The 231,006-nt window shown below is 35.9% G+C and overlaps 4 protein-coding genes across 5 annotated transcripts; 1 reads left to right on the top strand and 3 right to left on the bottom strand.

The window, feature by feature from the left end:
• Positions 1-72,847: 72,847 nt before the first annotated feature.
• LOC137402046 (uncharacterized) lies at positions 72,848-92,031 on the bottom strand. Its single transcript, XM_068088517.1, has 9 exons — positions 91,909-92,031; positions 82,965-83,160; positions 80,499-80,595; positions 79,436-79,651; positions 76,503-76,964; positions 75,696-75,824; positions 74,886-74,976; positions 74,095-74,208; positions 72,848-72,927 (listed from the first exon to the last, which is right to left on the bottom strand). Coding segments are annotated over exons 1-8 (1,296 nt in total). The 5' UTR covers positions 91,911-92,031; the 3' UTR covers positions 72,848-72,927; positions 74,095-74,105.
• A 140-nt stretch (positions 92,032-92,171) lies between these two features.
• Positions 92,172-177,539, top strand: LOC137401395 (sushi, von Willebrand factor type A, EGF and pentraxin domain-containing protein 1-like). 2 transcript variants are annotated; one of them, XM_068087723.1, is made up of 16 exons: positions 92,172-92,231; positions 103,683-103,813; positions 148,934-148,988; positions 149,886-149,950; positions 156,170-156,275; positions 157,428-157,592; positions 163,939-164,109; positions 164,799-164,960; positions 165,093-165,270; positions 166,556-166,715; positions 167,178-167,331; positions 168,374-168,562; positions 171,259-171,426; positions 171,961-172,104; positions 172,689-172,867; positions 177,378-177,539. In XM_068087723.1, the coding sequence occupies exons 2-16, from the start codon at positions 103,772-103,774 to the stop codon at positions 177,537-177,539; spliced, it is 2,100 nt and encodes a 699-aa protein (XP_067943824.1). In that variant the 5' UTR covers positions 92,172-92,231; positions 103,683-103,771. The 2 variants fall into 2 exon arrangements, with proteins under 2 accessions (XP_067943824.1, XP_067943823.1); XM_068087722.1 differs by lacking the exons at positions 92,172-92,231; positions 103,683-103,813 and adding an exon at positions 148,457-148,683.
• On the bottom strand, positions 145,096-147,312 carry LOC137401845 (uncharacterized). The gene is made up of 2 exons (XM_068088316.1): positions 146,937-147,312; positions 145,096-146,702 (listed from the first exon to the last, which is right to left on the bottom strand). The coding sequence occupies exons 1-2, from the start codon at positions 147,310-147,312 to the stop codon at positions 145,096-145,098; spliced, it is 1,983 nt and encodes a 660-aa protein (XP_067944417.1).
• A 69-nt stretch (positions 177,540-177,608) lies between the features above and the next one.
• LOC137401394 (tetratricopeptide repeat protein 28-like) lies at positions 177,609-215,517 on the bottom strand. The gene is made up of 24 exons (XM_068087721.1): positions 215,491-215,517; positions 213,274-213,357; positions 213,009-213,033; positions 212,265-212,295; positions 211,885-212,012; positions 209,315-209,346; positions 208,510-208,567; positions 206,247-206,332; positions 205,300-205,422; positions 203,059-203,199; positions 201,123-201,229; positions 196,479-196,539; positions 195,767-195,994; positions 194,876-195,016; positions 193,604-193,774; positions 193,377-193,479; positions 192,744-192,880; positions 191,703-191,831; positions 189,111-189,300; positions 185,337-185,521; positions 183,994-184,080; positions 182,894-183,001; positions 181,484-181,583; positions 177,609-178,171 (listed from the first exon to the last, which is right to left on the bottom strand). The coding sequence occupies exons 2-24, from the start codon at positions 213,298-213,300 to the stop codon at positions 178,032-178,034; spliced, it is 2,538 nt and encodes an 845-aa protein (XP_067943822.1). The 5' UTR covers positions 213,301-213,357; positions 215,491-215,517; the 3' UTR covers positions 177,609-178,031.
• Between the last annotated feature and the right edge of the window lie 15,489 nt (positions 215,518-231,006).

Raw genomic sequence — 231,006 nt, forward strand, 5'->3', positions numbered from 1 at the left:
TGGCTGTGCTACCCGGCGTTGCCCGGGTAGTAAAAAAGTCTTTGCGCAGAAAATTGATTTGTATTTAACATAATTATAACAACATTTGCCATTCTAACTTTCAAACTACATATCATGAAATAAGTGTTTTGTGTAGTTGAAATAAATTAAGAGAGAAAATAGAACAACTGCAAAGGTTTTCAAAATTTTTCAAACAACAACAACTTTCAAACTTCATATCATGAGGAAAAGGTTTTGTGCAGGACAACTGATTTAAAAATAAATAAACAACTGTAAAGGTTTTCAAACCAATGTAAATTTAAAATTTCATAACTTTCAGCGACCTATATCTTTTGATAACGTATAGTGGAACTTCAGTTCTCAACATAATCAGTTTCAGAAAGTAGTTCGAAAACCGAGTGGTTCGAGATCCAAAACAATTTTTCCCATTAAAATAAAATAATGTAAATTTTAATCCGCTCCAAGGCAAAAAAACAACTTCGGTAAAGTATTTTTTCAACATTTTACACCATAAGCTGTACTTGTACCCGGGTAATAAAAAAGTCTTTGCATAGAAAATCTATTTGTATTTAACATATATAACAACATTTGCCATTCTAACATTCAAACTACATAGGTAACATGAGAAAACATGATAGGTAACCTATCATGAGAAAAGTGTTTTGTGTAGTTGAAATAATTTGAGAGAAAATAAAAACAACTGTAAAGTTTATCAAACTTTGTCAAACAACCATAACTTTCAAACTTCATATCATGAGAAAAGTGTTTCCTGCAGGTCAAATAAATTTTAAAAATAAAACAACTATATAATGGTTTAGATGTAACAGTAAAATAATTAGCAAGTAATAGCTAAATTGAGTCTGTTTTGCTATGATTACAATATGAGATGATTCGGTAATGATACAATTAATACGAACTGAGAAAACAAAATAAAATTTGTGAATATGTTGAATTAATAATAACAATTCTTGCATAGAAGTGTGTGCGTATAAAAAAGTTATTGTTCCACCAACAGCTAACCATCAAAACTCTGAATAGGACGATACTGGTACGACGATATGTTATGTAAAAATAAAATATTGTTGTGTCTTTGTCTGATCGAAGGTAAGAGAATCTAGATGCTATTCCTACTCGAGATAATGCAATTGTCCGCGTGAAAAGTAGTGACCTTAACAGCGATTTAGCAATTGAACCTTAAGAAAAGCCAGAAATAGAGGTTCACAAAAACGGCATCGTGTTTCATAACGTTAATAAAACTTAATCGCCAAATTCTAATATCGAGATAGTCTATTGTCGATATCGTTTTGCCGAAAACAAATTAGCCCTAATACGTCGAGGACAAAAAAGCATCACGTGTCATGAAGCTAAAAGAAAGCCATAGAGTTGTAATTATTACGTCATTTTTGTGTGAAAACGGCAAATGATGGATAGGTTATGTATAGAGGCGTGTACTAACCGGAGATTCTCGTTTATGCGACCTAGATACCTAGTAGCGGCTAATAGTCCGAAAAGTACGATACTCTCTAAGGCGGACAGACAGACAGATAGACAGACAAAAAACGATTGCCGTTTATATAGTAGATTTTTATATTTAGATATTATTTAGGTTCAGGGTTACACTTCTTCGTATCCATTTCACATTGTTTTCCTTGATAACTGACAAAATGATTAAAAATGCCTGTTCATGTTTTGTCTGCTTTTCCGCAAATTTAATCACAGCTTTCTTTGTTTTTTTCACCATTACTACTACTGGCAATAACTTTAGTTGAATCAATTATTTTGAAACAACATACAGGAGGCATGAAACACTGTTTCATATTATTTGAATATCGTAGAAATCAACTAAATGTATATATGTTGAGAAGAATTGCAGACATATGTACTCATTAATAAGTTTGCATTAATTTGATAAATTTTTAGACACCACATTTTAGAACTTACTATGTATGTTGAGTCAAATACTTGTTATAATTATATATAGAAGGCAAATGACTTGCAAGTTGAAGTGGTGATAGACTGAGATTCTACATCACTAAACTAAAGTTATCCCCTTATCTCAGTTATCTCGCAATCCGTTCTATATAAACAATGAGTGACACATCTCGCAATCCATTCTATATAAACAGTGGGTGACACACCTCGCAATCCATTCTATATAAACAGTGAGTGACACACCTCGCAATCCATTCTATATAAACAGTGAGTGACACATCTCTTCAAAAAGTGTAACCAAATGGCTGACTAAATGAGCAAACATTCTGTTTGTATAAAAGAGATAACGTTCTGTTTGTAGGATTGATATTATGTTTGATGAGAACGCTTGTCAAGCACTCATAGTTTGAATTACTTTTGTAACTCTAAAACCAATATTTGATTAGCTTAACCAGTGATTTATAAAATCTAAACATCATCATAACCATAACCATCATCATCACAATGTTTTTAATGATAAATATAAGCTGAGAGCTGAGAAATACAGTTAACATTTAAAGAACATTTGCAGCATAGGCTTTCTGACAAAATTAAATAAATGCAGTGAATAAATATACTCACATATGCTGATGCATGCTGATTATCTAAAGGAATCTACAAAAAAGACACCAAACAATTTACAAATCTTTCGCATTAAAAAGAAAAAGTGAAAATGCCTCAAGTGGCATTACCAAGCATAATAGCATGATGTTCAACCCTATAGACTGACTAATCAAATACAAGTTTACATCACTACATAAGAGCTAGGATTCCATCATCATAGTTAGCAGCTGATCATTCAACAGTCTGTTGTAACTTGGAAGATAATTAAATTTAAACAAAGACTTTAGAAGCTGAGACTAGTGTGAATAATTTTGAATCAAATATTCGATATTACTAGACTTTTTTAAATATTGACCAAAGTAGGTATATTAGCTACTACAAAATACCTGACAAGGAATGTCACTAATAGGCTGATCGGTGAGAGATAAAGTTTGACCCTGTTGCATCGAATCCTGAAACACAGATGAAGATCTTTAAAATGTTGGAAGATGGTAGATATACAGATATCTATCAGTATACAAGTTTAATCAGACATAACCTAACTGTTAAATTTTAGCAATCAACCGAAAGTAATTGTGTCTGAATGTACTGACTAAAGCAAAAGCTTGTGATGATAATAAAACTTAGGGAATAGAATTGCTACATTAAAACCTATCGGTTTCATCATAACTGTGTTACAACATAAAAAAAAGTATCATTAAAAAGCACAGTATAGGTTTTTGTGAAGGTATTGAATCATATGCACTTGGAGGCAATGGCAGTAATATAATATAATATAATTATATGCAATTTTATACCACTTTGATGTTACATGTAACTATAAATAGAAAGAGTGAACTATTTTAGGCGGTGTTTTAGAGATGGTAAAATCTACATAATTTAATTTAATATTGAAATTAATCCACTAGCAACTAGCTACATTACTAGAAGCAATAGCAGATAGTTATAATAGCCTGAAAGTTAACAGCTGTCATTCATATCAGAAATGGGTATTTTAAGTATGAGTAACTATTTTCCTGTTATCAATTGATTTCTTTGACCAATAACAAAATAAATAAATAACAATTGTAAAGCATTAATGCACTGCTAGTCGTAATATTGATGATTACACTGCATATGGTACATCTGAAAACTTCTAAATATAAAACTACTCAATAAAAACTGAGCTATCACAGGTGGAAAACACACCTGCTGACCAATGGGCTAATAGAAATATATCATAAAATGACTATAGATTAATCTAATGTCTAGTTGCACCAATGAGGAGTACGACAGCAAACACATGCAGCTGAACCTCGGTGTACAAAGTTATTTTGTTTTAGGATTCTCTTAAAAGCTGTCGAATGTTAAAGCAAACAACGAGAGCCCCTTACTCTAACTTAAAGTTAGTGCTAAAGAGAAGACAGATGATACTTGAGAGAATTGGTGCCTATATAAACATGGAGTGAGGCTAACATAAAGTTAGTCCCAAAGTAATTATATGTTTTGGTATAAATATTGATATTTTTACATTTTATCATTGATTATCGCGTTCACTTCTCCTTTTATTTTTAATGTTTATTTTTAATTTTTATCTCTACATATTATTTAGGTTCAGAGATGCATTTCCTCTCATCAATTTCACTTTTTTTCATGATAGCTGGCAAATTGGTTAAAAATGCACATTCATGTTTTTTCTGTAATCTCTTTCTTCAAATTTAAGCAAAGCTGTCTTTATTCTCTCACCATTACTACCACTGGCAATAATTTTAGTTGAATCAATCATTTTGAAACTGTATATGAAAAGCATGAAGCCCTGTTTTATATTATTTGAACATCATAGAACTCAACGACATGCATATATGTTAAGGAGAATTGCAGAAATATGTACTCATTTATGAATCTGCATCAATTTGATAAAATTTTAGAGATCGAACCTTGGAACTTACTAATGATGTTGAGTAAAATACTCGCTATAATTATACATAGAAGACTAAAAAGACTCACAAATTAAAGTGATGATAGACTGAGACCCTACAATACTAAACTAGAGTTTGGGTACAAATACAGTCTTTGTACTTACATAGGTAGCGGAAGGATACGCTATCGTCCCACTCTAAAAGCAAAAACAAGATACGATGAGTTGCATCAGGTATTCTAAAGAGAATTAAACAAATTTAATTCATAATTTAGCGAGTAAATTCACATGTACTAGGTCAAAAAAAGAACAACAGCATGTAAACAGCTACCAAATCGTTTTGTACCATTTACTTCATTTACTAAGGTTCTTACAAGCTATAGTTAAGAATATGTCATAAGTTATATTTTGTAGCTATGCCATACAAATATGTCATATGTTATGGATTTGCTATATGTTGTGAACATGTCACGTGCTATCAATGTGTCATAAATAATGACTACATTATATGACTACCATTTACTTCATTTACTAAGGTGATGGCTGTAGTACATCTATCTGAACTTACAAATGATAGCGGTAGTGCATCTATTTAAACTTACAAATAATAGTTGTAGTGCATTTATCTAAACTTACGAATGATAGCTATGGTACATCTATCTGAAGTTACGAATGATAGCTTTGGTACATCTTTGTAAGCTTACAAATGATAGCTGCAATACATCTATTTAAAGTTACTAATAATAGCTGTGGCATATCTATCTAAACTTAAAAACGATAGTGGTAGTGTATCTATTCAAACTTACGCTGATAACTATGGTACATCTATGTATTTAAGCTTACAGATGATAGCTGTGAAAAGTGGCCTTGACATCAACTGATTTCAGACCAATTTTCTGGCCAATTTTTCTACGTTTTAAAAGTGTGTGAAAGAGCAAACAAGCTTGAAACCGCAATTTTTCCAGAAATAAGTTTTATCGGGCAGTGTCCAATTAACAGCCACTTCTAAACCAATTTTCAATTTGAGTAACCATTGAAATCACTTTCCCAGTGAGCCACACATAGTTATTTAAAATGGCTGCCACATGTAATTCCACATTGTGAAAATATAAGAATCATAGAAACTGTGGCTAGTCAGCATCAGAAATTTGACTATGTATTATGAGAATTAAGGCTACGCGTTGAATAGTGAAGGATGAGCATGACATGACTTGAAGTAGCTTTTTTCTTATGTTAAAGTAATATCAGTAATTTATCTAGCCACACAAAATGATTGTCATATGTATTTCTACATTTTAAAAATATAAGAATCATAGGAACTGTGGCTAGTCAGCATCAGAACTTTGGCAATTTTATTATCAGAATTAAAGCTACGCATTGAATAGTAAATGATGAGCATGACATGACTTGAGAAAAGTAAGTACATGTACATGTAGCTTGTTCTTGTGTTAAAGTAATATTATTAATTTATCATTTACACTGTTGTAATATTTGAGGTGAGCTTTGCATTGTGTTAGAAAACGAAAACAAAAGCTTAATACCGGCCTAGAACAAATCACAGTTGTTTCAGGGTACATTATGGAAGATAATATACTAAAAGAGATAAAAAAAGATAAAAACCAAAAATTTAAACGGTTGTTTAAGTTTTCCCACTTTTTGCAATCATGCATCAACAATTTTTGTGGCAAAAATATGCTTACTTTCTGAATATTCCTCTCGGTAATTTGCTTGTAAGCAATACACGTAGTGTTAGAGTTTAGATCTTTATAATGGTGGCACCAAAAAGAGCATGCAAGTTTAAGTTACTAGTGTGCTATCTTATCACTCAAATACAAAGTGAACTCAAAACCCCATAATTAATGGCGGATAGGCATCAATTTTAAAGTTGAAAATCTATAGACTTTGAAGAAAGAGTAAATGAGTGAAATCCTGGACAAGGCTAGAGTATTTACTTCACAGTTAAAAAAACAGCCGAAGAATTAAATATTTAAGGATTAAAGAAATTTGAGGTCATAAGATATTTTTCGTCAGATAAATTATTCCTTGCCAAAAACAAACTTGATGTAAAATTAGGCATTTCTTACTTTATTTATTATCACCAATCAGTTAGGACATTGTATTAAATTATTAGCCAAATGACCTGTGTTGCATGCGTATTAAAAACAGCTTATAAACAGTGGCAGGTAATGTAGTTGCCTGCCACTTGCCAATAGTTTGGCACATAGCCAAAGTCTAATTTGAGTTTACTGCTATCCGTATTGCTAGACTTTAGCAACTTAAGCTTTAGTTGCATTGAGTAAAACAGAATGCCGTGTTTATTTTAACTGATATAACGGCTCATATCACTTCAGAATTCAATGAGTCTCGCGTAAGCTTAATTGGTAAGATATTTGCCTGGTGATTGGAAGGTTTCGAGATTAAATCCATCATGTATAGTGGATATTTTGTTCCAACATTTTAGCAGCTATAGCTGCTAAAATGTTGGAACAAATATCCGCTATACATGTTTAAGTGCCTGTCCAATGTTTGGCGTGTCCATAGCTGGACACGCCAAACTATGGACAGGCACTTAAACTTTGAGATTTATTTGTATAGAAGATTAAATTTGATAAGTAAATTAATTAAGTTTATAAAATAAAAACGCTAAGAAATTATTTCTGGCATGTTTAAATATGTTACTCATGAACATAATGCAAAAGATTGACTCACATGATTGCAAAATATGGCTATACACAATTGAAAATAAAAACATACTCTTGGACGTGGAACATTATCTATGTCCACGCTGTTTCGCTGAAAAGGTTTAATATCATCATTTTCGGCTGCTCTTTGGGGGGTTTCCATCAGATCTGCTGGTGCGCTAGCATTTCTTATCTATAATTGTTTAACATGAACATCTATATTGGATTAAACAGTGCGAATTCTGCTTTCAAACCTCATATTTACATAATGAATTGTTGGATGACCAAAGAACCAACTCTAATAAAGACTAACACTGAAAGTACATAGCAAAGTGATTTTTATAATTGATGTTGATGTATGTTGATAGACGTAATTTTAATGTAAAATTTATTTCAAAATGTACACGAAGTCTTAACGAAAATCTAATTCGAATTTGAGATTTCATCTCTCATGGGCATTATATGCAGATCTGTAAGATAAAATAAGACACTCAAACTTTGACATTCAATGTTTAATTGTCCAAAGAATTCAATGAAACTCACATACATGTAGCTTAATTGGTAAGATATTTGCCTGGTGCTTGGGAAGTTTCGACATTAAATCCAGCTTGTACTGGATATTTTGTTCCAACATTTTAATAGATATATCTGGACACACCGAAGTATGGACGGACACACAAACTTTGAGATTTATATGTGTAAAAGATTAAATTTAATAGGTAAATTAATTAAATTTGCAAAATAAAAATGCTAAGAAATTATTTCTGGCATGTTCAAATATGTTACTCATTACCATAATGCAAAAAATTGACTTACATGATTGCAAAATATGGCTATACACAATCAAAAATAAAAACATACTCTTGGGCGTTGACCATTATCTCTGTCCACACTGCTTCGCTGAAAAGGTTTAATATCATCATTTTCTGCCGCTCTTAGGGGGGTTTTCATCAGATCTGCTGGGGTGCTAGCACTTCTTATCTATAATTGTTTAACATGTACATCTACATTATATTCAACAGAACGCACTATGCTTCAAATTTTACATTCTCAAAAAAAATGTTGGAAAGCCAAAAAACCAACTCTTAAAGTACATAGCAAAGTGATTTTTATTGACGTTGATGTATGTTGATAGACGGTATACAATGCTGGTATAAAATTTATTTCAAAATGTCCACAAAGTGTTAATGAAAATCTAAATCAAACTTGAAACTTCATCTCTCATGGGCATATGCGGATCTATAAGATAAAATAAGACACTCAAACTTTGACATTCAATGTTTAATTGTCCAAAGTTGGATAGCATAAAATGCAACTTAGATATTATTGTTTTACTTCTGTGAAAAGTTATGTATAAATATTTTATACATATCATTGCAAAAACTAATACTTACAACCAAAATGAACAATTAAAGTTAATGTAACAGCTGCTAAAATACATACTACAGATCTGTGAACTACTGTTTTTGGCCCTCTTCTTTGAACAGCAGAAAGCGGAGAAGGAAGCTCCTCAATCTCCTCACTTCCATGTGCTACATCCAATACGCTTTGTTCCTCAGGATTAATGTGCTTTTCATTCTAACAATATATATAAAAGTACAGAATTACTGACTGTCTCCTTACATAAATTACAACTACTCGGACTCAACACTTTTAGATTCAATATAAAATCTCATTTTGTTAGTTCTTCAAGCTCCTGTTTTAATAACTTAGATCAATCATAACAAAACGTGTTGAACAATTTATTAAAAAGAGTGCTTCTAATAACAAAAATTAAAATTCATTGACTATTTAAGTTAATGAAATTAGATGATGACAATCATTAAGTACTATTCGTTGTTTTTTTGCGTCAAAATATTTTAAATTATAACTTTGACAATTTAATGATATATGCTGACACTTAGCAGACTATTAGTCAAACCTGTACTGAGCTCTTTCATTCACATCCTTCTACAACAACCTCAACATCACTGAAGAATTTGATACAAACAGACTATTCACTCACTAACCTCTCCATAGATGCTACAAACTAGTTAAATGAATTCAGTGAGTTACTTAGAACTTTCAACTAATTGTTAGTAGTTATTCATTCATTCATTTATTCATTTTGCACTTTCCCCTGTGTTTACTCACTTTTTTACTCGGTTTTTTCTGCTGCCAGTTAAAGAAGGAAAATAAAGAAACTTTTACTCATGGTAAAATGTGGAAATTTGTTTGCAACAGAATTAAATCTCAAAAGTATTTGCAACAGCATTAAATATGTTTGTAGGCCCTAAACAAATAAATCGCTCACCTCTCGCTGTAATATTCATAGCTCGTAGTCATACTAGAAATTAGTTACACAAAGTTGACGAGTTTAGCAACTTCACAGTAACTTTTAACTAGCATTTAGGGAATATTCATTTGCTTTTATTCTAGATCCTACCAGAAATGACTAAAAAAGCACTAATTCAGCCATGATCCCTGGTATTTTTTATTTATTGATATTTATTTTTTGTTTATTTACATATTATAAAACAGCAACAAAATTTGCTACTTGCTATGCAGTTATTACTTCAAAGGTCGCATGAATGACAATATTAATAAAACTTTTCAAATAAAATTTTTAACTTTAAAAAATAAACTTTTAATAAAATAAAACTCTTTCTATGCTAGAACGAGTTAAGCCTAGGAAGACTTGGTGGGAATCTGTATAATCGATATGTTCAGTTATTTAATGAATTAGGAAATGAGATAAATAAAAGGTAATTATCTCATAATTTTCTCATAATAATACCTATCGTTGGCTATAATAGTTAAAATTTACCCACGTGATGAAATGTGCTGAACTGGTATCCGCAGTGAGCATTTCTGTGTCAAATAGTAGACTCACTGCGAATGCCTTTGCACAAATTTAGTGAAGCAAAATGGCGTCAAATCCATTCGGATTTTACTGTTTCTATGATTTGAAGTGTTCGAAACCCCAAATCTATGTGAAGCATGAAAACCCATTAATCAATTGATATGTCCAGTTATTTAATGAATAAAGAAATGATATAAATAAAAGACAATTATCTCATCATTGTTCTATAAAACAAACATTTGTTGACAATAGTTAAAATATACCCACATGGTAGTATGATAGAATGCGCTGAATTGGTATCAATCGGCAGTAAGCGTTTTGATTATGTTGTATAATAGACTCACTGCGAATGCTTTCACACAAATTTTGCGTAGCGAAATGATGCCGAATCTATTCAGATTTTACCAACTTTAGGATTTGAAGTGTTTGAAATTTCAAATCAATGTGAAGCATGAATATCCAGTAATCGAATTTAGAATAAAAAATGCAGCTAAAAAACTAACAATTTAAGATTTAAAGAAACCCAAAACCATAAGATATTTTTTGCCAGGTGAAGCATCTTTAACCACAAACAAAGTTCATTCGGTGAAATAGAAACGAAGGTTCAGGGTGATGCGTAAAATCAGGAATACAAATTACAGTTTTTGGCAAGCTTAAATATTTTACCAAGTAATAACTTACACAGTTGTTACATGATGCTATTTACAATGGGAAATTCATACTCACCTTTGCTTGTCGACCCTCATCTCTGGGCATACTGTTTGACTCTAAAGCTTTAACATTTGCTGCAGGTCCATGAGGTGTTTGCATCAGACTCGCTGCTGCCTGCAATTGTTTACCTTGACATCAATTAGGATTCAACAGTAAGCACTATGCTTTTAAATTTTAGAATTCAATTACAAGTGCAATGAGAAATGATTGTAACCCTAAATCATGTCACATGAGTAGATTCTAAAGTGTAATAGCTGTCAAACAACCACTGTTCAGAAATCATTAACCAAAATCTTGGTATGACAAATTAGTGAATGTAAGTTTGAATTTACCTACTCATTCAAGAAACAAACATGGTCTGAGCAATGAAAAAAATAATTTTCATTCAAAAAGAACCCCTGGTAATGTTGGAAAACTAATTGGTCTTAATGTTCCCTTTTTAACACTCTTTTCTCTTGGGCATATAGGTTTCTGGGTATTCATATCAAATGAGATTCATCTCCATTAATAACTTGTGTGAAATATAATACCTTGCCTGTAAAATATAATACATTGTTATACTATAATTATCTGAGGGTTCTTAACCAAGCCTTGGGTTTGTCCCCACAACTTTTACTTGCTCCTAAAGCAAATATAAAACTTCAGATCAGCCAGTACAGCTGTTTAATCCCAAACTTATAATGAAATGCAAAATCTTTTAGAAGCCCTGCAAGTAAAGTTTTAATTACCATCTTATATGCATAGTCGCATAATAAAAGATTCCTGATAAACTGTTAGATGAGTCAGAAAAATTAATGTGAAAAATAACCCTCTAATCACAAAAGTTACAACATAAAAACTTTCCAGACAATGAAACCTGTCTTCAAAAAATGATTACCTACAGTTACACAAGAAAATCTAAGATATGAAAAGAGCAAAAGTTTCTAACTAGGCAGCCTTTTTGTTTATTGTAAGACAGCAACGATTTTGTCAATGCTCAAATCATAATTAAGCATAATTTAGCATACCTGCAATTTTCAAAACTGTTTTTCGTTAGCTCTTGTTAACTTTTTGTGCGACTTTTTGAAGGTTCAATTTATTTTCTAAGAGAATCAAGTAAATATTGCAAGTCATTGAAAAAGGAAAAATGATCAATACAAGCAAAATCAAAAACAATGGTAAAGGTTGAAAAAGAATACATTTGGTTTTTTTCTTCAATGTTTGATATTATTGGCTCGCTAAAACTCCGGCTTGACCGGATGTAGGGAGAAAAGCGTGAGACCGAAAGAGGAAGATCTTGTAGTGACTCGCTTACGACTTGAAGCTCAGTAAGTGAAGAAGTATTTGTTTCGTTTCCTGATAAGTAACGACTTGTTAAAAAACCCACTGGACTATAGTAGCATTAGTTCACATAATACCATGATTGTTTACTTACAGGAGAAGTGTAATACGTTTGTGTAGATCTAAGTTGATACCATAGCGTAATGATAAATTAATACGATAATACAGTGATGAGTCGAGATGTGTATATTGAATTGTGTTGGACAATTGTAGAGTGTGTAGAGGCTCGGCGAGGTGCTTTGAGGTGTAGTGACTACCAATAGATACACAAACGGATTTCAATTGACCGCTCCGTTATTATTTCTGTTCATTGAATTCTATTTGATTTTTTCGGATTATTATAGAATAATGGCTAGAAGGAGGGAGAGTGCAAACATTTTTTCTAGCTTCCCTGTGCTAGATATTTTGGCTATCGATGTATTTGGTAGTTGGAAAAGGTTTAGCAAAAAGTTTACACTCTGTATGGAGATGAAGGTTTTTTAGATGGGTGAGAAAGAGGAAACAGTGGGAGAAGAGGCCATCATAGTTCCCAACTTCACGCCTCAGGCTCAATTACTAGCACTCTTAAAATCCATAGGCCAAGAGGGTAGGGAAACCCTAAGATCGTTGGGATTTGAGTCTAATAACCCAGACTCAACTTTTAACCATGCTTGGGACCTGCTGAGAGGGCATTATTAAAGAGAGAAGAACGTCTATGTCAAGACCCAAAAGTTTGTTTCTGCAAAACAACTTGCGGGAGAAGAAGACAGAGATTTTCTCCTTAGAGTAGAGCGGCTTAGTAAGCAGATTGATTTTGGCATGAATGATGATTCACGGAGGAGCTTTGTTTTGGTCATTTCCGTAAATAGACTATGTGACACAAAACTGGGAGAACTTTAACAGAACAAAACTGGGAAAAGTTCAGAAACCTTCTCTGGACCAGAAATGTAGCGCAAGAAGCCTCAAACATGCTCGCGGCAGAGCCTAGTTTTAATCGACCTGTTACTGCTCAACCTAGTGCTACACCGGAAGCGACAAGGCCAATCTCAGGGGCTAGTACCTCTTTGGAGGCTGCCAGCGTAGGAGCTACTAGACAGCTGTGTGTCAAACAGGAGGTTGATGAGGTACAACGGCGAGAGGTCTGAAACTGCCTTTGAAAGAAAAGAGATAGTAGTGACAGCTACAAGACTCGAAGATGCAATGGGTGTTACGATGGCTACAGATGCAATTCTAGCAGTCGTGAGAGTAGTCAAGAATGATATGGGCATCATAATGGCTACAGGCACGGCTCTAGCAGCTGTGAAGATAGTCATGGAACACGCTATCGCTGGCACCGTTACTGTATTAGCAGTGATTCAGATTGTTCCAAAGACCGTACATACAGGAATATTCATTGGGAAAAGCGTCATGGCTCTCCATACCGGAGAAGGGATGACAGCTGCTATGAGTGTGGCTCAACAGTTCACTTTGTGAAAACTTGCCCCTATGTTAGATGCAATAACTGTAAGTTACTTGGGCACATAACAGGGGAGTGCGACAGGCCAAGCCGATGTCGTACATGTGATGGTAAGTATCACGCTGAAAGCGAGTGTTCATTTAAATCAAGGAAAGCAGCTGTATTTATAAAAATGTTTAGATAGTTTCCAGCCAAAACTCAGTTGACTAGCAGACTGATTTTGAGAGAGAGTTGCAGGCCCTCAGAGAACAGTGTGCCACACTAGATAGAAGGTGCGAGGCTGAACCGAAGGAACTTGAGAGACGAGAGAAAGAGCTCCGTGCTAGAAAACAAGAATATGAGATAGTTCGACCGCTCAGGGAGATTTTAGCTTCAGGTGACTCTCCTGGTTCCCGGGCGGCCATCCAGACCCCGAAATCTCAGAGGAAATCTGCCCCGACCGTCTTGCCACCACCATCCTCTGCTAGGGACAGCAGTAAGGCATTAGGTGGAGATTTGGGCGACGAGAGTGACCACCACGAGAACAAAGGTCTTGCGTTAGAGAGAGACAGCGAAGTGTCACCAGCCACAGCCAGAGACCTTACAACAGGATATCGTTCTGAACAGGTGACTGTAGCCGGATATCTGCTTGCAGGAGACCATGCTGATCAGGCGACTTCAGTTGGAAACCTGCTCACGGGAGACCACGCTAAGCTGACAAATGTAGCCAGAGACTTTACTTTAGAAGAGGACTGTGCTGAGAAGCCTGTCACCAGTCGCCATAACCATGGAAACCCCAGTTCATGGGTTGTTGAAGAAGAAAGCATAGACACTGCGGATGAGGACTTGTTACTTGATCCAGGTGAAACTGCAGTTTGAACCTCGGAATAATGTCAGGAGAGACCCCAGACTCTCAACTCTTATTGAAGGGTAGTTTCCAGGATCCACAGCAACCTTCACAAAACCTTGCATTCCCATAAATACCCAGAGTATCAGAGTGCCTTAGAGGCGTAAAGTAGAACTACCAGGTTCTACTCACAGAGACGCCAGACTCTACGGGAAACCCATGTTTTCCTATATGCAGCTAAGTGTGCAGGAGATCAGCAAATAGTCGCTTACAGACTGTACAAGCTACAGAGAACTAGACCTCCCGGGATCTCCCAGAATCCAGATGAACATCCCCTGCATGAAAGTCACTTCCATCAAACAAATGAAAATGTGATATTATCGGCACGCTACAACTCCGGCTTGACCGGAGGTAGGGAGAAAAACGCGAGACCGAGAGAGGAAGATCTTCTAGTGACTCGATTACGGCTTGAAGCTCAGTAAGTTAAGACGTGTTTGTTTTCTCTCCTGATAAGTAAACGACTTGTTAGAGAACCCACTGAACTAGAGAAGCTTTAGTTCACACAATTAGCCTGGAAAGTGGTAACTCATTTGTAACTGGCTAAAAAATGAAATAAAATTGTTGTAAACAAATTTACACTAATTGTGATAACCTATTTATAATATTAGATTCTTTAGATTATTGTTACAGGCTTTAATGCATTTTTATTAATTATAAAACAAGCGTGTGTAAAGTTTAAAAGGCTGGTGACAGGTTGTGAAGCATTTATTGTCTAATGATCTATGAAACTTTGTAAATAAAATTAATAATCTGTTCTATAATTTGCTATGATGAATTAGTAAGGAGGTTTAACCATTCGACAATAATTTCCGTAGCACCAAAATGCTTGTATGGAAGTAACATGATATATTGCTTTCAAAGAAAAGGTATATGAGCACATTGCGCAAGTTCACACATCTATTATAACCACAGATAAAAAAGTGAATGCATTCTCACTAAATGGGATGAGAGCATGTGAGAAATTCTATTGCATTTATAAACCATCTTAAGAAATCATTTATATAGAAATAACAGACGAAGGTCAATACATCTATTGCTTCTCAGAAGCTACTGGCGAACCCATATATTAAAAACTACAAATCCATTATGTAAACATATCTACTGAAATCAAAGGTAAGTGTGCATATTAACTGCAATCACAGAGGGAAGTAAGTGAGTGCATTCATTACTATCGCAGAGAAGGGTAAGTGAATACCGAGAAGAGGTTAAGTAAATATCAGTGATACAGATGATGGTGAGTGAATATGCAGATGATGGTAAGTGAATACAGAGAAGATGGTAATGAATACACAGATTATGGTAAGTGAATACACAGATGGTGGTAGGTGAATACAGAGATGATGGTAAGTAAATACAGAGAAGAGGGTAAGTGAATACACAGATGAAGGTAAGTAAATACACATACAAGGGTAAGTGAATACAGAGATGATGATAAGTGGATACACAGATAATGATAAATGAATACACAGAGGATGGTAAATGAATACACAGATGAAAGTAAGTTAATACACAGATAAGGGTAAGTGAATACACAGAGGGTGGTAGGTGAATACAGAGATGATGGTAAGTAAATACAAAGAAGAGGGTAAGTGAATACACAGACAAGGGTAAGTGAATACACAGGTGATGGTAAGTTAATACACAGATGATGACAAGTTAATACACAGATGAGGGTATGTGACTAAACAGATGAGGGTAAGTGAGTACACAGATGATGATAACTAAAATACACAGATGATGGTAAGTGAATACCCAGATGAAGGTAAGTTAATACACAGATGAGGGTAAGTGAATACACAGATAGTGGTAAGTGAATACAGAGATGATGATAAGTAAATACAAAGAAGCGAGTAAGTGAATACACAGATGAAGGTAAGCGAATACACAGACAAGGGTAAGAGAATACAGAGTTGATGGTAAGTGAATACACAGATGAAGGTAAGTTAATACACAGATGAGGGTAAGTGAATACACAGATGAGGGTAAGTGAATACACAGGCAAGGGTAAGTGAATACAGAGATGAGGGTAAGTGAATACACAGATGAGGGTAAGTGAATACACAGGCAAGGGTAAGTGAATACATAGATGATGGTAAGTGAATACACAGATGAGGTTATGTGACTACATAATTTAAACTACTCTTTATAATGCTGGGACAGGAAAGTAACATATATAATCCATAAGGCATTGGAGAATACCTAATTTTAATGGTATTTCTTATCTAGATACAAGTAGTAGGTAGCATTCCTTAATTTAAACGTAAGTTAATCCACAAATGACTTAGAGGTTAGTAGTTATCATTGTCTCTTGCAAAAAATGTTCACCAAAGAAAATTAGAAAGCAAAAAATATGGCCCTGCTAATCATGAAAATGCTTTAGGAGCGCCAGAACTGACAGCAGCAGCTAAATATAACTGCTAAATCGGAAATAGATTATTACGCAAGTAAATGTATATTTAGTGGCAACAGAGATGAACTAAACACATCAACTCACGCTCTGCAGTAAATTTTCTTAATTTATTTGTGCAATTTTCTTAAAACAGTATTATTGAAATATATTCTAAAATAGGACTATTCTTATTAATGATGGGTATGAAATAAAAGGTGAGAATTATAGATAACATTTATAGAACAATGTAATATAAGCTATTAGGATTTTGAAATAAATAAAATATGCTCACAGATGCTGATGAAGACTGGTTAGCAGAAGACATCTACAAAAAGGAATTTACAACTTTCAAGTGTGTAAATATGAGTGATTGTCTATAAATATTGGATTTGTAACACCAACCTAGTTGACACAATCTCCAAGAAATACCTTCTTTAGCTATGATACCTAGCAGAGAAGTATAAAATTGCAACACATTTATAAAAGCTCCACTAAAAAGGAAATAGCCTCAAGTGACATCAAACATAAAAGTATGATGTTCAACCCAAAGGACTAACCAATTAAACTTATATTCATGTCAGTTTGCAAACCCTGTGATTCGAGCCTCATAATCAACAACTGCTCACTCAACAACATGCTACAACTAAGAAGGTACATGTATTTTAACGTTAATTGAGTCTTTAAAAGGCGATCAAATACTTCACATGGAATTTAAAATAAAATCATTAATCAAATAGACACTAGTACAAAATCTAAATACAAAACATGTATTCACCAAAAACTGGCAAAAAAGGCATTTCGTTTCATCTAAACTATATACACCTCAGCAGATTTTCTCCAAAACAAAATCAAAAAGATATATTTGCATTGTATACCAAAATTTAAAGAGTTGCTCCAAAATGTTTTTTTAATTTTGACTATCATTAGAATAGATAACTGTAAAACATTAAATTTATGATCACTTTGTTCGAGTTGTTTCCTCAATAAATCTCAAGTTGTCCCCTCATACTCAATAACTTTTAACAGTAGTCAGTTTATTAACGATGCTGTATCAGTGAAGTGCACAGACTCATAATAAGAGGTATTGTTTAATAACTGTGTAGTTTGCTAACATGTATAAGTAAAACTATCGCGCATTTTGTGTTTGTATTTTGTTAGCAATATAACGAGGATATTGCTGTGCAGCACCAAGCTGCTACAATGACACACCAACCTCCCCTTGGTCACTAGCCTTCACCACCACGGTGATACACGCTCGCAGGAGAATGCTGTCACCAATCTCACGACAGTACAAATTTGCCAACCCGTAGGCAAACCAAATCAGCAGCCTCACTGCTACCCAATGGACTCTCAAGTCTGATCTCAACAGCGCAAATCGCTTGTCAGTAGAAGCACGGCAATACAGATGATAAGCTCACTTGCTTTCCACTAAGCCTTCTGCCAAGCATCTGTTTAACGCCTGCTTATATAGCGAGACCTGTTAGTCTTGCAGCTTTTCCTTGCTTTAAGCTGTCGCTTTTCGTAAAAAGCCTGCTTTTCAATAGCCCTGCCTTTGCAAAATAGCCAGCCCTTGCATTACCGGCTAATCACTGAAAAGCCTAGGATATTTAAATAATATCCCACATCTAACCCAGCTTCTTACAAAGCTCACAATAAAGATGCATTGGTCTCGAGTGACTAGCACTCAGTCATCCAAATATGCAGGACGCCATCGCAAACGCTGCAACCATCTAGGCGGTTCAGGCTGCTCAAGCAGTCTGGCCGCTCCGACTGCTGGCCTGTCTGAATTAGCTTCCGGTTAGACTTCCTCAGCTGGCAGCTACGCTATGTCGTCTCCCTAATTTTCTGCCGCCTCCTCATCGGCCTCACTTAGAGGCCCAACAGGCAGTACAGGATCAATAGCCAGCTCCACCGGCGGCAGATCAACGGCATCCATCTCCGGAAAGTGGTTGCCACCTAGACTCAATGATCTTCATGGCTGACATGGTCAGTACCTATGTCATTGCCATAGCGCCGTCGCCTGACATCCCTTATATGCCTAGGCATGCCATCCACACACTGTGTGCTTAGAGACCACGCTGGTAACTTGACCTAGCGTCCACTGTTTTGTGCAGGTTGGGAGGTATGGTTTCACCCACACCTCATCACCCACCCTAAAACAGCTTTCGACATTTTCCTAAGATTTCTTACTGTTGATATCAAAGGGCACTCGCCCTTGGTATCGAAATAGCACATTCGAAGGAACAGAGGTCTCCTCCCTTTCCTTCCGAGGCGTTACATTATACTAAAAAGTTGCCTCATTCGGGGTGATCCCACCCCTTTCGGCAATTTTCTTGATTGTCCGATGATTTCGCTCAACTATTCCATTACCGCCAGGGGCGTAGGTGGCTCGAAAATAAAGAGAAATTCCCCACCTGTCTGCAAACTAATTAACAGCTGCCGATCTGAACGCCACTGAGTTGTCCAGCAACAACTCATAACATGGCCCACACTCAACCATGGTGCTACACAGCTGAGTCACTATCTGGGCTGCAGACTCAGTTTGCAGCCTACGCCAGATGGCAAACCGCGACGGGCCAGAGTCCACCAGATACAGAAAAGGACTGTCACTATAATGAGTCAACTCAATATCAACTCGGCACCAGTTCTCCTCTACAGCCAAATCTCCAACGGCCCTAATACTCTTGTCCCCAATGTAGGGTCAATGCGCTGGCATGCCTCGCACCCAGCCAAGTTAGTCTTTACCTGTTCCCGTGACAGATCTTTACAAATCTGTCGTGCAAGGTAAAACGTCCTGTCAACCCCCAAATGGTGCGACAAATGTGCTGCCCAAATGGCCTCTTCAGGACTTTCACTGATGACAACCACAGCTGACACTTCACTTCATCTGATCAGCTTTATTCTCTATGGAAGGAACAAAGTGAACAGACACTGCAAGTTCATACTCGGCTATAGTGTCACGGATCACCCCCAAACAACGCTTCACAAGCATTTCCGCAACACCCTTTGTTCGGACGCGGTTTCGTCCATCAATTGTGTTGGTCAACCAGTTAGCAACTGTAAGCGAGTCAATGGCCAACGTGAAAGTTTTGAACCCCCCTCCCCCCACAATTGCCAAATTGATCCCTCGACCAACCGCCTCCAACTCGGCAACATTGATGTGCTGATGGTCAGACTCCTTTCGAAGCCATGAAGCATCCTCCACAATGATGCCGTTGACCTCCAAGGCCACACCCACGCCAAAAGAGTTTGCATCAGTCCACACTGTAACAGAACCACGAGGGTTCACCTTCAAAACTCTTTTGACTGGGTCCTCGCGGCGGGCTCTTGCCAAGAGCTCACCAGCCAGACTGCCGACTGTCTTCCCGACAGGAGAGTCCCAAGCTCCACTGCAGCTCAGCCGTTTTAGAAAACTGCACTGCGGGCGCAGCCACCTTGCCACATGGAAGCGGCCAACCAGTCAGGCACATATTGGCTCAAAATTGTACTCAGAAAGAGCTGTTCCCCTCGACATCTGCAGATGCCCGCCGGAATCTTTCTGCAAAGCAACACCCAGCAATCGGCCTCCATCTAAGGCCTCAGGCTCCCTGTCTCGAGCCCATACCTAGCCAAGTGGTCTCTCAACTTTTGAGCACTCAGTACGGACTCCTGAACCACTATGTCATCAATATAGTGATCAGTACCACTATGAACACGCCCGTCCAATGACAGAACTTTTTTAAGGATTGAGGTCATGATCCTTGGTGCACATGACAGGCCAAAACCCAGTCGAGTTAAGGCATAGTGCACACCCTTGTACCTCACGACCTGGTACTTCAACAGGTCCATGGAAACGTGGATCTGCAGATATGCGGACTTAAGGTCTACCATCTTCAGCTCGCCCAACAGCTGCCACCATTTCCTAATCTTATCAGCGCACACCGCCACCACTTTATCACCAGTATGACACTTGACAAATGCATTCAGCTCATGATAATCCATGACTGGGCGCACTTTGTCTTTCGTCGGCTGAACCACTGCCAGCAGTAGAATGATGCCTTCTACAGGACCGTGCCACCGCTTCATCCAACCTTTCGAGATCCAGCTTTCTAGTTTGGCGCAATAGCGCTCTCGCACCTGAGGTGCTTGAGTACATTTATACTCAGAGATCCTGGTCTGGAGCTCGTTAGGCAGCTCCCCAGACTACCGCCAACTAACAGTCCAGTGACCTTTTGGCAAACTCGGCGATAAAATCTGGGTCCTCAACCCGCAGAAGGCCCATACTGCCGCAGGTTGATGGCCCAAAGTCATCCCCAGCCTTGCTGGCTGCACTAACAGCGGGCTCTTTTCGAGAAACTCCGCAACACCCTTCTCGATGAGGTTTCTCCCACAGGACACTGTATTTTGAATCTACACCTCTCCTAACAGTGACACCATCCACATGATCGATGACATCACCGCCAAGAAGGCAGTCGACCCCGAGATTCCTTAACTCACTTATTACTGGCGCGGTGACACGAAAGCAGTGTCCACGCAAACCAATAATGACTTGACATCGGCCTCTCATATGAGAAACTTTGCCATCGGCCATTAACAAAGGCTGGCCTGGCCTAATAGGAAGCCCCACCACCACCCGCGGACTCACCAATGTTTTCTTGTTTCCTGTGTCTATGAAATACATGAAACAACGACCATTGAGAACAGCCCGAGCAACTGGCATACCACTACTGCTTATAGCCCTACCAGTTGCTCCAGACAGTACCAAACTGTCCGACCGCACGCATGTACCAATGCGTGCTACTCCGTTTCCATTGAAGAGAATGCGCCATCCCTATATGTGCCCTCTTCGTGAAATCATCATCATCATAACTGGCAGACCCGGCAGCTAAGTCATCACAGGATTGCTGTCTAGGACAGCTAGAGACGAGGTGTTCAGTGCCGCCACACCTAAAGCAACCTCTGTTGGCAGAAGCCTTCAACTTCTTTCCTGCGGCGCTTTTAGGTCCGAGTCTGTTCTGTTGACAGGCTTTTACACGGTGATTTCCACCACACCGAACACAGCCGGACTGCTTCTCTGCTGCTTAGAAACAGCAGCGAGACCTCTTGTCGAGTTTCTACGTTAGGGAGCTTCTGCAGCTCTCCGCAAACCAAGCTATTTTGCACATGGGCCAGCACTGACCCAAAATCGGCTGTGTATGCGTGTTCATGCGCAATGACCCACTCGTGAACGGAAGATGGGAGCCCCTCGTAGAACTTGACTTGAAAGCCAAGATCATCTGAGGACATCCCCCATTATCTTCCCAAATCACTCCAAATAATCCTAATAAACGTCAACTGTATCACCAGCACCAAACTGGGAGTTGACAAATTTTTGCCATGCTTCCTGTCGAGGCATGGCATACTCGGCTACCAGTACAGCCTTTACGACCTCCCAGCTGGAGGCCTCTCCCACCATCATACGGCTATATAGCCAGGCAGCCCCGCCTTGCAGCATATATGGGAGGAGTCCCACCGGCGCAACTCTTTCCAGAGCACAGAGTCGCTCGTAGTCAGCTATCCACGCAGACACCTCCACTGGTTCATCGCCAGTGAACTGTGGCAACTGTCGGCTCAGCTGATCCAAAATTGGCCTACGAGCCTGATTGAGAATACTGGCCAAAACACCAGCATCTAACCGCATCTAAGCAGGTGCCTGTGCACCTACTCCTAAAGGACCAGCATCAGCAGGCGCTGGTTTTGGGCCCTCCTGGCCCTCAGGAGAGGACCGGTGCCCTCGCTCCCTGACTTCATACCCTCAGGCATGGCCGCCAACTAAGTTGGATACTCGGCTTCAAAAGCCCTGACCAAGGCTGAAATAACTTGTTAGCAATATAACGAGGATATTGCTGTGCAGCACCAAGCTGCTACGATGACACACCAACTTCTTCTTTGCCACCAGCCTTCACCACCACGGCAATACACGCCCACAGCAGAATGCTGTCACCGATCTCACGGCAGTACAAATTTGCCAACCCGTAGGCAAACCAAATCAGCAGCCTCACTTCTACCCAATGGACTCTCAAGTCCGATCTCCACAGCGCAAATTGCTTGTCAGTAGAAGCGCGGCAATACAGATGATCAGCTCACTTGCTCTCCAATGAGCCTTCTACCAAGGATCTGTTCAACGCCTGCTTATATAGCAAGACCTGTTAGTCCCCCAGATTTTCCTTGCTTTAAGCTGGCGCTTTTCGTGAAAAGCCAGCTTTTCAATAGCCCTGATTCCCCAAGATAGCCAGCTCTTGCATTACTGGCTAATCTATGAAAAACCTCGGATATTTACATAATATCCAACATATTTTGAAACTGTTTCATCTTGACTTGGCTATTTGTAGCCTTTTGTTGGTGAGGCAAATGAAAACATTGCTATTTATTTTCTGTACAAATAAATTTGAACCTAACCATTCTTTGAAACTAACCTTCAAAAATGCAAGTGAGTCAACAGGGTTATAGAATCAGCTAGCCTTATACTGCAACAATCTTAACAAAATGAATTTTCAAGGAAAACATTGAGAAAAATGTGTGAGCAGAACAACTCAATTTTTCAAGCTAAACAAATAGGAAACTCAAGTTCAAGTAATTACTCATCGATAACAAACTACGTATATAGCCATGTGGATGTGCAGTATCAGCTTAGGCTGCCCAGGCAGCTACCAAGGCTCAGTATACAGAAGAATTCCACAAAGCACATTCATAAATATCGCTGTCAGTGAAGGATAAGTTCTTATCATTCTGCGAACAAAGGTTCATGACCTTACCAATGTGTGAACATAATTATTTTAAGTCATCCTAAGTCTAAATTTTAATTTTACCAAAGATTTCCAAGGTAAACCAACAGTCTCCTCAATTTTTTACACCTAGTTTTCTCAACCAGTATAACTAAACAGCTGATTAAACAAGTTCATAGTTTGCTTTAATAAACAAAAGGATAACATCCCGTTTCCCTGATTGATTTATAATTTTATTCATCCGACAATTTATTGGATCAATTTGCATTGTACATCAAGCACTCATTGTTCGGTTTAATTTTTCATGTCTGTGATACACCTTTCTTTCGCTTATACACAAATTTCAAAACATGTTCATAACTCTGTTAATAATATTTTGTTGATGGCTATACCAAATATGACCGCTCCTTGTCTTATTCATAAAACACTACATTTGAGCTATGGGAAAAATTAAATTTATACAGTGCATAAAGATGCTCTTACTTGTGCTGCAGGATGGTCATCACCAATAGGAATCTGGAAAAAAACAAAAGCAATGCATTGATTTAAAAACTTTTCTATAAACCAGAAATCTGTGACACCAAGCATTTCCAAAATAAACTATAAAATCAACTTTTTAAGCTGCGTTATCAACATCACAGAAATACAAAAGCACAGCAAAATGATTAAGAAAAAAACAATAATAAGGCCTAATTGTATAATTTCAAGTATTTTTCATAAGCTTCAAATCTGTGGTAACAAAATATTTTGTAAAAAAGCTGTAAAAGGAGTTTTTTAGTTTTGATACCAAAATCACAGAAATATAAAAATATAAAGGTCATACAAGCTTATAAAACTGCTCATAAAAATGATAACTTCTTAAATGACATTATGAAATGCAGGTACATGTATGATGTTAAACCCAAAGGACTAACCAATTAAACTTATATTCATGTCAGTTTGCAAACCCTGTGATTCGAGCCTCATAATCAACAACTGCTCACTCAACAACATGCTATAACTAAAAATATATTTAAATGTTAATCGAGTCTTTAAAAGGCATTCAATCACGTCATATAAAATTTGAAATAAAATCAATAATGAAATAGACACTAGTACAAGATTTAAACACAAAAAATTTATTCACCGAAATCTGGAAAAAAGGCATTTAATCTCATCCAAATTATATACACTTCCGCAGACAGTCTCTAGGAACAAACAGAAAAAAGATGCAATTGCATTTTATACCATAATTTAACGAGTTGCAACAAAAACTATCAGCGAAGTGCGCAGACTCATAATAAGATGTCTTGTTTAATAACTGTGTAGTTTGATAACACGTATTATATGTAAAATTATCGCGCATTTTGCATTTGTAATTTGGAGTTTTTTAATCATGACTTTACTATTTGTAGTCTTTTGTTTGAACGGCAAATAAAAACAACATTATTTACTTTCTGTACAAATAAATTTGAACTTAACCATTCTTTGAAAATATCCTACAAAAGTGCAAGTAAGTCACAAGGGTTATAGGTCCAGCTTGCCTTCTACTGCAACAATCTCGGCAAAATGAATCTTCAAGGAAAGCATTAAAAAAAATGTTTGAGCAAAACCACTCAATACTTCAAGCTAATCAACTAGGAAACTCAAGTTTAAGTAATTACTCATCGATAAAGAACTGTGTAATCTATAATTGCCATTTGGCTAGAAGCTTATTTATAATTACTCATCGATAAAGGACTATACGGCCATGTGGATGTGCAGTATCAGCTTAAACTGCCCAGGCAGCTACCAAGGCTCAGTATACAGAGGAATTCAACAAAGCAGTTTAATATATATTGCTGTCAGTGAAGGATAAGTTCTTATATTTCAATCCCTAATGTCACTTTCTTAAAGCTGCGTGAAATGCTCCATCGCAAATTGTGAGAAATAGATATTCTAGCAAATAAGGTGTTCCTAAAATGTGCTACTTTAGGTCAGTTATGAGTGATAGTATGACATTCAAACAGCATCTCAAACTCATGAAGGACTTTACAGACTATTTAGCTGCAATCAAAGCTCCTATTAATAAAGAGGATCATGGTGTAACACTTCTGGAGTTACTCTCTGGGAGTTATTCAGCTAATGTAAGTGCTTTTGAGACTAAGAGATATTGTCCTACACTTAGATCTATTTAACATTAATTTTAATTTAACATTGTTTAATTATTCTGTTTCTAAACAAAGAACAAAGAGTCACCTGGTAAAGTAAAGCTTTAACAGGTGACAGCATAGAGTCAAATGTGTTGCTGAGGATACTGAAACAGCAATCATTATAGATGGGAGAGATAAATCTACCAATGGTATAGTTAATTATATACCATTATTATAGTATAATTAATGGTATATAATTGTATATAGTCTTGTACTATAATCATTGGTAGATAAATCTACCAATGATAACGGTAGATTTATCTACCATTACCATTGGTAGATAAATCTACCAATAATAATGGTTAAGTGTATAACAACCATAGACAACTGTATGCTTAAGGTAAAACTGGTCATCAAGCAGTACTACGTGAATATAGAGTCATTTGACGATGTTAACACAACCACCTCCTTGTCAGATTCAATGTGCCTCAGTAGTCTCATGCGTGAAGCTGCTAATAGGCATATAAGTCGTGAGGACTTCACTGGCACATAACTGTTTAACATGAAGCTTGGTGTATTTGAGCCATATGTAAAAAGCAACATGCCATGTTTACCTTTTAAAATCTAGAAATCAATTGTTATTGTGCACTAGAACTTGTACACACCAATGGGCACAGAGCAAAGAAAACCATTTCATTAGGCGGTAGTAATTACTTTGCCACATTTGTAGATAATTTCAGTAGCTACATATATGCATATTTCCTGCATGATAAATATTGTGTTGTCAAAGTGTGTGACTGGTTCTTTTCTTGTGTCAAATCAAACAGGTCAGTCTCAAGCGATACTGTGTGCCCATGAAAAAGGCGAGTATTTCTAGAATGAGATCAAACTGTTTCGGAAGTCATACACTATATGTCATAAACTGGCAGTCCGGTATACTCCGAAGCGATACGGTAAGTGCAATCAGAGAGGTGCAATCAGATGGTATGTGAAAGTTGTTTGTACAATGCTAATCAAGTCTGATCTGTTTACGTGTCTATGGGCTGAAGCTGTCACAACTGCCCCACAAGTGAGAAACCATATTCACACACAGACTCATTCAAGGCTGACAGCTCTGTCTGAAATATGATATGGCACAAAACATGACATTGATAATCTGCAGGCATTCAGGAACAACTTATAATCTCACATACTCAATCAGTTATGTACTCGTAGCTACTAATTGGCTTTGTTTACTTGTAAGAAAACTGTTGGGCAAGGCTTGCTCATGATTTTTCTGCAGCTTTTGTTTTTTGTTCTAACAAAAGTATTGCCTTCTTCTGTTCACCATTATTACCATTGTCAATAATGTTTACAGAATCCGAGAGTTTTTTTAAAATGTATAAATGTGGTACAAAGCATCATTACATACTATTTTAACAATATAAAAATAAACTACAAGTGAAAATAACAAAATTGTAAACTCATGTACTAATTTATGAGTTTGCAGAGTTTTGAGAAATTTTGAACATCAAATGTTGGATTTTACATACTTTGGACGTTGAGTTGAATGTTTGCTAAAATTTCCCATACATTCCAAGTTTGAAATCTCTGTCAAGAAAGGCATAAACAATGATTGAAAAGTATAAAAGACAAAGAAAAGCGATGCTGATCATTGTACACCTCTTGAACAATCAGTGATGTCGTAAAGTAAAGAGTTTGTCAAAACTAGATACAAAATTATATCGAAATAGATTGCTCCTTAAATAGGAGTGGTGCGATGTGGTAATGCAGGTCACTCAATACTGATTGAGCCAAACTAAACTTAAGGCTAATAATTTACATAATATACAGATAAGCCTGGGTCATCTCATGAGAGAGATAAAACACATGAATTTATAAATCATTGTTTTGGTATTCTTCATCATTGATAGGTACAAACATGTTTGCAACAACAAAATCATACATCAGTTAAAAGAACTAATATGAAACTACAGATGGCACTAAGAAAACACTGATTTTATGAAATAAAAAGAAACAACTTTACTGCTATATGATTCCACTTACATTACATGATAGTGACCCCAGCAGTCACCAAAAACATTCTAAAAATCACTATTGTGATAAAATTTCAAATATCTAATAGCTCTGTTGACAGATATGTAGTGAAAATATTAATAATAAACATATTCATGTACATGTGAAATCTTTTGAAAACTAAACAAAAGTTTAATGACCCCAAATTATGAAAAAATGTACCAATTTGAATGAAAAAAAGATAAAAATTGTGGTGCTTCGACATAAAAAACAATATAAATTGTATTTTCTAAAAGAAGTATGTGTAGTAAAATGCTCACAATTATGGCATACACAGCTATTTAACAAGCTAGTACACATGTACTCTAACTAACAGTTGTATTAGTAGCTGATGTCTTTATAGAATATGTCTAACTACCATATATTAGCTAACTAATAAAATTTCATCACTGATTAGTATGCGGACGCTACGTAGCCGTACCAAACTTATTCAGATGAACAGTGGCTAGATTATATTATTGATTTATTATTATCAATGTATATGTAGCTGCATATAGCAGTTGTATTGATCTTCATTACGGCTAATTGAATTTAAACAATGCAGCCATGAATAATAAATATAACTACGCGTTAATTATTAAAACTAAACCCATTTCTTGAAGAAGGTTTGCGATTATAACAATGAACAACTATCAGAGGTATTGTTGTTATTGTTTTATTGTTGTTATTAATTTATAAAAACGCTTAGAAACATGCAAAACTTTACATACCTCATTGTTACCACTGTCCTTAGACCTGTCCATGTTCAACTGTTTTACTCTCACAGTTTGAAAGGTTAAAATATTACCATCTAGGTGGATACCTGTAAGAATGAAAGTGAAGGATGTGAAATCAACTGTGCACCATTTTAAAATAGAAAACACTCACTTCAGAAAATGGGTTTTCAACCTAATGATTAATAATAGCAACACTCATAAGTTAGTTCAAACTCTACAGTAAGTTTGAAGTATAAGAATCTATGAGCAAAGATGATTATTTGAAGATGTGAGTTAACCTTTTACTCATGAAAACTATTTGGCAGTTTTTGTGGTTACTTAACAATAAAATGAGACGGGAAATCTGCAGCTTTTTTTTGAATAATGCTACAAGCAAAGCTAAATTGGCATCCCCAAAGCCGAATTGCTGCATTCAAGCAATATAGTTGTAAATTTTAAAGCTTTCCGCGCATCAGATATCATATTCATACTTTTAAAAACTTTCCTCACTCCTCTATATTAGATAGGTTGAGTGTAGAAGCTTCTTGACATTGTTTGCCAAAGAGCTAGATGTAAAAAGCCATCCGACTCCATAAGAGAGTCCATCACTCTCTGTCATTAACAATGGTAAATGACACCATAATAGACCTGAATTATATAAACACGAATACGTTACCAAAAATACTATTAGAATAAAATGCCTGACAATTTCCAAAGCCGAATCTAACAATTGACAAACTGAAAACAGACTAAAGCTCAAAAAAGCAAAATACAGGTGCGATTGTTTAGTTCACAAACATTCCGAATTAGTAAACTTGAGTCAATGACAGCAACACTGCGCAACTGAAACCTACCTACTGCTAAACATCTATCAAAACTGATACAAACAGCTTTTGTTACAAGTCGTAGCATCCTTATTAAAACACTAGGAATGATTCATTGTGACATGTTGTCTGTGTAAGTAACTTCAATACTTCTCTACCTACAACTTGGAGTCAGATCACAGACAGTATTGCCAACTTAGCAGTATGAAATAAAACAATTACCTGAAGTTTTCTACTGCTGTAAGAATTCTCCAGTTTAACCTGTAGGTTGAAATAACAATAAAACTGGGAAAGACTCCAAAATTGACTGGAAACTGTAGGTGGAATAGTATTATGCGTAGTGACTCACTCGTTTTCCCTAATCAATAAGATTCCTAAGAGGCTTGCGCTGGAGCAAGACTAAAATGCATTGATAATTCTGTCAACAACATGATTGGATGCAAAGTACTACAAAGCTAAGAATAAATGGTTACCTAGAATCAATACCTTTCTGAAGCAATAGAAATACAGATAATATTAAGTAAACCGAAACTGAAAGTTTGTTGCTATAATAAAACTTTCATACACTATTTACATGATCTTAATCAGGTTTATATAATTTCTATGATTTGTTTTGAGGCCATGAGAGGACATTCCCAAAATTCTACTCTAGCATAAAACTTTCCTCTTCTTGATCACAATTTCCACAGAGAACACTGGTAGCGACATAATGTTAGTGCCTTTTTAAGCCGTACTCGATGCATATTTATTGTAATATAGATTCACAATTGTGCACAATACCATACAAAAGTTTTCAAACTTCTCTCTCAACATCTCAAACAAACTTGGAAGCAATCTTCAACTGGCTGGCAATCTACAATATGGTGTTGTGTCTGGAACCAAATACTGTGAAGGATTGAACATTAACACTCACCACTAGCTATGAGTATATCTATTGACATCGTTAGAACGGCACGACCAACCAACATCCATGTCCTATTATCATAGCCTTATACACACCTTTCTCCCCTTGTCTTGTTGTGTTATGTAACCTTTTGTATATAAGCCTTTTATGCATGCACGCCTTAATTAAACTATGCATTATTACATAAGATTCATTGCACTCCTTTTATGGACAGGAGTGGAATAGTAGGCGGAGAGTGTCACTATATAAGCAGGTGCACAAGTTGCACCAGCGGAATTTTGATAGCTTCATGTTATTGCACACGCATGTTCATGCTTATAGATAATAAATAGACTGAAACCTTACTCACAAGAACAGATTGTATTTACGCCTGCCTGGGTGGCTTAAAGGTGGCATATCAGGAAGGATTGATCTGACTCCAGACCGAACTGCCTGAGAGGAACCTAGGGAAGGCTAGGGGTTGGTCTACGCTCCGACTAGACCTGATCGGATATGCAATAGCATAGGAGATCAGGCCCTAGAGCGAGCGATTCAGGGACCTAGACTAAACAAATGCCAACTAAACAAATGCCAAAGCAAAACCATGGATTAACTATAACTGGACTTTCTGCACACAATAGCACTTAGACATAGCAACTTGCGTCATGTAGTCTAACAAGATCCATATTTGGCCCTGACTTTCACCAGATACTGGTTTATAATTAAATACTATGATACTGAAATCTCCACTGGTGAAAACATTAGGAAGTAGCCTAGAATCCGCTGAAAGTACAAGATTCCCAATCGAATACCTGAGACACACAAAGCTTAGTCAGTATAAAAAAGGAACATGTTCTTATATTCCTTTTACAATGCAACTCATACTCTTCCCTCTTCCAACACAGTTTTATCATGGCAGACAGATGTGTCAGCCATACAAGCTGAAGAGTCAATTCTTGGGAGCACAATATGGTGACTATAGTTGAAGTCTCTGATAATTACTTTTCTGTACTTTTATTTTATAGTCCAGAAATATAAATATTTTATTTGTTGGCTGTTTAAAAAATAAACACAAGGTTTTGAGACATGCCTACAACATTCTTTACCATTAGGAATTTTCCTTTGGGAAACTTTTTTGGGTAAATATTGCTTGCTCATAAAGAGGTCAAACGTAAGACCGTGGTTATGTCAATCATTTAGATAGATTGATTATAACAGTCAATCAATATTAGCCTTTATTTAGGTAATAATAGCATTAACCTCTTGAAGCGGAATTTTCCTGCATATGATAATAGACTTGAACGCTCCCGCTCCTACTACATTGTATAGTAATTGAAAGGGTAATCGAATTTTATTGATCAAAAACACCATAATCGCACTAACAAGTTAATATCAGTGGCTTGGGGGACAATCTTTGATATACTGTCCACAAGCAAGTACTAGTGGCTGTTTTGAAGGCATTTTACATTCTAAATAGATATAATATCAAAATTTTATATTGCTCAGCAAGGCATTTGTATATCTAGCCATTTCCACCTATTAAAACTAGAAAGAAATGGTGCAATTATTCTGAAGTTATCTTCCTTTAACTAGCAATTTCAGAATCAGATAACTGCTAGTGGCGTGGTTTGTTTAACATCATCTCATAAATGTCTATATTATTCTCAATTTTTTATTCTTTGTAGCATCATGTTCTAAAAATTTAAACTACATCTAAATGCAGCCCGATCAATCCATCATTAAAACTAGTAGACATGGCAAACCCAATTGTAAGTAAAGCTAACTGCTAGAACCACATTGTAGAATACTGCTAGAATACTCCTCTTGTTACATATGCATTAAGTATTTACCTATGTACTAGCTTTATTAAATTACTTCTAACATGCTAGCTTCATGCAAATTTTATGTCAGCTTTATAAAGCATCACTAGTGTATAACTCAGCTGCTGTCAGCTCAGATGCCAGTATACCATTTTTACTGGTTCAATAAAATACAAGTGCAGTGAGAAACATAACATGGTGATCTTCAATGCTGTACTCAATTGATTCTGATCTGCAGCAGCTTCTATCGAAAAAATCTTTCCAGATCTGCTTTTTAGTACAGACTGCTGTCTGCCCTGATTACCTTTGCTTCACAACAACAAAAATATTCATCATGACAGACACCTACAGACTGCAAACCCAAGTTGATTGAACCTCTAGCATGGCTTACTGACAATTTGCTTTGTGGCTCAGGGAAGTGGAAAGACTTATTGGAGAGCTGCTCGCTACTACATCATACACAGTTAAAGTGTACCGCTTAATACACTTGGGCAGGTGCTCATGCTAAACGACTCATTGAAATCAGAACAAATGAGAACTTACGAGAAAAAACGAGAATGTAGATCTTCAGCTAGATACAGCTAAGAAACTTCTGGATGAGCTTGTTGTTTGTCTAGCACACGAAACTTCCTCAAAGTAAGCTCCAGAGGTTTTTACAAAAAATTTTAAGCAAAAAGAAAATGAAAATACAACCACCTTTTTCTCTTGAATGATTAATTTGTAAAACCGATCACACTGACTTCCCAATTTTTGACTAACTTATCCAAAAATGCTACACCATTTACACTCATTCAATTATGTTGACTGTATGGTATCCAAGGCTAGACCCATTACTCATTCTTTAATCAACCTCTAAAAAGCTGTCATATTATGAAGCTCATCACGGTTTTACCAGAACAACATATTTTCTATCTTTTTGTACGCATATCCATGCTGATTTTCATACATATGTGTAACAGCTAGAGATATAAAAAAGCCAGGACTAAAAAGACTGCACTAGAGTAATGATACCTCATAGAGAAATAAGACCAGGTATTCAAGGACCTCGAACTTGATGAACTTATAGCATTTCTGAATCTCTCTTGTCAAAAATAGTCTACCAGACTTTACCCACTTATTTAACTAATAGCTGCACATCATATACAAAACCATTGAGCACACCAGACAAAACATATTGCCCAGTTTATACCTAGAACACCCATATATCACATACAGATCCTTATATATCCTTTTTTAGTGCCATTGAATTTCCATGTTGTTTCTTTCTTTACGGCTTGATTTGATTACGGCTGGATTTTAATTTGTTGGCATTGGCTGGAAAATTAAAGTTAAGATTACGTTAAACTAATTAAATTATTAGTGTAGAGTACAGTTCTCAGTATTGACAGTCTCAAGTTTTTGATATAATTTTTATCACTGGGTGAATCTGCTCAACCATTTTGGCCAAAGGTTTGAGAAGGAGGTAAATAGTAGTGAAGCCGAGTTTCAAGACTACCTAGCTTGGGTTTTACTAGTACGGGTCAAACGCATTCCATTTTTTAGAAGCTTTCACATTTACAATTAAAGCATATCTACAACTTCTGAGAAACATTTTAGGTTCAAAAGCTGTTTAAGAATTTTATCTTCCAAATATCTGAGGCCTTTATGAGGCTTTAGCTCCACTTTTGGTAAACAGTTTAAAATTTTTAAAAATCATTTCACTTTTAAAAGTCTTTAGCATTCTTCCTTGTAAAATAAAATAGTTTGTAAAAGTTTACACAAAACAATGATAGCTGAAAAGCTAACTATGCCTATTAGCATGATAGACTGTTATTATTATACTGTTGTATTGTGTTAGATGCTAGTAGTCTTAATCATTAAATAATTTCAGTTTAGGAATTACTTAGTGGTTTAGTGGATTATTAGTGATGAAACAACCAGCCAACTAAAAATAGTTAGTGTGTTGTTGTAAAATTAATTGCAATTGTCAAGGCACCTGTCTAAAATACTAAATTTTATAATTTACCTGATGTATGAAATACATAGATTGCCATGTCTGAAGTCAATTGTCTAGATACATTATTCTAGATAGCTTATCTAATAAAACGAATTGATATACAAAGTTTGTTTAATGACGGTAGTTTAAGGATATTCAGGTTAAAAGTTTACTTGCTGCTGAATAGGAGTAATGTGCAATTCTAATATCATCTATTAAGAAGTAATAGACTTTATAATTTAGTTGCTTCATATGATCAAAACTTTTAAATAGGTAACAGATGGTTTTTTGAAGGCAAACTCATATTCATTTATTCATGCAGCCAACATGGTTTTTTCAGACATCAGCCATCAGACATCACAATGGCTGTTGGTCTATAAACATATCACCTTTTATCTTTATTTGTGAACAAGAATGCTTTGAGGAAAAAAATGATTGGCATGATATAGAATAGTAGGTAAAGAACTTAAAACAACCAAATCTAACTATTGCTGAACACTGACAAGAAACACTCTAGCCTGTCTTGACAAACTTTTGTTGTTGCGAAGTTGCCCTCCTGCGAGCGGAGCGACCAAAACAACAGCTTGACACAATACGCGCGGCACATGATGCATCAGCTGCACATGATGCATCAGCTGCACTGAAAGGGAGTAGTTCTTTCTCGTCTATGCAGTTTGGCTGTGATGTTATGGCGGTCGCTCCATTGGTAATCATAACGGATTTAGCCCAAAAAATCTATGTAGAAAAATTAGGATAAAAACGTTTAACCGGAGACCAGTCTCTGCGGTCAACTTTAGTAGAATTTAAGAACTTAGGCAACTACAGCAACCAAACATGTTGTTATTTGCGGGCTCAGTCAGTTTTATTTGTATTTTTTATATCAGTCGGTTTTATTTGTTGTCATTGATTTTATTTTTAATTTATTTTATACTTATGTTCTGCTAAAAGTTTACTGTAGAGACTGGTCTCTGGTTAAACGTTTTTATCTCGTTTTTTTCTACATAAAGTTTTGGCTAAATCTTTTATTATTACCAAAAGAGCGACCGACATAACATCGCAGCAAAGCCGCATAGACGGAAGAGAACAACTCTCTTCCAGTGCAGCTAATATATCAGGTGCAGTGTGAACCATGGTGACAAACTGTCGTTTCGCTCGTTCTGCACGATGTGGGACAACTCCGCAAAAACAACAGTTTGTCGAGACAGGCTAGAAACACCCTAAAAATTGCATAAATATATCTCTACAAGCAGACAAAGCAATAAGCTACTATAAGGTCAGACTAAACCAGTACATAAAATAACCCTAAAATTTAAAAGTGTGATAAAAAGTGGTGTCTGACAGCGGCTTTGACAAAGTTCCAAAGACTGGTAGAAATAGTGATGTTGCTCAAAATTACGGCTATATCCAATCATTTTTTGATCTAAAATCAAATAAAATTAGTCACAAACTGACTTGAAATAAAACTGCTTGTTTCAGTTGAATTATATCAAACGAATTAATTCCTAGATAACTCACTAAAGACTTAAAATTATGTGACAAATTATTAAGAATCAAAACATCTAATAAGCCAAGAAGAGGTTCGACAAAATCAGGTATTTTGCCATGAGTCTAATCTTTTCTTTAACTTGTTGGTTGAATGATGATGTTATTGTTTTTATTTATTTATTCCACTGCATACAAGTAATTGTAATAAGTAGATGGCCAATTAAGTACTTCTTTCCTTTCATTAAATAAATTGCATTTCTTGTATACGTTATATTTATTGTTTTCATTGTATATATAAATGTACTACATATGTCTCATGAATTTTGTGTTTTTTTTACAAACTACACTTAAATAAAATTTACTATACTGACAATATGACCAGACCTAGCAAATTGGCACGACCTGGTTTGTCTATTACACAACTGATATTTTACACCATTTGACTCGCGGATCTGATTCTTTGGATTCTCAAGCAACAAATTTTTTCTTTACACAATCTGAAAGTTTATAAAAGATTTCTCAAGTTTAGCTATAATCAGAAGTCTATATACTAAAGTTTATCAATGCATGCTCTTTTGTCATGGATAAGAATTTTGAAGAATCAATTTTTAAATTAGCCAGTTACAAAACTGAGTGATTTTAATATAATGATCTAGCATCATGGCTGCTTCTGGTGAATATTTTGCAAAGTCACAAATCTTTCTGTTCATTTTCACAACTTGAGAGTGTTGATAAGTTTTGGCTTCTTGTAAGATTATCTTCAAAATTAGATCAAGTAATATAATCCCGGTACAAAGAAAACAACTTATTATACAGTAAATTATATTTCGTGTTACCGTATTTGGAGAATTATGTTTCTAAGTAGCAAACAAGTTGCTAAAGAACATCAATAATAAAATGGCTGATAGTAAAGAGAGGAGAATTATAGTTGTTAATTTAATTCTTGTAAGTCCTTATGTTTTGCTAATATGGAGTTTTCTTTTTTGCTTGATAACATTTTAGTTAATTTGGAATTTTATTTGATAAGGATATTAATTGTCTAATTCCAATTGCTAATTTTATTTATTTCATCTTATTAGTTAACGCTTACAGACTTCCTCACTATTATTACTACTTCTGACTTTGCATTATTATCTCATGATTTCTTGTATTGCTCGATAGAATATGCTTTGTTTTAGATTGTATACTAGTTGTTTGTACAATCAATTTCACTATCACATTACCATACTTGTCACCAATTACTATCATTTCCTGTTCCCAAACATCTAACATCTGCTGGTCAAAGATCCTATAATTTTGCTAAACCTGCTCTGTGGAATAAGCTGCCGACTTTTTTAACACAAATAAAATTCCTAGGAAAATTTAAGGTGGAGCTGAGGCTTTATCTTCACTCTATCGGCTGATCGCTGTTATCTTGCTTTGTAGTGCTGACTCAGGCTTGCGTACTGCTGGCTTTGCCATTTTGCAATGGGCCCCATCATCAACTCTTCGGGTCATCTCTTTTTTACACACCTGACTATATGTTTTCTTCTCATTATTATTATAACTTTAATCTGTGTATGTTTTTGTTTGCTTGTTGATGAAATATGCACACACACACGCACAATCAGTTGTGTTGTACAAAATATCAGTTCCAGGCCATTTTTACTGAACATTTTTTATGTTAGCTCGACAAGGAAGAGACTTTGAACTATATCTCTTTGTTTGACTTTTAGTAATCTGAGTTCACATAAAGGCTTTGCATTACATATGGTGTTTTCATACAAACACATAATCAGTTAATTGGCATCTTGCACAAGCAGGATGTCTTAAACCAAAGCAGCCGTAGTTGGTGCACTGGTTTTAACTAGCATTTCTGCTTGCACCAGCAAACTCAGGTCATTGCTTAGCAGTTTACCCTCTAAGTGCTTGTTATTTCTTTTTCCAGAAACCAGCTAAGTGTGTTAATCTCCAAGCTGTTTTAAAGTTAGAATTGCTTCCTCTATGACAAGAAGCTTAGAAGAGAATAATCAATACTTACAGTCAAAAACCACAACTATTTTAATAGTAATAGTAGTACTAGTCTCAGAATATAATTGATCTTCATATCATGACCAATTAGTTATTATCATACTATTGCAAGGACTCTCGGGGTTACTATATCGAAAAAAATATAACCACTTTAACTGTTATATAATTCCTAAATCTGAGAGAATACAGTGAACCCTCAGAATACAACTTTAATCTGTTCCAGGGTTAGCATCGGGTGGTGAAAAACTGTATAGAAGGCTATGAAAACCGTTGTAATTATATAATGCAAGCACTCCCTGGTAAAAAAAATCAAAATATTAGACAAGTACTTTAGGCTTATATATTGAAGATTAGTGACAAAATAGTATGTTAACCTAAGTTACTATTGTTGCCTACAATAATTTAGTAAATTTAGTGTAATTATTAGTTATGATCTGCATTACAAAGTGCTATGTGCAGTACTATGTACCGTAAAAAGTCCTTATTTTTTAAGACAGATGTACATATGACTTAAACTTTGAATTCACCTCAAATAAGTTTAGCTCACTAAAGCTAAACTTATTCGAACTTATATTAGACTTAAATACACATTAAAAGCTAATTTTTACTATGGTTTTTTTAACTATTTTACTGAATTTAAACTTTTGATCACTAAAAATTCAGTACCCTCCAGTTTTTTGTTTTTCTTTACTATAAGTTTTAGCCCACTTGAGTAAAACCTTTTTTACCCTAATTTGCCAAGAAATTCCACAGCGATACCGTTCTCAAAAATGTACTGTTTAATGCATTATAAAATGAATTTTTTGGTTAGCAGGTTAAGAGAAGTTGTCTGACCACTGACTTTTTGTTTAGAGGAAGTGCAACTCAAACATTTATACTGACTCAAAAAAATATTACAGCTATTCACACAAGAACTGTTGAACTGAGAGAAATCGGTCGAAGGTCTTTTTGAAATGTTGTGAAAATATTTTCAGTGAACAGCATTTTGACATCCTTATTATTTTGACGTACATAATAATCAGACCAACTTCCAAAATTAAACTCGAGTGAAAGTTTTGTTGAATTCGTATGGTAGAATAGGATCGGTATGTCAAGGTAAAGAAAATCATCATGTTCCACTTTGTTAGGTAAAAAAAGTTGTACATGTATTTCAGGATAATCGTACCCTCATGAAAATAGGAAAAAGGTTAACACCTATAGTGTGTATCATCATAAAGCTGCTTTGATAAAAATGTTTTTGGTAAATGCGAATTTAGTTCACGTCCTTTTTCTATTCTTTTATTCGGTACAAATGTTTCAACAATTTGGTTTCTGAACTGTCATGGCAACAAGAAGGTGATTAAATGGGAGTCTGGAATATCTTCTCTTTGTCAATGGCAATAATTCTGAGTGCTTTTACCTTTTATGTCTCAGCGGCTGTTGTCTTTGCATCAAAATACATGAAATATAATCAAAACATCCACAGATACAATGCAAAAAAAAGAAATAACTTACAAGTCATCTACTTACTGCTATTGCTTGCGCGTAGTGCAATATATAGCATTATTGTTCAATTAATGGATAGAAAGAAAAACCGATGGTAAATTATTCTATCATGTAAAAATCTTGCTTGGTCTTTTTAGATATTTTTGTACACACATTTTTTTCAATTATTTGCAAATCGTTTTCAAGGAAGTTGAGGTTGGAATTGTGCACATCAGATGAGAGATTTGATTTGTTACATATAACTCAACTTGAATGAGAGATCTTGTTCAATCTAATCTGTATGTAACTGATTTGGTTTGTAAAAAGCGATTTTAACAAGGCTCTGTTTTAAAGCTAGATCACACTATATCATCGTATCTCAGCACTGATTACACAATATTTTGGTGATCATCGATGATAATAATGTTCACACTATCACAAACCCATCCACGTTTGTATCAGAAAATACTTCCTAAAATAGTGATTCAAATTTTCTTTTTCTTTTTTTCATTTAGAAATAATAGTTTCTCAGCAACCCTCATAAATGGAAATAAGTGAGTCAATAACAAGTACCCCATTTTGCGTGACTGCAAAATGGGGCATTTTGTACAGGCTGTGGTAGCTACTTGACAAAATATCAAAAAGATTTGACAGCTTTTAACTTTCCTGACTTGTTTGCATCACTTTGTTGATGCTAGTGGTCTCTACAGCACATAGTCAAAGATGAACACCAAAAGGAAAATGCCAACATAGTGTGAAGGAAGCGTTAAATGTAGTTGGTGTCAACCCTAAATATACATGTAGTAAACCCTAGATATGGGAATAATCAAAATAAGTGAGGCCTATAATTAGCACAACGCAATGTCATGATGATGTGCAAAGCGAATCAGCTGATCTATTAACTCCTATTGACTTAGCACTAAAAGCTGTACAATTATTCCATAGTTTGTGCATCTGAGACTGCATATTGTATTGATAATATATAAAACTTATACAATGACTTTGGATGAGAAAGGCAAGAACCTCACACACATGGTAATGGATAATACCAATGATTTAGAAGCTTATATATCCTTGAACATACAAAGAGTGACCAAATAAAAATTAAACTAATAGGAAACTAATGAATCAAATGAGATTTAGAAGCAGTTAAGCTAGACCACTGTATTAAACACCCATTAGACATGACTGAAATTAACTAGACGAGATAGTTTTGTCTAAGGCTGGTTGAACTAGATTCCTGCTTTGAAGCGGCATAGTGCATACTGCTTTTTGCGATTTACTATAGTTTTGAGTAGATTGGTGGCATGCACTGTGCATGTAAAACATTTATTGAGGTTATGTGACAAGACATATTTTATTGTCTGTGATGTTACTTGTTTAAAAACTTCTGTGTGATACCATAGCTTTCCATGCGTTAACATAAGCCCTGTTTTGCAGCAATTCATATTCGACCTATCAATGGGGTTGGCGTCACCGATCCTCCTCTGTTTTTAACTGAGACTAAGGTTATTTCATCACTACTTCTACTTTCCACTACTTCTACATCGGTCAAGAACTTGATACAGTCATCATATTTGAGTTAGAAAAATTTCCTCATCTCCAAACTCCTCATCTTCATCCTCCTCAGCTTTTGTCTCTTCTTTCTACTTCTTTCTAGCCAGAGAATAAAACAGGAGTTGGCCAGTTGTTTCAGCCTTGCTTACATTCAGATCAATACAGTTGGCATTGGGACTTGGTGTGATATCTGCTTTTATGAGCAGAGCTCAAAGTGCAGATCTAAAGCACTGCACATGCGGGTTATTATTATAGCCATCCTTAGATCATATGTTGGAAAACAGAATCTCAACGTGATCCTGGTTGATCTTAAAGGTTAGGAAGTAGTTGATGTAAGGGTAGTTGCTGAAAAGATATTGAGCAATGCCATGTACAGATTTGGCTGCTGACTCAAAACCAAAAGATGAAGGTTTTCTTATTATTTTCCGCTAACAGCTTTTCACTTGGTGTCTTTAATCGGCATAGATAGCTTATGATGTTGTTAAAAATTTCTTGTTTTGAGTTAAAGTTCTGTCTTGTCATGGGCAATTCAGGATATACCTGGGGTGTTGTAGTCTCCTCTGGTGACATTTCATTAAGAATTTGGTCTTATTGTTACCTTTATGACTTAAAAACTAGTATGGCAAGCGTGCTTCCACTAATAAACTTATTGCTCAATTGAAGGCTCTGATGCTGAGATGCACATCACTGCGACGTAATGTCATGAAACAATAGCCAATTATAATATGCCTCACTTTTGCTCCATTGTAATGATAGCTATTCTCCAATCTAGGTTTTACTATATCTATACTGTCAACTGACCAATAAACTAGCTATTACTAAGACAATCGATAGGCTTTACTTAGATAGTTCATCACAGACAACACATACCAAGATCGACATAACTACAACAAATCCTTAAACCGAAAAAACATTTATAGCAACGAAACATGGATAAAATGTCTTGCTAAAAGACCATTCCACAAAGAATAGGTAGTTTTGATGGTAGATTTGTTGGATCCCTGAAACTTGTTTGGGAAATGATATCATTATCAAACACTGGGATATATAGAGATGATGTTTGGCTGTGTTTTAGTTTGTTGTCATAGATTGCCAGATGAGGTGACTAACAGAGGCTACGGTAGCTGAGCAATTGTACATAAATACTTAAAGGTAATCGAATGATGCAAGTGTTACAGTGTTATTTTGCAGAATAAACTTTGTTGTTTATAAAAAATAAGCAAATCATTGTAAATGAATGTTAAAAATGTGCAATTTCCATCAGCTTATTGTAAAATAACCGCAGTCATGGTCTATAAAACAAGTAGAGATGAACAGAAAAAGAAGAAAATTGGCAGATGCAAACCGACTATTTGGCAGTTGCAGTGCAGGTAACAAATTAAATACATGTAGTTAAGTCTAGTATTTTCATTTTTGTATGGCAAAAGGGGTGAGTTTAGAAGGATTTTTAAATGGACGAGGCAGTTTAATGCATTTACGATTTGCATAAGCTTAAAATCTCTAAATCTCTATCACAAAAACATTCCTAGAATAAATAATTTATGTTGTAAGAGCACCTTTTTTACAGTAGATGTTTTTATAATGTAAACCTCTTTTTAAATAAGCTCCACCTACTGTAAATAAATCATGTAAAAATTAATGTTTACATTATGTAAAATTTCCATATAAAGTAAAGTGTCAAATTGGTCCAAATTCTTAAATTTGATGTCAATAATGAAAGTCCCAAAGCTAGCCTTAAAAATAGTTTTTCTATTGCAACATTTCTGATGAAGTTGCTTTCTTGTTTCTGTCAAAGGAAAAAATTTTTCTTGAAAAGAAAGTTTGACCTAGTAGCACTAGCTGATGTGTCTAAAAATAAAAGTGTTGAAGTGGTAAACTATGTTAAACTTGTTGAATCAGCCTTCCGTTTATGGAAATTTAGTCAAAAATTTAATCTTAGTGCATGTCTTGTATGTGTTAGGATGTTAAATAATCAACCGTGTTTAGGGTAACCTGATTGATTAATGGGGTTGACTTGCTTTGAACATGCTCTCTTCTTGCACCTTGATTTCATTTCAGTAAGTTGATTTTTTTAAGTTTATAGATATAAATAATGCAACTGGTAGCTAACCATCAAGTTGTTTTACAAAAAACTGCTAACAATATTATTTTTTTGGTAAAACCTGTTTGGTAAATGAAAGTTTGCTTTTGATAGGCTGAGTACCATTAGAAATGGTGTTCCAAAAGCTTATAATGATTCTGAAATAGACTTCTGACCTTCTGAATTAGTATCAGAAAGTTTGTCACAGGTTTATAGCAAATTTTAGAGCGTAATGTCTAAAAATAAAAATTGAAAAATTGACTTTGTCTCCCACCTTGGGGCATTCAAATATTTTTTGCTATTTCCTGCTTTGCATATTGTGAAGTACCGGACTAGAAAGAGTGTTTTCTCAAGAATGAGAAGGCAACTCTTTGTATATTACTCTTTGTTAGTACCAAGCCGAGCAAAGCACAGCGGTTGTAACTATCAAGATCAAACCAGCAGAGTTATCATGCCAACCAGGCATGCCATAGATCAGTCAAGTTAGTGTAGATGCAGTGCCAGTTTTTTTTAGGTCCTTAGAGACACTGAGGTCCACAAAAATACATGTAAACTTGTACTAAAAATAATAGTGGTTCAAGCTAAGCCTAATAACCAACTTGTCTCAAGTTATTACAAAACAATCCGATTCAGTTACTTACAATTGTCCATAGCAGCCAACTTATCACAAATTACAATAAGATATTTAGTAAATTCTAGCTGTCCAGAGAAGCTCAGTTGATTTAACTGTGTAATTCAAGCAATGAATATTGTGTGGAGGCTTTGTTCTGTCACCTGTACAATCTCTATATGCAAAATTAACTCAGTGTGTGCTGAGTTTATACATGTGTGTGCTTGGTTTATGCGACCACAATATAAAGCATGCAACAATATTCACAAAAATGGCGCCATTAAGCTCTGCTGGCTAGCTTGCATGTGGCGTCTTTTATTGGTAGCAAGGCCCACCTTCCATGTAGGGCGGGGATGGCTAGGGTCAGCATGATTATCCTAGTTTAGGTGGCTCTGGTTTGGGTTGGTCTCCATCACGGTTGAATGCCTGGTAATACAAGGTCGCCATAAATTAAACTAAAAATAATATTGAGAAAGGAGCTTTTTATTAGGCTTTATTCAGATCAATGTTGTATGTATGGGGTGTAAGGTGCTGTGCCACACAGGTATAACACAGCCACACAACCACATCACACCATACTTCACCACATCACACACCACATGACACACCACATCACACAGTCATGCAACTATTATATCCTACAGAAAGACTACAAACAAAGACTGACTTTTATTGAATAGAATAAAATAAGACAATGAATAAAAGAGCAAAATGTTACTAACTAATAGTTAAAAGATAGAACTGACCAAAATATAAAAATATCATATGTGATAAAAAACACGTATATGTACAATGAGGATAGCACTCCCTTTATCAGAGTGTTCTTATATATTTACTAGTTGAATGGCTGACTTATAACAAGTAGTAAGGTAGAACTGAATAAAATATAATAAAATGTGATATAAAAACGTACAACTAGCACTGAACCCTCTCACATCACAACATAAGGCTATATATTTTATATATACAGTGCACCCTCGGGATATGATGTTGATTTGTTTTAAGGTTGGCATCAGATGGTGAAAAAATCATAAGTAGGGGTATAGAAACCATTGTAATTATATAATGCAAAACAATGGTAAAACTCGTCCCATATTTTGCAGAAATGCTGTACATATTAAAAACTAGAAATTCCACTGTCATACAGCCCACGACCAAAGAGATGGCCAGAGATATTGGCAAAAAAATAAAGGGTACTGATGGTTGAGAAATGCAATATTAGCAATCAAATGGCTCTGCAGTGCAATAGGATAACTGCAATGGTAGCTGTAATGTACCGGGTGTGGGTGTTATTATATACAACAATAAGCAATAATGAATAGAAAAGATGGTTTATATTTTCCCCCTGCAATAGGAGAAATGCAATATTGGCCAATATTAGAAGTAAAATGCACTGATATTCTTAGAATAATCAATTTTGTTAATATAGTAATAATAGAAAACCAATACACAAATTTGTTTACAATTCAAAACGTCATAGGTAGCAATATCGAAAAGTTGTGGTATTTATATAGGTTTTTAGAAAATTTATTTAAAAAGTGTTTGGTCATGACAAACAACAACAATGAAAGGAAAATATTACACGTTTATGTCTCTCCCTTGCAATAGGAGAAATGCAATGTTGGCCAATATTATAAGTAGAATGTACTGATATTATTAAAATAACCAATATTGTTAATATAGTAATACAGCAACAATAGAAAAACCTATGAGCGTTCACGCGTCGCGAAGATTTCTGCAAACTGCAGCAAAATAAAAGCTGTTACAAAAGTGTTATAAAGCTGTAGGCCTAATTCACTGTAATGTATGTAATTCAACAACAATAAAGAAATATGTTTATTATAACTCTGAAATGCAAAATTAGAAGTAAAATGTTAAACTTTCAAACTATACACAGTTTGAAAGTTTGTTGCGTTGAATGTAGAACGGTTTTGATAAGCGATCTTTAACAGAAAGCAGTAGGAGCATTCACGCGTATAAAACTGTAGCAAAATAAAAAATGTTATCGTCATGAAGGGGTGTTGTAGTTCGGCCCTAGCTTGTACATAAGTTGTAAAGAATTTCGGCTAACGTTTCAAATAATGAAACCTTCGGTGATTAGACAAAAAATACAGGCTGATAAGCTGTGTACCACAATTTCGTACCTGTAAATCGGTCTACGCCTCAAACGGTTTACGTTTATTACAGAAACCTTCGAATAAACTCGATTACAAGTGAAAAATGCCATAGACTTGATGAAATGAGCACGGTTTTCTCGTGAAATGCGCACTGCTAAATAGTTCTACTATCTGTCGCACGGCTTTATTGGCGTTTCAATTTTCGGTCTAAACTTTTTTTAAACCGAGCTTTTCAAGCTTTGTGTGGCAATTTTCGTTCAAATTAATCTGTCTATTTGTGTATAATCCGATCAGATGGGTAAGTTTAAAGATAATACCGACGGTTTACAAAGACTTGGTAACATATTCAAATAGGTTTAAATGTGTCTTGTCTTGTTATTATACTTTAACGACTTTACATTCCGATGCTTAAATTTGTTGATAAAATTTCTAGCCAAGGGTTCGTCTCATTGTTGATGAATAATTTTCGTAAGTTGTGTGCACATGCATTTATCATAAAAACTCGCACACTTCGCTCCGCTCGTTTGCTCGTGGGATTAGTAACAAAATCGTATGTTAACCTTAGTAACTATAGTTACTTACAGTAGCTGCTTTGTATTGAGTGCACTTAGTGATTATGATTTGAAATACTGTAAAATGCAACATCATAATGTGTGTACAAAAAGGAGTTCTTACCTTCAAGATGTACATACAGCAAATGCTTTGAATTCATTTTAAAGATGTTTAGCTTACTAAACACACATTTAAAGCTGATTAAAAGCTGATTTTTAGCATGTATTTTCAACTGTTTCACTAAATTTTAACTTTTCATCCCTAAAATATTATCGCTTCTCAGTCTCTGCTTTCACTATAATAACCTTTAGCGAGTCTGGTTAAAACCTGTATCAACCTAGTTCGACCGGAACAGCCGCGCGTTGTAATTCTCAAAAGCGGCCTCTCGCACTCTTGACCATTAAATGGTCATTAAAAAAGATAATTTGATTTACTATATATACAGTAGTGTACGTACATTCCTTTGGAGTAACCTGACTTGAGCTGGTACATGTAGCGAGTAAAGAAGCAAGGAGGCAAAGTTGTATCAATGCTGATTATGCTACTGTACACTTACAAATAAACTTAATACGTAATGAAATGGAATTTTTTAGCAGATTTAAAAGGTTTTTAATCCTGTCAAATTTTTTCGACTGGTTTCGAAAAAAAATTTTAACATTCTTAAATCCTGAAAAGCAAAAATGGCCAGGAAGACACAGCTTTCCTGCTAGTACAGAGAGTGCTCTCAGAAAACAAGCTAACTTCGTGCAATGTGGAAGATAGACTACTTGATTACTTACTGAGGGTTATGCTTGCTGGTGCACTGTAAATGCTAGTGCAATGATGAAAATTGCTAGCTATATATAGCTAACGCTTATAAAAATCCAGAGACGGTTGTAGCTTGTCTCGTATGAAATGTGCACATTAGTCATTGTAACCATATATACCGGAGGTTGTACGTATATATACCCAAAAGGGCAGGGCTTTAGCAAGTTCTACAAGGTAATGTGGCTGCGTCAACTATCTTGAGTAGCTAGTTATATACGAGTTACATGCATGCGATGATTTGTATTTATATGGTAAAAAAACAAGCCCCTCTGCAAAGACATGATTAAACAAAAAAATAAAACAAAATCAAAATGATATACATGTAAATAAAACATGAAATAAAATAAAACAAGAAATGAATAAAACGAAAAACACGCCAAACAAAGAAGATAAATTAATGATATACATTGTACATGCAATGTACAGTATTATTTTTATGTACCAGTCCACACCAGTAAATTAAATACTTGAAAGTTTTCTGCCCATGTAGGTTTTTTTGACTTCTACTTCTTTGTCGATCACTACTAAACGGTTGCTCCAAATAAATGCTGATCTTGTGCATAGCCTCGAACTCGTTCAAGACATCAGTCCTACGCTCCTCCTTGTGTTCGCTTTAACGAACTTTTTGTTTTTAATAATAATAATCGCAATTGTTAATTGATTGTGACTATATTTATTGGCATTATTAAAAATACGAGCGCCTGCTTTTTGTTTCTTTATGACCTCTAACTTTTTTGTCATAGAAATCATTTTTCCTTCGTCTTGTAATGTTTGTATCGGTCTCGGATATCATAGCTAACGAATTAAATATAGATATTTGTAATGACATACGTATGCTGAATAAAAGTTTATATTAAAATGAAGTATAACGCTAAAAATGAATATTTGCTCTGGCTTACTCACTTTCACAAAATTTCCCACGTGGAATGCTGACCTGAAAGGAGTCGGTCATCGTGTCTCTTCTAAACGTTGTGAAAATGTTTTCGGGTGAACCGCATTTTGGTGTCTTTGTTATTTCGAAGTACATAATAAGCACACCAACTGCCAAAATTAAACTCGGGCAGAAATTTTCTTGAATTAGTGTGTTGAAATAAAATTCATATAGTGAGGTGAAAATCTCACCATGTTCAACTTCGTAAGATGAAAAATCATATATCAGTGTAATCGTATCCTGAGGGTGCCCTGTACTAATAATCTTGTAATCTAGTGTGCCGTGTGAGATTACTAATTAAAGTACCTACTCTTATTGTTATTACTCTTATTACCCTCTCTACACAATTATACAATCAGTATGCACAGAGTGAATAAACACATACGAAGACTGGCATAACCAAATAGAATAACATAGGACAGTGAGTGAAATAGTGAAACATTACTAACTAAAAATTTATCAGATAAAGCTAAAAAAAGCATAATAATATGTGTAACATGTGGTATAAAATGCCTGTGTACAACTAGCACTGCACTCTTTCACATCACAATATAGCGGTATCTTTATTATATATTCTAATAGTCTGGCGGTCTAGTGTGCTGTGAGACATTGTCAAACTGGCAATAAAGAGCGGCACAATTATTCAGAAATATCTAAAAGCAGGCGATTGCCACTCGTTTTAGGGTGTTGGTTGAATATCACAAGATGGAGTTTTGTAGAAAGAGTTTGTTTACTTTAATCTCTAGCCCTGGTTTCAACCCTTTCACGGCCATCCATGTACCAATTTAGCTATCGGCCTACTGCCAGCCGCCATTTTACCAAAAATTTCCGATATCACTTAATGATATATATACACACTATTTGTCAATTTAAAACTCTATCTAGAACGTTTTATGTTATATATTTTATTTTTTTAACGTGTTAAAAACCACTGCTATGCATAATAATCGATGTATCTATATTTTGTGCATTTCTAAAGCTATGTGTAGTTACGATCGCTACGAAGCTAAAACGATCCTCTACAGTGTTCCTCACTCCTACAAAACTATTACTTTCACCAACATCACAGTCAGTGCTGCTACTTTAATTATCTGTGTCATCTCAAAGGTCATCAACTTTAGTAATTATCTTTTTTCTAACTTGGGAGGTACTTACAAATCTTACACAAAAAATGTTCGTTTTCATGTGGAAAATTCTCAAACAAAAACTTGAAATTGCTTCATTATTTTAGACTAATTTTATCAAGAAATCTTCGGACAACACTGTCAATACTATAAAAGATTTAAAGATCATTGGTTATGTTGCCAATGAATAATAAAATTAAGCTAATACGTGATTGCTAAAAAATTCGCAAAAAATGAGCATACGACTGTCGACCATAGATTTCGCATAAATGCACATACGGCAGTGAAAGGGTTAAAAAAATAAATATACACTACTCTGACTAAAGTAAATATGTTTTTGTTAAACTAATTTTAAACGTGAATTTATTTGCAATATAGACCTCGATGTTTAAAATATAATCTATTTACATAGAAGGTGCATGTGTCCTCCCCTTCACCTAATGTAACATTACCACAATCAAGAATCCTAAACCAAGCAGAAGTGAAAAAAAAATAAAAAGATAATTAGTCAATTCAAGCCAATTTTACAGTAGAGTATTCAATGCAAGCATGCCATAGAATAGTATGCTATATACATATTCAGGCATCTACTGACTTTTGTACTCAATGACTCCAAATTTCTCTCAAGTTTGAGGTGATAAAAAAATACAAAAAATAAAAAATATGATAGAAAATAAAATATGGATCATAAAAGATCGATTTAACTATGGCAATGTAAGCGGACAGCTATATAGTATACTACTCTAGCCAATTTTTTGTATTAAACATAACTTACATGTATAGTAAATAAGCATGGGTAGCAAGATAGTACATTTTACAGAATTTAAGGCGACCATTGAGCCATATACAAACGAGCTAATTTAAATTAAACCCCTTCTTACACCGTCGTATCAGTCAACCTTGAACCAATTTGGCATAGTTTGTATATCGTCGCAATTACAAATGACAACACTAACAAAGAACTAAAAAATTTTCTACCAAAATATATAGCCAATCAAGCTACATTTGGCCAGAGATTTGTATACAACGGCTTGCAACAAAATCCGATGACAGCAGACACACTTATCGATGCGTATTTTAGGCTAGTTATTAACTAATAAATTATAAAGTTACAACCAATGCCTGAATTAATTTTAATAAATTATATTAAAAGAGAAATTTTGTTGATTCATTTTTCCATCATAGAGATATTCTTTTGTAAAAATGGCAAATAGTGAACTTAAACTAGAAGAGCAAAATCATAGGCCAAGACTAAAATGCAATGAACAACCTGATAATATGAATTTTTTTGTAAATGAAGCCTATTTAAACCGAGAATATTTTTAGGAAATGAAAGATAATATCATCTACCACCAGAACTTAGCGATCAGAAAACTTAGGGATCAAAGTGAACCAGTGATGAGAGAGAGTGCAAAAAAAGGAGAAATAAATAGTTTTAAAAAGATGAAAGGACTTGAGCTATTGCAAGTTTAAATCGGTGATATAAACATGCATCCCACAGTTGAAAATGACTATAGATTAAGTAAAACTAAATCGGAAAGATATTTTAAGCTAGAAACTCCTCATACAGACCTGTCATACAATGTCATATCTGTCAAAACTGTCATACAGCCCACGACCATAGGGATATTGGAAAAAAGAAAGGGCACTGATGGTTGAGAAATGCAATATTAGCAGTCAAATGGTACTGCAGTGCAATAGGATAACTGCAATGGTAGCTGTAATGTACTAGGTGTGGGTGTTATTATGTACAACAAACAGCAATAATGAAAGGAAAATATTATATGTTTATATCTCTCTCCCTGCAATAGGAGAAATGCAATATTAGAAGTAAAATGCACTGACATTATTTGAATCACCAATATTAATAATATAGTAATACAGTAATAATAGAAAACCAATGCACAATTTTGTTTGCATTTCAAAACGTTATAGCTAACAATATCACAAAGTTGTGATATTTATATAGATTTTTAGAAAATCTATCTAACAAAACTATTTAGAAAAAATATTAGCAGTAACATATTACCCAACATCGGTCACTATACACTTTAATCTTGTAAATTCGAATGCTTGTTCTTATAATTAAATCTTATAAAATTGAATAATTATTCTTATAATTAAATCTTATAAAACCGAGTAGTTATTCTTATAATTAAATATTGTAACAAACTCATAAAAATCATTAAAAAAATTCATCGTCATTTCCTTTACTTTCACTGCTTTAGAAGTCAATTGGAATACCAAAGTACTCATAAGTTTCCAAAATGGCAGTTACTTTGAAATCGGCAAAAAAGAAACGATTGCTTTTCAGTACTTCTACGTTAATTACAGAAACTTTCAGCAATTAGACAATGCTATAGACTGGTGAAATGTGCACAGTTTTTTTTCGTGAAATGCGCACGACTTCATAGTTTTATTCTATGTCGCTCGACATTTCGTTTGCCAGTCTTAATTTTGATAAAAATAAGGCATGTCAAGTTTTAATAACAATTTTTCAGGCAGAATTAATGTCTATTTATGTATAATCCAATCAGATGGATAAGGTTTAGCAAATTTTCTACAAATAATAAAGACTTAGTAATATATTTAAATAGGTTTATATGTGTTTTGTATCGTTATTATACTTAAACGACTTCATTAAAAAATGGTTAAATTCATTGATGAGATTTCGGTACAAGATTTTGCGATGCCCGTTTATGAATAATTTTTGTGAGCTGTGTGCACATGTGCATTTATCATAAATTTCCCAACCAATCGCTTCGCTTGTGTTTGATCATGGGGAAAACATACACTTTTACCTATCACCTAACCAAATGAAATTCTTTAGACCGCAAATAGGCAACTACAGCATGAAAACATTAAAGTTTAAAAATTTATAGAAATTTTGTAAATACAAAACATAATTGCATTCATATAAATTAAAATATATTTACGTAAATGCAAATAAATTGTATAAAATCAAAGAAAGTTGTGTAAATTGAAAAGATTTTTACATAAGTTTAAAAGATATTTACCTTGTAAAGCATGTGTACAATATGTGGATAAACTGCGAAAACCTTATTACACCCCGCTGGCTATCAAAAGGGTGTTTTAGCCGCTATTAAGCTATGCCAAAAGTCTCCCAAATTGACAAAACAACGAGTACAATATTGATTAAACCAGCAACCAATATATCAAATGTATAAGCCCAAACTACAAACTATTAAATAGTTATCATTATAATCAAGACAAATCATACCCATCAGTTGGATATTCTATATCTACCCCACGATGGTAAATACAAATACGCTTTAATTAAAAAAGATATCGCTTCTCACTATAAAGAAGTTGAACCTGCTAAAACGAAAACTGGAAGTGAAGCTTCAAATGTTATACAAAAAATATACTCTAGATTTCTGCTAAACTAACCAACAACAATCACGTGTGATAATGGTCAAGAGTTTATGAGTAAGTTTATCTAGTTGGTGAAAGAACTTAATTGTAATATTCATAGGTCTTTAGAAAAGAAAAAAGTAGAATTTGTAAAATAATTTAATAAGATTTTATCAGAAAGTTTGTTTGCTCACCAATACAACAAAAAGAATTAAAACTAAAAAAACTAATTGTGAGTCAGTCAATACATTTCCCGAAGTGATACACGCAATAAACGGTGGTGAAACTAGAAGGATCTACATGAAGCCGGCAGATGCGATAAAATTAAAAGCAGTAACCTGACCAAAATACAAGGATGAAGACTTTGGTGATACATCCATTGACTCATTGCGCGTTATTTATACCAACCAGGAGGAGCCGGAGACAATAAAAATAGAGCAAATTGATTTGATTTTGTCCAAAAACGCGTATTTGATCAATACAGTAAAATTAAACAAAAATCAGTCGCTTTGTACATTTTACAAGATATTAAATACAGAAAATTTATGAGAGAACAGTTACAAGTTATACTTCCCAATGCAAAAGATCTTAATAATGAAATAGAGTTATTTTATATTTTAAAACATGAAATTTCACATTACTTTCGTATAACAGTCAGTAGACCATTGCTTTGCAACATTTTAATTACAAAGGTACTTGCCGACATTTCTGAACCCAACACCTCGAGGCTTTCTTGTTTAAATTCAATGGGGCTATTATTAAAACCCATCTTTGTCAACGCATATCAAGATCCTACTACTCCCACCACCATTAAAACAAAATTATATAAAGCGTTTAATCAATCTTTTAACATATCATTTGTCGCCACTTATTATATATGTATATGTCACATTATTCTTCGCATTTTTTGGGAAGACTGGAGATTGTAATATTTGAGGAGGTTGTGAGACTCGAGGCTGTGGTGTTATTGGAGGTTGTGGGTGATTAAAATTTTGCCACAACATTTACACTATGACTGAAATTACTCCTAGTAAAACATACATTGGTATTTAGGCTCACTAGGTTTGAATTCGAGATCTTCAAGCTCATTACTAGATTCGAGTTGTTTAGTTTTGGATTTCACGCGATGTGAGTAGTATGTAGAGAGCAGATCTACACACGTTTGCACTTAAAGTGAGATTTTGGGTACATTTTAGCCCGAGAACCTCGGAGAATGGTGTTGTCTGATGGAAAGTTTGGGGGGGTAAGTGTGTGTGTTGGGAGCTAAGGTTATGAAGTTTGAGAGGAATTGTGGGAAGGATGCGGTGCTGGTCGAGAGGAATTGTGGGAAGGATGACGTGAAGAGGGCGATAGTTTTGGGTTTCGATGCGATGGGTTTGGGGTTCGGGTGTCGACGAGTTGAGCGATCGATCGTCGAATGGTTGGGGTTGGGTTGGCGACCGGTGGGGTGAACGGTGTTATGTTGTTTCGGTTGAATGAACGCTGATGTTGGACGAGTTCGGGCATGTCTATTCGTGGAATCGGTTAAGTCTCCCTTCGTTATAAAACTCTTTAAAGATGAGTAATAAGAAAGGGGAAAGTCGAATGATTTATTCATTATGAAAAATTTCTTTTGAGAAGACATGAAAAGTCTTTATAGAAAACTAGATGATATAATTCAAATTTCTCCAATACTATTTATTAGTTTTGGATTTTTTTCGGTTAACGGTGAATTTTTACGAAATATAATTCGATTAGAACATAACCCCCGGATTTTACTTATGGTATAGCTAGTTATGAAATTATTCAAAGGTTGGGAATTACTGAACGACTTGTTCAATGGGCTAATCCATCTTCACGGTTAGCGAGATATTGTGTAGGCAACTCAGCTCGTTCAAGGTTTTGTGGAAGGAGAGCATTGCCTATTAAGTTTGTTTGTCATCATCCACAATTCGAAGAAAATAATGGTAGATTTACAGCACCAATTAATACTTCCACTACTCGATCCACCATCAGAACTACACACACATCCAGAATTCCTACCACCACCACAACTACACTCGCTAGTACAATTCCTACTACCACCACAACTACACTCGCAACCATCATTCTAGCAAGTGGAATCACAACTCTTCCATCATCTGAAAATCTTAAGGAAAATATAACTAATATCCCATTTGTACCAATAGCCTCAAGATTATATAATCCGAATAATGAAGAAAGAGAATATGGAAATGAAAGTTTTTCTGTAGAAAGATCCACCATCAGAACTACACACATTTCCACAATTCCTACCAACATTGCAACTACGGACGTTACCACTATTCCAGTGAGCAGAATGACAACTCAGACATCATCTGAAAATCTTAAGGAAAATATAACTGATATCTTATTCATACCAAGAGCCTTAAGATTATATAATCCAAGTAATAAAGAAAGAGAGTATGGAAATGAAAGTTTTTCTGTAGACAAATTACAGGATGTCGAAATTTTTTATCATAATCACATGCTACTGCTAAAGTTGTAATCTAATTTTCATGTTATCCTAAATTTTTATTCCACAATGAAAATGATATGTGAATATTGTATTGATTTTATTTTAATAATAGTATCTTAAAATATACAATAAAATATAAATTCTCCATCTTTGGAGATGAAGATTTTATTTCTAAAGGTTCTATTGATTTGCATATATATTCATTCAAAAAAAATTCTTTCTTATAAATATTAATTGCCAGTTTTCTGTAGAGTTGAAGAGCTTGTCACTTCAGAATATTGTAATTCTTTCTTATCGAGATAGAAGTATGTGTTGCTTGACTTGCTTTTCTCATCAACTTCTTTTTGTTTTGCATCATCACTGTTTAAATATATAAAACATTGAGGATTTAGAAAGGATGAAATAAATGGATAACTATATATCTTTGGTTTTAAAATTCTCAAAATCTACTTACCAAAATATACATTGAGCTAAGCCATCGTATACGTCTTGTCCCCATTTACAGGAAGGTAATCCATCTATAGGATAATCCAATGGTAAATCCAATTGCAACTCCGTTTCACTATTTTGAGAGTTTGTTTCTTTCGAGTTGTTTTTTTCATCAGTTTCCTTACCATCTTCTTGATACCTGTTTAGTTTTTGAAAAACCATTGAAAATTGAGAAAAGATGATGTATATAAAATGAATAATGATATATTCATATAAAACTTTAGAATTTAAAATTTCAAAATGTACTTACCAATGTACACATTGTGCTAATCCATCATATACATGTCCACATGTACAGGAAAGTAGTCCGTGTGTACAATATTCCCATGGTGTAGCCCAAATTTGAAGACAACTATCTGTACATTTCCATTCTGACATTTTACCCTTCTCAGAATTCTGTTAGCTTATGAAGAGTGTTATGATAATAATGATTCGTTCTCGATTGCTTTATATAGTTGAACGTGTGTAAAACGCTTGAGTGAGTTTAATGAAAATTTATAAATAGATTACAAAACATTCCTCTATGCTTACAATTTCGCGAAAATGAATTTCGCAAAATTACACATATATATTATATAGTCAACTTTCGCGAAATTGAGTTTCGCAAAAGTGTATTTCGCGAAATTGTAAGATATAATATCGCGATATCGCGATTTCGCGATATCGCGATTTTCGCGATATTATCGCGAAATTATCGCGATTTCGCGATATAATTATCATATATATTATATAGTCAACTTTCGCGAAATTGAATTTCGCGAAATTGGATTTCGCGAAATTTCACATTATATATTATATAGTCAACTTTCGCGAAATTCAATTTCGCGAAAATCTGTTTACTATTTTCACCTCATTAATTCCTTTGGACACACCCATCATTCTTCAATTCATTATATAAGCATTGCATGATCTGATGGAATATTCTGCCTCCTTAACCATCTCTTGATGCCTACTTATATACAGACTTGAGAATTTGGGTCGATCGAGAGTTGATACCATAAGGCTTGTATGCTTCAGCTAGAATTCTGTTAGCCGGCTACTCGCGATTAAGTTCGTTGAGTGTCGCTGTGTTCAGGCTGTTGTGTGGACAAGCGCCTTGGCATTTGACCTGATTGTTTTCCTAGGTTTACCTATGGAATTTTCCTGTTTGGTTTGGCTTAACCATTCCATAACAGTCTCTCGACCAGTAAATAGATGAAGATGATGAACTAGTAAAGGGGCATACATGGATTAATATGTGGATTATTTTGAGGATAGCTCCAACTCAGCGTGAGTATATCAATATATAAAACTTATATCAAAAAAGTAAATAATATTTGGTTGTATTTGTTACCAAGTTTATTTCGATATAAAGTATATATGTATATTCAATTGTAAAATATAGAAAAAAATTTATGTCAGTTCTTCTAGTAATTTAACAATTTGGGAAGTTCCTTGAATATGTACATTGTCAACACCTTCATTTTCTTCGTTATTAAGACTTTTACTAATTTTTCCATTCCAATCATATCTATCTAGTATAGTTTTTCGAACTACATGATCTCGTGTATCTGTTTCAGAAATTTTTAGCATAACTGTTAGAAAATCTTCTATTGAACATCCTCTGCTCCAAAATATTGCAAAGAGAAGACAGTAATCTCCACATGTTGTTGAAAGAAATCCTTGGAGTAGAACATCATTCCATTTAATTAACTTTATTCCAGAAAGTTTTAAGATTTGAGCGACATCTGGATATGTTGAAGGATCTCGTCCTGTTGAATCGAAATAATTAATTTCGGATTTTGTTCGAATAACTCCTATCCAGTGTTCTCCTGGTTGATAAGAATAGTGTGTGTTAAAAATATATATTCCTTCATTCGATAAAAATTGTTCTTTAAATTCATTTCTTGCACAGACAGCAAAAAAATGATTATTAGTCATGTGATCTTGGGAAAGAACATCGAAAATATTTGCTGTATTCATCCTTAGAATATGCTTCCACCACTGAGTCGAACGCTAAAGTCAGAAGCGATTTCCATCATTCCATCTTTTTGTATATATGTATTAAGATAGACATTTTCTGGTGTTGCAGCCCGAAAACCGATATCGATTGTTAGTGAAACATGTCTCATTAAATGAAAACCTTCGGATGAGAGATCTCCTGTTAAATCGAAAGCGTATATTGCAAGTCCAGTTTCATATTCAGTCAGTCCAATTCCACTTCCTTCAGAAGAAAGATCTTTTTCCATTGCATTTAGAAGTTGTACATATGGTCGAGTATACATTCTATTTTCAAAATTTGGAGTATATCGTTTTCCAAAAGGTAGTCCATCAATTTGTAGTTCTACATGACTCACATCGTAATGACCAAATTTGAAAGGATTACGATTGTATGATCCATTTTCTCCATCGTGTGATGAAAGTGAAACAAGTATTAAATTTGGTCTAAGTGTGTTATCAGCAATTTTAATTTGAGTATGGGTTAATCCAGTATTCACATTATAAGATCTGGTGTATACCCGAGAAAGAGGATACTTTGCATTAACACCATTAAGTAGTTTTTCGTTATGTAAAAGCTGAATTGTTTGGTTGATTTTTAATTTTCAAAGATGAAGTACACATTTCGTCAACTTTACTTTTCCCCCTCCTCCAGGAGCAGCTCCTGCTGCCATCAAACAATAACTTGGTTTACTTCGGTCTAGTTCTAATTTACAATTCAATCCTGGAATGAGATATCTTTCCTGTTGAAAAATGCTAAGATGGAGTCGTCCAAAAAACTCAAATGTGTTTGATCCTCTAATAAGATTCTTTCTTGCTGTTGTCGCAGTATTATCGAAATCCGCACCATCTTTTGCAAGATTATCATCTTGAAACCATCCTTCTGCTTTTAATTGGTATTGTTTTGCTTCTCTGCTATTATTGAGAAGGGTTTCTATGAACGATCTCATAGGATAATCACTTGAATGTTCAACAACGGATCCATTAATTTTGAATGTTGCTGTTTTGATTAGCGAATGAAAAAACGCATCCCCTGGTACAACATTTACGTTAGCAACAGCATTGTCTAAATTGGAACCATCGTCCTTGACTACTTTTCCTTCGATTTGCAAATATGAAATACTTAAATTGATATAGTGATCTACATATCCAGGTATTTCAATTTCAATTGGTCCATATTCACTGAGTCGTGACGGACCTAATTCACTATAATATCCGTGCTCCACCGAACTATGTGTGCCCGGAACATCAAATATACCCAAACTTTCATTTATCGTAAAAGGAGAACCCGATATTTTTAAACCTGTTGAACCAATCTCTCCAGAACTCATCTTTCACTATTGATGTATGTCAATGAAATGAACTAAAAAATATTGAGATAATAATATATAAAACATTTCAAATTTTAAAAAATATTTGGAGTGGCTTTTCTCCGTCGCTTTGCAGGTTTGCTACGGTTATTTAATTTTCTTTTCCCAGGCTTTCTAACTCTTGGAATTACTACTTCATCTGTTTCTTCTTCTTCTTCTTTTGGTCTCTCTACCATGTTATTAAGATAATTGGATGCAGCATCTAACCCTTTTTTCCCTAATAAGATAGCCGTTTTTTTTGCTAGAGGCGCAACAGCTTTTGCTAATTTTTTAAATATTCCTGATAGTCGTCCATTTCCCATCACTCTTTTTCCTTTATATGGTGTCAATCCGCCATTTCCTGTTTGATTAGACGTGTAATATTGAATGTAAAAGTTTTTTTAGTCTTCTGGAGTATATGGAATTAATATGGAATTCATTGTTTCTTTCTGAAATGAACCGTTAGTATAACCTTCCCTCCATCAAATGGTACTTTTTCTCCATCATCACTTGTTATAAGGGTCTCTATCACATCAGTAGAAATTTTATCTACTTCAACGTAATGCGCTTGACTGAATTCTGCATAAACTCGAGAGAACTTCTTTCCACTTACTGGGACAACTCGTAACAATCGTACATTTGCATCTCCAACGAGTCTGTTACTTACAATTGATGAATATACGTATAATGATGTAAATCCATAGTTGATATCCGGAGATGTGATGTTTCCGTGTTTTCCCACATTATAAGTTATCTTCGGATCTAATCCTAAGATATTTGCGAAATCTTGTGAAAACGAAACCTGAACACTCGAATCTCTTACATACAACATAGATTTGTTGGATATTTTGTCGTATTCGAATTCTATAGTTGGATGGAAATTAAAGGATTTTAGAACATCATGAGCTCGTTGAATTACTTCATCTATATCTTCTTATCTTCCATTTCCAATTTTTATGTCGAAACGACGAAATCTCCCATTAAGTTCCGCTTTTGTGATGCTTATTATCCCTTCTACTACATTTGGCCAATTATTTGAAAACGATATATCTTTTAGAGCAACTTCCCATTGTCCTTCTGTAAAATCTACATATCTGGCTAGTCTAACTGTAAAGTTTGAATTAGTATTTTTAGGAAAGTCACTAAAACTAGCATCAGAAGGAAGAGTTACGAACTCCGACATTTTCAAATCTTTCAATGAAGTTCAATTCCTTATCATCCTCTTTTATTGAACAAAATCTCTTTCATTGACCCAGCTATTGAATGAATCAGGATATCCCATCCATTTAACGAGTATTTCCTTTGTTCTTCCTCGTTTCCGAGATTTGAGAATTTTCTCGATTCGAAAAAATGCGGGTTTTTTTACTTTCTGTAGTTCATCTTCATAAAAAGTTCCATCAACCGGTTCATTTGCCAAATCACGTAATTTATAGATAATCGGTCTTTCAAAATCAAGTACTTCTGTAATTTGAAAAACTTCAACCGTCCAATTTATTGTGAAACCTCTTTCGAAAGCTGTTCTAGCTTTACTAATACGAACGTAATCATCAATATTGAATTTGGGAGTACTGTCAGAACTATATTCTCCATTTTCGTAAATCCTATTCCAGATTCTTTCTTGATTTTCATAATTTACATCATTCGGTTTTATTCCTAATGTTGTGTGAATAGTATTGTTATATGCTTTTACCATTTGTAGTAAAACATCAATATATCTACGTTCATCCGAATATGTCATGAATCTATACATCTTCATCCGTAATGTTTTGTTGAATCGTTCTATGATGGAAGCTTTAATTGTCTCATTCTCAGATGTAAACCATTTTACTTTATTTTCTTTCAAAACTTTTTTGACATCTCGATTATTAAACTCTTTTTCTTTTGTCTGTTTGAAAAACTCTATAATTAGTTCCATCCAATACTTTTTTTAAGGCTTTTGCTACCAATATACCTGATTTGTTAACAAGAGGCTCTACCCATGCTTTTCTTGAAAAAACATCAATCATTGTAAGTAAAAATGTAATTCCATCATTTTCAGCTCGATGAGATCTAACATCCATTAAATCAGCCTGTAATTGTTCACCAACTCCTGCAACAATTGTAGGTCTTCTTCTAAATTTCGTTTTTATTTGTTTGTGTAACGTATAAGCATCTTCACCACTTAACCAATCTCTAACTTCTTGTTCGCTTTCTTTTCTCCGAAGTGCTTCAATCAGTTTTCGTGCTCCACCTAATGAAGATGGTAGATCCGGGGTATAATAGAATTCATTTAGTAAGTCGTCCATTTTCCTCTTGTTCCTACATAAGGTTTTCGTGAAGACGATCTATTCGATATGGATTTTGATTTATTTGATAAATTCGAGTTTGACTCCTTGATAATTTTTTCAAATAGGTTATATTGTTTCTCAAATGAACTTGGAGAAAAGGGAGAAGATACAATTGAACTATCTTTAACACGAATCTTTCTTTCAAGAAGATTTCGTAAGTTCTCAGGTTTAATCTCTCCTGTAGATCCTGTTATTTTCCCGGTTAAAGAATCATAATTTCCAGACTTTTCCAATTTTTCCAGAAGTTTTTTCGCTTTAGTTTGATCTTGTTTCAAACCGAAGTCTTCAACTATTGAAGAAATGGAATAAGATTTAGAAGAATTTGACGATGGTTCTTCTTCGTTTAACTTCGGTTGTAATAATGTGTCTTCTTTTTTTGGCGAATCTTTTAAAACTGTAGAGTCTTGAGACGAATTATCTTCGGGTAATTCAGGTGTATCTTTCTTTAGAGTTTCTTTTGAATTTTGTGGAGCTGAAGGTGTTTGTGACATCATTGAAATCAGTTTTCGAATAGTCGGAGACTGTTGAATTGGATAACTCCGAATTGAAGTCATTTCATCTAAAAAATTTTGAAGTTCAGCTGCATACAAATTAACTTTGTTATAGTCTGAAATAGTGTTATCGTTATTAATTTGACGCATCCTATCTCTGGTCTCCTTAACCTTACTTACTCTTGGATTTTCTAATGGATTAAAACCAAGTGACGAACTATAGCCATCATTGATAATTTTTGAATCCTGTTGACTTTTAAATTGGTTCCTTTTGTACTCGTCTTCAGAAACCAAAAAAAAATTTTTTGTGTACTTAGGAAAGCTCATCTTCCTGCTGAATGATTAATACAAGTTGAGGGATGGCTTTATAATCCGTTTCAATAATCCTCTTCCGTTTTGCAAAATCTTTCGTTTATATTTAAGCGGTTTTTTTTCATCGATAATATTCATCAACTCCTTTTTATGTTGACTCAGAGAATGGTATTGATTTTTCGTTAAAGGTACATTCCCATATATAATATTTTTAACAATTTCAAGTAATGTTCTAATTACTTCTTCTTTCATATGAGGTAAAGCAGAACTTGCAAGTTCATCTGTAAGACTGTTCAGTATTTGCAGAATTACTCTGTTTTTTTTCATTCTCTTAGAAAGTGGAGAATTATCCATGATAACTTAATTATCTTCTTTTTCGTGGTTTAAACAATCCTCCGAGCAATGGTTCAACTAATCCTGGGAGTATAGCACCCGCGATCGGACCTAGTAAAGCCGATAAAAACCCTCCTTTTTTGCAAAAGTTGTTTCTTTTCCAAATTCGATGTTCTAGGACTAATCAGTCGAGCGATGTTCGTACTTTGTCGACTCAAAGCTTTATACTGAGCATCAGTTAGTTGTTCTTTTCTTTTAATGAGTAATTTCACACAATCAATAATTGCTAAAATTAAATCCGTTTTAGCATTTTTAATAATTGATTGTTGAGAAGAAATAGAATCTCCAACTAGAGATAATAAAGTTAGTAAATTTCGTTGAATTCTTTTTGTTTCAGCCATATCTATGTGATAATTTTAGTGATGTTATAGTAATCACTCAGAGGAAGATACAGAAGTAGTATGGTCATTATTTAAAGAGAACTTGGAATATATACTTGTTTTATTTAATTATGGAATTCCAATCAAAATCGTTTGCTTAATTAGGCTTATAAATAATCATACGCGTAGAGTCAACAGGAGGGAAATTTCCCATAATTCTCATTGTATCATCGGTTTCTTGTCGGAGGTCCAGTCTCATGAAGGAATATGGTGAAGATGTTGCATCTCGGTAGGATTCCTGAAAATATTTAACTTGTCCAGGAAAAACTTGTTTTCCTAAAAATGTGATTGATGTAGAATCCCTGGGGTTTTTTCCTATAAAAAAATAGTGACTATTCAACGAAATTGTTCTAAGTTTACCAAAGAATAAGTTTTGTGTAATAGTAAAAATACTAATATTTAGATGGTGACTTTCTCGAGTATACAAATTGTTAGCCATCTTGATATTTGATGATAATTCCTCCATTAGATCATCAATGATCATCCATCTATTTTCTCCATCTTTGGGAAAAGTACTCGGATCTTTCAATCCTTCATGAAATTCCACTCCTTTCATATCCTCAAAAGCTTCCTGCCATATTCCATAGCAATATATAATTTTGATTGGAGAAGGGGTAGATATTAATTGAGATTGTTCAATCAACCGTTTAACGAGTTGAGTTTTTCCTGATCCTGTTGGTCCTGTTATCATAGATGTGAAAGGAGAATGTAACCTCACATCAATTGATTGTAGTCCGTCTTTCTCCATGTTTTGATAATTACTAACATTGAAGTTTTCATTTCAACTAATTATAATGATGAGGAGATGTTTTCAAAAATCACACTTTCATTATTCATAAGATTTTGAAAAAATACTTCTACATAGTTCACAGTAGCATTCATCTTTTCTCCTGTAATCCGAATAAAAAAATATTCAATCAAAGATGAAGCTACAGTTATTGCAAGTAATATTAAAACCGGTCCAAAAAATTGAAGCAAACTTTGTCGAAGCGGTTTTGATGTAGATTTAGTGATGTTATCAAAATGTTTATGTAATAATACAGCATCTTCAACTAATCCATCTGTATTATCTTTTTCTTCTTCACAAGATTTGTAAACTTTAGAATTATCCTTATGAATAGTTTCCATAATTTTATATATTTTTATATTCCTTCTAGTTGAACGAAATTTTTCATAATGAATAAATCATTCGACTTTCCCCTTTCTTATTACTCATCTTTAAAGAGTTTTATAACGAAGGGAGACTTAACCGATTCCACGAATAGACACGCCCGAACTCGTCCAACATCAGCGTTCATTCAACCAAAACGACATAACACCGTTCACCCCACAGGTCGCCAACCCAACCCCAACCATTCGACGATCGATCGCTCAACTCGTCGACACCCGAACCCCAAACCCATCGCATCGAAACCCGAAACCATCGCCCTCTTCACGTCATCCTTCCCACAATTCCTCTCGACCAGCACCGCATCCTTCTCACAGTTCCTCTCAAACTTCGTAACCTTAGCTCCCAACACTCACACACCTACCCCCCCAAACTTTCCATCAGACAACACCATTCTCCGAGGTTCTCGGGCTAAAATGTACCCAAAATCTCACTTCAAGTGCAAACGTGTGTAGATCTGCTCTCTACATACTACTGTTGCATTTCACATATGTGCAAAATGTAATTTTTTGGAGACCTTGTAAGGTGGGACACATTAAATTTGATAGTGAGCCACCGCAAGCCGCTATTTGACCATCCCTTATGTACAGTAAAAGAATAAACAATGTTCATGTATTGACATATTTTTGTTGTTTGTTTGTAGGCATGTTTGCATTACTGGATTGGTGTGTGCTGTTGATGCAGTGCTCAGTTTAGTTGAGAAGCTACTGAAGCCTGGTCATTTAAGTTACCTGCTAATGATGATTACCTGCTACCTCTCACAAGACCCTCTAGAGTTGTTCTTTCATGCTGTGCGAAGGTGTGGTATGTAGTACAGTGCTTGTTAATTCATCTCATCCAAGTATAGCTGAAACGCATATATTATGCTTTGCAGTATGTAATCTCAACTGCTGGGTATAGCTTTTTAGACCACACATTGCTTTCAAGCAAAATAGATCAAGTGAGCCAAATCAAGGATGATATAAAAAATGATATCACCAAGCTTCAAGATAATGGGCGCCAAAACCTAAATATAATCAATTCATATATTTCTGGACACCATGATATTGCTCGGCTATGAATCTATTTTCTTGATATGTTTGATTGTGATGAGGCCATTTTGGCTGATACCTTAACTGCCTAACAATTTTTTTTTATAAATCATTATTATTCAGTCCATATTTTAGCACTATTTCCACTTTATTTCCAATTGCAACAAAATATAACTGCTATTATTTCAGGAGGCTGGAACAACAACCCATCAGTAGAGCAGTTCCAGCATATCTTTAGGTGCTTGGTTACAAGATGTGGTGTTACACCAAGAGCTACTGGTGATGTCAGATCTATGGATGACACTACATTGTTACAAGCTTCCACTACCTATGTGCCACCAACTGTTGGTAGTGAAGATTATGTTGAAGATGTTATTGCCAGACAAACTATGCTTTCCGAAGGAATGCTAAACATTACATCACAAGCTGTTCTTGGTAACATTGTTGTATATTTATCTGGTTGACTTGTTAGAAAACTGCATTAAAAAGCTAAAAAACAAACAAGTAATCGCAGCCACACGAGACCGCCATAGTTTGGAATCTCTTGCCAAAATGGCTCAAATGGGACGTAGTTGTACAAGATGGCTTCTGTTTACATTTTCTTGCAACTTCATTCGTCAAATTATTTTCACAAATATACATCACGCATTCAATAAAACCATGTCTATTATTCTTACGCGTCAATTTTATCGTCATTGTAATGCTGTCACTTTCAGCACTGATATTCTATAGTTATATAACGTGTCATAAAAATTTGTTTCAATTTTCAACCTGGGCTCGAAGGAGTACATATCGTTGTCTGATAAACATGATGAGCCTGTTGGTCACCTGTGATAATCGAAAAATGCTGCAAAAATTATTCTTGAAGTACGGGTCACATGATCAGATTATGACTTGTCGATTAGACCAAGCCGAAACAAAACTGTAAAGTAGCGAGCATCTATATTTGATACGGGGTCTTTGATCAAACCCGAAGTGCTGGTCATAAACTAGTGCTACGAGAAGTTTTATATTAAGCCTTTTATTGGCCTTTCAATTTACGTGAGAACATCACGTGACTAAACAATAACCAAATGTAGTGACAACGTCAGAGAAATAAACTGATTCCAATCTACGGCGGCTTTTCGTCTTTAAGCTTTTAAGAGCTTGTAATCACATTTCCACATATTTTGCACCTACAACACAGCAGAGTAAGACATGGTGAATCTTTTGAAACCAAATAGCTGTAATGTGAATTTTGTGGCAAGTCAACTTTTAAAAAGTTGTGTTGTGAGCCATGTAGACTCTTCCTAATTCAGTCTAAGAAAGTTAGCCAATATGATGACATTCATGTTCTGTTAAGAGTTAAGAACAACGGTGGCTTGATTTCTCCTTCTGGTGGTGTTGTAACAACTGTTCTTTGCACCAGAAAGTATCTGAAGGCGGCTACATCAGCAGATCAATGTTTGAAATATCCCAAGATTCTGAAGTGTGTAAAAAAAGACATTGTGCACTATGATATATTTGATTTAAAGCAACATTGCATTGACACTTTTGTAGGAATTAATAATCATCACTTCTCACTGCTAGCTTTAGTGGTTGAAACATACTTTGATTTAAGACACCACCACTTTACCAACTTAAGAAACCTACATTCACATAAAGTGAACGTCAAACATAATGCTACAAAAACATATTATTTAGAGGACAGTGAATTGTTATGTTGCTGTGGCATAAATTGTCTGTAGCTGGTTTAAGTTAGTATTTATTTTAAGACTTCACTTTATATATGCATACAAATTGTACAGTTTTCAGGCAAGTAGTAGTTCAATTTATTATATAATTTATATGTACTATAATGCTTTTAGACGTTATATTACAATCATCAGAGCATCTGGCTCATTAAATTTTTATGCATGGATCATTTGATTTCTAAACCACAAACAAATTTGCTGGTCAACTATAATGTAATTAAGATTTATAGTTTGCTTTATATATGCATACAATTTGTACAGTTCGTAGGCATTTAGTTGTTTAGTTTATTATATACTTTTTATATATAATGCTATTAGACATTGCACTAACATCAGAGCATCTGGCTCATTTTCTATGCATAGATCATTTATTTTATAAATCACAAATAAATTGTGTGGTCAAGAATACTGTAGTTAAAATTTGTAGTGTGCTTTTGGTCTATTTCAATGAATAACACATATAAATATAACACAAATCAAGACATATTGAGTGTTGGGACCTACTGGCACAATAGCTAAGGCTAATCCAGGCTCGAGGCCATTCCAACCACTCTTCGAACAAAGCAATGTAGGTTGCAAGATTTTAGTCAAATGTATACAACAGCTTTGGCCAGTTTTCTGCTCTTGGCGATGTAAACAACTATTGTGATCTCTTATTAGATAATCAATAAGTTTTAAAGCTAAAGTTCATTGGACTTGTAAGGCGAGCGATGCCAATGATACCCTTAAATCCATTGGAAACATCTGTTGATAAGAAATGCAAATTATATAGACCCATATAGAGTTGTCTGCCTTTTGTTGAAACAAGGCCAATAGCCATTTACAACAAAAACTTATAGCCTATGAATCTGTAGATCTTTAGCTAGCTTGACTTTGATATACAAGTTGAATATGTAGATCTTTATCTTGACTTTGATATATAGTTTGATTAAGATTAGGGATAAAAGCACCCACAAGCTCATTGAGATTAAATGTTGTACAAGGTTGCTAGGTTATTATAAAGGGCGTGTGACCATGTAGCTTGGTTCAAGATAGCGCTCAAATTGTTTCACTGATAAATGACCTTAGGCATTCTATGGGTAGTATAGTTCAGTGGGTGTCAGTCATAAACTGTTCGGCTAAAGACATTTCTGGCTGAAACGAACCATTTCGGTCCTACTCATAATTTCGTGGCCAAACACCTGCTCTTATTGGCTGGTTAAAATTCTAGACAGCACGCGTCACATTTTTCCTTACGTGTGCGAGCAAAGTTAAAAAAGAAATGGGACGATCTTCTTACTTCGTTAATTAAACAACATGAAGCAATTAACCACAAGGCTCACTTGGACTACATCAAAAAAGATGGCGTAGTTTACAGTATTTGGTCCTTCATTTCGAATGAAATGAGAGCACAAAACTATATAGAATTTGTTGGTAAATAAACAAAATAATTAAAAGACATTATCCTTTGCCATATGATGGTATATTGTAAAACGATTTTGGCGGGCTTTACTCAGGCACAATGTAGCTTGTGATGCTGTTGCTTAAATGTAAGATGTTGCACTTAGGTGCTGCATAAATGTAAGAGAATGAGTGTGGTTGTATTTCGTGTAGATTATAAGTAGATATGTAGAAGTAACGTGTCATACTCATCCTGATGAAGAATCGTTGGCTGATTTATTTATGTAAAACCACAGTATTATGATAAAGACTGTTTCTGTTTGTAATGTACTCAGCATAGAAAAACATTCAAATGTTAACAAAAAATACAATTTTGTTGATGGGAAGGGTTGGCGAAATCTTTGTATCGAGTGATTTGTTTTGAGCAGCTGAACGATCTTCTGATAAATCTGCTGTGTAATTATAATTAATAACTGTTCCTGAAAGTTTTTTGTTTACAATAGAAATATTTAGCTCAAATACATTAAAACTGTCAATAAAACAGTGTCCAGTCTCCATGCATATGGTATCTAGGAAGTGAAGTGACTTCAGATGCTGTGTTACACGTGGCTTAGCCGAACCGAAACAACCTATGAACCGAATCATACCTAAGTCGGTTCGGCCATCGTGTGACTACGGCTTTATCCTCTCCTGAGTACGATGGGCCGATATTAACAACAAGAGTTTGTTTTGGGCGTTTATTCAAAGGTAGAAAATTTCCTAAGTAAAAACTGATTCTATCATATAAATGGTCTAATATATCCCAAATCCCTACAAAATTCGGATATCTCATTTGGATGAATTATAAATAGATTTACTGGTTAAAGATATGATTGTATGAGTATTAGATTGGCAATTTTTTGAGGTTTATATTCCATGAGTGATTGTGCTGTGTCCTAAGCCTGTATTTTTGGCCCGCGAAAAAGGGCATTTTTCTGTTTTTGTTTATGCATTATTTTTAATCAATAAAGAGTTCATCACCGTCATCATCATAGATGTGATTGCGTCAATTTTAGTTGATTTCAAAAGAAAACATCTATTTTGTCTCTCAGTTGATATGTTGTTTGTTGTGTTAGGCGATTCAATTGTCAAGATATTTGAAGATCAAAATCAAAAAAAATTGATTGCGGTAAAAACGCTCAGGCCAAAAAAACATGCCTAGACTTGCCCAAAATGATGTAATGAGTGATACAACCTGTCTCTATGTATCATATTCACATTGGCTATTGTGATAAAAGTCTACTCCTACGCGGCTCTATTGGCATATATTTTATTTTGTATTTGCCCATGTTGGCTAGAACAAAATTTTAAATCCAGCTATAGATACATTATTATGAATGTCTCAAACCCCTCAAATAAGAAAATTAAAAACTTGTAATCGTATCTTCCTCTAAATGCTCTGTAAACATCTGAGTACCGACTACAATTCTGCCAGTCTACGGTAATTATGTCGTCGAGTTAACTTATTTCATCGCGGCTGTTCTATCAGCTAAGTTCTCAGTTGCTACCCGCACCAGAAACTGGCTACTAAACAAAATAAGCACGCCGCCATTTTTGAAAATAATATGTTCAAATATATGATGAAACCATCTGCATCTCAAAAATTAAGGTCAGGTTACAATCGATTAGGTAATTTAAGTACAAAACAAAATTAATGGTTTTATGAGTTGACCGAAACTGTGAACGCAAAACAACATCAATTTCATTAAAATCACTTAACCCACCGATTCTGGCAAAGGATTCCTAAAGTCATTCTTGCATCTGGTTGGCGGTTTGTGGACTCACCTGTTTTCACTTAGTAGGGTTGAGCAGGAAATTTTTTGAACCTAATATTTGGTTCGTTGGAATTGAGACGAGCTATGTAGAAGTACCTGCCAATACAGCTCGGATTACACTTCATATAAATCCATCTAGCAGAGAAGATTTCAGCACAGATGACAACAGGGCTATGATGTATTTAATATGTTTTGCGAATCATGTTTTGCATTGTCTTTACCAACATTATTTTATTATATAATTTGTACAAGCCAAAGAATTTTCATTGCAGCTTAAAGTTTTTATTAAAAACACTCATCCAAATCATGGCCATTCACATAGTTTCAGCTCATATAATAGGACAAATTAATCTACTGCAGCAAACTCAAACAAAACATATTATGGTTTGTGCAGCACACATTGGTGTCTCTCTTCCCCATTTATGGCAGTTTCCAGACCGACATGACTGCCCCCCTAGTGGACCACATATACATCATGTAATAATAAAACAAATGTAACAAAGGTCATTTATATATACATGTATGTTGTTCTAACGCGTATCTACTGAAAGCTTTCAATTTGAGAGCTGAATAGATTGCGAGTGTAATTTTCAAAATGAATAAATGTTTAACAAAAGCATGAATAAGCAAAGTCAGAATTGGAAGCTTTGTTGCTAAAGGTAAAAATGAGCATTGATCAATTGATGTTCCTCCCTTTCTACAAGTGAGAAATGACCATAAATTTTAATCATAAATCTAATTTACTATCTAAAAATGCCAAAGAAACTGCTATAACTAGGTAAAATGATAAAAAGTTGTGAAATGATTAAAAAGTTATGCAACGATGATTCTTGATAGCAAAAAGTCATAATTTTATTTATTAGTAGATTTTTGTAGATATTGTAGATTTTGAGTAGTATTTGTGAGTACTAAAATTATTATCATTCGGTTAGAATATATGTAAGGATACTCAAAGTTAAAGATAAATTTACCTCCATTCTCCTATCTTTCCCTTCAGCATAACGCTGTTGACGCCTGTCAGCTCTAACCATAACCTGTCTGCCCCAATCTTTAATCACCTGAAGCTCAGAAAACTTTGAGTCACCTTCGCTGAACTGAGCATTACTACAATTCTGTTGTTCGTCAATAAAATGTGTCAGTGCAGTAATTCAGTAAATTAACGATGTCAATTAAATCAATAAATTAAATATCGATGTCGATGCCCAAGGCTACTAGAATCTACTATTGGTCAATACGCGTAACTAACTAATAGTGTAAAATACTTAACAATGAGAATCTTCGAAATCACAATCACAGACAAATCGTTTTACGAGCGATAACATTTATTATGACCTATATAAAAACTTCGTGCTGATGATTGATTAATGAAGAAACCTTATATTTATCGCTTGTGGACTCTTTTCACATGTATCACTCATTACGTCACGAATGAAGCACCCGCTCAAATCTGAGCTTTTTAAAAGATGGCCTCATTCAAAAGCTTATATCTCCGGACAGGTTTAGTCTATAAAGGCAAAAATAACATCAAATTGTAGCTGATGTTTTAGCTTTTTATTGGTTTTAATTTCATTAAATTGACCATTTTGAGGCAACCACATCTTCAAGATCTCTAACAAATATAGATTATGAAACAAGTAGAAAGCGCATAGGAAAAATAAATAGCCCAGAAAGAATGGATAAAAACTGCGAGAGCTACGTTTGTCTGTTTGTTTACGTTTTTCGTTGGCAGTTTAGACAAGGCTAAGGGAAGACCTTGAAAAGGTGGGGAGAAGATGAGGGTGTTGGTCAGAGAAAGGGCGCGTTGTTTTACTGTCTTGATTGTCTTTAAAAGTAATGAAGAAAGATTTATTTGCGCCTAAAGTAAACTTTAGGCTATTGCTGTACCATGTATATTGTGTTTAGATTTACGGTTGCTCACTAGCTAAAGACTGAACAACAGGATTTTGAACATCACCCTTTGGACAGTATTTTGGAGGCCATGTTTTGTCACCAAGCAGGAAACAAAAAAGCCGCGCCTGCGTGACTTTTATATTTATATTGGGTGTGGCCAAAAAGCAAAATAATAGCACATGCGTAGCACCGGTAAAAGCAATACCATAGTCTGTGACTACGCACGTGGACGTACAGCTACAACATGTAACACCATGCTGAGCAGAAAGTGAATTTGGTTATAGTTGTCAAGGCAGTTTTATTAATTAACCATGCACATGCACTTTGGCAAAAACTGTTGAGCGTGCCATCCTAATTTCGAGTTGTCTACCCATCTTAGTAGTTTTCAAGAGAAGACAAAAAATAATTTTATGTTTATTTTATATTTTAGATCTATGTTCTGTGCATAGCATAGACATGTGATACTTGCTGTTCTTTTTATTACAAATTATCGTCTATGTTTTTTTTGTAACCGGATATTCTGTATATATGCTCTACCTCTTTGTTACGAGTAATAGAACAATGAGCGATGTTATCTGTTAATTCACATAATTGATCCAATAATTGACAATCAATCGAACAACAACATGGCACCGTTGAGCAATAACTCAACAAAAACAGTCTGCGAGCTGTTACTACAGACCTTTTCTATCACAGTTGATAGCAGACTGTGTATATACCAGCACAGCTCCAGCAACAGACACTCATTCCAGACACTCAACTCTAGCAGACAATACAGACTATCTACATCACAGCCAATAACAGACTGCATAAGCCAGTGGAAATCAAGCATGAGCTGATAGCAGTAGCTCATGCTGCATTTTAGTAGCAGCAGCTAGCTCAGCCCCAGCAGGAGCTGATTATTCAGACTCTCGATCAGAGCAAATAATGAGCTGTATATATACTAGCGTAATCCTTTGATCCAAGCAGTATAACTTACTAACGAAGATGTGCTATAATTGAATAAATTATAGTATCATAGTTTGTCTCACTATACCAATTAAATTGTTGGTGACTCTCAAATGCAAGAGTAACTGTTTGTAGAGATGAGCAAAAGCAAACTCAACATTATTGGCCCAAATGGTTATTTTTTAAAAGAACAAACATAATTCACAGTTTGATATACAGAATAAAAATTCGGGTACTTTTTTGTAGTGTTTTTTGAAAAAAAGAATTAAAAACAAACAATCAAACAAACATTTTGTGTGATTTTTCTGCTTGTAAGTCTAGCGTGCCTTATAATTTTTTTGCCGGCGCATTTCGCATTCTCCCATATTTATTCCAGCCATCGTCATGGTTTCCATTAGGCATTAAATTACATCATAATTTGAATCAACTGGTTGGGTACATAAGCCCAGTTTGACTTGCTAGTGTAGTTTTAACCAGGGCTGTATTCTCCTATACTGCAGCTACTGCCATGGCAGTACCATTTTTTGAGGCTAAAAATTCCGGAATTCACGTCATTTTTGCTTGATTTTAACACTTTGGCTGTTACACATTTTAACACGCATCAGTTACACATTTCAGAGTATGCAAAGAACTCAGTTTGATTTATTTACATAACCAACAACAATATAAATCAACAATATTATCAACTTTTAACAAATCATAACAAAACATTGTAAGCCAATGAACAAACCACAGCTACATCTTTGTAACGTCCAATCAAGCTTTTTATTATTTCATTCCAGTTATGAAATTTCAGCTTGGGTTGTCAGCTTTTTTCATTATAGCCAGCTTTCTCTACAATAGATGAATTTGATTGTTTGTTCGTTGATACTAACCAGTTTTTATAAATGGATGTAGATAATCTTTACCATTTGCACTAAACAAATAAAATTTTGCTGACCTAAGCAATCAATATCGAATATTGGGGATTTAGCCAGGGAGAGTTCAGGTTCCCCATTAATTTCTGACATCAAATTCATAAAAATCCATACTTACTCAATTCTGATTGTTTATAGGCAATCTCTGAACATAAGGAACAGATAACTTTTCTAGTAAGGCCTTTTTAATCGTTCTGCTTCTATTTACAACTAGCTAGCAAATTTAAAAAATAAAAAACTGCAAGTTTTAATTTTATAATTGTTGTAAAAAAAGATGCTGGTTTTAATTTTATAATCTAAAATATTTTTAAACCAGTTTAAACAATGGTGTCACTGGTTAATGCTTGGGGAATGCACACAGCAAGCTATTTAAAGGTAGAAAAAATTCCATCAAATCATAAGAAAAATTTTTATTTTGACTGGCTTCTGAGCTACATTCTGGGTTACACTCTTTTTAACTTTCTAATGACAATTCTGCTATAAGATTTTAAGAATCATTTATAATATTACTGCAGAGTGCCATGACCAGGGCCATAGTGATCGACCTCCTGGTCACCATGGTCATAAGGCTGAACCTTTCGGTCATTTGAGAAGGCTCAGTTCAGAAGGCGCTAATGTTCATCTCAAAGTTTTTGAGCAATTATACTTTATGCCATGGGAGAATGACTCCTAATTAAAACTAAGTTGTCGGTAACTTGTTTTACAAAATGTGTAAACTCCGCCACTGTGACATCTCTACATGCATATGATAAAATTTGTAAAGTACAAATTACACAAATAATACAAATAAAACATTGTAAAGTAATCAGCTAGAATATTTTACTATTTTAAATATTTTAATTTTCGCTGAAAAGTTTTAGAAAAAACAATTTTAGAAAAAACATTGTTACTGAAAAATTTCTTTTAGTTAAATTACTACAAAACCGTTTACCAAAAACAATTTTCTTTAGTAATCGTTTGTACTAAAAACGTTTACTGAGAAATGTACATTCACTGAAAAAAATTTACCGATTACCATTTGGTGTTGTGTACATTGTTTTATATAAATGTAAAGTCTGTCCCAAATCTATATACATGTATATACCTTAACATGGCCTATTTATTTGGCTTGCGTTTAGCTGATCGTCCTTTTTTCTTTATTGTTACACTGGCAAGTTTCGTACTTTCATCAGCAGACATATTAGCAGGTTGCTGCTCACTGTAACACAGAGTTACATAATCAATAGAAAGATTATAACGGTAGAGATTTTAGTGTTTCAACATGATCAGAATTTATGAATAAACAAATGTCACATCATACGATTTTTATTAATATTTATATATTAATATATTTTATATTAATAATTATATTTTAGATAATTAATTAATAATATGCTATTGAATCAATATTTATAAACATTGTTTGGAATATTGTGTAATAAAAACATTGCAAAGTAAATTTTAGATATCTAAATGTTACCCAATTCAACTTTGAGAATTAAAAAATGATTGGTTTTAATGTTTATTATCATAGTAACTAACAAAATAATCAAATTCTAATAAAAAATCTCATTGTTTTCATCTCTCAAAACAAAAAACATCTACAAATCTTACAGATGATAAGTTTATCTGAATTATCAGAAATTGATTTGTTGCAAAGCATGTTTAGAATTTGTGTTTGTCTGAACCAATAGTTTCTAGAAATTCTGCTCATATCTGCATATATACACATAAATCCACATACACATATACATGTATACATCTATGTGTATATGTATATAAAAGTACACATATCTTTACATACATATATATAAACCTACACGTATGCATATACATACACATATACACACATGTATACATATATAAACATATATATACAAGTATCTATATACGTACGTTATACTATCTACTATAGCAGAGGTGAGTTCTTCCTGCTGAGATTTTGACAGTAGTCTTCTTCTCTTGCTTGGTAAGCAATCACTTGGAACTAAAAAAAACATATTAGTCAGAGAGTGAAATAAGTTTCTGCACAAATAATAGTTATTGCTGATTCATCAGTCAGAAGTCAAATAATTTTATCATATTTCCTTGTCAAAATAGGCAGCGATCTTTCTATATTTTTTGTATTATTACTCTGTCCTACCCAGAGAGAGATCCAAATATATAAAGAGAAGACCAAATAGTCTACGATAAAATTTGCTGTCTACCCAGTTGTGAATATATAAGTATACTTGTGAGTTGTTGCTAACATATTCTATGGAGGAAAGTGTTAAGAAATAGAATGGTACGAAAGTGTTTGTTCTCAATATTGATTTGAATGTTAATCTAGCTCACCGTACTCGCGAGAGAAAAAATGACGCGCGTATAACGTTATATCTATTATGTATACAACACCAGATTAGTAAGGTACAGCCCACAAATTGAAAGAGTCAAGTTTTTTGTTTATGCATAGCCAAAGGGGTGAGTTTGAAAAGATCTTAGAACCAATTAGGCAGTTTACATGTATTTTACTGTTCTTATAACGTAAATTCCTTATAATTTAAACGTTCCTGAAACAAACATTTACATAGTAGGAGCGCCTACTGTACTTGGAATGTGTAGTTAATTAATTTTTTAGATTTCTCTTTGAGCATTTGAAAAAACAGCATGTTGATGTGACCGCAAGTAGAGGATCGATTGTAAATTTATAGTGTCAGGTTAACTCACAGGAACTTATATTCAGGCTTCCTGCAAACCTTTCCACAAGCCTTAAGCTCTTCCTGCTGCCTGAATTATGGCGGTTTGGTGCATCTAATCCGATCTTTTCAGCAGCGGGTTCCGCTGAATTATCCCTATCTTAAAAATGCAAATGAGATTGTTAAAAATTGCTTTTGTAAGGTTAAACAATTCCTAGTTATACTTCAATGTCTGACAAGGTGTTTTCATCTGAAAAGTGTGATTAGCGTTCAAAACGGTTTCCAATTTATTTTTGTCTCCAAAAAGGCTTCTAACAGAACTGAGTATCCATGTTGAAAATTCTCACATCAGATTACCATGACTTTTGTTAAATGTATGAATCAGATCACAGCTTTATAAAATTGAACAGAGAAGATCAAATCAAATCCTTTAAAACGATATCGTGGAACTATTAAAATATGCGGTATGTAGTAACTTCCGTTTATATGCTTCAAAAGTTAAAATATAATATGCAATTACTTGAGCTTGTAATTTGAATTTGGTTTCAATTCTGTATAACTACCATTTAAATATTAGTCTGTTTTGCACACGACGTAACATGTTAAAAATTAAAACTTCACTTTTAGTTTGTTAATTAACTAACTGCTTACCCAGCTGCATGACCAGCAATGTTACTGAGCATGTATGGGTCCTCATTGCAGCTTTTTATATTTCAAGCTGTTATATACTTTTTTCAATTAAAAAGAACTAGCAAACAAACTCCAAACTCTTAAATGGGGGAATCACCACATTCAATTTTTAGAAATTCAGTCAAAACAGAGTTCAAATGAAGCTCACCTTTTTTCTCTTTGGCTATTGGAGGACTTGGCACTGTCATCTGCTTGAAAGATTCTTGAGGTTTTTGCGCAGTTTCGGTTGATGTGTTCTCTCTGACCACACTAATTGTGATATCCTCATTAGCACTTTCACTAGCAACATAAACTTTACTTTCTGTAACCTGCACGGTAACAACAGATGTGCCAATTACATTGAAGAGCGGAGTTATCTCTTCTTGCATAAATGATACAGTTTGTTTAATTGCTGCGGCAATCTCAGCTGCCTTCTTTTTCTCCTTCGCGAGTTGTTTTTTAGCCTCGACTAATAGATGCTTGAAATTTTTCGCATGCTCTTCCTGAAGCTCGCTGAAAGTTTTGGGTTTTTTCTTGTTTGTGTTTGCATCATTCTCGGGAGTTGTCTTTCTTGGCACAATAAGAAGCTTTTTGTTTTCCGCCGCTGCAGCTATGCTGTTCTGCACATTTCCTTCAAAGGAGATAAAACATGTTAGATTTTTACTTCTTTACTGTTATGGTACAAGCCAGGCCTGTATTCACTGGTTGTAAGTTGGGGTGGCTGCAAATGTTGGGCGACTAGTTATGAACACCTGGGGTTGGGGTGGCGGTGTAAGCCACCAAAGGGGTTGGGGGCAGCGCTCCGAAGCTCTGGACTATTTAAGCATCAACAACTTTCCAAGTATGCATAAATGCATCAATTTTAAGCATAAAAATCTACATAAATATATTGTTTATGGTTCATGGTAGGAAAAAACCTTTTCTTTATTCAATGAATGATATAAAACTCATGACACTAAAGATTTTTGTGAGGGCCATTGACAGAACAAAAGCTATTACTTCTTTATTGCAATAGCTCTTGTTCTGTCAATCTATCCATGACAGAAATCTTTCACATCTGATTCTGTATTTATTTCAACATCTTTATATATGTGTTATATTAATAGATTATTTAGACGAGTCTGCCCCATAGATCTCCTCATCGATGTTTTCATTCTGTTATGTTATGATAAGGAAAATGAAAGTTTGGGAGTCTTTTTCACACTCCCACTATAAGCAATAAAGTTCAGTTTCCAAGTCTTAACAAAGTCTCACAAGATCACTCATGCGGGGAGAACACAAAAGAGACAGTATAGAATGCTAGTTGCTAGCAAATTAGTTGTTGGAAATTCCAAGCGAATGAGTTTAGACTGAAATTCTTAGTACTTAGCTGTCGAAAATCACTAAGAAGTTGGTGCGGCTCAGCCGTCCAGCCGCTCCAGAGAAAACGGGCCTGGTAAGAACTGATAGCCCTAAAAGTATAAAACTGTTATTCCTTGTTATTATCACATTATGGTCTTATCCCATCGCCATTCACCATCTTTAATCGTAAATGACTTAGCCAAGTGCTCACGACCAGGTCCTCTGTCTCATGACTGAAGCCCGATGATGTGAAAAGTGTTGATCAACGCTACTGCTAAAATCAGCCATGCAGCTAAAGCTCTGCTAAATACATTGATCAGAGCATGACTTTCGCACTTTATAAAAATCAGTTTTGCTATAAACTTTGTAATAGAAATTGTTTATGTTCAATATGTCTTGATCGTGCTTTTAGTGATTAACCCATTTTAATCAGAATGGTTAGTTTACATTTGTATAAAAACATTTATATTATTGTATTGCAAATAAGTTTTAATTCTACTTCAAAGTATTATATTTTTATACTATCAACTATAATATATAATACATATACAAACTAGATAATTATTTTTAGACTATAAATTCTAACATATTTCAAGTTTGATTATAAAATATATCCACGAACAAATCATGACAAAGCAGCAGATTAAATACAGTATTAAAAAATTCTTATATTGGCTTTTAGTTTCAAGAGCAGAAAACTCCAGCATTTCTGCTTGCAACGTTGCTCATAAATCTTTTCACAGATTTGTTCAATATTTCTGAAGTTTGATTCAGCCTTTAGTGTTTGTGTTGCTCATGCGCTTTGCAGCATTCAAAATAGAGTTAAATTGATCTTCTAAAAAATTAATCTTGCTGAAATACAAGGTTGTGATAAATGTTAGTTGGTCAATGTTCCTTCGTCAAAGTAATTAATTTTAATTTAATTAATTACTCAGTCTCATCAGTACTCATTAACACACAGTCTAATTCTGTGTGTTAATGAGCGTCAGTAGCGATGACGGAAATGATGCGTAACTGATGCATAAAATTGAAATAATTCAGTAATATACTACTCTAAACACAATACAGTCACCGAGCCTTTTAAGAAACACACCAAATACTCTGAACATAAAAGTTAAATAACAAGGATAAGAAGTGTCATTTGGCACATCATTTCTCTTAGTTTCATGATTTGTTTTGGCAACTGAAACAAAGACAAAATTTTCTGTTCGAAAAACTTTTTCGACATTTGCGACGTTACAAAACCTCAACGAAAAATTTTGTAACAACATCTCGGCATTTACATAATTGAGTTTAAAATTTAATGGTTAATACGTTTTCATCTCGGCGCACCATTAAACAGCAGCAGTGTGTATAACCACAGCAAATATCTGTACTACCCGTACTATTTATTTATATCTAAACTATGTGTTGGCTGTTCATTTTATAGGTTTGTCTAATCAGGCCTATATACATGTACCTTCCTACTGTATTGCTCAGGTTATACTGTTAGCACAGAACTAGAAATGTGCTGACCGCTATGGCCTGAGCTGATACTTTGATGAATGACCTCATGAGTAGAAACAAAATGGTGTCAAACCAAGCAGAGCGAAAACAAATGGCAGCAAGCCACTTGCCCCAGTACCGCATCTTGAAATTTATTTGCATTCGGCTTTTGTAAATAAGTTGGTTTCCGTTTTAAATTATTTTGCTCAAGCAACTGAAAAAAAAATTTTTGTTGTTATGCGAGATCTGAGACCTTGCAGAAGATTTGACACTAACCTTTAGTATCAAGCATCGGTGGAATAGGCGTGACATTCATAAGGCATTCCTGAACATTGGCTGGAAAAGGAAGGGCTTTGAAAGTGTCGATAATGGTTGCGGGGTCCTGCTCATTGGCAAGTTGTACTTCCTTTTTAGAGAGACAGACTCCACAATCGAGGTTCAAACAGCACTTCCAGTGGGTAATGAGTTTCCGATATTCTCTGCAGTTGGTCTCTAGAAAATACTTGAAGGTTGACTTGCAACAAAATTCACATTACAGTTGTTTGGTATCAAAAGATTCATTATGTCTTACTCTGTTGTGTTGTAGGTGTCAAATATGTGGGAATGTGATAACAAGCTCTTAAAAGCTCAAAAACTAACAGTTCATCGCAGCCACATGAGATCGCTGTAGTTTGGATTCTCTTTCTAAAATGGCTCAGGCTGCATGAAAGCATAAACAGAAGCCATCTTGTTCAGTTACGTTTCATTTGCGCCATTTTAGAAAGGCATTTTAATCTACGGCAGTTTTGTGATGGCAGCGATTAACTGTTCGTTTTTGAGCTTTTAAGAGCTTGTAATCACATTTCCACATATTTTGAATCTACATCACAACAGAGTAAGACATGGTGAATCTTTTTGATACCAAATAACTGTAATGCGAATTTTGTTGCGAGTCAACCTTTAAGGTTCACGTAGTTTCAATCTTCACTTTTTTTGCAGACCTCATACGAATAATAATAATAATAATATTGATAATATTAATAAGTTAATAGTTAATAAATATTAACGCTAACAACTGCTGCATATGAGAATAAATATTTATTTAAAATAAATTATATAACACTTGTTTTGATTGATTAACAATACACATTAATGCATAGAATACATACCGAAACTAAAAAAACGGGAAAATATAATGTTCTTTTTAATACTCACACGATTATATTGATGAGCCAAATAATTTATCTGTTTTACTCTTAAATAATTGATTAATGGTTAGTCTATAAATGCATGTTTCTGACAGAGCCACAGGGAGTTTTTCTCTCTTAGCCAAGCTTTATGTATTTGTAAACTAACTAACCTGTGCATCTCAGTCCACTCCTGCAGGCCCTAATGTGTTCGAGAAGTGTTTTTGTAATCTTGCACTGATTCAGAACACACAATTCACTGGCTGGAATCTGAAAACATCAAAGTAGCATTCCCAGTTTATTCATTTTAAGCAACAAAAAGGTAAGCTGATGTTATGCAGCATCCAGCATTGCGTAAGTTGTAGAAATTTTGAACAATATTGTTGGGGGTAGACCTACGACCCTACTTGTCTTACTGAGTCAATTGGCATAGCACATTTGAATAAAAACAGCTGAATCAATACTGTAATACAGACAACCCTGTTTTGTTTAACTAACACAGATTGTGTTAAGTTAGCACATTGAAAATTTAGTAACGCACTATCAACAGCCTATCTTGTCTTGCACACATACTGCTTAACTGAAATATGGTTCAATATTCATATACAGGCTAAAATATGGTGCAGTATGCATATACATTACACGGGTTGAGTGAAATATAGTTATACTTGCAATAACAAACAGATAAGCATAATATTTGATTATACGGATAATAATATACACGATTTAATAATATATGTAAATAATATCCATAAAAATATTACCATCTGTCACGAAAACTACCTATCGGCGAAAGTTGCCATTCTTCAAACAATCGCGCCTGCACCAGACAATCATCTGGACCCAAGACGCAGTCCACACAACTGAAAGTCTGAGGAAATGAACTCAAACGAAGCGAAGGTTGATTGTAGTTTCTGAGGGTCGACTGTTAGATTTTTGTATGACCAACATATAATAGAAAGCCAAATATTCAAAAAGTATTTTTTGCTGAATTTACTTGATAAAATTTGGTTTGAAGCACATTTTTAAATGTTTAATAGCTCGCAGCAAAAAAATTGAAGTTTTGTTTTAGGGTTAGTCAGGCCAAGTATATTTTGATATTGGGTAGGATTATTTTCTCTTGACAAAAGCTATATTGGTCAGCACTCTTTATACAATTAAAGTCAGAAATGAAGAAAAACAAGGCAATTGTGTGTGAGACACCAACTTGCCCTGAAATTCAAATATTTTAGTCAATGGTAGAACAAGTACACAAATTTTCTTTTTTCTGTTAACTTAATCACACATGAGCTAAGCTTAGATTCTTGTTTATCTGTGAGTGAGCGGAGTTCAATAATGTATAATACATACTAATAATAATACTAAAGTACTGACTATGAAAAAGTTATTCCAGTCGATTTGAATTACATCAGGTTTTTTAAAAAGTACTAACAAATATACAAAAATTTTTGCAGATTTTGGTATTAGGTCAAATCCTCATGAACTAGAGTTGAGTTCTTGTTTTTCTGTTAGAGTAAATATTTATATCATATACTTGAGAAGAAAAATTGACGGGTTGAAACCCTTTTTTATAAATAGTCACGGAAATGGGCCAATATTGAAACGTATTATTTGAAATCAGCGAACATATGAAGTATTGGAAATCGACTAACATATGAAGTAATGGGCTATGCAGCACACATTTATGTCTGACGAAATTTGTGTTTCCTTTCCAAAAACTTGCCATTTTCGCAACCTAGCCGTATTCTGAATGTAAAGTTGAGCAAACATAAGAGTCACTCTTGAAATGTGTTTCAATGAGTAGACAACTCCGCATTCCTTGATTATACAGTCAGATGAGTTTTTCATAATTTTTATCCTTGAATTATTTAATATTTAACTGCTTGAAATCGTAAACAATATTAATTCAAATAAAATTGTAATACTAATTCTTATTAAAATAAATGAAAAATATTACTTCTAATGAAAAAAATATTAATTCAAAGTTATTGTATCAATAGTTCTAAATGCATTGTTTGGCAATCTGAAAAGCTCTAAAGGCTAATACACATTGTACCGAATTATATCAGCAGTAATCCTACAATGCATTAGTGATCATCAATGATTTCATTGTTCAGGCTATCAACAACCTATCTGCACTTACATCAGGAAATATTTATCAGCAAATATAGCGTTCTCATTGGACTATGCTGTCCTTCTAACAATGAAATACTAGTCCTGCATCAAATATCACTGGGAATATAGATCAAACAATTTGTGACAGCTAATGACCAATACTGGAGTGGTGCATTTTGTGCACACTATTGTGGATGCATGGTTAAATATCACGAGAGAATGATATCTGTAACGTTTTCTGATTTACAAGCTTTGCGCCGGGGATTGCATTAGTCTATGTTTGCATATTGTACAATAGTTAGTTGGAGGACAACTCTAACATTGAGACGCAGTGTGTACCAGCCTCATGCAGGTGCATGGTTGTTATCCCAAACAATTCGCTCTTTTATATTCGTCAATGAATATAATAATATATATATCAAATAATATATATAACACAATGATTGGAGTTTGCCTTTCGAGATAGTCAAAAGGCAAAAAGTCAAGGTTAAATATCGGAATAGTCAAGAGTCAAATGTTCATACCCCGGGATGGTTGTCATTGTCCTTGAAGCACCTGACGGCGTGTTGAAGCAGATGAAGGGTCACACTGTCTCGTGATATACTCTCTGCAGTTGTTGGCATCACATAGTGGTACTGAGGGAAGGGGGCATTTGTGCGGCTAGTTGTAGGTGACTGACACAAATCCACCACAAAGGTGTGTGAAGTAGCTGTTCCAGACCTGCCCCAACAAATATTTACATTAATATGCAACATTTCAAGGCTCAAGCTTGACCACAGCCAGCACTGACTTCAACTTAGATGTCATCGCACCCATGCCAGCGAGGCTCTCTCATGTCTGGTATACACTGTATTGCAGTATGTAGGCAGTAATTCCATAATGCATCAGTGGTCATCTGTGATAACATTGTTATGACTATCACAGGTGTGTCTATTTTTATATCAGTGAATAGTCCGCAACATAGCGTTTTCCTTGTATTTCTAATGGGGGTCCTCCCATGTTTTGTGCTGATTCTGACGACCCGACGACAGGGATATTTAAAAAGTGACAGACGAGACGACCATTTATTAATGTAGGTGACGGGGTGACGAGGATTGCGTAAGTAGGATTACTAAAGGTACGGTTAGACGTAACGACTTTTTTGTTGGTTCTGAGTTCTGGCCGAAATCACGAAAAACGCAGAATTAATCGATCGTAATTCAAAGAATTATTTGAGCTGTGCATGCCCACCGAGTTCGTCGACGAAACGATTTTAACAGATTAAACAAATTACTAGCGAGCACAATGCTAGCAGCTTTAACAATTAGTATAGTCCAATACATGTATCGCAACACACAATAAAAGTACGAAAGCAATTCAACAGAGAACACACGATGTAACTGTTTAAGTTGCGCTATTGTTGATTAGCGAGCACGACTCTAGCAAATTTTAAAATATATATAGTCCGAGAACATAATGCCACTCGCAAGAAAAATATTTTGAAAATTCACCATAGTAAATACGATGCAACCGACTTGATTGCGCTAAAGATGGCAACATTTTCTACTACAAAACTTTTGCTGCTAAAAAGGAAATATAATTAAAAATAAACAAATTGTAGCTATAGCGTTCAAACAATAAATACATTCAATAACGCAATCTAAGCAGTTGCATCGTGTGTACTATGTTGAATTGCACTTATACTTTTATTGTGTGTCATTATACGTCTCTTGGACTATAATAATTGCAAAAGCTGCAATCGTGCTCGCTAGCACGATTCTAGCAGCGCAGAATAATTCTGTGTGTTTCAATCATTTCGAGATTTTGGTTAGAATCAACGAAAAATTTCTTATGTGTAGCCGTACCTTTACTAACTTATTATTTGTCCGTAAATCAACATGTTCAACCGAAACTTTACTAGTTTGTGTTTGAAGCATCTGGTCCAGCATTTATAGACTGCCATATATTTAAAGTAAACAGCAATGAAATGCCAAACATTGTTGTATAAATCGATGTACTCACATGTACTGATGTGAACATGAAGAAGAGCCTCTGTCTTTCGTTACACTTCCTTATATCCTCCCCATACTGCCTTACACTAGCTAATCTACTAGCTTTACCCACTAGCTTTATCCAGCTTTATGCACTCACCGTAATTACCAAGACCACCTGTACTGCCTTGAGCTTAGACACCAATATAGCCTGAGCCTCACAAATCCCATAATACAACATGCCCTTTCTTTTTTTCTTTTTGTTTTGGGCCACTCCATCACTACCAACAAGCAGACGTAGTAACTTACCCTACTTGTGTTGCTCGTTACCTGGCTCCGTTAGGGCAGTCTCCATAGGCTATGCCTCTGGCTTGTCTGACCCTGTGCCACCTTCTAAAGTACTCTTCTCGCTACAGACAGCTCCATTGCCAGTCTGCACTGGCTTTTCTATCACCCTGACCTCCGCCGCTACCAATACTTTTACTGTGACCACTGTCACTACCAACACTACTTCCACCAACACCTCCAACACTACTTCCGCCTTCATTTCTCAGAAATCTACCCGAGTTGTTGGCCATTTCACTAGCCCTCAATGCCTCATGCAATAACGCCCAAGTAAGATTGGCATTCTTCATTAAATCTCTGCTTACTTCTCTATCTCTCAACCCGTTAACCGCCACTATAAGGGCAAACCTTACCCTATCATTATTGTTAGCCACCTCTGCATATCTGCTCAAACTCTCTACCCGTTGTAAATATTCTCTATCACTTTCTCCAAGTGCCTGCTTAGCCATCCGAAACTTATGCCCCTTTGCGAACATACTCTCTTGTTTACCATAATAATCCTGCAAAACCTCCACTGCCCCTTCATAAGTAGAATTTACACCATCTACGTTAAATCCTGCATCCCTCAATACTTCTCTACCACTGTGCCCAATAGCTCTCAATAGTGGCACTAACCTAGCTCTACCTCTCATAATAGGTACTCTATTGCCATTTTCATCATTTACATAACCTCTCCTCTCGACAGCACTTTCTATACATAAATTCATTTCGTCTACATGTATAAATCTCTCCCACGAACCATCACCGTGCTCACCGAACACCAGCTTCGGAAAACCACTCTCCATCCCCACTCAACGCAATATATCTCTCGCCACAAATCTACTCTACCCCACTCGTATAAGTTTAATGTAATTGTCACCTCCGAACACGTAATAAATATTTACACCTCACCAACACCGATGCTTCACCGCTACAACACCCCACAAGACCACCCTACCTCACGTCACCTCACCTGCACGCCCGTAAAAGGGTCTAATCAACCGTTTAAACTTAACCCCGTTACCAGAAAAATGTTCGCTAATGATAACACAAAAAGAAAAATCAGAATTTTGTCAACTGCGCCATGTTGTATAAATCGATGTACTCACATGTACTGATGTGAAGATCAAGAAGGGCCTCCGTCTTTCGTTACACTTCCTTATATCCTCCCCTATACTGCCTTACACTAGCTAATCTACTAGCTTTACCCACTAGCTTTATCCAGCTTTATGCACTAACCGTAATTACCAAGACTACCTGTACTGCCTTGAGCTTAGAAACCAATATAGCCTGAGCCTAACAAATCTTATAATACAACAGACATTGACAGCAAATACGTTTCCAAGTCTGTGACTGACAGTGATTATGAAAGACAATCTCGGTCTATTTTCTGTACAATAAATGTAGCCCTAAAAACCTAAGACGGCTGTCACTCTTCGCGGAGTAATCAGCAACGCTCCCAAACATTACCAATAAGTTTGTGAAGGTCGCTAGTTGAGCCATGCTTTTGGTTAGCAGAAGTTCAAACTGAGCAAGTTTCAGGTTTTCAACGCAACCCAGTGCCACCAGAATGGATATTTGTATTAAAATAACGAATGTGAAGAAAGAGGTTGTTTTGGTTACCAACTTGAAAAAGGTGACAGCGATTTTAAAAGTAACGACATGAATTTTAAAAGTGACTATTCTGACGACAACTTTGTGTGGTGGGACCACTCTAATGGTGAAATCTATATATTTATTAACCTTGTTACGGAACCAACAAAGATCCATGTTAATAAATCAAACTTTGTCATTGTATGTCTGTCTGTTAGTCTGCGTACATGATGTGTTTCCATATTTTTTGCCCAATTTAATTCAAACGTTACACGCATTTGCTCTGAGCCTTCTACTGAGCGTCTCTGAGCCTACTGCCAGTATAGATGTATAATTATGTATATACAGCTAATAGGCCTATGCTTCTCATAGATAACTTTACAATTATTAGAAGACTTGTGTATATTTAGTTGTACACTGTGGTGACATACAATCTATGCTGACTACCCACTAAACTAACTAAAATAGCATGTTGAGAACAACACTCGGAGATAAACCTTCACTAAACTTAATAAATTTTATCAGAAAGCATCAATTTTTTAAAATTAATTATCAATATTTGTACCCTCTCTGCTGCATGCATAGCACTTTATTCCGACTCAGATTTATCAACAACAATAACAGCAAAATAACCCATTGATATTGATGTATTGATGTAACCCATTGATATTGATGTAATTTAGATATAAGTATATATGTATAAGTCATTATTAGCATGATTTTGTAGAGAATCTTCCACCGGTCCATGAAGATCAAACAAAATAGATGTCAAAGTGGCAATCGAGTATAAAGTGCACCACATTTTTTAACCCTTCTCCTATCTCCTAGCGTTCTATTAAAGCTGGTCTTCGAATATAGCTGGCCTTCGAATAAAGGCGGCCTACGAATAAAGGCGGCCTACGAATAAAGGCGGCCTACGAATAAAGGCGGCCTACGAATAAAGGCGGCCTACGAATAAAGGCGGCCTACGAATAAAGGCGGCCTACGAATAAAGGCGGCCTACGAATAAAGGCGGCCTACGAATAAAGGCGGGTTACGAATAAAGGCGGCCTACGAATAAAGGCGGCCTACGAATAAAGGCGGCCTACGAATAAAGGCGGCCTTTGAATAAAGGCGGCTTACGAATAAAGGCGGCTTACGAATAAAGGCGGCCTACGGATAAAGGCGGCCTACGAATAAAGGCGGCCTACGAATAAAGGGGGCCTACGAATAAAGGCGGCCTACGAATAAAGGTGGCCTACGAATAAAGGCGGCTTACGAATAAAGGCGGCTTACGAATAAAGGCGGCCTACGAATAAAGGCGGCCTACGAATAAAGGCGGCCTACGAATAAAGGCGGCCTACGAATAAAGGCGGCCTACGAATAAAGGCGGCCTACGAATAAAGGCGGCCTACGAATAAAGGCGGCCTACGAATAAAGGCGGCCTACGAATAAAGGCGGCTTACGAATAAAGGCGGCCTACGAATAAAGGCGGCCTACGAATAAAGGCGGCCTACGAATAAAGGCGGCCTACGAATAAAGGCGGCCTACGAATAAAGGCGGCCTTCGAATAAAGGCGGCCTTCGAATAAAGGCGGCCTTCGAATAAAGGCGGCCTTCGAATAAAGGCGGCCTTCGAATAAAGGCGGCCTTCGAATAAAGGCGGCCTTCGAATAAAGGCGGCCTTCGAATAAAGGCGGCCTTCGAATAAAGGCGACCTTCGAATAAAGGCGACCTTCGAATAAAGGCGACATTCGAATAAAGGCGACCTTCGAATAAAGGCTGTGTTCAAATAAAGGTGGCGTTCAAATAATGGTGGCGTTCAATTAGAGGTTTTATATAACATGGATATCTCAATCATTTGGGCAAAAAGCTAATATCACATCTATTTTAAAACTTCTATCATGTTGTCTAGACATATTTGGTATGAGATTGAGGGAGTTGTAAAGTACATATAAATAATCCAATAGCGCACAACGCTACATACAAACAAAGCAGTGTAAATCAAATTATTAAAATCAGCGTACTCAGAATGCTTGCAGTAGACAAGTTCGAAAACAAAACCATGATTGTTGAGAATATGGCCGAAAATGTTTTATTTAGTGTAATAAAAACTGTGTTCATTCTGTCGTCCGTCTGACCAAAGTTAGGATTAGAGAATGAGATGGAAATTTTTCAGGAAAGAATTTGAACTGGTGACACACGGCTTAATAGCCAAGCACTCAGATACCTGGGCTAGTCATAGACCTTGCATATATTTAGTCTCTAAGCTTTATCAGTCCACCAGACAGAACACTAGCCTGCTAGAGTATTAGTAACACTAATAATTAAAATTTCATTAATGAAATTAAAATGAAAGTTAAAATTTACTGTTATGTCACAATCATTTTCACATAAAGTGACTGTGAAAGTTTACCGAGCAATTACCACTCGATGTGTAAAAGCACCTGCGTAACTCCTACCTTGTACACACTTTGGGTGCACATAGGGTGCTCGCAGAAACCTCGAAATCCTGCTAAGGCTACACGGCAACAGAGTAGTAGTAAATCAATTTTCTGAATAAAATGCATATTCAAGGTGCTTGCTGGAGATGATTTTAAAAACGTAACCTGTTCTTGTTTACAATAAGAAAAGTCGTGATTTAATTAGTTAATTTAAAATTCACTTAGATCTGAATCATTTTACAGAAACTGTAAGCCTAGCAATTAATTACTATTTTGTGTTTTCATATTTTCTACAGGTGGGAAGTGCTGCTTGGGGTACTCGTAAACTCGAATGCACACTAAAAGCGTGGTCACATGAGCACCGAACCGAACTAAATGACGCAAAACGACGTCACTCTCAGCTGTGAAAAGTTCGGCCGAAGACATTTCTGGTCGAAACGAACCATTGCGGTACTGCTCGAAATTTCGTGGCCAAACTCTTGCTTTTATTGGCTGGTTAAAATTCTAGAATTCTAGCGAGCACGCGCCACATTTCTCCTTACACGCGTGTGAGTCAAGTTAAAAAAGAAATGGGACGATACTTTTATTTCGTTAAATAAACAACATGAAGCAATTTACGACAAGGTTCATCCGGACTTGTGATTGTGTTGCATAAATGTAAGATGTTGCACTTAAGTTTTGCATAAATGTAAGAAAATGGTTGTGATTTTTTTTCGTGTAGAATATAAGTAATGTGTCATATTCATCCTGATGAAGTATCGTTGACTGATTTATTTATGTAAAACCACAGTACTATGATAAAGACTGTTTTTGTTTGTTATGTACTCAGCATAGAACAACATTCATATGTTAATAAAAAATATAATTATGTTGATGGGAAGGGTTGGCAAAATCTTTGTATCGAGTGATTTATTTTGAGCAGCTGAACTATTTTCTGATAAATCTGCTGTGTAATTATAATTTATAATTGTTCCTCAAGGTTTTTTGTTTACAATAGAGATATTTAACTCAAATACATAACAACTACTAATGAAACTGTGTCCTGTCGCTATACATATAGTATCTAGGAAGCGAAGTGACTTCGGATGCCGTGTGACACGTGCCACGAACCGAACCCGCCTCCGATCCGAACCGATCCTACGTCGGTTTGGTACTCATGTGACCACGCCTTTAGGCTACATACCAACAGAACAGTGGTACATCAACTTTCTATCTTTTGATCTCATTAAAATGCCTACTTGAACAACTCGAGCTCAAGAACAATCTATTTATAATTTCCGTTTAGGAATGTCGTGTCTGTCCCGTCATTCATCTGTCTGAAGCGATGGTGAGAGGTTGAGATAAAAAATTGTTCAGGATTCAAACACGTGACATTCAGCTTGGCAGCCCAATACTATAACACCTGTGCCAATTGACAGTATTTTTCTATTTTAGAGTACTTGTACACATATTTATTCTTTGTACTTTATCACACCTAATGGTCTCTCACAGCTCACTAGCCTGCCAGGGTACTAATAATTATAAAGCTCAATGCTCAAATAACAGATTAATCAAGCTGTTTTACCAGCATATATATTTCTAATTATGTATAGTCAGTTTGGTCAACCATCATGGGATCATCCACTATCACGTTACTTTAACAGCTAAGGCTATTGAATTTGAAAGAATAAAAAAAGTTGTACTTTTATAAAATTAACAACAGTGCAATAAACAGAAGCATTCCTTTTCGTACTGAGACATGATTTAGTGTGTAGCATGTTCTCTGTATCCCTCAATAATTATAGCTTTCTGACCAAGATGTGACAGACAATAGCAAACTAAAGCTTTTTAAGCTTCTGGCCAATTTAATTAGCTATTTGCTTTGAGCTATACATAAAGATAATCGAAGGATTATATCGCTTGCAACAAATTTTATGTGTGTAAGTATTTTGTTTCTGGTAAGCATAGCATACTGCTAAAATGGGATGTTTACAGGCCTAGTATGTTTACAGTAAAAAACAAAAACATTATAAAACTATAATCAAGCTAAAATATCGTATTACAATGTAATTATAAATACATAGCCTATAGTATTTTATTGGCAATAATTTCATCTCAAAAAATATAAATGTTTTTCAAATTAGGCCATACAAGAATACTAAAAAGAAAGGTAACAGTTAGCCATTAAAATCGAACAAATAGTTTGACATAGCATTTAAAATGCCTGTCTCTGCTAAGAGAATGGATTTTAGGTGGAAGATTGCTAAAGCAGCTGGCAATGGTATTTCCAAAATAATTGTTAGATGTTGTATGCAATTTGTTCATATCACGTAAGTTGAAAAACCTAAAGAAAAAGTTGAGAACCCGTAATTGTCATGTAAAAAACATGGAAGCAGAACTATGAAAAATCTTGAAACCTTGAGTTGGAAGTAAAATAAATATTTAGCATAGGCAGAGTAAGAAGATGCAAAGTTTTGGAAAGATCATTCGTTGGAATAGTATATGCAGGAATATGATGTAGATTTGCAATTAGTCGAAATGCTCTCTTGCAACAAAAAGAAATCCTTTTTGACATATCTTGGCGCTCGATGTTGTAGTTTTAGACATTGTAAGATGTTTAAGCTGACATCCAATTGCATCTCAGCTTGTTTGCTTAAAAAGCCTTATTCTATTTGCTTCTATTTATTTAAACAAAGAAAGACAGAAATTTTGGATAGTGTTACCTATATTGTCAGATGACTTTATCAATTCAATAAATTTTTATCCGAAAATAAATGGTTGTTCAAATCAATTGAGATTTTTTGTTTTTCACAGATGAAAAAGCAAAATTTGCATCTAATCAATTAATGAAATTGAGCACATACTTGATCTGATATCAAACACAACTCAATATAGAGAATTGAAGAAATCCTCTGGTCATAAGGTGTTATCCCCCAACCACCCATTACCTGCCATAGTAATATTTACAAAAAAGAACAACTTTCGTGGTTCTTTCTTGTTAGCCACACGGGTTATGCAGAAATGCTCTTTAGGTGTTCAAATATTAAAAGGGAAAGGTTGTTGGACCAAGAGAGCTTGAATCTTGAGAGAAGAATACTAAGTGCAATCCAATCTCTATAAAGAATAATTGCATATTAGATCAAAGGTTTACACCCTCCTGAAGCAAAATTGCATACTCACATTATTACTAGGTACTATCCTTTGAAAGGCTTTCACTGGTGCCTGTTGTTTCACAGTGAGTGCCAGAAAAGAGTCACCTGGTTTTAGGAATCAGATTTGACAAATCAAAAAGCCTAATGCGATATCTAGGGATAAATGAGCGTCTCTGGGTAAATCCTAATTAACACAAAATTAACAAAGCGCGATACCTGATTGGTCAAATATTCGATCCAGTTCGTGCGCTTATAGCGCCGAGATTAGCTACTTCGGCATTATTTCCGGTGTATTTACTCGCCTCGTGGGTCACAAAAATCGCGGCTAGCATACTTGTTTCGTATTTCCAGGTTAGTCATTACTTCATTGGTAGAACATTGCACGAATGTCATGTAAGACTAATATATATATATATATATATATATATATATATATATATATATTCGAATCTGTCCAATACGCCCGAGGGCATTATATGAACATAAAATTTGAGATAAAATGATTGATAAGAACGCTAAAACCTAATTTGTTGCAACACTAAGATCGTATTAAAAACTGAGGGAGTCATCAACGCCCTGACCCACAACATTCGGTGCCATTCTATTATAAAAAGAGTGCCTATATTGGTCTATCCTAAAATGTGGGTGGACTACTCCATGACGGGTTTGGTGGGATGGGTTAAAAGAGATATAGTTATTGAGGTCTAGTTCATATAGACCAAACTCAATTCTTTTTAAAAATTTCAAATCCAAATCTTCTCTTCTATCTTTTAGTTCTTGGATGTTATTTACACGCATGCACTCTGTGACACTATCCATAGGCCCGAGTCTGAAAATCCATCGAACCCCCCCCCCCCCCCGTCTTTGAATTGTTTCTAATTTGTCAGTTAAGCCTTTTGCGTGCGGTGACCATACCTGACAGGCATATTCGAGTAATGGTCGAACAATTGTGTTATAGGCGACAATTTTTGTTGATATGCTTGCATTAAAAAGGCAGCGTCGGATAAGTCCGAGTGCCTTATTACTTTTCTTAGTAATGTTTAAAATATGCTCGTGCCACTTGATGTCGCTTTGTATGAAAACCCCCAAATATTTCAGACCATTCGCCTGTGGTATAAAAATTCCGTTCATAAAAAGTTTAAAATCTGGTGTCGACCTGCCCACCTGCATGTGGATACACTTTTCTGGATTAAATGTCATTAATTAATTATTAATGACATTTAATTAATGATTAATGTCATTAATAATTAATTAATGGATTAATTATTTTAATAATTAAAATAATAAGGTACAATCAGATGTTAGTTCAACTAATATCTGAGACCACCTTAAAAATAACGAAATAAAGTAGTACGTATCAGATATTAGTTTTTACCTCGTATTACCTCGTAGGATTCTTCACGCTAAACCACCTAGGGATGTAAGGGGCGTGCCTCAATTAGGCCCAAATGGATTTTTTTTTCTTTGTAAAACAATGTTCCAGTAATTGGTTTCATAATTAGAATCTATGAATTAATGTTACATAGAGGTCTGCAATTTAAGGTCTCGTATTGTCTTTGGTAAAAAGCTATTGTGGAAGAGTGACCTGTTTGTTTGTAGAGTGATTGGAACTCCGTGTCTTTGAGGTCTAGTTTGTATAAAGTTTGTTGGTATGGTAATGAGCTTGTCATAAGATTCTGTGAGTGCAGGATGTATATCTTCTTTGCTTAGTACTCTCATAAGTAGCCTCATTCTTTGTTGTTGCCTTCTTTGTTGTAGTGGGATCACTCCTAGCTTGTCCATAGCCTCGCTTATGCCTCTTGTACCTTTCAGGTTTGCAATAAACCTGATAGCTTGGTTCTGTACAAGCTCTAAGTCTTGGATCTCACCTTTATTGCTAGGGTCCCAAGCTGCAGCTGCATATTCTAGATGGGGTAGACATAATGACCTATAAGCTAAGAGTTTGGCCTTTTGCGGAGCCCGGAAGAGAGCACGTTTGACCATACCAAGCTGCTTTTTAGCAGCGGTAATTTTTGTCTCTATATGTTTGTTAAACCTTAAGTCATCTTGCAGTGTTACTCCTAGGTAACGGGAGTTGGATACTTGTTCTAAGGCTATTTTGTTCAACGTATATGCTGGTGTGGGTTCGTTATTTGTGTTGTTGAATATGAGAATCTTGCTTTTGTTGACATTGAATTCCATTCCCCATCTGGTAGCCCATCTTCCAAGTGCATCTAGGTTTTGTTTGAAGCTATCGATATCTCCGGTAGTTGATATTTCTTGGTAGAGCAGTGTGTCATCTGCAAAAAGTGAAACTGGGTAAGTTACACACGCAGGAAAGTCGTTAATGAAGAGCAGAAACAACACTGGGCCAAGTACCGACCCCTGTGGTACTCCCGACGTTACTGGAAGGAAGTTGGACTCTTTGCCATCAAGTACTACGCACTGAGATCTATGAAGTAGAAAGTCATGTATCCAACTCATTATGTAGTCATCTATATCTGTTTTTGACAGTTTTTCCATTAAGAGTGCATGCGGTACCCGATCAAAGGCTTTTGCAAAGTCAAGGACTGCTGCGTGGACGCTTTTTTGTTGATCAACAGAGGTGAGAATGTCATCACAATCACAGTTTAACTAGAAACTTGTCAAACACAGTTATACACACACCACTATGATAATCAAGCTACGATCACGATACGCCAGTCTTGCAGAATACAAGAAAAATCATGTTTTCCAATTAATGCATGATTATTGCGCAGAAGAATGGATATATCTATATGTCTATATTGTCAATCATTTCTGTAGAAATGAACCGCCTAAAATATTCCATTGGGGTGTTAGTCGCTCCATCTACTGGTGGTTCAGGTTTTGGTCCAGTGAAATCCAATGCAGATGGTGTGAAATTAGCCTTGAGCCACCGATATTCTCTCTGCCCCCGAACTGCATTCCCATTTGTTGGTTCCTCTTCTCCTTCATCTTCTGATTCATTATCAGACTCCTTGCAAAAAAAGTGTCAAAGTCAGCTTCCATGTATCAGTAAAATTTTGTTCCCCGAGTATCATAGGCTATTGCAAATGTCTATAAATGTATTTACATGGGCATATGCTTATTATGGATGTATACACTATATTATACTGTAGTATATGTACATAAATTAATATGTACGCTGTATAAGGACAGTTGCAGATATGTGGATATATGTGGAGGCCTATATAACTTATATTGCACATGTATGTACATTAGTGAATATATGAATAATTTGTTATAAAATGCATATATGTGGTGTTGTAGTTGCAAGTTAGTTGTTTGTTGGGTAGCATCAAAATCATCATCGTCATCACTTTCTAGTCCTTCACAGTCACTGCTATTTCCACGTATCTCATCTAATACATTGTCCACAGTCATCTTGCGATGTTGAGCCATGATTTTATAGTATACCTACATAACAAAATAAAGAGGTACATGTATTATAAATAGTTATACTAATAAGATATTATTATATAACTATATATTTCTAAAGCCAGACCATACTTTCTTATAAATGTTCAATGTGATTTTATTTATGTTATAATTATTATTCGAAACTTTATTACAAATTCCCCTTCATGAAAATGCAAATTGTAATATTATTATTTCATATGAAATCTCAATGTCTGTATCATGATATACCTAATATTTTATACATGATTGAAAAATGTAGCTTCCTCATTGTTACCAAGCATCTGATATTTATCACTACGACTATATTCTTTGTTGTGCACAAGTCTCAATGTTGCACTGGCGCAACACATAGTTTGACACACACAAAAAAAGATGTTATAGACTAAATTTATGCAACATAAATAGTTTATACAGTTGAACAACCACTGCACTTGAGTCTAATGGAAAAAAATTCTAAAGTTCTTACCTGAGAAGAAGCAAGGACAGCTAAGCTCAAATGGCAACTTTTCCCTCTTTTTGATATAGTCACATGGGCAACTTTGAAACACCCTCCTAGGTCACATGATTGATGTAACCAACAAAAATCTTTGGAATCCTTGTAGAAAACATGCATTAGGATAAGACAAATCCAGTTTTAATGCAACAGCAATATTAACTTGGTACTAAATTGCCTACAAAGTTTGTGTTGCGTATACGCAACGCAGGGCCTAACAGGGTTAATCCAGAAACAGAGAATTTCAAAAGATTTTGTCTTACTGCCATTGTTGTGCTAGCTATGAAAACTTTCCAACCTTTCTGGTTACTCGCGGGACATTGGTTAGATGTAGTTTTGTAGACCGCTGCTGTCTATCAATTGAGCAGAGAATCTTGAGATTTGTAAAGATTGTTCATTGTTGGTCAACTAATTATAGTATAATTCAAGAACTTGCATTAACAATGTATTGGTTTGGATGCTCCTTGTAAATTACTAAACCTGCTTTAAATGAGCAAAAATTGCATGTATGCTGACCCAATTGTCAACCAATGATATATCAAAGTTGATTTAAAATATCGCGAAACTCTTCTTTTCAACAATAAATATATTTAGTCTAGAACAAGTTTCATTTAAAAAACAAGCTCATACTTGCATTTCATTTTTTTTGCTACTAAACCCTTTATTTATGGACAGGCCCATATATTTGAACAAAGAAAAACAATGATTAAACAACAGAAATAACTCTTCGATTGTTAATGTATTATTATATCATGTAAACTGAACGCAACATACACGATAACAGCTCAGATTTTTTCAAGATTGTCAAACAAGTGCTACAAAGTAAATGAAAACAGTTCTTTTTGCGATACATTTTCACTGGCAAGCAAAATCATGTTGACAATGAGAAACTGTTGTTGGACACTGTCTACTCTTGCACCTTTTTGAGGGGTCGCCTTTAAAAAACAACTTCAAACAGGCTCTCGCGGTAGTACCAGCTGTGTTTGGAGAATTTTGACCTGGTCACTTTCGTTGACATCAATATCCTCCTGATCTGGACATGCGAATGATGCACCTTTACGTTCTAAAGATGTCACAGTAACCAAGTCCTTTTCCCTGTCTAATGCCGTCACCTGGCCTATAAAGGTTGATGAGGTCTTCTTGGTTATGTATTTTACAAGGACACCTTTCTCAACAGCAAGGTATCTTCCTCTGGCTCACCTTCCTCGGAGTCTGATTCTAATGGTATGGGATCTGGTTCTTTTGGTACGGCGTCGATGTTTTCATCGGAGCTGTCGGATTCATAAACCGGCTTTTTCTGCAATTTCTTTTGTTTAGGCCGATTGTGTTTATCACTTCTTTGCTTAGTTGCCAGTTCTAAGGCTTCCTTGATAGGTGTGTCGTGGGTGTTAGCGCTTTACCACAGATAACAGATTAAACAATTTTTTAAATTTATTTATTTTATTTTTAATTTATTAAATTTATTCATTTTGAACCAAAATATAGTAATGCAACGCTGTTACATATGGTTAAGATTATATATTAAAAAAAGAAGTAAATGATTGCTGTGGCAGTTTTAGGTAGTGTTTATGTTGTGGTTGACACGGTTCAGCATTTCACTCTGCATCAGCAAAAAGCCTCAAAATGTCCATATGGCATTTGGATTGGACCCTTCCTTTTAATTTACATAGCTTTTGCCCTACCGCCATGCAGAAGAGCATGTCTTCATCCTTGTCATTTTGTTGTTGTTCGTTTATTGTGGCAAGCATAGCCCCGTCAATCTGGTAATTAAATTATTTATTTGATTAGCATTTGACAGCTGGGAAAAACTAATCAAGTATTCGGTGAGCATTTGCCAGTTGTGAATAACTAACACTATGCAAAGTTGTGCAGTTCATATTACCTCCTGACTATCCAGTTTGCTGCCATGCTTTTTTTTCCGAGTTGAAACTGGTAACATAATTGTCCGATGATGTTGATGTTCCTATACGGGGGCACGTTTCTACTAGTATAGGGTCTGCCGGTTCAGGCTCTGTCGGTTCAGGGTCTGCTGGTTCAGGACCAGGTGTAAAAGGGTCATTGGACTCTGTTGGCAATGACCGTCCAACTGCCGTTACCTCCTCAGCAGTATTTGACTTGGGCTCTTGGTGTTTGATAGTGTTGGGTCGGTATCTAATTTAGTGCCAGATCGGATATTCATGCACTTTTTTATCGGTTTTCCTGGTATTGGTATCCTCGGTATTTACCATCTTCGGTATCCTTTGCCAACTAAGAGAGTTCATTATTGTCATTCGGTATATGGTTTTCAGTGTGTCTTTAAACTCTAAATGGTTTAAAGTTTGATGGTTTAAACTTTAATCCATAACTGTCACGAACAACTTTTATCGTTGTTAGGTAAATCAGACACGCTGATTTTGATTTTGTACTCAAAATAAAGATTGGTTTACTAACTTTCAAATTTATAAAGGCTCTTTTACAGCGTTTCAATTTCTGTCGCCAAAACAACACGGTCGGCACAACAAACTCCGCCCATAGGTATGTGACGTGTCCTAGCTTTTGTAGAAATGGGAGTTGGGAAGTTGCCACTTCTTACCATGTGGGGTTGAAGTCACCTGAGACCTTGGGGTAGAGGAGAGTATGTCAGAGAGCTGAGGAGAATCGCTGTGATCAAGATCAGTCATTCCGAAGCTTTCCAGCTTCTTTTAGGTAGATGATGCCATGGTATAAGACTTCGGTTTTGTACCTGTTAATTACAACAAAGAAAACGTGGTCATTTTTTCTGCAAATGATCATGTTATTTATTTAGCAATATCATTTAAAAATTGGAAAGTTTGACCTGACCTTGCTAGCATAGCAATCAACGCTATATCTATAACAATTTGCAAATGGTATCATGATTTCAAGTCTTTCCAGAAATATCAACTTGAAAAACCATTCGAAATTAATATCAAAATTAATATCATTATTGATTATCATTACTATTATCAATTATATTATTAATAATATGATGCAAGATAAAAATAAGTTTGTAGAGTATCAACAGAATAGGTGGGAAGATAATTTAACAATCGTTATTTATTAAATAATTCCCAATATTAATTAATATTTATAAATTTTTAATTACATGTATATATAATTGATAATAAAATTATTTTATTAGCTACTATTCCATTAATTATTAGTTATGTCAAATAAAGTAAGTACTAAGTAGTGTAATCTAGAGTTAATAACTATACTAATGAATGGCTATAGTCGAGTGGGTTATCTTGTTTCTCCTAGTTTTGTATAGACTATAGACTTACTGTTTACTATTCTTGATTGTTTTATAATCAACTTGATTGATCTCATTGACTCACCTGAACTAGAGCTTGAATCAGAGGAAGCTGAGTAGAGCTTACTGGCTTGTGCTGATCTGAGATGCGACATCATGTTGCTAGTAGATCCTTTGGTCTGTTTCATCTCTTTCTCACACAACAAGCATGTCACAAGGTCGTCGTTAGAGTCTTTATACATCCTCCCATCTTTGAAGAAGAACTCCCAAACCTTCGAGGCTGGTGGCATTATCAATGTAACGTATTATGATAGTAGATACGGTAATTGGGGAAATGTTTGTTGAATTCGTTCGCCAATGCGCGCCTAGATTAGCATGTTCGTCAAAGAGGCGCTTTTGCAATTAACCAATAACAATCGAAGATTTTCCTCGCAACAAAAATCTATCCGGATAACCATTTATTGATAGGCTTTTACGGATAAATACCGATCATATCAAACCGGCTGCGGATAACTAGCTGTCACCGAAAATGATTGGTTTCCTCGGATACTGAGAATCCCTCGGCGTCGGTAAGAGCGGATAACCAAATACTGGCCCAACACTAGTGTTTGATATGCGTTCGCCGCCTCAAACTGTGGCTTTGGAGGCCTTACATCCACTGCTCCACATCCAGAAGCACCTAGAGTCTAGAGATATTCACATTTCAACTGGTCACTATTTATCTTTAAAATCAGCATTTGAAATGCTTCAAGTTAGAAAATGCTAGTTCAAATACATTTTCAAGCTTTTAAATATTTAAATAATTTTGTCCCAAACTATACTTTGATTCACACTCCTGCGTGCTCAGCGCCAACTGATCCGCAATTTCTTTTCAGGCATTTGCCTTCATGTTTGTCTTGTAGAATTTGTCTGCAATAATAAATTTAGTTACAAAACTCTCATACTAAATACACATACTCGGCAAATACTTTTACATTTATACACCAGAGAATGCATATACGTAACTTAAAAATGTAATTATATAATAACGTATGCAAGTATTTTGGTTAATAATACATAATAGTGTCATAGTATGCGTATATATACAGTGGTGTGCATAAACTTGGAATCACATTGTTTTGTTCACTCTATATCGAATGGATCTTCCATTTGCTTTCTATTTTCCCGCCAATTATGATGCCATGCCAGATATTATATATCAATCTGATCAGCAGAAGACGTGCTTTCAAACAATGCATTGATTGATTTAACACAATCATTTCTGAGTGATTTATATTAATCCTATTAAACAGATTAGCAATTTTATCTGGTCTTGTACGTAATCTGGTTATAACAGGTTAGCACAAACCTTCCCAGCTGAAAAAGTTTACTGCTTGTCAAATTTCAAAGAAAGTGAAATATCCTAAATCCCATCATGATGGCATTTCAGTTATGCAATTTGCTGACTGTTGCATATTTCAAGCAGGACACTTGAAGTCTTATTCATTCTCAGTTTAACTTTGAACTCAGTATGACTTTGAACTTTACCATGCCTAAAGTGTTATCTACAGAGAAAAGAGCCATCATTCTGCACCTTCACAAACAGCAAAAGACCCAAAGACAGATAGCTGCGGAAGTTGGTTGTTCTCAGAAGGCAGTCTACACAGCAATCAAGACTTGGACCTCCAATGGCAGTCTTAAACCCACCTACTCTGCTGGATGACCCAAGAAGACGACTATCCGTGAAGATCGGTACCTGGTACGAAGATCCCTCGCTGACAGACATCTGAACAGTACTCAACTTTGTAAGGAGATCAAGGACCACAGAGATATTGAGATTCACCCCAGTACAGTGCGAAGAAGACTGCTTGCAAATGGTTTGAAAGGCTGCAAGGCAAGGCGCAAGCCCTTAGTTTCTGAGAAACAGCGAAAGCGTCGTCTAGAGTGGGCTAAAGATAAACGGTTTTGGACAACAGCCCAATGGCAAAGGGTCTTGTTCAGTGATGAGTCAACATTTACCATCCAAAACCACTCTGGAAATTGTTATGTGAGGAGACGACCTGGAGAGGAGTATAGCCCGGCTTGTACGCTACCAACCATCAAGCACCCTACTGGCGTCATGGTATGGGGTTGCATGACAGCTTCTGGTGTGGGAAGACTCTCCATTTGTGAAGGCATGATGAATGGAGACAAATACATCAAGACCATGGAAGATGTCATGCTTCCAAGTGCTCGGAGCCTGTTCACCAGCAACGACCAATCCTGGTACTACCAGGATGACAATGCACCCTGCCACCGTGCCAAGAGAGTCAAGGAGTGGATGACCAGAAGTAATGTGAGGGTAATAGACTGGCCAGCACAAAGCCCTGACCTGAATCCCATTGAAAATCTTTGGCAGCGTATTGGTGTGATAGTCAGCAAAGATAAACCAAAGACAAAACGGGAGCTCATAGAGAAGATTATTCATGCTTGGCATCACATCATCACTCCTGAAGAGCTCAGAAAGTTGGTAAACAGCATGCCTCGACGGTGTCAGATGGTGATAAAGAACAAGGGCTGGCCAATAAAATACTAATGCTCAGCTCAAGACACCTTACCAGTCCTTCTGAAGACCAACAATAACCAAACGGCCCTTTTCAGGGCCACCAATTTGTATAAAAGAGTTTGTTTGTATCCTATTTTATCAATTTTCACTAACAACATTCATAGCCTGCAATAAGTCTGCCTTTCGGTAGATCCACCCCCAGCGATAAAAATCTGAGAATATTTTCGAATATTTGGCATCATCTTGTTCTTCAGAATTTTCCCTTTCAAATGATATATATATTGATGGGGTTGAGGCACTTAACTCCAAAGAATTTCTTAGACAACAGCATATAAACATACATATTTGAAGATTTAACTGGTGATTCCAAGTTTATGCACACCACTGTAGCTGGGTGTTTATGAACCAAGGATATTAATTGAACTTCGCTGTTAGCCAAGCTGCAATTCTTGTAGAGTCTGTTGATACGGCATGAGTTGCCTCATTCTAGTGGCTATAGGCATAATATAAGTGTTCATCATGACTTACTTGTCTATTTAATGTTTCAACTACAGTCTTGATGGCCACATCAATATCTTCTGTAAGTTTCCTGTTTTTCTTAGCTGGAAAATATAGCATTGTAAATGTAAAATAGACGTTGATCATTATTATTATTATTATCACCTATTATTAATGTCTTATTAAGCACCAAAAACATCAGCTCAACAATAATAAATTTCTCAGTTGTTTACATTTAGAACTCTGTCATTTCAGCTTGGCAGGCTGCATACCTTTAGAAATATTCAATGATGGCACGGTAGGGCATGGCACTCTGGTAATTGATGATGCATCAACTGACAATGTTGCATCATCAGTTACCAAAGGCTCAATTGCTATCAACCGAGCTGTGTGGCTCATCAAAAGTTCCTGAATCTGACAATGTATTTGTAGCAGTTGCCTTCATTGCACGCATGGCTGCTTGGGCTGGCACGTTAAAAGATCTTTAATAGCAGAAATAATGTGAAACATGGGCTGTCATAAGTGCATGTTGAAAATAATATTTATTATCACTTCAATGAATATGAAGTAAACTAGGTTATGCTTTTACTAGGGTTTAGATATATCTACAGATTATTGGATGATACTAATTCATTAGTATCATTAAATCATGTAAATTATTATATACGTAGTTGAACTGTACTCACACAAATGTGCTGACACAATCTTTGTAAAATCTCATGCATTTCCACCATATCCAGGATGGTTCTGCTGTGGCTTCAGTCCCACTGGCAGTCTTCTTCCTATAATCTTTTAAATGTAAGTTGAATGTGTCTCCCAGGTTAGACCATCTTTTCTGCACTTTTCAGCTAAAAATATATGGAAATACAAAAAACTATTCCACGTGCTAGTAGAATAGTGGTATGTTCCTATATTGTTATATTTAATTCAGCAATATCTTGTCACATTCATAAAACCTATTTTCTCGCAAAATTAAATTTGGTATGGGAAATACCTACAAAATTAAGCTCACCATATCTCAGTGATAAAATAAAAGCCGTAAAATCAAACAGCATTGAACAAAACGTGCAGCAAGTTTATTTACACATCCAACCAGTTTAACCAGTTTTCTCAGTCATCACTTCTGTTATGTCTAGCCAATTGTTGAACTGGACTGTTTTTTCATCTTTGAGACTTCCCATATTTTTATCTCACAGTGCCCTTCTCATTTGCTCTTCGCTAATAAGAATTTCCTGCCATGCCATAATTAGTGTCCAAACGATAAAGAACCGACATTAGCGCAATCTAGGGAGTTAGTCGTACTATGTGTAGTAGTTTCGTTATTGTAGTTAAGTCGATGAGATATCTTGAAAGAAGTTTCTTTTATTCAAGTTTTTGTTAGGATTTTGCTAGTTTGTTTCGTATGCATTTGGCATAATATGGCTCCAGTTGATGTTTTTTAATTTTCCTTTGATTATGACAATCATTTTTTCATAGATTAGGGAGATACGTTTGTGAGATATTCATTTTAATTTGATAGTCTGATTAGCTAGGTTGATATTAAAAGCATACGCTTTTGAACCAACTGACACAAAATTAATGGTCTAATATATTCTCTATGCAATAATTCATTTGCAGCTTCACCTAAAGCATCACTAGAAGGTTACCTTGCAAAACAATTTTGGGAGTTCAACCCTTCATCAAAAGATGTTGAGAGTAAATCTGCAATGATATTTCCCTTCATTGTGAACTACAACTTGTTTGAACAGGTATATTAAACAATCATTCACAAAATTCATAGTTAGAAAATAATGTCCGATACACTCTACCATCTACATCAATTTTTACAAAACCAGCATCATCGTTTCTTGGCAATGATGAAATAGATCTTGTTTCTGAAGAAACATTTAGGTCATTGTTTTCGTAGTCCTTGACTAACAGTTCTATGGGCATTTTTTTGGCACGAGTTTTTGAATAAAGCACTGGAGGCCATGGTACACAACTTCTCTGCAACACAGTCATTTTGTAGTATAGCAGATATGCTTACCTGATTCGAAGTATGAGGCATTGCATACGCTTATTATTTATTTTATTTCTCCGGAATCAAGAATGCCTTTATCGCACGCATAATCGCTTGTGACGGATCATACATTTATCTGCGAGATTGTGAAGAGCAGTTTCGGGTCTTGAGCACTCCGAATTGTAACAATTGTGGTTTTTTCTTTTGGTATAAATGTCGAGTTGTGCAAAAAATAGTCTGTAGGCCTAGTTTTCATATATTTATGATTTGTAACCCCGTGATAATGTTTACCAACTGAGCAAATATAGTTTTAAATCACCTATTCCAGGCTTCCTACTAAATGTGTTACACAACAGAGGAGCTCAAGGAGATATAACTACAATTCTAACCTTTTCGGTTTGAGTGTTAAAATATTTTACTAGCTCGTACAAGTCGTCATAAGTCATTGGTGTGTCAGGGTCATGTCCTATCTTTTCACAAGTTTTGTGAGTTGATATATTTTTCAAGTTTCTACCATTTTGGTGTAGTTTTTTGGATGGTTAGCCCTGCTACAGTTTCAACTGATGTAATAGGAAAAACCACTCTACTACAGCAAATTTGAACTCTGTATGAGCTATATCTGCATATTCTTCTTCATTTTCGGTCCAAGGGTATGTAGCTCTCACCGTGTTATTCACACAGGCTGGTAGTGGTCGTCGCTCTCCTCTTGTAAGTCCAGTTGAGTACGTCCAAAATACCAAAGATCTGTAGGCCCATAACCTTCTCTGTGTACACACCATAGTGTCGATCTCATGCTCCTGCAGCCTTTCAGATGGTATTTGACTCTCCGTATCTGGATATTTGGGTACTAGCTAAATATTATACTTTTTGGATTTTTTGAGTACATTTTGAATGTCGCTTGAAAGTTCTATGACATCAAATAAAAACAGCAGCCACTAAAAGTTAGTTTCCTACAAAAACTTACCATGGTAGTGTCGGTAGTTATAATAAGCCATTCTCATTGGACCTGGCTTTGTAAGGTCTTTTATCTTCCGAACTTTAGTAACACACTTGAGTTCAGTCTGCGGAACAGAATGCCACATATTGGGGTTTGTGCAGCATACATTCAGTTCTTTCTTTTCCCATGCATGGCAATTTCCCCACTGACACCACTGCTCCACTGGTGGCGCGACGTAAACATTCTGTAATCAACAAAACACTTGTAATGAAGACATGTAATTCATAGATATGTCGCTCTAACGTTTATTTACGATAAGGTTTCAATTTGGGAATCAAATAGATTCCCAAATGTTTGATTCGCAAGTGTAAAATTGCGAAATGAACAAATGCCTAACAAAAACATAAGTATGTAAAGCCAGGAAATCTAAGCTTTGTTTTTGGGAGTTGATGATGAGCGTTGATCAATCCATTTTTCTCACTCTCTACAAATGAGAAGTGAAAATAATTTCTAATCGTGAATCTAATTTACTAGCTAAAACAGCCAAAAAAAAATTTAGAGCAAATTTTAAATCTAGGTGAAATAATAGATAAGTTGGGACATTTTCAAAGCAAATACATTATGTATTTAGCAAAATTATTTTATAAAGTTTGTGTATTAAAAATGAAATTATAATATAACATTTGTTTATCTTCTCAGTGTGGGCAGCATGTAGACTTCTGGGAAACTGAAGATCACGTCTCTGATTTCCCTCAAGGCAAGCTCCTGCTCCAGCTCTCTTTTAATTGTACAAGTGCGTCTTGCCACTTCTGCCCCGAAACTATCAAACCGATCTTCTTGATTTAAAGCACATAAATTACATAATTTTTTATTATATATTTCAATACATCAGAGTCTTGGCTTTCGAATGAGCCTATTTTCAATACACAAAGAATAATAGAACTATGAAAAACAGGGTTTCTAAAGTACGTCCTGCAAAAAAAAATACTTTCAGGTACTCAAAATGTGACATCATAATTCTCATTTAGCCTTAGGTCGTCGATCCCTTTCGTTGCCATTGAGGCTGCGTTTTTCTGTGACAATCGGTGCTGTTAAACCTGGAGAGCGCTAATAATAAACTAAGATTCTAGATAATCAACAATGCCCGCGATCGTGCTAACGCCCTACCAATACAAACACATGTTCTGGGTTAATTAATTATGCTTCAATAAATGTACTGTCCTTGATAAAGGTAATGAAATCACATCGATTAAATTATGACCTGCGGGTTGCGTGGCCCTAGGACTAAATGTCAATAGCACTTTCGCGAGATCACGCAGTGCTTGAAATTAATTGGTCTCAGTCGTCACCCTCAACATCACATTAAAAATAAAGAGCTAGTGCATAATATCATCGGGAAAATATAGTATGGTTCTTGCAGTCTGGGTACTTATAGAAATAATATGTACATGGAGAGCTAATGATACTGATTCCTTTGTCATCTTCATTCGTTCTTTGGAGTTGTCCTACCTTCGCCTGCCACTAGCGTCATTATCGCAGTTGATAAATAAGCGGTAAGAGCACACAACACTGAATATAAAAATTGTGACATCACAATTTTCGAGACTATGCCAGTAAACTTTTTCGCGGTAGAGCTCTGGGGAAATCTTATAAACACCAACCAATGTCTGTCTCATCACGGCAAACAATAGTTCATTCGAAAGCCAAGACTTTGTTGTATTGAAATATACAATAAAAAAATTATGTAATTTATGTGCTTTAATGAATCGAAACGTTTTATTAACTCCTGTCCGAAGTCGACTTTGGCACACCGCTTCCTCGTTTTACTCTTCGATAAAGAGGGAGCTTGGGGTGTATGAGAGGCTGAAGCTGAGGTTGATGAAGGTGAAGAGATGCTTGTTGAGGGCATTGTAGTTCAATATTGCTCACAGCACCCACTTCCTCTAATGCACTGATCGTGTTCGTAGTGTCACAATGACAAAGCGTTTTAAGCTGTTTGGTATTAATATATGTATGTGTATCTATTTGCATGCACACAATAATTCACTGCAATTAGATATTCACTGCCGTAGATCAAAATTGCCTTCACTCACTATAGGTAATATTCAAATATTCAACTGTAGTTTATATTGGTAATCAAAATAGAACTGCGTAGTTGGCATCAAATAACTCTGAATGTCCTATCATTATTTATGAACGTATACAAATGTATGTAAAAATAAGATAAAGGTATAAAATAATCTAGTAAGAGTTGAGCATATCTAAATGGGAAGCTGGAGGTGCTTTGTCATCTCCTTTACCAACTCCTTTATTTGCTATAACATTCAGGATTTCTATTTTTGTCCTGAGAGCTTTTGATGGTGGCATTTTTCTGAGGTATCCTGCAACCTCCATTCCGAAGTGATAATTATTATCATTTTCCTTTTTTCACTTGCAGTCCATTTTTGGGCCGTCTTAAAAACGGCTTGGAATTGCTTTCTGTTAAATCGGACAGTAATGTGCATGTGAGTTCAAGTTTGTATACAAGGATCCCATGAATGAAGGTGCAGGTGAAGCAGCAGGAGGGCTGCTTAAGGAGGCTAAAGCCGTGGTCACACGGGCACCGAACCGAACTAAATGACGCAAAACGACATCGTTTTCAGCTCGAAAAAGTTCGGCTGAGGACATTTCTGGCCGAAACGAACTATTTCGGTACTGCTCGAAATTTCGTGCCGTTCGCTTGCTCTTATTGGCTGGTTAAAATTCTAGAATTCTAGCGAGCACGCGTCACATTTTTTCTTACGTGCGTGTGAGTAAAGTTAAAAAAGAAATGGGACGATACTTTTATTTCGTTAAATAAACAACATGAAGCAATTTACGACAAGGTTCACCCGGACTTGTGATTGGGTTGCATAAATGTAAGATGTTGCGCTTAAGTTTTGCATAAATGTAGGGGAATGGTTGTGATTTTCTTTCGTGTAGAATATAAGTAATGTGTCATATTCATCCTGATGAACTATCGTTGACTGATTTATTTATGTAAAACCACAGTACTATGATAAAGACTGTTTTTGTTTGTTATCTACTCAGCATAGAAAAACATTCATATGTTAATAAAAAAAATATAATTATGTTGATGGGAAGGGTTAGCAAAATATTTGTATTGAGTGATTTATTTTGAGCAGCCGAACGATCTTCTGATAAATCTGCTGTGTAATTATAATTGTTCCTCAAAGTTTTTTTGTTTACAATAGAAATATTTAACTCAAATACATAACAACTACTAATGAAACCGTGTCCTGTCTCTATACGTATGGTATCTAGGAAGCGAAGTGACTTCGGTGGCCGTGTGACATGTGCCACGAACCGAACCAGCCTCCGAACCGATCCTACGTCGGTTCGGTGCTCGTGTGACCACGCCTTAAGGTGGAAGGGCACTCAACGCTTTCTATTAAAGCTGCTTCAGAACATGTTGCCTCTATGGGATGCGACATCATTACTTGCTAGTTACTCCATGCCCTAAAATCAAGTTGAAAAACAATTGAACCACAAATTTACCACAATTTTATACACCGAAACTTATAAAAAAATTAGCAATATATCAACTTACCATTTTTTCTTGTTGTAATCCGGTAGTCATTGAAGATGCCTTCATAATGGCCATGTTATTATTGGTGCTTGCCTGCTGCCACTCTTCTTTGCGCACCTATGACGATAATGTATTTCTGATATCCTTTCAATGCTTTTGAATACCGACACTTGCAAAATATTAACAACATGAATAGTAAGTAGCGAGGTATTATAAGAAATCCTACAAAGCTATTTTATATTATTCGTGCCCGAACTCATAATAAGATATCAAATGAGTTTATATATTGTCTGGTGAAAGCGATACTCGCAAAAAAGACTTGTATACTTACCATCTTCAGTTTTGCCGAGCTGCTTGCTTATCTGTACAGCTATCTGATTGAAAGCATTCATCTTCATGCTCTTGGATTTTTTATATGAGGATGAACTATAAAGTCATAGAGACACGGGTACTCTTTGACAAAGCTGATGATTAACTCATCGCGTGCATACTTATTCACCATGCTTGCTAAATGGCATTGATCTTCACAACTGTTGAAATACGATCCAATGCCGTCCACAAACAGCCAATCAATATGCAGATAGTTGCGATCATCAGTGTCTAAGTTCAACATGTTGAAAGCCTATCGCATCAGCGATTGCGGTGATTGCTTATCTCAAATGACGTTATCGCAGCCCATCGTTGCGGTCTATCGCATCGCTAATCGTCGATTTTAGCGATAGTGGGAGAGGAAAGCTTTATTAATATTGTGATTGTGAAATCATACTACATTTTGTACAAGCGGTAAAGGGACACCATCCTGGTGTAAAGTTTAAATATAATGATTTGATTCATCATGGTTGTTTGTTGTTGACACGAAGATTGGACTGCACCGACACAAGTCAGACGAGAGTAAGAAATTTCACAACCAGCTTTTTGCAGGTCCGTTGAACAGGTAACTGGGTAGATGTGCCCATGATTTTTCTGTTTTACGCTGCCTGTCCTTGTGTTCCATCTTTCTGAGGGTTTTTCGCTAAGCCTTTCCCTACCAAGACTTCTCCCAACTAATGATATAGGACAGGAATGGTTTTCTGTTTATGTATATAATTATGTAGCACCAAGGCACTTACAGCCCTTGAACATCAAAAGATAACAAATTGCTTTTGTTATTATTTCTGAGACTTGTTGGCAAGATCGTATATCCCAGCCATTTGATAGCCTCTGTCAACTCTCATTACAATACGGTCAAAAATAATCAATTCTTGGACAATCAATCGGCGATACCTCCATCTTTCAACTTCTTTTTCACCACATTCAAACCATTTATCTGACAATTACCAAGTTCAACTACTTCTTTTGTGTTTAGCCATTTAGCTACAACAGCTCGGTGACCATTATTTTGAAACATTAGTGCATCAGTCTGAAGCTTATCAGTTGTAAGTTTGAGCATGTTCTTACGGCTCAGTTTACAAGTGTCCACAGCAGAAAATGGATTTGTAGATAGCAAGCCGACTGATGGTTAAAATTCATCAAAGTCAACCACTTCACGTCGTTTATTTACTGTTGACATGCGCTTTTTTACAACACCTTTTAAAGATGTGGTTGCGTCAAATTTAAGTTGATCTTAAAAAGCATTTTTTTCCTCTATCAGTTGATATGTTGTTTGTTGTGTTACGCGATTTCATTGCCAAGATATTTGAAGATTAAAACCGAAAAAATCTTATCGCCGTAAAAACGCTCAGGCCACAAAAACGTGCCCAGACTTGCCCGAAATGATGTCACGCGTTAGACAACCTGTCTCTATCTCTCGTATTCACATCGGCTATTTGCGATAAAAGTCTAGTCCTACGCGGCTCTATTGGCATATATCTTATTTTGTATTTGCTCATGTGCGATAGAATAAAATTTTAAATCCTGCTACAGATGCATTATTATGAATGTTTCAAAGGCCTCAAATAACGAAATTTGAAAATTTGTTCTACTCACTTTCTCCAAATGCTGTGTAAACATTTGGGTACCGACTACCAATTCTACCGGTCTACGGTAATTCTGCCAAGCCAACTATGTAGAACGAACGAGGTCTTTGTATCAGCAGTTCTGCAGCTACCCATACTAACGATATACAGCCTCCCATAAGTCCCGCCCACATTATGTCTGTCGCTTATCCTTGGGGCGGGGCTGGTTATCATTGCCTACACCGTCTACGTACTAGTTTCTTACTAGTAGTATTCCTACCGAATACTACCGAAGTGAAATAAGCAAGCCACGTCTTTGAAAAGAATATAGATAGGGATAGAGTTTTAAGGATGAGAAGTCTGCTGCAAAATGGATTTGAACTCACATTCTCCAGTTCTGCGGACATCCATATACCATATCCAATTCACTACAATATTCTGCAAATCATGTTTTGCATTATCTTCAACAATATTATTTTATTATATAATTTTTACAAGCAAAAATATTTTCATCTCGGCATAAAGCTTTTATTAAAAATATTCATCAAGTCGTGGCCACTCACATAGTATTAGCTGATAATATAAATTTATATCTTTATAGTATATTTGTAAAGTATATAAAAATCACTCCACTGCAGCAAATTCAAACTCCGTATGAGCCATATCTGCATAGTCATCATCATCTTCAGTGCCAGGGTATGCAGCTCGCACCATGTTATAGACACAGGCTGGTAGTGGTCGTCGCTCTCCCCTCCTAAGTCCTGTCGGATATGTCCAGAATATCAGAGATCTGTAAGTGCATAGTCTCCTCTGCCTACACACCAAGATGTAGATCTCGCGTTCTTGCAGCCTTTCAGATGGTAACAGGCTCTCCGCATCTGGATACTTGGGCACTAACAAAATATTATACTTTTACAATATCTTGATAACTTACTTGAAGTAAGCAGTAAAATAGCAGCTACAAACCTCATAAACTTACCATGGTAGTGGCAGTAGTTATAATAAGCCACTCTCAATGGACCTGGCTTTATAAATTCTTTTATTTCCTCAGCTTCGGTAACGCATTTAATACCAGTTTGCGGAATGGAATGCCACATGTCCGTGGTTTGTGCAGCATACTTTCATCTCTTTTTTTCTCCACGCATGGCAATTTTCACACTTGCACCACTGCTGAACTGGTGGTGCCACGTAAACATCCTGTAATCAATAAGACAAACGTAATGAATACACGCATTCATTGATGTCGTTCTAAGGTGTATTTACGGTAAGGTTTCAATTTGGGAGTCAATTAGATTGCTAATCTAAAATCACGATATGAGTAAACGTTTAACAAAAATATAGGTATGTAAAATATATAAATACAAAACCAGCAATTCGAAGCTTTGTTTTTGGTAGTTAATGATGTTGATTTTTGTTAGTTAATCAATTGATTTTACCCACTTCCTACAAGTGAAAATAATTTGTAATCTTGACTCTAATTTACCAAAGAAAGTTTGAAAAAAATATTAAAGCTAGGTTAAACGGCAGGTAAGCTATGAAACGATTATTGGAGATAGCAAAGAATTATCTTTTTATTAATTAGTATATGTATTTATGACTAAAAATATTACATTTACTTAAGTATAGAAGACTCTAAGTTAATTTACCTCCATTCTGTCTTCCTCTGCAGCAAAACGCTGCTGACGCCTGTCAGCTTTGACCATAGGCTGTCTACTCCAATCTTTTACTAAAAGATGCTCAGATAACTCTGAGTCGCAGTCGCTCGAACTTGAAGCCATTTTAAAACTATGTATAACTTTGTAATTGTTGAAACGCGTTGAATCAGTAACGATGAGAATTCTCTAACGGATGAGAATGAATTCTCTAACGATGAGAATCTTCGAGATCACAGACAACGCGTTTTACGAGTGATAACATTGATTACGACCTCATGATTGGCTAACGAAGCGACCTCATATTTATCACTCGTGGTTTCGTTTCAGATATCTTGCTTGTGACGTCACGAAAGAAACACCCGCTGGAACGTGAGCTTTTTAAAAGAGGGCCTCATTCAAACGCATATATCTCTGGACAGGGTTGGTCTACAAAGACAAAAATGGCATCAAATTGTAGCTAATGTTTTAGCCTTTTATGGGTCTTAATTTCATTAAATTGAACTTTTTGACGCAACCACATCTTTAATAGACTCATCATTTGAACCTTTCTCTTTTCTATGCAAAATATTCTGGCCATATCATACACAACCAACTTTTGTGTCACAACGCATCCAAAGTTTAATTTCTCTTTTTACTGGTTTTAGAATTGCATTGTTTGAGTGATGAACTTGCTGTAAATTTGGTCATACATGTGGACTCATCAGTAGATTGATACGCACTATCCTCTTTGCATGAAAACAATGTACACGGATAAGATCTTTACTCGCTGCTAGTGGGTAGGAATGGAGGAGTGTCACTATGTCAGAATATGAGAGATTTATGTATTTCATGTAAATATATTCACGTATTTTAATTTTTTCAATGTTTTGTTTTGTTGATGCTTTTTCAATTTTTAACGAACATTTTTTAACCGCCAAGTACTGAAACCGTGAAAGGTGATTCGTGAAGTAGTGAGGGGTTACTGTATAGCATGTTGCACAAAGTGCACAGAATCAAGTAAGAACAGGAAAGAGCAGAATTAAGTTAGAAATTGAGCATACAAACACCACACTACAAAACAATGATGAATAGCTTTGAGCATGCAGTGTTAGCTCACAATAGTGTAGCAAATATAACAGAAAGAAATAGCTGAGAATAACTATAGAAAATAACTATGACCAGATACCTACATCTATAAGTACCTGATTTCAATATTAATACCTCCTAAAAATTATATATTTGCAAATGTATTAGCAAATGTATATTTGCAAATGCTGTAGCAGTTTGCTATGCTATGTTATTATTATGCTAATAACTATGCAATATTATTACAATGCTATTCTTTATATATATCAATGTGCCTTTAAAAGTGTGATTCTTCTTATGACATTTTGCTAGTTGCCCAAATGACCAAACTTGAACGGGCGGTTGGCGTTTTCATTGTGATACATCACAGCTAGCCAAAGTCTGTTGAACAACAATTCAAATTTTACATAGGAAATCTTTACCATAGACCAGTTTTGTTTGTTAAATCTGAACTCACTATGAATTCATTCCATCATAAGAGAACCCAACCATCTTGGGAGCAACGTGGTTCAGCTGTTTGTGAAATGATTCCAGCTCTGCAATGTTTTGCATGCCTGCTTTCCAGAAGTCAGTAATCAGCCGCTTGGACAACTGTTCCCGACTGAGCCAGGCATAAGCTTGGTTCTTCTGATATTTGTAACTCAACAGACCAAAATCTATACAAATTTTTTGTTCTCGATTATTAGGTTACATGCCTGGTTTAATCCACAGCTTCTTCAGCAGAGGGTGATCACACATGCAGTGGTCATTTCTCATGTGGAGGAGGAGCTGACATCGTGCTTCAAGGTCATCTGCCACTTCTTTATAGTTGATCAAATACCATAAATCGTTTGTGATGGCCTTTATCCAGTTGTCAGATGGCACCTTATTGCCTTGTTCAACCAGAAGTTGAAAGGCAGCAGTGTTTACCTGATTGTACAGCGTCTTTTTTAGCCCTGCAACAGTTGGGATGGTATTTTATTTTGCAGTGCATAATTGCTGTTTTTGTTATGACTAAGTTGTTTTTATTCTCTTATTAATCATTATCTTTCACGATGTGTCATGCATCATAATAGTGACAAACAGTAGCCTACTCTCTTATGTGTTCTCCAACACTCAGGTGCGGTCAGTTGTAATTGACCTCACTGTCAGGCCGTGGGAAATCAGATCTGACTGACATCGCTTGAAGCCTTCCAGCTATATGGCATCGGTGCTAGTGGTCTCCTGTAATTTACAGAATAACAAAGAGGGTGCTGATTGTAGCCAAAATCTGTTACTATCACTGTTCTACACAAAATTCTGAATATACAAGTAAAAGCTCATGACAATATATCGTATCTTCTTTCTATAGTCTCCGGTAGCATATGGAGGCACAGAAAAAGCACAAATTTGAAAAAAACGACTTGGAAAATTTTTTATGCCGCTGTCTCTGTTGCTCATTAGTTGTGCGACGTGCTGTTGACTTACTTCAGCAGTTGACCAGCTTGCTACTCAACCTTTTCAAGAGTCTGAAACTGAGCAACTGCGAAAGAACGTAAACCCTTACCGATTCCCTCTTCAACTTCTGCTCTTTATGTCGCTGTCTCTGTTGCTCAGTAGTTGTGCGTCATGCTGTTGACTTACTTCGGCAGATGAATGGGACTAATCTCAACTTTTTCAAGAGATTGTTCCCAACCAACTGCAAAAAAAGTAAACCTTACTGATGCTATCATCAACTTCTGCTCTTTATGCTGCTGTTCCTGTTGCTCAGTAGTTCTGCGACGTGCTGTTGACTTACTGCTACAGACAATTAACCTTTTTCTCAAATCTTTCAAAAGAAAAAATCCAATGACTTACAGGAGGAAGTAAACCTTACCATGATGTTGACTTATTCGGTTTTTACTGATGCTCCTTCTCTTCGAACTCTTCTCATCTTGCATGCAACTATTTCTTCTTACCTACAACCAAACCAAAATACATTTGCACTCTAAATACTTCCGTCGACTACTAGTAAACACTACTATGTATAATACTCTAACTAGCACTTCACCATACCTTTGAATTGGGCACAAAATTTTCCCACCACATAGGTTACCCCCTTCTTTTTGCCGCTGTCTTTGTTGCTCAGTAACAACCATCTTCTCTTCCCGACCATCTTTCTCTTCAATCTGCGCTCATCTTTGGCTTTTGCACGCGGCAAGGACTTCTCACATACAAGCGAGCCAAAATACTTTTGTACCCTAAATACTTCAGTCCTACCACTATTGAAGACCATCACAGCCATCGTCGCACTCACTGTCACCGATCGCTTACCATGCCACTGGGTCTTCGGGCAACGTTGCCAGATTTCCCCATGCAAACACTCATTCGCATTCTGCGTACCCACCTTCGCATACCGCTCCTACAATCTCTCGTCCGACAATCTCTCGTACACAGACAGAATCACACTCAACATAGCATTCGGCAACTCAGGTTTCGAAGGCAACAGCTTGGTATTCTTATACCAACACCAGCTATCAGAAGGGCAATAATCATGCTGCAGGTGTGAGGCATCAGACGTGATGTGATACGGCGGGGTCAAAATTTCTCTTTTTATTCCATCAATGTTACCCGGATTCCGACTGATAGCGTTACGATAATAAGCCTGCAAAGAATGTATCAAGTTATCAGTAAGCTTGCCTCTCCCGGAAATAGGCGTCGCCGATTTACTATATGAAACTGAGTTTTTTCAAATGAGTCGTCAAACGGTTAGCAACATGATTTATGCACTCCTTGACGCTGACATTATCATACACATTCAGACTACAAACCGCATCATATGCTGCACTGTCACCATCACAAAGAAAAACAGTATATCGTAAAGGCCCTGTTGTAGATCTCTGCCAGATGATCTTTGCTGCTTCTCTCTCCATAGCACTGCTCGAGCCGTCATGATTCTTTGACAAGCATCTTGGTGTTTCGTCCAGAACTCGTTGTAATCATTGTCATCCTTCTTCAGTCCTTTCTCACATCCCCGGCAGTAGTTTGACATCACTTCAAAGTCTACAACATATCCTGTAAGAACATCTATAGCGACAAACACCATTGCGTGAAGTATGTCCACGCTTTTGCCATGTACCGTCGTAACTTACAGCTATATCTACAGTATCTACATCAGTACAACGTCCATCAAGCTTTAGATACTCTGCCTTTACAATATTCCAAATGATTCTAGAATGATCTTCTAAAGCTGTAGAACACGGAGTAGCTAATTTACCTAACTAAGCGAAGTATGAAGTACGCTTGATAGGCAGTGGTAAATTTAAATCTGCAATAAAGCTACACGCCTGCTCATAACCTACCCCGTTACTCTTACAAGAATAAACAAACGTATCGTTTATATCATAAACCTTACCATTTACCACACTCGGGGATGTGTGCTGCGACATAACTACGGTCTTACAATCATTACAAACTACTTCAAATAAACTAGACATACCAAATACCCTATCAGTCTCCACTAACCCTACATTAGTACTACAACAGACGGAACACATATGAGAAACTAAGCTATATAAAAATTCCATGCTCACTACCCTAAAGCTGCTTGCCCTAACACTGCTTGCGGCGGTATCACCAGAAGTAGTGTCAGCACCAGCAGAAATAGGAGAGCTAGCAGGATACTTCCTGAAAATCTCCAGCTTGCGCTTGGATGCAAAAACTGAAGCAGCACCAGAAACTGGAGCTGCAGCAGAAAAATCTGAAGCAGCGGCCGAATCTGGATCAGCACAAACTGGAGCATAAGATGTAGATGGTGCTGATCAGAGTAGAGATGTACTCGGCGGTGTTGTGGTCGCATCAACTTTCTACAAATAAAAAAACCATTTATGCTTAGAAATTATTAGTTGCAGATAATTATTTTTTTGCTGAGACGTCATATTTATGTTGGGTTCATATTCTGCGATGTATGCAGCATACTGAAGCACCACAGCTAACTTTACCACTGTTAGAAAGGCCTAATAGGAAACCTTCAACGTGAATGTTTTGTATCGAATAGCATAACATCAACTCGGTATCATCGATACATAACAAATATTTTATAATGGATGCTATTTGAATTGTTTGGTTAGCCTAATGAAATGGGATAGTAGCTGAAAAGATTTCTAGTACCGAATTAAAACTAGTCATTGTAACTAAAATTTGAATCGAAAAAATTACTATTAACAAAATAGCAAAACGATAAGGCTAACCTCGTCATCAGCCTTTTCAGATGGAAAGGCTCGTTTTCTTTTGTTCTTCCCAAACGCAATGGCTGAATAGGACTTCACCATATCGTCAATGTAAATCACAATATAAAAGTAGAACGTGTGTGAGAGCTTTGCAAAACGTGTGTAGCTAGGACCTCGGTCAGAGACAAAAGGAATGAACTCACGGCTGGCATCGAGATGTTTACAATCACTACCTATGTCACCGGCATTTCATTGGTTAATGTTTATTATACGTCGATTTCATTTGATAAGAAAAAGCAGCTCCGATGCAAATCAAACCAGCTGGTTTGATTATGCAAAACTATTGATGGATACTGTTTGCGGCATTAAAGTCTGAGTATCCGTCAGAAGGAGTGATGGCATTGTAGGTCCCGTCAATGTCCCCAATAGCTTGAGAGTAGCAGTATTTCACCCTGTTATAGTGAGCTAGTTATAACGCTTCTTCGTGCTCATACCACTTGATGTGCACCTTCCCCATTCCCTACTAGAGCTTTAAAGTTACAAACTCATTTCTTTGTTCATTGTTAGCAGACTTGGTCCTCTTGCTTTCTCCGCTGCTAAATTTCTTTCTTTGCTGCTTTCCTTTGGTTTATCAACTATAACAAGATTTTGAAGTTTGAGGTACAGGCCTTCTGTTTTAAAACGATCAGGTGATGAGAGAAAACCACGTAACAATTTTATCAAAAGGTGTATAAAAAAATAATATTAACGAAATTTCAAGCTGTCTGCTGCCATATAACATGCTTGTCACTCCATGGTACAAAAACGCTTGAATTCCTCGTTTTGGACTTTCTCTCCCTTCAAATTTTCACTGTTCCACAATCACCTTGTTTTTCATGGTTTTCTGTGTTTGGTCACTTGCGCTTCTTTCTGGTGCTTTCATCTCCTTGGTCAAGCTTTGATTCTTCACCCAAGAATATAATTTAAACCACAGTTAACAGCAAATCACACAATTTTTTTCCTGGGGACCTGTTTTGATAGACAAGTTTTTGTAATTCATCGTGACGTGGATAGGCTTGGTAAAATTAGGACTTATTCTCGTCTCTGTCAACGGTTCTTTCTGTTAGCTCTTTTGTCATATCTATCAGCTCTTCAGGAGTTGTGGTGATCATTTCTAGAATATCCCCTAAAGACCTGTGATCTTAAACTACAATAATAGTAATAAAAATATGTATTGAAAACTTGTGAGCAGCCATATATGAAGGGTTAGTTAAATTAGTCACAAATACCGTACTTTTCAGACTATAAACCGCACCCCTATATAAGCGGCATCTGCTTTATTTTCCGAAAAACAATAATAAAACAATACATAAGCCGCACCTTTGTATAGGCCGCAGAACTCAGGACTGTGCTTTTTAACGCGGCATCAACTTTGCTGTTTAAAACAGAACAGTGCCGAACGACAGTTTCGTATTATCCGATGCTTTTTAACTTAGTGCCTAACGGAACCGTACCGTGAGGCATTGTTTCGTATTTCTTTTCACCGCTAGAAGCGCACTAATTGGAGATTCCCGTTAATGCGCCCTAGCGGTGAAAAAAAGCCACAGATTAGCTGCACCCTTATATAAGCCGCATGACTCAAATCATCAGAAAAAGGTAGCGGCCAATAGTCTCAAAAGTACGGTAGTTGATTATAGGGTGAGAATAAAGTTATACTTATCAATGACAAGGATCAAAGATTTTATCGACAAAAGTCTTAGGTCTACTAATAATAACACAAGGCGTTAACGTATTCAATCACATATTCAATTGTTTGATACAAACTCAGGATTATGGCTTGCTGTACAAATATATTATGGTTCCTTACATTGGTTCCTACAAAAACCGATTTTTGAGGTGATGCCATTATAATAAGCAATGAAAGTGCTGTTACCAATCCCAACTTTTAACCTCATTTCCTTGCAGACATTCATTGAGGTCTTAGATGAATAATATGGTTGGGCTATGTTGCTGTTTACCAGTAGTGTATGATAATGCTGATGAGTTGTAGCGAATCTTAGCCCACTCTTTTAATTCAAAGGGGTCAGGGGATTCACCCTGTATGGGCACAAACATATGCAACTAATAATTCATAGAGCAAAACGTAAATTGTATAAATTTGGCGAAATAATCGCGTCAACATTTGCATGCATGCGCGTTCCATAACATATAATAGTTGTTAATGGTTGTGTTTATGTTGTCATCAGCAGGACTGCATAAATGAAGGCAAATGATTTCTTGTTTGCTACATACTGCAGCCACCACAACTAGAACATTCAATGATGCATCTTCAATTTTTTTGAAAAACAAAGCTTCATGTGAGAGACAGATAAATGATTTATACCTCTCATCTGTTCTGTATATCTGGTTCCAGCCCTTATCGATATCGCTTGTCTGAGCTGGTCAAGGCAGGCTGTTGACTCACAGTTGGAATATACCTGTACCTCGCCAGGCATCCAAACTGTGAGTGTCATGTTCACACCGGAGCCTTCAGCGTTAGCAACCTAAAAAAAAGATGAGATTTTTGTACATGATTGTAAGAGTGCCCTATGTATGTGGAGATACAATACAAGCAGAATTTCTAGACTCCACTCATACTCGATAGGGAATAAGCAGTGGAACCCATTTTAACAGTAAAGCTAGTGTTTTGACTATTTGTATTTCAATCATACAGCTACTAGTAGTTTTGCCATAGCGTTCCATCTGCTACTCAAACTCTTCTCATTTCGAAAGCCTTCCGTTCCATCTGTCACTTCTTTTCTTGCCTCTTCCATCTTCATTTTCAAGCCTGGTCTTCTTATCTTCATCCCTACAACAGCACTGATCAAATTAATAACAAGGCAATCAGTGAAGCGGTGATTTTATTTTCACTGTTTTCTTTTTTTGGTGCAGATAGTATGATCCCACTATTTCACAGCATTCAGCCCATCATTGCTGCCCATTTTAATTTTTTGAACTCATATTTATGTTTTGCGTCATCTATTCGATATTGATATATATATATGTATATATATATATATATATATATTAATATCGAATAGATATTAATATTCTGATATTAATGTATATATTATTATCAGAATATATATATATATATATATGTTAATATTAGCATAGCTGTACCTCTTCAACTGTGGTTCTTCTAATATCATATTGCTGGTTGCCCAAACGATTAAACTTGAATGGTCGGTTGGCATTTTCGTTATGATATATTATAGCTAGCCAAAGTCTGTTGAACAACAAATCAAACTAAGTAGGAAAACTTGACCATTGAACAGTTTTGATTGTTAAATCTGAACTCACCTTAAATTCATTCCATCGTAAGAGAACCCAACCACTTTTGGAGCAAAGTGATTCAGCTGTTTGTACACTGATTCTAGTCCAGCAGTGTTCTGCGTGCCTGCTTTTCGGAGGTCACTAATCAGCCGCTTGTATAATAGTTCCTGACTGATCCAGGCGTAAGCTTGGTTCCTCTACTGTTTGTAACTGTCAACAGACAAATCTGTGGATTTTTTTCTTGATAATTTCACTGGGAGGCTTTTCGCATCATCACTGGGAGGCTGATCACACATGCGGTGGTCATTTCTCATGTGGGGGAGTAGCTGACGCCATCGTGCTTCAAGGTCATCTGCCACATCTGTATAGTTGATCGAATACCATAAATCGTTTGTGATGGCCTTTATCCAGTTGTCAGAAGGCACCTTATTGTCTTGTTCAGCAAAAAGTTGAAAGGCAGCAGTCTTTACCTGATTGTAGAGCGTCTTTTTTAGCCCTGCAACAGTTGGGATAGTATTTTATTTTGCAGTGCATAATTGCTGTTTTTGTTATGACTTAGTTGTTTTTATGCTCTATTGTTAATCATTATCTTTCACGATGTGTCATGCATCATAATAGTGACAAACAGTAGCCTACTCTCTTAGGGGTTCTCCAACACTCAGGTGCGGTCAGTTGTAATTGACCTCACTCTCAGGCCGTGGGAAGTCAGATCTGACTGACATCGCTTGAAGCCTTCCAGCTCCACGGCGCTAGTGCTGGTGGTCTCTGTTGACTGCGAAGTAGAGCAAGTTATGACCAACAATAATCGCTTTCACATATTTTGCATTGATGCTTTTAGCTAGATCAGTAGCTTCAAGTTTATGTATTAATAAATGTACTGCTTCTGTCATGCTCTGAAGTAAAAACATTTGAAGTTTTACCTTAACAGCTGCTGCCTACTCCACCGCAGCTCTAATCCATCAGTGTAGGCTCTATATAGCGCACAATGTCCAGGACTATCGCATCTGCCGTTACCGCCAAATCGAGATCCCAATTGATTGCTGCCATCAATTGCTTGTTATGCAAGGTTTACTGCTCAGTAATAAAACTCAGATAAAACTTGAACTGAAAATAACATAATCTGATCATATGACCCATATGTCCTCGTCTTGCGAACAATTTCTGCAGCATTTTTCGGTCATCACACGTGACCAACAGGCTCCTCACATCCATCAGAGGATGTTATGCAAAATGTTAGTCCATAATTTGAACTGATTTATAAGCTACAGTGCTGTGCAAAATTATGAGACCTCAGTTTTTAAAGAATAATCATGAAATGTTTTTATTTTGATCACTGTTACAGCCTCAAATTGTAATTTAATCTTTTCAATATGCGTATCAACAGACTTACAACTTTATGCTAAAAGAAATGGTATAAGGTGCAACTACATGTATGTGCATTGTATATAAACGCAAATATTTTTAGCTATTCAACTTATCCCATCGTATTTTTCAAATGGTATGTTGTGTGAAGGATTTTCCCTAATATTTGCGTATTAACACCTTCGATAAAACTTGCTATAATTTTATGCCATCGAAATTTATTTTTCCTAACAACTAGATTTACCTAACCAGCCACTCTACTCCGCGATGAGCAGTGTTAGGGGAAGGCGGGGCAGGGTGAGCCGCGTTTTACATTTTCCGATGTATACTGCTTGTCCGAGGTCCAAATTTGTTAAAAATTGTTCAGAAACTCACCCAATATGTTGTTCTTATAGTAATACAGGTTTTGGCTTTGAAACCCGCACAATTTTTTTCCAGTGTAATTTTAGCCTAAAAACTCAGACGGCTCGCCCTGTCCCGACTGCAGGGCAGGGTGAGCCAACCCGTGGGGCAGGGTGAGCCAACCCGTGGGGCAGGGTGAGCCAACCCGTGGGGCAGGGTGAGCCAACCCGTGGGGCAGGGTGAGCCGGCTGGCTCATCCTGCCCCATTTCTATGTCAATAAAGATCAATCCTGTTACAATGTAAAACAAAACTACATGTAACTCGATCAATTTAAACAGTTCAAACATACCAATTTGTAATTGTGCACCATTTAATTGTCAACCGTAACTGAAACAACAATGACAAAGTTAACAATCATGCTAGCTAAACTTTGTTTATCTTAAATTGAACATTCCCAGGTTCACTTTGAAGGTGGTTCTACTACGAACACGTGCGGTTTCACCAGTTGTAATGGGTTCTCCGAGCTGCATTACTACATCGGACAACTTCACGTTTTGCTGGTCTTGGACTTCTGGATATGTAAACAAAGGGAACAAGTCATTTGTTTTTCGCATGAAGTTAACGGTTGCAGTTCGCAGATCTACCATCTTCATGACTCTCCCAGCGTAGAAAACCTCAGTGCTTTGCTCCGTACGGTATTGAACGAGCACATGACAATTGACATCAATGTTCTCTTCATTCTGTGCGGGGTCATCTAGGTCACTCGCTTCCTCTTCTGATTCTAAGACCTCCTCTGCAAGTTCCTCATCATCGCTCGATGACTCGTCAACAACTGCAACTATAGGTTTAGTTTTTTTGGAAACTTTCTTTTTCATCACTGTGACCCTTGAAGTTGTTTTCCGCTTACTTGCTCTTAGTAGCACCTTTCCCTCAGCCTTTTTTTCTCTGGAGTGTCAGTGAGAATGGCTGAACAAGCTTTTTTCTTTTGCTGCATTCCTGGTTTCCGCGGTCCGGCTTTAGAAAATGGTAACAACTGTTCAGGTGTGACAGAGCTAGTAGGTGCTTGGCTTTTCTTGGCAGGTGCGCTAGAGATTTTAGATGGCTGGTTCTGCGCAGTGGGTCTACTAGCGCTTGTAGACGGATGGTTCGGCTCAGCGGGTCTGCTAGAGCTTGTAGATGGATGGTTCTGCTCAGCGGGTCTGCTCGAGCTTGTGGATAGTTCTGCTCAGCGGGTCTGCTAGAGCTTGTGAATGGCGGGTTTTCGCTGACAGAAGTCTCGTCATGACTAAGCATTTCAGTTTCTAACACACCCTCTAGCGGCCGGTCAGTTGTGGCTGATGGTAGGAACTCGTGGTCTTGAAACACATCCGAATCAATTTGCCAAATTCCTGTGGAACTAAACCCTGAAATGATGTTGGCAGGGACCATACTCTTCAAGAAGGCTATCCCACCGAGACCGCCGACATGGTATATTGTGATGCCTTCCCCTGGCCTCATCGTCAGCTGATCATCCATAGCCTTGTTGAAGTATGTTTTGAGTGGACCAAAGACAGTACGGTCCAAAGGTTGGAGCCTGTGAGAGCAATGCGGAGGTAGGGTGAGGAGGACAATACCTGAGGTGCTGCACATATCGACAGCCTCCAAGGAAACATGCGAACTATGATTGTCCAAAATTATTAGGACAGGTTTCTCAGGTGTGCATCGAGTTGAGTTCTTAAAGAAGGGTAGATATTCGTTGACAAACAAATCACTGTTCGTGTACCCCGACAGCACAGCACATCCTTTTGATCCAGGCGGAGTTCCATTCATGAAGCACTTCTTCATATTCTTTCTTGGAAAAATAAAAAGCGGTGGGATGTAGGTGCCTGCAGCGTTTATGGCGCAGCACATCGTGCTCAGTTCTCCCCGCTCCTGTGATGACGTGGCACCAACTTGCTTTTTTCCGCGATTGCTCACTTTTCCCGGATTTTGCACTGTTGTTATCCCAGTCTCGTCTAGATTAAAGATGTTTTCTGCGCCGAAATGATGCCTAAACAAGAATCACATTCAAAAATATTCAATATTCAATTCAATATATTCATATATTCAAAAATATCGAGCCGAGCAATTAGCCTGAAAAAGTTATCAAGTTCGAACTATGGATTAGGCCTACATAGATGGCCTATGGCCTATGGATTAGGCCTGTTGAAAATCAAACTCACTTGTCCATAGCAGTTCGGAGGTGTTTGAAAAAGCTTTCCACTGCTACACGAATGAATCCTGATTGACGGGCCAATGAGGTTGCCTCTGGTGTCCTCACAGACAATTTGTTCCGCTTCATGAAGGCTCCCAGCCAGTCTTTACCTACAATAAAATCTCCATGTATTAACTATGCCTTACTCCTCATACGAGTACGCTAGGGATTGTTTTGATAGGTTGATAGTGAGATCTCGGTAAAACACATTAACCATAACAGCATATCAAACACCTTGGCCTCTATTTTCAGGTCTAAAAGTGCTGAACTGCTAAACCGTCCTTTTCCCAGTTGCCGGGCACTGCCACTTTATTAGCAGCGGCATAGCGGCTAGCCAGCTCCCTGACTTTGTCTGTGCTGAGACCATAAAACCGGTCATCCAGCTGGCGAATATGAGCAGCTAAAGCACTCTCTTGTTCTGACGTGAACACCAACTTCATCTCTGACAACTTTGTCTTGCCATCTTTCCCTTTATTTGTTATAAAACAGCTCAGAGCCATTCGATCGACTCCTGCTGCTTTGGCGGCGGCTCTGACAGAGATGCCTGTTTTTACAGCATCCCTTGCTCTTTGAAGAGCTTGGCATGGTATATCAGTCTTTCTTTTGTAGAAACGAACCATTCTACAAGAAAATATATTTATATAACTATTTTTCTACTGACAAGCAGGGTGAGCCACGGCCAACAGGAAGTGACTCACCCTGCCCCGATGGCCCACATGTGCTTGGATGATGTAATTCATGCTCAAAAAAATAATTTAGCAAGCTCTTTAGGAAATATTCAGAAAATTTAGTGGTAGTTAGCATCAACCTGGTCATTATTCTTTGAGTAAGTTACATCTGTACAATCAAATTTATTTCTCGATTTTAACTTTTGGCTGTCAAAAACAGTTTTGAATCAATTTTTGCTTACCTTTTGCTTTCTTTCTTTTTCTGAAAATGGCCGACAATGGTCACATGACCTTAGACAAGAGTACACAACTCAGAAAACAAATACTTTTTGGAATAATTGGGTTGGCTCGCCCTTCCCAGTGGCTCATCCTGCCCCGCCTTCCCCTAGCGAGGCCACGTAGCCCGAAAAGATATTTTCCTGGTTTTTATTGCAACACCAATAGTTACGCTAAGCTAATGAACAGTTAGTGTAAGCCTATAATCCGAAAGGATGACTTTGGTATTTTAAAAAAACAATCAATTCAATAGCAATGCCCCTATGTAATTGAGACAATCAATTTCTATAGGCCGTTAACCTGACATAGTGATATGATGGCTATGCACAAGCTTTTAAAAATTCAAAACCATCTGAGAAGATCAGATTTAGTACAAGCTCTACACAGTGATCAACTGCTTATAGGTGATAGAACAACTAGCTGCTTTTACAAAATAATAACTTCTTTATTATTTACTCAAACAAAGTCATACCTTCGAATAGAAATAGGCTGTTAAGTTCAACAAAAGCATAAAGTAGCCAAAGCAGCATATGTAAGCATGGAAAATAAAGTGTAGAATGAATAGAATTTGCGTTGCATGCCATTTTATATCTTTTAGTAATAATCTTTGGGTCAATAGTTTTAAACAGAGAGTAAATTCTAGTATATTATGTTCAATCATATTTATTCCACGTTGCTGAGTTGTTGTTTATTCTGGCAGCAATGAAAATGTGTCACTGACCACTTTGTGAATCACTATGTTGCAATTAGTTAGACTGGTCGTTTGGTCGGAAGAGACACAAAATGCACAGCTAACAGTCCGACTAAAATAGCCATAGCCTACTACTCAATACAGTAAACGTTAAATATGAATCCATCACACATGCAGGTTTGTCCCCTTTTCAGATTTTTTGTTATTGGTTCTGTGTTTTTTATTAGGTGCTGATGATTTTTGATAACATTTTTATCTCAACTTCATTGTCCTACTTTAAAAAAGCTCTGAAAAAGTTATTTTAAGTTTTTCAACCTTTTAAAAATATCATTAGAAGTCCAACCAGCCCCATACGCGGAATAGGTTGGACCTCTCAATGTGGCCCGTTGGACTATTCATTATCTAGATTTTATTTCGTACCAAAACCCGTGTTAAGAAAATTTGACCACAGAAAAAAAAGACTTCATCTATTTATTCACGGTAATACAAGCAGTTAGTAAAAGTACAGCTCAATTAAAATGTTTGCCACATCAACTAATCCCAGCAAATAAACAAAAAAAAAAGAAAAAATAACAAATTTTGTAATGATTCAGTTACTACTGTACTGAAGGTGATCAGCGAAGATTGTTTTAGAAGTCTCTCAAATTGTCGTCAAATGGTAGCTTTCTAATTGTTTTCAATGTTCCCTTGATTGAAACTGGATCCCCTAATTTCATAACAATGTCCTCCTTGTCGACCGAGTTGCGGTCTTCCTTGTCAGGATATTGAAACACACTATTCTTGCTGTTGGTGACTTTGTGTACAAGGTTCACTTCAAACTTATCAACATCCATAACTTCAAGAAAACACCTAGCATAAAAAACTCATCTTACCCGCAAGGTATTTATCAATACGGAAGTTCCTTGGGTAATGTCCTCAACTTATTGGTCGGGATATTCCAATTCTAGAGGAGCATCTCCTGATTCTAAATCATTTAATAAACATCCTTTTCATCGGTGGATCCATGCATCGGCGATTTTTTCTGGCAGATTTAGGTCTTTTGTCGGCTTTTGCTTTCTTTGCTATTCGCTTTTTGTCAGGTGTGTCGGTGAGAATTGCTGATGAGACCGTTTTTCTGTTTCACTTTCTTTGGTGACTGCGAGCTTTCGGAAAGGGCATGAGTTGTTCTGGGGTGATGTGTTAAACTGGCAGTTGTCTTTTAGTCATTGGTGTTGCTGCAGGTTGCTTTGGATTGCTGCAGTTACTAGCTGTTGGAACACTGTTGGGTAGATAAAGACGGTTGTGGATTTTTATCTATTTGTAACTCAGGATCAGGTTGACGCTCAGGATTTTGTTGTTGTGCAGAATGTGGACTTGCCTTGGTGTCAGGTTGGTCAGTTACATCTGCGGGAAGAAAATCACTGACGTCGAAGACGATAGTAGTAGGAGTATATACCAGTAGCACGAAATCCAACACATTGTCACGAGCTCCCCACGTTCTTGAGAAGCAGTCGCTCCCACTTGCTTTTTTCCCAGTTTACTAACCACCCTTACAGAATTTTGCATGTTAGTAACTCCAGTTTCGTCAAGATTGCATATATTTTGAGATGATGATTGGGTCTTAAAACAATAAAATAATTCAAAAATAGAATACTTACATGAATGAGTTGATGGTTTATTAAAGTTAGAAACATTAGCCTGTATTTAAATCTTTGCTTAAACATTGTACAAATTGAATGCGCCTAAAATTTACTCGGGCTTTTTGGGCAGTTAGTAATAACACCATTTCCTTCCACTTTGATGTGATTTGTTTACCTATTTGTCACTTTTTTTAAGTTGGTTTAGGAACAAGCTAACTGCTGGCCGATTGACTCTTGACTGTCGAGCAAGTGAGGTGGCCTCCGGAGTTCTTATGAACAGATTATGTCGTTCAAGAATCCAGCAAGCCAATCTTTACCGGTTAACTTGTTTGTTTCCCAACTCTCGGACATGGTAATTTCTCTTGTTGCTCTTCCTGTACTCATATGCCAGTTCATGACACATAACTTGTGTCATACCGTAAAATCGAAGGTGTAGATCTTTAAGATGATTAGCTATGTTCAGCTCCATTGCATCGCTGAAGACCATTTTTACAGTTCTACAATGAGTATAGCCCTCACCCGATTCATTTTTATGCATTCAAGGGCTGTGGCAGGAAGTTTAAATGTTTTTACTGTCTGGTCTAGCGATGCACTTTCATTTCAAAACTAACCGGCAGCTGTGATGTTCTCCTTGGTCGCCCCTCATTCTGTTTTACACTTGTAGTTTCAAACCATGATCAATTGCTTGTCAAATTCTAGTATAGAGTTTCTACAATAAATATGCCTATATTTTATGCTGGAGTCTATTTGGATATGGATTCCACTGAATAATTCTGATTCAAACAAGCAATAATTGTTACTCCTATTTAACAATCTTGACGGGAAGGTTGGCCCACAGGCCAACCTACCCCTTTTTTAAAAGGCCAACCTGCCCTATCTGAAGTTGGTGGACATAATTTCAACCATAAACGATTTTATTATTGCTTGCATCCCAACCTAATTTGAATTTGGTTGAATATATGCTAGGCATCTCTCACTAAGAGTATAACAGAAGTAGAACCAACGCAATTAAGAATATACTGACCACAAATAATATTTCATGAAGTTTTGTTTTTGTGCAAAAATTATAGGTTTGACACCTTTTTACTCAACATTGGCCTATATTTCATATAGGAAGAAAACTCCAAACATACATATTTTCCAAAATTGACAGTGCACACTGCCCATAGGGCCAACCTACTGCGGTCTCCTCTACTGACTTATGCACACTAATGGTTCTCAAACACAGCCTTATATACTATTTACAAAACCATAGGAGTCCCAGAACCGAGTTGATACGATAACAATTAATTAAATAGAAATTGTTTGCACAGGAAGCAAAATACAAAGACACTGAACGAATAAGGCTGTCCATAACAAACCAGAATCAACATGTCAAGAGAACAGATTCGGTTGTAAGAACATGGAGAGGAAATGTTGTTGACTTGCTCTGATGATTCCATAAACATTGTGCCACATTTTGATTATCTTCATTGTATCAATTGGGTGGCGACAGTCTAACCAGATGTCTTCAATGTATCTATTGTGTGGTGACACTCAACCGGATTTCCGAAATAAGTCTAATATGTCTTTTATATGAACAGTACGAGTTTTGTAAGATAAGGAAAATATAGTGCTATGAGATTGTGTTCAAACTATTTTACATATGCAATAATACCTTTCTCTATTAGTTCTCTTTTGTTGGTTGGTTAGTCCTTGGCAATTATTGTGCTCATTATTTACCAAAGATTCTCCATGGGTTTCAAGTCCAGTGATTGGGCTGGCCAAGCTATTCGAGAGACGCCACTATCGTCCATCCAGCTTTGACTAATTTGGCTTGATGACATGGTGGGTTGTCATCGTGAAATGTCCTTTCGGTTTCTCCAAACAGTTGCCCGGCCCTAAGAAACATCTTTTTTGTAGAACATTTTTATACTTTGCAACATTCATCATACCCTCACTGACATGTAGCTTTCCAATTCCACCTGCTGCCTTACACCTCCATTCCATTACACTTGTTGCAGATTTCATCGTTGGGAGAATACATTGAGAAGTGAATTCTTCTGTAGGTCTACGCCTCACATAATTGTTATCAGCATGGTTGTGAATAGGGAATGTGCTTTTATCACTGAACAAAATTCATTCCCTTTGCTCTGATGTCCAGTCTGTATGGTCTCTGGCTCATTTTAGTTGTACAACTTTTTGCTATTTGCCGACTGTGGGTTTTCGTCTTGCTTAGCAACTGCTAAGTCCATTTTCTAAAATTGTCATACTCATAAAAGTCATACTCAGCCATCAGGTCTGCCAATAAAATATGACCCATCGCCCATAGATTATAGAATCTTTCCAGGCCCCCATTAACCTTTAGCAGTCCTAAAATAACACGATTGGCCTGAGACTATTTTGAAGTTGTTTCACATCATACCCAGCAACCAGAAGTTTATTGGGCTCAACTGGTATGGTTTCTCTAAGAAGCCTGCCTTGCAAATATTGAGCTGATGACAACAAACCATTTCCTACTGAAGTGTTTCTAATAGCAAGCAAGCTTAACCCATTCAGGACTAAATAGTTATTGGTTGACTGCTCCCCCAGCCTAATTAATTTTTCAGTAGCCTTACAATTAAAATAGAGCTACACAAAATTGAGTATAACTAGAGTTCTTTTCAAAATAATCTTGATTTGTTTTTTGCAGCTTAACAAAGACATTCCAGGCTACAATTTGATATAAATTCCTGTGCACCTTTACAAATTTTTCTAACCACAATTGCTAATACTTCCGTGAACTACTTTTGATCAAAATTATTTTTTATGTTTTATAGCAGCTCACAGTCTTCTGGTACTGACATTGTTGGACCTATGTTAGATTGATAGCAAACTTTATCAGCAGCAAATGAAAAAAAAGATTTCTCAAATCCAAGCAATAGAACAGTTGTTACTAGCTTCTAACCAACAATACGTCACTGACAGTTTTATCAATTATATAATCAAACAATTTGTTAATTTATATTGAAATGCATTGCAGAGGTTATTATGAATATATTATGCATAAAAAAGATACTCAAGTTACCAGCTAACAGACAATCAATCACCAGCAAAGAAAATATGTGTAAAAATACAGTAAAATATATTGTAAAAAATACAGTAAAAATGAATATGCATGAAAACGAAACAATATATACATGTATAATATGGGTGTGTTCATAAAAAAATAATGACACAGTGAGAGTTATTTGATGCCAACTACACATGCATATTTGCTCCCATTATAGGTTAGTTGATGTGGTATTCTTCAGATATTGGTGTTGAAGCCCTAGGCTCATCATCAATGGTATCATCACTCACAAGCCCTTGAGTGTCTTCACCTACATGTAGCAAATATGATCGGTAGTAAGCAACATATTTGCTTTCAAACTTCTCGTACAGCCTAGAAAAAATTGTGCTCTAGTAGCTTTTCAGGGTAAATACCTGATAAAAAATTGAAAATAAGTAGTCTACTGCAGCTAACAATTAGTAATACAAATTGCAAATATTTTTTGATACTAGATATAAACACAGAAAGTCATGAAGATGATTACTGTAGTAAGTGTCCCCTATCAACCAATATTAGAGCCAAGTAGTTGGGGCTAGTTTATAGTAGATGTTGAAGTTGAGAACTATATGCTTGATTAACTGTGGGTTGAACAATTGGATATAAATGAAATAAGAAATTTTTATTATCTTGTAGTTCTACAAGGAAATCATAAAATTATTATTTATTATGGGGTAATAGTGATGAGTTCATGCTGCAAAAAGCTTTAAATTTTATTGGATTGAAAATGTTATAATCATGTGTATCATGAAAAAATCCATATCTTACACTGTTAGAATAAAGTTTGTTAGAAATTCACAAGAAAATTTTCGGCTTTTTATCGTTTTTTTTTCGATAAAATTCTATAAATAGCCACATAAAACTTACCTTTTTCCATCAGAAAATTCTCATTTTCTTCTTGAACATTACTTTCGTTGCTATTTTCTTTCCCTGAGCTGATTACCACATCTAATTCACTTAAAAATTTTGCCATCGTTCGGATAAACCTTTTCCAAAATGGCGATCAGGCTGTTGTTGTAAATGTTTTTTAGTATACTCTTGAATATGGATTGTACATTGATACTATTATTACAAACTATTATGTATGGACTACATTACAAAGCGGTTATTTTATATTACTACAGCAGGTTTTAGCTTGCCTACAAAACAGTCATGCCTTTTCTTCTAATTACAATACAAATTAGTACCTGACGTGGCAGCAACTATCAGCCTGACTGACTACTAAACAGTTATATTTTTATCTCACTCCACGTCATAACCTGAATTGTCAGCAAGTATTAGCCTGGCTACAAAGCAGTTATATTTCTATTAAATGCATGTTAGAACCTGACCCTGACTATTTCTAACCTTGACTTGACAGCAATCATCAGCCTAGCTACAAAACAGTTATATTTTTATCTAACTCACTGAGTTTCCAACTCCTTCATGAATGTATACCACAACGTACTATGCAGATATACTTATTAACTAAGCTTGGACCTATTGATATGTTGTGTATGTATGCTATTTGATATATGCTGTTCTCACTCTACATTATTTGGTGATCTTTTCTACTCTTTATTGCTCCTAGTAGTACCTATATATATGGCCACTCAACGTTTTCTACCCAAACTCATATTCTGTATTATAGCCTGTAATATGAACCTGCGCAATAGATTATTTAGACATCTATTACATATTTGTGTACAAATACATAAATGTTCACAGCGTAACCACGTTAACAGATCTAAACCATGAGATTACACACTATATGTTACATTGTTGAAAATATGTATGTCTTCGTCTGACATATCTATAATGAATGTATACATATGTGTACACAATAAATGATTTTTAATATATGTACATTTGTCTGCCAAATGCATTTATACATCATGTGTTTAGCTATGCGTAATGGGTTTTTCGGTATATGTTTTCCTGTTATTTTTTCCGATGTACACTTATGTTTTCAGGTAACTAACACATATATTCATATATCAATGAGGTTAAACCACCCACATGCAGTTGTATATACATATGTGTAAGTAGTGTAACATATGAAGATACCATAATATACTGCAGTATGCCTTATTGTCATCTTCTGCAGTCAACTTCTTACACCATGACTCGTAAGCCTCTAGTACAGCTGGACTCAATCTAATAAGTCGCCGACTAATGACCTGATAGTCAGAGTTACTCTCATTAAGATAATATAAAATGGTCTCATTTACCATCTGAATACCATCATACATTCCAGATATCTGCTCCTGTCGACAATGTTCATAATCTTCGGCTGGAACTGTATTAAAAACACCATAACTAGTATAGTGTGTTTTTATAGCGTTTCAGGTACTTAATTTTATAATCCATCAGCTGGGTATCTTGTTAGACAGCAGGAAATTTCATAGTTTTCTGTAAGCTCCCTACCAGTCCAGTTGGTAGCTTCATGATCTTCCTCAGTTGTCGAGAAGCACTCCACTGCTCCTATTGTTGATTCTTCCTTGGCTATTGCACAAATAAGGCTATTGCACAAATAAATAAATAAAAATCTTACAGACTACTTCACAAAGTTTTGATCTACATGAGTAAAGAACATGCATTAGATATATACCAAGCTAGTAATGTCTGTAGATACCAACACTACACTCTTAAAATATATCAGAATAGTAGTTCCATGCTCTAGATTGGTGAACACAGTAAAATAATTTTTATGTATTAACATGATATAAATACTCGTATGAAACTTGTTAGCCTGTATGTGGCTAACATCTTCAACCTACCTGCTTCAATAAAAAGCTTGATATCGGCCAATGCTCGACCAACTTCCTAACATAAATAAAGGCAACTGGTTAAAAACGAAATTCAATGCAAAAATGATAATAAGCTGTTAGTTCAGGTTGAGAAAACTAAACCAAATAAGTGAGGAAGTATCTTTACATATCTTTACATACAATATATATACAGATTTGCTAAATCTGCTGGGAATAGCTATTGTTTAACATACCTTTATACTTGCCAATAATTCTTTACGGTATGTGGAAAGATTTATAGACATATCACCATCTTTTCTATGTTTTAGCGCAAATGATTCAACATATCGTTGTGCATGCTGAAAATATTAATAACAGAAAAATAGAGATTCTTAGAATTATTCTTAAATATGTTAACGAAAAAAATATGCTGAATATCTAGAAATTTCAAGATTATTGCATAACCCCCTACAAGAAGTCACACTTATTTTGCTAACAAAACATTGGTTAACATTGGTCACTGCTCTACTAGTTGTGCTACCTTTCAATGCTTTCACTATTGGCCGTTTGGTCAGATAATCTACTACCATTAGGAAGTTTTCACCACTGATAGTTAATAGATCTGCACCTGCAACTTGAAATGGATGATCTGGTATATCAAAGGAATCACTGGCTCTTTTTGTTACTGCCTTCAGCGTGTAAGCACGCATCACATGACAAACATTTTTCTTTTTTTCGATGTCTTCTTAGACTCGGCCAAAATACAGAATTTTGGGTTCGTCTTGGTAACTCATTGGCGAGCAGAGTACAGCATATTGAGTACATGGGGTCTCATATTTATTGGGATGACAACTCTTGTGCCATACATTACACCATGTACTTCCGACAATGATGCTTTGAGATTATAATAGCTTAGAGCATGTTTAGCACAGGATTTATAAAAAACTAGCCACCCATTTCTAATGTATTCGAGAACTGTTGGCAACTCCCATTCCGCTAACGTAGCTGTTCTATATTTGTCCATTTCCTGACCTTTCTGTCAACTGACAAACCTGTAACATTGTATCTTTGCCCAAATCTATAAACATATCTTTAGTCCGTGCCTCGATTGAAACGTAGGTACAGTGTCAGTAGGTACAGTGTCACCACATTCTTGAGCTTTTTTGCCTTGTCCACAGTGCAGGCCAGGGTAGATTTAGTCATACCCACAGACTCCGCAGCAATTGTCAGGGTTAGCATTTGTTCATATCTGATTGGACAACGTCATAGATGTATCATTTGGTCTTTTTCTCTTTGAAGGGGTTCTGTTGCAAGCCATGATCTGTAAAAACAATATGTATGCTTACTAACAGCATATGGGGCATACCCGGACATGTCTCGATATGCCCCACCTATGTTGTCCCAATATGCCTTGTAGGCCTATCTACCACAAAAAGTTAAGTGATGAAAATTTCACAACTTTTAACATTGTCTGATCCAAACCACTTTAACCTTGACCATGAAATAATTATCTGTTTAAAAATCAAAGCTTTGTACCTGTTCATTTTCACTGAGCGCATTGTCCAGTATAAGGCTCTAATTTACTTTTGTCAAAAAAAGTTTTCACCTACCATATTGTACCTCTTGGTCTCTGGCTTTTGATTTCAATATGGCTGCCCAATGATGTCGTTTTCTATAACCTGACTATAAGTCCCTTCTACCAAGAAAAGACAAGTACCAATTATTGTGAATTGTCAATATGCCCTATGTTCCAATATGCCCCCATTCCCCCTTGATTGTTCCAGAATTTTCAGTCTTGTTTCGTCGGACTTGTTTCAGTCGAGCCAAATAGAGTTCCGCATATTGAGAGGGAATGAGGTTTTTTGACTCATTTACATTTACCCTTTTTTGACTTCAACGATTAGCTTAATGCTCAGGGGAGCCACATGTCTAACAACCATTGTTTTGATTCCTGGTGCAGTTATGGTCAGCTCGAGGTTGTTGGTTATGGTTTGGCTGTTTAGGTGTATTTTCCGTTGGTCAAAAAATCTTGCTGTCCGTTAAGGCTTTGATTAAATTTTGAGGTTTTGATGTTGTAGTCTTTGATACAGTGTATGATCTGTCCTGAAAGTTCTATTGGAGTTGCTTGGTTTGACTTCACCCTTGCATATTTATTTGTGACTTGCTCTTGTACGAAACATTTCAAGCTCACCACTTGTTGTAATGGGGCAATTAGTGGTTCGAAAGAACTGTTATTCACAGCCATAACTTTTGAAGAGGGTTTGTTATAGTTTACTAAGTTCTGCTACCTCTGCCTCATAGACAGCTTTCTGAGAGTAGGGTGAGTTTTCCCCAAGATAGAAAAGGTTTGACTAACAATACCTATACAGTCCACAGTTATAAATATGTATACATATAAAGTTAGTCATGAATGTGAAAATCTTGAAAACATGTGTGTCTCAAAGGTAGTTTTAGAAAATTTCCGATTTTCAAAAAACCATTCTTTGCCAAAACAATATTAGACTTGCAAAGTAAAAATGGCAAAATATAAAAAGTTTGACTAAAATTGGTTATTGATCACATACAATACACAGCTATGAATGTTATTTTTATCTATAGTTAGCTATGAACATGAAAATCATGAAAACGTGTAGCCACACAGCCACAAAGTTAGTTTCAATCATGAAAACACAGGGCTTTCTGGCAGGTCACGCACCGATTGCGAGACTCGTCGCACACCCTTCCCATTGCAAACTGCACATCATTTGGTGGTGTTAAATTTCGACAAAGTTTGTGGAATGAACCCTGGGAAGCAACAATAGTCTTCACTATTTGTGATCAAACTCGCTGATGACAATTGTAGAAAATTATACAAGCCTTTGTGACCCCTGACATTGGTTTTTATGGACAAAATTATGTGAGCATTTACAAAAGAAAGATAGATTAATCTATAAAACAATTTCTCAAACCATGTCAATGGTTTTTTTAGAAAAAGGATAGTACGTTACGAGCTGATCAGACAGATCAACTCTACACATGTTTGCATAGTAGTCAATTATACAGTCTAGCATCCAATGTAGAGGTGAACGCGAACCCTGTTCCATTTTTGATAGAGAGCAGTTATCATCTACATATCCGGTTTATCGTGCCATTGCAAAACAGTACCCTCCCCTCCCGCACAGACTTTCCTTCCCTGTTTTTAAATTTTGATGGGTTTTTCAATGTACTGGGTATTCTAGGTGATTGGACTGAATGGTTCCAATTACATTTGTTTTTCTTGCAAGTAACTTTTCTGTAAAAGGAATGCCTTTGTAATAATGGTCCGTATAGCACATGATCCTTATCAAAATGTCTCTTAGCAACTCATGGCAACATCCTCTATACTATTTTGGCAGTATAAATTTCGAAGTCTGTTGTGAATGCAGTTTTAGCATCACAAATCTAATAGAGCTTTATACCCAATTTATCTGGTTTATTGGCATTATAGCCCCCAGAGAGCCGGGTGCGAAATGGACACATGGCCTCATCAAGGGAAAGTTTACAGCCAGGGGCATCTGCATTCGAGAATTTTACTTCTAATTTGATACAAAAAAGGCTTCAGCTTATGAAGAAAGTCATGACCTTCACTACCGCACGGCACAAACGTCTCAGAATCACTAAAATGTTTCATAGAGGTGATTGCAAGCCACCTGTTCCTAGATCTGCTACTAGCAAAACTAAAATGCATGACTGAGCTGGTTGAGCAAAAATCAATTATGTCTGATTTCTTTACTAAGCCTATGACAATGGCAAGAAAACTTTTCAGTTCTTGTATTGTCACAGTCTTCCAATTCGCAAGAATACCATGGGGCTTCCCCAAACTTACTGATCGGGCTCTAGCTAAACGTTGCCTTACATATGAACTAAATTGCTATTTCACGTAGTTAAAAATTGTCAGACAGTAGAGCTTAGACAACTCTAATGGAGTCATCTTAGACCAGTCAGCAAACTGAATTAAAACAAAAGGTTCTGCATCTGATATTGTATGTCTACCTGGTAGCACATGTGGTTCATCTAGCCATTGAGATATACCACTACCAAAAGATCCTACAATAGTGCATATAGTGTTGAAAGATTGAAAAAAAAAATGTTAGAAACAGTAGTGTAACAGTATTGGAGTTTAGTTGAAAGTTCAGTGGAAGCAGAAAACGTGTTGGTGTTCTTGTATAATGTACCTTGCACTGATGTGGATAGCGTTTGACATGGTCCCCTGCCTCACCCTTTTCCTATAGTGTGATCATCGCGAGCTAATGAAAAGGAAAATATTATAAGCAGGAGTTAACAGGAGCAAAGTTATTTGAAAATTTGAACAAAAATCAGAATTTAAATTTCACTCACTAATAGTTGAGCAGCCACTCGGTAGTCTACCATATTTAATACACAAAACTCCACCAAAAACACTGTCATCCATTCTATGACCCTATAATATCAATATGCACATATTATATATAAAATTACAGGATTCCAATTACAGAGCAGTTTGGATGTAAAAGTATAGACAGCAGGACATGCATGCATAGTTCATGCTTGTCATTATGTGCATGTTCATAGTTACACATATTTGAAAATACATGTAAATGTAATGTAATAAATGTAGTAAATGTACATGTAAATGTAATAATATACACAAACATACAAATGCGCAAGGAGCGCATTGGTCGACAGAATTGCGCTCCTGGAAAGAGAAGCTTCCAAAGACGTTTAAAGCTGCACACACTCATGAATGGGAGTTGAAAGGCCGCCACAAACTTTCACTGCTTCAGAGTATCTTCCTTAGACAAACTTCTTTGACATATGTGAGGGTAGAACTTCAGTAGCCTTTATTGAAATCCCACTACTTCGGCCAGACAACACCAGACTGTGCTGCTCCAGAAAGTTGATCATTAAAGTCTGAAAGGCTTTTGATTGTTCATATGTGATGCATTTATTGTTTCTGCCGTTTAGTTTTCTTGGCACAACTGACTGGAAGTTCTTGTAGTGAGCCACGGGCACTTCCTGCTTTGACACCAATGGTATGCAAGTATGCAAATAGAAATCTGCATACGGGTAGTCTTAAATGTCGATAGTCAGTTCTCAATTTCTGCCTAGGGGTGTTTGCCATTTTTTTTAGAAATAGTTGCAGTACTGGAATGAAATCCTGTTTCAATTTTTGAGAGTAAAATAATCTCCAGTTCAGCACTAAATAACTCGGCACTTGCATATCTGCACTTAGTCACTTGGTCATTCGAAAATTGAAGAATGCAACTAGACTGGTTTGAGCCTAGCTTACAGCTACATTTAAAAAGACTCGAGTGTTCAGGCAAGCTTCCCTTACTCGATTCTGAAGCTCATCTGCATGCAAAAATTCCCCAATTGCACTTTCAACTCGTAAGGCTTCTTGCTCTTCTGAACACCATACTACCTCTTCATTGTCAATTACAGTAGCTTCAGGTCGTTCATCATTATCACTCCCTTCACTGTCACTGCTTTCGACATTGGTTAGAATACCAAAGTGCGCATAAAAGTGTACAAAATGCCAGAATTATCTTCAAAATCAGTAAAAAAGAATCGATTACTGTTATGTGACATCATTTTTAGTACTTCTGGTTTAGCGTAGCAGCGGTAATAAGCGACGTTTTTCGAGGGCTGGAGTCTTCTATTGGCTAAACTGACTTCAGATAAAGCACTCTTTGATTGATCCGGATGCACATGTTGCAAAACTCATTACCAACATAACAAATTCAGTTAAAGTGCAGCTTTAAAGTCCAATAACTCAACTTCGGTATTTGCGACATAAATATAAAACAAGGGCCTTGAAACAAATATAAAAATAATCACCTTGAAACAAATTTGCTGAACAAAAATGAATCAGTTCATCATCGCCATCATTAGGCTATTAATAAAGGGAATTTTCTTTCTCACAAACTGGTAAGCATATGCAGTCAGGGCATGCCTGTCCTGCTTCTTTAGTCGTGGGAATAACCAAAATACAATGGGTCTGTAGGCACTGAACCTATCCTTGCGTCTGTCATCATGAGTTGGGTTTTCTGGAAACATGTTTCCTACAGGTTCCGAGTTAAGAGTTAAATAAATATATACCAGTTGGGAGGTTCCGGAATATAAGGGATTAGGAGTTAACGCAAATATATATGGGTAAGCCTCCTACATGGTGTAATTTATTCATATGGTAGATATATATTTATTTACCTCCTAATTATTATATATTTTTATGGAAATTTTAGGAGAATATATTATCGTACACTATATATTCATCAAGTTATCATACTTTATATACTTGTACGTAGATTTTAGAAAAACTGTCAAAACTTAGACATTGTCTAGATGGTTATTGTAAGTTACACATTACTTTGAAGGTAAAATAATTCAAACCTCAATGAGTACGCCAAAGTAATGATTACCAGTTAGGTGGTTGCTATAAATTACACATAAATTAGAATGTTACTATGGTTACCTATGTACAAGAGCATGGCATAGCTTACATACCCTTTAGTAAGTTAGCGTAACTTTTATACCATTTAGGAAGTTGCTATAGCTTATGTCTTTGAGAGGCTGCTCAGGTTTACGTAAAATTAAGTATATCGCTAGAACTTATAGATCACTTAAGATTTTGCTATAATTTGAATTTTATAGTTGGTAACTATTATTTATATATCAGTTAGGAGGCTGCTATGAGTTATATAATAATTAGGAGGCTGCTATTTATATATCATTTAGTAGGTTGCTGTAACTTATATATTATTGCAGAGGCTGCTATGGATTACATATAATTTAGGATCTTGCTATCACTCATAGATCACCTACGAGTTTGCTATAATTTGAATTTCACATAGTTGGTAGCTATTATTTATATATAAGTTAGGAGGCAGCTATGAATTATATATTAATTAGGAGGCTGCTGTTATTTATATATCAGTTAGGAGGCTGCTATGAATTATACATTAATTAGGAGGCTGCTATTTATATATCATTTAGGAGGTTGCTATAACTTACATTTCATGGCATAGGCTGTTTTGGATTACCTAAAATTTAGGATGTTGCTATCACTCATGATCACCTAAGAGTTTGCTATAATTTGAATTTCACATAACTTGGTAGCTATTATTTATATATCAGTTAGGAGGCTGCTATGAAATATATTAATTAGAAGGCTGCTGCTATTTATATATAATTTAGGAGGTTGCTATAACTAACATATCATTGCATAGGCTGCTATGGGTTACATATAATTTTGGATGTTTCTATCAATTATAGATCACCTAATAGTTTGCTATGATTTGAAATTCACATAGTTGGTTGCTATTATTTATATATCAGTTAGGAGGCTGCCACGAATTATATATTATTTAGGAGTCTGCTGCTATTTATATATCATTTATAGTAGGTTGCTATAACTTATTTATCTGTTATTGTAACTTGAACAACTATAATTTATATACCAGTCAGAAGGTTGCATGCAACTATATAACTTGTATCTTATAGCGATGTACCTTGTACATATGTAAAAAGCTATTTAACTTATATATGTTATGGAAGTACCTATGACGTATACAGTGTACCTACTTCAGAAGGCTATGATCGATTATGCACTATGTTAAGAAGGTAACATAACTTGCACACATTAGCTAAGAGGCCATAAAACCTTGTTCACTTTTAGCAACTTATACGCAAAATGACTTCTCTGACTTATGACATGTCAGAAAAGTAACAAAAATATCTAAAAACACTTACAACATTTTACTATAGAATCTACTATATTTTTGTGACTATTGGTGCGATCATGAGTTGTGGGCAAACCGGCCTCTGTTGCACATTTCCTTGTATATTTGTTTTTTTCCAAACTAATTTAATTGTTGTTAAAACTTGCATATTGTTCAGTATGTTAAATTTTAAGGTAGTATGCAATAAATACGTACATAAAACAACAACAGCTACCATGCTTGATACCAAAAAACTCAACTAGTCAATTACCATACATTGGTTGTTGCTTAGTCGCCAAACGGAGTAAATTTATTCAGACATCAAGTTTAACGCAATGTTACAAAAGCGTCAACAACATAAAGACCCTGCTTCCAGTTTAATTTTGCAGTTTTTTTGAGTAAGTTGTGGTCTCGGGCATAAGTCCTCACTATAATTTTCAAACACCCAATTTTTTTAATAATATCCAACTCTGACATTGTTGGTAGTTTGCCTAAATCTTCCAATCATGGCTTTTTAACTCTCCAATTTCTATTAGGCTGCATAACTTTCTGCTCACTAAAATAAACGAATAATGTAACTCGTTATTTATAAATATGTTCTATGTTATAGTTTCTGATTTAGTTGCATATCGCTGCTGCACTGCATACAAAAATTCAAACAAGTTGGTTGGAAACAATGCATGGGCACCACTCAGTTACTGTGATTGTTAAAATGAAACACACACATTTCTTCATTGCTATGCATATTATCTACAGTAATAATATGAATTACTTGCACAACATATTTAGTTACTCAATCTAACATACAATAACCGCAATGTCTTTCTACTCGTCTTAAGCCACTCTTAGAAAGTTAAGTAAAAACATTTTCCCGCTTGGGAATGGAACCTGGAGTGTCAGGTTGCAAGACCATCACGATGACACAACACCATAAAGTGGGTAGATTCCTAACAAGCCCATTGTGTCTATGTAGAACCAACAGAAACCATTAATTGCACATTTAGAGCCAATAAAAATACAATAACATTCTATCCTGAGGGCATTTTCGCTTTTCAAAACTTCTTTTTACTGCAATTTATTGTTAGCAATGATCAGTCGGGCTGAACCCAGCACGGCCCCAAATTTTTCCTAACCTTAGATCTCTCTGACTTTGGGTGGTTGTATTGATCAATAGTAATACTGAGTGCTGTTATTCACATTTTACCAGTAATAATAATGCCCTGAACTGTCAAGTAATTGATAAAACATTCTACTCAGACACATTCACTTAAATTTGGAAAATGATCCAAAAAGAGATATTTCTCATTGTGTAGTGAATTTATGATTTTTTTAGTCAAGCACAGTGGTCTAGGTAATTTTTTTGGGCTTGTCGGTTTGATAGTAAGGTGTCAGTAGACTGGCTGCTGCGGCCCATTTCCTTATATTTGGTTTTCTTTAAAAAAATTATTATTATTTATCTTAGAGCTTGTTTCTCGAATAATACATCATAGTGTACAGTGCATTACAACAGATAATATCTATTGTCGGTATTGTATTATCTATCATAGTCATTGTTTTATGCACATTTTCTGTACATAAAATAATAGCTAAGACCGCTTGATACAAAATAACTATACCAGTGCATTACTGCGGAGTTGTTCTCTTTTAGGCTCCAAAAAGAGCACATTTATTGACAAAAAAAGCGCAATGATAATAAGAAGGTTCAACAACATAAAAAAAATCCGCTGGCATTTTTTCTCGCAGCCTTCTTTAGCAAGTTGTTGGCTCGAGCCCGAATCACCATAACACTTCTGTTAGGCAGCGTTGAGTGTATAGCATCCAACACCGATCTTGTTGGCAGTTTGCCTGATTTTTCAGTCCAGTGCTTGTCAAATTCTGCTATGTCCTCTGCACTTTACCGCTTTCTGCTGACTGAAATAGTTAATAATGTGAATTATCATTTATAAAAAATCCGATAAGCTATGGATTTTGATGAATCACATATCATTGCTCAGCTGCATTCAAAAGTTAAATAAGCTGGTTTATGTGCGGCAAGTCAAAACAGAATTGACGGTTTCTCAGATACAAGTGAACATTAAGGGCATAAATGCTCGCTTGTGTCATTTGTCATTTAGTAATATAATACTTAACCGATGTATTGTTATTCAAAACACGCATATACTCTAAAAGGTAGGGGAGACGGGGGCACTCTGGGACAAAATTTACACTTTTGACAACCCATCGAATAATTTAATTGATAATGAGCTGAATTTTCTTGTGATGATACCCTCACATGTTGTCTATATAAATATCCAAACATTTCCCCCTGCTAATAGTTAAAAAATTTTTACAATGAAATTACTAACTCATGTTCACTGTCCCAGTGTGCCCCGCATCGGGGGCACCCTGGGACAGCGGCCGGGGCACTGTGGGACTATATAATTACCTACTGTCTTCACTAAAGATGGTGCATAAAAGAATTTTAGTCAAGTTTATTGTATAATATAAAACAGCGTAGAACAGTAATTGGTAGTATGGTACATTACAAACAAAACTACAGTATGATAAGGTGTACATGACCAAGACAAGACAACTAAACAGCAGGGAAGTGCTGTAAAAACAAATACAGTGAAACATGGATAACTCGCCCTCGGATATAGCGAACACATGGTTAACTCGACTGGATTTGCTTGATCCGTTCCCACGCAATGATAAATGGCTCTATATAACTCGAACTCAACACTGTTAATTCGAATTGTTTTTTGCCCAACGGCTACCGAAACGGTTGCTATCGCTTTATAAAATCACTTTATTCCAAGCCATAGAGGTAAACCTCAACTTTTCGTAATTCATAAGCGTCGTTATTACCTCCATCGGCAAAATATTTTTGTCAACGACTTCTAAAGGTTTGGTGAAATTTTATTTATACTGTTATACGATTAATAGCACGGGCTAGCCGGGTCACGCGCGCAAGGATTTTCGCCACGCACATAACAAAAACAGCATGTCGTTTTTGTTTTGTAATTGCGTGGCGAAAATCCTTCCGACGTTGATTCCGTGTTGAATCAACGTCGGAATGTTGAATGTTTAAAACATCTTAAAAATTGTAATTAAACGTATACGTTGTCTTAGCTAAAAAAAACTATTCATCGTTTGACCTAAACACAGAATACGTGTGTACATTCAATAAGTATCCATTCAAAAAGCGTGAGTGATATACAATGTACCGTAAAAACTCGTAAAACTTTTAATTGAACTGCCTCGGAGTGTTGCTCTTAACGAATCCCAGGTAAAGTAAGCATAAACTTTGCATAAACTTCAAGAAAAATCGGCAAAATTGATCGTGGGTAAAACGCTCAAAAGAAAAAGATGTCTTTTCTTTTGAGCATTTCAGCAACGATCAGGTTTTGCCAATGTCAATCTAAAAAACGTCCTGGCAATAACATCACCTCAAACAACAAACCAATCTCAAGTGATAGAAAAATCTCTATACTTTTTGATAAAAACGTTTTAAACTTTACATTAGAAGCATTTAATTTGAAACAAGCCATTTGTGCTTTTGATTTATATTATAGTTTGTATATGTACATGTATCTACTAATAAATAAGTAAATACATGGACTTGTGACAGTGCTCTGATAACTTGAACGCTCTGATAATTCGAACACTTTTGCTCGGTCCCTTGAAGTTTGAGTTATCCGAGTTTCACTGTATGGAAATCCTCACATAGCTAGAAATATTGTGCCAAACTAATAGGGAAGGCCATTCTCTCTGAGAGTCTGCTTGTTCCACCAGTGATATTCGGTGATGGAAGCTTTAATAGAATGTCACTGGGGTCGACTAGTGCTAAGTCTTCTGGCTCTGATTTAACAAATGTAGGCTTGGCACCAGGAACAGTTTTGAAGAACGACACACTTAATGTCATATCAGAACTCTCCATCTCGACGATGATTCCACCATAGTGCTTTACAAGCTTCTGTTTGCCAGTAACTGTGAACTTTACAAGCACATAATCTCCGGTGTTATATTCTGTTGAATCCGTTTCACTGTCCATTTCAACAACCCCATTATCTCCGTCATCCTCGCTAGTGTCCTCTTTCTCAAACCTAGTGTTCAATTCGACCTCTTGGCGCTCATCCTCACTGCTATCACTGACCTCCACATCCTCAATAACCTTCTTCTTCACTCTTTTAGATGTTTTCTTGGCCCTCTGTTCGTTGCGTTCCCTTTCGAGTCTTTCTTTTACTGGGGTGTCTGTCAAAACTAGTGACTTTGCAGTTTTCCTTTTTCTTTGGTTTTGTCGTGGAGGGGCTTTCGGGAATGGCCGTACTTCTAATGGTGTAGGGTCTTTAGGGGTAGTTACAACTTGGCTGGTTGATGGGGATGAATAGACTGGCTCTGCTGGTAGTGCTTGGTTCACTGCAGGAGCTGCTATCGGATAATCCTGGCTGGTAGATGGTGTAACCATGTTCTCGGGAGCTGGACGGTTTGTGACTTCTGAGGCGAGATACACGTCGTCACCAAAAATGTCTGGCTTATACGGAAAGACACCAGACACACGAAAACCGGATAAGATATTCGATGGTGTAAATGCCCTGTTGAAGCTCTCACCGAGTAAGGCGCCGATCTCATGTATGGATATTGTCCGGGCAGGATTATTCAACATCCAGCGCGTACAGCTGTCATTGTAGTAGCGCTTTAGGGGGCCATAAATGGTGCGGTCTAAAGGCTGTAGCTTGTGACTACAATGGGGAGGGAACGTTAGTAAAATAATGCCTTTCTCTTTAGCGGACTCTATGGCTGAAATAGATACATGGCTTGTATGATTGTCCATGAGTAGCAGCACGGGATGCTGATGAGAACATTTAGCATGCTTAGCAAAGTGCTCCAGCCATTGTAGAAATATCTCCTGATTCATCCAACCAGATACATGAGCGGCACCTCTGCTTCCAGGTGGGGTGCCATTTAGCATGGAATTCTTGAAGTTGACTCGTGGGAATATGAGGAATGGTGGGATAAAAGAACCTTGAGCATTAATGGAACCAACAAGTGTTACAAGAGTACCTCTTTCAGCAGAGGTAGCGAGACCAACTTGTTTGGAGTTTTTGCGTGCAATAACTTTAGGAGGCTTGTGAACGGTAGTCAGAGCCGTTTCATCCATATTGTAAATTTGATTGGCCTCAAATTTATACTTCAGAAGTACAGCTTCTAGGTTAACAAAAAATGCCGATACATTACTTCGATTAAAGCAAGTGGCCCGACTCAGACTCGTAGCTTCGGGTGTGCGAACTGACAAGTTGGGATGCCTTTTCATAAAAGAGTATATCCAGTCCTCCCCTGAAATCACAAAATGAGCTTTTTTCAATGAACAACCATAGACCTCAATTTAACGGCCTACTATGCACATAGGCCTAGATATTTATAAGGCTACATTCAGATTTAATAAAACGGTATGAATATTTTTATTTAATGTTTGTTTTGTACTCTTTTCTTCAGGTCATTCTAAAGAACAGAGATAGCGAGAAGCAGATAGGGCTATTAGACTAGTTTTTTTATAAGTTAGATACTAACCTGCTTTCTCGTTTTTATCCCAGAAGCTTGGGTATTTTAGATTTAGTTTTTTCGCGTATTCATACGCGAATTGGCGCATCATGACTTTGGTGAGGCCTGCGTGGTGTTTTGCTCCCTCAACAAGGTATGACTCCAGCATTACTTCGTGTTCATTGGAAAACACACGTCTGTTGTCCCAACGTGGTTGGTATGTAACACTAGCTTCTCCAGCCTTACGTCGCTTCGTCACCGCTCTTGCCAGGGTTGACTTCGGAATGACATAACTTTCAGATGCGGCTCTTAGGCTTAGCTTGCTATCAATAAATTCTTTGATAGCTAATTCAAACACTGAATCAGCAATCTTTCCTTTGGCGCTGGTTTTTCTGTTTCGAACCATGGTTCCTACAATATTATCATCACGGCTTACATAAAATAATGTTCGGGGCACAGCGGGACACGCAACGAGGCACAGTGGGACGCGTCCCACAGTGCCCCGCCAGCTTTTGTCCCACTGTGCCCCGCCTGATGATAAATTGGCGTTGGTGTCATATCTCCCAGAAAAAAAAACAGTGGCTACACTTGTAATATATAAGGGAATTCTGCATAAAAAGCTACTATGACTAGCATTCTTAACATTTGGTCATACAAATTCTAGTGCCATTTATGAAACATTTTCCCTGGGTGCAAATATTTACTTTTTTGGTGAAAATCTGCATTTTTACTCACCTTGTCTAAAATAGGTCCAGCATGGAGATGAGACAAAATGGCTTCCCTATGATGTAATTTCCTGTAAGTTTTCCCATGCTAAAGAATGAGAACAGAACACAACTCCCAATAATGACACTGTCCCACAGTGCCCCGTGTCCCAAGGTGCCCCTGTCTCCCCTACTTTGATGACCACCTCTATGTACTACTTCTGTAGCTAATTATGAAACTAAATAGTGTGCCACTTGTGTGCATGCGATAGAGCAGTTTGGATTTCTATTTGCTTCAAACTATTAGAGAAATGATCAGGATTAACCATCATTGAGCAGTCTCAGTGGCCAATGTTCGGAATGATTGCTGCTAAGCTTAGTGTGACCTGACTGGGTAGCTATTTATGGAGTCATTAATTAGGCTAATACTGGACCTATGGCACACAAGTCGATTTCATACGTCATATATTGATGTTAATATGAGGATTCCCAAAACACTTAACTTTTGGTAGACCTGTGTTTGGCTGGCTATATCTCAGTTTCTGGTGGGTCAATCTCCTTGGTTCTTTTTTGACAACATCAGTCAACACCTCAAGATTCATAATAAAGCATCACAATACCCATAGTTTTTCTAAAATAGTGATTTCGTACATTATAAAAAATTAGCCTAAAAACTGAATAGCCCGAAAATCCTTGTTGAACATAAGCGCTCTCATACATCGACCTCTGTAAGCCACCCTGTTTTCACTACCAAAATTCTTCTTGAGGATCAGAAAGATTAGCAGGCTCTGTTTGTTTGCTTAGTGTTGTTATCTTGCTTGACTAGCCTTGGTTTTTCTAATCTTGACGGTGGTTATTGTGAGATCTGAGATAATTGGGTTTTAAAACTTGTTTATTAAGATAAATTCGGTAGTGATATCTGCTGATAATAAGTATGATATCTGCCGATCATGAGGATGAAGTGAAGGAGCACGGCTTGACTAAATACTCCGCTGCAAAATATGGCTCGGCCAATCTTACTAGCACTTTTACTAGCAACTCTATTGATGACGATTGTGTCAGCAGAAGAACAGGTGAGTGATTTGTATCATTTGCAGCAACATAGATGTCTTCAACCAGCTGTCTATGTAGGAGTTGTATGTGATGCTTTTAGAGAAAAATTACTCGGGATTTTCTGTATTATCAGTTTCATTATTATTACGTTTCTGTGTTATTCTTGACTTGATTACTCCTATTTAAAATGATGGAATGCGGATTTAGTAGTGAGCAGAGACGTTATGTTTGTCTGAACCAACTGCAACAATATCACCATTTTGCTTTTAGATTGACTCTATTTTCAAAGATGGAGCTATTAGACTCAACAGTGAGGTTCATAAAGGTTTGTAGCCAATTGACAGAACACATTAACAATGTCAGGTTTAATTTAGAACGTTTCTAGATTAAATGAACCGAGAGAAAGTATTTTGTGCTGTAATATTCCAAAGTAGGTTTTTAGAAAAAAGGAGAAAAATCTTTTTTACCTTTTTAGTTCTTGAGCTTGACGTATTCTCACCATTCTGACTACCCTATTTATATGTGCTGAACAATCCAGCGTAATTTGATTGGATTTGATTTATACCTTTATATCACCAGGCAATCAAATCAAACCGTGTGGAAAAATAACAGCAAATTAATCTTTACTATAGTTAGAGATCCGTCCGTCTCTCCAAAGATTGGTCAAAAGGATTGCTTCGTACGGGATTCGAACCCATAACATGATGCACTCTACCATCTGCACCAATCATTCACCTTCAAAGGTTTTAAAATCATTGATCGTGATTGTTATCCTACGTGCTTTTTTTACACCTGGCAATCTTTTGTTTTTTAGAGTTTTGGAATAATTGCGCGCATAGTTATTACATCTGACCATCTTTTACGGCCCTCAAAGCTGCCAGAGTACTAGGAGTTTCTAAAAAGGAGCGCTTGTGATGATCTAGACAAGATGTTCATGTTCGGTTTTTTCACTAATACTGGCTCTTACTAGGCATTCCTAGATCCATTCTGATGAGTTTCCGGTTTTCCCGGAATAGATTTTGAAATCAGGAGTGACAAGAGGAAGACATTCAATTGAACATGCTTTAACATAATTATTTGCTTCTGAAGGAGGACAAATTTTAATTTCTTTTTTAGGAAGTGATCTATACAATGAACATAGAATTAAATGTGTGAGGTTTTCTAATTAAAAGACCTCTGTGGAAGCAATCATAGGAATAAAAAAATAGGATTTTTGTTGTAGATGCCATGGCAGATGAGAAGTCATATTCAAATAAACAGGATAGGCAGAGACGAGATTTAACACAGGTATGTCTGTAACACAAACTTACTAATATTATCACGAGAGGAAATTCTTATTTTATAAAAACCCAGCTACGCGGAAAAGCAATTTAGAGATGCCCCGATTTTAATTTCACCGGCCGATTCAGATACCCATTTGATATACCGATTCTTATTGAAAAATAATCCGATTCAGATACCGATTCAGATCTTTTGGGTTGCATAGATAATTGTTAATTTTATTATGCAAATATAAATATAATGCAAAGAAAATATAAATATTCATGTAATATTTGTTTGTATATATGGAAAAAAGATGTACATGTACAGTGCACCCTCGAGATGCGATGTTAATTCGTTCCAGGGTTGGCATCGTATGGTGAAAAAATCATATATCGGGGTATAGAGACTATTGTAATTATACAATGCAAACACCCCTGGTAAAAATCGTCAATTTTTTTTATAAAAATGTGTACATATTGACAATTAGCAACAAAATAGTATGTTAACTTTAACAATTATAGTTACCTACAGTAACTGTATTGTATTTAGTGTATTTTAATGGTTATGATCTGCGATAAAACGCAAAATTATAATGTGTGTACCAAATGTACTACGTACGGTAAGGAGTTCTTGCCTTCAAAAAGTACGCATAACATAAACTTTGAATTCACTTCAAGTAAGTTTAGTTTGCTAAGCCTACACTTAAAACTAAGTTTTAGTATGTATTTTTAACTATTTTACTGAATTTCAACTTTTTATCACGAAATTTTATCTTTCACCAGTTCCTATCTTCACTTTCACTATAAACTTTAGCCTATCTGGTTGAAACCTTTTTCAACCTAAATCAATAAGGCCGAGCGATGCAGTTATAGAAAGCGGCCTCTCGCACACTTGACCATTTACCGAAAAGAAAAATAAAATTGTATTTTCTATACTGGACGTACATACCTTTGGAGTAACGTGGCTTTAGCTGGTACATGTAGCAGGTAAAGCAGAGCAGGCAAAAACGTATCAATGCTAATTGTGGTGCTGTACACTTGAAAATAAATTTAAAACGTAATAAATTGGAATTTTTTAGCAGGCTAAAAGAAGTCCATTCCTGTCCAAGTTTTTTACTTTTTCTACGCAAAAATTGATGGTGCAATGCAGAAAATTGCTAGCTAGCGCTTGTAAAAGGATCCAGAGAATGTGGTACAGTAGTTTGTCTCGTATGAAATGTGCACAAGAATCAATGTAACCATACATACAAAGTTTGTACGTATTTATACCCTATGAGGGAACAGGGCTTTAGCAAGTTTCAGAAAGTAATGTGGATGCGTCAACTATCTTGAGTAGCTAGTTATATGTGTTACATACATACATACGATGAATTGTATTCACGTAGAAGATAACAAGCCCATATGCAAAGACATGGTTAAACAAGAAAATATAACATAAAATCAAAAGAAACAAATAAAATGAATAAAATATGAAAAACATGCCACACAAGAGATAAATAATATATATTATACATGCATTGTTTTAATGTACAATCCACATCAGTAAATTAAACACTTGATTTATTTCTGCGAATGTGGGATTTTCAGTATCTTCTACATCCTTGTCTTCACTAAATGGTTGCTCCTTTTGAATGCTGATCGCGTGCATGACATAGCTCATTCAAATCTTCAGTCGAAAGCTCTTTCTTGTGCTTGCTTTAATGGAGTTCTTATTGTAATAATAATTGCAAATGCTGATTGGTTGCGATCATATTCCTTGACAATGTTAATAATACTAGTCCCTTTTTCTTACTTACGACATCCAACTTTGTTGACATAGAAATCATTTTTCCTTTGTTTTGTAACGTTTGTATCGGTCTCAGATTCCATAGATAACGAATTAAATGTAGATAGTTGTAGTTATATACGTATGCTGACTTAAAAGTTTATAGGAAAAGCTATAATACTGCTACGAATGAATATTTGCTCTCGCTTGTGTATTTTACACGAAATTTTCCACGCGGACATGAGAGAAGTCGATCATCGTGTCTCTTCTAAACCTTCTAAGAATGTTTTTGGCAAACTATATTTCGGTGTCTTTTTTATTTCGACGTGTGTTATGAGCACACCGACGACCAAATTTTAACTCGGGCGAAACTTTTCTCAAATTCGTATGGTGAAATAAAATTCGTATAGCGAGGTGAAGATATCACAATGTTTGACTTCGTAAGGTGAAAAAATCGTATATCAGGGTAATCGTATCTCGAGGGTGCACTGTATATACATTCACATACCCTAGGACACTTATATTTCGCTAGTATTTAGTTTCGTGAGTAGCTCACAGAGTAAAATTTCGAAGCAACTTAATTTCGCAGCTCTGATGAGTGCGAAAATATAGTGATGTGAAAATAAATGCAGTGGAACAAACATAATTATATTCCTCAGGTGCGGTTCACCGATAAAAAAATTTCAATTTGCGACTAGTTTGTAATTGTGAACCGCAGGTAGAATGGTGTGGGCAAGGTCGATAATGCAATTTGATCGCTTGCTGCCATTTGTTTATTGGACTATCAACAGGCCAGTTTTCGCTGGGGCAGCTGGTCAGCTGAGCCGCCCCAACTTTTTGGGAATCTTTTACGGTAAGTACAGTCCAACTCGAAAAACTCGCCCTCAGATAAAATGTAACATTTCATCTCAAACGCAAGGTCGACTCAAACGGATTTGTTTGGTCAGTTCCAACGCAATGATAAATTCCTTCAGATAACTCGACCTCAACATCCTTTATTCGAAAAGTTATTTGCCCAACGGCCGTGGACGCGGTTTTTATCGCTGTAGAATGTCACTTCATTCCAAGCCATAGAGACAAACATCAACTTCTAGTAGTTCTTAGGCATCATTATTATCATCATCAGAGGCAAAATATTTTTGTTAACGACTTTTATAAAGGTTTGCAAAAGATTAAGTTTTATCAATCACCCGCTTGGCCGTGTCCCATCGAAAGCGTAAAAGCCTCCGAATGAACTTAAAATAAAATCCGCAAAATTGATCTTTCTTAAAATGCTCAAAAGAAAAAGATGTTTTTTTCTGAGCGTATTAACTGCGGTCATGTTTTGCCTATTTTAATTTAAAAACGTTTCGTCAGTCACATCACTTATTAAAACAAAACAAATCTCAAAAAATTACAAGTTATTGAAGAGGTGTCAGTGGTGAATCCAAACCTTTCCAGAGCCATGCTGCTTGTGTAGTACTGCGAGTGTCAGTGCATGTGTCTTATTTTCTTTCAACACACGGTGCTCACTGCATTGATTGATGTCCCCAGCAAACGATAACGCTAACTAATGCATGTGCATTGACATCAAATTCCTATCATTATAAATCATTCCCAATGGGAAAATAATCCTAAATAATTGCAAAATAATAACGTAATAAATTTTGAGTCAAATTATTTTGTCGGTTTATATTTTAACGATGCTATAGTGGTCGTTAAAAACGTTAAAATAAATGTCGTTATAAAATTCAATTATACAGTATCAATGAACAAAGCTATTTAGTTTCGCTTTTTCGCTCATTTGTTATGATAGTTTAGTTTCGCACATGAAACTTTCGCGAGAGGATGACACCGCGAAAACGCGAAAGTTAGATGCCGCGAATACATAAGTGTCCTAGGGTACTGCCATACCGTGCATCTAGTAACAGAACAGCCCATGTTTCTTGAAATCTGTTATTAATAATGGTAATTACTGTTAGTGGTACAGCTTTATCTGCAATAATTAAGTCTCTCTTCTACTGCTGAACGAACTGCTGCGTCTGTACATATTTAGAGCAAATAAATGTTTCGTTGTTCGTTTTCGTTTGTGATTCAATTATCTAAGTGAGACATCTTTATCTTCTATCACTATTGATTTAGCCGGTCATACTGAAGAAGGACTTACTTGTCACAGATGATAGAGGACAGGCTAAATACCGATCAGCCGCTGAGGTTATTTTATGCAATGCAAACGATACATCATATCGTCAGGATTATGAGAGAGATAGATAACTTTATGCATCGACTGCTCAAGTTACTTTCGTAATGCTAGTAAATAGAAACATTACACCGCATTCTTGTTTCTCTCATTGTTCTCTTGTTCGTGCTTGGCTGCAATAAATCATATCGCTGTAATTGGGAAATACAGCACTTTGTGATTACGTCCTGACTAAAGCCAAAAGATTACTCAGCTGTGTGGATGTTTATTAGGCTAGAGACATGAAATAGATTGTGTGACAGGTCCGGAATTAATTAGGTAAAAGTAAGGAATTTGCAGCTGATGATTTTTTATTATTGTAGCAGGCTAATACATGTACACGGTTTTCTGCTAAATAGTCGATCTGTAAAAAGTATCTGAAGCTTCCGATTTTTTAAGAAAAGATCGCCCGATTCCGATTCAGATAGTTAACACCCATATCGGCACCGATACCGATTCCGATATTAGAATCGGGGCAACTCTAAAGCAATTTGCATTTTCTAATCTGCATGCAGCACCATTAATCTGTTGTTGGCGCTGCAACAATAGATGTGTTTGCAAAACATTGAACGAGTTGTTACGGTAGGTTTGGATATATCTGTGCTCAAAGTGACAGCATTACCATGATGATGAAATAGACATGTAAGGACAATAGACATGGTTTTATTGAATGTGTGAAGTGCATTTGTGAAAATATTCTGACGATTGAGATTGAAAGTGTAAACAGAAGCCACCGTGTTCGTTTGCATCCCAATTAAGCCGTTTTGGGAAGGGATTCCAATCTACGGCGTTTTCGTGACGGCTGGAAGTACTGATCACATGATCAGATTACGACTAGATGATTCGACCAAACCGAAATGAAACGGTCAAGTAATGAGCATCTATATTTGATACGGGTTGTTCGTTGAAACCCAAAGTGTTTGTAATAAACTAGTGCTACGAGTTTTGCTAGGATTCCAACCTACAACGTTTTTGTGATGGCCGCGATTAACTCTTCGTTTTTGAGCTTTCAAGAGTTTGTAATCACATTTCCACATATTTTGCACCTACAACACAACAGAGTAAGACACGGTGAATCTTTTGATACCAAATAACTGTAATGTGAATTTTGTTGCAAGTCAACCTTTAATCTTTTGTTGTCACTGCAACAATAGATTTGTTTGCAATTGCATTAACTTCAGCTGCTTTACTTTATTGAAGTAATGGACAGTCCAACCTCGGTTTTCCAATGTCTAAGATCTAATACAAAGAACTTCAATCTTTTGCTTCAAGCACTGAAAAAAACTCAGAAACTGTTGTCTTCAGCATTCTACTGTTGTGTGTAAATGTGTTCGTTTTTTCTGTTGTATTATTTTATTTTTCATCTTTTATTTCCATAAACACAAATTATTGCCAGTTTTTTATTTTACGCAAAATTATCAAGCAATGACGCTGGAACTATAAACATAGTAATACATTCCTCAGGCTGGCTTCCTTTATTTAAAGAATATTTTAGTGTATTTTTCCTATTAAAAGCTTTTAATACATTTTTCATAGTAGTAAACTAATGCAAAAATGTTTAAAAAGTCATTTTTTGGCCTTTTTACAGATAAAAATGATGTCCTTGATGATGCACTATAATTAGACTTGCACTTTAGTAATGATCTTAAGATAAACAATAAAACCCGCCATGATGTCTTTTCAAAATGTTGATTTTGAGTAAAACATGTTTTAGATTTTAAATAGATTGTTCTTTTAAACTCTTGAAAAAATATAACTCAAGTTACAATTCTTGTTTTGTTGACCTTTTTTATACATACACTAATATGGAAAGGTGTTGCAAATTTGGTCATTAGGAACAGTATCCTGTTGGAAGTATATGTGTAGCAAATTAATTATTGAAGAAATGTGCCATTTGATAGTTATACTGAATCTACATGTAACTGTCTTATTTACTATTAATTATTTTGCAAGAATTAAACAAGTAAATAATAAATGAATAAATAAAGAATAAATGAACACTTCACGAGAAGTTAGCGGAGAGAGAAAAAGAGGTGCAGCTATCGTAATTTTGACATTAGACGTGACCAAAATAATACGAGAAAACAACTCTGAAAAGCAGTGACATTTATCAATGGCTATGAAAGCAATAATATTGTCAGTCACACATCATTGTATTTCAACAAAAGTTCTGCAATATTCATGTGGTTGAGCTTCACATGAAGGGTTTAGAATGGCTTCTTCAGCAAAGGATAATTTAATGTTTTTATTTTAAACATCAGGATCAGCTAGATGAGTTCATCAAACAACTCCTGAATCACTCAATCACACCGGAGTTATGTCCTGCCGGCACTGAGGAGAGGACAAATCTAAACATGAAGTACTGTTGTAAGTATTGAATATGAAAGATGAACCTTTATACATTGGTCCTTTCTCTGCATTTTAATAAATGAATACAATGTTAAATCACGTTCAGAGTCAATTCTTAAAGTGAGTTAGCGTAGGCCGAGGCCTCTTGGAAACTGGTATGATGGTTATTTACCATGTTTATTCTCTGAGGAAGTCAGGCCTTTTGACATTGTTTTTTGTTGCTGACTTTTCTACTGCACTGTTCTTGACTGCCTTTTGCCAGCGGTCGCAACTGCTTCTATCAACTTCCAATAATGTTTTGCCACAGCTTTGTATCGTTGTGAAGTTTATAGGGATGAATGGACTTGCTGCAAGTTTTCATTAATGCTGTCAGCGATTGACCAATAAGTGTCATGAAAGTAATATATTTTATAACTCAACAGCATACCCATCTATAACAAACTTTTTCATAAAGGGAAGATAATTCCAAGGCTTGAGGCAGGTTTAAGGTTCTCATCTGCTTGTAAATAAATTTGTGTCGACATAGTGAAAAGTGGTCAAACCTTTTGCCATAAACACTCTTTCACCCTGTGATATCCACCATGGCTGTTAAGTCTACATTTCTCTTCGTTTGATCACTTCACAAAGCAAAACGAAGGCCAAAGGTGAACGAACAGTTTGAAGATATTTGAGAGTCCGTTTTGCCCTAACATCTTTGGACTTGACTAATCCAGGATAGAAATACAACCTTTGCTATCAGGATATCAGTTATCATCTGTTATCAGTTGGCTTAATAAATGATTATCAGGCAGTCTTGCAGTTTGGTGTACGGGTCCCTAATTCGTCACAAACTCCGCCACCTATTGCTTGCTACAAAATATAAGCTGACCAGCTCTGGTTAATTGCTAATAGAACCTCGTTATCTCATAAAAACTCGCTACAATTCTTATTCAGAAAAAATTCGGCAAATCTTTATAATGCAGCTTTACGTTCTAATTTATGATTTTACGTACAAAATTTTTGACATTAAATGCTAAAAATGACTTGCGTCAGTACAACTGTTTACAAAGGTCTGTTGTGGACAAACAGGTAAATCTCTACTTATGCGTACCTCTACATATGCGTACCTGCGTACCTCTACATAGGATATTCCAACAATGAATGGACGTTTAAACATTTAGTTTGTTACAGATAAATGCCCTCCAGGATTGTTCTGGTCAGGAGTGACAAGGAAGTGTGTAAGTTGCCCCATTGGAACATACAGCCTCAAAGATGGCACCATTGGCAAATGTACGCCATGCGCCGTTGGCACAACTACCGCTGCTGTGGGAGCAGGCAACTCTAGCCTGTGTGTTGGTGAGAGACTATTTTTTCATTTAGTATATTTTAGTGAAAATACAATGTAATGGTTGCTGGATTAAACAGTTGCTGAGGTATAGAGCATTTGACTCATAAACAGTAAATTGGGTTCAACTCTTGAAATGGTGACACAAAGAGCAGACAACTTCAAACGCAGTTGATGACGAATTTAAGATAACGTAATTGAGCCACAGATTTCATATGAGGCAGCCATCGAGCTATCACCTATTCTCAGGTATATCGGCCTTACTTTTCTTCTGCCCTGCCCCATAAAGATATCCAGCAAGAGAACCATTTAAGTATGCTTTTGTGTCTTGTAAGAGTCTCAAATCGATCTCCTTGGCATTGTTGGCCGTGACAGATGCTTACCTAGATTAAAAGCAAAATGTACTATGTCGGTGAAGATGAATTAAATAACTCACTGTTCATTGTATAAATTTTTACCATGGCAAGAGCTTGTCTGTCTGTCTATCCGAAGCCAGGGTTAGATGTAAATCCTGGTTCCCATATCGATTGCGAGACTCCGGCGGTAACTTGCGCAGCAAAACGTTTGCGACGTTTACATGACGTTTACGTTTGCATAAGTTCACATAAAAGCTGCATCACTAAACATAATCGCGTAATCAAATAAAATGTTCGCTCCCCATGCCGTTTCTATAATGGTGATCTTCACCTGTACAGTGCATTTCGGAAGATTATTCCTGCGGCCTTTTGCGAAATTTGAACAGCGCTAAACTACTGCAATGCCGCCGGCAATTACCGGCAGTAGCCGGCACGTAGGTTCCTATTTCACTGCAAATAGCCTGCATTGCTGTAGCCAGAGATTTGCGACGTATATGGGAACCAGGCTTTAGGATAAACGATCGCTTTTTTAACTGCTAGCAATTCAGTTGGGTTGACCGACACTCTAGCAACTGCACTAATCCGCAGCCTTTTAGAATAACTGTGCACATAGCTATTACACATGATGATCTCTCACAGCACACTAGACTACCAGAGTACTAGTATTAATAATAACAACCATATTGTTACATAGTGGAATAATTGTGTACATAGTTATTACACATGATGATCTCTCACAGCACACTAGACTATCAGGGTACTAGTATTAATAATAACAACCATCTTGTTACATAGTGGAATAATTGTGCACATAGCTATTACACATGATGATCTCTCACAGCACACTAGACTACTAGGGAACTAGTATTAATAATAACAACCACCTTATTATATAGTGGAATAATTGTGCACATAGTTATTACACATGATGATCTCTCACAGCACACTAGACTACCAGAGTACTAGTATTAATAATAACAACCATATTGTTACATAGTGGTATAATTGTGTACATATTTATTACACATGATGATCTCTCACAGCACACTAGACTACCAGGGTACTAGTATTAATAATAACAACCATCTTGTTACATTGTGAAATAATTGTGTACATACTTATTACACATGATGATCTCTCACAGCACACTAGACTACCAGGGAACTAGTATTAATAATAACAACCATCTTATTATATAGTGGAATAATTGTGCACATAGCTATTACACATGATGATCTCTCACAGCACACTAGACTACCAGGGTACTAATATATATATATAGATATATATATATATATATAATTGTTTCCTCACCCCGGATACCCCGTATGGGTGGTAGATTCTGATCTAACTCGGGTCTCCTACCAGAGACCTGGGAGTTTGAGCACTCGCCTCAAGATCTTAGCTGTTCCCAATAGCGCACTTTTCTGCAACTCACATGAGTTGATTGTTGTTGGTATTTGGGCAAGCCACATTTTATGCGCCGGTGTTATTGCGCCCAGTGCCCCAATGACTACTGGGATTACAGTTGTTCTTACATTCCAGCATTTTTCAATTTCTTCTCCAAGAGGGAGATATTTCTCTACCTTTTCTTTTTCTTTGCTGGCTATATTGTAGTCATTGGGTACTGCTATATCTATTATAGTAGCCCTCTTGTTCTCCTTGTCTACCACCACTATATCTAGTTGGTTTGCTAGAACATGCTTGTCAGTTTGGATGTAGAAGTCCCAGAGGATCTTAGCGCGGTCATTTTCATTGACCTTACCAGGAGCTTCCCACCAGTGTTGCGGTTTATTAAGGCCATACTCATCACATAGACTTCTATACACAACACCTGCGACATGATTATGCCGCTCAGTGTATGCGTTCCCTGCTAGCTGCTTGCATCCACTGATGATGTGTTGGATGGTCTCAGGTGCATGTTTGCACAGTCTGCATCTAGGATCGTCTCTAGTGTGATAGATTTTCGTTTGGAGTTGCCTTGTTGGGAGCACTTGCTCCTGGGCTGCCATGATTAGCGACTCTGTGATGGCCGTTAGGTTTCCTTTGTTCAGCCACATATATGTCTGGTGAAGATCGCCAACCTTAGATATTTGTTGGTAGTAAGCACCATGAAGAGGTTTCGTGTGCCAGTCAATTTCCTCATCATCAGGGCATAGGTCCGTTGTAAGAGCAGCCGATTGAAATTCAGCTAGCAACTTATCTGAGATGGCCATGGAGGCTGCATATGCTTTTATGCTTTGCTTCTCTTTCACTGTCTGCTGTACACTTTTGAGTCCCCTACCGCCATCTTTCCCATCAAGATACAATCTAGTAGTATCAGATTTTGGGTGGAGTGCTCCATGCATGGTCAGCAGTTTACGAGTTGCTATATCTGTTTCTTTGATGGCTTCCTCAGTCCACTTTATTTGCCTGCTGGATATCTTATTACTGGCAGTGAGTAGGTATTTATTGCCTTCACTTGGTTCTTGGCATTGAGCGGGCTCCGTAAGACCTGCCGAAGGCGTTTCTTGTATTCGGTAATGGCTTTGTGACTGCCTCGGCTTCGTGGTTGATGTTGCTTTGCATAATCCCCAAGTACTTGTACCCTTCTTCTATATCTTTGATAGTACCATTTGGCATTCTTAGGCCATCTGTGAGCATAGAATGGCCTTTCTTAAGAATTAGCCTTCCACATTTCTCAATACCGAAGGTCATTCCGATGTCCTTGCTGTGTACCTGAGTGAGATGTATTAACGAATCAATGTCCCTTTCTTTGTTAGCGTACAGCTTGATGACATCCATGTAGAAGAGGTGGTTTATCTTGGTGCCACTCTCAAACTGGTACCCATATTGAGTCTCCTCCAGCATATTGCTTAGAGGGTTTAGGCATATGCAGAAGAGCAGCGGAGATAAGGAGTCACCTTGATAGATGCCTCGCTTAATTTGTACACTCGCCAGCTTTTTGCCATTAGCCTCCAGTTCCGTTTTCCATTTGGTCATTGTCATCTTGATGAATGCCACAAGAGCAGGGTGAACATTGTACATACTGAGGCACTCAAGTATCCAACTATGGGGAATTGAGTCATAGGCCTTTTTGTAGTCAATCCAAGCCATGACAAGATTGGTTTGCATTCTCCTGCTGTCTTGACAGACCGTCCGATCCACCAGTAACTGATGTTTAGCTCCTCGGGTGTTGTGCCCAATTCCTTTTTGAGCTCTGGTCATATAGTGACTCCTGTGCTCTTCCAGTTTGTCTGCAACTATTCCTGAGAGCAGTTTCCAAGTGGTGGGCAAGCACATTATTGGTCGATAGTTTTTGGGAATCGGCCCCTGCTTATGATCTTTTATCAGAAGTACAGTTCGTCCTTTGGTCAGCCATTCTGGATGGTCACCTTGTTCTATTAGGCATTCCATCTGCTTAGCCATTCTAGTGTGAAGTGATGTCAATTTCTTTAACCAAAAGGCTTGAATCATGTCATGGCCAGGTGCTGCCCAGTTCTTCATACGCTGCACTCTGCACTTGATGTCCTCTTTGCTGATGGTGAGTTCTTGCTGGGCCACAGTGTGTTGATGGCTCTCTTTAAGCCTCTTCAGCCAATTTGCAGTGGTGTTATGAGTAGTCTCTTTCTCCCAGATGTCCTTCCAGAACTTTGAAGTGCTAGATCGGGAGGCTCAGACATTGGCCTCTGCAGTTCACCTTTGAACTGGGAATACACTCTAGATGGATTATTGATGAACAGTTTGTTCATCAATAATCATCAATCAAAGCTTTTATTGTGGTTAGATCTCTCACTGAGCCTACTAACTTTCTTGCGCAAGTCCTTAATCTTATTTTGTAGCCTTAGCTGCCAGGATGGAATGGCTTGAAGCCTTGTTGGCATTGGCTTAATATCCATCTCCTCCAAGATGACGGTTGCTGTACTGTAGATTAAGGCATTAGTCTCACTGATTGATCCAGTTGAGATCGACTCCAGTGCCATGTTAATGTCTTCTAACAGCTTCTTAGGTATGGTCTTGCTAACTCTTCGTAGTGGTACCCTGCTTATATAATCATTAGCAGCTGACATCTTGTTGATGATATTTTCGACAAGCTCTCTCACCCTTAGGTCAAGGTCCAAGTGCATGTCTTCTTCAACCCGCGAGTCAACACATGTTCGGGTGTGTGTGACAGAGTGTGTTGATATGCACTCCTCGTTGGTTGAGGTTACTTGGGTGATTTGTTCCCTAATTTCATCTACGTCAAGTTCCGATATGAGGTGCCGCTTGATTATGTTACTCCTCTGAGCTACAAGTTGCTTAGCTGTTAGTGGCAATTCAGGGCGCATGTTTATCCACAGTTGACGCATCCTTCTCATATAGCCCCACTTTTGAGGTTCACTCATAAAGTAGCACTGCATGAGGTCCGTGTTATCAGTCCGAGTCCATTTCATCCGTTTTGAACCAGTAGCCCATTTTTCACTGCCTTGTCCTGGTTCAGCTACAGGCAGCGCGGACCTTGTTTGATAGGGCGATGTCCGAGCCGGCATGGCTTTGGTTATTGCACTCATCATAGAGGTTGTAGACATTATACAAGCAAGGGTCTTGTCCAAGGACCTCCAGAAAAGTGGTGGTACCCTGCTTATATAATCATTAGCAGCTGACATCTTGTTGATGATATTTTCCGCAAGCTCTCTCACCCTTAGGTCAAGGTCCAAGTGCATGTCTTCTTCAACCCGCGAGTCGACACATGTTGTTGGGGTTTGAACCGAGGACCTAATGATCATGGTCCCAATACCTTACCAGCTGCGCTATCTGTCCTGATACATATATATATAATGTATAATATATATATATATATAATATATATATATATATATATATGAAGACCACAATGGAAAAACCAGTGATGTCACACGTTTGCAGTTTCGAGAAAATCCATTTTTAAGATTTGAGACTGGATCATTTTAGGATTTGTTCAAGAATTCTGGATGTAGACATAAATACTTGAACCTTATACAAGCATTCCAATTATCGTAAAACCTCTAATTGAGTGCCAACATCAAAGGATTGAAAAATAGACTGCCACTCTCTTGTAGACTGCCACTTTGACTTTGATCTTTATGAACCCATGATAAAAAGTAATCAGTCGAAGTGTCCACAAAATGCAATTAATATTAACTAATTATTATTAATTTATAATAACTTGGTTACATTATTAGCAATTATTTATTTTGTTGTCGCTGTAGTGTTGCCATGGTTTTAGTGATGGTGTACCTGAGGAGATTAATCATTACTATCATCAGAACTAGACTGTGATTCAAAGTCACTCAAGTCTAAATCATATCCATTGTCTTCAGATTCGTCCAAAATGTGGTTTACAATTTGACATGAAAACTTTAAAGCATTTTGATGAATGATGAGAATACTTTTCAGGAACAACATAGGATGTAATAGCAGCCATTGTTATAGCATATGAAAACAATTTAAAACAAAACATTATGCTCATTCTCTAACTCAAAAACTTTACGGATTTCACTTTTACAACTAAACTAACTTCCCCATCAAAATAATTAATAATTTTATCATGCTAATATTTTATAATCAAAGTAGTTCCTTGTGTAAATTGGTCTGATACATCAAGGTATATGAAAAACAATTTAGCACAAATGCTGCGGCCGAAGGCCATAATGTCTCCCCACCCAAAGGAGAGTGCAAAATATAGGGACATTAGAATGGCTTCACCCGGTAAAGGGCTTAACATATCTTCTAAATAATAAACTCTAAATAAATAATAAAATAGTCAATAAACTCTTTAACAATCAAATATCTGCTGCATTTATTTGCTTTTAATGTATCTTTTTTACAAATCGTTATTTCTTTGTAGGAATCGACAAAAATGTGAGACTTTTTATGAAACTCAAATTAAGTTATCTTGCAAGTTGGTAAAAACTTTGATACAAACATGTAGTAGATTAACCATGTTTACTATAAACATTTTATACTGCATGCAAAGAAGTAATACCTTTTACCGCTGCTGCAGATTTGTGTCCCCCTGGTCATTACTCGGACAACGGGCTCATGCAGCCTGTCAACTGCAAGGCCTGCATCAAAGGATATTACGCTGACAAACTGGGAACAAAGAACTGCGTTTTATGCCCATCGCAGACGACGACTAGTGATGTAGGAGCTAGGGATATATCTTCATGCCAAGGTGAGAGCATTCACTTCTGTTTCAACTATCCATCGTTTTTTTACGTCATCACCCTGTTTGCACATGCGCTCGTCAACGAAAAGCCTCCATCTTTGTAGAAAACGATCATTCTTTTGGTTAATAGTATTTTTGGGTGTTTTGATACTAAAATAAAAAATTTGCAAACAAAAGCATTGTTTGCAATAATTAATTGCAGAAGTTTCGTGTTTTTAACGATAAAAGTTGTCCATAAAGATGGCAGACGACGATAGAATGACATCACGAAAAAACGAAGGATAGGAATTTTGATAGAGCAAGAGACCATGTATATGCCATGTAGAGACCATGTACAGGCTCTATAGAGCCTGAATTGCTAAGATGCTGTTTTGGTTATAAGAGGTTAAGTATAAGTTAATCAATAGAATTAGTATATAGAGGACAACTCCAAGGTTATGGATAAACTAGCACTAAACGAAAGGTTATCATGCACTGCGTTCAACGATAGATACTTTTTGATATTTTGTTCAATACAACCGTAAGGAGTACGAATTATGAATGTCCTACAAAGGGAAAGACATGATACCAATAAAGGAAACACAAAATGCTATTTAGGTAGACGTGTTAGCTTCACCGTGTGGCAGCTCAACCTCTGATCTTCCCGGCTGCTGTCTATACAAGTGGAAAATTTTGTGAAATATTTTTCATTATAGCCCTCTGCCCTGCGGGGTTTTACTCAAACGATGGATTGGCCCCCTGTACAGAGTGTCCCCTTAATAGTTACCAACCAAGTGCCGGATTGAAAGCCTGTCTGAAGTGCCCTGTCGGTAAAACGACACTTGCGACAGGTGCCACTCAACTCTCCCAGTGTTTTGGTATGTGCCTCAAACCAATATATTTCTCTCGTTGACAAGTTGGTGTGTTTGAGAGACTAATCATTCCTTCAACCTGCTTATCTAGACTTTTAATGAGAAGACAACTCTAACCATGAATTTGTTCTTCTATAGTTATTTATGAGTGTAGCTCCAATCCATGCCGTAATGGCGGATCTTGCGTTGATGGTAACAACCGGTTCATCTGCAACTGCCCACCAGGATGGACAGGCGACATGTGTGAGATCAACATCGACGAATGTGCGTCGAAACCCTGCTGGAGTGGGGCGACCTGCGTTGACCAGGTTAATGAGTGAGTTTGTATACCATCTAAATAGCAGTCTCATTTTTTCCGTCATTGCTTTATCATTAGAATATCTGTATTTATCTTTCCACACATATGACAAACAGTTGTTTACTTTGTGACACCAGCATACTATTTCCATCATTGTATACTTCAGTTAATCAACTTTGTGTTATAACAACCTTCATATCACTATCCCGATTTCTACGCAATACCATTAGATTATTAACTTTAAAACCGCTTTTTGTTCAACTTACTCAAGAATTCCGGGTTTCTGTTTTTCTATTTTCTTCTTATGGCAAGTAATAAAAAGCACCATTTTGTTGATGATTACCGATGCTAATAAGTTATACATACACTAGTTCAGTAGCTTGGCTGTTCAAGAGTATGTTTGAAATGATGTGCTCCCTTAAAACTGCTGAAGTGACATTAAAAAACAGAATTAAAGTGGAGCCAGTCAATTCAAATCATAACAGCACAGTCCCCATTTGAAAAACTCAGTAAAAAGTTTCAAACATGGCATATTTTCATACAGAAGACGCTTTTATAACGCAACCTCAAATTGCATAATTTCCAGATAACGTAAAGAATTCATGCAATGCAGTTAGGCTGAATTTTTGCACTGTAATTGCAATGCACAAATTTTTCATAGTATGTAAGAAATTCCATATAATGTAAAGCGTCAAGTCGGTGCAAGTTCTCAAATTCCATTTGAATATCGAGAATCTCATAGTTAGCTTTAAAAATATCATTTTCTCTCTTGCTGTACTTGGAAGGAACAAGTGAAAATAATCGGTTGAAATGAATATTGAAGATGTGCGATTCCTTCTCTGTCGTGATCCTCCTTAACTCAATGTAAACTTACCGTAATAATGGACCCTAAATTAAGTAAAAGTGGTAGGAAAAATTGTCGATACAAATCAATAGTTACCATAGTTACTGTTAGTCACAATAGTTACTGTACAGTCACCATAGTTACTGTACAGTCACCATAGTTACTGTACAGTCACCATAGTTACTGTACAGTCACTGAACTAAAAAGTTAAGTTTAGCTCTCCTATTTGAAGGGCCAAATGAGTGAACGCTCTTACAACGGATTAGGCAATTCACGTGCATTTTACTGTTCATATAGCGTAAAGTCCCTATAATGCTAATATTCCTGAAATGGAACAGATTATTTACGTTGTAGGAGCATTTACTGTATATTCTTTACCGATAAAACAGCCAGATGTGCACTCCGTGCCCACTCAGTTGATTAACTAAAATAGGTAGTAACACTGATACTTTCTTTTAGTTTCAAATGCGTCTGTCCTCACGGCTTCCAAGGCAAGCTCTGCAACTTGAACATCAATGAATGCACTCAGCAGCCTTGTTACAACGGTGGCCAATGTATTGACACCAACGGAAACTTTGAGTGCTCTTGTCTGGCTGGCTTTGGAGGACAGAGATGTTCGGTTGGTAGAAGTCTTTGTACCTCTATGTTATTAAGCATTTATGGTGTGTTAAAAGTGAGTATAAGAGTAGAGAAATTTTTGACGTGTTTCTGAGTCTTGACGCAGGTCTATTGGTGCCATTGAATTAGTCAAACTGAAAACCAGGTTGAGGTTGACAAGTACAGTGAGTATTGCTGATTTTATGCTAGCATGACTGTGCATAAAACTGATAATGGATTTACAAAAGTAGAATTATCTGTTATTGTTTATAGCATCAACATTATCTACAGTTTTGGAGAATTAAGAAACAAACTAATTTTCGTATATAAGTAACTTTTCATAGCTGCATGATAATGTCCAGAATCATTCATCAAGAATCGTTGTCTTGGTGCATTCTTTATTTCAAAAATGGGCGTCTCATATAAAGCATTAAATAATACAAAACCACTTTTTTGAATAAAAGCGTAATGCTGAACTTTCCAGATCAACCAAGACGACTGCACAGCAGGTATTTGCTGGAATAGAGGTGTTTGCAGAGACCAAGTCAATGGATTTAAGTGCTTATGCGCTACGGGATTCCGTGGAGAGCAGTGTGCTGAAAACATAGATGACTGTGAACACAATGCATGCCAAAATGGTTAGTGTTGTATTGATTGAGTTATCCAGATTGAGTTATCTGCTGGCGTGTTCTTTCATGATAAACATAATACAGTCGTACCTCAACAAGTTTCTGCCTCGAGATATGAGAAAATTATGAAATACGAACCTTGCTTGATAGTTATTAAATGGCCAAGTATTTGAGAGACCGTTTTCAAGAACAGCATCACTCGGTCTTTTTCATCGAATCAGTTTAAAAAAGGTTAGCTAAAAGGTATAGTGAACGCGAGGCGAAAAGCAACAAGCCGGAAACAGATAATAAAAATTAAGATGATGACAAGATTAAAGTTAAGTTTAGTACAAGATTAAAGTTTAGTTTAGTACAAGATTAAAACATAGCTTTGAGTGTTTAAGTGAGTATATAATAAGCTAAATTTTTAAAGTTAAATTCGAAGTTTGTGTTATGTTCTGAAACATCACAAAGGTCTAGTATATTGCTGTCAAGTCACTCTCATAACCTCGTTAACCACTATGTGGCATCGAAGGTAAGACCTCCATACAGTACTGTGCATAGCAATGTTACATTTTATTGCAAACCATAACCAGTAAATAAGTATTTGTTATTTTGTGTGCGAATTACAAGAATTAAAACGCGTGTATATGATAATAGACTGGTTGTAGGTTGTTTTCCACAGTATCTGAACAGATAAATTTGTATTTAGTTATCTTATGTTGGAATTATTGTTTTGAGATACGAAGACATTGACATCCGAGTTCATTCCCAGAACGCATTAAGCTTCTATGGTACTATATTATGTACTATATGGTACATACGGCTGTATATGAATCTCCTTATTATATATGTGTACAAATGTTCGGTTGATTGACAAAACATGGTAAAAATAATTAGAATTTTTAATTTCCATGTTCTAATATGCTATAAAGCTGCTGATTAACATATGTTTTGAACCAATGTATTTCTGGTAATTTCTTTTGAGACAACAAGTTTGTTTTTGTTTTCTATAATCCTAGAGCTATTTATGTGTCCTAGATGCATTATGACGCTTTGAGTGGTCTTGCAGGTGCTACCTGTGTGGATGGCATAAACAAGTACACTTGTCACTGCTCACCAGGTTTCCAAGGTGCAAAATGCGAAACAAACATCGATGAGTGCGCTCGTCGACCTTGCAAAAGAGGCTCATGTACGGATGCTGTCAATGACTACAAGTGCACCTGTCCAAGTTTCTATGGAGGAAAAGATTGCTCAACAAGTTTGTGTTGATTTAGACTCTTTTTTTCAAAAATTGCATGTAGCTGGTATCTTTGAAGCTTTTTTGCTCTTAAAATCATACATTGACTCAACTAAGTGTTCAGTGTTGACTCAGTTTATTAGTTAAGTAGTAGAGGTAATTCATCAGTTTTATCTGATTCTTAGCGATTGTTACCATTCTAGTAACTACTAATAACATGAGCTTCTAGAGAATATATAACTTCACAGAAGACGTCTCTGCGACATGAACGATCGATTTTGAGAACGCTTACATTATAGAGATTGTACCACATACAAAGCGTAAAATGTATATAATTTGCCTAATCCATTCCAAGATCTTCAAAGAATGTACTCTTTTGGCCCTTCCAACCTTCCTTGCATCATTAATTTCATCTTTCCACCTCCTTGTATCAGTAGCATTCCTCTTCACACCCCTTCTTCTTGCATAAATAGCATTCCCCTTTACGGTCTTGCAAAATCGTTTGCCTAGTTATTTATACATACAAATTGTTATTATAATGCATAACATTTATAATGTATGTTTTATTATAAGCCACTTATAATTTAATATTTTTAGTAATTTTTACTTTTAATGACATAACGCTATTTTAGACTAATTGGTCTTTATCGTAAGTCAATTCTTTTCAGTGTGTTTTGGATTTTAAAACATACCTGCTAATAATTAGTAAGCCAATTATAACAAAAAACAAGTCATAAACATCATCAGCTCTCCATGCATGTTTGCTGATATTCAGTTGCCTCAGCACTAGTAAATAGTTTAGAATCTGTGTTTTCATGCAGACGTTTAAAATATGCAATCAAACTTTTAAAGTGTTTTTAAAAGTTTTGTGAATCAATGTTTCATAACTGTTGAAGGGTGTGATAGAAAAGCGTAATTTTAGAACATTGCAGTTGGTAAACATATAGCTTTATGCTATATATGCTGCCGATTTGGTTATCAAAACTTTATTAATATTGCTGATCCTTTTTGCTGTTAATATCTCAGTTGGGATACCATCTCAGGTAGGGGGAAAAATCTTGACTCATTCAACCATCGTCATCATTAATAGTAAACATACTATGTGAAGTTCCAAAAAGAACAACTCAATCAATAAAACTCAATATTATATCGTGTCTATACTCATTCAATGTTCCATGATTATCGAAAAACATTAATTCAGATGGCTAGCATTTTAATATTGAGATTATATTATTGGTGTTTTGTCTGGAACAAATTATTTACATTGTAAGAGCATCTACTGTATTTTCAAAACTGGCTTAGCTGTTTGGCTACAACGAGCCTTACTAAATGGCTCGGCTCGTTGTAGCGAAACGTATCCTACAACGAGCTTGCATATGGCCAAGAGCCACATACTCTGATGAATTGGCAAGAGCTGTGCGGTGCAGCTTTAGCAAGTTTCATACAAATAATTTCTGATTAGTGAGTGGATGATAAATCACCTTATCATATCTGTAGTTAAATGAAAAGAAACCATTATCTGCATGCATTGAGCAAATAAAAATATGTTAACAACATATCCTGAACATAGTTTCGTTTCACCAAAACTTTTTATCACAATTTATTGTTAGAAATGGCCAGTCGTGCTAGACACATTACAGCTCCAAACTTTTACTGATTTTAGATCTCCGGACTTTGGGTGGTTGTTATTGATCAATTGTACTACTGCGAGTGATTATTCATATTTTAGCAACAATAATAATGCAGTCAACTTTAATAATATTGATAAATCGATTGACATTCTCTCTTTCTTTTTGAACATGTCCAAAAAAGTGTTCATTCTCATTCTGCAATGCATTTGTGGTAATTTTCATGGCATCAGATGATGTAACATTTTATGATATTTTGCATGTGACCTTTTTCAAAATATTTTATAGACCGTGTGGTTCCAAAGTTTTGATAGTTTATACTGTTGAATATTAGGTTTTACCAAATACGTAATTATGTCCTGGTAAATAAATTGATTTGGTAGCAAAAAAGTTAATTATGCATACACTGACTACTCATGATGATCACCCGCGGTGCGAGGGTCTGTCTAGCGTACTAGTATTGATAACTTGTCCGACTCAAACAATGCTCATTGATGTAGCAAAAATGGCTAAAAAAGTGTTCGAGCTCATTCTGCAACGCATTTAAACATTTTTATGGCATCAGTTAATCTCAAATTTGGTGTGGATTAATTTGGTATCAAAACCGGGCATTCGGCGAGTTATATCATATAGTATCTATACTCATTCAATTTTCCATGATTATCGGAAAACAACAATAGATATGGTTGATATTTTAATATTGAAAATATGTAATCATTGTTGTCTTGTATAATGTTGCTGTTACTTCAGCATGCTGTGTGTATTATATAAAAGTTGTCAATTGTACAAATAACTTTCCCTATTTTTTTTCTTCTAAATACAGTTTTTGGTCCCATGACTAATTGGTTGGTTATTATTTAAATAATAACCTACAAATTAAATTAGTCATCGTCAAATATTAGGTTTTACCGAATGTGTAACTATGCAACGGTAAAGAAATCAATTTGGTAGGAAAAGAGTTAACAAACACTAATCGAGTCGATGCTGATCGTATGAGTGCCCTAGTGTATCAGAATATTTCTTTTATCTGTTACACGATCTCATACACCTTGTCAGCAGCTGTAAGTTTGACAGATGTCACTTTTTTAGCGTTGTCCGACTGTTTCAACCTCTACATGGTACCCAACACAGTTGAAGACTATGTCATCTACGACCCTCCTCGTAAGATTCCTCCTATAGCAGAGATAACTGTCAGGTTTTCCATGAAGAGCAATGATCGAGGACTACAGTCCCACTACGGAACTGTCATATCATATGGTGTGTTTTCGCTTGTCTTTGAATAGTTGTAGAATGGACTATTCACTATACACTAATTTCTAGACAATAGCAATGTAACATAGGATATACCTTACTTAGGAACACTTCCTGATCAAAAAAGATAGAGTGAGCTTGTGTAGTTTGTTGGTGCATACTATTAATATATTTTTGTGGTTTTCCTGACTCGTACAACTAACAATTTTTTTTTATCAAAGTGTTCTTTAATCATAAGTGAGATTTTAGAAGATATGCTGAGTTGGTGAAAAGATTATTTGAGGCTATTTGAGATTATTTAATATTTATACTAAATAATAACGTTTATTATAAATATTATTGTTTGTATTGTTATTTCAGATAATGATATTATTATATGAATATTATGAAGAATATATAATAATATTTTATAAAACATTTTATTTTATATTATTATTATAATATAAAATTTATTATAAAAGCATGGTTTTTCGTCGAGCAAACGCAACATATTTCGCTGATAAAGATGGAGTATATCCTATAATTTTCCTTTGTTTACAGGAATCCAAGGACGAGATTCCATTTTTAACATTCGAACATTCCCTGAGCAAATGCTTCAGGTGAATGGGCAGGACTGGCTCACTGGGGTAGACGTGACCAACAACAAGTGGAATTCTGTCTGTATGACTTGGAGGGCTTCCGATGGTTAGTGCTAAACCCTTAAATAAAAAGTTGTGGAGGATGTTCAGTAGTTTGATGTGATAGCAATAAGTGCTACTAATTCTTGGTAATGTCCTAGTTCTGAGAAACTTGTGACAATCCTTCCAAGCAACATTGAGCAGCAATTGTGTAAACTTCCTTCAAGAATGTATCTCATGGTAGATGGCCATCAAAACATCAACCGCATTCTGCTAAGCACCAGAAGCAGTGTAAAGAGACGGTTTTTTCACTCTAATATAAAATATAATATTTTATAGTATATATCTTTGTATATAATATACGTATAACAATATATATATAATATTATTATATATAATACATATTTATATATATGATAAAATATAAATAATAATATAATATATAGAAAATAGTTTTATATAACATATAATAGTACGTAATGATATATATTATATAAAATATGATATTTTATTATATAATAAAATATTTATTATATAATATATATTATAAAGATATAATATGTCAGTAAAAATATAATATAATAAAATTGTTTTATATTTTTACTGACACTAGCCTAATAAATATGTCAGTAAACATCTCTCACCCTTCAGGCCGATGGAGGGCTTACTCAGGGACTAGTACTTCAAAACTAATGCAAGTCTCTGACGAGTCAAAGGCTGCCGTTCAAGTTCTCTCCAAAGCGAGAGTTATTGACGGTGGTGGAAGATTTGTGATTGGACAACTCGATCAAGGCAGGGGAGATGATTTTGGTGAGACGAGCATATTCCAGGTAAGCCGATAGCAGAAAAGTCCAAGAATAGAGTAAGTTTTTTAATTATTGTTTGTTTAGAAACTTTAAAAAAAGTCACAATATGTCAATGAACTAATGGCTAAATGGTGGAGCAGTCGTGGTTCAGTGGTTAGTGCGCTGGCATATAATCAGTAGGTCAGTGGTTCAAATCACAGAAAGACCATTAGTGGTGTTAGGAAGGGTATCCAGCTAAAATTACTTCTGTACCAAATCTCATGGTTCAAATCACTAAAAGACCATTAGTGGTGTTAGGAAGGGCATCCAGCTAAAATTACTTCTGTACCAAATCTCATGGTTCAAATCACTAAAAGACCATTAGTGGTGTTAGGAAGGGTATCTAGCTACAATTACTTCTGTACCAAATCTCATGGTTCAAATCACAGAAAGACCATTAGTGGTGTTAGGAAGGGTATCCAGCTAAAATTACTTCTGTACCAAATCTCATGGTTCAAATCACTAAAAGACCATTAGTGGTGTTAGGAAGGGCATCCAGCTACAATTACTTCTGTACCAAATCTCATGGTTCAAATCACTAAAAGACCATTAGTGGTGTTAGGAAGGGTATCTAGCTAAAATTACTTCTGTACCAAATCTCATGTTCAGATGGTCACAGTATATTTAGTTTTCCGATAAATCTGGGTCGGAATAAAGTGCCATATATGCAGCAGAGAGGGAATGAATCTTGATAATTAAAATAAAATTTGGTCATCTATATAATTTGTTAGTATAATTTTATACAGAATTTATATATATTTTTTAAATTTATCAGTAGGCAACAATATTAACATAGCTTAAAGATCTTAAGGTATCCGTAATTGTACATAGACTAAGAACTTACAGACATTGATTTGCACACTGCCGTCTATAGCCAAAGGGCTCTCAGACATTCGGTTATGTCCAGCTTTTTGTAGCTTTGGGTTTACCGAGCTGTAGCTTTAGAGTTTACCAAACTGTAGCTTTAGGGTTTACCAAACAGAAGAGATATGCTTGAGCTACCATACTTGAGTATGTATTATTATTACAATAGGCTCGCACAAATTTTTGGTGTTTTTAATCTAAAACTGTAAAATCACTACTGAAGAGAGAGTCCGCGAAAACCAGCAAATTGTAGTAGTACAGTCAACCCTCCTACACCGCAGGCGTTACTTTCAAGACCTATTAGGAAATGGGTAAATTAGGAATTTGGATTTTTTTAATTATGAACCATGATTTGAGAACTTCTGAATAACTAAAGTGCTCTGTACACTTCATAATAACTAAAGTGCTTTGTATACTACCTTAATTCTACATGTGTAAGTACAGGTGTACGACTTTCTATATGTGTAAGTACATGTGTATAAATTTCTGTATGTGGAATTTTTGTATATCCCCTACTGAGATCTGAGAGTTTTTACGAGAGTTGAACGCAGATGCATGACTGGGATGAGAATCGAATCAGTCAAGTCAATGAAAATTTTTGTTGACTCAATCAGCATTATGACAAAAAAAAATGCTTATTGGTAATTCTATGTAGATAAATGATGAGGGATCATCGAATTTATTTTGTAGCTGAAAGCGGCCTTGAAAAATATATGGTAGATTCTATTATTATTGCTGACTGATCAGCCTGTTGCTTGATCAGCCTGTTGCTTGACTTGCATATCAACAGACCGTTTGCTCCTCTCCAATGACCTCTGATGTGTTGGCTGACCTTCATGATGACCTCTGTGCTGCTTTGACCTCTGTGCTGCGTTGACCTCTGTGATGTGTTGACCTCTGTGATGTGTTGACCTCTGTGATGTGTTGACCTCTGTGCTGCCTTGGCTCCTGTACTGCGTTGATTGACCTTCTTGATTTGTTCACTCCTGTGCTTTGCTGACCTCTGTACTGTGTTGACCTCTGTGCTGTGTTTACCATCGAGTTGTGTTTACCTCTGAACTGACCTCGTGCTGCATTGACCTCTGTGTTACATTTGTGCTTGTGATGAAGTCGTCTCAGGATTAGTTGTATATACATTCACATCTAGTGTGTTGAAGTAAACATTTTAATATGTTTGCTCACATAATTCATAACTAACAAATCACATAACAATCCTTTCGCTATTTGTCCGAACTTGAGCCAATCATATAAAAACCCTTTCATATTAAGCTAGAACTTGAGCATATTGTATAGTACTAACACACTGACAGTACCCTGGTAATCTAGTGTGCTGTGAGAGATCATCATGTGTAATGACTATGTATACAATTATTCTACTATGTAACAAGATGGCTGTTATTATTAATACTAGTGCCCTGGTAGTCTAGTGTACTGTGAGAGGTCATCATGCATAATAACTATGTGCACAGTTATTCCACAATGTAATAAGACGGCTGTTATTATTAATAATAGTACCTGGTTGTCTCGTGTGCTGTGAGAGATCATCATGTGTAATAACTATGTATACAATTATTCCACTATGTAACAAGATGGCTGTTATTATTAATACTAGTACCCTGGTAGTCTAGTGTGCTGTGAGAGATCATTATGTGTAATAACTATGTGCACAATTATTCCACTATGTAACAAGATGGTTGTTATTATTAATACTAGTACCCTGGTAGTCTAGTGTGCTGTGAGAGATCATCATGTGTAATAACTATGTATACAATTATTCCTCTATGTAACAAGATGGCTGTTATTATTAATACTAGTACCCTGGTAGTCTAGTGTGCTGTGAGAGATCATCATGTGTAATAAATATGTGCACAACTATTCCACAATGTAACAAGATGGCTTTTATTATTAATACTAGTACCCTGGTAGTCTAGTTTGCTGTGAGAGATCATCATGTGTAATAACTATGTATACAATTATTCCACTTTGTAACAAGATGGTTGTTATTATTAATACTAGTACCCTGGTAGTCTAGTGTGCTGTGAGAGGTCATCATGCATAATAACTAGGTGCACAGTCATTCCACAATGTAATAAGATGGCTGTTATTATTAATACTAGTACCTGGTAGTCTAGTGTGCTGTGAGAGAACATCATGTGTAATAACTATGTGCACAATTATACCTCCACGTGGGACAGTGGTTGAGTGGTGCAGATAGTAGCGCACTCGGCTAAATATGTGAATATCCGGGTATGATTCTTGTGTAGTACGATATTTTTTCTAATGCTCTTAGTGTGTCTTTGAACATACAGACAGACGTGGCTCTTGTTAAATAAAAGACTAGATGAATGCCCGGCGCTGCACCATTGTTAAAAAACATCTTATAAAAAGTACATTATCCTACCTAATGCATTGTCTTTACACAACAGTACTTGCTACCGTTTATAAGCTGTTTTTATTATTGATGGAACACTGGTATTCACCTAGTCGCTACAATAAGAGCTGGCTGGTAATTATTACATGTGATGCAACATCGTTATGCATATTTTGGCCGATGTAATGGCAGTGGGCATTGTTAATCTATTGTATCGCAAGTACATAGCTGTGTGGCTTAGTGGATGGAAAGTCTGCCTGCAGACCTGGAGATTCTGAGTCAATTTTACTGTGGCGCGGATATTTCATTCCTTTTTGTTACTTTATTGCTATAACTGGACACACGAATGACAGAAAGACAAGCACTGAGATTTGTAACTATAGACTAGTACACTGGCAGGCTCCTATGCCGTGAGAGATTATCGTGTGTAATAACTATGGGCAAAATTTTTCCCACATATATGGCGGTTGATTGGTGCAGATTGTAGCTTGCTTGGCTGGAAATATTAATATCCAAGTTCAATTCTCTTGTGGGGCAAACTTTTCCAATGCTTAAAATGTGGCTTCGGACAAACCGCCATGGCTCTTAATATAGAAAAGACTGCCGAATGCCCGACGTTTCACGGGTAGTGAGAAATTTGCCCAAAAAATAAACCTTCATCAACTATCTAACCTTTAAATAAAAATGTCTGTTTATTTCTGTGAGTGCGATAAGTTTAATTCAGTTTAAGCTATATATATACCTATATTATACCATTTGAGGCAGTCTGGGCATGCAATATTCTTCTAGTAAAATTTTTCTTGTAGTAAATTAGTTCAAATGTGAAGCCTAGGTATTTTAACCAATCGTCATTAAAGGTTGGCAGGTGTAATGACTGTGTGCGCAATTAATCCATAGTGTTGCGAGTAGACTGTGTGGCTAAGTGGATAAAATTTCTGCCGGCAGATCTGGAGATTCTGAATTACAATCCAGAGCGAAGCGAATCTTTTGGTCCAAAAACTATTAGAACAAACTGGGCGCTCGAATGACAGACCAACTGACAAACACTGAGAGTATATATATAGATTATAATAGTAAATATTGATATTGTATTGTTATATGTCTAAAAATGATGGCCAACAAAAACCTGTGATACAGTGAAGCTGCAGTTGTTGAATCCGTAAAGTAGTAAGGATTACTGTACACTGTTTTTACATGAGTTGTTCAAGGAAGTTCAGACTATAATGCTTGTAAGCAACCTAAGCTGTCCATTTTTTACAGGGAGAGCTCAGTGAACTCAATATCTGGTACAAGTGGGATCAATGTGAGAGGTCTTCAACTCCAGACCTTGCCTGGCCCAACCTCGTGTACAATGGTATAATGGTAACAAGAACTAACAAGGGCATGCTCAGAGCTGGCAGGAAAAAGGATGATAGATGCTAAATGTTTTTTTATGAATTTTGTGATATAAATATTTGCTGACTGATTTGATTTATTACCTTATTATATTAATTCTATCAATTGTATTTGATGTTAAGCAGTAATTCATACTATAAAATTGATGGAGTTTGACGTTTAAAATCCAGTGCATTTCCAATGCAGCCATATTGAAACAGGATAACAATAATCTTAATTGATTGTTGTGACCTAATAAAAAACCAATACAAAGCAAACCTGCCAGTTATGCTAAACACAAACTATGTTAGATAAAAATGTGAAAACAGGTGCTGAGCTCAAAGAGCATTTGGAATATAAATGACTGATAAGCAAATAACATAGTACGAAATTAGGATGACATTTACCAATTCTTTCCAAAATGCCCGCTATAAGCCATAATCGTGTCACACTGTTGCGTATGAGGATTACACATTATTACGTGGACAAACAAGAGCAAGGAGATGTTTTGTGAAGCATCATGTCACGATTTGCTGTCGGTCACATCCTACTGTCATTGAGGAGCTCTTCAGCCTCGGCTGTTCGACCAAGCTTGTCATAAACTTGAGACATGGCCACCTTTGCACCTGTCGTGTCAGAGCCGAGGTTCTCTCTGATTTCAAGCTCTTTTCGGTAATGAGCTGCAAAAAGGGTAAGTTTTGTAAAGGTGGATGAAACAGCAAAAATTACCATTGAAATCACCATTTCTTGTTTTATGATTGTTGTATGGCATAATTTGAAAACATTTCTGTTGAAATGAAATTGCTGCCAATAAATTAATATACATTTATATCACAACAAAAAGCCGGCATTTTAAACAATACACAATGCAATGAATTGTCTTTAATTTTCCTACTAAAGCGTTCCAAATTTGAAAATAAATAAAATTCTCAAACGCTGCCGAGATGGTGATCCGCCTCGCTATAACATTTGTTAGTTTAAATTCTTTGAAGTGCTGAAATTGCTGACATGATTTTTACGAGTGAGTCAAGGTCATGCATAAAGTGAAAAGATTGTCCAACGATTGTTTGTTTAATAATGGAACTTGGCAACATTGATGCTGTCACCTCTAAGTTCAGATAACAGACTCACATACGTATGTACACCTAAATATATGGCGCCTTACAGTGCCTCGCCTTGCGCGTTCACAACTCGAGTTGATCAACTCGAGTTGTGCAACTCGAGTTGTGAACGCGCAACACGACTTTTCAAAAGTAAGGCGCAATATATTGGTATTACGGTAGAATAACCGTAGATCTGGTTATATTAACAATGGTATATAAATAGACACCCGTTAGCTAATAGAAATTAAACTATGTATGTACTGTAAAACTAGAACTAATAGCGAATTATTAGAATTATACTGTGCCGAGTTTGCAACTCGAGTTGTACAACTCGAGTTGCACAACTCGAGTTTGTAAATATAACTCGAGTTGTACAACTCGAGTTGCACAACTCGAGTTCATTAAAACCCAAGCCGAGTTCTTTCAACAGCAACTCGAGTTCAACAACTCGGCTTGAGAACATCTCATCATTTTATTTTCTTTAGCTATATGGAATTTTTTTGTGCATCATTAAACGCCGTTGAAATAATTTCTATGTTCATTTTCGGTGTTCATTCAGTTTCTTGTCAGATTCTAGAGAGATGACTCTTTTTTCATTTGAAAAAGAAGTTGCCCGGCTGGCTGCGAATTTCTTTTTCCCAAACAGTTTTACATACGGCAGTAAAACTTTGGCTCATGATTGACTTTAGTAATTGAGTTTTAGTAACCAAAACTCACATCATTACATTAGAAATCAATAGTTATAATTAGAAAGGAACACAAAATTCTAAATAACGTAGCAAAACTGATGTTATCATTCAAAAAGTGCTGTTAAAACGTAAGAGGCGCTCACTTAAAACTCATTAATTTAAGCCATTTTGAATAATATTTTGGAATTTTGTGTTCCTCTCTAATTATAACTATTGACTTTCAATGTAATGATGTAGGTTTTGATTACTAAAACTCGATTACTAAAGCCAATCATGAGCCAAAATTTTACTGCCGTATGTAAACCTGTTTGGGAAAAAAATTCGCTGCTCGGTTCTCATATAGATTGTTTTTAGTTTGCTTTTTACATTCTACAATTGTTTTTGTCTCTTTATATTTATAGAAATGAATATGCGCAAATCTCGCCAATATATAATTTAAATATGTATACATATTTAAATCATTATTATTATTAATATTAAATTTCTGTAAATGAGACACCCCAATTACTCACTTTGCTTTCTTTACGAATCCGTGTTAGTTTTGCGTATAGGTAACACAACTCGAGGTCATAAACCCAGGCCGAGTTGTACAATTCGGCAACTCGAGTTGGACAACACGGCAACTCGAGTTGTACAACTCGAGTTGTGAACGCGCAACGCGAAGCACTGTAAGGCGCCATATAAATATGTATATGTATGCATATTACAACTGGTTATATATACATTTCAGAAATACTAGATTATTGTAGCCTTGTGGGCGGTCCTATACTTTTGCGCATCTCTGTATTTTGCAATGTTTGCTCATCCAATATGGATTGAAGTTATGCAACAGAAAATCTAACGCAAGCAAGCAATTTTCTGCAAAATGTAAACTTCTGCAAAAGTATGAATATGTCTTGACACTGGGGTTTGGTCAACAAGATGACACTGACGAATTTTCACACATTGCGCATGATTATACATTATTTTTAGTTCATTAGGCAGCTTTATGGAGATGGTAAAATCAATAATTCAACTCTATGAAGGAGAGAGGAATCAGGGCAGACGCAGACTGACATACAAAGATTTAGAGAAGCATAACATGAGGGGGATAAAAACAGATGGCAAAAGATGAGAGGAAAACAGGGTTCCATGGAAATCTGTGATAAGTCTAAACCATAGGCAGTCATTGTAGAAACGACAGACTGTAAAAGAGAGAGAGAGAGCGAAAGAGAGTGAGAAAAGGAGTACAAGAGAGAGGGAGAGATAGAGAGTGAGAAAAGGAGTACAAGAGAGAGCAAAAGAGAGTGAGAAAAGGAGTACAAGAGAGAGCAAAAGAGAGTGAGAAAAGGAGTACAAGAGAGAGGGAGAGATAGAGAGTGAGAAAAGGAGTACAAGAGAGAGGGAGAGATAGAGAGTGAGAAAAGGAGTACAAGAGAGAGGGAGAGATAGAGAGTGAGAAAAGGAGTACAAGAGAGAGGGAGAGATAGAGAGTGAGAAAAGGAGTACAAGAGAGAGCGAGAGATAGAGAGCGAGAAAAGGAGTACAAGAGAGAGGAGAGGGAGAGATAGAGAGTGAGAAAAGGAGTACAAGAGAGAGGGAGAGATAGAGAGCGAGAAAAGGAGTACAAGAGAGAGGGAGAGATAGAGAGTGAGAAAAGGAGTACAAGAGAGAGGGAGAGAAAGAGAGTGAGAAAAGGAGTACAAGAGAGAGCGAGAGATAGAGAGTGAGAAAAGGAGTACAAGAGAGAGGGAGAGATAGAGAGTGAGAAAAGGAGTACAAGAGAGAGGGAGAGATAGAGAGTGAGAAAAGGAGTACAAGAGAGAGGGAGAGATAGAGAGTGAGAAAAGGAGTACAAGAGAGAGGGAGAGATAGAGAGCGAGAAAAGGAGTACAAGAGAGAGGGAGAGATAGAGAGTGAGAAAAGGAGTACAAGAGAGAGGGAGAGATAGAGAGTGAGAAAAGGAGTACAAGAGAGAGGGAGAGATAGAGAGCGAGAAAAGGAGTACAAGAGAGAGAGAGATAGACAAAGAACATCTTTAAGGCTAATCATACAGACGGATGGCAAAGGCTTCCATGCCTGAGACAATGTTCAAGCCAGGTTTGATCAAGGACAGGCAAGTTTCTCAAAGTTAATGAAATAGAAACTTATGTCAACTGTATCATAACAGTTGGCCTAAGTGCAATTCTTGGTAATTGCACGTAGCAGAAAATAAGCTCACCAAGGGCTTCTTCATAGCGTCCCAACTTTGCCAGCGTATTTCCAATATTGTGGTGGCTTGAGGCGCAATCATGCGCTGCCTCCATGTTGTCTTCTTTAATCTGTAAATATCCATGACCGATGTACACCTACCTCCAGTACCATGAGCTACACAATCAATGTCATTGTGTGCCAGCATAAACACTGTTATAAAGATGGTTCCTGATCTCATTGGATGAAGTTCAATTTCTAACATTAACTCAATCAGATGGTTGAAAAGTATCTCCAATAGACCATCCATGAACCAGATCTTTTGAATAATTCACTACTTTTCAATGATTGGAGTTGTGCGTATATGTTGAGTTACTACGCAATTAAGTGTTTCAGTAGACATTCACACGATGCGCATTTTACGCCAGAGCTTTGGTGAAAAGACTAGACTACATTGCTAATTATTGACCCCAAAATCCAATAACTAGGGACACAGTCTTGTCATGCTTAGCAGGATTCAGAACATTACCGCATTCGGAATTGCTCAAATTGAAATAAAACGAATGAAACTCGCGCATCCCGGAAACACTGATTATCTAGTTGAAATTCACGTTACAAAATCGACATCACTTCCTGTTGGCTGTTAGCAAACTTTCTTAGTTTGTTTTCTGTTGGCATCCAAATTTGCTTCTTTCGCGTAGACCAAAACCACCCTACATCTGTTCTTCTCCTGCTCAAAAGATTTTTAAATGGTCAATTTCACAACATCATATATAATAAAGCGATACTCGGAACAAATTCTGAGGTTGACTATTGAACCAGTTAGATACCTTTTCAATCTAGCAGTAGAACCGACTCGGGCACACCGATCAAGGATACAGTATCACAGAAGAACATACTGTACAATCATCTCTATTCAAAAGGCGTACATGGATGAGCAAACATGAAGACAAAAGGTCATTTTAACTTCCATTGTTGGTTGAACATGAAAAATATATCTGAATGAATTTTATAGATGCATTGACCAGTGGACCCAGCACCTCAACCCGCTGACGTGCTGCGCATTAGGGCTTCATCTCACCATACTTATGTAACAATTAAGCTTTCATTTTTTTCATTTGATCAATATTGTAATTATATGTATTTTTGCTTAATCTTATATTTTTACTAATCGATGAAATAAAACAGGACACCCACTCTCGCGCGCACACCAATATCTTATCAATTTAGGTTCAAGCAGAGTACCGTATTTTGGATGCGGACTATATTGTGTCAATAAAACTAAACTAACAGAGAATTTACTTGAATATGTCACATCCCTGAAACAAGTTTCTTTATCGCCAGTCTAATATGGATCCTCTAAGATGGAGTATGATGTCTTAGCTTACTGCAAGCAAAGGCTGTAGTTAATGCTCTATACACTGTCTTCATTTACACTGACCTTCTCTCGAATCTTTAAACTTTCCTCTAGATGGTGCAGCGCTTTTTCAAGCTTGTCCCAAGTCTGGTAAAGAACTCCCAAGTTGTTATGGCCAGCAGCTATGTGATTCTGCGTTAAAGACATTTATAGCAAATGTAAGCTCAGTTTCTCATTAATCAAAATAGAATGTAACATAACGGAAGGGCATGGAACAGGCTAAAAGATGCATTACTGTAAGTTTTCTTAAGTTCGTAAACGTAAAAGAACCAGAGTGAATTCATGCGTATTATAATTAAAATAATTTAAAAAAAGCAATAATATAAAAACATGACACTTTGTGTTAGAAATTTAATAACAAAAAATGATAATTTTACTATTATAGTATAAATATAACAGTAATAATAGTATAAGCACTAGTAATAGCATTAACTTGATGACGTCAAAAAAATGAAGAAGTCATTCATTTTTTTGACGTCATCAACTCATCTGCACACCGCTAGTTCACGGAAATGCCGCCATATTTGTAGACAAACAATCGTCATTCCCGTTCACTGTACATTTTTGAATAGTATTTATGGTGTTACTTTGATATTATATCAGGAGTCTCCAAAAAAAGTGTTCAGCGCCGCTACACAAAATTGCAAACAACAGCGTCGTTCGCGAAAATTAATTGCAGAAGCTTCATGTTTTCAAAGGTAAAAGTCTACAAAGATGGGGGACCACGATAGAATGTAGTCACGAAATACCGAAGGCAACGATAGCAGTGATAGTAGCAGTAAGAGTAACAATATTACTGATTTAAAATATCCTTTAGGCTGACATTAAAAATATAAGTTGCTGAAAGACCTTGTTGAAAGATCTGTCATATTTGATGAAACTAGACATTCTGAATAAAAGGAAAAAAGAAATGAATGTGAAATTTGTTATGAACTAAACAAAAAAATGCCTTGTTTTGTGAAAGCAAAAGAAGGAATTTTTAATACCTGTATGTAAAGTGAGACAACAAAAATAAACAGCCGTGAGAATAAGCATTCACCTGATCAATGTGATAAAAACAAGAGCCCAATATCCATAGAATTAAGCTGTGAACACAATCCAATAATAGACCACCACAAACTAACCTGAAGCTCTGTGTCAGGATTGTCAACGGCTGTCACAACGGCCATATCTAGCGCCTGCATGATGTTTTTTTCAGCATTTTTAAAATCCTGTCAACAATCAGCAATAACGACTTATTAAAAGCTAGGAGGAAACAACTCTAACAGACTATAATAAAAAGGCCTACTTAAAAAAATTCTAACCCTTTTGCTACCATAGACGCATTTATGCGACTTTTCCAGCAATTGAGTAGTTACCTAATTTTACTATTCGTTGACAGCATAACCCACGGTCTCTAAGACTTTTATGAAATTGACAATTTAAACTTTTGTTTGAGAATTTCTAATCTAAAAATGACCATTTTTGTGTGAGATCAATAATTACCGCACGCGATTCAGAAAGCAGGTAATTAGTTAGGTTGATGACATTATAGCCAATTCAGATGCAGATTTTTGTGATTATACAGATAATTAAAGCAGCAACATTTTCTCTGATAGTGGTGAAAGTAATAGTTTTGTAAGAGTGAGGAACATTGTGGAGGATCGTTTTAGCTTCGCATCGATCGTAGCTTCACATAGCTTTATCATCGCACAAAGTATGGATCCACTGAATTTTTGCATAGCAATGTTGGTTAAAATGTTGGCAAAATAAAATATGTAACAAACATGTTCTAGATAGGGATTGAAATTGAAAAAATGCTGTTTACATATCATGAAGCAATATCGGCAATTTTCGGTAAAATGGCTGGCATTAAGCTGATACCTGAATTTGCACATGGTTGGCAGTGAAAGGGCTAGTGGGAAATTTACAAAATCCTAAAGTAAGACGTGTGTACTACTGATCACATATTCCAGATGAAGACTTCACTCATCACGAAATCTTTGAACATAATGCCTTATTCTAAACTTGCTCGTTTCTGCATTTGTGCTCCAGTGCCCAGAATATCTGTATTTCTCCTTCCATACATATTTGATAAACATTGTTTTCATGACACCAACATACAGTACATCCACCATCATATATTTTAGTTTATGAACTTTCTGCTTCTACAACCTTCAATATCACTATTCCGACTCCACCACAATTGCTATTAGATAACTAAAGTTTAAACCACTATTTGTTCAACTCACTCACTAATTCCTTATTTCTGTTGGCATGTAATGAAAAATATCACTTTTCTGATGATTAATTTTTGCCAATAAAAATGGTGCGTATGTACAGAAGACATGCAAAGTGTAAACAAACAAATAGTAAATGCCCATAGCGTTACAGCGATGCTAACCAACAATAACAACAGGTGTGTACCAAATATTATGAACAAGTCTACATTTTGGGTGGAATGCTATCAACTGAAGCTTGGACTTACGCCAATGGACTCATACGAGTTGCCGACATTATTGCAAACCGCACGCAGCTCATCAGCGTCTCCTGGTTCAACAAGTAGCTCCTTAGCCTGCTCATACATTTCTATAGCCCCTCGAGAGTTTCCAAGGCGCTCGTGACCCACCGCCAAACCTCGATACAAACTTACGATCCACTGTTTGTGTTTACCTGCAAAATAATAAACTCACTGCATTTTAGGAAGCAATATTCTCAACCTAATATGATGCCTTTTATTCTTTTACGAATACCATAAAACCTTTATTTGAATGACACCTCTAATTGAAAGTCACCTCTAATAAAGCACTGCTATGAGGAAAGGGTTGAAAAATAGAGTGCCATGGCGTTCAAATAGAGATTTTATGGTATGCAGTGTAGCTTACAAGCTATACATCTGTAGTGAAAGCAGGGAACCCATGTAAACAAACTGAAGCTCCTGAGGCGAAAGACCATAAAAACTCTTAAGGAAACGCAATTTGGTGGCATCTGAAAACAAAATGTATTTTACATCACCTGAAATAGTTTGAAAACTATTGATAATCATTATGTTCAATAATCCAGGAGTGCATTATGTGTGTGCAACGTCTTATTGCTATTGGTAATCATCAACAAGATGTTTTTCATTACCTTCTCTTGACACCAACACACAAAAAAGTTGAAATTTTCAACTGTTCGATCTTTTTAGACTGTTGTATCAATGTGGGATACATGCGGTCCTTGCACTCTGCTGGTGAATATTCTCATATTCTACGGTTGCTCCTCATTGGAAGTCCGAGGTCAGAGAAAGTTCATTGAAATAACATTCATTCAATGGTCAGAGACTCATTGAAATGTCAGCTGTATCTCCAAAGGTTCTGTTCCTAAGAACGCTTCTGGTTTGCAATTTTCATATGTAACTGGTGCTCCTACAGTAGCTAATCATTTCTGCGCATCTTCTACATTGTTAGAGTCTTTCTATATCACTCTGTTCACCTTGTTCAAATGGGGTGTGCAGGCAAGCCAGTCCTTGAATATGCTGGTCTTGCTCCTTTTGATACAGCATAAAGCTGGAATCCAGGCTTAATTCGTTTCTTGTGTTTCAGCATTTAAGGAAGGCCAAGATGGGAAACTAAGGATAGATTTCAAAATCCAGCTGCGTTCCTCGATGTCACGCGCATTGTGCTAATGCGTTAAAGGCTGCACATACTGATGCACCACAATGTTTCATTCATGAATATTGTGTGTATATACATGTAGATATATAAATCTCAATGTTTGTCTGATTGTTGGTCTGTTGTCTGTGTGTCCAGCGATAAAGTTTTAGGAAAGAAAAACTGCCTCCCACTGGGTTTGGACTTGAATCATCCAGGCCGGCAGACAGACGAGCTAAACAACTAGACCAAAGGCCATTGTTTTGGTCACAATAGACCAAAATTATTCCATTGCTATACAATGAAATAATTGTGGTCCTATTCATTACATCAGTTAAAATACACAGTCGAAGCACAATGCGTTTGACGATTCCAAGCTGGCTTCACAGCTCTTATAACAGTAAAGATTCAGACAAAATTAAGTTACTAGCTTAGGTTACTCAAATTAGCCAAGTTGATAATTTTGCCATCGGCTAATTAATCAACTTATCCATCTGTAACTACATTATCTGCCACTACTAATAAATTGTTTTTATTACCCGTGCAATGCCGGCATTACACTAGTGTTTACGCATACTTAATAACTCTTAATGAATGCTAAGCTGGAGTTGTGCACTCACAGCCAGTTGAGAGAACAGTAAAAGTATTAGTTTTCTAATGGTGTAAAAATGCATGATTCTGTGACATAACTTAGCCAGTAATATTGTAGGATTACCGCGATGTTGAAAAGATTCCAACACGCTCTATTTAGCATCGATGCCACAGAGAAGATGTCTTGGCAATAGCAGTGTTTGCATAAGTACCAAGTACCTGCTTCTCTAGTCATATAAAAAGGCACGCAAAGGCAACTCTGTTGTTTGAAAATAAAACAGTCTTATGTACAAGCTTGTTTCTAATACAAGATGCTGTTCCAAGTTTAGCTTTCACCTAGTCTTCCTTTTCTGTCCAGAGATGACATCAGCAAACTAACAAAATATTTTAGCAATCTGATTCATTGGCATCTCTTATTTTATAAAGAAAACCTGCTGAGCATGACCTACACAGAATATAACTTTTAATATCGGAAGTATACAATACTTGGAACATTTTAATATTGAAATTGAATTTTTTTTCTCATTTCGTATTAATAGTACCAGTATTACACAATTTTTCATTGTAACCACTGTACCAAAACAGACTTTATCTAGCCATTACTTGCTAATTATTTCACATTTAAACACTTTCACAATTGTTTTATTTTTTCTCCAATTTTATTTGAACTGCACAAAACACTTTTCTTCCGATATGAGGTTTAGAAGTTAGAATAGTAACTGTTCTATATGTTCAATAAAAACAAATTATTACCCGGGCCACACCAGGCATTCAGTGATAGAATATAACTTAGAATGTTGGAAAATTGGCTTGATGATTAAGAACTATATTAATATCAAATTTATGAGTCAAACGGAAGGGAAAATTTCAAAATAAAAACATCGCTATATCAACTGTAGTGGGTTTGATAACTTCTTCTGGTGTTCCCTAAAAAGGAAATCAAACTGCTACTCTAACAGTCTAGCGTACGATCAGAGATCATCAGGCGTGATGATGAAGCAGAGAGAATAAGTGTGCGCACAACTATTCAGAGAGCTGAAAGTTGGTCAATTGGTGCGGGTGTTAGAGTATCGGGCTACTAAGCTGACTGCCATGAGTTCAAAAGTTGTGCGAAGGAACCTTCAACTTCAGCCTCCAATCGTTGCTACAGATGCATAGATACGACTGTTATTATAGTAAAGACAAGTATGGCGGCAGACTCGTGCACTGAGAGACCGTCATGTGTAACAACTATGTCCAAAATTGCTCCACATTGCAGCAAGGCGGTCAAGTGGTGCACATGGTAGTCTGCTTTGCTGGAAATCTGAATAACTGTGTTCGATTCTTGTACATTGAAATTTTCTTTCCTAACGCTCGAAGCATGGCATTGGATCTTTGAACAGAGATTTTTTTAATAACTTTTATAAAGAAGTTTGTCCTGTTTGTTATTTTATTCAAAAACAAGACCTTGTCTTTCCGTTTTACCACTGTTACACCTGTCAACATTCTCCTTAGATGCCTGATTTTAAACTATAAAAGGTAAATATGACTGCTTAACATTATGTTTGAGCATCATAGAACCAAACTACATTTGGGCGAACTATGTACGTACGTACGTAAACGCTCACAGCAATGTTTCATGAGAGAAGCTATCTGTATGTAGAGCTTCATGATCTCCGAAAGTCATCAGACGATTCGATAATGCGTACAGACGATTCAGTATATATTGACATATTAGTATGTGAAATACTTGAAAATTTTAGTTAAATCTTTTTGTATATTTTAGCTTAAAAAGAAACCTTTTTGTGTTCGTGATAATTAGAAACATGCATTTAATGAATGCCCGTATGAAGGCCATGAAATGAGGGTATTACAAGACTAGAAGGCCCATAGGTTTTAGTTCTAGCATCGCTCAGTCTGAAAATCATCAGGTGCGAAATCGCCATTACATAATAATATCATTTATACGATTGGCCTCTTTAAATAATTGCAATTTTCATATCGTCTGCATTAAAAATCGCCTCCAAACAATTAAACTGCAATATCATGAAGCTCTCTACCTGTGGGACCTGCTAGATTCAGGTACATGTCCAGACACTCTTTGTGAAGCTTCAAAGCCTCCTCTGTGTTTGCCCTGCCACCGATACCCTGGAGAAGATGGCCAAGATTGAACAAGGTTGATCCGGTGTCATCTGATGGTTCATCAGCGAATAGTCTTCTTCTAATGTCAAGTGCCTGCCGGAGTTTCTCCTAGAAATATAGACAAGTAGATGTGGTAAATATAGTACTATGTACTTTATTAAGGGTCTGCAACCTTCTCTACTCAAAGAGCCTTTGGACCCGCTTTCCGCAGGAAAGAACGTAGTGGGAGCCACAAAACCCCTTTGATATTTTCAATTGAAAAAAAATGCTACATGTAACATTTTTGTTTAGCTTTTATACCATGTTTACACCAGAAAATAAAAAGGTGTAGCATGTATAATGATTTAACTGCTGAGAAAACAAAATTAAACTTTTGCAAAGAACAATAAAATATCTAAAAATAACTTGAACTTAACGTGAAAATATTACATTGTTCATAAGGTTACTTTCAAGAAAAATTGCCATTTCATGTTTACATCGGTACATCTTTAAAAAAAAAATGCTGAACTTAAATTCCGCTTGAAAAAATGGCTTTCCGTGCCGGACTATTTCTTGAGCGGCCACAAAACTAGCATATGTAGTTGAATTTGCGAGCTTTGTCCCCTTCTGAAATGATTTTTGCTCAAATTAGCCTTACGAATCAGTCCCGAAACGACCTTTTTTCGCTCATCTCCCTCTGGATATTTTAAGCAAGGTCTGCACGTTTATTCTGAAAGTGTTTTACGACATTTGTCTTATTGTTGTTGGCAAATTTCTCTTTACATATTAAGCAAACTGGTGAACCAGTCTCATTAGCAGTGAAAGAAAATGAATTAGCCCACGTAGGATTAAATGTTCTATTTTCCTCTGTCACTTTTCTTAGTATTTGCCATAGTTTGCCTATCTGAGGTAAAAAAATCAACAAGTGTCATGCCGGCTGGTGCAATTTTGGTGGTTTTATCGGCGCATAAATAATGACGCATAACAAACGACAATGTTTGATTTATCGCCATAATTTTTTTTAAATTATATTACAAAATCTAGTGATACAACTTTTATATTTTTATGAATTACTTGGCATATGGTGAAAAAAGGAAAACAAATCCAAGCCAGGGGGAGTCACAGCGAGGGGATGAAAAAGCAACCTGCGGCTCCGGAGCCGCAAGTTGCTGACCCCTGTACTATATAAAGTATTAATGTGTGCTATAGATATACCTGTACTATATAAAGTATTAATGGGTGCTATAGATATACCTGTACTATATAAAGTATTAATGGGTGCTATAGATATACCTGTACTATATAAAGTATTACTGTGTGCTATAGACATACCTGTACTATATAAAGTATTAATGGGTGTTATAGATATACCTGTACTATATAAAGTATTAATGTGTGCTATAGATATACCTGTACTATATAAAGTATTAATGGGTGTTATAGATATACCTGTACTATATAAAGTATTAATGGGTGTTATAGATATACCTGTACTATACAAAGTATTAATGGGTGTTATTATAGATATACCTGTACTATATAAAGTATTAATGGGTGTTATAGATATACCTGTACTATATAAAGTATTACTGTGTGCTATAGATATACCTGTACTATATAAAGTATTACTGTGTGCTATAGATATACCTGTACTATATAAAGTATTACTGTGTGCTATAGATATACCTGTACTATATAAAGTATTACTGTGTGCTATAGATATACCTGTACTATATAAAGTATTAATGTGTGCTATAGATATACCTGTACTATATAAAGTATTAATGTGTGCTATAGATATACCTGTACTATATAAAGTATTACTGTGTGCTATAGATATACCTGTACTATATAAAGTATTACTGTGTGCTATAGACATAACACGCATTTTCTTTAGAATGCATTAATAATGATGAAGTTTGTCCGATTTTAACCTTGAAACATCCTGGCAGTCGGATCACCTCAAACATAAAAAACAATCTCAAATGATAGAACAATACCAATACTTTCTGATAATTTATACTAAAATTTTGTGTACATCCATCTTTAAAAGATGTAACTTTTACACCATTACTGTTAATCACTTTGTGACTGATTTGCCTTAGTAGAGTTTCTGCTGCCTAAAGTGTCATTGACAGAGCATGATAGCTAATATTAGGCTGTGCATTTCAAACCTATCATGATATTACCCAAGCTGCCTTGGTTGGTTAAGTGACAGGTAATAGCTTATAGTTCCGCTTTATATTCGACCAATTATTTGCCACGAGACTGTATGCAAAAAACGTGTTAATAATTGGACATTTGTCAAAATCAATTCTTAAATCATTTCATTTTCATATTTGAACCCAAATCACTTTTCTATTGGTACAAATCAAACGAAAAAGGATTTGTTTCAAATATTCGGGTATGTCTAATAATAGCTGTCTTAACCACTGTCACACCTCCTATAATAGAGGTTATAGCTTTGAAGCAAGATGAGACACAACAGCGACACAAGATAAACTGCTGTAAAACCTTAACAAAAGACTGACCTCAGCGAGTTTCCACTGGTTAGTTTTTCTGTAAGCATTGCCCACATTGTTATAACAGAGGGCGAGAGTAGACAACAACTGTTCCGAATTTTTTACTTCCTCAGGCAGTTCATTCAGTGCTTGAATTCCCTAAAAGTGACAGTAGAGCATACGGTAAGAGACAGTAAGAGTACAGTAGAGCATACGTTTAGAACGACAAAAATAAATGATCGAAAAAGAAACCCACAACTGCAACTAGATATCTGAATTGAAACCCAGATCCACAACTAGATATCTGAATTGAAGCCCAGACCACAACTAAATGTCGGAATGAAAGCCCAGATCCACAACTAAATATCTGAATTGAAGCCCAGATCCACAACTAGATATCTGAATTGAAGCCCAGACCACAACTAGATATCTGAATTGAAGCCCAGGTCCACAACTAAAAATCTGAAATGAAGCCCAGACCACAACTAGATATCTGAATTGAAGCCCAGGTCCACAACTAAAAATCTGAAATGAAGCCCAGACCACAACTAGATATCTGAATTGAAGCCCAGACCACAACTAGGTATCTGAATTGAAGCTCAGACCACAACTAGGTATCTGAATTGAAGCCCAGACCACAACTAAATATCGGAGTGAAAGCCCAGATCCACAACTAGATATCTCAATTTAAGCCCAGATCCACAACTAGATATCTCAATTGAAGCCCAGAGCACAACTAGATATCTCAATTGAAGCCCAGACCACAACTAGATATCTTAATTGAATCGCAGAGCCACAACTGTTATAAATGGATGAATAAATGAAAAATTAACAAAAATAGATAGCAATATATAATGACACATCTATATTGGCCAGCTACCATTCCTGCTATGTCTCCATATCATGACCATCAATCCATCGAATACATAATGAACCATAATCAATGGCTGCTACTAAAATAACAAGCAGGCACACAACTGAGAGTTGTCTTACTCTGGTACCTATTTCATGACCTGCTAACCATTGCAGTTCCCACTAAGAAGATAAGTGGGTATAAATGAACAAGCAAACCTTTTCATAGTATATGATAGCGTTCTTGTTGTCATCAGCAGCCTGATATGTCTGTGCTTTGTTGATGTCATCGCTGGCTGTAAGCCCGGCAGCGAGCCGACCCATCATTAAATTTGCGTTGTGACCTTTCACGTTTTCTACAGAAAAACACGATTGACCGTTTTGTGGAAACAGATAAACCTTTAAAGGTGATTTAGATTACAAAAGCTACCCAAGAGGATAAAGATGTTCAATCTGCAAATAAATTCATAAAATATTATACTGTCATAGTTGGAATACAGGATAAATGAGAGAAAATTGTTGACTGTGTCCCTCTTAAACCCACAGAAACAAATAAAATTTCATTGTGATACAAACATGGTTGATATTATTAAATAGAACTCATGTTGGGCTTAAGGCTATCAGAGACTTTAAAGTGTACATGTCATTAGACTATCAGAGTACTACTCAGTAGACTATCAGATACTTTAGAGTATACTTGTCATATGACTATCAGAGCACTACCCAGTAGACTATCAGAGACTTTAGAGTGTACATGTCATATGACTATCAGAGTACTACTCGGTAGACTATGGAAACCACAAAATCAAGAGGCATTAGACTGAATTAATCACTTTATAAAACAGAACTGACCTGTAAGATCTCTCAAAACCTCTTCTCGTTCTTCTTTAGAACCCATGAGACCCTTCAATCCCAGCTTAGATTTATCTTCGTGCTCTTTAGCTTTCTCTGCATTCTAATAAAAACAAAGTAGAATGACAAGTAAAACCGATGAAGATTTCAGCGTACAAGGCAAATCATCCATCTTCTGACCCTGAAAAATGATTTATCGCGCAATAAGTGTAGCGAGTGATTCTTACACCAATTTGCTCATAAAGGCTTGAGAGTGTCTGATGAGTTGTGCCCCTGAGTAGAGCTCCATCTGAGCCTGTCCTCGTCTTCTCTCTTATTTTAATGCACTGTTCCAACTCCTCGATTGCTTCGTGGTACATCCCAAGATCCTTATAAAGGTCACCTAGACTTGAGTGAACCTGCAACCACAGAACACCAGCTGGAATTTATTTCTCTTCAAGATCCAAGTGATTTACAAGTAGTCTAACATGATGAGAGTTGATATCTGCAATATAATAGGATATAGTAGCAATCCCAATAAATTGGGAGTCGTCATAATGCAGTTGGTCATTTAGGTGGTGTTCATAATAGCCATGAAATGTCCAAGGTAGAATGACAGATAAGCTCACGGGTGACTAAATTTAATTTAATCATTATTCACACTAATACATATCAAGATTCATATACCAGACTGATTCAGCGATGTATTATATAAAGATAACGATTTTCAGCTTCACATTTGAACCAGCTAATAGGAATGTTGGAAATATTACAACGGCTAGTAACAGGTGAAGTCTGTGATCGAAGTAGTTCATTTAACACAAAGAAAAGACATGTTGCAGACACGATTTTTCCTTCTTTTTAAAGGTTAACTTACACAAAGGTTTAGCAGATGTTATCGACAAGTATCGGCATTTTTCTATTGTTTGCGATTGTTTTTACGTTTGGGGTGATCCGACTGCCAGGATGTTTCAAGATTAAAATCAACAAAACTTGATCGCAGTTAAAATACAATTTTTTTAACACGGTTAGATTGCATCCATTTTTATTAATTCTTTACTAGACACTGCAAACTACAGTCGCCAATCTTTTCCTACACCAACGAAGTCTTCAAGTTTTCCGTTCACTATCGATTTTTAATCCTAATGAAATACATTGTTGCAATTATATTCTTATTGTCTATGGTAACATTTCGAAAAGCAGAAATCCGACTCATTAACATAATTAACCAATGCAGTAAGACATTATTGGTTCAGAGGCAAGCTGAACAAACATCGACACACCAGCAGTGGTTTCAAGTCTACTGAAAAGATTTACTAAACACATCGGTGCCAAGTAGTGACTGAAACTGATACCAATTTTTTTTTGCTGAAAAAATCTAATCAACATTTTTGAGTCACCCTTTATAACAATATTCTTCAACTTTCTTACATAAAAGACAACTTTTTGAATAGCAATCTCTTTTAAAATGAATTCGTTATCAAGCACAAAATATCCGCTTTGATGATACAAGGAAATACCTTAGCCATGTCTTCCACGGGCTCAAAACAGTGCATCAGCATCATCATTTCTTTAGCCTTCTCTAAGTGTTTTCTCGCCTCATTGTACTTGCCAACATTCCTGTAGGCATTGCCAACATTGTTGTGCATGTGAGGCAGTCTCTGCAATAAATATCATGATGATAAAACACCCCACAAAATTCATTTCCTAATAAGATCTTATTAGGAGAGGTCATTATCTATGCCAATGACCTTTGTAGGATTTTTTATGATGGTAAACAAAGTCTAAAGACAGGCTAAATGCTAATTCCATGTCTTATCTGTTGACCTAACAAAAGATTTTAAAGCTACCAACTTGCTTAGCCACAACATACATGTATATATGATTTGTAATGATGAATTGAATGCTGCCAAAACTGTTAAAATAAAGATAATTACACGAGTTAAAGTTACGGCATCAAAAATAACAGCTGCAAATTTTGAACACACAATTTATATAGTGTATATGGTAATTACTACTAATGATATTACAGCCATTTAAAACTAAAGCTAGAGTTATTTTCTCCCTCAAAAAGTGAGCGCAACGCCCAACGAGATTACACCCAACTCTTCCACATCTACATGTATATGTGGAAGAGATAACAAAATGATACCCAAATGTGATACATATGAAATAATCAAGTGATTGCCTTAACAACCCTGAAACTTAATTTATAGCTTAAAAACACTACCTAAGGTTCAGGAAATTAGGAAATCGACAAAAAGCTGTCTTCCAGAAATTATGCAACCCTTCCTCTAGCTGCCTAGCATTAGCTCAACAGGTTTGTAAGTTTTCATAATACAACAAGCCTATAAATAATTCAAGTATTGCTTATTTATCAAAGGAGATAAATTTTAGCTGTAAGTGCCAACCTCGGGTGGGGCGTATGTAGATGCAACAAGAATCTCAATAGCTAACTCGTAATGCCTAATCTCAATATCAGGTTCTCTGAGGTTGTCATAGACCTGAGCAAGCACATCATGCACTTGCCACAGATCTGCGGCACCATATTCTTTACAGTAGCCATGGTTCTCGTAGATCTGTAGCTCCTTGTTTAGCTCTTCGGCCGCGTCTTTATTGTGTCCAAATTTATGGTGTATCTGCAAGAATTTCAGGACTAAGTTATAATTACTCTTATAACAACACCCAGTTTTTTTCAGGATCCATTTATCTCATCCACAGTTTCAATTCTAATAACATGTAAATGCGGAAATCTAGCTGATGACAAATCTATCCGATTATTTTATGAGTAATAGGTTTGAAGAAAAAACCAATTCAGCAGTCATGAATGTGGCTGCGCAGTTCTGAGAACTTAACAGGCAAAAGCAACACGAGTAAGGAAGATAATCAAAAGCAGTCAAAATCATCAACTGTCTACGAGTAAGTCTAATGGACACAAAGAACAAATCTGAAAACATACACACATAAAAATGTAAAAGCTATAGAAATAAGCATTAAACAACAATTAATCTCATGATATAACATCTACAAATATAACAATATAAATTTTTGAGAGATAGGCGACATGACCAAGTTGATATAACAGCTTATATAGAATACAAAGTTAAAGAGAGGTAAACATACCCGCCCCAGGAGACCGTGTGTTTTGGCAACATCCAGGTGATTCTCTCCTCTAGCTATGATTCTAAAGGAAATAAAAACATTTCACCCTGATATGCATATTCTTCAGTGGTTTTAATTAACGAGAAAAAATAAAAACACATTTTTCATCCGGCAATTATGTACAGCTCACCAGCTAGATGTTTACGGAAAATCTTAAAGAATAACTGACTCAAACAGCTTTCATTGTTTATCTTAGGTAAATCAGACACGCTGATTCCGATTTTGTACTCAAAATAGAGATTGGTCCACTCACTCCGTTTTGGTTTTTTGAAAGCTTTTTTACAATGATTTAATATCGGCGTCACAAACGATGCAATCGACACAACAAGCCCCGCCCATAAATATGTGACGTAGCCTAGCTTTTTAGGGATGGAAGTTAGGGATGTTTGGTCCAATTTCGAATGATAGAGATGGGTGTTTTAAAACTCATTATTCTCTAAATTCAACCTTCAAAATAATCTCAGTTTTTTCTGAAAGGTAGATAAGCTATTTAACATTACTTGTAGCTTATTAAAGGATGTTTAATAGGCTGAACACCGAGAAAAATGAGCTCGAAAAAAGTGCAATTTTATCACAAGCTAGCGCTGTTATCGCGCTTTTTTGAGCTCAATTTTCTTGGCGTTCAGCCTATTAAACATCCTTTAATAAGCTACAAGCAATGTTAAATAGCTTATCTACCTTACAGAAAAAACTGAGATTATTTTGAAGGTTGAATTTAGAGAATAATGGGTTTTAAGACACCCATCTCTATCATTCGAAATTGGACTAAACATCCCTAACTTCCATCCCTAAAAAGCTAGGCTACGTCACATATTTATGGGTGGGGCTTGTTGCGTCGATTGCATCGTTTGCGACACCGATATTGAATTGCTGTAAAAAGCCTTCAAAAAACAAAAATGGAGTAGACCCATCTTTATTTTGAGTATTCAATCGGAATCAGCATGTCTAATTTACCTAAGATAAACAATGCAAGCTGTTCGTGGCAGTTATTTTTTAAGTGACCTTTAGTAAAGTATTATCAAACCATGAAAGAGTTATCACTGCCAGTGATCTCTGACCTAAGGAAACGGATTTAGAAATTCATCAAGTCTAGCCCTACCAATAGTCAGTTATCACCTGACAATAACACCAGACAACAGCTTTATCTTGTACATAGTTGTAAATGGGCTGAAAGCACATCAGAACTTGCTCCCATGTTTATACACAAACTATATTTATATACAAACTCAGCAATAAATGTTTTACAGTTTAATTTTCTATAAGAAAATTTTGTTAGCGTATTACATAAGAGCTACTATGCAGTGAGCTTGCTATTGAAAAAACTTGACAGATAAAAACTCATAATATTCATGAGGAAAAAGTTGACAATTTCATAGAACCTCGGCTTGTCACATCATATCACATTAAGAAATGCTTGCCTCTCAGAGCGTTCTTACGAAAAAAAAAGCAGATTGCTTTAAACTCAGTAATGGCAGTGTTGTAAAACTAATGATGATGGCTATTAAATCATATTTTTGACTATCAAACTCAGATAGGCCCTTCAGGACCAATAAAATATGATATTTACTATTACTACTTTAAAAATAGTATGCAGTGGACCCACGGGTTACAGCCTCCACGTCTTATGGTTTTTTCGTCTTGCGATTTGGAACACAAAGTCTTTCTGGCCCCTTATTAAGGCATTTTCCTTGCCACATCAACAAAAATGTCTCTAGAAATTTAAATTTGATGGTTGGTGTGCTGGATACATCGGAGATACAAACATGTCGGTAAGCTATTCGCCGAAACTCCTCCTACTACGACTGAAAGAGATACAAAGCTCTCTCTCAGTTCTACAATCTTCAACGTTTTGTAAAGGCTTGATCTTGCGTAAGTGAAACAATATCGAATTTACGGTGCATTGTAGTGTTCAATATAATATTTTCTATAAACTTTAGTCCATTATATATAACCATATAACCATTTTGTTACTAATTTTTAATATGTACAGCACATGAATAACATTTTGATGTTTTTACCAGGGGTATCTGAATTAGATAATTACTATGGGTTCCTACATCTCTCTATATGACATTTTCGACTTACGATCCCAACACCAGAATGACATAATACGATATGGGCGAGGGTCCACTGTACTTAAAAAAATTTTGCAACTTTCAAATTCTTAAATCCCCAATTTGGTAATTGAGGTAAACTCTGATGAACATTTAAAATTGGCATCTGTTAGTAAGTATCTGTTAGTAAGTATCTGTTGGTAAGTATCTGTTAGTAAGTATCTGTTAGTGAGTATCTGTTAGTAAGTATCTGTTAGTAAGTATCTGTTAGTAAGTATCTGTTAGTGAGTATCTGTTAGTAAGTATCTGTTAGTAAGTATCTGTTAGTAAGTATCTGTTAGTAAGTATCTGTTAGTAAGTATCTGTTAGTAAGTATCTGTTAGTAAGTATCTGTTAGTAAGTATCTGTTAGTAAGTATCTGTTAGTAAGTATCTTATAGAAAGTATCTGTTAGTAAGTATCTGTTGGTAAGTATCTGTTAGTAAGTATCTGTTGGTAAGTATCTGTTAGTAAGTATCTGTTAGTAAGTATCTGTTAGTAAGTATCTGTTAGTATCTGTTAGTAAGTATCTGTTAGTAAGTATCTGTTAGTAAGTATCTGTTAGTAAGTATCTGTTAGTAAGTATCTGTTAGTAAGTATCTGTTAGTAAGTATCTTATAGAAAGTATCTGTTAGTAAGTATCTGTTGGTAAGTATCTGTTAGTAAGTATCTGTTGGTAAGTATCTGTTAGTAAGTATCTGTTAGTAAGTATCTGTTAGTAAGTATCTGTTAGTAAGTATCTGTTAGTAAGTATCTGTTAGTAAGTATCTGTTAGTAAGTATCTGTTAGTAAGTATCTGTTAGTAAGTATCTGTTAGTAAGTATCTGTTAGTAAGTATCTTATAGAAAGTATCTGTTAGTAAGTATCTGTTGGTAAGTATCTGTTAGTAAGTATCTGTTGGTAAGTATCTGTTAGTAAGTATCTGTTAGTAAGTATTTGTTAGTAAGTATCTGTTAGTAAGTATCTGTTAGTAAGTATCTGTTAGTAAGTATCTGTTAGTAAGTATCTGTTAGTAAGTATCTGTTAGTAAGTATCTGTTAGTAAGTGTCTGTTAGTAAGTATCTTATAGAAAGTATCTGTTAGTAAGTATCTGTTGGTAAGTATCTGTTAGTAAGTATCTGTTGGTAAGTATCTGTTAGTAAGTATCTGTTAGTAAGTATCTGTTAGTAAGTATCTGTTAGTAAGTATCTGTTAGTAAGTATCTGTTAGTAAGTATCTGTTAGTAAGTATCTGTTAGTAAGTATCTGTTAGTAAGTATCTGTTAGTAAGTATCTGTTAGTAAGTATCTTATAGAAAGTATCTGTTAGTAAGTATCTGTTGGTAAGTATCTGTTAGTAAGTATCTGTTGGTAAGTATCTGTTAGTAAGTATCTGTTAGTAAGTATTTGTTAGTAAGTATCTGTTAGTAAGTATCTGTTAGTAAGTATCTGTTAGTAAGTATCTGTTAGTAAGTATCTGTTAGTAAGTATCTGTTAGTAAGTGTCTGTTAGTAAGTATCTTATAGAAAGTATCTGTTAGTAAGTATCTGTTAGTAAGTGTCTGTTAGTAAGTATCTTATAGAAAGTATCTGTTAGTAAGTATCTGTTGGTAAGTATCTGTTAGTAAGTATCTGTTAGTAAGTATCTATTAGTAAGTATCTGTTAGTAAGTATCTGTTAGTAAGTATCTGTTAGTAAGTATCTATTAGTAAGTATCTGTTAGTAAGTATCTGTTAGTAAGTATCTGTTAGTAAGTATCTGTTGGTAAGTATCTGTTAGTAAGTATCTGTTAGTAAGTATCTGTTGGTAAGTATCTGTTGGTAAGTATCTGTTAGTAAGTATCTGTTAGTAAGTATCTGTTGGTAAGTATCTGTTGGTAAGTATCTGTTAGTAAGTATCTGTTAGTAAGTATCTGTTAGTAAGTATCTGTTAGTAAGTATCTGTTAGTAAGGTATTTACAGGCAGAAAAGGTTTTAACAAATATCAATATCATGAGTAACATGCAGCATTATAGAACATTGCAGTAGTCATCTGGTCAAAATTGACTAACTATAAGATTAACTTACACAAAACTAGTAGATTTTATCAGAAAGTATCGGTATTTGTCACTTGCGATTGTTGTTGATGTTAGATCTGACTGCCAGGATGTTTTGAAATTAAAATCAACAAAACTTGATCGCGGTTAAAACACTCAAAAGAAAATCACGGACCAAAATGACGTCACTAGTTGTTATCGTTGTTATAGTTGATATCGGCTATTACGTTGAACTTGCAGCATTATGCGCCTCCTACTATATGCGCCTCCTACTACCGCCTCCTACTACTGCGCAACTATAGATGTCATAGCAACACTTCATTTGATCTGAGTGTTTCAACCACATTCAAGTTTTGTAGAATTTAATCTTGAAACAATCTGGCAGTCATACTAGCTCAAACATCAAAAACAAATGCAAATGATGCAAAACTGCCACTACTTTTTGATAAAATCCACTAAGATTTCGCGAAAGTTCATCTTTAAATCTGTAATAAATACGTACTGATAACGCAGCGCTTCTTTAAAGTCAGCAGCTGCTTCAGCGTATCTCTCTCTTTGTTCCTTAAGTTTGCCTTTTTGTATGAAGAGATGAAACTTTGTTAGTGCTTCCTATCAACAGAAAAAACAGGAGGAGCTAGCTCCAGTTAATTCAAGTATAAATTAGATACTGCATTTTACTCTGCGCATAAATGTATCTTGGCTTTACCTAATGTATGGTCTCACGACCTTGAAAAATTCTGCCATAATTGGAATAATACTATGCTCTATAACAACTGACATCCTGTAGTTCAGACCAACAAACCTTGATTACAGCGAATCCATCTGAATATGCAATGCTTTGAAGAGAAATCTCTTTCAAAACTATACATAGAAAAAGATGAGCATTATTTTATAACCACACTGCATCGAGCCAAAGCTGCAGTAAAATTTATTTGAAAACATGAACCCTGGCTAAGGTAGTTGAACCAAAGTCATGAGCCCTGACCTATCTAAATGTGCATAACTGAACCAAGGTAATGGACCCTGACCTATCTAAAGGTGCATAACTGAACCAAGGTAATGAACCGTGACCTATCTAAAGGTGCATAACTGAACCAAGGTAATGGACCCTGACCTATCTGAAGGTACATGATTGAATTAAGGTAATGGACACTGACCTATCTAAAGGTGCATAACTGAACCAAGGTAATGGACCCTGACTTATCTAAAGGTACATAATTGAACCAAGGTAATGGACCCTGACCTATCTAAATGTGCATAACTGAACCAAGGTAATGAACCCTGACTTATCTGAATGTGCATAACTGAACCAAGGTAATGGACCCTGACTTATCTGAAGGTGCATAACTGAACCAAGGTAATGGACCCTGACTTATCTGAATGTGCATAACTGAACCAAGGTAATGGACCCTGACTTATCTGAATGTGCATAACTGAACCAAGGTAATGGACCCTGACTTATCTGAAGGTGCATAACTGAACCAAGGTAATGGACCCTGACCTATCTGAAGGTACATAATTAAACCAAGGTAATGGACCCTGACCTATCTAAAGGTGCATAACTGAACCAAGGTAATGAACCCTGACTTATCTGAAGGTACATAACTGAACCAAGGTAGTGGACCCTGACCTATCTGAAGGTACATGATTGAACCAAGGTAATGGACCCTGACCTATCTAAATGTACATAACTGAACCAAGGTAATGGACCCTGACTTATCTGAAGGTACATAACTGAACCAAGGTAGTGGACCCTGACCTATCTGAAGGTACATGATTGAACCAAAATAATGGACCCTGACCTATCTAAATGTGCATAACCGAACCAAGGTAATGAACCCTGACCTATCTAAATGTACATAACTGAACCAAGGTAATGGACCCTGACCTATCTAAAGGTACATAATTGAACCAAGGTAATGGACCCTGACCTATCTAAATGTGCATAACTGAACCAAGGTAATGGACCCTGACCTATCTGAAGGTACATAACTGAACCAAGGTAATGAACCCTGACCTATCTAAATGTACATAACTGAACCAAGGTAATGGACCCTGACCTATCTAAAGGTGCATAACTGAACCAAGGTAATGAACCCTGACTTATCTAAAAGTACATAACTGAACCAAGGTAATGGATTCTGACCTATCTGAATGTAATGGACTCAGCAATGGAAACAGTGGTGATCATGACACAGATTGTGGTACAGTAAAAGCCCCAATGGAAAGCTAAAAACTTTCAGAATGAATATTCCATTTTATCAGCTTCAGTCCGGGCTTACTTTTGATTTTACTGACCATAGATACCAACTCATATTACACCAAACTGACAAAAATGTTGAACCAAAATCAAAGAAAAACATGCATCAGATAGTTTTGGAAGCCTTCATTTTATAGATGTGGCCCTTAATATACGTGTAGATGAATTTGAATCTAACCTTCTCATCATCAGCAAGAATGTTGCCCTGGGCATCCATTGCTCCCTCACCAACTGTGTAGCCTTGATTTAACTTCCTCTCTGTCTTGTTGTCAACAATACTCGAAGTCATACTGTTTGACGACTTGTTAAGATTATTTCGCTACAAAATTGTGAAAGCCTGACACTGCACATAAAAAATGAGCGATTTCATATTAACGGCCTCAAGTTGTGCTCATTTACATCTGCTTGTGCTTCGTGACATACAAGCTTGTTCCCTCGAAGGAATAGTTCCTGGATATTAGAAGTACTAACAATTACAGAGACACAATGTGTGGTTAGACATGAGAATGCTCCAACTGCAACATGAGACAGTTGTAACTACAACATGAGACAGCTGTACCTACAACATGAGACAGCTGTAACTACAACACGAGACAGCTGTAACTACAACATGAGACAGCTGTAACTACAACACGAGACAGCTGTACTACAACATGAGACAGTTGTACCTACAACATGAGACAGCTGTAACTACAACACGAGACAGCTGTAACTACAACATGAGACAGCTGTAACTACAACACGAGACAGCTGTAACTACAACATGAGACAGCTGTAACTGCAACATGAGACAGCTGTAACTACAACACGAGACAGCTGTAACTACAACATGAGACGGCTGTAACTACAACATGAGACAGCTGTAACTACAACACGAGACAGCTGTACCTACAACATGAGACAGCTGTAACTACAACACGAGACAGCTGTAATTACAACATGAAGCACTTTCTGTTTGCTTATGATTATTGGAATAAAATCTTAAATATAGCCTCAGATATATTGCTATACGTGTTGCAAATGATTTAAAGATAGGTTAGTTGGAATTCGAGGCACTGCCGAGTAGCAGTTGTAGTGCTGATGATACTGTACATTTATCATTTATAAAAATATGCATGACCATTAACACTATTTTCAGGAAAGTCTGGATACATTTTTTTCTTCTGAGCAATTTAACTGCGATCAAGTTTTGTTGATTTTAATCTTGAAACATCCTGACAGTCAAACCTGAAACAAAATCTCAGATGATAGGAAAATATCTAGTAATATCTAATGTAAAATATAAAATGATATATTAAATATCATATCCATAAGGCATCAGATCAACATTAATTCTTTCACAAGAAAAGTGTTTAAAAATGTTTACAGTTTTACCCTAGCTAAACTCTTCACTATGAAAGGCATTACACGACTATCTCTGAAATGTGCAATCATGGTATGTATTGAAGGTTGAAAAAATCTAATAGCATGAATATACAGTGCGCAAGGCTTACGACGGTTTACAATAAAACCCTGTTATACAATTTTTTTGCCCTGCGATGTAGAACATAATGATTTTTCGCCCTCTCTACTTGAAATATCTTTCGACATACATGTACGATGTCAACAAAAATTACTCTCGAAATTCAAATTTGGCAGTCGGTGTGCTGATTATGTCGAATAATAAATATGCCTCTATGATATTCGCCAAAATCCCTCTAATAACGCCTGAAAGAGATACGATGCAAGTATCAGCATATTCGATAACTCAACATAATCAGCGCACCGACTGCCAAGTTTTAGTTTTAAACAAATTCTTAGTTAATATCTTGATGTCTTCACATGGCGAGGGCAAAAAAACGTATAACAGGGGCATCATAACTAAAGGGCGCACTTTATTAACAGTGAAAAGTGCACATTTAGTGTGTGCAATCGTGAACAGGATATGCAGTAAATGCGCAATGGGTGTGATAAGAATGGCCTGACCTTGTGGCTAGAGACTACCAATTTAAATGTAGCGAGCTCAAATCCAGTATGACGGTGATTTTTCTTCACTAAAACTATCGCTATGACTGAACAGATGAACAACAGACAAACACTGATATTTATCTACATATATATTTCTCAAAGTATGTCTGTCTGTCGTCTGTCTGTCATTCCGCCTATAGCTATTATTAGAATAGCTGTAGCTGGACAACAATGCTGACGCAACGTCTTGGCCTACCACCATTAAAAACCTAGCGCCTATTAACTAGCTTACTGGAATTATTACTCTTAACTAGCTTAATTGGTTTATAAGCTAGTATATTATATATATAATATATATGGTGTATATATATATATATATATATATATATATATATATATATATATATATATACGCGTCCATACATTACATATATGGCAACACAATATATATATTGCGCTCTATATAGCTTACCTGATTATTATCTGCTGCAGGGCGGTGATCCATCTGATTGCCTATAACTGTACGTCTCCGTCTTGGTGCTGGTTTGGGTGGCTGAATTGGTTTTATATTGGTTCTTCTAGTAGTTCGGGTGTCCTGTATAAAGAGTTATTAGTAACTTGTAGCATTATACTACGATTCACAGTACATTATATTGTATCATGTACAGGTATATATACATTATGTTGTATATGCACATTATATCTACAGTACATTCACCTTGACATATCTGATGAAAACAATCTGATGCATTAGCTGAAAGAACACTCCTGGAAAAAGTGTGGAACAACAAATATAGCGAGGCAAGTTTTACAACTCTGGGTAAACAAGTTAAATTAAGAATCAGTTTAACGGTTCCATAAAACCGATATGGTTGATGACGTCAAAATGGATAATGACTACTAACATAAAATAATTAAAGACAATAATCTTTTGAACACATCTTATTAGAATTATATGATCAAAAATGAGAAGTTGACTGGACGCACTTGAGAATCGCTAGTTCTTTTATAGTTATCTAAACTTGTGTATGTCAACTAGCATAGAAAATCTCACAAATTTGAGAAAGCGGTAAACTTGAGAAGAGATTATTTGTTTATCAATAAATATAATAAATTAAATACAGAGCAATGATTTTACTTCTTTACCTATTTAGAAAAATTATATAAAGTAAAAATATGTGATTATCAGATACAAAATTTTCACAAAAGCAATATTATGGAAACTTTAGATAATCAACTAAGCAACTTTGGCATTATAAAACCCATCCTTAGATGAATAATGACTTGTTTAATTTAATTACAACTAGTTTATGACAATTATCAATGTATTTAATGCATGACGGTTATGATATAGCTTTCGTATTGAGTAAATACTGGATGCCGAGATTTATAAATATGTAGGATTAAATGAAAACTAACTGTAACTGCAGGCAGTCCTCGAGTAGGTATTGCGTCTGTCAGTGGCCTTACTTCAGTAATTGATATATCAAAACTAGGGTTGTTGTCTGCCTGCAAGCAATGCATACAGTCATGTGAACTTAGATGGCAAAGCAAGCTGTCAGAGTTTCTAAACTGTTTGAAACACCCAGGTGGAGACAATATACAAAAACTTATATTTAATTGAAACAAACTGATTGCCAGAGCTATGATATAACATAAATATGTATATCTGTGGTCAGTCAATATTTTATACATTTACATCTACATGTATGATGAACTAATAATGCATGCATATATGTATATTACAATTTAAAGTTGTACTCCTATAAATCTACAAAAGATTAGGTAAAAGGGGATAAAAATACAGTTCCAGAAAAATTGATAGCTGCCATTTTAAAAGCTACTGGGACAAGAGCGAGTTTGGAAGAGAGATTGGATGCAGAAAATCTAATAAATGATTTTGACCGATCAACTACATGAACTGATCAGGCCACTCGATTAATTGCGTTAATCAACTACATGAATTGAACCAGGTCACTCGATTAATTGCGTTAATCAACTACATGAATTGAACCAGGTCACTCGATTAATTGCGTTAATCAACTACATGAATTGAGCCAGGTCACTCGATTAATTGCGTTAATCAACTACATGAATTGAGCCAGGTCACTCGATTAATTGCGTTAATCAACTACATGAATTGAACCAGGTCACTCGATTAATTGCGTTAATCAACTACATGAATTGAGCCAGGTCACTCGATTAATTGTGTTAATCAACTACATGAATTGAGCCAGGTCACTCGATTAATTGCGTTAATCAACTAAATGAATTGAGCCAGGTCACTCGATTAATTGCGTTAATCAACTACATGAATTGAACCAGGTCACTCGATTAATTGCGTTAATCAACTACATGAATTGAACCAGGTCACTCGATTAATTGCGTTAATCAACTACATGAATTGAGCCAGGTCACTCGATTAATTGCGTTAATCAACTACATGAATTGAGCCAGGTCACTCGATTAATTGCGTTAATCAACTACATGAATTGAACCAGGTCACTCGATTAATTGCGTTAATCAACTACATGAATTGAGCCAGGTCACTCGATTAATTGTGTTAATCAACTACATGAATTGAGCCAGGTCACTCGATTAATTGCGTTAATCAACTACATGAATTGAGCCAGGTCACTCGATTAATTGCGTTAATCAACTACATGAATTGAGCCAGGTCACTCGATTAATTGCGTTAATCAACTACATGAATTGAACCAGGTCACTCGATTAATTGCGTTAATCAACTACATGAATTGAGCCAGGTCACTCGATTAATTGCGTTAATCAACTACATGAATTGAGCCAGGTCACTCGATTAATTGCGTTAATCAACTACATGAATTGAGCCAGGTCACTCGATTAATTGCGTTAATCAACTACATGAATTGAGCCAGGTCACTCGATTAATTGCGTTAATCAACTACATGAATTGAGTCAATCAACTAAATTGAGTCAATCAACTGAATGGATCAAGTGAATCAACTCAATGATTTAAGTAATCAACTAAATGAATGAAAGTAACCGATTAAATTTATTAGGCAAATCAAATAAATGAATTGAATCAATCAGCTATATGAATTGAGTTTGAGTTAATCAACAGCGTGAATTGAGTCAACTAATGAATTGTGCCAGTGAACTGAACAAAACGAGTCAATCAATTAGGCACTAGAGTATTACAATAGATCTAGTCATAATGAAAGTGCTCAATCAGTTTTCAAATGGCTGTTAAAAGAACCTGCAACAACCGATCAGATAAACATAAAAGACTCAACCTTTTCATAAGGAATTTTCTAGTAATTGAAGTAGGCCATGGCAAGTTATGAGCCCAAACGAAGCTCTAAGCATTTGATTCCTTAATGTAGAAATACTTCTTCATAGCTATATGAGAATGCTTTATAGTTATGAAGAAGCTATTGATATAGCTATATATAACTATATCAACATCAGCAGCAGAAATGGACTACTAAAGAGCTGGCCTTGAGACTATCCCCTGACAACATCCCACATTTAAAAGTTTAAAACGAAAAATTGCACTAAATAAATTTGCATTTGTTGGAGCAGCAGGTGTGATTTGTTAAAAAAGTTTTTCAAAAAAAACTGTATAATAAAACTGTATAAAAAAATTTCATGACTGCATATCTAAGAAACATGGAGTAAAGTGAAAAGCAAAATAATGTACATGCCTGAGGACTAGCATTCATATCTAGTAGAGCGTATATTTCCTCTAACTCCCGAAGCTACAAGAAAAAAAGAATATAGCAATGCTGACGAGTAACAAATGAGCACAAAAATGTTTAGAAGCAAAATTCAACTACCATAACTCCTCGTCTGTTTTAATATCTTTATGGAGAAATAAGGAAAATAGTGAAAAACCTATATTGATACTAAATACAGTATTGTTAGAACCTTCAGCACAAATATTAAACATGGTAAGGCAGCTGAAAATCTTGAAAGAATGACTGCAAACCTGTTGAAACCGTTCAGTTGTAGCACATTTGATAATGAGGTTTAACACAACCACCTCTTACAATATATAAGATAATAAAACTGGACCAACTAGAAATTGACAATGCATAATATGGTTTTATGAGCATCTTGTAGGTCTATCATGCTTTGAAAACGTTTGATGGAAAATCTTTTAGCTGCGAAGCTAGTGGGGAGTGAGACAAGTTTGGTTGACTTCCTGATAGTCATCTTTTAGTTCAACAATGTGACGAAGTATGAAACGAATTTGTATTTAGCACAATTCAGTAAAAGACAAACAGAAAGAGCTTGACAGCTAAGTAAGAGGCAAAGTGTGAAAACTGTTTGATAAGCGTTAGATTTACGCAAAGGAACATTATACAATTTTATTCAGATTACAACTTGGACAATAAATCAACTTTTCACCTACATTGCATCATTAAATGAGAAATAATAACCAACAGAATAGTAAAAAGAATATCTCTGAGACACCTGAATATTACACAATATTTTATACTTACCTCTGGTGCCAAGTCATATTGTTCTTCCCTACCTGTTAAATGTATCACAACAATCAGAATCAATGCAGATAAAATGGCAGTGTCACACTCATGCATAAAGACAAACTGAGAAAGCATTTGTTTAAACTCAAATGTAGATACAGGTAAGAACTATATGTAAGTAAAAATTTGACATTTTAGTATTACACTGTAAATCCTTAGTTCGTCAGCTCAATGATTTTTAAAGGTATGACTGACAGACCTGTCAACCTGGTGCTATGCAAATGAGGGAGAAATTAGTCTCTAAAGCCTCGCCCCAGCGGACAAGTTGTTAAATGGGGACCAAGGCAGACTAATATTGTATTTCAGCGACAAAATTATGCTTAAGTGAATTGCAAAAATATAAAAACAAATCATGGGCACCTTTTGCAAACTTAATGTTTTATATTTCAGTTCTGCAAAAAAAATGTATCATATCCATGGTGATGAACATAACGTAAACACAAAATTCTCAAAAGCTTACTGTAAATGAATTTGGTAATTAGACAGGGATGCTATATCATCTCTACATTTGAGTCTGCACTGATTTGAGATGAGGTAGCTGCTGCTCCTTGGTGTTCCTAGTTGTAGGTTTTGGCCAACTTTTTAAGACTTGACTGAATGGTGGATTGTATCTCACAGCTTAAAAGCAAAAAAATGTCCCGGCCGTAGGAAACGCCCACCCAAAGAGCTATACATATAAATTTTTGTTTGGTAGCGCGCTAATCCTACGAAAACAAATATTCTGAAATGTTCGAGTGCCTAGTTCGAAGGCCATAAAATTACCAAACGATAATTCTATGCATGAAGGCATAATAAAGTGTCTTTTTCGATACAGCGAGTCTTTTGTTATCATTAGATCACGCGCATGCCGTTAATAGCGCTAATAGCTACAGTAACTGATAAGTAAATGGCTCGGTATTTTATCCTAGAGCACAATGAATAAATCTGGGAGTTTACCGGGAGATTTTATTTTTGCGGGAGGTTAACATCAATTCCGAGAGGGTCCCGCAAAATCCGGGAGAGTTGACAGCTCTGACATTGACTGATAAAACTTCAGAAAAATGACATTAGCAACAATTCACCAAAAATTTAACACTTGAAAATCGAAACACTTGAATTTCACTGACAATAAACCAGTTTTTAGCATTTGGGTCATACATGATCTTGGAAGTCGGTGTGGTTAAGTCGGGTGTGTGAGATTTGGAGTTATCTACACTAGCAGAAGAAGAAAATTCTCACAATTACTTTGCAAAAAAAAATTTGATTCTAGCTTAATTACAGCAGATTTTTTTGGTCAATATACTGAATGCATGTTTACGATTAGTGCGAAAACATAGTTCTGAAAAAACTGGCGTTGAAGTTTGAGAAACTAAAACCAATGCGCAATTTTGTTTACATTTCAAAACGTCATAGCAACCAATATCAAGAAGTTATGATATTTATCTAGATTTCTGTATTTATATACAAAAAATAATGCTGAATTTAAAAATCTAAACAGATTTTAGCTGGCTGTGATAGAAATAGCCGTATATCTATCGGAAAATTTATTACTTATTCTTAATTTTGCATATATTAAAGACGGCTTGGCAGGCCTTGGCAGCATAGCGATTCTGGGCACAGCCGTAGTATCACCAACAAAACCTTTAGAAATATATTAATAGTAACATATTGCACACCATCTGACACTATATACTCCGATATTGGAAATTCGAATAGTTATTCCTATGATTAAATCTTATAATAAACATAAAATCGAATAATTATTCTTATATTTAAACATTATATAATCTTATAAGAATCGTTAGGAAAATGTCATCGTCATTCCATTTACTTTCATAGCTTTTGGCATCAGTTGGAATACCAAAGTACTCATTAAAAGTCTCCAAAATGTCAGAGTTATCTTTAAAATCGGCAAAAAAGAGTCGATTTACGTTTATCGGACGCTATTATTCAGTACTTCCTGTCTAACATAGCAACGGTTCTAAGGGGGTTTTCAGAGGGGGTTGAGACTTCTATTGGCTAAACTGACTCCAGATTCAGAAAGATCCCTCTTTGATTGGTCTGGCTGCACGTGTTACAAAAATCGTTACCAATATTATAAATTCAGTTAGTGCAACTTTAAAGTCGGATAACGCAGCTTCGTGATATGCGACTTAACCATGGCTTTTGAGATCGCCACCCATTTTTCTATGTGAAAATGCTTGTTTCAATTAGAAACGCAAAAACCAATCTACTAATGAAATGCCACAATTTATGAATGTTAGGCATTTGTGAAGTAGTTGATACTGGGAGAGGGTACTACTTACACTGAGAAAGGTTACCAGAGTACACAGGATACCAGTAAAAATCAGTAATGAGGCCAGTTGATGGCAGTGCAAACTCAACACTTTGACAGTACACGGCAAAACTAAAAGCATAGGCCACTTTGACAGTACTTGGGAGAAGGGAAAACACTCGCCACTTTGCCAGTACATTGCAGAAGTGAAAGCACTTGTAAGAGTACTAAAGGGAGAGTAACAAACAATAGATAGCAACAGAGTATGCCTTACTGAGGCTATGGTCATGACGATCAACAGCTGGTTCATTTGCAGGAGGAGGGGCAGGGACAGACTGAGGAGTAGCACCAGACTGTGTGGCAGAAGATGTGCTATCATCAACGGATGCCCTGATGGTGCTCCTATCAATGAGAAATATTTGAATTGGGAAAGTAAAGTGTAAAGAAATACACCAATAAAATGTTAGTAAATGATAGGAAAGAAGAGTATATCTAAAAATCTATTAAGATGAAAAAGGACTATATCTATAGACTACTGAGGTAAGAGATGAAAGAGGACTATACCTATAGACTACTAAAACATTGGTCCATGAAAAACAATACAAGAATTACATGATCGTATGGTTTGCAAACGAAACTGTGGTTATCACTTACCCATCATCAGCTGATTGAGGAGGCCCAGAACCTAAAGTAATTAACACAAAACATATATCAAACAAGGAACTATGTTTTTACAAAGAGATCTTTTAAAAGCATCGTTTATAAAAATATAATAGTCAAATAAACTATGTTCCATATATTCATAAAAATGAAGTAGCAACACAACGTAGAGGCAACTTATAGCCATGCCCTCCATGTTAAACTTGGTATTTATTTTTTTAAATATGAAAGCTATGCATTACACTAACACCCAATAGAAAATTGCTGTAGAGCAGGAAATTAAGCTTCAACACAACTAAATAACGCAATAATGAAAAAATTATTAGAAATATTGACAACACATGCATATGTGCGTAGATTGAATCTTCCAATATTAGAATAGTTATTTTCATTTCCTTTCTGACACTACATGAAAATTATAAAGTTTGAGCAGTAGGAACACTTACTTATATACAACACTAAGTATTTTACATTTAGTGAAATACTAAAAGTGATAAAAGTCTTAACCAAGTACTTTTGGAAATTTACTTAGGCTTCATCTGAGTTCATTGTTTTCCATGCATATTAAAACCTCATAAATGTATTCTCTATATATTGCAGACACTAAAATAGATTAGGTTTTTGCAGATTAAGTAGTATTCACACTAGTGGTTGAATCATCACTCAGATACCTTGGTAATGAATTGCTAGCAATACACAAAGAAGAACACAAATGGCTGAGTGATCGTGCATTCTTACCAAGGAGTCCAGAGTCTGCAGAGGCCTGAAAGCATAAAGATAAACAAAATGAAGATTTATGTTCTTTTAAACTATCAAAATTCAAGCACGAAACTAAGAATAGAAATTGCTTTCGTAAGATTCACTCAATAGATACATATACATCTGAGTTGAGCATCTATTAAAACAACAAATACATTGCCGAATCACCTAGGCCATAGTATTAGCCAATGATAAGTGTTTTTTTTACTAATTTTGATGTTTATGAAAGTAAGGAGATAAATACCTGAACAGGATAATTCAGATGTGCCATTTCTGCTTGCTGTAGAGTCAACTATTCACATCACTTGTTAGATTGACTCATATGAAACTGGAAAAAAGCGATCAAACTGAAACATTGGTGACATGAAATGAGATGATAGATTGACAGGCAACACCCTCTTTATGTACATTGGAAATTATACATATTATACATAGATGCTTTCTGCTCGAAAGTGGTTAACTTATATAGTCAGTGCTAAAACCCACAAGTGTCTACCATCAGTGCCTCGCACAGATTGAAGATTTTTTAACTTTCCAGCACCTAAGCTATGGCTCCTGCCTGTAAACAGGTGACCTCTTACTTGTGCTGTAAACTTCTGAGATGAGTTTATAATAGTTAACTTCTTTTTTACAGTAACCGATAATAATAATAATAATCTCTGAGATATTTTTTAAGTAATGTGAAGTTTTCTCTTAAGTAATGTGAAGTTTTCTCTTAAGTAATGTGAAGTTCTCTCTTAATTAATGTGAAGTTCTCTCTTAAGTAATGTGAAGTTCCCTCTTAAGTAATGTGAAGTTCTCTCTTAATTAATGTGAAGTTCTCTCTTAAGTAATGTGAAGTTCTCTCTTAAGTAATGTGAAGTTCTCCCTTAAGTAATGTTAAGTTCGCTCTTAATTAATGTAAAGTTCTCTCTTAATTAATGTGAAGTTCTTTCTTAAGTAATGTGAAGTTCTCCATTAAGTAATGTTAAGTTCGCTCTTAATTAATGTAAAGTTTTCTCTTAAGTAATGTGAAGTTCCCTCTTAAGTAATGTGAAGTTCTCTCTTAATTAATGTGAAGTTCTCTCTTAAGTAATGTGAAGTTCTCCATTAAGTAATGTTAAGTTCGCTCTTAATTAATGTAAAGTTTTCTCTTAAGTAATGTGAAGTTTGATGCGTTGACTAACTGTAGGTTAAATGTGTCAGAAAAAATGCTCATTTAGTTTGTTCTCCCTTAAAACACTATTTTTCCAGACAAAGCCAAATCAAGTACCTTTTCAGAAATCAGAAGAAAAATGTATAGCAACCCAATCACCAAACACGTATTTCAAGTTAAAGATGTGTTATCTTGTTCACATTAATGATATTGTGACATGTTAATATATGATTGAATAAGAGATAAAACTAACTATACAGAGACTCAACTGCCTCCCACCAGGCATTCACAGTTTATGTTCTATACAACTTGTACATGGTATAGAATGCACTACTTCACATTTTTATGTATAGTTTTATGTCTTCTACTATAATATAAAAGGATGGATTATTATATGGAATTCTGTCTGACACTGTTTCAATAACAAGAAACAGGAAAAATGTAAAATAAGCTTAGAGCTAGTGTTTGTACAGAAAAATATGAGATAAGTGGCAAAGTGATGTCTATTGGGAAGCTCTGTAGCCAATTTACAAAAGGTTAAAAAAGAAAAGCATATTACAGTTCTCACTTAAAACTGACTGTGTAATTCTACTAGACTTACTTATATGAATAGTAATAATGGTGTCATTAGTATTAGTTGAAACACTAAATTTCATGTAGAATGTCAACAACTGTTTGTTTAATATTCTCATTGATCTTCAATGTGCTTTTTATATGCAGAAATACTAAAAATAATACGTTTATTCATAGCCAAGCAATGTAACAACTTTAAAGGACTAAACACGCTAAAAAACAAGGTGGAAGGTAATTTAATATATATATATGCGGTTAATAAGACAGTCTATAACTGAATTATTAACACAGATATTCTGATATTGAATGCTTGCTACTAACTATTACAGGTCATTTTTCAGTCAAACAAACAATGATAATCTAATTTTTTTGGATGAACAAGTGTTGCTGTTTATTGTTGTTAGCATTATTGACTAAGCAAGTAGGCAACTTAATAACTGTTTGTTGGGTACATGATCATTTTAGAGATGGCAAACATAGTTAAATAGGTAGATTGCAACACAAAATAGAGCTAAAATAAAAAAATATATGCGTCAATAAAAGCTATTTACTTGTAAACAGTATCGTATATCGTTGAATAAAACGCTTAGTAATAGTTTTCACTGCGAATTGCTAGACATAGTTACAACACGCTGATCCGTCATTGTGCAAAGCTATAAACCAAAATCCCAATTAATAATAAACAATCAGCAACTAATAGACTTTTAGTCGATTTGAAGGCAAACTACGACAACTTAATCAAGCAATACTTACCAAAGTATTATCAAATAAGCAATGTCACAAAATTCTACTTTTAAATGACCATGAAACGATGTTCAGTAGATTTTTGAAAGAAGATAAATATATTTTAACAATTATCTAGATTAATAAAAAAAAACACACTACAACTTTTAGTTAATCTCTCAGAATGAAGTGTAAAAGATTTTTTGTACGATTGGATTTTCCTAATATTCAACGGTTTTCCTATAGCAGTTTCATGTGATACAGTGTCAATATATCCATAGAACGATGACCGAAATTGTACGTATACATATACAATATTTAGGTTAGCTCTATTGTTTCCGGTAAATTCTGGCTTCGCGAGAGTTTTTCCTATGACGTTTCGCTCTACGGGGAAGCAAAATTTCCAATCTCCTTCGTCAAGCTGTGGCACAATGACTACAAACTGCTCGAGAACTCGACTTTATAAACGCTTGTATTGCGAGAGACAGCTTCGCCGATCAGCATGTTCGCAAGCGATAGCTTTCAGAATCTAAAGTGTACCAGTCGCAAAACTTACGCTTGGTAACTCCGCTGGATGGAACCAAAACAGTTCACAAATTATAACAAGGCCGTATCTCTACGGGGTTACGCCTAGCCACCCCACTAACCCCAAGCTATAAGCTATATTTAGTTGAGATATTATGCTTTCCATAAATGAAACAAAATATTGGTGGGACTTATGCTCGACACAAAATATTCCACAAGACCTTGTTGCTCATGTTATGTAGCTATCTTCTCATATTTGATACCTGAAACATTGGATAAAATATTGGTTAGAGCCAATATTTCATCTTGTTGTTGTTTTGCTCATATGTATCACACCTTTGTGTGGTACATATGAGCAAAAATACCAACAGCTTTTACCCAGCACCCAGCTGCAGCGAAGGCACACCAACTGCTCCCTCCCTTGCCACCAGCCTTTACCACTGCGGCATTACACCCGTAGCACGATAGCTACAATCAAATTGACCGCAGTTCCTACTGTCAACACCTGTGTGCAACCAATAACTGCTCAGCAGCTTATGCTGCTGCACAATAGTCTGTCTGCTTACGTTTCATATCAGCAACAGAGAAAGGCATGACGACTCAGTAGCTCAGTTCACACTTTCGCTTCTTCTTGCTAAGGCTTCTCCTGAACAATAATTCACTGCCCTTTACAATGGACTCCTGCTAACAGTCTTCTGGCTTTCTATGAGATACATCTTTGGAATGACTAGCTAATCACACAAAAACCGTGGATAGTCACATAACAGCCCACAGTGCATGGAGCTTAGATCAGTGATTGTGAAGACAGAGATCGTCAGGTGCCCTAGTTTAGCAACATTCAATGTATCATTCCATTTGCGTGTAGTCATTAGATATGCGAGTATTGTTTATTTTTGTATATACATGTATAATAATCATTGTAGGTCTAGTCATAGTATAGACTTAGATGTTGGGGGCTGATTACTGTTTATGTTCAGGCCTGTTTTTAATGATCACAACTCATTTAATAGCACCTCTTGTATAATTGGTCATTTAGAATTTAGGTCACTTGTATAATTGGTCATTTAGAATTCAGGTCACTTGTATAATTGGTCATTTAGAATAATTGATACATCTTTGATGCCATCTTAAGCTTACAAAGGCCCATCCTTTAACTATGAATACCGCTGTATTCACATTTATGTTCATTCTTGTGCATAACACAAAACCAAACTGCAACCATCGCTAGGTTTTTGTACAACTTCAATACATTTATTCAAGTTGTAGAAAAACAAAACTTGTCAAAACAACTGGAGCAAGTTGAAGAAAAGGCAATGTTGGTATTCAAGCTTCTGCCACTTGGATACAAGCGTTGCTGGCGAGCAATCTTCTATGCTGTGCGCAAGCGAACCCTCAAAGCTCAAGTATGATGGCTGCTTAGCTTACCCATTGTTACACAGACAATGGCTCTGTGGTTTTAGCTGAACCTCGACAGCTGGATACATGCCCAGTTGCAAAGAGCAATTAAAAGTTGGATGTCATTGCTGTCATTACCAGTGGCCTCTTTTGAAACTGATTCAATTGAACCACAACCTGTAGTTTGCAAATCAGGCATTTATACCACTAGCCCAAAGCTGCACTTTCACATTCCACCAGCAGCTACTGATCATGAGCTACTAGCTAATGAGCATTGTGACTAACCGGTTTAACAGTGTTCTATATCGCATCTGCAACTAGCGAACTAGGCTAGCAAGTGCAATGTACTATAAACTTGCTATGTGTTTATACCAAGGAATGGTATAAGCACCACTTATATGTACTTTCAAAAGGTAGTTACGCAGGCAATCTCATAATTATGTGGAAATCTCATCCACCACTTTGTGACAGTTGGCTATAATGCGCCAGTACGTCTTGTTTTCTCCAGGTGCTGGTATGCATGATTGCACCAGTAAGTGCAATATGGCATACCGTGTTATTTCGTTATCATAGATATGCATAACTATCTTCACAGAGCTTTTATTTGTCCACTTTTTGTTTAAACAATACTCATATTCATCCTCAAGCTTGCTTTTTACATATTGTATACTTGTATGCATATATATATATATATTTATATTTATTTATATGTATTTATATATATATATAAAAAGTATATATATATATCTGCTGAAAGATTAATTGTATGTATATATACGTATATGTATAAATGTTGTGAATGTATACGTATTATTTCGATCATCATTCTATGGAGGACTCTATTGTGTATCACAAAAACCTGCAATAGGAAAACCATTGAATATTAGGAAAATTTGATTGTCGCACAAAAATGTTGAACACTTCATTCTGAAAGATTAATATATTTATACATATATATCTATATATATATATTTATACATATATATATATATATATATAAAATTGGGTGAAAATGAAAGTTAAAGTTAAGTTTAAAACAACTTTATTACTAATAGTTTCATATTGCCATGCAATAATCATCAGATAAAATTGTTAGCACTGAAAACGATTTATATATAGATGGAAATAAAAGCGTAGGTCTTAAAATACCTAAATACACCACTGATACGTAGGATTAAAATTAGCAAGCAACACGATTTAAAGCCTCAACAAAGCAGAAGATTAAAAGTTAAGTCTTAAAATTGCTTAAAAGGAATTTGCCAGCATGTCTACATGTTGAAACTAGTTCACAGCGTTTGTTTAAGGTAGCAATGCCAGGATTGTATATAATATAAAATTTCTCATACAGACATAGGTTGCATCTGCCTATGTCAGTGGTGTATTTAGGTATTTTAAGACCTACGCTTTTATTTCCATCTATATATAAGTCGTTTTCAGTGCTAACAATTTTATCTGATGATTATTGCATGGCAATATGAAACTATTAGTAATAAAGTTGTTTTAAACTTAACTTTAACTTTCATTTTCACCCAATTTTACATCGCTCTATTTTAATATTGAGCACTTTCATGCAAGAGACTGTGCATACTGCATCTACTGTATATATATATATATATATTACTTTGTTAATGCTATTACAAAACATTTAGTTTTTCTAGAAACCCAAACCAGAAACTGATTGCAAATACGAAACTAATCAGAACTTTTGATATGTACTAGTTTAGGTAAGACTTGTGCTTTGATTTGAGCTTTAAAAGAGTTGTCTTCTCTTGTATTATAAATTTATTGATAGTCTTGTAGGGAATTTTGTCTTCTTTTAAATTATGTATTATTATATAACTCAACAATCAACTTTAGAGCAATTGCAAATGGGAGTTATTTTGTTTGTTGATGACTTTAAAGAGGTCAAGCATACCAGCGGGCTTAAATTTTTAGCTCCAATATAGATTCTAAAAATATAATTATATTTTTTTATAAATGTCGGCTCCGGGCATTGAACTGATTGGTGACACTTTAGATGTAATTGACACTAAAGAAAAATCTAAGAGTACTAAGTTGTATGCAGTGCACAACGGTCACAAGCCTGGTTTATATGACAATTAGAACTTAGCTGAAAAGCAAGTCTACCGCTTTAGTGGTCTTTTGAAGGCTTTCCTACTTTAGCTAAAGTAGAAGAACTTATGCTAGTCGAATAAAAATTTAACCCTCCTACCTTTTATATTAAGGAAGATTCTATTCCCACTCTGAACTCTACGAGGATCAGCTTTAGTTTACCAGATAGTCCCACTACTACAAAAGCTACTGATGCTAACTGTAATAACTGTTCAAAGCTGGAAAAGGTGGTCAGTCATCTGACAAAAATAATATGCAAAGTAGAAAATCAGTTACCAACACGAAACAATAATCTACCGTCCTCCACTTGTACAAAACTAGAAGAGCTTGAAGCCAAAATAACTTATTGATTGTTTCAATTTACTGAGATAAAAAAATTAAATCAGACTTATGCCAATGTCTGCACTGCGCAAAAATAACTTTGATTCAGGACATTTTCATACAACCATTTGCACTCCAATATCCACTAATCAACAGAAATACTCACACTAATAGGAATCCTATAATAAACTCTACAACTATGTTACTACTGCACCTCCTGCCAACAGAAACAATGCTATTCAACTCAAATCAAGTAAAAAATCTACTACAGTATTTAAACCTGACAATTACATTGTCATGGGCAGCAGTGACGGAAATGTCAACAAAAATAGATTTATAGACACTAAACAAGACCCGATACGGCGTGCATAGTGTGTTAACCATAGTCCTCTCATAATAAACATGGTCAACAGATAAAGATTTCACTCATCAAATCCAAGATTTATGGTACAACTCAAATCTGCAGAGACAGATCCAGCAGCTAGGATCACCAAAGACTAGAAAGCCGATAGTTTTGTCGGCTCTACTATTAGGACGATTTATCAACCCCAAAGACTCATTGGAACATAATGATATAATAAAAGGAGTTCCTAGAGATATGCCTGACTCAGAAATGTTTGCTGCCATACAAGTGAAATATTCAGGTGCTTCATTTATTAGGCTTATCAAAGACCAACAACTACTACATACACTGAAAATAACATTCAAAGATAAACTGCAGCTAAAACATGCAGTAAAAAATAGTCTATTACTTTCCAGATTAAACATGATCTTTAAAGTAGAGCATTTCTATGTCAACACAGACTATAGACAAAACGATAGACAAAATAATGTTCGTTAAATAAGTCGAATTATCCATTGCTCATGTAAACATACGGAGATTTCTTAACAAAATAGATGACATAAAATATCTAATCAATAAATGCAAGTTTAAAATTTTTCATATGTCTGAAACATTGTTAAATAGTTTAATATAGATAGTAAATCGCTATATGTTCCTAATTACGTTATATATACGGCGTAAAGATTGATTAAGTAGGTGAGGTAGTGGTGCTTTGACCTATAATCACTCTTCTATTGAGTTTATCTCGCTACCTGATCTTGATAACATTCTATCCAAATCTATCGACTACAAAAATTTCTCAAACATGCTCGAAACCATGTCTATGTCAGATAAATAAACAGATTCCAATCTACAGTGGCTTTTCGTTTTTGAGCTTTTAAGAGCTGGTAATCACATTTCCACATATTTTGCACCTACAACACAACGGAGTGAGACATGGTGAATCTTTTGATACCAAATAACTGTAATGTGAGTTTTGTTGCAAGTCAACTTTTAACAAAATAGATGATGTAAAATATCTAATCAATAAATACAATTTTAAAATTTTTCATATTTCTGAAACACTGTTAAGCAACTCAATAGATAAACTCAATTTGTTTATATTCCTGGTTATGTAATACAGTGTAAAGATAGAATAGGTAAACAGAATGGTGGTGTTTTAACCTATGTTCACTCTTCTATCGACTTCATCACGCTACCTGATCTTGATTACGTTTTACCTGAATCTATTATCCTAAAAATTTCTCAAACATACTCGAAACCATTTCTCACCTCAGTTGTTTACCGGCCTCCTTATTCTCCAATTACTGGTCAGATACATTTGAAAATTATGTTGCAAATTGTAAAGACGTTTGTCATGAGCTTATTATCTTAGGTGACCTCAATATAAATCTATATACTGCCAATTTCAAATGAAGCAATATTTTGAAACAACTGGATCTAGTTCAATTAGTCAATCAAAACACTCGAGTCCAGAAGATTACTTGTTGACCACATATACACAATGAAACCAGATAACATTCATCAATCAGGTGTACTAAAAATTATGAGTGATCATTATTTAATCTGTGCATCTCGAAAGTTAGGCACCTCAACTACAGGACCTAAAACATGTCAAAAACTAACATATTCTGACTGGAAAAGCTTCTCAAGTCAAGCTTTTCAAGAATAATTAAAAGGAGCTGACTGGCTAACTCTTTATCAATCACCTTCAGTTGAGACTATGCTTAACTCATTTACTTCTAAACTAAACTCAATTATCTTGCATCACTTGAAGATCAAGACCAGATTTGTCAAGTCCTTAACTCTTCCTCCTGGCGGAACAGCAAAATTCTGGAAAAAAGAGATAAACTTAAAAGTCAGCAGTTTTGGAATGAATATAAAACACAGACAAATTACATGACACATCTATTACGTAAAAACAAACTTTATATTTCTACCTTTATATTTCTTTATATTTTTACTTTAAATTTCAGAGTCAAAAGATAAGCAAACCAAAAAGCTGTGGCAAGTTATGGGCAACACTAACAAAAATGACACTAATCATCCAGGTATGTCAACAGAAGCTGATACCCTAGAACGGTCATTGGCTACTGCGCTTATTGGTACCCTTTATACTCCTTGGTAATTAGTTACAAATTCTTGATACTTCTCGGGCCTAACCTTGACCCTTATTATAGGTCTGCCCACTGAATGCCTGGCAACAGACGTCTGGCTGGCAGGATTGGCCTGACATTGACCTGTGCCCTCTGCACACAGAATGCCCGACGCTGCCGGTGGTGTTAGACTGGCTGGATTGGCCTGACATAGACCTGTGCCCTCTGCCCCTGAAGACACCACAGACGAGTCTTGTCCTTTTTGTAGTTCCACCAGAGCCTCTTGTTCCGACGCACCTGTGCCCTCTGCACACAGAACGCCTGACGCTGCCGGTGGTGTTAGACTGGCTGGATTGGCCCGACATAGACCTGTGCCCTCTTCCCCTGAAGACACCACAGACGAGTCTTGTCCTTTTTGTAGTTTCACCAGAGCCTCCTGTTCCGATGCACCTGTCTTTGAGAGGTCTGTACCAGTACTGACTGCTGACTTGCAGTGTCGGTTACTGTTCCTTCTCTGGCCATGTCCTTGATAAACACTCCAGATCTGGTGTCCAGGGTCGGTAACAGGTGTGCTCATTGTCGCTTATCAAAGCTTTCTTGAGTCCTCATGTTGATAGACAACTCCTTGTTTTGAATTTGTGTCCTCTGTATAGGTTTGACTTCTAAATTCCCTGGATAGTTTGGAAGTGTTGTCTGCAGCATACATCCCATCAAAAGCTCAGATGGCGTATAGACGTTTTCTAATGGAGTGGCATGGTAAATCATCAAGCTCAAATAGAAGTCAGAACTCTTCTTCCACATACGTTTGACCGTACCAACTGCACATTCCGCTGCACCGTTACCTCTAGGGTAATTAAGTGAGCTCGTCACATGTGTGAAGCCATAAGATTTTGCAAACTCCTGAAAATTCTTGGAAGCAAACTGTGGTCCATTGTCAGAGATAATCTGATCCGGAATACCATGAGTACAGAAAATAGATTTCATAGCTGTGATAGTAGTGAGTGATCCCATAAAGCTAAGCTCTCAAACCTCAATCCATCTACTGTAGTAGTCTAAGACCAATAAGAATTGTTTCTTGTTGAATTCAAAAAGGTCAGCTCCTAATCTTTGCCAAGGTCTATCTGGTAAGGTGGTGGGAAAAAGTGGTCCTGTTGGTGTAGGTGAGTTTATTCCACATAATTGGCATTGCTGAACCATTTCTTTGATCTGTGAAATCTTGAAAGGTCACCAAACAACCCTCCTGGTACATCCTTGGAATTTTACAATGCCTTGGTGCGCCTAGTGGATCTGTTCGAGCACCTTCGGTTGTAAACCTGTAGGAACAACCATCCTGTCATCATAGAGTAAGAAGCCTTTCACGCATGTAAGATGACTTTGTTGGTCCCAGTATGGATGTATCGCAGTATTAGCATCTGTCTTGTATGGCGGCCATCCTCTGTTACAGTAGTAAGTCATCTGTTGACAGATTGGGTCTTTCTCCTGTGATGAACGTATCTCATTCATTAAATGGCTGTGAACGAATAAGTCTTCTACTGCTATTGAGCTGCTAGCTTCGATCTCCTCTACAAGTGGTATTTTCTTGGTTGTCGGCGGGCCTATAGGCGCTCTAGATAATGCATCAGCAATGTTATTTCGACATCCTTGAACATATACTACTGCAGGAGCGTATCTCATGAGTCTTAGCCGCATCCTTAATATTCTAGCTGGCACTTGATCTAAATCTTTGGTAGTTAAGATGGGTACTAATGGTCTAGGATCAGTTTTCATAGTAAATTGTAGACCTCTTACATATTGATCAAAATGGTCGCAAGCCCAGACAACTCCAAGAGCCTCCTTCTCTATGACGGCATAGTTCTTTTCAGTCTCTGTAAATGATCTCGAAGCGTAGATGACAGGCCTCCTTGTTCCGTTCTTTTGGATCTGGAACATGGTAGCCCCTAACCCGTCATTGCTGGCATTTGTAGCAATAATAGTTTTGAGCTTAAGATCATAATGAGCTATGGTTCCAGCTGAAGTCAGCTCTGCTTTGATTTGTTAAACACTGATTCCTGCGCTGGACCCCAAAGCCATTCTTTCTTCTCCTTGAGTAGCTCTCTCATCGCTGCATTAGAAGTTGCCAAGTGTGGTATGAATTTAGCCATCTATTCTCCACAACTCAGTTTTGTTAATAGGTGCTGGAAAGTCCTGTATAGCTTGCACCTTAGCCGGGTCTGGTCTCACTCCATTAGCTTCTATAACATGTCCTAGGAAGTTTAAGGTACGCTCCCTAAACTGACACTTGTTCATATTTAAAGTGAGTCCTGATTGTTGAAGTGTTTCTAAGACTTTCTCTAGGGCCTTATCATGACTTTCTTCATCTTTTCCATGTACAAGAATGTCATCCATATGGCATGTAACATCTTCAATACCACAGAGTACCCTAGACATTGCCCTCTGGAATATCTCTGGTGTACTGGAGATCCCGAATGGATGACGGTTGAAGCAATACCTTCCAAATGGTATTGCTCCATCCACAACTGAGCGGATGTGTGTGTGTGCGTGTGCGTCTGTGTGTGCGCGCGTGCGTGTGTGTGCGTGTGTGTGGTGTGTGTGTGGTGTGTGTGTGTGGTGTGTGTATGTAGTGTGTGCGTGTGGTGTGTGCGTGTGGTGTGTGTGTGTGTGGTGTGTGTGTGTGGTGTGTGTGTGGTGTGTGTGTGTGGTGGTGGTGTGTGTGTGTGTGTGTGTGGTGTGTGTGTGTGTGGTGTGTGTGTGTGCGTGCGTGTGTGTATTTTCATCAACAGAAACAATACAGAAAAATAAACTGCATATTAGTAAATATATCAGGTTAAATACAAATTAGTGAGAAAATGAAAAAACTATAGCAAAATTCACTCAACCTGAGCATGAGACAATGATGATGGTTCCAACAACATTAATTTGCTTCTTTCCTGGTCCTAGTACTTCTATTACTGGCTTGTGCAGACGAATGTTGTTTAGCCACAGTTCGGTTGAGCTTACTATGGTTCCATCTGCACCTGTATCTAGCTTGAACAGTCTGGTAACCATTGACGTTGACCTTTGCATTCCAGCTATTTTCCTCTCCAATCACTAGCTCTCCAGTGAAAAAGTAATCCAAAACTGGTCTGGTAGCCACTTAATGGACAGATTTGCTTCTACAAAATTTGGCCCAGTGCCCTAGTCTATTGCAAATTTTGCATGCAGATTTCAAGGTGGGACAACTCTGTTTAGGGTGAGGTTCTTTTCCACACTTAGTACACTGTTTCTTGTCTGCGTGCGTTGTTGAGCTCTGTGGTTTCTTTCTCTCAGTTGTAGCTCGACTTTGAGTGTTTGGCACAGGTGTGAAAGTTTTATTTGAACTCTTCTTTACCCTCACTGCATTCTCTGTTTGAACGCTAGCTGCCCCTATTGACTTCATAGCTGAAGAAATGACCTCCTGACTCCTACACAAACACACAGCAGCTTCTAATGTCAGTGTGCTACCTTGAGAAATCAACTTTTTTCTCATGTCGTCTCCCATTATGCTTAAAACTATTCTGTCTTTGATTAACTCATCCAGTGGCGTTTGACCATCTCCAACCACTCGCTGAAAATTATATCCACATCTACCTAATAATGTTCTAATATCTACGTAGAATGAATCAAAAGCCTCCCCTGGCAACTGATTCCTAGTATTAAAGTTATATCTTTCATGAATGATATTTCGTTCTCCAACGCAATATTGTTATAGAATATTTAATATCGATGTACAACTCTGATCAGTTACGTATGCAGCTGATGACTCAACAACTTTAGTGGCATCAGAAGCATCAGTATATAATAATAGTTCACTTTGATACTCTGCACTTTTATTTGCGAGTCTAGAAAGTACAAAAAATGAACGCCAACGGCTCCTAAACACACGGAAGTTGGCCTCTCGATCATCATTTAATACCAAAGCAGCCGGTGGGTCTATTCTAGTTATATGTCTATCATTATTGTTCACAATAATTTGGTGTGCTCCTGCACCCTCCGATTCGTGATCACTATCACTCATACAAAATTTTCGCTGCCACCATGTGTTGTTATGGGGTTGATGTGAGTAAGATAAGTGTCAAAGCATCGGATAACAGGATTATATTTTATTTCACGCGTCTAGCGCCATGTTGGGCTGCACCGGAAGACGCAATACACTCAGACCTCATTTAGGTTGTCATAATACAATTACGTGTATACACAACACTACCAACTTAATAACAAGTCTTACTGGTGTTTTTCCCCCACCTAAGCTATCACAGTACTTTACCTGCCTTACTGCTCATTCAATGCTCAACAATAACTGTCCTAAATATTTCAGCTGTAGCTTTCAAACCATAAACCATGATCAGAAAACCTGGACCAGATTTAAATCACCTAATGCCATAAACCACAACAAACTCGACAGAAACCTGCTAAATTCAGTTAATAGTCTCTGCACTCATTTAAGAACTCTTCCTCTGCAATATTTTAGAACAAAATATTGCAGAACTCAAACTAAACCTACTATCCTTTGACTGATAATAGCATTCACCATCTAGCCTACCTATTTTCATATTTCTGCATTATACTTTGTTTTCTCAACTAGAAATCTGTTGTAATAGATATGCACAGCTACTTTCATAGAACTTATATCTCTTTTGTTTAAACAATACTCATATCAATCATCAAGTTTTTTTTACATATTTCATGCTTTTAGTTCAAACATTGTTGTAGCTTATTTTGTTGTAAATGAGCTATCTACCTTCAGTATTAGTATGAGTCCAAATCTCCTTATATACGGATAGTCTTCACTTCAGTTGTGTTTGTCGTTAGGTGCAGAGGACTATGGTTAGCTGGTGCTATAGTGTTATTCACCGTCTATGTGAGTGTCGATGCCGATAGGTGGGAGGTAGTCTAGTGATGGTCAGGTTGCGGTTCTACAACAAGGCTAATCCAATGCTATAGTTCATGTAACGATGCCTCATATATACGCTAATGTACGTACACCTCCAACCAACCCTCTAAAGACTGGGTTGGGGTTAGATTAGCAGTTTAGATGTAAGATATTATGATATAATATACATGTTGATCGATCAACTATTAGTATACAATTAAATGATGTTGCTTCCTTAGTTGCTAGACATGGAATGGATATAACTATAAAGCTACTTCTAAATAAATGGATAGACTGAATAGGAGTTGTGTTCCTACTATAGTGTTGCTATGGACTGAGTAAATAATTCCCAACTCCACAATCAAATGGTAACAATATTGTACACGTATGCAGCATGTAAGCAATGGTTGTTGATGCATACTTGTTTCCGTTAGTGGGAGATAATATATGCTGTAGGAATGTATTGTAACTGCTAAGTTTCCTACCTATTAACTAATCTCTTGACAGTTACGTTTGTGGGAACATTGCTAATATACAGCTATTTCAAAAGCATGATTTCCAGCTATAACAACATTACTAGTTAGACTACTCATTAGTCTTTTTAAATTTTGTACACTGCTTTTTAGTTAGTTTACTGGCTATGATACCTTGTGAAAAAGACATATCGTAAAATATGACTATGGATCACTACCCTTCCCTACCATAAAGATTGCTCGTATTAATAATGCTGTGGTCTTTTCATGAGTTTATTAAAATAGGGCGCGGCCTTTTTGTTTGGAAATTAATGAGCTACCATATACGCTTCTATAGGTCGCGCAACTTCTCTCTACGAGGCACTGGCTCAACTACGTAAGTATTCACTATGACGCTTTCTATTCGGAAAATCCCATCAGTTTCGTTTCAAATATGATTTTAGAAATCGGCCATTTTAGCAGCTCGCCCTAGATATCGACATTTAGGGCGGATATTCAAGACATTACGATGGTGACGTAGCATGTAAATGAGAAAGGACAACTCTTCTTTCAGAAAATTATCAGACTTATTGAAAGCTACACTTTTATACACTTAAAAGCATGGCATTTTAAGTTATTACAACATCTTGTTATAAAAGGTGTCAATCATATGTTTTGACAATGAACTAAATATACAAAGCTAAAGCTACAAGCTAAAACTCACATGATTTCTGTAAGGCTAAATATATTTATAACCTTCAAGGAAATTCAAGTGCCACAAAAAATGGCTCGACTTAAAAGAAAGCTTGCATTTAATGACAAATATTTTAATGATTAATATTCTGCTTTACAGTGAGCAAAGTCATGTTTTTTTTCTATATGTGGTTGTGAGCAATACAGCAAAACATGTAAACAAGGACTCTGATACATATACAAAAAACATCAGGTCTGGCTTATGGCAGCAGTCAGCTGAAGTTTCACGTTCGGATCCACCTATTTACAAAAGTCAACTCCTTTGCTACTGGCGCTCAACATTGCCAAGTGTAGTGAAACACTAATAAAAGAGAGTAGAGTGCATGCTAATAAAAAGTTTCAGGGCTTAATAATATTACCATATCGCCAAAAGAGTTGATAGCATTAACACCAGTCTTTCACAATGCAGGTGCTGTTGTTCGGGCTACTGATGTAAAATACTTACCACAAGTTATGCTCAGCCATCTTGTTTCTATTATTAACATTTAGGATATTGTATTTCAATGTTTTGTTGGGCTTTCATCATAGAAATGCACCAGAAAAATAGTTTAGGTCATCACACGTAATGTTCTATATTCCTTTCATTTGGGTTATCTGCCAATTTACCTACAGTCTGTTGCAATCAATATATATATATAAATCTATGTTTGTCGTTTGTTGGTCTGTTATTCATGTGTCCAGTTATAGCAAATCAGTTGTAGTTAATAGAGCTCCGAATCTCCAGTTCTGCATGCATTACCCTTGCACCCAACTGGCATCACCATGGAACAATTTTGCACATACTTATGCACCTGCCTATCTTCAATGCTGATTGATCAAAATAGCATCCTTAGTGCTTCAGCTAAGACACTTGAAATTTATGATTGTATGAGAGATCATGGAATAATTTTTTTCCTAGTGATGGCTTCAGTGGGACACGGCTCTTATTATAGTAAAGATTTAGACTAGCTCAAGTTACTCAAACTCATTGGGTGAAAAAACTTAGCCAATTTAAAATAAGTTTTCTATGCAAAAACCTTTTATTACCCGTGCAACGTCAGGCATTCATCTAGTAAGTCATATAGAAAAACATGATATTATCTGATTATCTGTTATGATTGCACAAATGCTTCTGTGCAATCATAACTATAACCGATTGTTGCATCATGTTCAGAAGATCTAAAGCGACTTCAGCAGAGACAACCTACAAAAGTTGTACCATAAATAAAAGAAAACGTAACAAAACAATACAACATAATACAACATGAAAGAAATTATGATACAACAAAATGCATTTCCATGCAATACAAAGTATTAGAATTTAATATTGTTGCGGACATCAGCGTTGACTCGCCATTTGCAAATGGGTTCTGTGTACAACTTAATCTTGGACTGAACAAGCAATAGCCCTTGTTCTCACCACAAGCAGTGTTACTCAGTCTGGCTTTTTATCATTACAGCTCTATAATAAGCATAAAAAGGCAGAGAACAGTCAAGTAGGCTTACGGTTCCATACAATCAAGTGCGATGCTGAGACAATGATACAATGATAAGTACCCAAACAATTACACTTGTATACGTAAGAATGTGAATGATGTACACCATATATGTGTATATGCAACCAGCTGTGCAGAAACTAAAACCAATGTTGTTGCCGATTGTTTGAGCAAAGAACTACATCACTACTGCAGGTGTTAACTGGTTCTTTGCTCCCTTTCATTTTGTTCTCTGGTGGGCCTCTGGTTTCAAATGCTGGATCACATTTGCTTATATAGCATGTTTCGGGCTCTAGTCTATTGGCTTTCCAGACAATCTGGCTTTAGTATCATGTAGCTAATCATGGGAAGACTGGACTTGGAAAATCCATAACAGTATGTATCCTAAATAGTAACGCATTATAGTTTAATACAATATACTATTATGAAATTCAGTACCATATAATATAATGCGACACAATATAGCATTAAATATGCACTGTGTCCCAATTGTGCTATGCTGGTTACACATGTACGAGTAGTGATTTAAATGCATCAAAATAAAATGTATGCAGACAACCAAAGAGTTTTGTACAATAATACAAACGCAGAAAACATTTCACTACTGTAATGTAATATAACCTGATATTATATAATAAAGTACTATATATATATTATATAGCAAAGCATAATATTTTTAATGCAACTCAATATACTATAATTTGGTACAAAACAATGTACTATAACATAGCAATATATTATATGATACAATATAAAATAACTCAATAGCGTATAATATAGTGTAGTATAATTTTGTGATGGATTTACTAAGCTGAGCTGCTTTAATTACCATTAAGTGTTCAGCGAATCTCAGATTAGCCCTGTAATTCTAAAGCCAGCTTGCGTGGGAAGCCCATGGATTAACACCCATCTTTTGCTATATAAGCAAAGTTGCTTCAGTGGTAAGGGGGAGAACAAAGAGTACAGAGCAAGGAGCACGGACTATGCGCTACAATATCGTGAGACTGAAAATTACATTCCTAATTACCATTAAGAACAGCGTGGTAACATTAATTTACCTCTGTGTAGCTTTGTGTGTATATATGTATCTTGACATTCTTACATTTACAAGTGAAACTGTTTGTGTATTTATTATTTGTAAACTCCTTTATCATTACTCTTGATTGTATTGAATTTTATCTAATTG

This window comes from Watersipora subatra, chromosome 8 (genome assembly GCF_963576615.1).
Source record: "Watersipora subatra chromosome 8, tzWatSuba1.1, whole genome shotgun sequence".
Taxonomy (NCBI): domain Eukaryota; kingdom Metazoa; phylum Bryozoa; class Gymnolaemata; order Cheilostomatida; family Watersiporidae; genus Watersipora; species Watersipora subatra.

Coding starts and splice junctions, on each gene's coding strand:
- LOC137402046 (XM_068088517.1), bottom strand. Junction 75,825..76,502: donor AATAGCCAAAGAGAAAAAAG/GTGAGCTTCATT, acceptor TGCATTTTTAAG/ATAGGGATAATTCAGCGGAA. Junction 74,977..75,695: donor AAGCCTGAATATAAGTTCCT/GTGAGTTAACCT, acceptor TGTTTTTTTTAG/TTCCAAGTGATTGCTTACCA.
- LOC137401845 (XM_068088316.1), bottom strand. CDS start 147,312: ATGGTTCGAAACAGAAAAACCAGCGCCAAAGGAAAGATTGCTGATTCA. Junction 146,703..146,936: donor GGATAAAAACGAGAAAGCAG/GTTAGTATCTAA, acceptor TTGTGATTTCAG/GGGAGGACTGGATATACTCT.
- LOC137401395 (XM_068087722.1), top strand. CDS start 148,612: ATGGCTCGGCCAATCTTACTAGCACTTTTACTAGCAACTCTATTGATG. Junction 165,271..166,555: donor TGCGTTGACCAGGTTAATGA/GTGAGTTTGTAT, acceptor ACTTTCTTTTAG/TTTCAAATGCGTCTGTCCTC. Junction 166,716..167,177: donor TTGGAGGACAGAGATGTTCG/GTTGGTAGAAGT, acceptor TGAACTTTCCAG/ATCAACCAAGACGACTGCAC.
- LOC137401394 (XM_068087721.1), bottom strand. CDS start 213,300: ATGGCACATCTGAATTATCCTGTTCAG. Junction 205,423..206,246: donor GAGGACTGCCTGCAGTTACA/GTTAGTTTTCAT, acceptor CTCTTTATACAG/GACACCCGAACTACTAGAAG. Junction 178,172..181,483: donor ACGCTATGAAGAAGCCCTTG/GTGAGCTTATTT, acceptor CCCTTTTTGCAG/CTCATTACCGAAAAGAGCTT.